Consider the following 233,059-nt stretch of genomic DNA (forward strand, 5'->3'; position numbering starts at 1 on the left):
ACCAGTCCTCCCCCACCCACCCACCCACCGCCCCCGTGCCGTGTCTCGTTCTCTTGGTTTTGAAAACTTAAGAAGTGTGAATGGATTTAGTTACAATTGTCCCCTGACAAGTCCCCAGGAGAAGAGTTAACAAAGCACAGGAGGAACGTTGAAGACATTTTACTGAAGTGTGAGCTCCTCAAGGACAAGACCACATTTCATTTAGCTTTATATCTCAGTGCTTAACACTGTGCCCAACACTTATTAGGCTCCAATAAACATTTGCTGAAATTAAATTCCTGAACTGACCCAGGGAAGGGAGCCTGAGCCTTTCTACTTCCTGCCTCCCACTTGCCACCGGGTGCGCTGGACAACACCAGTTGTTTGGTTATTACTGGGATTCAGCGAGGCCCTGTTAATACCAAATTTCCTTTCTAACCAGAGAAGACTTCATCCGCCCGGGTCTCCATCCTATCCAAAGAGTCCACCCCTCTAACACCTGCTTCGTTTTTGCTGGGTAACGGACTTGAGTTAAGCCTACATATTTGCCTTTCCAAAGTGGACTCACTGCTGGTAATTTTGAAGCTGCTCTGTTGGCTTGATCTTACCTTAGCAGCGCCTTTCAACAGCTCCACTCCCCGTACCCAAAAAAAGTTGGCTTCGAATTTTTTTTCTTTTTAAGATTTTATGTATTTATTTGACAGAGAGAAATCACGAGTAGATGGAGAGGCAGGCAGACAGAGAGAGGGAAGAGGCTCCCTGCTGAGCAGAGAGCCCGATGCGGGACTCGATCACCTGAGCCGAAGGCAGCGGCTTAACCCACTGAGCCACCCAGGCGCCCCTTGGCTTCGAATTTTTAAAAATTCACTGGAGTTGGATATTTTAGGATTTCTCCTTTCAATGGTTCCTGACCATGCCACTGAAGTTAAACATGGGAAAGGAGAGAGCCTGGGTGGCTCTGTGGGTTGAGCCTCTGCCTTTGGCCAAGGTTATGATCTCAGGGTCCTGGAATCAAGTCCTGTGTGGGGCTCTCTGCTTGGCAGGGAGCCTGCTTCTTCCTCTCTATCTCTGCCTGCCTCTCTGCCTACTTGTGATTTTTTTTCTGTCAAATAAACAAATAAAATCTTTAAAAAAAAGCACGGAAAAGGAAGGCCAGAGAGATGGTAATATTTACTTTCTGGTAATCACTTTTAAGTATAAGGGAAGACTACTGTCCCATAATTTAATGTATTCCAAAGAAAACCCGAGCATAACTTAAACATTTACTGTAAAACTAGGTTTCAACTAGAAACTGATTTAATTCTCTAATCTCAAATAATAAATTTTAGTTTAACCTTCTTGAATCGTTGTATTGATTTTCCCCACTCCTATTTAATTAAATATTTGATTTTATTTTCAGAATGAATTGGGTAAATATATATATATTTACCCAATTCATTCATACATATATATATATTAGGAACCCCAAGGTGCATTTGTCAGGTCTTTATTCAAGATATTCTGGGGCGCCTGGGTGACTCAGTGGGTTAAAGCCTCTGCCTTCGGCTCAGGTCATGATTCCAGGGCCCTGGGATCCAGCCCCACATTGGGCTCTCTGCTCAGCAGGGAGCCTGCTTCCTCCTCTCTTTCTCTCTGCCTGCTTCTCTGCCTACTTGTGATCTCCGTCTGTCAAATAAATAAAATATTTTTTAAAAAAAAGATGTTTTTGTTCAAGATGCTTGTATGCACTATTTTGGTTGGTTGGTTTCTTTTTACTATTTTTCTGCCTCCAAAAGATAATTAAAAGGGTACTCCTGCAAGAGAGGTTGATGTACTTATTTTAGAGTTCTAAATTTTTTATAATATATAAATATATATTTGATATAAATTTTTTATATCAAGAATCTGTGATTATATCAAGAATCTGTGTCATAATAGGTGACAGTTCTAATAGGAGTTGTCCACCTGTTTATTCACCTTCTACCCTGGGATCCTGGCTGCCTTGCTCAGATCCTGCTGCCCTCCCTCCCCTGCATTGCTTCCTCCACCAATTGTTCTCACACTTGGTGGGGGTCCGCCAGCAAACCTAGTTCCCAATCTAGTATCTTGAAGAGAAGGAAATCACGAGAGAGAAGAGAGCAAATCCATACTTACATTTAAACAGATTATAAAGCTGACACAGACAAAGTGGAGTTACCCACAGAAAATTCCACATCTGGATTTAATCATGTAGGTTTTAAATCATCTTTCCTAGAAAATAAAATGGCATTTATGTAATTGGACTGTGAGTTTAGGGGCCTCAACTTGGGTTTTGTCCTCTATTTTACAGGCAAACTAACCTCAACAGACCCACCCTTTACATATCTCTTCCCTCCTCTGCTAATATTTTCCTTCCCTCTCTTCTTTAATGCTTCCTTGGGGCTACCAACATGCAGACGTTTAGGATATCCAACCTGGATTCATTCCTTGAGATGCATTTCTTTCTCCCATCACTAGCACATCACAATGTGTGTTTTGCGGGGAGGAGGGGTGTTTGCAAGGAGAAATGCTCTCCTGCTTGGATTAGGTACTCCATAGCCATTACCCACAGATCCCTCCTCAGATTCTCATCACCCTCTATCACAAATATCAAAGCCAAAGGAAAGGGGAAGTCAATTCCATCTTGTTACAACTGCAAAAACCTCACTGCTGATTTTTTTTTTTTCCTGCCCTGCATCCCTTCAGCAGCAACAAAGGAGCAAGGAAAACCTTGCAAGAATTTCCCCACCACAACACTTAGAAGGCCCCAGGAGGTCCCCATTATACCCCTTGTCAGCTCTGCAACCTCCTGCAACCTCACTGATTTCAGTCCCAAAAGTTCAACTACCCACAGCCTCATGGCCTAAAGCCTAGAAAAGTGAAGAGGAATGTCACTGGGCTCATATCAGAGCAGGGAGGGGAGCTGTCTTGGGGGTAGGGGTAGGTTACATACCTATCTGCATACCTGCATTTCCTAGGACAACTATGTTTTATGTATATAAATAGTTGGTTTATGGTTGTTTAGGAGATGATTTTACTTCACATCCATGATGGGTTGAAAAGCTCTTCTGTTGTCCTATTTGGAAATACAACCAATGTGCCTATCATTTTTACAGAGTTCCAAAAACCAGTATACAAAATAACTGTTGGCAAAGTTCCACTTGCAATTTGGGTATTGCCTGTATTTGGAGAAGCAAAGAGTTTTTGAACATATGGCATAAAATCAGCATTGACTTGTACAATTCCAAGTGTATACAATTCGTTAAAAGAACACTGAGCACTGCTCTTTCACATAAAAGGGGGAAAAAATAAAATCCAATGAAAGCCTGTGTGGGGACCATGGGAGATTTGAAATGATAAGACATTATCAGGCTGTTAGAATAGGGTAATACAATAAAAGAATAATATTTAGCTAAAAGTTTAAGAAAAGAAGAGGTCCAGAATACACGTGATGAATTGCTAAATGAATGGTACAATGATTCAGAAGTGATTCAGAAGTCTGCTGTCAGCAGAAGGTCTCTGGCGTTGGAGGTGAAGTTTAGACCTCTGCCTATGTTGACGTCTGAGGACCCATGACGGCAACATCAGCTCTGTAAGTAACCATACATATGAACTGTTGACCTTATATATAGTGTTAAAGAGCAAAAGAAAACTGCTACTTGAGTCATTTGATCTCTATTTTTTAATTGAATTTTATAAAACAAAACAAAATATATTTTTAAATGTTTGATTTTTTTTTTTAGATTTTATTTTTAAGTCATCTCTACACCCAACATTGGACGTGAACTCACCACCCTGAGATTCAGATCACGTGCTCCACCAACTGATCCAGTCAGGCACCCCCAAATTTTATTTATTTTAAAAATTCACCTAATGTTGGTGTAATGTCTGTATGGAAACTAATTCTACAGATTAACTTTCAGTATTACTCAAATAGTACATACTAATGGATGAGGTATATATATGTAACATATATATATATATATATATATATATATATATATATCTTTTAAAAAAATAGTTCAGTGCCTTGGGATCAAACCAATGCTCATTCTGGCTCTAGCTCTTCCTATGGGATCTTAGAGGAGTTCCCTTACTTCCCTAAGCCAACGGCTTGACAATAGATCATGGTATGCGTAAGTCTCTGTGTGGAGTAACTGAGGTAATTCATGTAAAGTGTTGAACACTCAATAAATGCCAACTATGGAACGGCAGCATATTCTCAGTAACTGCCTTTGAACTCCTTTTTTTTTTTTTAATTTTATTTATTTATTTGAGAGACAGAGATCACAAGTATTCACAGAGGCAGGCAGAGAGAAAGAGGAGGAAGCAGACTCCCTGAGGAGCAGAGAGCCCGATGCGGGGCTAGATCCCAGGACCCTGGGATCATGACCTGAGCCGAAGGCAGCGGCTTAACCCACTGAGCCACCCAGGCACCCCTGCCTTTGGACTCTTAACCACTCAAATTAAGTCACCCCACGAAAACCTGCCTGGAAAAGCTGGAAATGTGTTTAGAGCTCTCATCCCACCAAGCCTGTGCCTCCTACTGCCCCTAGGTAATTCTCTTGAATCAACGACCATCACAAGGCTGCTCTAGCTCTACTAACCTGAGAGTTTGCCCTCTCTAATGTGTTTGCTTTCTCTTCTCCTCAATAAGTGTGTTCCAAAGGCCAATGAAACACTGAGTATTTTGAGTTAAGTATTTACTCAAAATAAATACAAAGTATTTCCTGAGGAGTTTGCTGAAATATAATGAGTGGTTTTCAAATCCTTCAATTGCAAGAGGGCTGTGGCCACAGATGAAAAGAATAAACAGTTTGGAAGAAAAGCAATACTAGAACTGCTTGCCAGTGATCTGAGGATCACAGAACTAGGGCTGAAAAGGAGGTAGATTTCCAATTTTCTGTCAACCACAGGAATCCTTCCTAAAACTTCCTGACAAGTGGACTTCCGGCTTTTTCTTGAAAACTATTGATGGAGCAAATTTCTACATGGGAGCCAGCATACTCCATCTCTGGAAAGTCCAAATTGTTGGAAAAATCTCTCCTTCTCTTGAGCCAGAAACCTACTTGACCCAGCTGTGGTTCTGTTTTTTCCGTCCTCCTATTGATTTAGTATCACTTTAGAATCCAGCTGACCTGGGTTCAAATCCCTGTTGAGTTTTTGGTTTCTTGGCCTCTAGGGGCACTGAAGACTCCCCCCCCCCCCACTTCTCTCTATGGGCCTTCAAGACCAATTCGCTGGGTGGGCAGATCCAAGAACAGTAATTAGTCTTCATTAGGAGGGTCCTATTATCTTGTGAGATATAAATAAGTCTGTAACCACATAAATAATGCCCTATTTTCCTTTCTTATGTGTAGTGTTTTTCCTCGCTTCATCATGGGAATCTTATGAACCATAATGAAGAGATTTGATTACAGGTTCAAGTTGAATGGGAGAGAGAGAAGCTGGTTAGCTGTTTGGCCCAGCTACAAGGAAACTACTTTGGGGTTTGGGGTCCAACCCTAGCTAATTGTAAAAAGCCTGCATTTGTCTGGGCTTGTCCTCAATGCATAAATGTTCTCTGGGGAATTCATTGCCTGGGAATGGGGGTGGGAGGTGGCAAGTATGGCATCAGGTAGGGGTGAAGGTAGGATATACAGATCCTGGCTCCCTAGTCATCCATCAGTCACTGCTGCCCTCTCTAAATATAGTTTGCCTGCCTGTAATATAGAGAGAACAGGTCCACGTAACAAAGCTGTAAGAATTAGAAATACTATGTTAAGTACTGTGCTGAGAAAATGACTATCATTTGAGTATGTGAAGACAATTATCAGGACTTTTCTGCTTCTTCTAGCGGCCCAAATGGCAGCTGATAAACAGTCATTGAACAAATGAGATCTTCAAATAAAATGTAAATGAGTTTAAAAAAATTTTTTTAATAATATGGTGGTATGGTGACTACAAAAGAGATCACAAATTAGCAGCCAGCAGGATGGACATGCCATCCAGATATATTTTATTTGATACAGAACCATTTTAAAGTTGATTTTCATGCATTTTAAAAATCAGTTTATCCACAAAATTATGGATTACTGGGCTTCCTTGTGTATCTGTTAGAATGCTTTTGGCTACATGTAAAAGACACCTCAACTCCGACTGCCTTAAAATAAGGTATTTTAACAGACTTTATGACCTCATTCAATGGGAAATGCCAATTCCTCAGAGGTTGACTGCTTCGGTGCCTAGCCATGTTTATGTCTCTGCTTGGTCATCTTAGTGCTAGCTTCAGCAAATAGCAAGTCATTACAACTAGATAGTAAAAGAAAAGGCTATTCCCTCTGTGTCTAAGAATCTTTTCCAGAAACTTCCTCAGAGATTTCTCCTCACACTTCCTTTGTCATTACTGGGTCACATGCCCATTCCTGAACAATTTCACTGCAGAAAGGATAGACTTACTGTGGTTAGCTTGGGCTAATTATCTGGAGTGTAATGTGTGCTTGGGAAGACACTGACCTATATATACTTCACCTTGAAAAATGAAAAGATCTGGCAACATCGCAACCCAATACCCACATGGCAACATGTATCTCTAGCTGTTTCCATCCTCTGACCTAGGGAACAGATTTCAGTTCATCATGGCCACCCCCTGCCTGGACTTTCTAAGCATGAAAGTTTATCACATTTAATTTATACCTTTTTATCTGGCAGGAATCTCTTGCTAAACTATGATGTTTCGCTGGCATTTCAGCTTACAGATTCTGGTGGCTAATGAATAGGTGGCTTTTCAGTATCTCTAGCAAGGTAACAAATATGTTGACCCCCAATTTAGCTGCTTAAAAGCAACAAGCACTGGTTATCTCATAGGGTTCCTGAAAATCAGGAGTGTGTGGTTGGGTAAGCCGGGTATTTCTGGCACAAGGTTTTTTGTAAAGATGCAGTCAAGATTAGATGGGACCTTAGTAGTCTGAAGGCTTGAACACTACTGAAGGATCTGCTGCTGAGCTAACTTGGGGAGCCAGTGGCTGGAGGCCTCGGGGCCCCACCATGTGCACTTTACCCTAGGGCCACTCACAACATGGCATTGGCTTCCCAGTGCCAATGATGCAAGACAACAAGAAAATGACCCAGACAGAAGCTGCAAAGACTTTTATAACCTAATCTCAGAAGTGACACATATTCTATCACTGTATCATTCTATCACTCTATCACATAGTCAAACTACCCCTGGTAGAGGGGAGGAGGGACTACACCAGAGTGTGAATTCCGGGAGGTGGGGGTCATTGGGGACCCTCTCTAAGGCTGGCTACCATAGTTATATTCTGCAAAATCACTCTATAACAGAAGATTTAAACAGATACCGTATTTGTAGGGTGGCTCTATGTATTTTCCAAATACCAAATATCTTAAGGAGTATATTGTCAATTAAACAATTGTTTTATGTAAAACACAGAGTCAGCTCTAAACAAAAGTGTCTGAATTACCCAACAATTGCATCTTCCACTCTACTTTATGAGCAGACTCATTTTTTGTCTGGTTGCAAGAAAATAAAAGATTTTATCAATGAATTCAGGGATCCAGACTCCTACTAAAAGACTCCCAAGTGTACCAGCTACCCGATAAGACTTAATGTTTCAACCAGTCTGGCATTATTAACATTTTAACTGGACAAAAGAATGCATGGAATGGACAAAGGAATTATGGGATTTCAGACAGCCTGAACTGCATCCAGGGGAGCAGTGATTTGGATAAGGAAGATGCCTCTTGAAATTGTATCATTTATAAGGCTGTCCATATCAGAATACCACTAATTAGAATACATACAAAGAAGCATAAAGCAAAGCAAAAATAGCCAAGGCTTAGTGGCTCTTGGGTGGCTCAGTCTGTTAAGCATCTGCCTTTGGCTCAGGTCATGATTTCAGGGCCCTGGGATATAGCCCCGCATTTGGGCTCTCTGCTTGGAGGGAAGCCTGCTTCTTTCTCTCCCTCTGCCTGCCACTCCCCCTGTTTGTGCTCTCTCTCTCTCTCCATCAAATGAATAAATAAAATCTTTTTTTTAATAGCCACGGTTTAATCTGATGAGAAGACTACAACCTTTTGCAGTTAAACTGTATTCACTATCTACAAAACAAACAAATCCCAGCATTTTGTTATGCAACAAAATCTCTTACTCAAGAAATTAAGTTACGCACATTTCTGTTGCTTTCTACACACCCTCATCTGAATAAAGACCGCGAAGAAGCAAAAGGCTTATATGTATGCATAATACTGTTATATCAATAAGAAACAAAATTTGCTGGTAGAGCTGAAATCAGAAAGAATTTCTTTTTTTTCTTCCCTTTCATAAAACAGTTACATTGTGAAGGACATAGACTCTCATTTGGGTACTGAAAGATAGATACAGTTCTGAAACAGAGACTCAATGGCAGTATTTATAGCTAAGTTATGTAATAAAACAAACTCAGGGCATTAAAAATATGACGTTACTCTAGACTATCTTTATTTTTAGAAGGCTTAGAAACCTCTACCCAATATAAAAAGGCTCTAGATATGACTCAATGTTCTTTGCTATCAAATGGTCATTAGAAAGCTGGACTTGGCCCATCACTCAACAAGGAAAACAATAGTTGGCATGTGGCACACTTACGTTGTCGCTCACAGCTGAGTAGAAAGCAAAGACAACTTTATGGAAGATGTTGGGTTCCATCTATGAGCCTAAAATAAGAAAAATTAACTGGAAAGGTTTTGTTCTGAGAAAGAATAGCTGTTAATGCAATGCATATGTCTTGTGGAATGCTTGTCTTCAGAAATATTTAAAGTAAATTATTTCAAAGAATCAAAAATAACTTTGGATGGCATTAACCTTTGGAATGTAACCAGCTCAACAGGGCATATAATGATTAAAGGGGAAGGACGAAACCTGTAAGAAAGAGACCTTTTGAAGTGGAGAGTTTAAAATATTTAAACACTGAAAACCAACAAAAAAACCTGAAGAGTAACATTGTTCAAATTCATCTCAGCAGCCTGCTATCAATTTGACCATTTGGGCAAAGTATGTAACCTCCCTAAGCATCCTAAAATTGTTATGAGAATTAAGTGGGATAATTTTTGTAAAATGCTTACTTGGTACCTGGCTTATATATTTGTTTGTTTGAGGGGGGATAAAAAGAGTATTAACTAAAAAGAAATTGAACAGGGTTTAGTTCATAAATTGCTATTATTGAAAATAACAAATGCCTTTGAAAACTTCTGGCCAATAACAGAAACATTCCCAAAGAAATTCTCTATTTATTATGTCATATTATGCAATGTAATTATTAAGGATTAAGTTGTACAAACCCCGACTCTGTTTCTTGTTACTCAAGTGACATCAGACAAATTGCTTACTTGTAACTCTTAGCTCGGCTTACTCATTTATAAAACGAGGATAATTCTAATACCTATCTCAGAGGTGATCCTTGTTTGATGATTAAATAAAATAACACAATAACAGCATAGTGCCTGGCATACAGTCAGTTCTGGATAAATGATGGCTATTAATATTATTATTATTACTAAAAAAACAAGTACAGCATAAGAAATCTAAAGTTCTGAAAATAATATTGGCTTTTTTTTTTTTTTTACCGCTTTTAATTGAATATGGCGCACACTGGGTCACTAGGCTGTCTTGAGAAAGGGGTAGGTGACGTAAGTTCTGGATGTGGTTTATGAAACTGTAAGTTCGGTATCAAGCTTGGCCTGCCTAGGAGCTGGATAAATACTAGGCTCGCTAGTCTTAACTCACTGATGCTTAATAGTGAGCCTAACAATCTTCTGCCACCAGCAAATACTGATCCATTAACATCCATGTCACCTGAAAGACCTCCTATATACCAGGGCTTTTTTAAGAAAGGAAAAACAAAGATTGCTTGTTTCTAAACATTCTAAGATGCTCACCCTATACTTTTGCATGAATTCCTGAGTGTTAACAGGCCAAAGGAATGAGAAGAAATTCCCTTTGCTCAACGCTGGATGGATAATGTTTCCAATGCTTCCTTGCAAGCTATAGTCAGCTGCAAACTATTTTATTCCCCCTCCTTTCCCCAGGCCTCCTCCATCACAAACATTATCTGAAAAGTAACCTAAATCCTTGGCAGGTTTCTAGCAGTTAACTTTTCCACCAGAAGCAGGGAGTGTTACCAATTAATGTGACCATTAACAAGCTGAATTTACTAACTTTTTCTTAACGTTAGTAATTAAACTTATTCTTTGTACTGTCACTGTCCCATCTAAATTAGGGGATACTATAATGTCTGGCAGACAGAGCACAGACTGATGGCCAATGGTCATTATGTCAAATTCTACTCAGCTGTGTGACAGCTCAGAACTTTGCTAGCTCTTCTCTGAGCTGCATCTGCGGGTGACAAAACCATCTCAGAGTGATACTGTGCAGAGATGTGAAAAGTGCTGTGTTGACTACTTCACAGTTAATTTTTTTGAAGATTTGTTATTTATTTGACAGAGAGAAAGAGTGAGTGAGAGCAGGAGCTGGGGGTGGAGAACAGAGGGAGAAACAGGCTCCCCGCTGAGCAGGGAGCCCAATGCGATGTGGGACTCGATTCCAGGACCCCAGAATCATAACCTGAGCCGAAGGCAGACGCTTAACTGACTGAGCCACCCAGGCAGCCTTGAGCTGACTACTTCATTGGCACTCTACAAATAAAAAAGGTTTTATGCACCATTTTCCCCCTGTGTATTAGCTCATTGTTTGTTCAATATTATTAGATGGATAATGGGATTTTTTTTCCTCACCAAAGTATGCATTAAGAAGCAGTTTCATAATCTAGACTGAAGTAGAATTGTTAAGGAAAAGTTGTTGCAGCCCCTTGAGAACATGCTAGCCTAAAAACAAAACAGAAAACCAACTTCACCCAATGTGTTTTTGAAGTCCCAAAGTCTAGTAAATAATGTGTACTTAATTAAAATCTTAGCTTCTTTGGGAAAGAAGTGAACTTTGTCTTTTACATTGGTAGACAAAGGAATTTAGACCAAATTAAAAATGTTGCAAAGCCTTTGAAACACAAAACAAATAAAATATTACCTCTAAGGACTAAATTATTCTTTCATATATTTTGGGTTCCCACACAAGAATTTTAGATTTTTTTTTAGCTTTATTAAAAATATATTGGGGATGCCTATGAAGCTCTGTTGGTTCAGTGTCTGCCTCTAGCTCAGGTCATGATCCCCGGCTCCCGGGATGAAGTGCATAGTGGGGCTCCCTGTTGAGCGGGGAATCTGCTTCTTCTCCCTCTCCCTCTGCTGCACCCCCACTCGTTCTTTCTCTCTCAAATAAATAAAATCTTTCTTAAAAATAAATAAAAATACAAAACACTTAGGCCATCAAATCTTATGTCATGTCGCATTTCTGCTCTTTTTTTTACTAAGAAATTAGTGGCCATCATCTCCATTTTCCTCTGGATTTCAAATGCCAACTGTGGCAACTAAAATGTTAGAGATGGCACTGACCCCTGGGGTTGCTTACCGACTGGCAACAGTAGCACTGAGGGTGCTACTTTTTTCTCGGGCAGGAATTTCTAAACCAAAGCTTGCTGACCTAGGGTGTCACCTGGGTTTTAGCTCTTGTTTTCTCTATTATAAGGACTCTATATCCAGCCCTCTTTTCTCCATATCCGCATAGAACAATTCTAGTGTAAGGGACTCGGGCTTCTTCTGAGTCTTCTCCAGGTCACAGTTGTCCTCTACTTTAATCTTCCCTTTGAATTTTCTTTGTAGGGACGCCTGGATCACTCAGTGGGTTAAGCCTCTGCCTTCGGCCCAGGTCATGATCTCAGGGTCCTGGGATTGAGCCCCACATGGGGGGGGGGGTCTCTGCTCAGCAGGGAGCCTGATTTCCCCTTTCTCTCTGCCTGCCTCTCTGCCTACTTGTGGATCTCTCGCTCTCTCTCTCTCTGTCAAATAAATAAATAAAATTTAAATTCTCTTCATAATTAAGAGGCACCTGAAAGACTCAGTCAGTCAGGCATCTGACTGTTGATTTCAGCTCAGGTCATGATCTCAGGATCCTGGAATTAAGCCCGGCTTTGGGTTCCTGAGCTCAGCGGGGATCTGCTTGAGGATTCTCTATCTCTCTCTCTCTGCCCCTCCCCCTGAGCACACATGAGCGTGCATGCCTGTTCTCTCTTTCTCTCTCTCTGTCTCTAATAAATAACTTTTTAAAAAATAAATAAATTCTCTTTGCAATTAAAAGAAACTGTTTCTTTTTTTTTTTTTAAGATTTTATTTATTTATTTAACAGACAGAGATCACAAGTAGGCAGAGACACAGGCAGAGAGGAGGCAGAGAGGAGGAAGGAGGCCCCCCGCCGAGCAGAGAGCCCAATGTGGGGCTCGATCCCAGGACCCTGAGATCATGACCTGAGCCGAAGGCAGAGGATTAACCCACTGAGCCACTGAGGTGCCCCAAAAGAAACTGTTTCTATATGAAGACTTTGTCTTAGACACTTGTCTTTTGTTTACTTTCATTGGCTATGCTGTGTTTTTATTCTTGTTGCTGTTTTTTTTTTTTAAAGATTTTATTTATTTATTTGACAGACAGAGATCACAAGTAGGCAGAGAGGCAGGCAGAGAGAGAGAGAGAGGAGGAAGCAGGCTCCCTGCTGAGCAGAGAGCCCGATGCGGGCCTCAATCCCAGGACCCTGAGATCATGACCTGAGCCGAAGGCAGCGGCTTAACCCACTGAGCCACCCAGGTGCCCTCTTGTTGCTGTTTTTGATGATTTTTGTCCCTCAAATGCATCCAGTTCATTGCCATTTCAAGCCTCTTATATTTGCCGCTCCCTCTTCTAAGAATGTCCCTTCACAGGGTCAGCGCTTCATCTCTTAGACCTTAATCAACTCTCACCTCTTCAGATAGGTCTCTCTGTTCTTTACCTAAATGACTCATCATCAAACCTCCCCACCAAGTCACTCTGTCCCACTGGACTTTTCCTTTTTCCTTCATAACACTTACCATAACACTTATCCCTTTATCTGAAATAATCTTTGTCTTTTACTATGTGTAATGTCTGACTCCACACTCCCATTAGGGCAGGGATCTTGTCACTTTTGTTCTTTACAGAATTCCTGGTGTTTGGCACAGGCCCATAGATATTTCACAAATATTTTTTTGAGGGAATAAATGAATGAATAACTGTCTTCACCCTCTTCTCCACCTATCTAAATCTTACCAGTTAATCAAATTCCTTTTCCCCCATAAATATCCTTCCAGAGGACTCTAACCCACAACACTGATTGAAATGGTGGCTCTCATTTTTTAAAAATTAAAAAAAAATTTTTTTATTAACATGTAATGTATTATTAGCCCCTGGGGTACAAGTCTGTGAATCGCCAGGTTTACACACTTCATAGCACTCACCATAGCACATACCCTCCCCAATGTGTGGCTCTCATTTTTAAAAGTATTAGACTACATATTAGAATTCCTCACTGCTCTACCATAAGTTTTAGTTGCTAGTCATCTCTGACTCAAATGATCTCCTTGATTTGGGGCTGGAACCAATAAATTATGATCCCAATCCCAATCTGTTCTCAGAGACTATTCAGCAAGTGTGAAATCCCTTAAGGCATTTGCGCCAAAACTTAGTTCAGGACTCTCAGGAATTTATCTCAGGATAAATTCCCCCAGCTTATCATGCACAATGATTCAATGACTCTTAGGAAGAAAAGCAGTATAATCTCTAGCTTTTTTTTTTTTTTCCCTTTAGTAATCTCTATATCCAAGGTGGGGCTTGAGCTCACCAACCTGAGATCAAGAGTTGCATGCTTTACTAACTGAGCAACTGAGCCAGCCAGGAAGCCCTAGTCTCTAATTTTTCTTATCATTTCTTTTTTAAAAAGATTTATTTGTGTATTTGAGAGAAAAAAAGAGCATGTGTACACATGCATTATTGAGGTGGGGGGACAAAGAGGGAGAATCTTAAGCAGACTCCCTACTGACTGGGAAGCCCAGTATGGGGCTGGATCTCATGACTGATGAGATCAGGACCTGAACCAAAATCAAGTGTTAGACACTCAACTGACGGAGTCAACCAGGCACTCCTAATCTCTGACTTTTCTTACCAGCCTTCTCAAGACCATGAAGAACCCCATCCAGGCCCATTCTAGTCTTGGCTATCAACAGGCATCAAACCAAGGTAAGCCCTATGTAAAACGGGTCAGTCTTTTAAAAACTCTGTACTTCTTGCTTTTCTAAACTTTTCACTTTGCGTGCCCTCTGAACCCCAGGCCTGCTTTGCTAGGTCTGGTGCTTTCCCTTTACTTAAAAGGTAGCCTCAGGAGTACAATCCTTGGGCTACAAGCTTTTCTCTTCCTGCAATTCCCTAATCTCAAACACTTTCTGATGGACAATATTGAGCTGTTAGTGCTCTCAAGTGGTTAATTTGATAAATTCCTTTGTGCTAGACTAAAAGAACCCTCAGGGCCTCTACTCCATCTCCAACAGTCTTAATTGTAGCTTTTTAAGATAACCATCCACTTTGGTGTGTCACCCAGAGGAATGAGAAAGGAGGTTAAAATTCTAGACCAGGTAAGAGGTGAAAGCGAATAACAGGTTGAGACAGATGCTTTTGTGAGTAGCTTGTTGAGTAGCTCAAATTCTTCTGGGTGTGTGGCCAACAACTTCCACAGATCTCCAGAACTTGATAAAGAATCGACTTGAACATGTCCTCTGGGGGAAAAATAGAATTATCCGCTTGAGGGTTTTAAGTTTTATGGTAATTTCTGAACATCTATATTGCCAATTGTTCTCCCCTCATTTCTTCAGCCATTTCCCCCCCTGAATGCTCTCTTTGTCTCTTCCCACGCCCATTTCAGTGATATTTTCTCTACAGAGCCTACTCAGCCAGAAACTGTTCTCGCTCTGCACCGTTTGTATTTGCTCCTTTCACATATATGCCCTTCATTTATAAAAATCCCTCTTTTGAAATCTGTTACTTGTATTCTGGGCATACCAGCTCTGAAATTTTCCCCTCAGGAATGAAATAAAGAGGAAAACAGGAGAAATAAAGATGAAAGAAGCAGTGGGTCTGTTTCTCATCTTTCTCGGTGGGGCTAAGGAAAAGATGGGAACAGGCCCTCCCTCACGATGAAAAACCTACTAGCTTTCTCTCATCCCTCTTGATGGAATGGAACCTTACTTATCTGTCTCGAGTCATTAGGCTGTTAGAGAAATAGCTTGCCTTTTATTTATGCTCTACTCTATTAATATTAACTACTAATATTGATCACAATAACAAAAAACAAGGAAATTACCTATATTCTTTGTCATTTACCTTCTTTCATCTGGTCCTCATTTTTTTTTTTTTTTGGCTATGATTAAAACGGGGTAGTATAAAATATCAACAACATATTAAAAGAATCAGGAAACCATTGCCTCTTTTAGTGAGGCCTGCTGTGAACATAGTAGGAAGTAGGAAGAAATAAAAGTAACAAGTAGGAACATAGAAGGAAGAAATAACATAGTAGGAAGAAACTAAAGAGTATCGAAGAAAATTATTTATTACAATGTAACTTTTCACACAAACTTAAAGTGAAATTTACAGTTTCAGCATTTTTAAATGAAGTAAAATCACTTGGAGACTTAATTTGTAAAATATGTGTGGAGTGACTGTGAGATTTTATCTCAACTTTTCTAGAAAGCATGGAAAATGCAACTGTATTTTTACCGTAGTGACATTACAATCATTGGTCTGCTGAAATTACAATCAAGAAGAGCCTTTTGTCTCTGTCTATAAATGAGCTCTGTATTTACAGAGCAGTGTAGTTCTTTAAGCTGTTGAGGATGGGCTCATTACCAAAGAGATTTAGGTTACTATCTAGTGTGGCTTAGTCAGTACGATAATGAGGGCACAAGGGAAATTTCAAAACACAGTTGGTCTTAAATAGACAATGTGAATTTAGCTGGGAAGAGGCATAGACTGCAAACATCAAAAGACAAGAGCTAGTACCATATTCTAACAGCACAGTGGTCAAAGGTAGTAGCCAATGAATAATGAACACTAATGTGAACAAATAAAACCCAGAGTGCCAAAACAGTCCTCAAGATTCTTCATCTGATTAAGAATGGTGTCAAACAAAAAGATAGGAAATCACTTGGTTTTCAGAAAAATACTGATGATAAAATACAGTAAAAAATAAATTCTAGTGGAGAAATCACACAAGCAGTATTCTGACTAATAGGACTATTTTTTTTTAAAGATTTTATTTATTTATTTGACAGAGAGAGATCCCAAGTAGGCAGAGAGGCAGGCGGAGAGAGAGGAGGAAGCAGGCTCCCCGCTGAGCAGAGAGCCTGATGTGGGGCTCAATCCCAGGACCCTGAGATCATGACCTGAACTGAAAGCAGAGGCTTTAACCCACTGAGCCACCCAGGCGCCCCAGGACTATTTTTTTTTAATATCTTATTTTCAAGTAATCTCTACACCCAACATGGGACTTGAATTTACAACCTCAAGATAGAAAGTCACATGCTCTATTGACTGAGCCAGCCAGGAGCCCCTAACAGCACTACTTTGACAAATAAGTCTGCTTTATGTTTTGTGTCATTTCAATAGTAACAGACCTCATCGCTTGATTAATTCCTGGCAATGATAAATACATTGACTATATATTATCTCATTTAATCAACTCAGGAACCCTTTCAAGACAGACACTTTGCATGAGGATACTGAGGTTTGGTGAGGTAAATAATGTGTTAGACCTTACAAAGTGAAACTGGGACTCAAAGTCAGGCCTTAACAGATGCCAAAGCAAGACCCTGTGCTGCCTTGCCCTGACTGCAAGCAGCTTACAGGCAGTAAGAAGGGCACAAACTTTCTTTTTTCAAGCAGATGTCTGCAGGACTCTGTGAGCTCACCAGTAAAAAACTAAACCAAAAGTATAAAGCACCAAGGTTTAAAAAAAAAACTAAACAAAGCCAATGGATTTCAGAGTCTGAGCTTTGTCTGGTTTCTTTGCTGATGAAATATAGTTGAACTTGGGAGCCTCTTGGAAAAATGGAGGCATTTGAGGGAGAAGATATGCAAAACATGATAATCCTTGGACTGTTCTCATAAAATATAGCTATCTCTTTCAGACAGCAACATTAGTCATGACTTATACATTCTTTTTAAAATATATCACTGAGTCCATTTACAGTTCCAAAATGTGTTACTCAGCACAGAAATAGAGTAACAGTTGTTATAACCAAATTCAGGGCTCCCCTCAGATGTCTTTTATTGACATTATGTTGGTACACAGGAACATTAAAGCCTTTGAATAAAGTGCTGCGTTCTCAACCTAGGATTCAGTGGGAAATAATTGAAGTTTTAGTTTCAATTATTCCATTCAAACTGATGTTTCAAACAAGTGGCTTTCTAGTTAATGAATATGTTTATAGATACTTTAGTTCTTGCTTAATGCCTTGTTTGTATTCTGTTCGAGAATTTATTATAGACCTGCAGTTGTTCGCTTCTATATCACTCCCTCATGAAACTGAGCCTTTATGGTTCAGGAGCTGTATGTGTGGGATTCCTCTTTGTAAAGCCATGGCCTTGACGATGCCTAGTAACTAGTAGACACTTAAATTTTTACTTTTTGGAATATATACAAAGAACAGAGTTTCACAACCTCAGCCCTCTTGACATTTTGGGCCAGACAATTGGGGGGTGGAGGACCAGGGGTGCTGTGATATATGTAGGTGGTAAGTATGTAACAGTATCCCTGACATTTACCTACTAGACACCAGTAGTTACCACCCACTCCATTCAAAATCTCTCTAGACATTGCCAAAATGTTTTCTGGGGGGCAAACCACCTCTAGTTGCAAACCATTGGCACAGAAGGATGTGTACACATACAGATAAAAAGACGATGCTTCTAATTTATTAATATATCTTTCCAAACTTCTTTGAGTAGGTAACAAGTACATGGAATAAAAAAACTGAAAGTACAAAAGAATATACAATAAGGGGCGCCTGAATGGCTCCGTTGGTTAAGGAACTGACTCTTTATTTTAGCTCAGGTCATGATCTCAGGGTTGTGGAATTGAACCTGGCATCAGGTTCCATGCTCAGCAGGAAGTCTGCTCAAGATTTTCTCCTTCTGTACCCCCACTCTCTCTCTAAAAATAAATAAGTAAAACTTTAAAAAACAAAAAAGAGTATATAGTAAAAGGTAAGTCTCTTTCCCTCCATTGTCTCCCCAATAGTTTCTTGTATTCGTGTTTTATTCTAGACCTGAGGTGTTCAACACAGATGCCACCAGATATACCTGTGGCTATTGTGCACTTGAGATGCAGTTTGTTCTGAGATGTGCTAAGTATAAAATACACAAAGAATTTTGAAGATTAAAATGATTTAAATGAAGAAAAGCATATAAAATATGTCATTAATAATTGTTTTACATTTACATGAAAGAACAATATTTTTGTTAATATTTTAGATATGCTAGATAAAATATGCAATCAAAATTAATTATCTATTTATTTATTATTTATTTTAAAAGATTTTATGTATTTGTCGGAGAGAGAGCACAAGCAAGGGGAGCAGCAGGCAGAGGGAGAAGCAGGCTCTCTGCAGAGCAAGGAGCCCGATGCAGGACTTCATCCCAGGACCCTGGGATCACGACCTGAGCCAAAGGCAGATAATTAACGAACTGAGCCACCCAACCATCCCTAATCTCACATTAAAAAAACAGTTTTACTGTGGCTACTGAAAAATTTAAAGTTACATATATGACTCTCATTATATTTCTATTGTAAAGTACACTTTTGGAGAAATTTTCTTTGGTTTATAAACATATAAATATGTGTATTTAATATCGTTAAACTTAATACTTTTATATACATTGTTCTATTTTATACTTAACATAAACATAACATATGATACTTAGTAGATACCTAATAGATGTTTATTGATTGAGTCAGTAAACAATTGAATGATTATATGTATACCTATATAAATATATACAACCAATCCATATACATATATAGTGTTTCTTCACACAGGACTTTCACATACTTTTATTTGGTTTTCATAACCTTGAATATAGCTATTTTATTATCACCCTGATTTACTTCATGTATAAACTGGGTATAACAATATTTTTGTGAAGATTAAATATATTCATATAACTAAAGAACTTAGAACAGTAGCTATCAGATTACAAGAACTATATATCATCATCCTTCTCTTTTTTGTTATCGTACTGTTTTTGTGTTAACTATTTTTTTAAAAATGAGGACACCAGATCTCAGAGAGAATAACGCCTCTACATTACACATTAGTAACATGGTCAAAATTGGAATCTTATGCTTTGACTTAGAAATTCATGCACTCATCTCTATCTTATGCTGCCTTATTATGTTCATTTAAAAACACAGGAAGCGCAGTTCCCAGATCTTGCTTTTAAATTCCATTCCCCTACAAAAGAAACAAGGCACTTTGGAAAACTAACTATTTCCAGGTCTGGATCAGTAAAGTGCAAACCTGAAATACTTTGATATGCCAGACAATAAGGAAATAGCTTAGAAATTGAGGGCATATGGGAGTTTTATGTAGATTTCTGAAACTTTAAATTTCCTATAATTCCAATTATTTCAAATTATTAAGTTAAAAAGTACACAAATATTTAGAATGTCAAATCATGCATCTATGTAATTTAAGGATTAAAGAAGTAAAACTAGAGGGTGTCTGTCTGGCTCAGTCAGTAGAGCACGCAACTCTTGATGTAAAGGTTGTGAGTTTGGGCCCCACGCTCTGGGTAGAGATTACCTAAAAATTAAAAAATAAGTAATTTTTAAAAAGATTTTATTTACTTATTTGACAGAGAGAGACACAGTGAGAGAGGAAACACAAGCAGGGGGAGTGGGAGAGGGAGAAGCTCCCATTGAGCAGGGAGCCCAACGTGGGGCTCGATCCCAGGACCCTGAGATCATGACCTGAGCCAAAGGCAAACACTTAACAACTGAGCCGCCCAGGTGCCCCCAAAATAAATAATTTAAAAATCTTTTAAAAAAAGTATAACCACAATGGAAGTTGATATTTAGAACTGTATAAAAATGAATTTACTTATCCATATTTGTGGGATACAACTGTGATGGCAGTTGGAAGGAATTATAAAACTTTGAATACATATATTAGAAAGTAACAAATATAATGGGACAAAGTGACATTATGTGCTTCCTAATGTAATGCATTTGAGGGAGACCTATCATCTTTTCAATATTTTTATCAAAAATATTTCAACTGACTCTAATCATGAGGAAACAATCAGACAGATTGAAATTGTGGGACATTCTACAAAACATCTGGCCTGGATGCTTTAAAAATGTCAGTCATGAAAATCAAAGAGAATACCAGAACACTCCTAGAGTAAAAGAGGCTAGAGAAACCCATCATCAAAAAGTAATGCCTGATCCTCGTTTGGGTACTGTATTAAAAAAAAAAAAAAAAAGCTATAAATGTTAGTACTTAGGGGCACCTGGGTGGCTCAGTGGGTTAAAACCTCTGCCTTTGGCTCAGGTCATGATCCCAGGACTCTGGGATCAAGCCCCAAATCGGGCTCTCTGCTCAGCGGGGAACCTGCTTCCTCCTCTCTCTGCCTGCTTCTCTGCCTACTTGTGATCTCTGTCTGTCAAATAAATAAATAAAATCTTTTAAAAAAAATGTTAGTATTTAGCACCTGGGGAAATTTACAAATAACAATATTGCTGTGTAGAATTAAATTTTTTTAAAAGATTTTATTTATTTATTTGACAGACAGAGATCACAAGTAGGCAGAGAGGCAGGCAGAGAGAGGAGGAAGCAGGATCCCCGCTGAGCAGAGAGACTGACATGGGGCTCCATCCCATGACCCTGGGATCATGACCTGAGCCAAAGGCAGAGGCCTTAACCCACTGAGCCACCCAGGCACCCCCTAGAATTAAATTTCTTGATTGTGATAATGGTATAATGTTTGCGTAGAAGAGTATTTTGCTCTGTGGGGGTGATGCATCATGATATCAACAATGATAGAGATATGACAGATATAACAAAAGTGGCCATTGGATTAAAGGATGAGTACTCTGAGAGTTGGGTGTTCATTGTTTTGTTTTTTTTTTTTCATTGTTTCTGGAGTTTGAAATTTAAGAAACATTTGTTAAGCACTATGTGCTGGGAATACAAAAATAAACAAAGCTCTCTTGCCCAGAAAAACCCTAGATTTGCGGAAAAGATGGCATGATTGAATTGCTGTAGTATATGCTGATAGGTGCATGAATATAAGTATAAAAAATTATGCAGTAAATAGGGAGGGAATTTAGCTAATACAAATTATTATCAGGACACCTGGGAGGCTCAGTTGGTTAAGTGTCTGCCTTCAGCTCAAGTTATGATCTCAGGGTCTTGGGATGGAGCCCTTCACCAAGCTCCATGCTCGGTCAGGAGACTGCTTCTCTCTCTCCCTCTCCCCGCTGCTGGTGCTCATTCTCTCTAATAAATAAATAAAATCTTTAAAAAACTACTATCATTATAGAAAATATAAAAATTAAAGAAAAACTGAGAAAATTAAAATTCTTATATTCTATGGTCCCAGAAAATTATTAACATTTTATTTGCAACAATATGAAATTATAGTTCTTTACATGATTTTTCAATCTCTGGAAAGATTTTTTTTTATTTAACAAAGTTTTAATTTCCAAAATGTACAGTATCTCCACCAGCAGCTAGACCATCTCTAAACATCTTGGTGTTTCTGCTGTATATTACTTGAGCTCTGTGCTTTAAAAACAGTTGAATAAGTCCTTTACTAAGGAGCTCCTGAAGGGCTGCCCTGGCTCTGAAAATAAATTTTAATGTAAAAGGCATTTCAGAGAAAACATTTTATTATGCTAAAAATAATTTACCTTATTGAATATCGTTCTTCCTCTAACCTTCCCCCAAATTTCTCTACTATAGATTCTATCCCTCTAAATGAAAATGTCTTTGGACATTTATATAAGTATATCCAAAAAATAAATCACCCAAGAGACTTAACAGTTAAAGACAATTTCACCGACCGTGTTGGGGCAAAAAATACAGTGTTGTTTGTTTCTTAATATCAAGTAAAATGGATTGTATAGAAGAAGTCTTTCACAAATGTTTCATAGTAGAGGATGTGCTGCAGTTTCTTTTTAAAAATGCTTTTAGGGGCGCCTGGGTGGCTCAGTGGGTTAAGCCTCTGCCTTCGGCTCAGGTCATGATCCCAGGGTCCTGGGGATCAAGCCCCGCATCGGGCTCTCTGCTCCTCGGGGAGTCTGCTTCCTCCTCTCTCCCTCTGCCTGCCTCTCTGCCTACTTGTGATCTCTGTCTGTCAAATAAATAAATAAAATCGTTTAAAAAAATGTTTTTAAACGGTTTTATTTATTTCTTTGAGAGAGACAACACAAATGCATGAGTAGGGGGGAAAGGGCAGAGGTAGAAGCAGACTCCCTGCTGAGCAAGGAACCTGATGTGGGGCTCCATCCCAGGACCCCAGAATCAGGAACAGAGCTGAAGGCAGACGCTTAACTGACTGAGCCACTCAGTCACCCTTGTGCTGCAGTTTCAATGGGAATTCTAAGTGAACTAAATGGTTTAAATACAGAGGAGAGAAAAAAGATGATTAGAAAGATATTAAACATAGATAATGAAAACATTAAAGAGAGGAAAGTCACTCTTATATACTATTTATGGGGAGTGTCAAAATAGAACTTTCTTGCAGGACAATAGAGCACATTAAAATTCTAAATGTGCGAGGGGTAGGGGAAGATGAAAAAAAGAAAAAAAAAATTTCAAATGTGGAACATACAGATGGCAAGGAGACACATGAAAAGAAGCTCAAGATAACTAATCATTAAGGAAACAGAAATCAAAACCACAATGAGAAATCACTTCACACTGGTCAGAATGGCTAGCATCAAAATGTCAAGAAATAACAATTGTTGGCCAGGAAGTAGAGAGAAAGGAACCCTTGTGCACTCTTGGTTGGAATGTAAATCGTTGCAGCCATGGTGGAAATCAGTATGGAGGTTCCTCAAAAATTAAAAATAGAGATACCATATGCTCTAGTAATTCCACTACTGTGTATTTACTCAAAGAATATGAAAACACTAATTTGAAAAAATATGTGCATTCCTATGTTTACTGTAGCATTATTTACAATAGCCAAGATATGGAAGCAACCAAGTGTCTTTAGATAGAAGAATGGAGATACACACACACACACACACACACACACACACACACACACTCTCACACGAAGTATATAATTAATTAATTAATTAGTTTGTCAAAGAGGGAGAAAGAGAGCACAGGCAGAGGGAGAAACAGGCTCCCTGCAGAGGAAGGAGCCAGCTGTGGGACTTGATCCCAGGACACTGGGATCATGACCTGAGCTAAAGGCAGATGCTCAACCGACTAAGCCACCCAGGCATCCCTAAAACACATTTCCTTATTCCTATCTTACAATTTTCAGAACATACATAGGGAATTTGAGGAAGGAAGGAAGGAAGGAAGGAAGGAAGGAAGGAAGGAAGGAAGGAAGGAAGGAAACTTTTAACTGTCCTTGGGAGACAGAGAATAACATGGACAATGAAAATATTAAGGTCCACTGATTGACAAGATTCAATCCCCTTACTCATTAAGGATTTTATTAAGTCTTCTAAGAAATAGCAAAATGATGGACAATGAGGTCCTCTGCTTTACTATGCCCAAAACACTCTTGGCAGACATCCTGATGATTAGTGAAATGGCTGAAGAGCCAGCAGAAGTAAGACAGAGTAGAAACAAAATGCTTGTATAATTCCCAAATAGGACGATCAATGACTAAATAATTAAGGTTTGGCCATGTAACAGATGTAAATTATGTCTACTAAATCCCTTCTGCGCAGCCCTTTCACTATAATATGCAAAATGCATGGTATAGAGCAAGTCTTCCCACAAATGTTTCACAGTTGAGCACATGCTAGGGTTTCAATGGGGATTCTAAATGAATTAAATGGCCTAACTACAGATAAGAGAAAAAAGATAATTTGAAATGTGTGAAATGGTTCACCAGTACTGAGATCTCTAATACCTCTTCAGAGGTCCCCATTATGGTAACATCATTCCTGTAAGGAAATGATAACAAATCAAACGGATTAATTACATCCACAGAAGGTATTTTACAATTGCACAAGTGTCCCTAAAAGGCAACTTAAGTGAAATAAATCAAAGCTTTTTATCACAGAGAGTCACAACCCACAGTTTTCTTAATGAGCAGAACTGCTTATTAGGTCTTTATAGGTAGTCTTCCCAATTTGAATCTCTGAAGATATGAATGTGTATTGTTAACCCTGTAACAATTTCCTAATACATTTCCCAGAATTTTTACTTTTAATACATCCAGGAGTGCCTGGGCAGTTCAGTCACTTAAGCAACCGACTCTTGGTTTCAGCTCAGGTCATGATCAAGCTCAGGTCAGGTCAAGCTCCAAGCCAGGCTCCACGTTCAGTGGGGAGTTTGCTGGAGATTCTTTCTCTCCCTCTGCCCTCCCCCTCTCACTTGCCTGCATACTCTCTAAAATAAAAAAAATCAACAAATAAATAAATAAATTCAAAATATTTGGGGGCGCCTGGGTGACTCAGTGGGTCAAGCCTCTGTCTTTGCCTCGGGTCATGATCTCAGGGTCCTGGGATCGAACCCCGCATCGGGTTCTCTGCTCAGCAGGGAGCCTGCTTCCCCCTCTCTCTCTGCCTGCTTCTCTGCCTACTTGTGATCTCTCTGTTAAATAAATAAAATCTTAAAAAAAATTTTTTTACTTGTGTGTGTTTGTGTGTGTATGTGTGTATGTCTCAAAAGAGATGTGACAGTCCAGAGATGGGTCAGAAGCTGAGAAGATAAAATTATCTTCTAAGATCCATTTCCTCTAATGTGACAGTTTACATTCATAATCCCACAAGTTTATGAGAAGAAGTCAATATTGACTTTTTGATGTTGCTTTTTATATGTGGATCCTTGTCTTGTATGTTTAAATGGAATTACCAGTTTAAATAAAATTTATTTTATAAATATCATAGGGTCTGCAAATATTTTCTCCTTAAGCTATTATGGATTTTATTTTATTTTTTTTTAAAGAATTTATTTATGTATTTGGCAGAGAGAGATCACAAGTAGCCAGAGAGGCAGGCAGAAAGAGAGAGAAGAGGAAGCAGGCTCCCTGCTGAGCAGAGAACCTGATGCGGGACTCGATCCCAGGACCCTGGGATCATGACCTGAGCTGAAGGAAGAGGTTTTAACCCACTGAGGCACCCAGGCGCCCCACATTTCTCATTTCTTAATAATCTTCTAGGAGCAGGATAAACAAATTTTTCTTTTCTTCTTCTTCTTCTTCTTTTTTTTTTTTACTTGTTTATTAGACACAGAGAGAGAAAGAGAGAGAGCACAAGCAGGGGGAGCAGCAGGCAGAGGAAGAGGGAGCTGCAGGCTCCCTACAAATTCCACACAAAACGTGTTAGAACTAAATAATTAGGAATTCAACGAAATAGGATACAAAATCACATGCAAAAATTAGTTGCATCTCTATTAACAATTAACAATTGAAAAAGAAAGCAATTCCATATTTTATAATAGCATCAGGAAATACTTAAGGGGTGCCTGGTTGACTCAGTTGATAGAGTATGCAGTTATTGATCTCAGGTTTGTTGAGTTTGAGCCCCACATTGCGTGTAGAGATTACTTAAAAATAAAAAAATTTTTTAAAGAATATTTAAAAATTAACCACAGAGGTTAATTTAGTTAAAGAAAACTACAAAACACTGCTGAAAGAAATTAAAGAAGACATAAATGGAAAGATATCCCATTTCCATCTGTTGGAGGACTTAATATTGATGTTGCTATTACCCAAATTTATCTATAGATTCAAAGCAATCTTTATAAAAATCCCAAGGACATTCTTTGCAGAAACAGAAAAATCCATCCTAAAATTCATATGGAATCTCAAGGGAGTCCAAATTGTCAAAACAATTTTAACAGATACAAACTAAGTTGGAAGACTCACATTTCCTGATTTCAACTTACTACAATGCTACAGTGATCAAAACAGAATGAAAATCCTGGATATAAATCCTCATATGTATGTACAAATGATTTTCTTTTCTTTCTTTCTTTTCTTTTTTTTTTTTTTGGATTTTAAAAATTTATTTGACAGAGAGAGAGAGAGAGAGAGAGAGCACAAGCAGGGGGAGCAGCAGACAGAGGAAAAGGGAGAAGCAGGCTCTCCCCTGAGCACAGAGTCTGAAATGGGCCTCAATCCCAACCCTGAGATCATAACCTGAGCTGAAGGCAGATGCTTAACTGATTGAGCCACCCAGGTGCCCCTCAAATGATTTTCAACAAGGATGCCAAGACCATACAATAGGGATAGCATAGTCTCTTCAACAAGTGCTATTCAGAAAACTGGGTATCCACATGCAAAAGAATGAAATTGGAACCTTACTCAACACTATATACAAAAATTAATTCACAATAGAGCAAAGACCCAAACATGAGAGCTAAAACTATAAATTGTTTGAAGAAAATTTAGGAGGAAATCTTGATGACCTTAGATTTGGCAGTGATTTATTGGATATGACACCAAAAACACAGGTAACAATAGAAAAAATAGATGTTAGATTTCATCAAAATCAAAAACTTTCGTGCATCAAAGGACACTATCAACAGAGTAAAAAAGCAACCCACAGAATGGGGGAAAATATTTGGAAATCACATTACCTGGTGAAAGATTAATAGCCAGAATATATACAGAATTCCTAAAATTCAACAGAAAAAATTTTTAAATGGATAAAGAACTAGAATAGATATTTCTCAAAGAAGATATACAAATGGCCAATAATCACATGAAAAGATACACAATGTTACCAATCATGAAAGAAATGCAAATCAAAACCACAATGAGATACCATTTCAGGTCCATTAGGATGGTCACTATCAGAAAAACAAAAAATACAAGTGCTGATGTGGATGTGGAAAAACTGGAACCCTTGTGCATAGCTGGGGTTAAGTGGTGCAGCTGCCGTGGAAGAGTGTGGTAGTTTCCCCCAAAATTAAAATTAGAATTACTATATGATCCAGCCATTCCACTTCTGGATATATGCTGAAAATAATGGAAGACAGGGTCTTAAATAGGTATTTGTACACCCATGATCAAAGCAGTATTATTCATAACAACCAACAGATGGAAGTAACCCAAGTGTCCATCGATGAATGAAGGAATAAACAAAATGTGATATATAGATAAAATGGAATATTATTCAGCCCTGAAATGGAAAAAAAATGACACCTGCTACAGTACTGATGAACCTGAATGACATTATGCTAAGTGAAATAAGCTAGTGGCAAAAAAGACAACTAATATATGGTTCCAATTATCTGAGGTACCTAGAGTAGTCAAATTCATTGAGACAGAAAGTAAAATGATGGTTGCCAGAGGCTACATGGAGAGAGGTGAATAGGGAACTGTTGTTTGATTGGTATAGGGTTTTAATTCTACAAGATGAAAAGACTTTTAGAGATTGGGTGCACAACAATGTGAATGTACATAATGCCACAGAACTGTACACTTAAAAATGGCTAAGATATAACATTATATGGGGCACCTGGGTGGCTCAGTGGGTTGAGCCTCTGCCTTCGGCTCAGGTCGTGATCCCAGGGTCCTGGGATCGAGCCCCACATCGGGCTCTCTGCTCGGCAGGGAGCCTGTTTCCTCCTCCCCTCTCCCTCTGCCTGCCTCTCTGCCTACTTGTGATCTCTCTCTGTCAAATAAATAAATAAAATATTAAAAAATAAAGATATAACATTATGTGATATGTATTTACAAATTTTTTAAAAAGATTTTACTTATTTATTTGAGAGAGAGAGAGTGTGAGAGAGCACAAGAGCAGGGTGAGGGGCAGAGGGAGAAGCAGACTCCCCATTGAGCAAGAAGCCCAGTGTGGGACTCAATTCCAGGACTCCAGGATCATGACCTGAGCCGAAGGCGGATACTTAACAGACTGGGCCCCCCAGGAACCTTGTATTTACCAAATTTTTAAAAATTTTTAAGTTTTTCTTAATTAATCTCTGTGCCCAAGGCGGGGCTCAAACTCACGACCCTGAGATCAAGAATCACACCACATGCTCAACCAACTGAGCCAGCCAGACACCCCACCAATTTTTTTTAAAGGCTATAAATGCTTTTTTTAAAAAGAAAAAAGAGACACTAGATAAATTTTTAAAATTATTTGCTGTTATTAACAATCCTGGTAACTTTGTGCATATTATTTACTCACCTTTCCTCTCCATTTCCTCACGTGTAAAATGGGGAGTTTGATTGAATTATCTATAAGACCCTGAAATTTGTCTAATTCTGACCCTAGATGTATGATATGATTCTCTGGTTCATCTTCATTTTTGAATTCAAGAAATAATTATTGAGAAGGTATTGTGGAGAAAACACAGTAGTAGGTAAGCGAGAGATATAAAGGTGAGTACAAATGGGTTCCTACCTTCATGGAGCTTTCAATCTAGTTTGATTGGAGGAGGTAGGGGCATAAGATAGATATACTTCGCTTCTATTATTAAACATTTGTTTCGTATTCTCCTTAAGGTCAGTCTAAAGATAACCACTGGGAGCCTGGGTGGCTCAGTTGGTTAAGCGACCGCCTTCGGCTCAGGTCATGATCCTGGAGTTTTGGATTGAGTCCCGCATTGGGCTCCCAGCTTCATGGGGAGTCTGCTTCTCCCTCTGTTCTTTTCCCCTCTCATGCTCTTTCTCACTCTCTCTCTCTCTCAAATAAATAAATAAAATTTTTTAAAAAATAATAAAAAATAGAGATAACCTCTTTGTCCCCTTGCCTTACACAGTTTCTAAATAGGAATTATCATGCTTTTCTTATGCAGAGCAATTTAGAATCATCCAAGCATGCTCAAAACTAAATCTCAGGGGACTCAGGTCTGGGAGATGTCATCTCAGGTGAGGTTTACAAAACATTCAGCTATCAGTGGGTAACTTCTTATATGGGGACTCACATGGCATGTTAAAGCAAATAAGATTTTTCCAATATTGCTCTACATAAAACATATAACAATGGGATACAGAATGAGTTAAGTACAAAATAAAGACATAAAAATATGCTGTGAAAATGAAAAGAAGAAATATCTAAATCCTGGCTGGGAAATTAAGGAAAGTTAGGTAGAAATATAGCATTACTGGGGCTTGAAAAGCTGTAAATTTATTGAAAGAGGTTTATTTTTTATCTTTACATATCTGGAACTCTACTGAGTGACTGGTACATTGTACATATGCAAGAAACTGGATAAATAAAAAATGTGTAAGATAGTAAAAGTTAGAAAAGAGAAAAGACATTGTAGGGAGAGGGTTCAGCGTGAAAAGTATCACAATCTTTTATGCATGGCGTGTTTGGAGCAGTGAATAGTCTAGTGTACCCTTAGGATAGAGGGATTTGGTGGATCAGGCTAGAAAAGGAAGGAGAGGCCATTTGTATTGCAAGCTCTTAGAGGGCAGAGAGAATCTTATCTCCCACCTACGGCGGAGCCTCAAGTGTCATCGTGGAGTCAATGAGTAAAGATTATGGAGGGAAATTCCTGTATCTGGTAACGCATTGCACTATAAACATAAAGCCTTCATATTACAAGACATTGAGACATCCTGGATAAAATAGAACAAATGTCCATTTTAATATATGGGTGAGCTCAGAAGGAAAAAAATCTCCAAGGATCAAAAATTAAAGAAGAAACTGCAAACCAGAGAAATAAACACCTGAATGTTTTTTTAATTTTTTTTTAAAGATTTTTATTTATTTATCAGAGAGAGAGAGGGGGAGAGAGCGAGCACAGGCAGACAGAATGGCATGCAGAGGCAGAGGGAGAAGCAGGCTCCCCCGCTGAGCAAGGAGCCCGATGTGGGACTCGATCCCAGGATGCTGGCATCATGACCTGAGCCGAAGGCAGTTGCTCAACCAACTGAGCCACCCAGGCGTCCCAACACCTGAATTTTTGAAACTGCTATTCTGAAAGTTTTGCTGGATTTAGTAATGAAAGGGCTTGAGTTTTAATACACAACTGGGATTGTAAGACAAGATTTTAGGTAGGTATGGCAATTCCTGTCCTTCATCTCAATAAAAGGATAAATTAGGAAAAGCCACCCCACCATCTCAGAACAATATCTACCCTGAGAATTCATCAAAACACAGGAAAAGGGCATCTGAGGTTGTGTGAAAAAAGCAGAGAAATGGAAGCAACTACTCCTCTTTGCCTTGATAATGGTCAGCATGATTATAGGCTAACTTCATGAGAACAGCTTCAGGGTCATAAATCTTCTTCCTAGGAAATGTGGGGTAACTCACTTAAACAACTTATCACTGCTCAGATTGTTTCTGCTTTCTTGTTAGGATAAATGATATAGCAAATATCGACTAGCTATTGCTGTCTAATAAACCACACCAAAGTAAATTGGTTAAAAAACCACTTAACAGGGGCACCTGGGTGGTTCAGTGGGTTAAAGCCTCTGCCTTCAGCTCAGGTCATGATCCCAGGGTTCTGGGATCGAGCCCCACATCAGGCTCTCTGCTCTTCGGGGAGCCTGCTTCCTCCTCTCTCTCTGCCTGCCTCTCTGCCTACTTGTGATCTCTGTCTGTCAAATAAATAAATAAAATCTTAAAAAAAAAAAACAACCACTTAACACAAATCTGTTTATCAGCTGGGTCACTCTTCTGGCCTGGGCCAGATTCAACTGATCTTGGCCGGGCATATTCATGAATCCATATTTAGCAGCAGGTTGGGCAGACAGCTTGGCTGATCTCTCTCATATCACATGAGCAATCTTGCCTCTGGTCCATGTGGTCATTCACTTTGTCACAGGCCAGACCAGTTGATTATATGGTATCTAGGCAGGGTTTCAACAGTCAGCAAAGAAGCCTGCAAACCCTCTTCAAACCTAGGCTCAGAACTGGCTAGCCCAACCTTACTTTCCTTGCATTCTTTTGTTTAAAGCTTATCATAAAGGCACCTGTGTGGCATAGTTGGTTGAGCGGCAACTTTCGGCTCAGGTTGTCATCTCTGGATCTAGACCTGTGTCAGGCTCCCTGCTCGGCGGGGAGTCTGCTTCTCCTTCTCCCTCTGCTTCTCCCCTCCGCTTGTGCGCTCTCTCTCTCAAATGAATAAGTAAAAAAAAAAAAATCTTTAAAAAAAGAAAAAGCTTGTCATAAATGCAACCCTGATTCAAACAGAGGTTAAAACAGACTCCACTTCTTACCAGAGGGAGCTGCAAATTCACATGACAAAGTGTGAGCATACAGGGGCATGAAAAGCTGTGGCAATTTGTCAGTATACTATAGACCTTTTTTTCAGTCAGCCACCATATGTATATTCAGTCTACTTTCACCAATAATATTCTACTTTCTCTTAAGGTAGATACTTCTTACCCAATGTGTATACTTCTGTAGGACTGTAAATGAAGGTGTCCTGTGCTCCCATGTGATCTAACTAGGTATGACGGAGACTACTCTAGTCCCCAGCAGGACCAGAACCAGGCAATGAGGCACTTAGGCTACAAGATGTAAGGAACACCCGCATCTGCACTATCCCAAGAGTGAGTGTCTCTTTCATTTTGCACCTAGGGCAACTTACTTGCCTCATCCTAGTCTATACTCTGGTCACCAGCATCCGTTCTCTTCTCCTTCTTTTAGTTATAGAGTATTTCCAAGTTTCAGTGTGGCATGGGAGACCACATTTCCTGACCTCACTTCTGGCTCGTGTTTGTGGCTAACTTCCAGTAAACGGGAAGTGAACAGAAATATTATATATAATTTCTGGGTCATCTCTTTTAAAAAAGGAAGTTGCTTGTTCCCTAGCCTCTCTCTCCACCATCCTGCAGGCTTGGATGAGAGGGCGTGACCCAGCTATAATCCTGTGGGTAATGTGTCAATACTTCCTAGGGGGTGGCGGGACAGTAAAACAAAAGGAACTGGAGTTCTTGACTGACATGGAACAGACAGCTAATCTGCCTTGAAGTGTTACATGAAAAATAGATTTAATTCTCAACCCACTATATTTTGGCATGTTGGTTGCTCTAGTAGAAAAATTCCCATGAGGTACCCCCTCCAACTCCCCCCACCATGGATTTTGAATCTTAAGTCCGCTGAAACCAAGACAGGAAAAGCAGGTGGAACTGGCTAATTCTAGCAGTAGCCCACTAACAAGAGATTCTAGAAATTCTTACAGCTTAGATCACCTGCTCTAGAGCTGTATTTTAGTCTGTGTCCATTCCTGAGCCAATTTTACAAATGTCTCATTAATTTTGTGACTTAACTGTTACTTTTAAAACAAATTCTCCTAAAACAGAAAAACTAAAGATGGGGTGCCTGGGTGGCTCAGTCAGATAAGCATTTGTCTCTCAGTTCCAGCATAAGTCATGATCTCGGGGTCCTGGCAGAGAGCCCCATGTCGGGCTCTGCATTCAGCACAGAATCTGCTTGTTCCTTTCCCTCTGCTCCTCACCCCCACTCACCCTCTCTCTCTCTCTTAAATAAATTTTAAAAATAAAAAATAATAAAATAAATTCTATTTGCTTAATTTTGCTAATATTTATTTTTGTTATTTGCAGCAATACTTGCATCCATACTTTTCCATATTTGGAAGTATTTTTTAGGATAGATTTGTTAGCACTAGGATCATTGAGCAAAACGTCTTGGTGGTTTTCTGGCCTTTGATATAAATAACTTTCCATGTGATTCCAGAGGCCAGACTGAACAGAAAAATTCTTCTACTCCTTCAGTAATATGAATGGTATGATACCTGCAGAAAATGGCAAAAGCAGTTGCTCTCTATACAAGGTAGGCACTTATAACAAGAAAAAAGAATTACTTTTTTATTCATATGCCTTTCTATGGTAATGATCCGTTATTACAATTGTTCTACTGAAATAATTGTGGCTAGATCCTTTAGTAAGAATAACCTGCCAAGGAGAAACTGAAGACAATAGCTTTATACCAAAGACATACCTGTGTGTGTGCATGAGTATGTGATGTGGCTGTGTTGGAGAGGTAAGAAGGGATCTAGAAAGGGAAGGCTAGAGTGCAAAAGAGAGAGAGAGAGAAGAGATGTAATAGAAATGTGCAGGGCACTGGTGTATTAACTGGTTTACCTCTGAAGGATGCATAAAATCAAAGGCTTTGGTTATAAGACTGACTGATGTTGATGATTCTTTTTCTATTATTTCCAACCTAATTTATAGTTCCTTTTGTAAGTTAAAATGAAAAGTTATTCCTGTTGCTGTGTATTTAAACTCATTACTTTGCTTACGAGGTCCAGTTATCAACAATGAATACAGCTGTGGATTTTAATAAACATTTGTTTAAAATCTATTCTAATTCCACTCCCTCACTTAACTTCAGGAACTCCTGTTAAACACTGTGACCAATGCATTCCTATGCCTAACAGTTGCTGGGAAACGAAGCCAGGCTAGGTTTGACCCTGGCTATCTTATTTCTTTGTAGCTTTGCCTCTCCAAAAAAACACTAAAGAGTTTATCTTTGAATTGTTGAGAATTCTCACTTTTAGAAGATTTAAGTTACATATTACTCATTCACAAGGGTAATTTTTTATGGTGTTGGAGGCTTAACTTATTTATTAAGAATATAGCAAATGAAGTCTGTATTAAATGAAAACCATATTTGTGACTTTCCATGAAAGGGAAACCACTTCTAAAACCATTATCATCTTGCTTGGTTTAAAGAGTTATGTCCCTGTCATTTTTTTTTTTTTTTTAAGTAAGCTCTATGCCCAACATGGGGCCTTAAACTTATGACCCCAACATCAAGAGTCGCATGCTCTACAGATGAACTAGCCAGGCGCCCCCTCTGCCATATTTTTAAGACAAAACTCTTTAATTTACTTAGAAGGAAAAAAGATATCTCATATGAGGCTTTGAGATTCACATTTATTTTTTGAACAGATTTAGCCAAAGATTTGGCACATTCAATTTTAAAGGGCTATCAAAAATATGATACCTGCAAGTTTTTTAAAAGTTGGGATATTTACAGAATTTTCAATATTTTATTATATGTTATTTCTATTATATCAAATCTAAAAACAAAGAATCCACTGTTTATTCACTCAATTTTTATTTATTCAAGTAAAACATTCACTGAGCATCTGCTATGTACTAAGTAGTAAATCAAGCAGAGAATGAATGAAATGTCCCATTCTCATGGTATTTAAGGTCTAGTAAAGGATGGCATACAATAAATACAGAAACAAAATTTTTATAAGCCAGATGGTGATATGTAATGAAAAATTAAGAGACAGTAACAACAGAGATGACTCTATTTTATATACTTTGCTCACAATCTTCATCGTTAGGACTTATGATCTCCTTTTGGAGATCAACATAATTTTAGTGTTGTGCTAATGAGTCCAGGTTAAAAGCTCAGGTCCATCAAAGAATCTGCCCTAATATTTAAGGTACACACACACGCACACACACACACCTCTTAGAAAGATACTATTTATGTTTGACCTGACTATGAACTATGTATCTAAGCACAATGTTTTCTGGTCATACATGAATTATGACATATGAGGTTAAATAAATATCATTTACTTTTTTAGATATTGGAAGTCCTTTACTTATAAGCAAATTATGTTGCTAAATATTTATGGATACAATTTGATACAAGTGGATACAAATATACATTTGTAAATATGCATTTAGATCTTTGAACAGTGTCCCACAGAAATAATATTAAGTATAAGGATATATATCCAAGTTTATTATTTAGCTGAAATGCAATTTATTAAAATTGAAGAAATAATAAAGCATAATATTGTCTATGACACAGTATTAAATAAAGTGGAAAATCTATACAAAAGAATCATATCTTTTTTCCTTGATGGATCATAGTCAAGAAAACTTGATATAAAAACAGAAAATGAAGAGAATACTGAGGGACCTAAGGAACATTCAAGGTTTTTAGAGGTTGTTAGAATTGATTGTATTTTAATATATTTTTTATAACTTTTTTTTTTAAGATTTTATTTATTTATTTGAGAGAGAGACAGTGAGAGAGAACATGAGCGAGGAGAAGGTCAGAGAGAGAAGCAGACTCCCCGTGGAGCTGGGAGCCCGATGCGGGATTCGATCTCAGGACTCTGGGATCATGACCTGAGCCGAAGGCAGTCGTCCAACCAACTGAGCCACCCAGGCGTCCCTGATTGTATTTTAATATTATAAAATAATTATATTTGGGGGGTTATAAAAGGGTTTCTTAATGGAATACAAAAGAAAACATCATGTAGTTTAGGTCAAAACAGGTCTGTGAGTTTTTTTCAATTATATATGTGTGTGTATATTTTATCTATTAATTTAAATTTGAGTATAATTGACAGTGTTATATTAGTTTCAGGTGTACATACAGTTATTTAACAATTCTATTTATTTCTCAGTGCTAACCAAGATAAATGTACTCTTAATTCTCTTTATCTATTTCAACCATCCTCCCACATACCTCCCTTCTAGTTTGTTCTCTGTATTTGTCTTTCCTTCTTTGTTTATTTATTTGTTTCTTAAATTCCACATATGAGTAAAATCATATGGTATTTGTCCTTCTATGACTTACTACACTTAGCATAATGCTCCATCTTTGTCACTGCAAATGGCAAGATTTCACGCATTTCAAACAATTACTTAAAAATTCTAATTTTCCTTTATTTTTAAGATGTCAGGTCATTTAGCACTACTCGTACCTATTAAGTCATGATTAGAACTGATTTTTCCCCCCTCTCACCACTCTAATTAAGAAGAAGAAAACAGGGGCACCTGGGCGGCTCAGTTGGTTAAGCCGCTGCTTTTGTCTCAGGTCATGATCCTGGAGTCCTGAGAGCAAGTCCCGCATCGGACTTCCTGCTCTATAGGGAGTCTGCTTCTCCCTCTGACCTCTCCCCTCTCATGCGCTCTCTCTCTAAAATAAATAAATAAAATCTTTAAAAAAAAAAAAAAGAAGAAGAAGGAGAGGCAAACAGGGGTTAATTCTTTGCTTAAGTTTGGAAATAATTAAGGAAGCAGAAAAAAAGCTTATTTGTAAGACATTTACATTATAGCTTTATTTGAAGTTGCAGAATTGAATAACATTGAAAACTCAGTGTCCAGTAGTAGGTAAATGGAAAAGAAATGTAGACTTGGAATACACTGAAGTCACCAAAGGACAGTTTCTGAGGAATATTTAATGAACTAGGAAGAAAACAAAATATGTTTAAAGACAAGAAAAGAAAAAAGAACAAAAAAGCCAGTGACAAGACTGTATGATCCTATACAGGTTTTTCTATAAGCTTCTCAACTAAAAATTTGGAAGTATTATCTCTGGGTGGGAAAGTAAGTGGTATTTTAAAGTTTTTTCTTTATATTTTTAAATTTTCTATTTTTTTTAATTTCTAGAAGGTGCATTGTTTATTTTACCACTTTAAAGGTTTTTCTTTAAAAATACACCTTGCATAATAAGAAAAATAAGTAAGAAAAGGGTTTTAGAATGGCTCTGTCGGACACATATCCTAAAGAATGTAGGTGGCAAATAATATTCTCAAGAAAGAAGCAACTGCAAAATACCTCTTTATTTTATTATTCCTTAAATGAAAGAAACAGCAACAGCTTGACGATAATACACTAGGAACAGGAACTGGTGGTGGCCCCAGATTTCAGGACCTTTGAAACATTTTTAAAAATTTTATTTATTTGAGAGAGAGCCGGGAGAGAGAGCAGAGTGGGGGAAGGGCAGAGGAAGAAGCAGGTTCCCTGCTGAACAGAGCGCCCCACAGGTTCAGGACTCAATCCCAGGACCACGGGATCATGACCTGAGCTGAAGTCCCAACATTTTCCTATATTAAATTCCCTTTTAAAAAAGAAAAAAAATTCCCTCTAGTGAGGTATTGGCCCTATTTCCCTGACTAGATCTTAATAGCATTACTTTTTTTCTAAAAAGCAGTGCTCCTCAAATAACAAAACTCAGACACATAAATTTCACAACTGTATATTGAGCATTTGTATGTCTCTCTCTACCTATGTACCCAAACACACCCCATCTTCTGCTTTGTGCAATGTGTCTCCCACACCTGCCACCAGCTATCTGTAGCCAGCAACCAGCAGCCTCGGGCCACTCCAGTGAAATCTGGAGTGGGATTAAAAGGGGTTTGACTCTATCGCAGAAAGAAGATTACATAGGAAAACCCTCACTTAAAAATTGTTCAAAAATTCAAAATAGGAGCAGTTTCCAGAACACAGGGCTTGTGCCTATGTTCTGCTGCCAATGTAATAGGTCATCAGGACCATCTCACCTAGGCTCGTGTTTATGTTTGGCAGCGAATTTTTTTCTGTCACTCTCACCTTAAGGGAGTTCCCCCAAATTTAACCATCATCAGATGATTTCCATATATTTATTTGTATTCTGAACTTTTAAAAAATGAGCCTTAAGGGGCGCCTGGGTGGCTTGGTGGGTTAAGCCGCTGCCTTCGGCTCAACTCATGATCTCAGGGTCCTGGGATTGAGTCCCACATCAGGCTTTCTGCTCAGCAGGGAGCCTGCTTCCCTCTCTCTCTCTGCCTGCCTCTCTGTCTACTTGTGATTTCAAATAAATAAATAAAATCTTAAAAAAAAAAAAAAGAATGCTTCTGTGAGGGAGAACAAGAAAGCATTCTTTAAAAAAAAAAATGAGCCTTAAGAAGCAACAAACTTTAAAAAAAAAAATTCATGTGGGTGGTTTCTAGAACATGTCAAAGACTCAATAGATTGCTTTGTTCAGAACAATGAAATAAAAATAGTTTCCTCTGTAATTCTTTTTCCCACTATCTTTCTACACTGAAAAGAAAGTCAATACAATAGTAAAAATTAGTTACATTAAAGATAAAAGTTTTACAGCATTCTCCTTCATTTTGTTCCACCAGTACACAGAGGACTCAATGTTTCATTTGGTGGACTAGTATAAGAGAGGGGGGTTCAAAAGCCACTCTTGCATTTAAAATATTGCTGCCTCAAGGCTATAGACTTCCTTTCATGCCACTGGTGGTGGAATTTGAACAATGACATCAACATTAAAATGGTGTAGAACCTGAAAGAATGATTTCTAGAACCAAACCGAAAAAGAAGCATGCTTGGTGGGCTTGCGTCATTGAACTGAAGTGGGACAACTGTAGGCCTTGTCTTTGTGGACACAAACAGTAGAACCTCCACCATCATAGACTGTTGATCTACGTCAAATACAGGCAGACTTCAGAGAGAGACTGGACATCCATCATTTCACCAGAGCTGCTACAGATTATTAGGATTTTCATTCTTTAAACTTCTCTTGAAGTTTCCCAAACTTTCATTCACTGAAGATTGATCGATCAGTTGTGTCATTGCTTTTATTTGTATAATTACATTATCATAGTTTTGGAAGTTTTCAAAGAACTTCAGTTTTTGTGTAGAAAGTCACATTTTGAAATAGGCACCCAGAAAGCAGCCTTTCCCTGTTTTATTTTTTTATTTATTTTTTAAAAGATTTTATTTATTTATTTGAGAGAGAGAGACAGTGAGAGAGAGCATGAGCGAGGAGAAGGTCAGAGGGAGAAGCAGACTCCCCATGGAGCTGGGAGCCCAATGCGGGACTCGATCCCAGGACTCCGGGATCATGACCTGAGCCGAAGGCAGTCGTCCAATCAACTGAGCCACCCAGGCGTCCCCTTTCCCTGTTTTAAATTCTTGTGATGTAGGCACATTCCTATTCTAATTTTACAGAAGGTTGGAGTGGGCCAGTATTCATACCCCATGGTGAGGTGATAAAGACAGGATCTGGCCTAGAAATGACTCCAGGATCCTTGGAATCTATAATTCGCTGCCTCACTCTAGATGAGGCAGATTGTAATAAAAATCTTTTTAGGGGCACCTGGGTGGCTCAGTCGGGTCTGCCTTCGGCACAGGTCATGATCTTGGGGTCCTGGGGTTAAGCACCACGTCAGGCTCTCTGCTCAGCAAAGAGTTTGCTTTTCCCTCTCCCTCCATGCCTTCTCTTTCCCTCTGTTCTCTCTCACACGCTCTCACACTCTCTCTCAAGTAAATAAGTACACTCTTCAAAAAAAAAAAAATCTTAAAAACACAAATATGATTCAGAGGACTCTCTGTGTACAGCCATACTACCCTGAATAAGCCCAGTTTCATCAGAGAGCTCTTAATACACACAGAGACAGATCAGTGTAGGGGTTGAAAGCTTGACTTCCAAAGCTTAGCTACCTGCATTTAAAGACTGCCCTGCTATTCACTGGCTGTATGTGCTTAGATGAGCTACTTCATCTCAATAGTCCCCATCTATATGATAAGCTAAAATTAGTACCTAATTCAGGACCATGAGAGAAGCAAAGGAATTAGTTCATTTAAATCTTGGCACATTGTTTGTTATTAGCACATTACCAAATTACTCTTGAAACCGTGTATAGAAATTAACACTCCTTAGCAGCAAGTATTTTTATCATATTAAAGCCCCTAAACCTTTGGGTTTGAATTTAGTTCCCTGACTCATATATAACTTCATGGGTGTATAACTAATTCCTGACCCATTTCTGGTTCTCAAATTTCTAATTGTCCCAAAGAGCCCCCTCCTTTTAATGTTTTCAGAGCAAATCACCACCTACCTTTCCAAAACTGCCACCTTCACCACAGCATTTTTTAAGACCTTTTTTTCATTAAATTACTCAATTATGTTATTATTTATCTAAATAACTTTATAATAAATCCCCCAACAGACTTTTTTTTTTTTTTTAAAGATCTTATTTATTTGACAGAAAGAGAGAGAGAGAGAGCACATGTAGGCAGAGAGGCAGGCGGGGGGGTGGGGTGGGGAAGCAGGCTCCCTGCTGAGCAGATAGCTGGATTGGGGGCTTGATACCAGGACCCTGAGACCATGACCTGAGCTGAAGGCAGAGGCTTAACCCACTGAGCCACCCAGGCGCCCTAGCTTTTTTTTTTTTTTTTTAAGATTTTATTCATCTATCTTAAAGAGAGAGAGAGAGGGAGAAAGAGAGAGAAAACCTGAGAGAGAGAGAAAGAGCTTAAGCAGTGGAAGGGAAAGGGACAAGCAGACTCTGAGCTGAGCTCAGAGCCTTATGTGGGTTCTACCCCATGACCCAAGACAAGGACCAGAGCCAAAATCATCAGTTAGATGCCCAATCAACTGAGCCATCCAAGTTCCCCCAACCAAAGCATTCTACTATAATTGTACAGATTGTTTGTATGAAGGAAAAATGATTTGCAAGCTTTGGATCAGTTCCCGCCCTCAGAAGACAGCTCAAAGCAGTCCAGGATCTCTTTAGTTTTAGCCTTGTCACAGATAATTCACTGATTTCCCCAAATCAGCAATGCCTTCTGAATGATCCACATGTGACAGCATGTTCCAGGCTTCATTTGGCATTTATCTAGCATGTGCTTACTAAGCACCTTTTGTATGCAGCATTATGCTAAATATTGGGGATAGAAAATGAGGCAGGTATTGCCCTAGCCTTCTAGAAGTTTGCAGTGCAGACTTCTAATCATGTCCCCAACACTGTCTTAAATTTATCAATTAATTCTAGGGGGGAAGTTGCTTTTGGAGCGCATAACAATGCACTAGGATATTCTGTTCCTTAATGAGCCTCCAAAATGGACCTGAATTCTTTCAAGCCATTCCAGTCTGGAGGTAAAATGGCAGGTTCACAGTACTTTTCTGTCCTTGAATGCGGGGACTGCCGTTCCCTTTTCAGAAGCCCCTAAACTCTTCTGCACATTCCCAGAGGTCATCTTGTGTATGCTCAAGAACTTAATCATCACATACCTGGAAACTAATAATATACTATATGTTAATTAATTGAATGTAAATTAAATTAAAAAGCAAAAATGCTCTATTTCATGAAAAAAAATTAATCATCACACTGACCATTTCATGCCTTCTACTGTTATTTCTTCCCTGTGTTACAGCCCTAGGAGGCTGTCCCCAAGCCAAATGTAGGGATCCCAATGCATTCACTGCTGAAGTTGTTGAGAATCATTCTGATACCTAGGTCTAAAACAGTAATGAAACTGGGTTTTTATGTGCTTTTTTTGTTGGTTGGTTGGTAAGAAAGGTTTTTGATATCTCTTTACTGCTCCCTAAAACTCATCTGTGGGTCAGTGGGGCTGGAGGGAACCCCACCTGAGAGTCCCACTTTATGATTCTCTTCCTGGTAGCTTCTGCAGGACCTAGAGATGTGCCCTGACATAATTTATAAGTTTTGTTGTAAGCACAGTTTACTCTGAAATTGGAAATTTTGCTCTACATGCTTATAAAAACAACTACACATACAAAACTTTACAGGAATAATTATACCACTCTCCTTAAGAAGATTAAATTGGGGCAGTGGTATTGTGTATAAAATGTCATTATTTCCAAAATTTTCTAATGGTCCACCATGTAATTATAGAGCTTTTATAATAGGGGGGAAAATATATAGCTATACTGAGAAAAGGCATGGTGGCTCTAGAAAAATCATACTCTGGGGGTACCTGGGTGGCTCAATCCGTTAAGCGACTGTCTTTGGCTTGGGTCATGATTCCAGGGTGCTGGGATCAAGTCTCGCATTGGGCTCCCCGCTCAGTGGGGAACTTGCTTCTCCCTTTGCCTTCTGCTTCCCCTGTCTGTGCTCTCTCTTGCTCTCTGACAAATAAATAAATAAAATCTTAAGGAAAAAAAAAAAAGAAAGAAAATCATACCCTCGATTGCATAGCTTCGGCTGTCCGGGACATATCTGAATTAGTGTTCTAAGGTTGGTGCTGCCATAGTGTTGTTGATGCAGCCCATCTGTGACAGGTTGAGATTCTGGTTAGAACTGATTATAGTTGGACAAGGAGTGCTAAACAGGAAAAACTGAGGCAGAAGAGCAGTTGTCCAGGTGCCAGGCATGCCAAGTACTGGACCAGTCCTCAAAAGAACTAATCCAAGTCTCATCAGCCAGTGAGGTACATTTCTTGCTTGGTCAGGAATGACTCAGGACTTGTAAGTGGGGGCTTTCAGTGACCTTAGCCCATAGGCAGAATCAGAGTGGGGAATCTTGAGAAGCTTTGCTTGGCTCCCATCTCAACCTGGTACAGAGAGAGGACACAAGGAAGTTTGGTATTTGCGGAGTTTATCCCTGTCCTCTGAATGTATGCTAAGCCATTCTTTTCATAAATTTCTTTATCAGAAGAATAAGTCTTATTTACTTGGTCTATTTTTTTAAACCTATTTTGATGTCTCTTTATGACACATTAACCTGTACTAGAAATTCAGAAAAGAAGTAGGCTTGTACGAATAATTTGTGCCAAGTGTAATAGGATGACTAGTTAATTTTCCATATTTTAAAATGTGATCCAGAGTTAGGTGTTGTTAGTGTATTCATTAGTTCACTTATGTTGAGGTTGTGCATTATGTAGGTTTATAGCCTTTGTCGTTTATTTGAAAGTTGTATGTGTCATTTTACTTATTTCTTTTCTGTCTGCAACTTTCACAATCTATGGAGATTCTTTGGAAATTCTGAAAAATTAATTATTTTATTATAAAATCAAAATCTGTTTATCAAATAAGTGTAACTTAGGAAGTTAGTACAACGTGAAGAAGACAATTTAAATAATTCACAGTCCTACCACAGGGGATAATTATAGTAATATATTCATACATCTTTCAGTTTAGTGGTATTTCTTTATTATTTTTTTAAGATTTTATTTATTTATTTGACAGACAGAGATCACAAGCAGGCAGAGAGAGAGGAGGAAACAGGCTCCCCGCTGAGCAGAGAGCCCGATGTGGGGCTCAATCCCAGGATCATGACCTGACCTGAAGGCAGAGGCTTTAACCCACTGAGCCACCCAGGCGCCCCAATTTAGTGGTATTTTTTAATATCACAATGCAATTACTAAGTTTACTGGATAAGCAAGACTCAGCATGCCTGCTGTGTTTGTAATATCCTTCTAAGTGATTTCTTTCACCTAAATTATTCTGGTGCTACCACATGACTTTGCCCCCTAGCTATGTCTGACTGGTCAGAATGGGCACTGCACTGAAGGGTGGTATGCTATGCATAACAAGGCCCCCCTCAAATATGTCCACATCCTAATCTCTGGAACCTGCTGGTACATGTTGCATGGCAAGTGGGAATTAAGGCTGCAGACCGAATTAGGTTTGCAATCAGCTGACTGATTACATTATCCAGATGGGCCAGATTTCATGATTTCAAATATAAATCACACATGCTGCCGCTGCTGCTGCTGCTACTGTTACTGTTACTAGTAAGTTATGCAAAAGTCCCCAGAGCTCTTCCCTGAGTCATCCCTACTCTCTGAAGGGCCATTCTCCTTTAACAATTTTTAAAAAAAATTTTTTTTGAGAGGGAAAGGAGCATACACATAATACACATAAATGGGGAAGGGGACAGAGAGAGAGTGTGAGAGAGAATCTCAAGCTAGTTTCATACCCAGCACAGAGCCTGATTCAGAGCTTCATCCCACAACCCTAAGATCATGAACTAAGCTGAAATCAAGAGTTGGTTGCTTAACTGACTGAGCCACCCAGGTGCCCCCTACTTTACCATCTTTTATTCTTTCTGTATCTTTTATAAGAGAAGATTGCACTATGTTCTAGACCCAATCTTACTCTAGAGTCTAGAAAAGTTCTGTCTTTCAAAAAATTCCCAAGCATTAATTCAGAGCTTCCCAACTGGGTTGCTGGACATTTAGTTGTCAAAAGTGTGTAGGAGGTAGCACCCTTTTCAGCTGCAGAGTGCTGGGCCAACTGCCTTTGCTATAGCATTTTCACAGTGTTTTCCCTGGGTGCCTTACAATATTACCACATTTGGGGGCACCTGGGTGGCTCAGTTGTTGAGTGGTTACCTTTGGCTCAGGTCCTGGAGTCCTGGGACCGATCCCCACATTGGGCTCCGTGTTCAGCAGGAGGGCTGCTTCTCCCTCTCCGACTCACCCTGCTTGTGTTCCCTCTCTTGCTGTGTCTCTCTGTCAAATAAATACATAAAATCTTTAAACAACAATAACAACAGTATTACCATCTTTTATATTGCTAGGACATGAAAAATGTTGGAAAGAAGAACATTAATATTCTCAAAATATTTGTATACTGACCCACTTTTTCATGAGATAGAAATGAACATGTACCTTGAGTAATCACAAAATTCAGAAACAATAAGAAACATATCTACATAACATTTTTAGAAACATTTTTGACAAGCTTTAAGACACATTAGTAGAACTATTTAACTATGATTAAAAAATATTGTTTAAAATATTCAAACTGAAAAAGAATATTATTCCTAAAATATTAATGGGTCATAGAAAAAGGTGATTGAACATTTTCTTTTTAAACCAAGATAACCTTCCATGAAAATTTCTAAATGAGACTGGGCTATTGAAAAGTAATGCCCTTTGAATATTATAGTCCATCGAATTCAATCTCCAGTTGACTATGAAGTTCACATTGCTATAATTTATTAAGTACAGGATGGATGGGAATTACATAATACCTAGGAGACATTATTAAAGAGCCTAAGATTAATACCAAGAACACCAAAGCTATTGAATAATGCAGTATGTTAAGCATGACAGAGGAGCATCTACAAGCTATAATTTGTAGTATATTGTTCATACAAGAATTAATGATGGGGAAAATTTTATTGATGAATAAAAGGTTTAGTCAGAGGGCATGTGCAATGAGGTCATACTGTAAGAACAAAACAAACTGATTTTAAACTACTGCCTGACAGATTACATGAAAACTCAACAAGAGGCAACCTTTTGACAGAATATCTTTGTATTTTCCAGATTTACAGAGCAATTCTCTTTGAATATTAAATAACCACATTTTTAAAAAAAGATTTTATTTATTTATTTGACAGAGAGATAGAGAGAGAGAGAGATCACAAGTAGGCAGAGACAGGTAGTGTGTGGGGGGGAAGGGAAGCAGGTTCCCTGCTGAGCGGAGAGGCCGATGTGGGGCTTGATCCCAGGACCCTGAGATCATGACCTGAGCTGAAGGCAGAGTCTTAACCCACTGAGCCACCCAGGTACCCCTAAATAACCACATTTTCAAATTTCCACTCCTTTCTTAGACTGATTACTGGAGGTGAATTTCAAATTAATTTCTAACACTTCTGGTAGAGGAATGTATTTAAAGCAAGAATTCATATTAACCAAATATCCATCTGTCTTCTATAAGGCTATCCAAATCCTGCAGAATCTGTTTTAAAACATGTGCATCCTTTTGCTGGGAACATTAATTATTCTTCCTCCAAATTAGGACAAACATGCTAGTTATCCAGGAGTCATATGGCTCTCAGATACACAGATTTCATATTCTACTATTGTTATAAGCCCATACAATGTCCCTTTCATTTTCTTTTAGTATTTCCCCTCTGTCTCATTCTCATTTACATTGTCCTTCCCATCAAAGATGTTCACACTAGCATATTCAATATATGTCCTTAGGCATCTGAAAATACAGTCATGAGAAATAATAGATTGTTTTCTGTGTGTGTTTGAAGGTACATAAATTGTTTTTCCTGATAGAATTCATTCTGTATTTCTAAGATCTACCCACTTTGCTATATATAAAAATGGTTAATTACTTTTAATTGCCTTACTGTATCGCATTGCTTGTCCACACAACACATTCTGATTATCCACTTCTCTAGGGACAGAGAGCAAGGCTTCCAGTAACCTCTCGCTAATATAAATAATGTTCTGATATTATCCTCATAAATACCCCATCAACTACTTGTACATAGTATAAACCCAGATGTGGGAATAACACATATATAGAATATACAGGTAATTAATTTCATTAAAATTGAGTTTATTCTCTCACCAATGTACATGAGGTTTCTCATTTCTACTCATTCTACTGAGCACTTGGTATTAGCTTTTTAATTTTTACTAATTCTATGTTGATTTAATTTGAATTTCTCTGATTTCAAGTGAAGTTAAGCATCTCTTCACATACATATTGGCTATTTAGGATTCCTCTTCCATGAATTGTCTATTTCTTTCCCTTGTCCAATTTTTGTTTCCTTGCAGATTTTAATAGCTCCTAGTATATTCTACATGTTAATCACTTTTTAGTTTCACATTTTGAAGACATCTCCTAATTTGCCACCAGTCTTTTAAATCTATCTGTATATCACGTATTTTTTATATAGAGGAACTTAATTTGAATATATTTACATCCATTGATCTCCACCACCTACCTGCAATTTTGTATTTTTTTTTTTAATTTGACAGAGATCACAAGTAGGCAGAGAGGCAGGCAGAGAGAGAGGAGGAAGCAGACTCCCCACCAAGCAGAGAGCCCGATGTGGGGCTTGATCCCAGGACCCTGGGATCATGACCTGAGCTGAAGGCAGAGGCTTTAACCCATGAGCCACTCAGGCACCCCAATTTTGCACTTTTAAAATCTTGTTTAAACATCTTTTCCCACTTCAAGTTCACAAAGATAGACTCATATATTTTATTAACTTTATATGTTGCCTTTTATAGTTAGGTTTTTAATCCATTTGGGGTTTATTTTGTATTTGGAGTGATGTAAGAATATATTTACTTTCCCTATCTACTAAATACTAAATATCTACTAAATATCTACCATATACTAAATAATCACTCTTTCACCCTGTGATTTGTGATGCTAATTTCTACTACATTCTACCTGCACATATATAACATGGGCTTTATTTTTTTTTACTATTGTTGCATCAATTTTTTATCTGTTCCTACACCAGTAGCATACTCTTTTTATTGCTGTGGTTTTATACAATGTCTTAATATATCCAGTAAGACAAATTCTCTCTCTTTGGTACATTATTCTTCCATGCACATTTTTAAAACTATCTGTCTAGTTCCTCAAAAACAGAAAACTCTGAATTTATAGATTTTATGGAAAATTACATTTTTAGTGTCGATTTTTCCCATCCTTGAACTTGGTCCTTTTCTCTTTTTGCCTAGATCTTGTTTTATGATATTTAACACAATCTGAAAAGTTCTTTGCAAAGGTACATTGGGTTATCCTATGGGTTATACTGTAATTGGCAGTTCTTGTTGGTATTGTGAGTAAAATCACATTTTCCACTAATTTCTAGGTGGTTACTGCTGACATTGAAGAACGTCTGGACACTTATGTGAAACAAGTGAATATTTATAAAATATAGGATGGAGGAGTCAAGATGGCGGAGGAGTAGCAGGCTGAGATGACATCAGGTAGCAGGAGATCAGCTAGATAGTTTATCAAACCATTCCGAATACCTACAAATCCAACAGGAGATCGAAGAGAAGAGCAGCAATTCTAGAAACAGAAAATCAACCACTTTCTGAAAGTAGTATTTGCAGAGAAGTGAATCTGAAGTGAGGGAAGGTTAGACCTCGGGGGGAGGGGCCCGCTTCTGGCAAGGGCTGACCAACGGAGCACAAAATGAGAACTTTAAAAAAAATTTTTTTTATTAACATATAATGTAGTATTAGCCCCAGGAGTACAGGTCTGTGAATCGCCAGGTTTACACACTTCACAACACTCACCATAGCACATACCTTCTCCAATGTCCATAATCCTACCACAGTCTCCCTACACCCCTCCCCCAAGCAACCCTCAGTTTGTTTTGTGAGATTAAGAGTCTTTTATGGCTTGTCACCCTCCTGATCCATCTTGTTTCATTTATTCTTTTCCTGCCTCCCAAACCCCCCATGTTGCATCTCCACTTCCTTATATCAGGGAGATCATACGATAGTTGTCTTTCTCCGATTGACTTATTTCGCTAAGCATTAATACCCTCTAGTTCCATCCACATCGTTGCAAACTGCAAGATTTCATTTCTTTTGATGGCTGCATAGTATTCCATTATATATATATATATGGAATAATATATGTTATATATATAATATATATGTTATATATATATACACCACATATATATAACCACATATATGTAACATATATATGTTTTATATATATATATATACACACACACACACACCACATCTTCTTTATCCATTCATCTGTTGATGGACATCTAGGTTTTTTCCATAGTTTGGCTATTGTGGACATTGCTGCTATAAACATTTGGGTGCACGTGCCCCTTCGGAGCACCATGTTTGCACCAGTAGTGCAATTACTGGGTCATAGGGTAGCTCTATTTTCAACTTTTTTAGGAAGCTCCCTGCTGTTTTCCAGAGTGGTTGCACCAGCTTGCATTCCCACCAACAGTGTAGGAGGGTTCCCCTTTCTCCACATCCTTGCCAACATCTTTCATTTCCTGACTTGTTAATTTTAGCCATTCTGACTGGTGTGAGGTGGTATCTCATTGTGGTTTTGATTTGTATTCTTACCAAACAATCTAGCATTCATTTTCCTTGGTGTTTATCCAAAGGAGTTGAAAACTCATATCTAGGGGCGCCTGGGTGGCTCAGTGGGTTAAAGCCTCTGCCTTCAGCTCAGATCATGATCCCAGGGTCCCAAGATCGAGCCCCGTATCGGGCTCTCTGCTCAGCGGGGAGTCTGCTTCCCCCTCTCTCTCTGCCTGCCTCTCTGCCTACTTGAGATCGCTCTGTCAAGTAAATAAATAAAATCTTAAAAAAAAATTTCCATGGTATCAAAGTAGAATTTAAAGTTAAAAATAATTTGTAAATAGTAATATACCAATAAACTAGAATGATACGAATATATTAACAACAATAAAATCACTCAGTTACTGATCTGGTTCACGGTAAGCAGATGGTGATGGCAATGATTTCTAATCACAGTTTTGCTTAGGGTTGGTCCCTGTGAAATCAATTCCCACCACCTGGAAAACTATACCCTGGAAAACTTCTTTCAAATTTCCCAGTCACCTTCATCAAAAGAATGTTAAACAGACAACACCGCTATGCCACTGAGTCACCCTTAATGGAAAACTTAAGCAGGTCAGAAAGCTAGTCAGATGTGATGTATCAACTGGAGTTAATAGGAGACTTGAAATCCAGGTCATATGTCCAACATGGGAAGAATTAGGTAGAAGTACTTTCATCTATGTCAGTAATGCTACTCGTGTACACAGTCTTTCTAATGATATTCTTCAGCAGCTCCAAGGATTCATCATTCCCTAGGATGTTCAGGGGAAAATCCCTTATGCCCCATATTGGTAGCATCTTTCCTTATTCCTCTTGATAACATTCTTTCAATTTTGTTACACCTTGGCTCCAGTGCATGTAGCTTCATTGAAGTTTACAGCACTGATAGGGAAAAATTATGAAATGCTGCATAGTGAGCTTGTTGCTAGTGAGGTTGATCCTTGATCATACGGAAAACTGGAACTGGCTAGGTAACATCTGAATGGCCAGATTAGTCAGTTTCAGCAGTTTCAGCTTTGACAGTCATGGACATACCTTATCTGACAATTATTCTGTTTAAATTCCTGCCCAGTGCCAATTTGTCATCAGTTAATCTCCTATTCATAATACTGTCTCTTGTTTATCAGGCAGTCCCACAGTTCAACAGACCTTAAGGCACTTTTCCCCACGTAAACCATTTTTTCCCAGAGTTTGAGGGCCTTATATAAAAGGACTGAGATGCTACTAGGAGTAGGAGCTCTGAAGAGGGCTTTTCTGACAGAGCTCAACCTTAATACTGAGGTTTCTAGAAAGCCTTGACAATAGATACAGTGACAGGGTGTAGGTTCTGGATGCTCAGTAAAGGTACAAAGCAATGCTACAGAGATAGCAAGTGCTATCCCTTGGGGATACAGAGCTTACCCATGTATCTCTCTGAGGAAAAAAATATATATATATCTTTCAGGAAATATATTTCAGAAATTAATCCAATCTGAAAATTCCTGTTTTATAAGCTGTGAAATTAACCACTAATTGGATGAAACCACTAACTGAAATTATTGTAGTATTTGGAATCTTTTCTGACACACTTTGAGTTTTGCAACTGCCATATTCTTCCTTTTCTACTTCCCATAAGATAATGCAAATTATCTTCTGCTGATCTGAAAGTTACATATTATGTTATTTTTGTTTTTTTATCTCTTCCTAAAACCCATATGGTTAGACTCAATTTTCTCCATCAATTAATTAAGCTTATGGATAAATATGTCTTGTCCCAAACAAGATAAGGGCCTTAATTAGAATCTGCCTATTTCTTTCTGTTCTGCCTCAGTCCTTCACCTGGCCATGTTGGTGTCATGCGGCATTTTTCTTCAAAACTGATACAAATATATTTTTTATTTTTCTTTCCTGTTCTTTTCCTTGAGTCAATGCTTAATTAATTGCTCACCTTTTAAAAAAATATTTTGATGTTTTTTCTAGGGTTTCTCTCTTGGTTGAATACTTCTCTCAGGAGTACTTTCATAAAAGGTTTTAGAGTGATGAACTTTTTATATCCTATTACTGTCAAGTTCTCACATGTAAATGTACTTTATTTAGATGTAAAAATCTAGGTTACAGGTTATTTTGCTAAAATCTTTTGAAATTAGTACTCCTTGCACCAAGGCCCTGGGCACTACTCTTTCCTGTAACTGTTTCCTTCAGCTTTAATTATCTGGCCAAAAAGATGGGTGAAGGCAATGGAGGGAAAGAATGAATGCTCAGAGCATGGCCATCTTGCCTGCATTTGTTGTTCTATGCTACCATGTCATTACCCTGACTGGCACTGAGCTGATGCCATTGTTTTTCTGTGCTGCAGAGGCAATGGGATGGGAAATGATGGGCCAGAACAACATGGGAGAGAGAAGAGGGAAACTCTTGCTCCAACCAAACCTAAATTCCTGATGCTTAGTGCTCTTCATCTGTAGGCTGTCATTACCTGCCTTCCTTACCTCATTCCCTATCATTTCTTCCTTTCCCTCCCTTCTCCCTTCTCCTATACATACACATAGCTTTTGTATGTCAAAATAGGTATATACAGACTTAGAATAAAACTTCCGTAAATATTCTCAGATGATTCTGAGACACTGAGAGGTATTTAAATCCTTGGAACATAGATCTAATTTATTTGCTCATGATTGAGAGGCAATAATTGGATAAGAAAATGAAGGAAAGCAGGTATAGGGATATCTGAAGCTGAGGAAGAATAAAATCAAGAGAGAGAGCAAGGCAGACCAAAAATCTGAGTAGGAAGTTTCCCAGAATGAGGTCCAAAGCATGTAGCTGTTATGCATTCACCACTTACCTTTATTATGAAAGCAGGTGGACTTGCTGGGTCTATTTCCATGAAGAACTGTAAAGTTAATTGGAAGGTCTAGCTACTTTTGATAGCTGTTCCCAGTTCAAGTGTAAGGTCCCTAAATCATCAGAGTACAAGATCCAATCTTTAACCTTTAAAGTAGAGTGTCAGATTGGAAAGAAAATCTCAAAATAAAATGGAGAATGGAACAGAGGCCATTTTGAAGAGTATGTCTGCCCTAATGGCATAGAAAGAGGAGGAGCAAGGTATGTCTTTAATTCTGGAAAGAAAAGACAATGTGAGGTCTGGTGATACAAGATCCAGGAGGTCATTATTTTCAGCAGAGGAGGGTGACTACTAAAAAGGAGGCTAAGAAGACTTAGATGGTTAACAGATCTACAAGGCATCTTGGGTATTTCTTGATCTTGAAAGAAAGATATGGAAGCTGTCCCATAACTATGCTCATAGAATTGAATCAGAACATTATTCTATTTTACTATTACTGTGGCTGCATCTAACCACTGTCATTGCTCTACCCTCTCCCCTCCTCCACCAATCTACTTATGTATTTCAGTTTGGAGATACTTACAGAATTTCAGACTAAACTAATTATATTAGGTATTCATCATTTTACTGTGATATCTATCAATCCAAATATCTACATAGAAATCATCTTATTATTTTTCTAGTCTTGTGAAAACTCACCAAAAATAAATATTTTTAAAGATTTATTTATTTGAGAGAAAGTGAGAGGGAAAGAGACACCGAGTATGTGTGTATGCACATTGGGGAGGGACAGAGGGAAAGGGAGAGAGAGAATCTCAAGCAAACTCCCTTCTGAGTACGGAGCTTGACTAGGGGCTTAATGTCATGACCTTGAGATCATGACCTGAGCCAAAACCAAGAGTTGGACACTTAACCAAACTGAGCCACCCAACTGTCCCAAATATAATTTTTTTAAATAAAAGAATATTCATTGATAAAAAATAGCTAAATAAAGATAAAGGAAAAAAATCATCGCAAAACACTGCAGTTGAATATTGAAGGTGGCACAATCTAAGTTGTTTTAAGCCACTCCCCATTTTCTTTAATGTGAAAAATTCATTACTATGGTTTTGGATTTCGCATAGAAGCTAAGCTTTAAGAAATTACAACATGTCAAGTTTCCATGTAATATAAAGAAGAACATCTATAATTATCTCAAAAGAACATTAAGGTTTCAAAGACTTAAATCCCTTTCTAAATATCTGCATGAGGCCAGATTTTCTTCATATAATTCAACCAAAACAAACATTATTACAGCAAAATGAATACAGAAAAAATATATGAGAATCCAGCCAACCTTTATGCCAGACATCAAGCAGATTTTAAATGTAAACAATGTCACTCTATCCAAATTTTTTTTTTGTTGTGGAAAATATAGCTATTTTTAGTAAAATACATTATTTATGCTAAAAATAAAATGGGATAGCTATTTTGGATGAATTGATAACTTAAATTTTTCTAATCTTCTTAATAATGATTGACATAATCCTCACAAACACAAATTGAGCACTTTGAGGTCCCCAGTTTTAAGAATGTAAAGGGGTCCTTGACCAAAAGGTTGAGAACAACTTAATTATTTCATTGCTTTTGAATTGCAATTCAGGAACCTGTGATACAAAATAGGTAGATGACTTGATCCAAGTCACAGAGCTAGTCATTTTAAATATTTTGGGAATTTTAAATATTTTTTATTTTATATTTTTATTTTGGTATAACTATTTCATAAAATAAATTACATTTATTTAAGTATAAGGATTTTTTTGTATTTTAAAATCCTTTCAAAAGACCCATATGCTTCACCTTATGAAACTATATATTTCAAGTTCTAATTTCTTTGAGAAAGATTAATAGTATCATCCTTTCAGAATCAGAGTTACACCTTACATAAGTTGGCAATTCTTTTCCCAGTTCTATTCTGTTGAGTTCCACAGGATCTCAAGCAAATGAGTACTAATAATATCACAAAGGTTTTTTCATTTCAAAGGAATGTGTCTGCAAAGTTCTATTTATATATTACTATACACACATAAACTTTATAAGTTTATAAGTTTATAAGGTATAGTTCATTGATTTTCTACTAAAGTTTTGAGGCTATTCTGAGATATCTAAGAGTCTTATTCTAGAAACACAATTATAAATTATCTGAGACAACTTTTCAGTCTAGCTAAATTCCAAATTTATCTTTATTTTAACTCTGACACAATCCCCCAAATTAATTTGTCACAAGCAGTATAATCCCTCCAGTATCTCCAAGAATGTGGCATCCTTCATGGCATGAAGTCTTTTGAAACCATAATATAATAAATGTGTACTCCACACTAATATAGACACAAAAATCACACAGTACTTATAAAAAATAGAAACTGTTTAACATAGCATCTTGATGAGGTAAGCTTGTGTTATTTTATTTTAATAGAACAAGAAACTAAGCTGCAAAGGCCTGTTCAGACTTGCCTAGGGTTAATCATGAATTACTGGTAAAGCCCAAGGATAGGAATTTCTAGTTTTTGAAGCTTATAACAACACAATACCAGGTATTCTCTCTTATGCTTAGGATCAAGATATATTTGAGATTTGTTTTGTTCTACATTATGTCTGAGAATTTTATGCAACTTGAATAAAGGACATACTATGAGGTGGATCGATCAGAAATCATAACTCACTCTTCTTTGTTCTCCTAAATAATTAGCAATAGTATATACAGTCCCTTTTGAGGACATTTTGAATTCACTAGCAGTTGAAAACTCAAAAAGAAATGTACTTTTTGAAAAAGAAATGGAAGTATTCAATAGTTAATAAATATTAACTGAGTGACCCCATGTCCTAGGTATTTGAGATGTGACGGATAGGTAACTGCTCTGGTAGATTACCTTTGTGTGGGGGCAAGTTAAACATGTAACTCCAGCCTGTTGTTACACAGCCTGTAACAAACAGATAATACAACAGAGTGATGACATAAAATGGCACGAGAAAAGCAAGCTTCCGGGACGCCTGGGTGGCTCAGTTGGTTAAGCAGCTACCTTCGGCTCAGGTCATGATCCCAGAGTCCTGGGATCGAGTCCCACATCGGGCTCCTTGCTCCGCAGGGAGCCTGCTTCTCCCTCTGCCTCTGCCTGCCATTCTGTCTGCCTGTGCTCGCTCTCTCCCCCCCCCCTCTCTGATAAATAAATAAAATCTTTAAAAAAAGAAAAGAAAAGAAAAGCAAGCTTCCTTAAATAGGGCCATCAGTGAAGGCATCTTGTAGCAGTTAACCTCTGAACCGCGGAGTGACCTGAATGAGGAGAAGTTAGGCCTACAAAGAGTGGGGGGCAAACACAAGGGCCAAAAGTGTGAAGAAGCTTGCTGTGTTTGAAGGACAAACAGCAGGGGGCATGGCTATAGTTTAGTGCAGCAACATGAGATGAAGAGAGGTCAGGGGTTAGTGCATCTGGGTGAGGTCAGAGAAGCTAGGTAAGCCAGATGTGGCAGGTTCTCACAGGTTGTTGTAGAGTTTAGATTTTGTTCTAAGCCTAATGGAAAACTGCAGGATCTTAAGTTAGAGACAGGTAATATACCTTACAGTTTTAAATTAAGGGGAGGAAGGAGGAGGGAAACCAGTTAAGTGAATGATGATGGTAATCTGAACCCGGGAGATAGCTGTAAAAATGGAGAAAAGTAAACATTTTTAAAATCTGTTTTGAAAGTGTTTCTTATAGGAACTACTGATGGTTTGGATGTGGGAGGTAGAGGAAAGAGAGGATGCATTTATTTCTACACAGAAAATGTTAGCTACTACTTATATCAAAAGCATAATCCATAAAAATAAAACTTACACTTCATCAAAATTAAAACCTTCATTCTGTAAAAGATTCTGGTAAGAGGGGAAAAAAAGGCAAGTATAGATTGGGAAAAAGTATTTGAAAATCACATATCTAACAAAAGACTAATGCCTAGAATATATAAAGAATTCTCAAAACCCAATAATATAAAACAAACAATCCAGTTAATACATGAGTAAGAGACATGAAGAAACATTTCACCAAAAAAGATACAGAGATGGCAAATAAACTCATGAAATGATGTTCAACATCATTACTAAGGAAATGCAAATAAAAACTACAATGAGATGGTTTTAGTAATTTAGAAAGCTTCTTCATTTCAAAATAAAGAATGTGTCTGCAGTGTTCTATACCTCATCAGGATGCTATATAAACTGCACACACAATATATATCAGAATGGGTAAAATAATAAATAGTGACACTGTCAAATGCCAGCAAGTATGTGGGAGAAAGTGAATTACTCATACACTTCTGGTGGGAATATAAAATCATATAGATGCTCTGGCAAACATTTTGGCAGTTTCTGTAAAAACTAAATATGCAACTACCATACAACACAGTAATTGTACTCTAGGCATTTATCCCAAAGGAATGAGACTTACATTCACACAAAAACCTCATATGAATGTTTGCAGCAGCTTTAATGCATAGCAACAAAAATGGGAAACAAACTACATGTCCTTCAACAATCATATCGTCAGACATGTTACTGCACAGGAATGACTATATAAATTATGGTACATCCACATCGTGGAATACTGCTCAGCAATAAAAATGGAATAAGCTACTGATAAACAATCTGGATGAATCTCTAGAGAATTATGCTGAATATAAAAAGATAATCTCAAAAGGTCACATACTGTGTTATTCCATTTAAATATTCTTGACATGACAAAATTATAGAAATGGAGAACAGATTAGTGGTTTCCAGGGGTTGAGGAGGAGGTGGGAATGGGAGAGAAGTGGGTATTGCTATAAATATAATTTATTAATCCAATATAATTTAATAATCATAATAATTAACAAATTAATATAAATATATAAAAATACAAAGAGGGACCTCATGGAGATGGAAATGCTTTATCGATGTCAACACCCTGGTTGTGATGTTGTATTGTAGTTTTGCAAAATGTTACCACTGGGGGAAATCATTAAAGGATCACTGGATCTTTCTGTATTATTTCCTCCAACTGCACGAGAATCTATAATTATCTCAAAATAAAATGTTTACTATATATAGAAAATTTAATTTACATACATAAAATGACATTGAAATGTCATGTTAATGTAAAACAGGACTTGTGAAGTTTTGGCTAGGACCCCAAAAGAGTAAATTCAACATTCCAAAGTGAAGATCATAACCATCCTGTAAGGACTTATATGAAAAAGTTGAGGGTAATTGGCTGTCATGCTCTGAACAACTTTAATAACTTTAATAGACTCAAATCATTGAGAATTAGAGATTGGAGGAGAAAGTTTATGGGCATCGTTGTTATGTTGTAATAGCACCCTTCCCCTTGAGGAACAGAAGTAGAGAGTAGGCCCTCTTCACCCTAAGTCACAAGAGGAGACTTTAGGAAGACCATTGGGAGAACTTAAGGTCTAGGGAACATGGGAGTGTTTACTTTCCCTTTGGAAAATCCAAAAAGCTCAGAGGGCAGTTGCTCAGAGGGCAGACGTAAGAAGGGGTAACGTGGCTGTGTAAAGTGGTCACTCTGTAACAGGATTTCTGCTTTTCAGAATTCTGGCAGTAAAACACTGCTCCCCAAGTCTCTTGGGGGCAAACAAAATGGTTTTCCCATGAACCAAATGTGGACCACTCACTTAAGAAAGCCAGCATGGGGTATTTTTTTAGGTTATGCCCAAAAGCATGACCAAGACTGGTGAACAGTCCTCTGCAGAAAGAAGCTAACTAACTAAATAAAGCCAAGGACCAGCAGGACGAGATGCATTAGCTCTTGTAATGGAACCCATATGGAGAGTGGAGTGGTCTTAGAAAAACCCATGAAAATGCTTACGAGAAAGAGTCCATTTTAAACATCTACCAAGTCCAGAAAGTGCCAATGCTAGATCATGAAGATAGTACTAGTTTAGCTGTAAATTTTCTTGTAAGCCACTTCCATTAAACCCCTCTGTCCCCGCATTCTAACCTTGGGAGGGACCACAGGCCTAACCAAGACAGAGTTGGGAGTATCCTTGTGGAGAAAGAGAGAAGCAGCAGACTGCAGTTTCCTTTCTCTACCTCTTCTCCTGGACTCGTAGCTTTGTCTGCTATGGTCAAGAAGACAAGCCTTTAAACTTGAAAGCCAGATTTAAACTTTGACCTCATATTGTGATGGTTAAACTGAGACTGAAGTTTAAACACATAACTCTTTCTGATATCTATGAATGACCAGAAAAAACATGAAGACTGCTTGAATTTTCACCCGGAAATCAGGGAAGAAGCAGCCTCACAGAAAGGGTAATGAAAAAAATAATTTGATGAATTTTACACTACAAATCCTATTTATTCAGTATGCTAAATATAAGGTAATCTTCCTGTATATTTTAAGCAAACTTCTCCAAACTATACTATTGCATATATACATATATACATATATGTATATACACATGTATACAGAACTATGTACTTTTCCCTCCTACTATGAATATCTGCTTTCAGCAAAAACCAATCTAGTCTTAGCTATAGATGTGTGACAGTTGCTTCTTCATAATATGATTTCCAGTTTTTCTGAATTATTTTACTTACTGAGCACGAATATAGTACTACAAATGTGAAATTACACAGTTTGGCTTGAGAGAAATGTTTTGCCATATGCAACATTGAGCCTTTAGTAGAATAGCAAAACCATTACAGTTGGAAATTTCAGTTAGAATCTAGCTCCTATCCAGGATGAAAAAGTGTCCAGTTTTTTCCCCTGAGTAAAGATTTTCAAATTTGTGTGGCCAATGGCCACAGCTGTTTTCTCTGCTAAATTTCACTGGGATCAACGTGCTTTGATTTATTGTATAGAAGACCCATAAATGAATGGAAGAAAAAAAAGCAATAGAGCTAATTCAAATCAGAAAGAATTCTGAATAACCAATGACTGGTGAGGAACTACTAATTCTGCACATTCCTAAGTCATCTGACATAAATGCCCAGAGGAGAATGCTGGGAATGGAGAATAAAGGGGAACTCCAGTGATTTCTTTTGGATGCACCCAATTATAATATGAAGCAGATTTAGCATGTTAGCCATAATTTGATTTTAGTATCTTTATTAGGATTGCCTTTTCATATTCACTTGAAATTAATTTTTCGGAATTCAGAAATTTAGGGGCATCTGGGTAGCTCAGTCAGTTAAGTGTCTGCCTTCAGCTCAGGTCATGATCTCAGGGTCTTGGGGTGGAGCCCTTCATTGGGCTCCATGCTTGGTGGGGGACTCTCTCTCTCGGCTCCTTCCCCCTGCTGTATGTTCTCTCCCTCTTACTAAAAAGAAAAAAAATGGAATTAAGAAATTTAATTCCAAATATTGTAAAAATTACAATACTTGCATTGGTAGCAAAAATGTCACACGCTTTAAAGAATGTATACAGCTAAATCAATCTTCATGGTAGTTTGGTATAAAGTTAGAAAAATAATATTTAGTGTTTTTCTTTTTTTTTTTTTAAAGATTTTATTTATTTGACAGATAGAGATCACAAGTAGGCAGAGAGTCAGGCAGAGAGAGAGGAGCAAGCAGGCTCCCTGCCGAGCAGAGAGTGCAATGCCGGGCTCGATCCCAGGACCCCGGGATCATGACCTGAGCCAAAGGCAGAGGCTTTAACCCACTGAGCCACCCAGGTGCCCCTTTAGTGTTTTTCTTATCCAAATTCTACAATAGTGCCTTTCTTTATGATAATAATTTTTTTAAATAGTATAAAGTTCAGAGGTACTTTGTAAATTCTGAGAACAGATCTTCAACCTTTTATTTTTTTGGTTATAAAATGATATATTTAAAATCCCAAATTTAAAAAAACCATGACTTAATGATGATATTATACCAATAGTCTCTCTTTAAATGTAGGTTTTATTTTATATTCATCACAGAATGCACTTTCTTTCCCTAATTATTTTGACCATTTCAAATTCCGGAGAGAGAGAATATCCAATTACAAAGTAAGAATTAAGTTATAAAAACAAACACATAAAAAAACAGCATAAAGCATTGAGGCTATTAGTTTGAATAAGCTACATCCCAAAATTTCATATTCTTTTAAAAACCACAGAATACGCTCCATGAAATGTTTGCTTCAGAAACAATTTCATCTATGTAAGTAATTTTATGGTAATCTTAGAGAGAATTGTACATACTCATATATATTTCACTTAGGTAAGTTTTTAACTCAACATTTCTGTAATACATATAGACACAGTGACTTGTTAAAGAAAATAAATTATAAAAGAGATAAATTAGGGATAAATTACTTTCCTTTCAAAGGGATATTTTACTTAGTAAGTCTTTTATCTCAAAGATCTTTAAAATAGTTGTAATTTTAGTGTTTTTAAATGGGAGTTGATTTACTGGAAATATGTGAGAAGTTGTACAGAAATTATAAAACCTTTTCTAGAAAGTAGTATAGTATATGCATTTCCTCCTAATTGTATTTATAAAGCCTCTTTCTTTAATGCTTTAAAATGTTTAAAATTTAAGTGCTTTAAAATGTGACAAGCATTTAAAAAAAATTACTGCAATATCATGTAGAGTAAATTAAAAAGAATTTCTGGGGCACCTAAGTGGCTCAGTCAGTTAAGCATCAGACTCTTGATCTCAGCCCAGGTCTTGATCTCAGCGCCAGGAGTTCAAGTCCCACACTGGGTTTGAAGCCTACTTAAAAAACAAACAGAATTTCCGGGATTAGTCCACTTGTTGAAAGTTCATTTCCTGGGGCATCCGGGTGGCTCAGTCATTTAAACGTCTGCCTTCAGCTCAGGTCATGATCCCAGGGACCTGGGATTGAGTCCCACATTGGGCTCTCAGCTCAGTGAGGAGCCTGCTTTTCCCTCTACCTCTGCCTGCTGCTCTACCTACTTGTGCTCTCTCTCTCCGGCAAATAAATAAATAAAATCAAAAAGAAAGTTCATTTCCCTCCATTTGACCTTTGTTGTATTTACTTCGGCAGTTATTTTGGTCGCAGTGATAAAGTATAATTGGTTATCAATGGTCTATATACAATGCTGTCAAAACCTTAAGTTTTTCCTTTTCTTGTCATCTCTTTTCCATTAATCAATTCAGAAAAAAAGAATTCCCACAATTTATCTTTTGATTTGCCTTTTACTTGCCTATTTTTGTCTTTTCATATATAATGGATACAATTCGTGACTGCCTTCCTTTCCCCTTATTATACTACTTTAGCTTATGCTCTGTAACTCCACGTTGTTATTTTTCTAAGTTTCCTCTAGATGTCATGGGAAATTACCTTGATGTAATTGTAGCCTCCAAGTACACTACAAGCCAAGCTACCCCAGGGGTCATGGAATAGAAGGTTCACAGACCAGAGATTCTCAAATCACACATCCCATAAAATCAAGAAGTAAGAGCTAGGGTAAGTTACCACACTTAGGATAGGGTAGAAATGGGAAGGACCACACTCCATGAATCCCAAGTTATGCAATGTTCATATGTGTGCACTCTCTTTCTCACTCTGTGTGTGTCTGCTGCATTAGTCTTCCTCACTGATGACCTTGGGACAGACTGACATTCAGGCAGGGAGGTCAACAGAGAGAAGGTACCTGGGGCCAATGATAGACACACCGTTAAAGAGAAGCAGTGTCAAATATTCTTTTTTTTAATTTTATTTATTTGAGAGAGAGAGAGAGAGAGAGAGAGAGAGATTACAAGTAGGCAGAGAGGCAGGCAGAGAGAAAGGGAGGAAGCAGGCTCCCCACTGAGCAGAGAGCCCGATGTGGGCCTTGATCCCAGGACCTTGAGATCATGACCTGGGCTGAAGGCAGAGTCTTAACCCACTTAGCCACACAGGCGCCCCCAGTGTCAAATATTCTTGGCCATAGCTTTAGTTTGCCAATTAGACAATAGCCAATACCTGTAGTTATTATCATCAATTCTTAGAGTACATTTGGGTCCAGAATATGACCATGGTGGCCCATGCAAGGGTGACATTGATGAGGGACAGAAGCAGAAAAATCTTCACCTTTGGCCCAGGAGGCTGACCTACAGCCTGCAGTTTCAGTAAGGACCAAATACATGCTGGTTGCTATATTATTTAAGGGTCTCATGACTGTCTGTAAATCTTGCCAATAGTTAACACTGAATTGAATGATAAGTACTAGGAAAATCTTGAGGTGTAATTTTACGACTAGAAATTCGAAGAAGACATTTATGATCTAATATGCCCTGCACATCCCCTCCCTGTTGAACACTAAGCATATAACCACTAGCTTTATACAGCAGAAGCACAGCTCCTTCTGCCCACAGTTCCTGTCCCAGTGCTACTTAAATAAGAGACTGAAAATGTCTCAAGACTTCTTTCTGGATTGTTGTGTTCAACAATTCCACAACAACATGGTTGTCAGCCTAGATGTGGTATGATCATGGTTTGGTGTTCCCATCACTTTCTATCTATAAACAACATTCTTTATTGCTCCATCATAAATTTCACTTAGCCTATCTTGCTTTACATCTTTCAGGTTACTTAGTATCTATTTTTAGCACATCTTATAAGCTCTGCCTACTTCTCACAATCTACTTGCTTTCTCATTATTTGTACTTTACCATATCCTATAGGATTCATCCGTCCCATTCTCTTCTCTCTAGCAGAACTGATTTTCTGTAAGAACACAGCAAATTAGCCATTACTTTAACAAACATTTAAATAGTTTTCTTCGGGGCACCTGGGTGGCTCAGTGGGTTAAAGCCTCTGCCTTCGGCTTAGGTCATGATGCCAGAGTCTTGGGATTGGGCCACATCCTGCTCTCTCCTCTGTGGGGAGCCTGCTGCCTCCTCTCTCTCTCTCTGCCTGCCTCTCTGCCTACCTGTGATCTCTGTCTACCAAATAAATAAAATCTTAAAAAAAATAGTTTTCTTCATCTATTCATTGAAATGTATTGATATTAGGAAATCTGTATTATTTTACTCTGTTCACCTTGCCTTTTCTTACTTTCCTCTCAGTTTTGATCATTTTGAAAAGACAAAAGGGATGTTTAAGCAAATTCCCCAAATAAATCACACTTATTCAATTTTATATGCATTTCCATTTGATAATGACATATAGGCTATGAAATATATCTCTTCTTACTTTATATTCTAGGAAACCAATGCTTTAAGATATTTTAATGTAATCACAATACCCTTCAAAAAATCTATTGACAAGTGATAAGAAAAACAATCTTCATCTCTGTTTCTTATGTAGTCCATGTATTTGACACACAGGCTTATTAAATATTCTCTTGTGCCATAGCTATACCACATCTTATATCTGAGCGCGCACACACAAAAAATCCAGACTGGGAAACTTTCTGCACCTAATAACCATAAATGAATTTCTAACAACAATGTAGATTCAGAATTCTAACTGGCACTCTACTTCTCCCCAACACAGCTACCCACAACCAATCTTTCCAAGAAAGCTCAGATAAATTAGAGAGAGTTAGCCCTAATCAGTAGGTTCACCAAAAACATCTACTGAGTGTGTTCTTTACAAGGCACTGGCAGACAGCAGAAGTTATCAGCAGATTCTGACATTCATTTTACCTTTAGAGCTTTTCTAAAAAGTTGTACTAACCAAATGTTGTATTTTTAAAAAAGTCATATGGAGCCTTTTCATCTTAGGAGAATTTTTCTCTTACTTAATTATAAATTCATAAATTCATAAAATGTACAAGAAAGGAGGCATGTTTGGAGAAAAGAGACAAAAACATCAATCTGGGGGCGCCTGGGTGGCTCACTGGGTTAAAGCCTCTGCCTTCGGCTCAAGTCATGATCCCGGTGTCCTGGGATCGAGCCCCGCATCGGGCTCTCTGCTCAGCGGGGAGCCTGCTTCCTCCTCCCTGCCTACTTGTGATCTCTGTCTGTCAAATAAATAAATAAAATCTTTAAAAAACCAACCAACCAAACAAACAAAAAACCATCAATATGCCTGGACAACTGGGTTTATAAAGGAGAGCAGAATGAAGCTGAGCAGGGTGGCAGAGTATTGCTCAGCATATAATGCTAAGTGGTGTAGATTTTTATCCTCTTGAACCTAGTGCTATCCAGTATGGTAGACACTAGCCAAATATGATTAATTAAATTTAATTAACTATATCAAATAAAAATTCAGTTTCTTGGGCATATCAGCCAGGTTTCAAATCCTCAGTGGATACATAATGGCCAGTGGCAACTATATTGGTTAGTGGAGGAGCACATTTCCATTATTCTAGAAAGTTCTGTTGGATGGTGCTGCCCTATAGACATTGAGGAAATGTAAAAATTTTGAAAAGAGTTGGAAATGATAAAATTATAATTTTCCAAGGATCTCTAGGAAGAAATTAATAAACTGGAAAATGGTAGCATAATTTGGATATGAACCAGAATGCACATCATACTCAGACTGGGGTTGCAGAAATGAAGACTAGTATGTGTGTTTGTGTTACGGTTGGGCTCAGGGAAAGATTTATAGTACCGAAGTAGATATGCAGGGTGAAGGAAAGATAGAGTGCTTTTTATTTAGGAAAATGGGTGGGTATTAATCCTATTCTTGGAAATAGGAGACTGTAAAGGAGCGGAATACATATTTTTGAGAGGACAGGGGTGGATGATAAATCTAGATTATATCCCTGTTAAGTGTGAGATTGTAAAGGGCATTTTTGTAAGATATATAATAGGCAGTTAGATATATAAATTTTGAAGTCATTCTCAAGGAGCTTAGGAGATACATAAAACGTTACATGGATTTCTCATTACTTCCTTAAAATCAGTATCTAGAAGTGAAAAATTTTTTCAAACAGTATGAATTATATGTGGAGGCTTTCCAGATTTCTTCTTCCTCCTTTCCCCACAACACACACTCCCTGGTGACTCTTACATTGCCATGATGAACAGATGTTATGCACAGGCATGTACATACTCTACTGATGAACTGATGGGGTCTGGTGTTTTATAATGCATTGGTTGGGAGACAGATTTCAGAGTTATAACACTTTCTTTGTAAAAACAACAACCTTCCTCCAGATTCCAATGATTTTGTAAATACTATAAAGCAGAACACATTTGCATCTTTATTAGTTTGGTTGCCAGGCAAGAAAGCAGAAATGACTAAAAAAGTTCTAAACAGCATTTGCTATGGGGAAATGTTGACATAGGCGTTGAAGGCTAGAAGAACAAAACAGGAAGGTGAGATTAAATTAGAAATTCCTAATGCTAGAAGTGGCTACCACTTCCTAGAGCTGGTAGAACAGAGGGTGCGGGCGGTATTATCAAAATCTGAGAGCAAATTCACAACTGGGGATGCGACATAAGGATAGGAAAAGGGAAGGCAGGACCACTGGAGGGGCCGCTGCAATTGGCTCTGGGACTTCTAAAGGGCACAGATGTCTCCCTGGATACCAGATGCAGAGAGAGAGAAAAGAACAACAGCTTTCTTTCCCGTGTTCCACCTTACGATTTTCTGCTTGTGTTTCTTCCTGGGAGAATCATATAGAAAGCCATTTGACAAGGAAGGCTGAGAAATGTAGTCTATAGACTCTCACGCCAACTATGATCACAGAGCAGAGTTTAGGAGAGTGTGGGGCTCAAAGACCACAGGCAAATAACCTACACCATGCTTTGTAAACTACAAAAAAACAAAAACAAAAAAATCTTATTTGGTTTCTAGTCTTTGACAGACTTGATAAACTCTAAGGGTCTATCACAGCATTTATTAAAATGCTCAATAAATATCCATAAATATTTGAATGAACAAATGCCTATCCCTATCCTGATAAATAGTTCAGCTCAGTACACAACTTACATGATTGGCAGGAGATGCAACTGATTTTTAATGGAACACCTGAATTCATAAGTACAAGTTAGTATTATCTTTTAAAATATTGGCCCTTTGAAAGTTAGCATACTTCCAAACAGTACTTTCATTACTCAAGGGATATTTAGAACTGCTCTGAAATTGCCTTTCAGAGCTAGTTCTTGAGAAATACATGATAATTAGGAGAATGTATCCCTGCCCACTCCTGGCCTAGTCTGAGTCACCTGGTTTTGATCTGGAAGATTTATTTGGTTTCAAAAATGAAATCCACTCTCAAAGAATAAAGACTTGTTACTAATGTTGGTAAGTACTTGCCACAATTTCCAATTAAACTTGAAGCAACATGATATCTGAGCCTACTTCTGATACTTTGAATTTGGAATAAGACAACAAATGTGGTGGATAATAATAGTAGTAACTTAAAATTGGTCTTTATTGCCTTTCTATGAAGAGAGGAGAATCATCATTGTGCCCTGCTCACCCACACCCTCCCTAATTTCAGTAAGCTCTTTCCATATCCCAGGGCGATTTCCAGCCAAGACAAATGTATAAGCATAAATGTATAAAAACAAAAAGCGCCGCTAGGCTCTGACGTCTAGGACATGAACCAAGACCACGTTTTACTATCACCCCCTTCCCTAAAGGGAAAAATCCATATACTTTTCCGCTTGCCCTACCCATACCGCATTCTGGTAAAACAGGAAACTTCTCAAGGGTTAGTCAAGTGTGGAGCACAGGCAGATGCAATGTACCCTGCCTGAAGGGAAACGTTAAGTAATAATAAGAATCTCAATAAGCACCTCCATGACACTACGCGCCGGGCTCCGTTTATTCCTTGTCTTCACAGTTCTGTGAGGTAGGCACTTCTAGAACCCCCATTTTACAAATGAGAAACCCGGGGCTCACGGAGGTGATTAACTAGCCAAGACTACTCATTCTTGAAGGACAGTCCAGGGTTCAAACGTGACACTCTGGTTCGAGTTTGTGCTCTCCGTGAAGAACTGCTATCTGGCCAATTTTAAACCGTCAGTACCGGCAACTGGGGAACTAATGGAAAAGGGAATCAACAAAACGGTCCACACCTCGTAAACAGGGCTGATACACCCGAGAAGCCTATTGTCCCAAGGGAGGGCAAACGAGACACCCGGAGGTGGACCCACCCTGGAGCGGCTCTGACAGACGCAGTCGCAGGCGGCAGAAGCGCTTCCGAGACAGATCCGGCGCCACAACATCCCTCATTGGGTCCCTTCCTGATAGCGTCAAATCGCGGGCGTCCAGAAGGAGGTGGGACTTCCGGGCTCGGTGGAGCCAATACCGGCCGCGCCGGAAGTACCTATTGAGGAAAGGGAGAGAGATACCGGGTGGTAGAAGATTCCGGTGAATCTTGTGTTCCACAGACTCAGAAGAAAAATCGGGTGGTTTTTCATCCGCTAATTGTCAGGCTTTGGGGGCAGTGGGAAGCAGGAGCTGGGACATGGACAGCCGCTTGCAGGAGATCCGGGAGCGGCAGAAGTTACGGCGACAGCTCCTTGCACAGCAGGTCCGCGGCCCAGGGAGGAATCGAGAATGCGCGTGCGCGGTTCCCTTCTCTTCCTCCTCCCCCTCTTTCTTTTCTGTCTTTGCCTACGCGTTGCGGTGCTTACTTCCCTGGTTCCGCAACCCCGATCCCTAGACCTTCCTGCTTTTCTTGCTCTTAACTGCCGCAGTACCTTGAATATTCTTCATCTGTGCCGCGGCCATTATGTTGCTAAACCGAACGCCACGATTGGTCCTCAGCAACCATTATGGAATGCGCGCCGAGTGTCCGGCGCAGGGCTCAATGATGGGGAGACAAAGCTTTGGTCTTTGTAAATAAATTACCCTCGTTCGCGCCAGGAAAAGTGATTTGTTATCCCTTAAGTTTCTCTAAACTATTTAAATGGTCGTCTGTGTCAGGCCTTTCTTCTTAGTACCTAGTTCTTGAGATTGTGGCTTCCTTGTGAAATAGATTTATAGTGTTTTCTTTGGGATCATATCTAAAGACTGCATTAGAAGTAGCCCGAGTGTAAAATTTTAGTTTGTCCATCTTGTGTGTTGCTAAGTACTGTGTCTTCGTCATCACCCACTGCTAATACTTGAATTCTCACTCTGTTTAAGCCACAGTAAACATTTGGAATAGATATCATTGACGTCCCTTACCAAGTAATGAAACAGGCTAGAGAGGTTAGGTAGTTTTTACCCCGTGTCACTCACCGCTAGACCAGAAAATTGAATCCAGGTGAGTCTCTCCAAAGCTCCTGTGTGAATTAACACTTGATCAGGAGAGTACACATGCAGAAAATGCAGATGCACACCTTTACTTAGAGTCAGAGTTTGTGTTTCCCATTCTACCGTTCATATCACTGAAAGTGATGGAGGAAATACTACGAGGTTTTAATGAGGCATCTTACTGTTATTTTTCAGTAATGAATCTTGGTTTTAGTAAATGAAAATTTGAAACTTATACTCTTATGATCTGATGAAAAGGTTTATGGTGCATATATATATATGTATTAAATATATATGTTTATAGTATATATAACCATATATGGTTATGGTGTATATAACCATATATGGTTATGGTGTATATAACCATATATGGTTACGGTATTTATAGTCATATATGGTTATGGTATATATAGTGTTAAAAACGTGGGAATTGGAATCAGACCTGTTCTGTCCCTCTAGCATTATGATCTGGGACAAATCAGGTATCTTTTCCAAGCCTTCTTTCTTGTACCTTCTTTTATTGTGTTGGCTTTAGAATATTCAGTAGCTTTGTTACCACCAAGTAAGGTTCTTATTTTTTAGTTTTTTTAGATTTTAGTTTTAGTTTTGACTCAAAATGCATTCATAAATGGTTACTTTTGTGTCTTATTATACACCAGGGGATCTAGTAAGCCCCTGGCAATTCAACTATGAATAAAAAGTGGTCCTTACCCTAAAAGAGCTTGCATAGTGCAAAAAATTTAATGATGGGTGCCTTTATTAAGTACCTTTAATGAATCAAGACTCTGCTAAGTTTTTATATACATTATCTTCAGTCCTGCAAGTCAGATGCTATTTGCATCTTATAGATGAAGAAAATAGAGCTCAAAGAGTTTAAGTTACATGCTGAAGTCCACAAAGTTTATAAGGTTGCAAGCTTGTAGTTAGGCTTTTCCATGCTCTTTCCAGTACACTAGCTGCTCCCTAGTCTTCTAGTTGGTTAGGAACTATTTCCCCTTAAGAAAGAATGTCTGATATAATCAATGACAGACCTCCACTTTAGCAACTAATTTCAGCCTTTCTTTCAATTGTTTTCTCTATTTGAACAACACAGATTACTCTCCAGAATGTGGTTTGTGCAATTTATACTTTACAATTTTTTTTTAAATTGTACTTCTTTTTCTTTGCCTTTATCATTTATTTTTTTATTTTTTTAAGATTTTATTTATTTATTTGACAGACAGAGAGCACAAGTAGGCAGAGAGGCAGGCAGAGAGAGAGGGGAAAGCAGGTTCCCTGCGAAGCAGAGAGCCTGATGCGGGGCTCGGTCCCAGGACCCTGGGATCATGACCTGAGCCGAAGGCAGAGGCTTTAACCCACTGAGCCACCCAGGCGCCCCTTGTTTATTTTTTTAAAGAAAATTTATTTTTTTTTCAGTGTTCCAAAATTCATTGTTTATGCACCACACTCAGTGCTCCATGCAATACGTGCTCTTCATAATACCCACCACCAAGCTAACCCAACCCTCCACCTCTCCCCTCTAAAACCCTGTTTGTTTCTCAGAGTCCATAGTCTCTCGTGGTTTGTCTCCCCCTTCGATTTCTCCCAACTCACTTCTCTCCATCTCCCATGTCCTCCATGTTATTTCTTATGCTCTACAAGTAAGTGAAAACATAGGATAATTGACTCTTTCTGACTTATTTCACTCAGCATAATCTCTTCCAGTCTCTTCCATGTTGATACAAAAGTTGGGTATTCATCCTTTCTGATGGAGCCATAATACTCCATTGTATATGTGGACCATATCTTCTTTATCCATTGGTCTGTTGAAGGGCATCTTGGTTCTTTCCACAGTTTGGCTGCTGTGGCCATTGCTGCTATGAACATTGGGATACATATGGCTCTTCTTTTTACTACATCTGTATCTTTGGGGTAAATACCCAGTAGTGCAATTGCAGGGTCATAGGGCAGCTCTATTTTTAATTTCTTAAGGAATCTCCACACTGTTTTCCAAAGTGGCTACGCCAACTTGCATTCTGTCCTCCTTCCTTTCTGATTTCTATGCATCTACTGTAGCACAGCTCAGGTCAGAACATTGTAATGAAAACTGTCTTGATCTCTCTGACTAAGGGTCTTCTTCTAGCTGGTGTTCGTTGTCCTTACTGTTGAGTACACTACTTAACATTACTTGTTATACAGAATATAAATGTCAGCATTACTTAGCTATAGCTTTGTTCCCAAAAAAATCGTATATGCTTTTAAATGATACCAAATTGTCGAAATTGTTAAAAGAACATATTTAGTGCTTCCATAACAGAAAATCTGTGATTTACTTACTCCAGTCATTCCACAGATTTGTTTTTTGTTTTTGGAGCATGTGAGGACAATTATATAGGTCAGCAGAATTTTAACTTAAAGCATTTCTAATGTAATACATTGTATTCTAATGTAGTAGGAAATCTAATCGGTTCATTCAAATATTGAGCATCTACTCTAAGTCAGGCATTATACAAGCTGTGAACATACAGATACCAAGAGGACAGCGTTCATCTGCTTGGAGAACTTAGATGTAACTTGTGGAGCAGTAAACAAAAGTAAAGATAAAATAATTTAAGTGTAAAATAATCAGAAGTCATGATAAAGACCTTGAAACAATATGAACAGGAAGTAAACAAAAGTAAGACCTAAAATAATTGAAAGTTGTGTTAAGTACTAAGACCCAAATAAGGAAATAAAAAGGAGAAAAGTGGAAGGAGGCTACCTATTCTATGCACTCCTTAAGGAAATCACTTGTCCTCATCTGAGACCTCAAGAGAGAGGAGTCAGTCATGGGAAGATTAGAAATCATTTTAACTATGGAAAGTAGATGTGTCTTTTAACTAATGAGAATAGGGTTCAGGAAGATTTTATGGGAGAGTTAAAAAGTCAGGAACATTTGATACATAGTAAGAGATCTGTCATTGAGAAACCTTAGGGGAGTCATGAAGTAGGCAGACTAAAAAGGCAGTGGTGATTGCTTAAGATCAAGCAAGGGACTTGTAGCTCTGATATTTTAGTATATTCCCTTTCCTGAGCTAAAGAGACTATCTAATGCAGATTTCCTCATGCCTTGCTTAAGAATATAAAATTGTCCCTTTATATAAAATATAAAATTGTCCCTCATGGCCTCATGTCCCTCAGTTGTTCATTCGGCTTTTATTTAATCAATTATTTATTTATTTACTTACTTAAAAAAAATTTAAGGTTTTTTATTTATTTATTTGACAGAGATTGCAAGTAGGCAGAGAGGCAGACAGAGAGAAAAAGGGAAGCAGGCTCCCTGCCGAGCAGAGAGCCCAATGCGGGGCTCGATCCCAGGACCCTGAGATCATGACCTGAGCCGAAGGCAGAGGCTTTAACCCACTGAGCCACCCAGGCGCCCCCTGATTATTTATTTGACAGAGATCACAACTAGGCAGAAAGGCAGAGAAAGAGGCGGAAGCAGGCTCCTTGCTGAGCAGAGAGGCAGATGTGGGGCTGGATCCCAGGACCCTGAGACCATGACCCAAGTCAAAGGCAGTGGCTTAACCCACTGAGCCACCCAGGTGCCCCTTCATTTGGCTTTTAAAGATGTCCATGAACTGGGTGCCTGGGTTGCTCCGATGGTTAAGCATCTGCCTTTGGCTCAGGTCATGATCCTGGGGTCCTGGGATTGAGTACCACATCAGGCTCCCTGCTCAGTGGAGAGCCTGCTTCCCCCTCCCCATTTATCTCCCCTTCCTTGTGCTCTTTCTCTCACTCTCAAATAAATAAATAAAATCTTAAAAAAAAAAAAAGAAGATGTCTGTGAACTGATCCCATTTTTTGTAGCCAGCTTATCTCAACTAGTTATTTGTTGTATTTTGCAGAACTTCCCTGACTGCCAAACAGAATTTGCATTACCATTTTTTAGGTATTATTAAAATTCAGTGTTGTGCCTATAAATCATTGTATAAAGACTTGGCTTGAATAAAACTGGATAAATATTTATTACAGCACAAGATAAATAAGGTAATAATATAGGAGCTGATGGATACAAAGTGTTAATGCCTACCACTCTGTATACACTATATGAGCTGCTTTTTTTGTTTTTGCTACTACTACTAAATTGTGTTTTTTTATTTACTTGAAAAGTAGAGGATGGCTAAAATTGTCTTAATTTCAAATACAACTGAAGGTATAAAATGCTTGCTAGCTCTCAGATTTGTTCCTAATTAACATGGTTTTGTTCCAAGGTATTTACTGTTTTTCCTGCAAGGTAATTAATCCACTTGCCTGCTGAAGGAGTTAGAGTTTGTTTGTTTGTTTTCAAATACCTGATATATTCAGTGTTGCTACTCAGGCAGGAAAGGCTATCCGGTGCTTTATGATCTAATTTTTGGTTTTTGTCCTTTCTCAGTTGGGAGCAGAAAGTGCCGATAGCATTGGTGCTGTGTTAAATAGCAAAGATGAGCAGAGAGAAATTGCTGAAACAAGAGAAACTTGCAGGTCAGTTGAATCTTTTTTTTTTTAGTGAAATGTTAATATTGTGAAAGAGTTATTGTTTGCTTTTAAAAAAAATTTTATTAGAGGGCGAGCATTAGTGAGCTGGGGGGCAGAGGGAAAGGGACAAGCAGACTGCCCGCTGAGCAGGGGGACCCCCCCCCATTATGGGGCTTACTCCCAAAACCCCAGATCGTGACCTGAGCCAAAGGCAGACGTTTAACTGGTTGAGCCACCAAGGCGCCCCTGGTTATTGTTTTGACAAACAGATAATCCTAGGTATGAAGTGTGTTATGTCAAGCATCAAAGTAAAGATTTCAGAAATACTGATTTTTGGTTTTTAGTATTCATGAACTATGAAACACTTTCTGAATATAGTAAGTTCTCATTCATAAAGTAGTTAGAATGGAATTTTAGACTAAGAATTAGCTTATACACCATGGATTAAATTGTTATATTTACAAATTCTTATAAAGAAAAACATACTTTACCCTAAAAGTGGTATTCATTTGGTAGTTCATAAAGCACTTCAGAATTTTTCAGGTTATTAATTTGAATATCAATTTTGCTCGAGGCAATTCAGAATGATATATAATATAGACGTTTCTTTTTGCCATACATCCATTATAAAAGCTTATTTTCCTGTTTGGTTGCTTTCTCATAAAAGTAAAATACAGAATTGACAATCAGGTTGTGTGATTTTTTTTTTCTTAATTTATAAACTAGATGAATGAATAAATACTGTTTAATCAGAAAAAATGTGCCTTGTTCTGTTTTTGTAAACTGTTTCTATATATGTGTGTGACACTTCAGTTTTAATTTTCAGGGCTTCCTACGATACCTCTGCTCCAAATGCAAAACGTAAGTATCAGGATGAAGGAGAGACAGATGAAGACAAAATGGAAGAATATAAGGCAAGTAGAGAACAGGGCAATTTTCTGGTCAAGAAAAATATAAATCCTTACAATAATAGATTCTTTTTCTTTTAAATTTGCTTTTATTATTTTTTTAAGATTTTATTTATTTGAAAGAGAGAAAGTGCACAGAGGGAGAGAGCAGACTCCCCGCTGTGCAGGGAGCCCAACATAGGGCTCAGTCCCAGGGGGTCATGACCTAAGCCAAAGGCAGACACTGAGCCACCCAGGCGCCCCACAGTAGATTCTTATCCAGGAAAATAAATTTAATGAAAGCTCAATTTTAAGCTTTGTAAAGTAAATGTCAGTAGCCTATGTATACAGGCATACCTTGGAGATACTGTAGGTTTGGTTCCAGACCATCACAAAGAAGTGAATATCGCAGTAAAGCAAGTCAAGTGAAATTTTTGGTCTCCCATTGCATATAAAAGTTATGTCTACACTATCTTATAGTCTGTTAAATGTGCCTTAATGTAGCATTAATATCTAATAAAGCAAGATAGATACCTTAATTTAAAAATACTTTATTGCTGGGATGCCTGGGTGGCTTAGTCAGTTAAGGATCTGCTCTGTTCATGATCCCAGGGTCCTGGGGTTGAGTGCCACATCAGGTTTCTTGCTCAGCTAGGGGCCTGCTTCTCCTTCTGCGTGCTGCTCCCCCTGCTTGTGTTCTCTCTCTCTCTGACAAATAAATAAAATCTTTTTAAAAAATGCTTTATTGCTAAAAAATGCTAGCCATCTTTTGAGCTTTTCAGTGAGTTTTAATCTTTTTCTTTTTGCTGGTGGAGGGTCTTGCTTCAGGTTTGCTACAGTTTCCACATCAGTGTTTGCTGCTTCACCTTACACTTTTATGTTATGGAGATGGTTTCTTTCCTTAAACCTCATGAACTGACCTTTATTAGCTTCCAGCTTTCCTTCTGTGGCATCCTTACCTCTCTCAGGCCTCATAGAATTGAAAAGAGTGAGGGCCTTGCTCTAGATTAGGTTTTGGCCAAAGGGAATGCTGTGGCTGGTTTGATTTTCTCTCCAGACTAATAAGCTTTTTCCGTATCAGAAATAAGGCTGTTTACTTTCTTACCATCTGATAAAAATAGTTTCATATGGTTTTTAAGAGAAATAAAATTGTCCCATTGGTGGTCATGTCTTTCATGATTTGAGCTAAATCCCAGTATTTACAGTATAATGAGATAAATAATACTAGACAATTCAGTCAACAAAATCAGTAGTTATAGACAGGTATTTATTGATGAGAATGAAAAGGAAATTTTTATTATAAAAATAACTAGGTAATGAAAAGCATGCAATGACTTCAGTGTTTGACTTTAATGATAATTTGAAAAATTATATCTTAGGGAAATGAAATATTTATATTGAGTCTTGGGGTGCTTGGGTGACTCACTTGGTTAAGCATCTGCCTTTGGCTTAGGTCATGATCCCAGGGTCCTGGGATTGAGCCCCACATCAGGCTCCCTGCTCAGTGGGGAGCCTGTTCCTTCTCCCTCTGCCTGCTGCTCCTCCTGCTGATGTTCTCTATCAAATAAATAAAATCTTAAAAAAAAGTTATATTGAGTCTTACTACTCAAGATATCATAAATACATAAAATATTCCTTCTATACATAAAATGTCTTTAATCTTCCTTTTCCAAGGATGAATTAGAAATGCAACAAGAAGAAGAGAATTTGCCTTATGAAGAAGAGATTTATAAAGATTCTAGTACTTTTCTTAAGGTAAATAAATTTTCATATTATAAGTCTTCACATTTCAGCTCTATGCATGAAAAAATTTTAAATACTATTTTCAATATTTTTCAGTTTTTGAGGAATTATCATTATAAAATAAAAATTTTAAAATTATTCTTGAAATAATCTTCTGATACTTGGCTATTTAGGATGAGATAATGCTAAATCAATGTTTGTAGCCACTAAGGAGTATTACTGTCATTTTAGTTGTGTTTCCAAATATTACTATTTTTTTTAAATGTATCAACTTCTATTTTATATGGCCTCATAATAAAAAATAAAGTACAGAGTTAGTGTATCTGCCATTAGAGTAAAATGCTCTTAATTTAATTTTGACTTTTTCTTTAGGGAACGCAGAGTTTAAATCCCCATAATGATTACTGCCAACATTTTGTAGACACTGGACATAGACCTCAAAATTTCATCAGGGATGTAGGTATGTTAGATTTGTTGGGAATATGCTATTGCTAACTCTTGATTACATGCATGTACTTTATCCATTTTGTGGATTATTTCTAACAAAATCATTTTTCCTGGCTTGGCTTTTCTAATTCCAGAATTATTTTTCCTGGCTTCCTATTTTCATTCTCCATACTTCTAGTATACCCTCCTTTCCTTCCAGCAGTGTTACTCACTCCCTTCCTTCCTTCCTTCTTCAGTTTGGTTCTGTGACTATCCTTGCATTTTTATTTTACTTTCATTTATTCCCTCTTTGGTGCTTTGCTTTTGTTTGTAGGCCTGATTTTCTCACCTATAATATTTTTTCCCTTGTCTCTAAAGAATTTAACATTTCATGCAAGCCGACTCTGTTGGCAACAAATTTCCTCAAATTTTTTTTTCTAGGAAAGTATTTCTCTTTCACTTTTGAAGAATAATTTCACAGAGGTTAGGATTCTTGGCTGGTGTTTTATTCCTTTCAACACTTTAAATATTTCACTCCAATCTTTTCTTGCTTGCATGTTTCTAAGATACTGAATATAACTGTTGTCTTTTTGTTTATCTTTCTATTTGTTCTTCTGTAGGCATGGTGTTTTTTCCCTCTGGTTTCTTTAGGATTTTTTCTTTATCTTTAACATTCTGTAGTTTGAAAATGATATGCCATAAGTTTAGGGTTTTTGGCATTATACTGTTTGATAGTCTCTCTGCTTTCTGGATTTGGTTTGTTGTCTGATATTAATTTGGAGAAATTATCAGTCATTTTTATTTTAGATATTTCTTCTCTTCTCTCTCTCTTTCTTCTGGTATTTTTCCCTTACACACATTACATTTTTTGTAATTGTCCCATGGTTCTTGGATTTTCTAGCTTTTTTTGTTGTTGTTGTTGCTTTTTTGTTTTTTTCAGATTTTGTTCTCTTTGCTTTTCAATTTTTGAGATATCCTCAAGCTCAGAGGTTCTTTCCTCGGCTCCTGTCCAGTTTACTAAGTCTCTCAAATGTATTACCCCTGCATTTTTAAAAAGAGCTTTATTGAGATAATTCATATACCATATAGGTCACCCATTTTAAAGGGTATAGTTCTGGTTTGTTTTGTTTTGTTTTTAGTAAATCCAGTTTGTGCAGTCACTACCACAATCTAATTTTCATCTCCACTAAAGAAACTCAGTATCCATTACTAGTTAGTTCCCATGACCTCCTCCTCATCTGCCCCCAACCTTAAGTAAACATTAACTAACTTTCTATTTCTAGCTGTTTGCCTATTCTAAACATTTCACATAAGTGGAATTGTACAATATGTGGTATTTTGTGACTGACTTCTTTCACTTGGCACAATATTTTCAAGGGTTGTTGATGTTGTGGCATAAACCAGTACTTCATTTATTTTGACTGCCAAATAATATTCCATTGTATGAATATACCACATTTTGTTTATCCATTCATTTGGGTTGTTTCCACTTTTTGACTGTTATAAATTGCTGCATGAATATTCATGTAAAATTCTTGTGTAAACATATGCTTTCATTTCTCCTAGGCATATAGCTAAGAGTAGAATTGTTGGGTCATGTGTTAATTCTCTGTTTAGCTTTTGGGGGAACTGCACAATTACTTTTCAAAGCAACTGTACCATTTGACATTCTTCCCAATAGTTTATCAGGGTTCCAGTTTCTTCCCATTTACTGTTATCTATCTTTTTAATTATAGCCATCCTAGTGGGTATGAAGGGATTTTGACTTGCATTTTCCTAGTGATGACTAATGATGTTCGGCATCTTTTCATATTTGTTGGCTATTTAAATACTTGGGGAAAATATCCAAACTCTTTGCCTATTTTTTAAGTGGTTATTTGCCTTTTTATTATTACATTATAAGAGTTTATATTCTCAATCCAAGTCTCTTTTTAGACATATGATTTGCAAGTATTTTCTCCCATTCTGTGGGTTGCCTTTTTACTTTCTTGATGGCATCATTTGCCATACACAAAAAATTTAATTTTGGTACCATCTGATTTATTATTTCTGTGTTGCTCACAAGCAACTCTTGAAGTTACTCTTGAAGTAGAAACTGATTTTAGTGTTTTCATGAGCAAAATTTAGCTGTAGCGTAAAAAGTTATGATACTGTGAATTGAAATAAGCCAGTCACAGAACAAATATGCAAATACTTAAGTACCTAATAGGGTATATGTAATATAAATACAATAAAGTAGTCAAACTCATGGCATCAGCGAACAGTGATTATCAGGTGCTAGAAGAATGGGAAAATAGGGAATTGTTACTGAATTGATAAAAAGTTTCAGTTATGCAAGATGAATGAGTTCTAGAGATCTGCTGTGTAGCATTGTGTTTGTAGTCAGTATGCTGTTGACTGTAGTCAATAAAACTTTAAAAATTTGTTAAGGGTAGATCACATCTTAAGCGTTCTTATCAAACATGCACAGACACACATACACACACACACACCCAGAGGAACACAAGAAAACTTCTAGAGGTGATGGATGTGTCTGTTGCCTTGGTTGTGATGATTTCACGGATGGATGCATATGTCTAAATTCATCAAATTGTGTATATTAAATATTTTTCTATGTTGGTTATACTTCAGTAAAGCTGTTTTTTATGATAGCTGTATAACTGAATTTCAGAATCCACCTTTATGTTTTTAAGATACGTATTTCCCCACAGCAAAGATAAAAATACTTAGGAAACTATTACAGATTGAGAAGAACTTACATTTTCTGTTATAGAAGAGTGAGATCCGATTCTACTGTGATTAAAACCTGATTATAATAAAATCTTTAAACTTGTTTTATGCAGTTTGTTTTATAAGCACTGATTGAAGAGGCTTTAGGAAATCTTTCACTTTTACTCTTTGATATTAAGGTTATTAATGTCTGTACTTTTCGTTTTTAAATTGAGATGCTTATATGATTTGTATTGTTAGGAATATGTTTCTTGGGGTGAGGGGGGAGAAAAACCAAATAAAAGATTTTAGGAATCTTTAATATTCAAAGCTCTACTTATCCCTGTAGTTGCTAAAACAGGCATTATGCTGCTTTACCTAAAATCTCTTCTGAGCTCAAAGATCTAAAACATTTTTGAGGACATGGGAACAGTGAGTCTTGTGTTTTTAAGTACACTTTGTAGGACTTATATATGTTTTTTAAGATCTTAAGCCTCAAAATATATATGGGGATTTGGTTCATAATGACGAGGAGATGTGAAATCTTTAAAATTATAAATATTGATATAAGAAATACTCATAGTGAAAACAACTTGTCTGGGAGGTGAGAGGTAGTCTACTATTAGGGACTCATTATCTTCTTTACTAGATTCGTTCTAGGGTTGTGTCCATGAGCCATAGCCAGTTAATTTAAGGTCATCGGCTGTGTTTCTCTCATCTCTAACTGTTCTTTGTTTCTTCCTATATGTAATCATAAGAAAGAAAATAAATACTCATTTTCTCTGCCTTTGATAACTACTTAAGAAGCTAAATACAAACTCCAGTAATCACTAGCTTCTTAAGGAGAAAGAATTCTTTTAGCTAATAGAAAGGGGGAAGACATGATAGAAGGCAGTTGTTCTTTTCTTTCCCTTAGAACAGACAGAACGGCTTAACTTAATGCTATGAGCAGATTTAACTTAAATATGAGAGATTAAATGGCTTATTAATTTGGACTGAGCTTTAGAACATCTGTGTTTTTGCTTCCATGTGGGATTAGGGTCATTAGATATTAAATATATATGTGAAATATTTAAAAAATACTCAATTAACTTTTTTAAAAGGACACAAGAATAAAGTGGTGATTGTGTATTGTTGTGTTTTCCTGAGAGGGCTCATAACCTTTGAATTCACTGATACTAATTTCCATCGTATTGAAATTTAGTATTTACTATTTTTTGTCCTCAGGTTTGGCTGACAGATTTGAGGAATATCCCAAACTGAGGGAGCTCATCAGGCTGAAGGATGAGTTAATAGCTAAATCGAACACTCCTCCTATGTAAGTGTTTTTTTTCAGTTTTCATTCCCAACTTGGGCTTAAAATAGCAGTTCTTTTATCTTGTGGCCTTTCTGTTTGAAAAAAACTCAGCACCTATATAATGTTAACAAACTTTCCCTGTGTATGGTAAAATAGATTCATTTGACATTCCAGTGCTGAGTGCTCTCATTTTATTTTATTTTTTTATTTTCTAGATAATTTCTTTAAAGTGTCTCTAAATGTTTTCTTAGAAAAATAATTCATGTTTGTTGTATCTTGAGTTTCTTAAAATGATTTTGAATGACTTTTCCTTTCAAAAAGCAGTTTATTTGTTGAAGGAATTTTAGAAAACTTAGATGAAGGAAAAGAAAAAGTAAAGGTTAATTATAACAGCATTCAGGGATACTAGTCTTAACATACTGGATTATGAAAGTTCATTTTAATCTTTACTAAACAGAGTAATATTTTCCTCAAAAATGTGTAAAAAGTCTTTGAAATTGGAAAATCTACTTAATTCACATTTAGCTTACTTTGAACATTTATTTATACATTTAACAATTTGCTAAAATATATTTTTTTAGTGATTAGAAGAACCACAAAGAAGTCCGAGTGTGTGGAGAAAAATATTAGCAGATTCTAACATTCATCCAATTTAAAAATCTGTTAAAGTGTTTTGTATTTAAATTATTTTAACACTATGTATAGAAAAAAAAACTTTCAGTAAAGGCTAGTCGTAATTTATACTGTGTGGCCAGAAAAGGCTATTAATATAAACAATTCTACTAACATTGATAAAAGAAAATTATACCCATCTTTAGAAACAATTTTTTAGAAGGAGGCTTTTAAAGCTAACACATAGTTTTTCTAACTTAACAATTAAGAAAAAATAATGTGGTAGTCCTTAGGAGATTCAGATGATAACGAAATGGGGCTCAGAGACTTACACTCATATGGAAGTATAAAAATGAGAGAAGTACACTCTTGATGTACATAGGGGAATTTGATTTTATTTTGTAGTGTGATTGTAGACATCTTGTAGAGAAGAGTGTTGGTAGATGGTTTACTGTCTATACTGAGGAAAGATATTCCTGCATAAAAAAGGTATTCAGTAATTAGTTTATGATTATTTTGTACATAGTGTTTAGTAATATTTAAGAAATTCCTTTCATTCTTATCTGTAAGGTATTTGAAAATCTCTTAGTCACTTTTTATGCCTTAATCAAATAGGTACTTACAAGCAGATATAGAAGCCTTTGACATCAGAGAACTGACACCTAAATTTGATGTGATTCTTCTGGAACCCCCTTTAGAAGAATATTACAGAGAAACTGGCATCACTGCTAATGAAAAATGCTGGACTTGGGATGATGTATGATGAAACTTTCTACATTGTAATTATTTCTTTTTCAATGAATATTTGAGAAGATTATAAATATTCCCCTATTTTTAGGAATCATAAATATATAATATATAATGTGGCAGAAGATCCAGGGTACATTGACAGTTTTACACTATCTTTGGTCTGATTCTTCTTTTTGGGGCAGAAGTTGAAGAGGTAGTGAGTAAATAGTCTGTGGAAGACTTACAGTTCCAGTCTTAAGAGTCCTTGGATGTATAAGTAGGAGAGTGTAAAACCAGAATGACTGGTAATTCTTTCTGCATTTGCTTAGTTTTAGTAAACATTAGAGTATTTTTTATATATATACACACACACACATACATGTAAAACATGATTTCTTTTTAAGGAACTTACAGTATAATAGATAAAAAAGATACATAATTTCAGTATAATATAATTGTCATAAAATCACATTTTCCTAAATAAAATTAGGCAAGCTGGTAACTTCAGTCAGTTACATAAAGTTATCTGTTTTTACTGATCAATAACAAAAATAAATACTTACTGAGCACTGCTCTGTGCTAGGCAATGTGGTAGGTAACTGGAGATTCAAAGGTGAATAAACCCTGGTTCTTGGACTTAAGGAGAATGTAGTTTAATGGGATAAAAATTGACCTAAACAGATAATTGCATTATTATTTTGTTAGTTCTATAACAGAGGACTGTACAAGATGATCTGAAAAAAACTAACCAAGCCTTGGAGGATAGAGTACATGAACAAAGAGGAGGTGACACATTAACAGTATAAATACTAGTTGTAATTGGCCAGATAAAGAAAGGAATAGGATGGTGATTCCAGATGGAAAGAACAGTATGAGCAGAAGGGATGGAGACAAAGAATATCTGGTTTGTAGGTTGATGTTAGAACATAGATTGGTCCTTTCTTGAGATGATGTCTTCTTAGAAGCTTAAACTTTTATCCTGAAGACATTAAGGAGTCTTTGAAGGGCTTTAACCGGTTTAGTTCAGTGGTCAGATTAGTGTATGGAGTATGGACTAGAGGAAAAGTCTGGAAAGGGGAGAGCAGATAGAAGACCGTTGCAGTAGCCTAGTTAGGAGATGAAGGGACCATAAATAGGGGTAATGGTAGTAAGAATAGAAAGGTGATAAATTCAGTAATGTGTAATAGGTACTGTGGTGAGCTCTCGTGATTGGAATGAGGGGGGAGAGTTAAGGATGATATGAAGGTTTAAGTCTTGGGATAGGTGAGTTGATTCTTCACCAGTTGAGAAAGAGTGAATTTCAGAAGAGCTGGATTGGAGGGATTAGATCGTATTGAACGTGTTGATTTTGAGGTATATGTGAGACATCGATGTGGAGGTTGTAATAGGAATATATCATTCAAAGGAAAGATCTGTGTCTCAAAATACAGATTCAGAAGATGAGTGCATCAAGCCTATGAGAATAGACGAATTTGTCCTAAAATAGTGTCTTAACTAAGATAATATGTGGATTGAGAGTAAAGCCTCAGGAAACTTTTACATTTAAGAGGCACATGTAAAAGAGTATAAATGTCATAGGGGCCATGGGAATAGGGAATTTTAAGGAAAGAGTAGGCAGGAGTGTTGAGCACAGAAGGAAGGTTGGGAAAGGAAAGGACTGACATCTGTCAAGGCTGGTGTTTCATAGGAAATGGTGCTGCATCCTTGCATGTCCTCCTGTGTTAATGATAGTTAACATCTATTATTTAATCTTCAGGATATACCTATGGTTTTTCCTCCTTGAAGCTTTTCCTTTCATCTCAATCCCTCAGACATTTTTATTTACATATTTATAGATATTACCACTTTGAAAAGGTTTTTCCCACCCTCTGATAATAAATGTAATTTGTACTTACTGAAATTCAGAAAGGTAACAGTATATAGTATTCTAAAGGCGACGCAAAAGACATAATACTCTCGATACTTATTGCTGGGAATTTTCCAGATAGGTTGCACAAATTTATGTTCCTTCCAGTTATGTTTAAGAAACATCTATGTAGCCATATATTCATCAAAATTGACTAGTAATATAAAAACAATCTTTGTGACCTTAATCAAAGGAAAGAAAATTGAAAAAAAATCTCATTATGTCTTTGATTATTATAGTTGATCCTTGAACAATGTGGATTTGAACTGTATGATTTCAGTTATACATGGATTTTTTTACAGAAAAGTGTAAATATATTTTCTCTTCCTTAGGATTTTCTTAGTAACATTTTCTTTTCTCTAGCTTACTTTAAGTACAGAGTGTAAATACATATAACATAAAATGTGTTAATTGTTTATGTTATCGGTAGGGCTTCTAGTCAACAGTAGGTGTAATTAGTTAAGCTTTGGGGAGTCAGAAGTTATAGTCGCATTTTTATGGGGGGTATGAGTTGGTGCCACTAACCCCTGCATTGTTCATGCGTCACCTGAAACTAGGCTGAACTTTATTTTCTCTGGCCAGTCTCTAAGGTTTGGTGAGTAAAGGCACAAGAGCTTCAATTATATGTGACAGACTAATAGAGTTTTTGAAATAAAGGAACTCTTTTATATGTATATTCTTGATTTCAGTTTAATTTTACTGAACAGCTCTGGCTGGCATAGTTGAAATGTTTTGTCTGGCCCTTGAGCCCTAAGTTCTTAACCTTTATGTGATAATACCCTAAAGAAAGTGCCAATAGTTAAACCAATATATAAAATGTAAATAAGAAAGAGGATTTCACAGGTATTCTCTTTTACATTAGAGAGTCAGTAGTGGTCAGCACATTTTGGCAAAGAACATAAGGACTTATTTAAAATACCAACAATTAGCATTTAGAACTGCAGTGTCAAGAGAATAACTTGCTTAATGTTCTTCACTAATGTGTGACATCACTTATTTTTATCTATTTCATCTATAAACATGTAGGAATATGTGTGTGTTACATAATTACTTATTCGTATTCTTAATGAGAATATTAGATGAGAGATTTCAAGATTTTAAAAAGTCAGAATATAAAACTCATTAGGTTTATACATATTGTCACTTACGTCCGTTATTACTGTCAAATAATATTTTTCTTTTTAGATTAAGTTAGAGATGGTAAGCTTATAACTTAAATGGATCTGTTACTAAAGTTAATATTTTTTAGGGACACCTGGGTGGCTCAGTGGGGTAAAGCCTCTGCCATCAGCTCAGGTCATGATCTCAGGGTCCTGAGATTAAGCCCCACATCAGGCTCTCTGGTTGGTAGGGAGTCTGCTTCCCCTTCTCTCTCTGCCTACCTCTCTGCCTACTTGTGATCTCTGCCTGTCAAATAAATAAATAAATCTTAAAAAAAAAAAAGTTAAGATTTTTAAAATAAATGAAACATAAATATTTGCTTAAACTATGGTCTCTGAAACTTAACTGTGGCGGAAAACTGGAAGAAAAAGAATATCATATAAAATGGTTGGTTTTACAGTTTTTTATGTGACTGTGGAAACTTACAGATTTAATTATTTGAACTTTTTTTCAGTGTGACACAAAAGGGAAACACATATACAAGGGAACCACATATAAGGGAACAACACATACAAAGGAAACAAAATTATACATTAATTTTTGTTTCAAGTTTTTATTTACATTCCACTTAGTGTACATATAGTATAATATTAGTTTCAAGTGTAGAATTTAGTGATTCGTCATTTACATACAGTACTCAGTGCTCATCACAACCAGTGCCCTCCTTAATGCTCATCATCCATTTAGCTTATCCCCTGCCCACCTCCCTTCGTCAACCCTGTTTGTTCTCTATAGTTGAGTCTATTTTATTTTTGCCTTTGTTTGCCTTTCTCTGTTTTTCCCCTCTATGTTATTTGTTTTGTTTCCTAAATTCCACATATGAGTAAAATCATATATTTGTCTTTCTCTGACTCATTTTGCTTAGCATATTCTGTAGCTCCATCTGTGTCATTGCAAATGGTAAGATTTCATTCTTCTTTTTAATGGTTGAGTAATATTCCATTGTAAATATATCTCACATCCATATCTCTTCATCAGTTGATGGACATTTGGGCTGTTTACATAGTTTGGCTATTGCTGATAATGATGCTAGAAACTTTGGGTGCATGTGTCCCTTCAAATCAGTATTTTTATATCCTTTGGGTAAATACCCAGTAGTGCAATTGCTGGATCGTAAGGTAGGGTAGTTCTAGGTTTAACTTTTTAAGGAAACTCCGTACTGTTTTCCAGAGTGTCTGCACCAGTTTGCACTCTCACCAACAGTTAATAAGGGTTCCCCTTTACCTGCATCCTTGCCAACACCTGTTTCTTCTTCTGTTGTTAATATTAGCCATTCTGACAGGTGTGAGGTGGCATCTTATTGTAGTTTTGATTTGTATTTCCCTGATGAGGAGTGACTTTGAGCATCTTTTCATGTGGCTTTTGGCCATCTGTATGTCTTCCTTGGAAAAATTAGACTATTTTTTGGCATTTCAGACTTAAAGTATACATTATAATGAAATGTGCATATTGATTTATTTTATATAGAACTTATGTGAATACTGGAAACCAAATCTTCCCCAAACATTTGTTATATTTCATTTTAATTTTGCTCCTAATTTGGGAGTAATTTAACCTCTTCCTATTTCAGTTCCTTTTTCTATAAATCATGAAGGGCTGCTCTCAAGCTACATCTTATAGAATTCCTTTAGTCTATGAATATGGTCCCCCCCCGGTAACCTTTTTCTGTATGAAATCGTGTGTGTGTGTGTGTGTGTGTGTGTGTGTGTGTGTGTTTGTTTTCTTAATATAGAATAAGAAAATAGAATAATTTGTAAGGATAAAATTTATTTGCTAATGAAAATTAGTACATTTAAAGAACACATCTGCTTAAAGTCCTGATAAATCTCAGTGGTTGTTCTTTCGGATTTAGGATGATTGGGTAAATGTAGTATTGTTTTGGTTTTCCACAGATTATGAAGTTAGAGATTGATGAGATTGCAGCCCCTCGATCATTTATCTTTCTCTGGTGTGGTTCCGGGGAGGGATTGGACCTTGGAAGAGTGGTAAGATGTTTTTTTTTAAATTGGATTTTTAATTCATAAGAAAAAATATAAAAAGTTTGAAGATAGGTGTTATTCTGTCCTTTGTTTCTTGAACAGTTGCTAAAATACTCAGAAGGAAAAAATATGTTCAGAAAAGAATGCATGAAAGGCAGTACTCTTCAGTTAACTAGCACTAGGGTTCAATAAGTCCCAATATAATTTGTTACAACTTCAGAACGGTTTAGACATTTGAAACTGCAGCTCAAAAACAGGCTGCTTAGTATCATTTGCTACTCATTATGAGTAGCTAGAAGGTACTCTTCTGAATAATATTAACTTCTGAATTCCACATAAAAACCAAAACAAATTGGAAAAATAACATGGCATCTGGAACGCATGGTTTGAATGATCAAATGAGAGTGAGAAAGAAGTTACATAACACCTGTATTTATTTTAAGCATCTTGTATTTCCTGTATTTCAGGACTTTATTTTTCTTATTGCACTTATTTTGGATTTCTAAATGGAAATAAAGTAGCATATGCCTTTTTATCTAAGAATCACGGGAGCATGTGGCTACGTATTAGAAGGCTTCATTCAGTTTTAGTCTCAGTTCTGCTGTCTAGCAATGAAACTTTTGGCAAAGAGATTTTTACTGTGGTAGGTTTCAGTTTCTTCACTTGTTACTAGATGACACCTTCCATTTTTAGGATATATTTTGTTATACAGCAGATAATCTCACTTAAGGCTAGTAATTTTCGGAAGTGTCCATTTGACAGGTGAAGAATTTAAGTAGGATTATTTTGAGATAAATTTATGCTAAAATCCTGAAATTCTGCAGTTACTTTGTATTCTTTATATAAATAACAAGTTTGAGACTGTTAGATCCTTGCTTGTGTCGTTTATTAATTCCAATGTAAGACTATAACTGCATTCCAATTGGGTATCTATTTTTTGCTGGCACCTCTCCAAGAAGCTCTGGAAAAACTAAGAAAATAGAAATATACTGTATGTTTTTATAGGTATGTTGGTATTTACCTTTTATAGCTGCTAATGTCTGGCTTTGGGCTTGCCTTCCACCTCCCAAATAAGGTTGAAAATGATTGGGAGGTTTTATTGTATTTGTTTATGTCATATTGGTGAAAGCAGATTTTGGCCAAAAATTACTGCAAAAATAATTTAGCATTAGAAATACTTAACAGGCTTTTTGTTAAATTGATTAGGGCATGAGGATTTAGACCCTTGTGGTTTATAATGAATATCCAGTGCAAAACAAATAATTGGCGACAGGAACAGATACTGATCTTGATTTTTGAGATTTTAAAATAAAAATCCAAGTTTCATTTTGAGGTGTTTCTCACTTTACACAGTAAGGGCATTCCTGAAATGAACAGTACCAACAATATTCTACTGCACAGTTTAGTTATTTTCCCCCTACTTTCCTTTTAGATCATTTGGGGAGGGGGTATATCTTATGTTTTTATTCCCACCAGCTATGCAGCACATGTATTGGGTAGTGGGCCCTCATTATGCCACTCTAAGCAGTGTATTAGCAAGTATTTGTTACATGTTCTTATATAACAGATTCTAGGACACTAAGGGTCAGATCTCTATTTTCTAGATTGTATAAAGATGAAAGTACAGTTTTATCCAGTAATGAGCTATACACTGAAGCTGAAGTTGTTAGTTAATATTAAATATATAAAGATAACGCAAGACTCTCTTTTGAAAAGAGGCTATCAATTAAAATACTTTCTGTAGTTTTTAGCTTTGTCAGAGGATAGAAAATTGAGGTGCTGGGAATCAAATTATCTGTTGAATTTTATGATTAAAGAGGGGGCTGAGTGTTTTATGATTTAAAACCCCCTTTTGGGGCGCACCTGGGTGGTTCAGTGGGTTAAAGTCTCTGCCTTTGGCTCAGGTCATGATCCCGGGGTCCTGGGATCAAGCCCCGCATCGGGTTCTCTGCTCGGCAGGGAGCCTGCTTCCCCCTCTCTCTCTGCCTGCCTCTCTGCCTACTTGTGATCTCTGTCTGTGAAATAAAATCTTAAAAAAAAAAAAAAAAAAAACCCTTTCTATTGATTCCCGTGGAAGGTAGTATTAAAGAATTGGAATATTAGTAAAATTATGTGTTTTCATATTTAACTTTATATATTATATTATACTAATTTCCAGAATATGTCTATGCATTCTATATATTGGCTGCTTAAAGACTGGTTTTTCCTTTTTTTCTATTTCTGAATTAAAAATTACTGTCACATCTTGGAATTTAGTGTCTCAAACCTCTAGGAAGTTTTTTTAGTGCTGGTTGGTTATTTTAACTTTTGTTTATTTCTTTTAACTAAGGCTTTCTTTTTTTAAATTCTTTCTAGTGTTTACGCAAATGGGGTTACAGAAGATGTGAAGATATTTGTTGGATTAAAACCAATAAAAACAATCCTGGAAAGACTAAGACTTTAGATCCAAAGGCTGTCTTCCAGAGAACAAAGGTATTGCCTTTACTGTTTTGTTATTTTTATTTTCATTATTTTCCTTCAGGTTTTTCCAAATGACTGTATACTATTTAATTTTGGTAGAAAGGTTCTTTTCTTAGATTTGTACAAATGGCATTGAATGTTATAATAGTACATCCAGTTTAATTTTAAAATATTCACCTTGTTATCTCAACCTTCACTGTGTTAGAAAAGGTAATATGTATTCTTGTGTGTTCCAAACTGTTGTAATTCTAAGTCATTATGGACTTTTGGTACCTCTGACCCCCCCAGATTTTTTCCCTTTCCCTGGGCCCAGAAAAAAGAGATGGCAGCAAGACTGTCACAGCTGGTTGGCTTAGAGGGATATTTTTATCCTCCCAAAAGAATCCTAAGAACCTACACAAGAACCCCTGAGAACCTCTGCTCCATAAAACTGCCCTGTTACTCTCAGGCTTTAAAAGTTTGTCCTTCATTCTTTCACTCTTTAGGGAGCAACTGGTGGGAGAGTCTTTCTTATTAAATCTTTCCTAGACTGGAAAGTTCTTTTCAAGGAACCTAAGTTACCCTTGCCATAGTTTTTGGAGTCAAGTGAGAGATTAAATTTATTTAACCCATATGCCTGCCATTTAGATTAGAGGAGGTCAAAAAAACAAAAAATAAATTGATTTTCTCATTTTTTTATGTTGAGTCATTAGAAGTCTGTATACATAATTAAAGTCCCCTTTCCATATAAAAAGACCTATATCTTATATATCATTTTGATCTTGAATCATATATGAAGCCCATTATAACATCATTTTAAGATTCTAAGGTCAAGTGTCATGCTTCCGTAACTGGAGAAAACAAGTTAATTATTTAGTGTTGCAGAGGAAAAGACTCTGTGGTCATTGACACAGTTCTAAAACATCATGGCCCCCAATTTGATACTGTCATGTCTAGCTTCCCTGGCAGTCTTCTCACATCTGGAAGTCCAGTTTTCCTATTGTGTTTTTGCCGATAGAACTCTTTCCCACAGATTTGGAGAAATGAAGTTTGTTTTGGAATTTGGGACATCGGAAATGTATAATGTTAGGAAATAAGACTGCTGATGAAGAGAATAATTGGTCTGCTCTTGATTTTATTTAGGAACACTGCCTTATGGGGATCAAAGGAACTGTTAAGCGTAGCACAGATGGGGACTTCATTCATGCTAATGTTGACATTGACTTGATTATCACAGAAGAACCTGAAATTGGTAATATAGAAAAGCCTGTTGAAATTTTTCATATAATTGAACATTTTTGCCTTGGTAGAAGACGCCTTCATCTATTTGGAAGAGATAGTACAATTCGACCAGGTAGGACCTTAGAAAATCTTTAAAAAACTTTATCACCCCTGGTGATATAGGTGTCAAGAAATAGTATACAGTGCTGTGTTAAATAAAATTCTTGTGATGTGTTTGATTCCTCTTGCTGTACTTCAGATATATGCCAAACTCATTCTTAACTCTTCATGGTCCTCTACTTTCATTCATACACCTGACAACCTTTTCTCACAACTCTTGTCTAAACTGGCCACCTTCCCCTTATACGCCTCCCCCCGCCAACTTTTCCTCCTTCCAACACGCTCTTTCCCCTTACTCTGTTTTCTTTTTCTTCTTAACACTTACCATTAGATGAACTGCAAGTTCATTTGAGCGTATGTTTTAGTCAGTTTCTTCAGCGTACAGTCTCATGGAAGGCAGATAATGTCTTATTTACTTATTTCTACCCAACATTCAGATGATTCAGTAAATAACATGTTGAAGAAATGCGTAAGTGAATAGTTAAATAATCCCACAGAAAATAACCATACATTTGTGAAGTACAGATCTTGGCTTAATTAGAAACTAAAATACCTAAGCTTGTTTGCTTACACGTATAGTGGTGTTGTCTTTTCAAAGTTTTAACTTTTTATGAAACCAATATAATGTGAATTTACTACTTTGAAAAAAAATGAGTAGAAAATAATTAGACTATTATGGACAAATTTTTTCTTAAAAGGACAATTTTTATGTACAGAGTGTTATTGAAATATCAGTATATTCTGTTTTATTGATTTCTCAGAAAATATAAAAGTAGCATTGCTTTATTCATAATATATAAAATCAGTCTCTTTGCCTCAGCATGTTAGAAATCCAGTTTAAAGGTGAAAAGAGCCAGAATCTTGTTTTGAATAGCCTACATTTTTTAAAAAGTAAAAAGTTAAAGAACTTATAATAGAATAATTGGCCATAAAAGTACCTAAGAATTTAGAAGAAACTCTGATTTTCATTCTAAAAAAAGTAATCCTTGGGGCACCTGGGTGGCTCAGTTGTTAAGCATCTGCCTTCGGCTCAGGTCTTGATTCCAGGGTCCTGGGATCGAGCCCCATATCAAGCCCCACATTGGGCTCCCTGCTCAGCAGGAAGCCTGCTTCTTTCTTTCCCACTCCCCCTGCTTGTGCACCCTCTCTTGCTATCTCTCTCTCTATCAAATAAAATCTTTTTTAAAAAAAGCTATATCCTTTAAAAAAAAAAGTTAAAAAAAAATCCTTAAAGTTGCCTTAACTTATGTGTATGACATAATCCACCCCTCTTCTCTCTCCCTGCCCATCAGCTACCTCTGTGTGCTGTGATGAGCAGAGTAACTTGAAGATATTTCAGTTGTAGAAACTCATGGCCTCAACTTTCATGAAATTATGTAAAATAGTAAACAAAGTAAATAGTTGAAAGATCAGTCTTTATTGAACATTTATAGTTAATATGTGGTTTTTCCCATTCCAGATGCAATTTAATCAGAAATCATCCTTCTTATAAGCTAAGTTGTATAGCAATGTAGCTGACAAAATTACTTTTGAATACCTATAGAGGTACAACATGTAATGCAAATTCTGAGAAATTATTTTTATTTACTTCATTTAAGATGTATATTTGAGTTGGATGTTGAAGGATGTAATTTTTAGCAGGTTGAAAGGATAGAATGGGTACAGAGGTGGGGTTTTATGTTTTGTTTTCTTTTACATTATGATGTGTTTTGTTATTTTTTAAGATTTTATTTATTATTTGAGAGAGAGAGATTGAGAGAGAGGACGAGAGAGGGAGAGGGTCCGAGGGAGAAGCAGACTCCCTGCAGAGCAGGGAGCCAGATGGGAGAGAAAGTCCTGGGACTCCAGGGTCATGACCCAAGCTGAAGGCAGTCAGTCGCTCAACCAGCTGAGCTACCCAGGCACCTCACATTATGATGTGTTTTTATTTATATTTTCAGAGGTGGAGATTTGTATGGAAGCAGTTATATCTATAGTGATTTTTTTTTACTCAAATGAAGTAATGAAAAGCATTAATGAAAAATGTGACTGGAAATTTAGTTCAGGTTTCATCCTAAAAGACATTAGATACCATATATATGAATCTGTGTTTTGTGGAGAGTCCTAGAAGATTAGGCAGAGAAGTGACCTATTTTAGTTTGTTTTAGGCTTTGTGCTTTCAGAGGGAGGAGAGGCTGGGAGAGCATTACAATATATATGTGTGTTTGTGACGTGTAGGGGGCTGGCCTAATAGAAAAATAAAGACTGACATTTGAGGGTGACAGTAGGCATGGAAAATGGAAATGAACAGGAACAACATGGTAGTGGTTGCGTTTCAGGTACCTGTCAGCTGGATTAGTCTTGTGGTTGGGAAGAGTAGAGGCAAAAGTTGATTCCAGGATTTTAATCAGAAAACAGTGGTATCATTTCACAAGTAGGAAGGTTAATAAAATTTATTAAATTTTCACTGAACCCAAACTCAGTGTAGTGTGTAATTTTTTTTCTAAGTGCTGCTCTAACAGAATGTAAAATGTGGATGGAGATAGTAAGGAAGATATTTTCCAAAAGTTAACAGTCATGAAGATGAAATAAGATGAAATCTGTATAATGACTAAATGTTGTGTGTTCTGTTAAAAAAAATACTGGATGAGTGATAGGGGCATCTTTATTTTTAATTTTAATGCATTTTTAAAAATGCATTTGAAGATTTGAAGTAGCTCCTAAAGAATTAGTAAGAGAAATGGAAAAAAAAAAAACTTTCTTTCCCTCTATTTCAGGCTGGCTTACAGTTGGACCAACTCTTACAAACAGCAACTATAATGCAGAAACCTATGCATCCTACTTTAGTGCTCCTAATTCCTACTTGACTGGATGTACAGAGGAAATTGAGAGACTTCGACCAAAATCACCTCCTCCCAAATCAAAGTCTGATCGGGGAGGCGGAGCTCCCAGGGGTGGAGGAAGAGGTGGAACTTCTGCTGGCCGTGGCCGAGAAAGGAATCGATCTAACTTCCGAGGCGAAAGAGGTGGTTTTAGGGGGGGCCGTGGAGGAGCACACAGAGGTGGCTTTCCACCTCGGTGACTTTTTAAGACACTGATCTGTTAATGCCTCTATATCTTCTTCACTGTAGTTTGATTTCCAACTGGGGGACTTTGTTTAGCATTCAGTTCCGGCTTGCACTTTGCTTTAATTTCTCTAAGCTGCAGGAATATTTTAGCCAATCTCCCTTGCAGTTGTTACACATATTGTGTAGTTTTATCCAGGAAAAACACGTCATCCTGCCTTCAGTCATGTGCATGTAACTTAACAGTGCAAAAAACACCTTCCTTTCAGAGACTAATTTATTCTGATAGATTCCAACTAATTACCGAGGCTTTTGCCTTTTAGAAATAGTTTAAGTGAACAGTGAAAAAGACCCAATCTGTAGTGTCATACTAGTGCCAAGAGCAGTTGATAATAGGCATCCTACCACTGCTGTCGTGGCAAATGGAAAGCTGTCTGGGAGCCTTGATAGAACGGAGTTGGGACAGATGGTTAACTTCTGTCAAAGTTTTAACATTTTCTTGATGAAACAAAGAGTCTTTTTTTTTTTCTTTTAAAAAAATCTTATACTCAGATATAATTTGAATACTACTGAAAAATTGAGAGAATTTGAACAAAATCAGCTCCTCCTAAATCCAAATCTGATAGGGGAGGTTGGTGCTCCCAAGGCAGAGGAAGAGGTAGAATTTAGTAGGCCGACTTAAAAAGAGAGAATGTTCATCATAATTTCAGTTGCAGGTGACTGTTAATCACACTTCTTAAGAGGCAAAGGAGGACAAATATCCAAGTGCTAGAACTTTGGTGTAGACTTGGATTGACCTTCAGAGCAGCTTCATATATTCCTTAGCAAAGTAAAAGAAACGAGGCAACAACAGAGAGAACTGGTTAATCAGGTGTTTTGAGAATAAAGTATTTGGTGATGAGGAAATGACATCTTTAAACTTGTTATGGAGAAAACAGTATTAAAAACCAATTACAGAAGACCCTCAACTTAAAACAGCTTAGAAAATGGAATTGCAGTTGCCTTTTATTAAAACCATATGGTGTGTTGTTTTTAAGAGCCTGGTTTTGCAGATCGGTTGGTTGTATAAAGCTTTCTTCTGTCATTTCTCTTCCTATACTGTAACTCATGTTTTAAATGAATTTGATGAATGAAATAACCATTATTGTTCTTGAAAAATATATTTTTTATTTTGTGTATGATTTTTCTAATGAAACTTTAAACCCTTGAAATGTGGGAGTCTGTTTTCTCTAAGTGGCATTGCCTTTGTTACCAAATGAAAAAGGACTGACTTAAGATCAGACTTTTGTTTTGGTCTTTGATGCATTTTAGTAGCCATTCTCAGCTTTTCATTGGCTCATGTTATACCTAAAGTGAGGTTATATTACACACACTAAAGACTCAGTTTGAAGATAAGGGCTGAATTATAGAAATAGGGTTGAGATTCTTAAAAGCCTGGTAAATTGAATGTACTCAACCTGTTGGTACTTTGTATTTGACTAATGCCTTTTTTGATGTAGATACGTAGATGTGAATCACAGTTGGTTAGAATTTTTACTGAAATGATCCTTTATTTTCAACTTCAGTAATTATAAAGTATCTAGGTAGTACTGCATTTGTCAAAGTTGACATGAGAATAAAGAAGATAGATGTTCTAATTGCCCAATGTGGGTCTTTAGAAATTCCAGTTAGGAAGTGACCCCATCTTATAAACAAGACTCTCTAGTTTGGTTCATACCTGGGCCTAGCCAAGAGAAGGCAGCGTTCTTAGTGCTTACCTGGCCTAGTTACCTGTGAGATGTACATCATAATGTCATCTTACAGAGAATTGGGAATGGCGTTTTTGTAGGTTGAAAGTTAAATATGCCCACCATATTTAGAATACAGCAAATAAGAGAGGAGGAGGTCGTGGGGGAAATGCAAGGCCTAGAATTATCTCTTTGACAATGTAATGTGGAATTTTTATAGCACAGGATGGCATTGACTCACTAGTTTTGCTACCCTTCACTTTCAATAAAGGTTGGGGTTATCATTTTTATGACAGAATCTGTATTCATTGAGGAAACATTTCCAATGAAAACTCAATAATCTGACCTCTTCTGGCTTTTGATCATCTTTATATTCATTTACATGCTTTACATTTTTAAAAAATTATCTAGGAATTACCCAAAATAAGTAATAGTTGTTTCACTTACAGATTCCTTATTGGGTAGAAGCTAGTAATTGTGAAATAACCTTACATTTTTCAGTCTAAAAGTTCTATACATAATTACAGTCCTAAGTATTCCAGTCCAAATGTTGATGTTTATTTTCATTGGTAATAGTTCTTTCCCTGATACGTATTTCCCTTCAAAGGATGGAGATTAGGAGGCCTAAAGGACTACAGTTCTTTTGTGGAGGAGTTGATGATGTCATGTAGAACAAATTTTGTGGTGGGGAATATCATACCCAAATACAACTGAACCAGATTAGACCAAGGGATTATGGAGATATCAATCCAAGATTAAAATGGCACCATGACACAGCACAATGTGAGAGATGGCAAACTGGGAAGTGGGGATCAAGGGCGGAGAGTCTCGTTATGGCAGCCGGTCACATGTCCAAAGTTGGAATGGATCAGCATGCAGCAGCAGTATACTGTCCTGATGCTCAGGTAAGTCAAAGAGCCACCTGAGTCCTTAGCCCACAAATCTGGAGGCTTAAACTATGTGTCTGTCTCTGTTCTGAAGCTGTGTAAGAGTCATGCCATAGTTTGATTTTAAGTTGATGGAGTTTTAATGGCGAGATGCCTGCGTGGTAGGGTGTTATCCAAAGCTGAGATCCTGTGTCATGGCTGTTAACTAGGAATGATTCCTTTTTATGTCTTACAGAATACTTCCTGCTCATTTTAATTGTTCAATTACAACTTTCTGATTAGTTTCAGCAGCTTATTTTAAAACCTGTACTGCTTTCATCCTGAATTTAACTACAGAAGATTTGGTCTTTGAAGTATAGTTCCAATTTTTTTTCTGATTTGTTTAATCTTTATTACTTTGACAGAATTATGGCCTAGTGGGACTCATTCGAAATAGTAGTTTTTGATCTTAAAGTGTCTTATATTTTTGTGAGTTATTAAAAACAAATTTTTGCTTGTAAGAAGGGCCTTTCTTAGAACAATCCTTGTGGTCCACATAAGATTTTTAGCATTATTCTGTCTTTGATATTTGGTGATAGGGACTGAACTTTGACTTGGGGCTCATATGGAGTCTGTCAGTTCTAAAGCTGTAAATCTAGCACTTCGTAGCCATGGAAGACTCCAATTCTGGAAAAGCCACATTATTCCTGCTCACAAGGCCTCTACTCAAATAGAAATAGTGCTAGCTGTAGTGCACAGAGAAAAGTACCTCATTTAATCTAGAAAATTATTTTCCAGCAAACCCTCTTTCCAGTACTAGGCAAAATGTTAAAATGATCAGTTTGTGTGTGTATGTTACACTTCTTGTCTCCGTGACTGGAGGTGCTAATAAATAGTGAAATTGTTAAGGTAGGTTTTTTCCAAAAATAATTCTAACTGATGGAGAATCTAGAGGTCAACAGTATAAAATGCATACAGGAACCAAGTATATAATACAAATTGGTGAAACAAGCCATGAATTTGTTTTATAGTGGAGTAAGTATCTTTTTTGACATATTTTGTTTGCATATTAAACATGGGAATATTTACTTTCATTTATCTCGCCTGTTTTCCCAGTTCGGTGGGTTTTTTTCAAGTCCTAAGAAAAGCAGAGCAGCACAGAGCACTTAATCTCAGGCCTGGAGACTAGAGAGAAACGTAGGGGGACAGGAGAGCTCACACCCCGGGTAAGGTGGACATCACCACTCAGCTCCACCTCGTCGTCACCACACAGGGAAGACAGTAAGTTTGAGCTATTCATGTGAAATCTCCCTGATTTTTAGATGTTGGCAATTAGTGTCCTTTGCTACATTTCGTTTTGTTAAAATTAGTTTCGCTAGCTAAATCCTGCATGCATATTTTAAATTCTGGTCTCTCACCACCAGTGACCAAATTTATTTAAATAGAAGATCAAAAAAGGTTACTCAATTGGAGCAGGAAGCCATCAGCTTTGGAAGCGTGTGATGTAGTTGATGTACTTTGGAACATTCATAGAAGATCGCGGATGTAGACTAATACTTTCAAGTGGCAAAAAGCGGCACCTTGGTGGCTCAGTCGTTAAGCGGCTGCCTTCGGCTCAGGTCATGATCCCAGCATCCTGGGATTGAGCCCCACATCGGGTTCCCTGCTCCACAGGAAGCCTTCTTCTCCCTCTCCTGCTACCCCTGCTTGTGTTCCCAAACTCACTGTCTCTCTCTCTCTCTCTGTAAAATAAGTAAATAAAATCTTTAAAAAAAAAAAAAGTGGCATACAGTGACGGGACTGCAAGCCATTTGTCCAGTGGGAGAATATGTAGAGGTCTAGGCCTGTGTTGTCACAAGACATACCTCTTATAGAATCCCATACCTATATTTACAGTTAATATCATAAAAGAGTAACTACTTTTTTTTTTTTAATAAGTAAAGCTTTTCTTTTATTTTTTAAAGATTTTTTTATTTTTTTGACAGAGAGATCACAATAGGCAGAGAGGCAGGCAGAGAGAGCTGGGGAAGCAGGCTCCCTGCTGAGCAGACAGACATTCGGGGCTCTATCCCAGGACCTCGATCCCAGGATCATGACCTGAGCTGAAGGCAGAGGCTTTAACCCATTGAGCCACCAAGGTGCCCCAAAGAGTAGCTACATTATTCTGTTTTGTCTTCTTAAAGCAGAGGACAAAAAATCAGTTTTGTTCAGAGATAGTCTAGTAGTTTATGCTGGTTACTAAGGTTACTGCCTAAATGTCTTACAGAATTTGCTGTCATTTTAGTTTAATGCTTCTCAAGACAACTTCTGGATAGACACATACTTTAATATTTAGTAAAGGAGAGGCTTTTAATGTAAAAATATTGGTTATAATTCATATGAACTACACTGGTGGATGGATTATTTGGCCTTGTACAAAAAGCTAGGCTTATAAGCATGGTAAATAGGAGATCCATATTATAGCATACTTTTCTACTGTTATATCTTACTGAAAAAAAATTTTTTAAGCATATAAGTACTCCCTTATCCATGGGGGATATGTCCCAAGACCTCACTGGATGCTGGAAACTAGGGATAGTACCAAACCATATATATATATATATATATATATATATATATATATATATATATACACACACACACACACACATATACACACAAAGTTTTTTCCTGTACATACATAAATATGATAAAGTTCAGTTTATAAATTCGTTCTACTAAGAGATGAACGACAATAGAACAATTATACTTTAATAAAAGTTACGTGAATGTGATCTTCCTCAAAATGTCTTATTGAACCATACTGCTCCTTCTCGTGATGATGTGAATGTTAAAGTGCCTATGTGATGAGATGAAGTGGGGTGAGGGATACAGGCGTCGTGGTGTAAGTTAGGCTACTCCTGACTTGACAGTATGTCAGAGGAGGATCATCTGCTTCTGGACCATGACTGACCTCAAGTAACTGAAACCATGGAAGGCAAAACCACAGATAAAGGGGGACTGCAGGATCATCATAATTAAGAGTATCCTGTCTATAAAAATTCCAAAGCAAAACTTAAGCAAATATAATCACAAATGTAAGTTTATCAGCCAACTAAGTTCCTGAATCTTAAATCCCATCTCCTCCATGAGATGAGGCTAACAAGATACGGATCAAGATGGCATTAGAACCTCTTTGGGGAACATTCCTGTTTCTGATTGCTTTCACTTGTCCCAAGGCAAGTGTAAGACTGCCGGAGGTACTGTCTTTGTCTACTCATTTCGTCCTGACTTATAACCCTGCTGCTTGTGCTCTCAGAAATGAGTCTTTGTCATTTATAAAAAGGCAGCGATGTGCTTTCTCAGCTTTTCATGTACAGCACATAGTAAGGGGCTAATAAATAGTCCCTTACTCCTTTGCTTGCTTAGTAATTGGAAAAAATGCCAGAGGATTTTCAATATCCTTCTCTGTCCATTTCTTTTCCCTTCTACTTTCTTGGCTACATAAGAGGACTCTTTCTAATAAGGATTTTTTTTTTTCCTCTCAAGAGAACATTATTTTTGAGGCTGAGGCAACAAAGTAATTTCCACTGACATACCACCTATCAGCAGATTTATAGAATGAATTTTCTTTCATTTGAGTTCAAAGACAGACCTGATTCTTTCCTCAGGTTATAAATTTTCTTTCTACCAAATGTAACCTATAAAGTAAGGAAAACAGTTTAACTACATCTGTATCACCTTGTTAGTAACAGGTTAAGTATAAAGACTACATCCCTCCTATAAGGAATAGTGGACCTAGTAACAGGTTGCTTGAGAGGACAGGGGAGCTGAGGATTGGCTTAGGGGGGCACTCAGGAGTTCTGGGACACTGCTGCTGAGTAGTAACACTGTCAGGGAGAGGTGGCCTCATTCAGAAATAGCTGCATGGCTAGGAAAGTGTCCCCAGACATTCATCTATGCTAGGAATGTCCCTAGACATTCATCTCCCACAAGCGCACTGTGGAAGCAGAGAGGCACTGGAATTCAGGAGACTGCAGGTGGGCCTTGACGCTAGTCATCAGTGTGAGCCAAAGAGAGTAGAGTTTCCTTGCCAGTCCTGGGAAATAGACATTTACATTCAATTAGTCTGATTTTTAAAATGTGACCTTTTTTTTCCCTTTATCACTAGAGGTTGTACATTCATATCTGCTAAATGTGCTTTACCCTAATTCATAATGTAATAACCTTTTTCCCAAATAGGATATTGGGCCCTTAAAACATTGAGTAACATTAAACCCCATGGTATATCCAAAAACTATTTTTTTTTTAAGATTTTAATTATTTGTCAGAGAGAGAGAGGGAGAGAGAGTGAGCACAGGCAGACAGAATGGCAGACGGAGGCAGAGGGAGAAGCAGGCTCCCTGCCGAGCAAAGAGCCCGATGTGGGACTCGATCCCAGGACACTGGGATCATGACCTGAGCCGAAGGCAGCTGCTTAACCAACTGAGCCATCCAGGCGCCCCCAAAAACTATTTTTCAAACAAGAATAATATATATTTAAAGAGTTTTTCATGACTCAAGAAATAACCTGTTCGAAAAATAGGGACTTAGGAAACTAGTCTTCTATAAAATATCTTAAAATTGAAAATCCTTATTGCAAAAGAGTTTTAGATGTAGGACAGGTAACAATCTTTTAATGTTATTAAAAAAAAGTACACCCTGAAAGATTTTGCAAAACTCATGTACTCTTGAAACCTATAGTCACTATTGTAATGATTATTTCCTTAACTAGACACTAGTCATTTTGCTTCCCTAAATTTATTTTGTTCTTTATGTGAGTTAAAACTGGATTTTCAGGGGCACCTAGGTGGCTCCGTCTATTGAGTCTGCCTTCGGCTCAGGTCGTGATCTCAGGGTCCTGGGATTGATTCCCCTGTTGGGCTCCCTACTCAGAAGGGAGTCTGCTTCTCCCTCTTTGTCTGCCCCTTCCCCTGCTTGTGCTCTCTCTCTCAAATAAACAAAATCTTACAAAACCCCTTGGATATTGATGTATTAAGTCTGGATAACAGTAGCTCTGGAAATCATGTTTACAAGGACATGCTTTGGGAATTGGAAGGCTTTGGCCTGGAAGGGACACAATAGCAGTATGTGGTAGCTTTAAACTCTGAAAACTGCTATCCAGTTAACGAAGACTTCACCTATGGCCTCAAGAGAGAGAGTCAGCTGGCAGCAAAAGGGAAACATTTCAGGAAAACAATGTGCTAAATACAATTTTCTTTCAGACAGAACTGTTCTTAAGTGGCTGCTCAGGGAAGGAACAAGCTTCTTATCCGTGTCTCAAGAAAAGGCCAAGAAATAGCCATAAGAGATGATGACTAAGGGATTTTTACTGCCTTTTCCCACTGAGATTGTTTTTCTTTTTACCCAGTTTAGTCAGGATTACACCTGTGTTTTCAGCAGTTAAAATTTACAAAGTCAGTTCTCCCCAGAGAATTGCCTTTTCTGAAAGATTGACCAACCATTCTGAAAGGTTTCAGACACTTTAGAGTATAATGCCTCCTAGTGGAGCAGAAGTTCAATTTCATGTATCTTTCCATATTCCAAAACATGATCTGAAAATTTGGTTCTTACTCTTACTGTTTTATTAAGAAGCATGCTCCCATCTGACTGAACATTTAAAAAAAAATTAACATACCATTCCTAATTATTCTCAGTCTCCTGTCATTAGATTAGATTTGTAGAAGTGAAGGTAGAGCCATTTAGTAACTTCCTCAAAGATGTGTATTCTTTTGAGTAAATACTTCTTCATAATGGCTCCTCCAAATGCAAAATATAAATTCTTATCTTTGGCTTATATTTTACTGGAGTTTTTGTTTTTAACACTTTAAAGTAGTTTAGGCTATAGTTTCCTCATATTGATATATTTATTTTAATATCTGAAACCATCTTTTAATTGGACATTTCTATAGCATTGAAAGATAGCTTGGTTTTGAGGCTATTGGTTAAGATACGGCATAAAAGCAAATACAACTAGGAGCCAGATTAGTCCTAGTTTTCATGATCTTTAGCATGTTTAATAAAAAAAAAACAATAAAATAACAGCAATGAACACTTAAATAGCACTATGTGTCAGGGATTAGTCTAAGCCCTTTACACTTATTAACCTAATATTTCAAACAAATGAGTAGGAAACCAAGGCACAGAAAGGTTTCTAACTTGCCCCGAAGTTCCATTTCACATGGAGCTGGTATAGAAATCCATCTCAGTGGTTCCATAGCCCATGAGGATCTACTGTTCTCAAGGTTTAGGAAAGGGAATGTACTATTTCCAAACACCATGGAATAGCACTCACCATTTTTGGTGGAAAGTGGTCCTTCAGGATTCATTGGAGCATTTCCATTATGTATTGGATTTCTTTTCCCATTGAAAGCTAATCTCCATTTGTACTCCGCATTATATTACCTCTGTCTTCCAAGAATCTTACTCTTTCAAATATTTTTTCTCTGTCCAGTCTTCAACTTTTTTTTTTTTTTTTGGAGTTGATGTAACTACTGCTACTATTTATTCTTCCAATATAATACTGGCTTCTTTCCATCAGTGTTTAAATGTCAAATCCCTGACAGTCTTAAAATAAATCCTGTCCTTCCTCTGTGACTCTCTGATCCCCTTCTTGAGTTGCCTCCCCTCTGACTCCTGTTGCTCAACTTATTCCAATCTAGCATTCAAGTTCATTGAGCCTGTAAAAGGGTTGTCACCAAACTCACCCATGACCTTTTTACTAATTCCAACATATCTTTTAGTCTTTAACTTCCTTTTCCTAAAGGGAAAGACTGTAACTTGGTTGCCCACTCTTTCCATGCCCCCCTCTTACCTTGGTTTTATGATGTCCTATTGCCAGGTTTTCCTTCTTAACCTCTCTGGCCCTTCTCCCAGTCTTCTCAGGTTTCCACTTCATTATCTGTCTCAGGGATTTGCTGCCCTCTCACTACAAAATTGCCCTGGGTTTTTTCATCTATTTTGTACTATTTCTTTTTCTCTGTATGTAGATGACTTGCAAATTTCCAGCCCAGAGCTCTCTCCTGAGCCTCAGGCCCATATTTTTAGGTGCTGTAGTATATCTCACTTGCATAGTTTACAAGCTACCTTGCAAATTCTTTCAATTACCTGGCTCATGTCTACTAATTCTTTCAGGTCTCAGCTTCAGTATAATTAATGGGAAATCTTTATGGACTAGACCTTGCCCCCTAGCTAGACTAGGTCACATATCCCTGACATATAGATATATCAGGAATCTATATATCATATATATATATATAAAATATGTTATATAAATTATATATTATATATAAATATATAAATGTATATATAATACATAAATATATATAAATGTATACATATAAAATTTATATATATACAAAAAATAAAATGTAATGGCATGTTACACCATTTATGAAAACCGCTTTAATTGTCAAGATGGCAGGGGTTTTGTTTGTGCTGCTCACTGTTTGTCTCTCCAGTAAAGGGCAGAGTGCTTGGCATATAGAAGAAGTGTGATATTTAAGTTAGAACATACTACTTTATAGAATGGCACATTCTTTGAGCACCTAATTACTTAGTAGGTTCTTCATTCAACTGAGCTGTACCTTGTCACTTCTGTGTATTGGTTCTGTTTTTCTACTGTAGGCAAATACAGAACAATCCTTAGACTACCTTCAAGTGAATAAAGGAATGTGCTGCTCTGGCCTTCTAGTTTACATAGAGCATGGTACCTTGAACTGAACACTTATGTAGGTGTGGTCTGGTCTCATCTCAGAGGAGGGCCATTGCTATACTCATCTGACAGCCTATCCCTGTAAGAGAGTAACTTGATTACATCTGCTTTTCTCCCACTGTAGATTCATGCTGACAAACTCCCTCAGTTCTTTTTTAAGTACTGTTGTTTCCAAGGAGCATCTGCATGTGCATTTTTTTTGGACACATTTTTTTGGTTCAGGATTATACATTTCTTCTTAAACTCATCCAAGTCAATCTGAAACATCATGCCAGTTGTCTAACATGGGAATAGAGTTTAATCTTGTTAGTGTATTTGTTGTTCTACTCAAGTTCATGACATCTATTAATTTATGAATAAACCTTACTAGCTGCGTAATCGTAGACAGGTCCTGATTTAATCACTTCAAGTCTATTTCTTCACCTGTGAATGGGACTGGTAATAAAATTGGAGTTACCATGAGGAATAAATGTCTGCAAAACACCCAGTGCAGTTCTTAGGACACTGTAGGTACTCAATATACTTAACTCTTCTTATTTATTCATATCACTGATACCAAAGTTGAACAGGGCAGATACAGTTCAGACGCTCGTGTCAGACCACTCAAAACCACTCTCCTAGGTTTATATATATTCATTAATAATGGTGTCATATAGGCCATTTCTATTAATCTGCCCACAAGGACATATCAGAGAATTTAAAAAAATGCATTTCTCAAGTACACTGTCTCTGGTATTTCTTAGGTTGATTTATTCACCTAACACTTCCCAACCCTCAAAAAAAAACTTTAGTTTTCCAAATTTTTTCTTAGTAAGCCATTTAAACAACTCTTTTCCAAGACATGAATACCACCCTTATTTCTTTCTAAAATCTCAAAATACCTAAAAAAATTTCTACCTGTTGAGTAAGAGCATATGAAGTGATTTATTGGTACCAGTTAATATCCATTATATACAGGTAGAAACCCTCAAAATTGTACAGAGAACCATTAAGAATATAGATAAAGACAGTTTTATAGACAACAACTGCAAAACAGTTTTAACATACACAACATATAATTATGAAAAAAAAAAAGTAGAACACAAATTGTTCTACCAAATAGATTCCAAGGTTATTAAAAGTCTGCTATGCAAACCTTAAGTTGAAAAACATGTTCAATGGGTGTTACCATGGTTTAAAAAAATTAAGTATAATGTAAAAATTGTATTTTTTCCCTCACTGCAAATGGGAGAGCCAAGACAACTTTTTACCTCAAATCTATACATTTTGAAAAATAATTTATATGTCTAGCACAAAGAAAGAAAATTGAGAATGTTTACAGTTCTGTAAACTAAGCCTTTCATGAAATGCAAACTGTATCACTTTTAACAGTTAGAAATTGTGCAATCAGAAATAGACTGTTCCCTTTATAAAGGTACAATTGTACCTTCATTGACTTTATACCTGAGCACCAAAGCTTAAGTCCTAAATGTCGTCCTGGAAAGCTATTTTGAAAATGAGCAAGAAATTAAAACTAGCCTGTTATCATCTGGAGAATTAGGCACCAAGAAGGAGATTATCTCCTTAGAAATGCAACATCAACAATAGAGAAGATTCAATTAATTAAGCAGCTGGCAGATCTCTTTGTGAACACAACAAAGGAAATCCACATAAGATGATCCTCCATAAAGTCCTTTGTCTTCTACCAGGAACTGTCGGAAAACCATTTCTGGCTGCTCCCGCTGCTTTACTATTGTCAGCTAGGAAAAAAATAATAAGGCCGGTGGTTATAAACATTCTCTGAATGTGGCTCAATTTTATATGCCTATATTTCACCAAAATTATTTAACATACACTGTGTGTGAGGCCTTGGAGGATGATGGGAAAGTGCCCATTATCCAGAGTGGAGGGAGGCACTGACCCCAAAACCATAAAAACCCAAGACATACAACACTAAGTGGCAACGATGAAACATAAGCAAAGCACCATGGGAAAGGCTTCACAGTGGTAATAATGATCACTTGAGCCTTAAAGAATAATGTAGGATTTCCTTAAGGATAGGGGTGGGGTGGGCTTAGAGGGCATTCCATAATGGGGTGCGATGCACCATGTACCAAAGACAGACATGGCTAGCAAAATGAATTAATAGTCTTTTTTTTTTTTTAAAGATATTTTTTATTTATTTGACGGGGGTGGGGGGTGGGGTCACACGTAGTCAGAGAGGCAGGCAGAGAGAGGAGGAAGCAGGCTCCCTGCTGAGCGGAGAGCCTGATGCAGGGCTCGATCCCAGGAACCTGAGATCATGACCTGAGCCGAAGGCAGAGGCCTTAACCCACTGAGCCTCCCAGGTGCCCAATGAATTAATAGTCTTAAAGTCAGAGAAAAGTTAGGGACAAACCACTTCAAGGTTAGGGAAAACTATTTAAATGAGTCTGAGCTTTTGTAGGAATTGTGATCTAGTGAAAGTGCTTCAGGAAAAAATGAGTTAACTGGTAGCACTATGAGATGAGGGAAACTCATCAGGAAGCAGTTGGAGGCACTGAGGTGGGAGGCAATCGGGATTTGAACTACAGGGCAGTGAAGATGGAAAGGGAAGAGATTTGAGAGGTGCTGCATGGGTAGAGAATGTGACCCTTGATCTCAGTGTCCTGAGTTCAAGCTCCACATTAGGCATGGAACCTACTGAAAAAAAAAGGAAGAAAAAGAAACAACTGAGAGGCACTACAGAGGTGGACTGCACAGGGGACCCTTGTTCCCTGCACATAACAATAATCTAGGGCTGTGCAGTCCAGTACTGTAGCCACCAGCAACACGTGATTATCAATCACTTGAAACATGGCTAGTCTGAATTGGGTTGTGTTGTAAATGTAAAATTAACACAATGGATTTCTAAGATTTTGAGAAAAACAAAACGTAAAACTCACTAACTGCATATCCATATGGAAATGCTATTTTGGATATACTGGGTTAATAATAGATTACTAAAATGACTCTTCTACATTTCTAACATGACTACTAAGAAATGCAGAATTACATATGCAGCTTGCATTATTGGACAATGCTGCCCTGGGGGAAGAGGTGCATGGGAAAAAAGCCCAGAAGGGGGCAGCCTTGGCAGAACACTTGGAGCCCTGGTCCTTACTCACTCACTCACTCCTGTTTTCAGGTAGTCACAGATGACAATCTGAATGGTCAGAATTTGTTATCTACTGAGCTATGAGTGGAGTTAACGGAGCACACACACAAAACAAGTTCTCCCTGCCTGCTTCATGGCATTCCTCTCACTTCCTCTCACCTAGTGAAACCACCAGAAAGGTCTGCAGTTACCGGCTGCAGGGAGGAAGGTACATTGCATTTCGGCCAGGAGGGACTGGCCCTCCCTAGTTTTGCTTTAGTTACCAAGTAGAATGATACTGTCAACACAATTTGCTTTTTTTCCTTTATGCTATTTTGGCCTGGCCCTTAGGCTGATAAGCTTTAAACCACCCCTGGCCTGATAAAAATACAACAGCTGCTGCCACCACTACAGCTCAGCGAACTTATATGGGTACAGACAGGTGTGGTCTCTTGGCTTTCAGGTGTCATTGCCAGGCATGGGGACGCCGCACTGGAACAGCAGTGTGGATGGGCGCACCTCCACCCCAACACAGAGAAGCACAACTAACCTTCAACGGAAACTTCTCCAAAGGAGATTAAAACTTGCATCCTGGTGAGCCTGAAGCCAAGGCCATTTTCCTTTTACTGGTTATGACTGTCCCTGACAGGCAAGAGCAATGTGGGTCTGGCCTCAGTGAAACAGCCCAGGCTGACACTGGGCAGAATGAGACATTGTGAAGGGAAGGATTTGAGACTCTAATTTCTTTAGAATTTAATTTGTGTATGGGAATTAATGGGAGGAAGTCCATATTATACATATGCTGTTGCTGCCATTCACTTGGGTTATTTATTTTCCAATGGTGATCACTGTAAAACCTCCTTCGATGAAGAGTGTCTGGCTATGATCTGAGGTGGAAATAGAATAGGAAATGAATTTCACCTTAGGGAGAAACTTAGCTTTAAGGTAAAAAAACAAATACCCTGATTCAGGACACCTGGGTGGTTCTGTTGCTTAAACATCTGACTTCAACTCAAGTCATGATCTCGGGGTCCTGGGATGGAGCCCCACATTAGGCTCCCCTCCTTAGCAGGGAGTCTGCTTCTGCCTCCCCCTCTACCCTTCCCTCTGCTCATGCTGTTTCTGTCTCTCAAATAAATCAATAAATTCTTAAAAAAAAAATTCTGGCTCTACCATTTGAGTTTCTATAGACAAAGTTGAACCTCCCACTACTAGTTCCAGAATGACACAGAAAGTATGGCGGAAGGTCTCAGGAAGCAGATTCATGGAAGTGGTGGCAAGCCATCTTAGTTGTCTCGACATGCTGGTTATCTTCTTAAGGAGTAAACCATACAACTAAGAGGAAAAAATACTGGGATATACTGGGGAATCCGTATTTTATCAGCCCCCTTCCTTTACCATGCTATAGGGAGGGAACTAGCCTTGTAGAGTGGGAAGAGGATATGAAAATGATCATTGCTGGTGTCCCTCCCAGCCTTATGTGTACCCTCTTCATGGAAGAACCGACTATCTCGGGTAGTCCCCGTTTATCTTCTTTAGGTCACGGTACCAGGCACCTTAAAGAATCATAGCACTTCAAGAGCCATTCTCATTTCTCATGGGCCTGCCTCATATGAAACAGTATTAAATAATGAGAGTGATTAGGATCACCCCAAAGAACGAGCTGAATGAGAAGAGAGCAGCAGACACAACTCCGGGGAACGCCAACTCTTCTTAAGGGGCAGATAAACGAAAAGAATCTAAAGCAAAAGTTCAGTTGAGAAAGAAGCATCATAAGAATATGACATTTTGAAAACTGACAGAAGAGAAAATTGGAGGAAAACGGTAATATTCAATTTTGCAATTGTTGTCAAGGGACTGAGAATCAATTTCTTTAGCTGTTTGGCCATTTCAGATAGCTGGAGACATGGGAACAAGGGAATATAAGCAGTTAACAGATAGCTTTTTCAAGAAGCATGGTGATAAAACGCCCGGTACCTTGCTAGTACTTAATACAAGTTTGTAGAATGAAATCAAAGAAAAGGGAAGCAGAATCTTGGAGAATCAGGAGCTTCAATAAAGGGAGATTCGAACGGCTTATAAACTGAAAGGAGCCAATGGGAAGGGACTAATCTAGAAAACACACAGGGAAGAAGAGAATGGCAAACACTGGGAACACAGAGAACTTGGAGCAGGGCAGGACTAGAATTTATCAGTGAGACGTCTGATTTCGGTAGTCTTCCCAGATATTGTGTGATACCAATCTTTCTTTTTGTCCCCCACAAATGCAAGACCACGCAGGCATGATAAGAGGATTGTTTAAAAAGCTAATGAGCATACCCCAGAAGGCAGCAGGGCCTTCTGGATTTGATTTTGCTGTTCTTGACCCTTTCATTCCAGTTTTTTAATTCTCCTCTTCAATCTTGACTCTTTAAAAAAGATCTAAAGACTCTATAAATGTGTTTTTATTTCCTTGGTGTGGTCTATTTTCCAAAAGTGAGGACCAGAGGTATAATGCTACGTGCATTGGACTAAGCACCGGGGGCTAGACTTCATCTGTCCTGATCCAGCTGAGACAGAAACCCAGAAACTTCCATATCTGTTAGTTGGTGCTGGAGCGTGCTGAAAGGCAGCAGTTAGACCAGGTGTCTTCTAGAGTCCTTTCAACTCTAACCACTACAGATTTTAAATTTTCAAATTTGTAATACAGATAGTACCCTGAAAAGGCCAAAGAAGTCTTATTAACAACAGATACATTTGCAAGTGGCACATAAGAAAATTTGATTTAAGTAGTCAAGCCAAAATTATTTAACATGGAACTGCTTGTATCTGATTCACATGTGTCCAGGGCTTATCCCAGATATTTTTATAATTAAAGCCAACATGACTTATTAAAGCTAACATGCACTATTAGAGCAGGTGGGAGAAAGCAGAGAGACAGGTTTTATTTTCCCTGGAAGGAGAGGCTCCTGAGCACAAGGATGGTCTCCACGTTTAGCCTCTTCTCTGCAAACGGGGCAGGTGGTGGGGATCCCGCTCCCGCAGCTGGGATGAAGGTTGATGGATCGTCACTGCTCTGCACTCAATACCACTGGTTCTCTTTTTTTGTTTCATGAAACCATAGATTTAATTACATGCCTCCAAGGCCTTCAGAGAGTGCCCTATGAAAAATGTTTTTACTGTGAGCCTTCTCTGCCATCTCTAGGTCCTACCCTAAAATTGAAGCCAAGTAGATGCCATATGGTATGAGAACAGTTCAGAAATGTTCTGTGTTCACCCAGTCATCCTCGAGATTACAAAGCTCTGCATTAATATGGTTTACCTCAGTACTGCCTAAAGTTGATGTGTGCATGCATGAATATCTTTCACGGCTAAGGATGTTGATTTACATTAATAAGGTGTATATTTCAGGGAAAAATGACCCCTAAGTCCCTGGCTATTGCAGAGGCCTGCCTCCAGGTGAGTGTCCTATACCACTGCAGGGAGTAGTACAGTAATAAACCATCACCATTTGTACATCTCAAACTCCAGGAGACTCTCACCTTGAGCTTGAGAAGGAAGATAGGTGAGTAGCTGGGACTCAGTAACAAGGCATAATCTTCCCGAGTTATAGACAGTTTATATTCTTTTATTAAACTTAAAGGCTTGAAGGGCTTAGAAGGGCTAGGATAACAAACTTGTCAGAGATCACAAATCTAAAGTTGTAAAAATAAAATTTTAAAGGTGTTCTGAATGATAGTTCTATATAACTAAGTAATTTTAAGCCCCGAAGGCAGTCATTTCATAGTCTGTTAATGATATCAACTGTTACTAAGCCATAAAGAAGTTCTTTCTTTTTTTTTTTTTTTTTTTAAAGATTTTATTTATTTATTTGACAGAGAGAGATCACAAGTAGGCAGAGAGAGAGAGAGAGGAGGAAGCAGGCTCCCTGCCGAGCAGAGAGCCCGATGCGGGACTCGATCCCAGGACCCTGAGATCATGACCTGAGCCGAAGGCAGTGGCTTAACCCACTGAGCCACCCAGGCGCCCCCATAAAGAAGTTCTTGATTACTAAGTTAATAATTACTAAAATAACCCATGGGCAACCTGTGGTGATAGTAACCTGTGGTTACTATTTTTTTTTATGTTTCCATCTGTTGAATAGGTAGATATATTAGAGGTTAGTGTGAGTTTTCTACCAAAGATCATGTTATAAAAATATAGGACATGCATTTACAAAGTCTGTAATGAAATACAAATAAACACTTAAAGAAAGGGAAAAAAAAATCTCATTCTTACCTTCATTGAATATGGCCTCTTTTGTTGGATAATACTGATTATCATTCTGAGTGTTTGAGAGTATGGGTTTCCAACTTCAGGCAGTGTTGTCTAAATTTAAGAAAACCAAAGTTAAAGTTTCAATGTAATTGACAGCATTTAGACAGAAGCAGCAATGAAATTATTAGCATGTTGAAGTTAGAAAACACCCTTCTACACCATATATTTGATTATTGGCTTAGTTCATTTACCTAAAAACCAAAAATGTGAAAAAAATGCACCAAAAATTATTCATTCTTATTGGGATACATTTCCACCAACTAACTCTCTATTGAAAATAAACTTCCTTCTCTAGAATTTGACACATGTACACCACTGAAATGACACAACAGGTATATGCAAAGGATATCTTCGGATCTTTGGATCATTCACCATGATGTTTAATCCCTTTGTAAGATGGCTACTTCAGGGCTTTGTCATGAGAGAAAAGATGAACTTTATTCCTTCAGTGGATCCACTTCAGGACCATGAATTGTTACCATATTTAGAAAATGCCATCCAAATACCACTGTTTCAAAATTAAGACAAACCATCAAATGCTGATTTCTCAAGAGGAATATGGCCCCTGAGATACCCTTGAAATTCGGCTAACGGTTTATAAGAGATAACCATCCCACTGCCCCTGGCCTCTGGGGGACATGAAGGATCTGGACTTCACTTCTTCCAATAAGACAAGAGTAAAATGCTTATGATTACTTATCCAAAAAAAAAAAAGGTATCAAGAGCTAATATATCATCTGTGACTTAGCTACTGAAAAGGCGAGGTAGAACATTTTACCACAAAGTCACAAGTCTCAGGAAAAGATTAGGGCCAATATTTTTCACAGAAGTTTTGGGAAAAAAAAAAAAAAGGCAGAAAATTCATTATTTATATTCACATTTTTGGTGGGTATTTTTTGACACTAAGACAGATCTTTTTCTGTAACAAATAACATATACACTTCACATACATGTTTTGAAGTGCCAACTGTGTCTAAAATGAGAGTGACATTTGGTTTTTTCTTCATCTTTTTTGAAGAAGGCTGAGAGGAGGCACATGATACAAGCACAAACCTACCACTCTGCTGCTTTGTGGCGATTTCATATGTAACATTCAATTCAGCAAATATGCATTTAACATTTACTCCAACAATACACTGTGACAGATGAGGAGGCTTCCTTAAATTTTATATAAACATTCTTGAGATTCATAGCTCTTTCCCTACTGAATTTTCATTTTTTTTATTTTTAAAAATTAATTCTAATTTTTAAATTTTATTTCTATTTTTTTATTTTTAATTGTAATTTTCTAATCATGCCCTAATTTTAACCTGTGCAAACATCTTTCTATTTCTGAATCTTCATCTTAAAACTATTTTCTTAATGGGGTATGGACACCTTTAATTCTTTTAAAAATATTTTCTTAACATTCATAATGGATATGCATCTCTCTAAACTGATCACCTACCTAGGCTGGAATTTTGACCCTGTCCCTTCTTCCAAGATATTATGTCTCTACCTTCATAACAGAAATTGGGGAATTCATCTTACCATCATACAAGTGAGGTCTTGGGGAACAAACTATCTGCTGAGTTCTACATGTGCATTCGTACGAAATCCACCACCAAGCAGAGTAAGACAAAAACCATCATAGTAATGATGCTCGTGCAAAAATGGTCTATAATTAATTTGCAATTAATGTTGATTTTTAAACAAATGATAATTGCTGGTTTTTCCTAAAGTACTTTAAAAATAAAGTCATTTGTATTCATTTTATATCAAATCCACAATCTCTTTTGTAATGAGGAGAGTATATAACTTATTTATAACAGAGGCGTATATAACCTGTTTTCGTAAGATTATTACTTTGCAACCCATTAATCTGACACAGTCTTGGACTACAGCTGAACATGTAGGGAAGATTTCTGCATTCCTTTGAATATGCAGTTCCACACCAGGAAGAGCAGTACAGGGTATGAGAACTGGATTCACTTTCCATCTCTGCTACTGACTACCCGAAAGAACTTGTCTCCAAACCTCAACTGATTCATCTATACAATGTTGACAATAATATCCGTCTCATTGATTTGTTGTGACAGTTAAATGGGATGATGTGTTTAAAGTATTTAGAGCACAGTGATTAACACACAGTAAATGCTTTGGGAGTGCTGGGCAATCTCTTTTTAAAGTCTATGTTTTGGTTGTTTCATAATACTTTATACAAATAACTTTATACCAGCTAATTGTTATTCATTAACACATAAAATTCTCTTTCTTATGAAGAACTATATCCTTATTGTTTTTTCTACTTTGTAATATGTGGTTGCACATGAACACAAAACATTTATGAATTTGTACATTACCACAAAAACAATGAAAAAAAAATACTCACCATATCTGTGTTGATATGCGCAAAAGATGGTACATTAAATATTCCTTGGATCAGTTCTGGTGGGCTACTAACTCCTAACCATAAGAACATGTTGAGACCATTAGCCAATAAGAATATTCCTTCTTCTGAAAGACGGGACTCCGAGCAACGAATAGCGGTGGGTGGGGCTGTACTTTTGACATCTAACGTGTGCTGTGCAGGCAAAGGCAGGAGAGTTGGTAAGTTTGCCATCCTTCCTGTCCCTTCTTCCTCTCTCCTCCTCTTCCTATGCCCTCCCTCCTCCCTTCTTTCCTTCTAATGAATATTTAATGAATGGCCACTATGTGCCAGGCATTCTTCTAGTCATTAGACAGTAACTATTCAAGCACATGAATCATTTTTTGGAAGGAATAAGAGGCAACAAATAAAATAAGTAAAATACATTGAATTTTAAATGGTGTCAGTGCTGTGAAGAAAAGCAGCAGGAAAGTGGGATAGGGCATGTCAGTGCTGGTAGTACAACTTCAAATAGCCTAGTCTAAGAAGGCTAGTTGGGAAGGTAATTTTGCCCAAAGAGATGAGAGACAGGGCCATGGGGATATCTGTGGAAGAGCATTCAGGATGGAGGGAATAGTTGGTGCAAAGATCCTAAGGCAAGAGTCTGTCTCAGATGTTTCAGGATCAGCAAGGAGGCCAGGGTGCCTGGGGTAGAGTGAGGAAGTTGACGAGGTCAGACAGAAAAGGAGAGAGGTTAGTATAGATGGCACTGGGCCAAGGCAGTAGAAAATTTGGTGTTTCCTGAAATGGTAAATCCTAGAGTGTTCTGAGTAGTGTAGGGACATGAGCTCATAATTTTAACAGGACTACTCTAACTTTTATGCCGAACACAGACCAGAAAGGCGAATGTGCAAGCTTCAAGGGTTGTTAAGAGGGCTCTGCCATAGTCCACGGGAGAAATGATTATGCTCAAATCTGAGCTGTGACAGATGAGGAGAGAAAGTGGTCAGAACCCAGATATTCTTGGAAAGGAGAGCTGGGATGTTTACTGGTGGATGAGATGTGATGGTTAAGAGAACAAGTTTGGCCTAAAGAACTGGCAAGGGAGAGCAGAGGTAAATGGGGACAGAGAAGATTGTAGGAGAGCAGGTGTGGAGACGAGCTCAGGGCTTGGTTTAAGGTGCCCAGTACACATCCACAGAGAGATGCTCAGGAGGCTACAGGATAGACACATCTAGAGCTCTGCACAGTGGTCCGGCTGGAGATACAAACATGGTAATCAGTATATAAATGGATCTGAAAAGAGAGATAAGCCCTCAGCAGGGTTGAGCGCAGATAGACAAGAGAAGCTTCTCGAGGACTGAGCCCCAGGGGTACTCTGACAGGAAGAAGAGGATAAGCTAGCAAAGGCAGTAGGAGAAGTGGTCAGGGAAGCAGAGAAACTAGAAGTCAAGTGAAGAAGGTGCTCCAGAGGGAGAAATAAACTGTGTCAGATGCTGGTGATGGTAAGAGGAGGACCAAGAACTGCCCTTTGGATTCAGCAGCATGCTGGCCACTGGTGACCTTGGCAAGAGGATTTTAGTGGAGTGGTGATGCTCTTATCCGTTAGAGTTCTAGTTTGTCTGGCATATAGCTTCTTGCTAATTCATTTTTATCTGAAAACCAATCATTTCATAAGAATTCTAGTGTTCATAGTGATCGAAAGAATTGATAGCTTTTAATTTCCAACCTAATTTAACTCTAATACTGACTGAACTGTTCCTGAGAGCCGGAGTATGACTTTCAATATAGGGACTAGAAATAAGTCACCAGCCTTCCCCTCTTTTATCCCTCAATTGTAACTTGAACTTGTTAGGTCTCAGGGGAAAAGAGCTTAGTTGCAGAGCACAGGGGCATACAAGACATTAAGGACTGACTTCAAATAAATGAAATACATGCAAAGTAAATTCTCCAAGGCAAGGGCAAGTGAAGTTGGCCTCTTGTACAGTGTAGACGGCCTCAAATATATCTGATTTGTAAATCCTTGATTGCATTTAGTCAAGGCAAATCATAGTTAAATGCGGTGAAATGCGGTGACTTTTAGACATTCATACATTGTACAGAAACAAATACATGTATGCACATAAGATCCCATACACATATGTATCAGTTGCCTTTGATGCTATAAAGTAGATTTCTTGAGCAACTGAAGGTTGGCTGGCTCCAACTTGATTACTAACTCTTCAATCTGCCAATTGGGGCATGAGGAAAGAAAAGCAATTATCTGAGCAATTCCCTGGAATAGGAACATCCCAAACTCCCACCATCAACATCACCACACTGAACACTTGTTGATGCAAAATACTTGCTTAAAGAGCTTCTGCTGTTGGTCCCACATGACATATTCAAAAGTCATTGGTGCCTTTAAATTTCTTAAGAACAAATTGTTCCAGATAGAACATATGGAAAAGGACAAAATAGATTCCCTTCCAGACTCGTCTAGAAAATGCACCACTGCCTTGTACTCACTATTGGCAGAAGCTGTGGGTAGAAGAAAAGCTGAGAGTCGGCCACACCCATGGTCATGACCAGCTGTCTCTGGTACGCCCGCTCATCTGTTGAGATCTCTGGTCTGCTAAGCAGCACACAGTTTTTTAACAAACAATTCATGTACACTGGTAATACTTTCATGGAATCTGGTAAAATAAGCTGAAAGGAGAAAGACATTTGTTTCATATGCTTGACCTTTATGAGAAAGAACCCCTGAGCTTTACCTCTAAGACAAAAACATCATTTGTTTTTGAGGTAACTGTGAAGATTAAATGATAACACACACAAGCACACAGAGCACAGAAATTGACACCCATGAGGTATTCAAACAACGGCAGTTAGGTTTCTCTAGGTGCTTCAGCAGAACCCGATTCCGTCTCTGCCTCTTAACAGGTGTGTGACCCTGGGCAAACCATTCTCTCTTGTCCTACATTTTCTCATTTAAAACTGGAACAGCCCATCTCCTGCATGATCATGAAATTGTTAGGAGGATTAAATGATTATTAATCTGTGAAGCACTTATAAGGGTACCTAGCACACAGTATTACAAATGTTTATTAATAAATGATTTCCTGGGGCACCTGGGATGCTCAGTTGTTAAACATCTGCCTTTGGTTCGGGTCATGATCCCAGGGTCCTGGGATCAAGCCCCACATCGGCCTCCCTGCTCAGCGGGAGGCTGGCTTCTCTCTCTCTCGCACTCCCCCTGTTTGTGTTCCCTCTCTCACTAACTTGTCAAATAAATAAAATCTTTCACAAGATTTTCAATCTTTAAAGAGATCCTAATCTGTGTCACCAATCTCTACCTCTTGAGTTCAAGAAAAGTGTCTTTTTCAACTGTCCATGAGGTATCTCTTCCTTTACGTGCTTCATGTACCTCAAACTCACATAGTTAGCCAAAAACTCATCAAACATGTATTAAATGCCACCGTGTCATGGGTTCTGTGCAAATTGTCAATGATAGGTCAGGGGAATAAGGGACAGTCGATGTCCCAAGATGCCAAAGTCCATCAGAGATGGCAGACACATGACTCAATAAAACATAATAAGGAGGTTGTGACACTATAAACTAAAAAAGGAAATGCTTCCTGGATTTAGGTGTGTCACTACCTAATGGTGGTCACTACTGAATGGTAACAGGCAAAATCAAACTCCTACAGTTCCAAAAACATATTGTATTATCATGCTGCAAATAACAACAGAATGCAGCACTTCTGGATATCTGGTCTACAAATTCACGATTGCTTTCTTAGTGTTCCCACTTAATGAGGAAAAAGAATATATGCTTATTAGAATCCACACTGAAAAGAAACTTTCCCTCAAGGATCTTTAGGATTAATTCCTCCATTTAAATCCTTACATATTGCAAGTTTCTTCTCATGGTCTACTAAGTAAAGAATGTGTAAGTTTTCTAACTGGTTCAGGAAAACACATTTCAGGACAATTCTATTTTGTGGTTTATTTCCTCTCTCCTTCTATAATCCCCTTTCAGAGAATCAAAGACCGTCAAATGCATGTATCCTCATCAGAGTAGAATACTCTTCTTCTTTTCCTCTAGCATAAAACCTTTTTATTTGACAACATATGCTACTGCATTACTTTTTCAACCAAGGAAAAATATGATCAAAAGATGTAAGAACCATATCATAATCCGATTCCAGAGCCATGTGGTCTTAATGCTGTTTCTGGACCAGTTACCAGTTAGGAGTCTTACAAATTATGAATGAAGAATATTCTTAGATTCTCATACTGAAGCATGTACACACACTTTTTCAAATATTATCTTGTAATTTCACTGGCTGCTTCTCATTAATCAGGTTACATTAGGACAGTTTAGAAATATGTTGTCCTAAAAGCCACCAAGGGGTGAGCCTCCTGACCTACAATGACCCTACAAGACTAAAAGTCCAATCAGAGGAGACTGGATGAGCGGCGGCAGACAGAAGAAAACAGAGGAGGTAAATAAGGAGGAAAACTGACGATGAAGAAGAAAAATGGAGTTAGGGTGAAAAAAACCAAGGAGACCTTCTTTGCCCATGTTTTTGTGGTGGGGGAAGAAAATGTGGCAACAGATGGACCCTATAAACCTTTCCCCACATCCTTGGATCTCCTCCATGAGTAACAATCATTCTTGGGGATAAAAGGTACAGGTGAGGAAGGTGTATAAATTCACATGAGTCCAGTTTGATTGAATTTAGAGAATTTTTCTCTGAGTTTTGAAATGACAGATTGACAATGACTTAAAAAAACAATTACTTTGCAGTTAAGGGCATTTGACTTGCCTTTTGAAGTCATTGTACTCCCGTACGATGTAATGCTTTTAAGTTCGGAAGAGTGAGTTACTAGATTCAATATAAAAAAAAAAAATCTACCTTGCTCATGTAAGCTTAACAAATTGATTTCATGTTGTTTGCAGTTTTAGGTCTTAACCCGGCATCAAAATATGACCTCCACAATAGATGCCTCCTTAAATTTTGCATCCTAAATGCCTCGCTTGCTTCAAGCTAGTCCTGGCCCTGGGAGTCAGAAAAAGCAGATCTTCTGAGGTCCAGTGTCATATAATCCAAGTATATAGCAACTTAAGTCCTACTTAGATCAAGGAAACTTTGGGCTCTACAGTAAAAGAGGGAATTCCGTTAGGAATTATAGGTATTGTTTCTTAAAAGCGAACGATGAGGGGCGCCTGGGTTGCTTAGTAGGTTAAAGCCTCTGCCTTCAGCTCAGGTCATGATCTCAGGGTCCTGGGATCAAGCCCTGCATGAGGCTCTCTGCTTGGTGGGGAGCCTGCTTCCCCCTGTCTCTGTCTGCCTCTCTGCCTACTTGTGATCTCTGTCAAATAAATAAATAAAATCTTAAAAAAAAAAAAAGTGAACGATGAGAGGGCAGCACATCTGAAGTTATATTCTCTGAAGACAACCCCAGGTTCAGCCATTTCATGTGTCTAAGTAATGGTGTATTTTAATATACTACTGTCACTAAGTCTTATGAGCCCTACATTTTCCCCACTCCATGCCGGATAATCACAAGGTATCTAAATTATGCCATTTCTTAAAGCGCATCAATGGTTGAAATGCACACTTGAAATGTGTTCATGGAGAAAGTAAAATCTCATCATAAGAACAGGAATAATCTCTATCAACTTTTTCAGAGAAAATGTGGCATCATCATGTTTTTCCTCCAGAAATAATTAAACTGCATAACCAGATGATCTAGTAGTAGAGACAAAGTTTTAACTTTTAAACCAGAAGGAACGAACAGATTTGATTTCTTTCCTTAAATAGGCAACAGATTTGTTTTTAACTTAATGTCTTTGAATCCAATTGCTTTAATGTTAGCAAATAAACTTTGAGAGGACACTAACCGTACCTGCTCTCCTTCAACCTCCTTCTGAAATATGAGATACTCCAGAGACAGAATAATGTTTCCAGAGCTTTAAAACAAACAGTAAAACTGGGGTATAAAATGCTCATGGTTGGACTTGATCCAGGTGCACCTGATAGGCCTTGTAGAAATTAAAGAAATACACTGTGAAATCATACTTATATTGGAATTCAGTTACTGAAGTGTCACATCTTCTGGCTAATAAAGAGGACAGACACTTACACAGAGATTCAAGAGCTGCTTATGTGATTGTCAACACAGGAGACAGAAGAACTGGTGGCTAATTTAATCAGAACAGCAGAGAAAGGAATTTTTGTGAAAAGTCCAAGCTAATAACTGTATTTCATTTTCCTTTACCCAGATTATGAAATTTGGTCCCCTGATTTTATCTGCATTATCTCTACTGCTAAAGGCTTTTTTAAAAAAGATTTTATTTATTTATTTGAGAGACAGAAAGTTCAAGCAATTGTATGTGCAGGGTGGGGAGGCAGAGGGAGAGGGAGAAGCCAACTCCCTGCTGAGCAGGGAGTCCAATGCAGGGCTTGATCCTAGGACCCTGAGGTCATGACTTGAGCTAAAGGTAGGCACAAAGGTTCAACCAAGTGAACCACCCAGGTACCCAAGGCTTATTTCTGAGTGAGGTTTCAGACATCCTCACAGCACCCACTAACTTTTGACAATGAATTAACTAGAAAAATTTCCCTTCTGTTGCTGTTTTCCCTTTCAATCCAAATTCTATATTCAGATATTCAACACAAAACTACAAAAAGTTGCATCTAGCTTTGACTGACATAGGGAAAAATGTGAATAAGAGAACAGATATAAAAATAAATGTGAACATGAGGTTCTACTTTTTCTTTTACCCGAGAGAGTCTAAATGAGATTTATTTAAAGGATCTAAAATTTTCATCTTAGTAGATGATACACAGAAACATTTCCTTCAAAATCCCTTATACCTATTAACTTCTAAATATAAAGAATTCCAATATTTAGAAATTATATTTATGTTTATAAAATATAAAGAAATCATTCTTGCCATTGGTGCTCTTATCAACTGTGATTATTGATGTGCCTGAAAAGATATTTAAGCACACACAATTTTCAACCACATACTCATCTTTATAAGCAAAAAAGAGAATCCCATTTATATTATGACATTTCTTACATATAACATTCTGTTATTTATACATAATGTAGTGACTGCCAACCCAATGTGCACACACATTTTTTTGGTTCAAGCATCTTGTAACGCCACTAAGTTTTTTAATGTCGGCTGTAAAAAGACCATTGCCTCCCCAAATGGCATTCTCAGTCTTGGTTGTATAGCTTATTATGCACAGCATCTAAGTGATTGGAACATCATGAGCCTTCCATAGCCAAATGATGAAAGAATGCACATTTAGTATCACTTGTAACGCTTTAGGATCTAACTAGAGTAGGTGGCTCACCTGGCTTGCTGCAGATGGACTTGCGCAATTCTTTCGGTAACATGCCAACATATGGGCAGTCTGATTAACCAGGATTTCCCGGATGACCTTCAAGGGCTGGTGAAGAACTGCTTTAAATGCTAGTTGCACAAAACAATGAAAATTGCATCAAAGCCTTAGCTCAGAAATCAATCCCTTCAAATGATAATAGTAATAAACAACAAACTGCTATTATCTTCAGACCACCCAGCAAGGAGTAACAGTGTTAAAATGTTACGGTCATTTTTTAATGTTCTCCATTTTACTAAGTATGCCAACATACCCAACGGAAACAATGGCCTTATCTAACAAAAGACAGGTAATTGGTCCAGATTTTTCCACAGAATATTATAAACAGACTCTACACACAGAGAAAGGAAAGACCAATTTGCCATCTTCTGGTGTTCTGAATTCCTATGGGCTGGATTACTCTTTCCTCTAAACCTCCGTATAGAATCTCAAACGAAGGTTGTGGAGGGGAGAAGGAACCAAAGAAAATTCCAACTCTGGCCCCTCCCATTTCATAATTATCATGGTATGGATAGGCAAGTTCAGCCCAACATTAGGGAGAGTCCCTTTCCATTATCCCCAGGTGCTAGAGGACATCCTCGCATACCATAATGACAATCTAAGTATTACCTTCCTAAATTTCAACTCAGAGCCCACCCCCACCCCACGAAAGAAACTTTGAATAAAACTGTATAGAGTGGGCCTGAATTGATTTATCTCATTCTTAATCTGGAATTAGAGATGCTGACTATTGTCCCTGGCACTCTGCTTTTATAAATTCTGAATCTGCCCACCAAAAGGATGTGGTAACAGTAGTTGTCAGTTACTAATTCAATTAACCAACAAGTCTTGACTGACTTACTAGGCAAGACACACAGCACTACAGGATTAGCAGAGTGTTACCTGACTTGGCGAAGAAGTTGATAAGAGCATCTGTCTCACAGCTCTTATAGAGATCAGCCAACTGGGAGCTGCAGTTCAAGCTCAGATTATGAATCCGAAGTCTTCTCTGACCTCCAATGGTCGTGTAAAGCACAGCACACTGCAGAGGCAATATCAAGGACGCATGTTTTCCTGATCAACATGTCCACCCAATCTAGCCTAATCTTATTTACACTTAGAGAACAGTGTGTACAGCTCAGGGACCTCTAAATTCTTCCACGGATCTTTTTTTATTATTGTTAATGGCTGAACAGTAACAAATAAGGGAGGTATAATAACAATTCATACATTGGGTTTCTATGTAACTCTCCATTGGGTTAAATTTAAATTTTATCCGGGCTTTCACACATAAGTACCTATTTGCATCTACTGCTATTCTACTTTCACATATCTCAGATTTCAGTACCAGGGATTCAGGTCCAGAAACAAGACTTTCATGTTGATGATTATAGCCCGATTCAAGCTTCACTGCCCTTAAAAACATGCAGCTAACTTTGATGATATACTTAAGTTTCACACTGATGATATATGCATTTCAAGAATGCAAATAAGTATACACTTTTTCAAATATCTGTGATCAAACAATAAACATTAGAGTTCTTCCTCAACTTAACTGCCAACCCCTCTCCATTCTTTTTTTTTTTTTTAAGATTTTATTTATTTATTTATTTATTTATTTGTCAGAGAGATAGAGTGAGCACAGGCAGGCAGAGTGGCAGGTAGAGGCAGAGGGAGAAGCAGGCTCCCTGCAGAGCAAGGAGCCTGATGTGGGACTCGATCCCAGGACCCTGAGATCAAGATCTGAACGGAAGGCAGCCGCTTAACGGACTGAGCCACCCAGGCATCCCCACCCCTCTCCATTCTTTAAGGGTGATGCTAGTATCTGAAAACTATGCCCATTAGATATAATTGTTCTTATTTTAATTCAAGACCTCCATGGTGTCTATGTAAATTTATTTACTACAAAACCAAATTCTATTTATATTTGCATGTAACATAATAATGCACTTAACATGGTATCTACCATATTGTAGAAATGCAACAAATGAATGAATGGGTGCTAAAGCCTAAAAGAATTGAATATGGCTGGCAGCCATGTTGCTAATGCCTACCACACTGGTCACAGTTTGCTGGGTTCTCACGTCATGACATATGATTGTGACTTCATACAAATAGCATGCGTAAATGAGGGTGTAGAGACTACACAACTGAGTGCTGTAATCTAATGATTTTTGCTTTGGGAAAAACAGAGCTGAATTTCTTTACAGAGAGATGACTCAGTTGATGGTATTTTAGTCTCCCCACTGACTGTCGTCAGTAACAAACTAAAACACCGAAAAGGGAATACATTTTGAATCACCTGGATTAAGGCTCCACTGTCTTCAGCAAGTTTGTCATCATGCTTGAACTCCACAGTCACTGCCTTGTCACAATCAATGGCCGCCATTTCTACATCAGTGGTGTTGTTCATAAAAATTCCGCCAAAGAAATCAGTGGCTCTGAAACCTAATGATGAGGAAAAAGGGAAATTTTGTTCCTGGTCCGTTATTACTTTGAAGAGAAAACAATCACACAGCAGAGACCTGAAAAACAGTATAACTGAAAATTACCTGTGCTGGTACGAATCCTCATAATAGCATCGAATCCTATTTTCTTTTCAATATCATTTCTGAGATCATTCAAAAATTGTTGGCTATCCATGTGCATCTAAAAAATAAAGTAGGATCAGTGTCCACCAGATGGCAGTAAAATACTTAAAATAATAATTCTTATTTTTTAAAATCTTGATTAAAACCCACTTTATCCAGACATCTTAGAAAGGATTCTTAAAGCTTTTTCAATTTTACTTCATTTGCTATCTTTTTAAATCCCTTAAGTAGTTTGCAATATAAACATGTAGCTAGGTGATTAAAAATAATTTTACTGATACTAAATAAAAATAGATGATTAACATTTGTCATTTATGTGGGGAAACACTCATTCGCACTCCATGTTGCCATGTATAGATACATAAGTCAGAGGCACTCCCCTAACGCCTTCCTCTCAGGTGAGAGCAGGTGACTTATCTGGTTAGTAAGTCTGAGTAAAGGAATTGTGCAGGCCTAGCTTACTCTATTTTGGACCTTCTTTCTGGGGAGGCAGCCTGCCTGTAGGAGGCACACATTTCTTGCCCCTCAATATGTTAAGTTTTAAAGGTATAGTTGTCCACAAGGAAGCTTGTAACTGTGCCTACCCTGGGCCTTGCTTTAATTAAGTTACACCGAAAGGTAAAGCATTAGCAAGCCCACTTGTCCACAGACCTGAGTCTGTGTGCTCCTCACATTTTTACTATCTCGTGACTCTGTCTCTTAATTGAGGCTTGGAAGAGAGGGGTATCATGAATTGATCCCCCAAATCCCAACAATTTAAAACAAATACATAGTCACTTTTAAAAACAGTATCTTAAATATATTTAAAATACTAAAATTTTATAAAGAATATACTTTTCCCCATCAAGGAAGGTTACTTTGAAACTCACCTCTGAGGATAAATGAGCTCAATCTGTTGTCAAACACTAAGGGAGTGGGAAAGCAATTGCTTTATCACATATACACCATAGAAAGTACAAAATACTTTCTTGTTTAGCCTACAGAACACTCTTTCAGGACCAAGTGAATCCCATGATGCAGAAGTAAATAGAAGTCTGAGAATCGTGGTGCAACAGAAGCTCCTCTTGGAAAACTTTAGTAAACATAGATTATACCAAACATGGTATTTCAAGGAAGAATGCACAAGAATGTAGCAGTGCTAGGGTGCCTGGGTGGCTCAGTGGGTTACATTTGTCAGTTGCCCACAAGGGGGCATAGGTTTCTTAACCAATGATTGAAGCACCTAAAGTCAAACAGCAGTAGAAAACCTGAGGTGAACAAGTTGCTGGTTTTTACCTGGAAATTGTTGTATTTGTAAAGGGTTCCTCCGGTGAGCTGAGGCACGAGACCCAAAGAGGCCACATCCACATATTGGCTGGGAAAGAGGAAGAGGGTCACACAGCACCCGTGAGCCACACAGTCTTTGGCCAGAGAGTCGTAGACATTGGTTTGGGGCTGGAAAAGTATCTGAAGGAAAAGATGCACAAAGGGAAAAAGAAAACCACAAAATGTTTTTGGTTTCAATTTTTAATTTCTGTTGAATTCTTTTAAAATGAAAGAGAAATTGTTTCCAGTTAAGTGAACTGGCCTGAAGGAATGAATTCTGGTCATCATTAGAGCAGCAGCCGTTCACTGAGCACTCACAGTGTGCTGGGCTCCTGCTGTATGAAACATGTGTGTGCAGGCAATGTTATCTGATCCTCCAACAATGCTAATGAGACGGACAGTCCTGTCTTACCTTTAGAGACCTACATGGGGCAACTTGTCTGGTGTCATGTGGTTAGTATGCCTACATCATGGTCTTAACCTTCCCACTGACCTGAACCCCCCAGCAATGGCTATACTTCAGAGGATTTGAGCAAAGCACACTCTGAGCACTGGGTACCTCTACTTCCTATCTCAGCGATGTTGTTATATGGTGCAGTCTACATTTTCCTTCTACCTTTATCATCTTCCTGCATCTCCTCCCATTTCTCCCATTTCTATAATGGTCTTATCAACTAGTGTCTTACACAGTTTACACATGAAAAAAGTTTGAGGCCTTATTTTATTTTAGTAATATTTCAGAAATCAGCCTTTCTAAGAATATAAATTTTCTTTAATTATGTGCAATTCAAAATATTCCTATAATATACAATGTCCTGGATTTATGCATTACATTTAGCTACTCTCCCTTTCTTACACAAAGGAAACCTTCACTCTTTCTTTACTCCCCTTTAAAAACTGACACAGAGATACTTCAAAGGGCCATTGTTTACAAATACCTTCTCTTTGTCTGTATTAATCAGCTTTTTGTCATCTCTGTTTTTGAGCTTCCCTGGTGCTTCTGCAGTCGGCAAGGAGGAATGGAAGATGAACAGCTTCCCCGGACAGTCTGCTGCCTGAAAGAAAAAAAAAATGATAGAAAATATCTTGGGTGGGGAAGTTTTACTTTAAGGGAATCAGAAAAGAAATCAAATTAATTTTATTAATATTAATAGTTAATAAATATTAATATTTAATAAATTAAAATATAGGTATTTTCTATGAGCCAAGCAGTATAATTTAATCCTCTTAATAACTTTTGTGTCCTTGGGCAAGTACTATTCTTTCCATTTTATAGACTGGGAAACTGAGGCTTAGATTTGCCCAAAGTCATACAAGTTGTAAATGAAATAGTCAATATTTGAACGTAGGTCCCTATACCACGATGCTTTGAAAAACTAGTAAGAGGATGTATTACAGGGAAAATACTTTCTTGTTTAGCCTACAGAACACTCTTTCAGGACCAAGTGAATCCCATGATGCAGAAGTAAATAGAAGTCTGAGAATCGTGGTGCAACAGAAGCTCCTCTTTGAAAACTTTAGTAAACATAGATTATACCAAACATGGTATTTCAAGGAAGAATGCACAAGAATGTAGCAGTGTTAGGGCGCCTGGGTGGCTCAGTGGGTTAAGCCTCTGCCTTCAGCTCGGGTCATGATCTCAGGGTCCTGGGATCAAGCCCTGCATTGGGCTCCTTGCTCAGCGGGAAGCCTGCTTCCCCCCTCTCTGCCCATCTCTTTGCCTACTTGTGATCTCTGTCTGTCAAATAAATAAACAGAATCTTAAAAAAAAAATAAAAGGAAAGAATGTAGCAGTGTTGTGGAGACAATAGACACACGACGCCAGTTATCAGGCAAGATGACAAAAGGAAAAATACATGATCGAGATTATATATCTGTAGACCCTGGGAAGCAATAAAAAGATGACTTAGGCTCCACAAAAGTCTATTCAGCATTAAAAATATTTAAAATCGTATTTAAGGATTTAAGAAGTAATCTACTAAGCAACATTTACTGAAATTAAATGATTCAGTATACAGAGCCCCGCAATCCCGTCTTTCTCCAAACGATCCCGGCTACTGCTGCCAGAGCACTCCCTTCACTAAAGGTAACTGCTTGGATCCTGCACGGGGCATTTCTCCTGAAGGATCCTGGAGACTTTCTACTACACGATAAAGTCCATATTCCTTTACCTTGTGGGAGCAGTGAGGGTAACAATGCGATGAGTTGCTGCCAACAGTCGCTGTGTGCAGCTCCCTGCCGGGTCCTTCACACACATGACTTATTTAATACAACCTCATGGAGAAGATAATGTCTGCATTTTAAGGTTCGGAAAACTGAGACTCATCCAGTTTGCCTCAAGTCGTAGAGTCAGTGACCCTCTGGTCCTTCAAGGCCCTCTGGAGTTCGAAGACTCTCTTTCCAGTCGAATCTCCACCATTTCCTAACCCCTGCCATCCTTTGCATTGGAAGTTTCCACCCTACAAGCTTTGCTTTCCTAGAATACACCATGTATTTTACACACCTCCATATCTTTACACATTTTGTTCCTTTACCCTGGAATCCGCTTCTCCCTCTTCTTGATCTGGAGCTGTCGTTCGTGAAGACTGGGTTAGTGGCACACTTTGGTATGCCCAGGTCAGCTGGTAAGAGGCGTTTAAAATTATCTGCTACGACTATTAAGGTACGTGGGTTTGTGAATAACATTAAAGAGCAAATGGAGAGGCGTGCCTGGGTGGCTCAGTCCTTAAGCGTCTCCCTTTGGCTCAGGTCATGATCCCAGGGTCCTGGGATTGTGCCCTGTGTCAGGCTCCCTGCTCAGCGGAAACCCTGCTTCTACCTCTCCCACTCCCCCTGCTTGTGTTCCCTCTCTCACTATCTCTCTGTCAAATAGATAAATAAATAAATAAAATCTAAAAAAGAAAAAAACCAAACACAAATGGAGAGAATTCCGGTTAGCCTTGTCCTAATGTGTCTCCCTAAGTGACACTGGGGAGGGGCGCATAACCTGTGTCCTGTCTCATCTTTGTTGTGGTCAGCAGTGAGCAGTGATCTTACTGCTGCACTAGCCTCCCACCCAAAATTATTGATATAGCCTAAGTAAGAAAGAAGGCAAGGATGAGTGAAGAAGCACAGGTACACAAACACTGCACAGGAAAAAGACACTGTCAACACTTGGGCCAATTAAGACACACGAGTTCCTATGATTAAATCTGAGTAAAATTTATAGTAATACTGATAATGACATGTTAATAATTTTGAAATTCTATGACTGACTTTTTATTTCTATCACTTTCATCGTTATAAAAGTACTTTTTGTTTATTTTAATTCGAGTAGCAGAAAAGGTATGGAACCTTTTTTAGAGGTCCATCTTCTCCCCAACTTTTCTTGCCTGGCCTACCCAGTTCTCCTAAATAATTCACTGTCAGCCCATCTAGATATTCATTCACCTCCATCCACCTACATTCTCTGCTCATTCAAGTACAGTTATTGTATACCACAGTACGTAAGAGCATGGGTCCTAATTCCTATCTGCATGGATAAGAGTCCAAGCCATTTCTTAGCTGAGTGATACTGGGCAAATTATTTAACTTCTCTAAGCTTTAGTTACCTAATACGTGACACAGGAAAAACAGCAGCTACATGAAAATATTGTTGAGAGAATTCAATGAACCAGTATATGGTGTTAATCATAAACAAACATACACGATTGCCTTGTTACTATTACCCATAGAGCAAAGCTCTAAAGGAAAAAATCAGGACCTATTGGAAAAATAAAGTTCACTATTGAGAAAAACAAAATAGTCATATTTCTTTCTAATTCATTAGCAATTAAAATGGCACAATTTTAGATTTATAATTTCATTAGGCATATACTTATAAAATCTTTTGTAAGAAGCAATAAAAGAAAAAGCTCCTAGGGCATTCTATGCTCTAAATTCTGATAAATCTCTGATGTTTTTACCAAAACCTGACTGTGTCCACATTAATGTACCATATAGAATTGATAAATGACAATGACATATGTCATTTTTATTATGATGGAAAACAGGTTAAGAAAGGCTGGCCTAGAGAATCCATTACCCAAAATTTAATTCCAATGTCTATTCCTCTGAGATACATGTTAATTTCACCCTTGACAGCACTGGTTGCCGTCCACCTCCCTCTATCTCCATTCTACTTTGCAGATCAAATTTAATGATAATGAATCACAACTTTATATATCCTATGGTCTTCTACAGGTTGCAGGCTTATGAAGAAAGAAGGTCCCTGATTTCTCTACAGTGTGTTTCTCTAAGCCCTACTGGGTCTAGATAGTGCTTTCACTCTATAGGTGCTCCATAAATTTTAGAAGGAATGTTGTGATGTATCACACCTTGAAATCAAATGTAGAAATACATTAAGATAACTTAAAGATAAATTTCCCCAACTTGTGATATGTTTGAAGCATAACCATTAAAGACCACTTCTTTCTAATTTGTTGCCTAATTCTACTTATCTAGTTTTCTGGTAGAAGTTAATAGCTAACTCAGAAAACTATTGTTCAGCCAAGTTAATAGACAACACCAGAAATTCACATGCAGTTGAGTTATGAGTGTCAGATTTTGAGAAGAGATGCAGACTTTGAAAGACTACATGGAAAAAAAGGCACTAAGAGAACAAGAAAAGTGTATTGAAGCTTGCAGTTGAATAGTTCAGAGACTTTTGAGAAAATATGTATAAGAACTTTCCAAACTTTCCCTTCTTTATCTTTGTGACAAATTAGCACGTGTTGTTAGTTTTTGTTGTCTCTCTGTGCTTCAAGAGGTTTATTACAACTAATTATACACAAATTTTCCTTGGCGTCTAGCTATAAAGCTGTAATTCAAATGGAGGAGTCCAGTTTTCAAATGTCTTCACGTGGATACACAAAAAACACTGCACTTCGATGTTCTTTCAGTTTTTATGCCCTGTCCACAGAAGATGAGACTCTCATCTCTGGCCTCTTGTCATAATCCCCTGAGCACTCCAGCTGGCCAGCCACAGTCCTGGTCTTTCCAAAGTTACTCTTTGCTCTCCCCCACTCCCCCTCTTTTGGGCAATACAAGCAATAAATATGCCTTGTATTACAGAGTTAACGTTTTTTCTACCACATTGTAAGCAACTTAGAACTAGAAACAGTAGTCTTCACATTGCCTAACAAAACATTGAATAGATCTTTCTTGATTGAAAGAACAAGAGAATGAATGATGTGGTCTCGGTATTTAGATACTATCCTGCAAATTCTCAAAAATGTTAGCTCTTTGCCTAATAATGACTTCAGGCAAGCAGCGTAGGGCCCGTGTATGCAAGTTACCCACACGTAAGCCTGACTGCTTTTTAGCCACAGGGGGCCTGAAGAGATGATGAGATACTCTCAGTGTGAGAGGCAGAGAACACACACACACACACACACACACACACACACACTTTTATCCTATTTGGAAAAATTGTTTTCTTCATTGAAACCTAATCAGGTTTCTCTAAGGCAGAAAGCATAAACTGCACATGAGTTCCAACTGTACTACAGTGGTCTCTGCTCTCATACAGTGAATTATAACCACCCAGAATCTTTCTGGCAAATGAAGGAGAAGCTTCTCATTAAGTTGGGTTTTTTTGGTATCTACTACCTACTTATAAATAAGTTTGGAAGAAATTGACAGCTAAAGATATACATACAAAAGAATCACCAAGGTAAATGTAAAGAACTAGAAAATAGCAAGAAGGTCATGGAAAGGAAGTAATTAAAATGGAAAATCTACCCCAAGTATTATTGGTATCTTTCTTGGTAGTTAAGGCTAGAAGGAATATTAGGAGTTATAATGCTTATAAAAACTGACTCTAGGGAACTAGCTAGTAAATCTTTCTACACGTAAGAAATTGATTAATATGCAATAAAATCTTCATTTAATGTTGCACACAAGAAAGAAACTTTCCTCACAGTGTTTTCTCTTAATCTAACCGCTAATGAAAAGCTTAGGGCAAGATTTTAATCATGGTTAAGTGAAAGCATTCCTAGTGCAAAAGTAACATGCGAAGTCGTACTGGTCAGGTACTGAATTTCCTGGTGAGATACCATAATGTAAGGCTGTTCTCAGGGATTGCACAATGAATAATAATTCCTTTTGCTGGTGGTTCCCAAATATGCGTGATCAAATGGGGAGCTGATGAATCAGCATCTCTGGGAGAGGAGCCAGAAATCTGCATTTTTAAAAAGTAGGCACCTTTTCACACGTGACCCCATGACTCCTTAATCAAGGAGTGACTGTCTGGCTTCTTCTTCCACAGCGTGGTGGAGCACCATTCCACCTCTGCATGAAGACAGGGGCCAGCAGGCACAGGACAGTAACTGCCACCAACTTATGTCCAGCACTGTCACTTGATAAAAGGCAGTTTCCTATCTTTGTTAAAAGACAATTCTTCCCCTTCTATAAAGGTAGTTCTTTTACTTTTAAAATATTTTATTTTTAAGGAATCTCCACAGTCAACTTGGTGCTCAAACTCAAAATCCTGAGATCAAGGGTCACATGTTCCACCAACCAAGCCAGCCAGGCAACCTGACAGTTCTTAACATTTTGTAAGAATTCCACAATTTACTAACTTTGATATTTGTGAAGTTATTCTGAGTTGTTATATTTAGATATTGGTTCTCATTTTTAAACTTCAGTATGAAAGAGTACATTAATTACTCTAAAAATAAAATTGCAAATATAACAAAAAATAATATGCAAAAGATACAAAAATACACTGGATGAAATGAACTGGCCTCTGGTAAATGAGCACAGAGAATGCTGACTGCTCTAGCTATTAGTGCATGAGTAACTATGAAGAGCATTACAGTTATTACCAAACACAGTGGTTTCCCAGTAATGTATCCTAGGTAACACCACATTTCAGACACATGGAATGCATGTGGACAAATCTCATTTATCGATTTTGTCTTTCAAAGCTGCTAAAAAGCCTCTAGATGTCTCGTGAACTGGCAGTAGGAACACATCATTGCTCCCTTTCAGAAATGAAATTAGGGCTGGGCTGGGATGCTGTAGAAACCACACCTGCGCTCCTCTTACCACTCTACTGTCTTAACTGATGATGTGCTGGCCTACGAATATCCACTCACCTTTCTTCTCAGGCAAGAGCACATGAATACAGTTCTATACCCAATACTAATTTCTTAGAGTAGAAAGACTCATAGATTCATATATTGATGACCATATATCAGGAAATTTACCTAGCATTTCTAGACACCTTACTGGAAGAGAGAACAATAATATAACTCTTCCAAATAGAAATGGAAAATATTTGTTTTCTTCAATGTGGAATAAAATAGGAATTTCCATGTCGTTCTGTAGCCCAACCAATGATTAGTATTGGTTTCCACTAGATGGACCCTAACTTGTCCATATCACTTTATGATGTAGAATTTATTTTTAATTTTATGTTAAATTGACAGTATTCTGAAGATTTTTAAGGGACATCTGTAATTTTTTATTCAATGAGTACTCTGAAGATCAGAAAACCCAAGAAAGACTCACTGTACTAAAACCAAACTACAGGGGCACCTGGGTGGCTCAGTTGGTTAAGCATCTGCCTTTGGCTTAGGTCATGATCCCAGGTTCCTGGGATCAGGCCCCACATTGGGCTCCCTCCTCAGCAGGGGAGTCTGATTCTCCCTCTGCCCCTTCCCTCTGTCAAATAAATAAATGAAATCCTGAAACAAAACAAAACTACAATGTTTAGACAAAATTTCTATAGAATATTTCAGAAATTTGGTTCTTTAGCAATATTCTTGCTGTTTGTTATTATCACTACTGTTATTGTTATTATTACCAGTCATTTTATTTTAAAAGTTAATTTCAATTTAACTTTAATAATCAAACTTAAAAATCAATTTTTTAGGCACTAAGCTGTGCAGGTCAAAGTGGTTTGACTCTTGGTGCTAAGGTAACAATGATCAACAGTCAGAACTTTTCAATCATTTTGTCTTTTTCAGAGTTCTGTCTTTATTACTATGAAAATGACCGGAGTCATTAGGGCTCAGCTTCCCAACTGAAGCCATGGCCAACCTTGCATCTGCTCTGGGCATTCAGCAAGGCCCTATGTGGCATGCACATCTGTCACTGCCTGTCACAGGCCTTACCCTTGAATGTTTGAAAACCCCAAGGAAGAAGAGGGTGATATGGGTATTGTTCCCTCCCTATCTGGTTTGGATATTGTTGAAGTAATTTAAAAATAGATCATATAAAGTTCATATAAAAGCCAAAGGGAGGAGTTAAACTGGAAACCCTGACAAAATCAGTTGCTCAGATGCTAATAGTTCTGGAATGTAAACGCTGGGAGCAATCCATGATTTAGGCCATTTCCTTCTAAGATTTGTAGGGAAGTTTGGAACAGCCTCTAGCAAACTACATGTTTTAAAGAAGACTGTATTTTCTTTCATAGATGAAACTTCCTGTGCGTGCATATGTGTGTGTGTGTGTGTGTGTGTGTTTTAAAATTTATTTACTAGCAATTAAAAAAAGACTTCTCACCTTTAGTGCTTCCATGCCAGCCTGGATGACAGGAGCAAAGACAGTCTCATTTTCATTAGAGTCTGCAAACATCTCTGGAATCTGGTCCAATAAACTATAAGACATGAATGAGTAAAAGTTTTTAAATGTTTGGCATATTTGTAATAAACTTCAAGAAATAAATCACTAGCATTTCAAGCCTAAACACATCTGGTATTTATTTCACACTAAACACCTATGGGTGACTTTCATAGGCTATTCCATAGGGAATGATATCCTGGCATGTTTTGGAACCAAAATTTATGATTTGTTTGGAACATTTACAAAAGCGTACCTTTTGTAAATATTTTTTCACCATTTACATTTTTGATTTCTTCAACTATAAATTCTTGGAACAGTGCCTATATCTTCAGTTATTATCATCATCATTGAATACACTCATTTATATGCAGAAAATATCTCTCTCCAGCAAAGAGAAGGGGCCAGTCTGGTTGAGTATGAGTATTAAAAAAAAAAAGTCCTCCTTGGGGCACCTGGGGGGCTTAGTTGGTTAAGTACCTGACTCTTGATTTTGGCTCAAGTCATGATCTCAGGGTCATGAGATCAAGCCCCACACTGGGCTCCATGCTGGGCATGGAGCCTGCTTAAGACTCTCTCTCTCCCACTCTGCCCCTCCCCATTGCTGTCTCTCTCTCTCTCTCTCTAAAAAACAAAACAAAACAGAACAAAATGCCTACTATTAGATATTGGTATACATTTAAAATAGAACATAAACAATGGAGTTTTATAACCCATGTGTTAAAAGCCCCTTGTCAATGACAAAACAAAACAATGCTTGAGTCAAAACAATTAAAAACGATACCTCATTCGTATCTAAATTATAAAACACTTGATATTTACTTGTGAATCACAGATTGGGATTCTTGATAGTTGACAAGGAAACCATCCAACAGAGGAACAAAGACTTCTCCAACGTCAGTTACCACCATCATCTGAGGCTGGGCCAAGTTACTCTTTACATTAAAGAAATGCAGCACTTTGTTATATGTGATAAAACCAACTCGGATTGCAGAAGTTTCTTCTTGCTCTTCCCTATGAGGAAAACACCGTGTTTGAAGTTCTTTCACATATTTATGAGAGGTTTCTATCAGAAATTCAGTAAGTATACCTTCTATTAAATATATGAAAGACATGTTAAAAGTTTTGCTCTTAATTATTGTTTACTGGTATAAAAAAATACTGAGTCGCACTAAGTGATAGGGAATATTACAAAAATAAGTAAGTTGATAAAAAATTATCAAAATTCTAGGTTAAAGAAGTCAAACAGATGTAAAAATACATTTCTTTAATATATGTATTTTCAGTCCACAGCAATTACAAAGTATGGTTTTTCTTTTCCCAAAAAAGGTAAGCATATTATATTCTTTATAAACAAAGCTCTCTCAGAAGTCACCAGAAGGTCAGAAGAACAAATGGAACATCTGAACCAAGACAAAGGCACACTCAGATTACAGACAGCTATTTTTATCAAGAAAGGACTTGCTCCTTCTGTGTGATCCTTTTCTTACAGAGTCTAGAGAATCTCAATGGAAATTGAGAGATTTTTGAAAGCCATACACTATATGAATACATAAAATAAACCATATATACGAATTGATGATGTAATTCTTATTAGATAGTCATTGGTGAGGTCATGGCAAGACAATAAAAGTAATAAAAGCTCTAAAACCATGACAAAAAATAAATTTTTTTTGAGAAATCCAAGATAAGGCCTTAATCTTCCTGAAAGGAGTAAAGGCATAAATGTTCTTATTCAAGTATATGTATATGAAGTATACTCAGAGATGAATGGTCTAAATCTCAGTTAATATTGACCTAAGTTTCTCTCTCTTGGTCTCCCTTTCCCTCCCCTCTCCCTCCTAAAATACTATTGAAGTTCTTACTAATTTTCATTAGTGGATAGAACAGTGCTCAATGGTTACATGACAGCCACAAAAGATTTTTGCCATTTTCTTTGATCCTTAGATGGCAGTAAAACTTATTTCCTTTTTAAAAAAGGAACCTAGTATGCTCAGTTTCTAAACTTTGCACATAGCAATAACAAGTTACTTGAGTACAAAAGAAAGGAAAATAAAATATATAGATGAACGTATCTTAAGTTCAAATTGTTGATCCCACTGCAGACTTCCCAATTTCTTTGATGTTTCAGCAGAGTACAGGCTGACAAACTACTGACTTTAAACTCTATTTCTTCTTTATTTCCTTTGCTAATTGAGGATATTTATTCTTCACTGTGGCCTTCACAAATGGGTAGGCAAGTTTAAATAGATCCTCACAATCCCTTCCAAAAGCACTTGGTAAATGTTTATATTCTGGACTCTTGCAAAAATTTTTAGAAATGGTATCCTTATTCTTTCTACTGCACATACACTTAACCCCCCACACACATCCCCCCTCAATATCCTAAACTGTATGATTTTATGCAACTAACCATTATACTATACTGTACCCATGTTCTCCTTCCCCTCACCCCCAACCCACTATTTATTAGAATTTTACTCTTTAAGACCAAGCACTCTTCCTCTCTCAAAGCCCCTGGATGCTACCAACGAGACATCATTTCTTCTTCTAAATTCCTATAAATCATTCTCATAAGGCTCTTAGTATATAGTGCCTTATAGTTAATGTATCATGAATCATTGACTATAAACCAATAAAGACCCAAAGTTTATGCCCTCTGCTCTTGACAGGGTCCAGTCTAACATAGGGAGGTAGAGGTATGTTGAGGAGGATTATCATGATGGTGAAAGGCTGTATTTAGGATGAATGGCAAGCTAGAGCCCAAATTGAGAAACTGACTGTATCCATCTCTTCTAAAGTCCTGTTTAGTGATGTCGCCTTCCTAGTTTAAAATCGGACTGGCTTTAAGTATTTTACACCACAGGAATGAGAAAACATTACAATTAAGGCTTTATTTATTTGAGATGCAGTTACCAACACACCACTGGCTAAGCTCCCATTTCCGAGTAAACCTTTTATTACATAAGGTGATAAATGTCTGGCAAACCTTGAGAGCATTTATTCTCTTTTTAAGAGTTAATTTAGAGTCAATTAAGGAAAAAGACACAAAAGAAAAATTGCAGAGAAGAATCTATATTGCTATTCCCCATTGGATTTGGACATTTTCAAGTGATAGGAAAGGCATATCCTGGGATTCACAGGGTTCACTTAAAATCTAAATTAGCATTTTAAAAAACATCTAATCAGAACATCTCACATTATTGCAAAATATTAGTATATGTTTTCATAGGAACATATGTTTTTTGAAAATTTGTTTGAGAAACAAAGAAATATCTTAACATTTTCTTGTTCAACAGTATAACTGCTTTGTTAAATCATAGCCAGAAGGAAATGCAATCTCAACCTTTCCTTCATATTAATTCCATATAAATTTAATAAAGTTACATAAGGGATATCACACAGAACAATATGTCTTTCTTCTTCTGCTTTTCCATTACCACTTCCCTCAACACATGTCCCTATTATTTTAATGGAATGAATCTGACAGAGCAAAACTGAAGATATTAGTAACTAGATGAATCAGAGTATTCCACAATAAAGCATTTTGAACATTTTAGCTACAGCAGCATTAAAAACAACCAGAAAAAACTCAACTGCTTGATCTGAACAACAGATGAAATATTTCAAATCTTTTCTTTCCTGTTCCAGAGAAACCAGACAGAAATGTCATCTAGCAAAATCAAAGATGTAAATTCAAAGTTAAATGGTAAAGAACGGGGCCTTTACTTTTCAAAAGATTAGCGAAGAGATGAACATACCTTAGACATTAATCAAGACAACATATTCTGTGCTTAAAAAGGGCTATTTGGCATATTACCTGGTTCAAAGAAGTAAATCAGACTGTTGGCAATCTTAATAAAAATATAAAGTTACACACATACAGAGCCCAAAACAAACTTCAGGGAAGAAGAAAAAGAGCAACTGGATTTGCTTTAAAAGATAAGAGAAGAAAAGGCATTTTGGCTTCAATTAAAACTTTTGAGAGAGATACTTAAATAGTAGCAGGGAATAACTAGCAGCATCCTTTTTTTTCTCCTATCTTTTGCTAAAGTCACAATCTGCTCCAATGGGCTATAAAAGTCATGATGACATCTAAGGAAGGAGTGTGGTTTCATGACTTATATCAACAGGCTATACACTTCATATCACCACTGTGCTGGAAAGGAACAAGGGGTTGGTGAAGTAACTATGAGAAGAGGAGAGCCTAATCTAACCAGTTTGAGAGAAGGTAAAAGAGAGAGACATTACTTCCAGAAATTAGAGTAGTCTTCTTTCATATTATTCAAGCTCCAAGTTCAGATTTAGAATTAAAACAGCCCTGTGAGAGAAGTCTACAAGATATATGATACCCAGGGACACATGGGTGGCTCATCGGTTAAGCGCCTGCCTTTGGCCATGATCCCAGGATCCTGGGATGGAGCCCCACATCAGGCTCTTTGCTCAGTGTGGAGCCTGCTTCTCCCTCTGCCCCATCCCCCACCCATGCTCACACACTCTCTCTCTCTGACTAATAAATAAAGAACATCTTAAAAAAAAAAAAAGATGACTCCTTTAAAAAAGAAAAAAAAAGATACACGATATTCATCAGAAAGTCCACACTTCTCAAGTATTGCTAAGAATGAGGTAACAGAAGCTACAGTCACAGTTAGCAGGCATCACATGCCTTTCTTATGCCCCATCCTTGAATTGCTCCCATTTCATTCTTCATTTTAGAATTCAGTTTGAAATCACCTCAATGTTTTTTAAACATCCCCATGGCTTTTCCAAACCATCCTTGAGAATATTATGACTTGGGCTTCGTAGATACAAACAAAGCGACTCCTGGGAGGTCCAGAGTTCATTCTTTGAGGCTCACATGCACCAATGCAGCAGCCACATGCAGAATGAATATACAGGAATGGGCGCCCAAGGGCTCAGGAAGCCCTAAGGGCTACAGACAACCCATCCCTCAAAGCATCGCTTTCCAGAACAGAGATTGCTTGTGTTTGGGAGACAGGGAGGGGTGGGAGATGTTGAGCCTGGTGCAGACACTAGGTTTCAGACACTATTCCTTAGCCTTTTTCTTAACCACATTTCCTCTCATAAAGGACCTTCTTACTAGATGTTACTTCCCACCCTAAACAACTAGTTTGCACCCTATACAAAGTAGCCATGTTTGCTAAAATACCTTTCCACCTTACCTTTTGTGCATCGCCCCCTGCAGTGGCAAGGAAAGTGATTTGCCTTGTGCTAGTAACTGGAGGCAGTAAAGTGGCAAAGGGGGTCTGACAGTGTAGAAGGGCAAAGGGACTGTGGCTAAAAAGCACCATCTCTGCCCTAAGACAATAGTTCCATCTCCTGGCATCCCTTAGAACTCTACCACAACCCACAACGATCAGTTTCCGCTGGAAAATCAACCTCTTTGAAAGTGAATACCAGATTTCCAAAGGTCTTTCCCATAGCAGTGTTGGGATTCTCCTTATAACTTATAATGTATTTTGAATATTGTTCACCATAGCGTTAATTTTTATCAGTTTGTTTCTTTTGCTTTGTACAAAAGATAACTGTGGACTTTTTAAGGACGCAAGAAAAAAATAGTGCTGTTTGATTTATAAATAATTGTTCGATGTCCTCATTAGCAAAAGATACCCATGGGTCAGCACTTGTTTTCTGGCCAGTAAACTAAGTCACTAATACTGTACAAATTCTGGAAATAATGGGAGTTCCCTTACTTTGGAAGTTTATCCAGCACAGTCTTCAGTTCTTCACATATGAGCTTCACGAGTCCGTTCTTGATGTTACTATATGAAACATCAATCATGAAGATAAAAGCTGGTGGGTTGGGAGGCTTATTCTTCTACAGGGAAGCAAACAGATAACACAAATGTAATTATAAAGTATATGCACTACATAATCAAGTCAAAACATTCAGAAACTCCTGAAGATCATCAAACTTTTCATTTAATATTTTAGGATATAACATCTGTGGAATTAAATCATTTTCTAGAACACAGTCTCTAACGCTATAAAAAAGATAAAAGCTGTTTGCTTTCCAGGGTATGACCTATGGCACACTCGTGAGTTAGACAGGATTATGATAGCTATCGGAGAAGCTGCACTTTTGTAGCACTCCAAAGACCTTATCACTACAATTATCCAAGTGTGAGTATGGTCTGGTGGCCAGCCTTGCTTATAACCTTCTGTCTTCCTGGAAGAAATGTGTCTGGTACCCTTGACAAATTGTGCCCCCGAGGAGTACATACAATAATTAGCATTTGTCTTGAAACTAGTAAAGCTGCATTAACTTGATAACACTATTTTCAGATCTTTTCCTTTATAAGTTCTTTCAGTTTTAAAGATATGAAATTATATGCTAAAATATAATTGTAGTGTTGCCTGGGTGGCTCAGTCAGTTAAACACCCGACTTTGGCTCAGGTCATTTTTCTCAGGGACCTAGGATCAAGCCCCAGTCAGGCTCCCCGCTCAGGAGGGAATCTGCTTGTCCCTCTGCAGCCTCCCCCTGTTCATGTGCTCTCTCACTCTCTCTCAAATAAATAAAATATTTTTAAAAATAATAAAATATAATTGTATACCTTAAAATTATACTATATTGTCAAATACTTACCTATACCTTACATATTTATGGTTAAAAATGGAATATTGTGTCTTTTCTCTATCTGTTTAAAAAAATCACCATAACATAAGGCAGCTGTTATATAAATGTTTTGTATCTGTTGGTCCCTTCACTGGCTGGGGTTCAAAGAGCTCTTAGGAAGTGAATCTTCAGTTGGGTCTTACAAAATATTTAGAAAAAAGAACCTCAGGCAAACTCAGTGACTCAAACTAAAACAAGAGTTCAGGTTAATTCAATTTTTAACTTCATGATTAATCACAAAAATATTCTAGAATAAAATTGTATTTTACTTACAAAATTAGATGACAATGTCTCCAAATTATCTTACTAATTCATTCTATATCCACTATAAGGCTAGATATAACACTGTTCTAAAAAAGTCTATCATTTGAAATAAAAAAACTGCAGGACTTAAAAATCTTCAACGTAAATGCTTCATTGCTTTGCTACATTCAAAATCAGACCAACAGAGAAAAGAAGGAACTCTACTGCCGTCCATCTAGCTGCTTCTTCTTCTTCTTCTTCTTTTTTTTTTTTTTTGCAAATCATTCCTGATTCCCACCTAATTTATAACATAGACTTGCACTGATTTATAGCAAATAAAAATAACTATCATTTTCATTAGTTAAGCCAAAGCCTCTTTTTGACCAACCCAAATGTGCCTTATTATTCTTGTGTTCTCTCTCAAGTTCAGCATTACCAGTTCCCCCAGTGAATAGTTTCCATAAATCCAACACGCACATCTCCATGGAATGCTTCCTTCACTGTAACTAGTTTCCTATGCATAGAGACCAATTCCTCATTCCTCTAAATTACATTCTCTTCCAACATCCCTATCAATAACATCACTACACACCAACTCAAAGGCTTAAAAACATGAAATTAGATCTGACTATTCCTTTTCTTTCCATCACTGAGTCCCATTGATTATCCTTTTGAAATGATTCTTTCACGTTTTATCTCGTTCCTATTCTTAACCATCCAGAAGTTTGTCATCTCATGCCTAATGACTTCATTATTGGCTGCTTGAATTAATTACTCCACTCTTTCAACTCAACTTGCTTTGTTCAGCCAAGCCTAACAGGTATGAATTTTACGAAAACCTGGTTTTCCATGACACCTTACCAAAACCACTCTGTTAAGGGTCACAGACCTCCTGACTGCAAATGAGGGACTTTAAGTAAAATCCAGCCCTCATCCTAAATCTTTTTTATCTCTCCAATTTTAGGCATGGCAGACCACCTTCACTTTTTTAGTTGTCAAGGCACTGTGGTGTCATTTCCTCTCCCACTTTTCTGACTGCTGCTTCTGTTTTTCATTTTCTTATCTTTCTCCAAATGACATCCTCTTCTCTTACCACATGGTCCATCACAGAAATCTCATTTACACATGTTTAACCAGTGCCTCTTTATAGGTGACTCCTCACATTCTTTCTCATCGTGGTGTCTTTTCTGAGCTCCCGACCAGCATTCTATTTAACTATAGCACACCTCCACATAAAGGGCCTGCCAGGATCTTCACTCCAAATTTTAGCAGATAAGACAAGATTTATCCCACTGTACTGGCCTTCTCTATAAGGAACTTAGAGAAAGCATGATCCTCAAAAATAATCTGAGTTTCAAATCTCATTTTCTCCATGGAATTGTCCACCTTTCTTAACCATCCACCAGCAATTAACTGTGAAGCCCTTATGGTTCCAGCACCCAAATTTAGAAACTCATTTCAAAATCATTTCTAATTGTGGTAAAATAGACATAAAACTTAACACCTTAACCATTTTTAAGTGCATAGTTCAGTGGTATTAAGTACATTCACACTGTTGGGCAACCATCACCGGTGTCCATCTCCAGAACACTTTCTCTTTTAAGACTGAAACTTTGGGGCGCCTGGGTGGCTCAGTGGGTTAAGCCTCTGCCTTTGGCTCAGGTCATGGTCTCAGGGTCCTGGGATCAAGCCCCGCATCAGGCTCTCTGCTCAGCAGGGAGCCTGCTTCCCCCTCTCTCTCTGCCTGCCTCTCTGCCTACTTGTGATCTCTCTGTGACAAATAAATAAATAAAATCTTAAAAAAGAGAAAGAAAGAAAGAAAGAAAGAAAGAAAGAAAGAAAGAAAGAAAGAAAAAGACTGAAACTTTGTGACCATTAAACAATGACTTACCATTCCCCTCTCTCTCCTGAGTCTGGCAACCACCATTCCCCATTTCTACATTCTCATCTCCATGAATTCGACAACTCTATGTACTTCAGAAAAGTAAAATCATTGTATTTGTGTTTTATGCGACTGGCTTATTTCACTTAGCATAAGTTCATCCATGTTTAACACTGTCTAAATTTCTTTCCTCTTAAGGCTGAATAATATTCCACGTATGTATATACCACATTTTGTTTATCCATTTATCCATGTGTGGACTCTTGTGTTACTTCCACCTTTTGGCTATTTTGAATAACGCTGCTATGAACATGAGTGTGCAAATACCTCTCTGAGACTCTGCTTTGAATTATTTTGGGTATATTTATTTTGGGTCATTCTATTTCTAAATTTTTGAGGAACTGCTATACTCCCTTCAGTTTCTCTTGTTGGACTCGTGCATTAACTTCTAATATCCCCCTGCCTCCAACCTCTTTCTTCTCATTACACAGACTGCTGTCAGAATAAACGGTCCAAAGACACAATACAGATCACAATGCTAATGCCGCTGAAGACAGAATGTTTACTGAGAGTCCTCAGAGTCAAGCACAGAGTGCTCAGTTCTGCTGACACAAAAGAGTGCTCAGTTCTGCTGACTGAGTGAATAAATGTGTGGTTGGATGGATGACTGGATTAAGGAAACAACTCCCTCTTTACCTTTAATGGTCCTCATCACCTACTGAATTAACAAATTCCTCAATGGCCTGGCATTTACAACTCCCCATAATACTCATTTAACAAACATGTATAAAAACCAGGGGATCAAAGGTATGATGCCAAATCCAGTGGTTAGTCTATATCTCAAGACAATTTCCCAGCTTTACTTCCCATTATTCCCCAATACACATTCCTTCAACTAATTTAAATGTTTGCCATTTTCAAAACATTTCCTACCCAGAAGTCACAGTTTAGTGGGCCTGGGCCAAGAATTTGGCCAGAAAAGTATTCTGTTTGGCACAGTGTTTTTTAAAAAATATTTGAATATGAATGTATTTTGGGGGAAAGGGAACATCCTCTCCAATTATCCTAGTTCCTATACTTACTCCATATATGTCACTCATCTACTATACCCGCCTAGTCCCTAAAGAAAGCAAAGTTGCAAATCCTCTGCTTCTACTCACTGTTTTGTTTTCCCTTCCCTTTCCACATGTCCAAACTCTATTCATAGAATGACCAGCTCAAAAGTCACTTACTCTTTGAAGCCTTTCCTGATCCTCCAAACCATACATCATCATTTGTCGATTTCCTTATGGCACTAGGATTATTGGACTTATATGGCATTTACCATATTTGGGTTTATATCATAATTATATACTTATTGGGTCTGGACATAGGAATTACCTTGAAATCAAGATCATTATCTTGTTAGTTTTGATATCCCTCACAGCATATAACCAAGTGTCTTGGGCATTTTAGGTATCCATTAAATGTCACAGTGAATTAAAATTAAGTGGAGAGATGATATTTTTATTTAGAAAAAAAAAAGGCTGGCTTGGAATGGGGTTTTACATTTCAGGTACACTTTGTGTGTAGGTATAGTCTGTAAACTTCTAAGTGAAAAACTCCCAGTTATATGACAGAGTTGGGGTATTTTTTTCCAGGGGAACCCCATGGTGATTTTCTAAATAATTGCCTACATATCCACAGTATATTGATAAAGAATAGGGGTTCTATGGTCACGCCAACTCAGTCTGGCTCCAGCACTTCCTAGGTGTGTGATTTGAGGGTGGCACTTAAGCTCTCTGGGCCTCAGTTTCCCCTTGTAATGGTGGTATTGACCACATGGGTTCACTTGAGAACTAAATGATACAACACATAAAAAGCTCTTAGCATAGAGCATCACACATAGTAAATATCAATGTTAATTTTATTATATAAAATTGGTATTGAGACAAACTAAAATGAGTAGGAGAAAATGTAATTTTGTATTTCTAAATTTGCATGGTGTTAAAAACACATGTACAAATTAAATAAGCTCTTTTTCATTGTCCAAATCCCTAAGGCAACTCATTATTATACTTTATTTACATTTTGAATTATAATTAAAAATGAAGATACTTAAACCATCTTTTATTTTAAATCTTACTTGGAATAATAAAAGGCAGATTAAGCTTACAAAAAAATCTTTAAAATGTACTTTTTTTTCTTTGTCTATTTGGTTCATTGCCTGTTGTGTGAAATTTCCCATCAATTAGACATCTGGAACATTTCCAGATAACAGAGTTTGAAGATACTGAAACTTTTGTTCCCAGAAATAGACTTGACTCTCTGCCTGAGTTTCTACTAAAAAAACATAAGATCAAGATAATATGGCCTTTTTGGCAGAAAACTAGAAACTGAGAGCATAGTTATATTTATACTATGGTTGTAAAGATCAATCAATAAATTTTCCATCACTAGTTATAATGGCTTTATTATATTTAATTAGAACTTGAATATTTATGGTCTACTTAGACCCTCATTTCCAAATTCACCTTCAGCCAAGAGCAATAAAGAACAAATTAACTGCCTAAAAGTAGTTGGTACTTCAGGAATTTTTCATTTGATATAAAGCATTTACACTAAAAATGTTCTTATGTTTCTCAAAATATGTTTAAATGTAACATTTTGAATTAATAAAGTTTTAAATTTTCTTTAATAACTAACTCTATGTAATGTGGTAGAAAAATCATACAAAACACTAAAATAAATGTAAAAGTTACATTAACTAAAAAAAATTAAATCCAATCAATTGAAAAAAACCTTCTATTTAGGAAACATGTTCTTTGTAATTTATACTCAATAATGTAGACTGGTCCCCTTGCAAACATCTGTTATAGAATTCTGTGGGTCGGAGGCTGCTTTCTGAGAACTGGGCATCAGTAAGCATTCGTATTTGGAAGAGGAAGTAAGAAAAGCAGTCAGAATGACTCTGTTCCTTCAGGTCTACCTGTGGTACTTCAGATATAAGCTGAAATCTGAACTGATACCCAAGAAAACATTTCCAAATCACTAAAGAATTTTAAAGCCCTGTGAGTTGCCCATAATGATGTCGCTCTCACTGTGACATTGGAAAAGGGACATAGCCAGCCCTGGGAATAGTAACAGACCTGCCAATTCATTCATTCATTCATTCATTTACTGATTAACTGTCTTCCCTGTACTAGACACTGTGGTGGATGCCATAAAGAAAGCCAGGACAAGATTCTTATCACCAAGGATATCAAAATCTATGAAGAGAGAAAACACTTAACAAGATGTAAGTTTCATGGGGATAATTGCTAAAACAAATATACATACCAAATTCTATGTGAAAAAAACAAATAGGAGATTTAGTAAATATTCACTATGATGAAGCCAAAGAAAGTTGTTCATGTGCACACTTGCACATACACTCACATAAAATAAAATTTCAGCCAGGTGTTACAGAACATACATTACATAGAGATGTAGCGGGAGAATGCAAAGATAGTCTGGTCAAACCAACTTACCTAAAAGCATGGAGTTCTAAGAAGGAGTGATGAGTTCAGAGTATGTGGTGAGTGTTTTGTACAATGGAAAAGATGGCTGAGGTGATAGGATAGAGGCCAACAGTTAATGGTCTTATAAGGAAAGCTACACTTCTTAATTTAATTTTTTAGATTAAGGATATGGGGAGGAGTCTCATGCTAATATTTTAAAGCAAGGAAACCAGAGGCCAGAACCCCAGGCTCCCACATAGTCCAAGGAGAATTCTAAGAGCTTTAAATCATTATGGTGACAACTGATGTGCAGAAAGGAGGTAGAGAAACCTGTCCTAGTCCTATTGACCATACTGGCTGAGCATCTGCCTTGGAAGAGAAAATTTCCTGAGATTGCTGACAAAACAAATAAGGTTGAGGCACTATATGGAACTGTTGCTTTAATAACTCTGAATATTTTATCTGATAGGGAAATAAAAATTAATTATATTATTATAAAATAAAAATTAAATTATTGTTTTCTATTTCTGGCACCACTTTTTAGTTTTTAAAAATAATCACTGCTCTGAATAGCTTGGCAATTTAATCATGTTAACAGCCTAGAAGCCCTGATCTGTGTCTGAGGCATTTCTATATCCCTATGACACCACCAAAATGCTTTGTTTGTGAATCAAGATTCAGTTCTTTACATATGAAAGTTATTCACTTGAATTTGACATCAACGTATAAACACTTGGAAGTCCTGGGAACACTTACTCTGCAGTAATCCAAAGTAGCAACATATTCATAAGATCCTAGAGATAGCTCTGGCTTCTCATAGTGGTCCAGCCTTCTCCCGATGTGGTCCAGATGTTGGAAATAGAATGGTGGAACTAATAAAAACAAAATAAAAAAGGAAACCTTTTGTTTTCATAACACAGACAACTTAATAAGTTCTTAAAATTTATTATGGGAGGAAAAGAAGTAGTTGAGGGGGAAAAGGTATTTTAAAGCTAGGAGGCAGTATATTCTAAATATCCACTATTTAAAAAGCATGTGTGGAAAGTACAAAGGTTTTCTAAAAATCCTCTTGACTCTCCTGCAAGTTACCGATGACATATAACATTTATGGTTTAGACCATTGTGAAGAAACGAGATAAAAGTGCTCGTGTTTTTAAATTATCACAAAGAAAATGCAATTCTATTTAATTACCTCCTTTAAAAGGAATTCTGACTTTACTAACTACCTTAATTTTCAATATACCTAACAGAAATAATCATTGGTTATTTGGACTCTACTATTAACTACAATATTTATTATCCTTTAGATGTCTTCAGCCACGGAAAGTTTGCATGGTAATCTTTTAATGTTTGGACTTCAGAGTGGAGAGGATTACTGTATTAGGGAAAGACTATACCACTAAGATCTCAGCTGAGAACTCTTAATTTGATTCAAATGTCTAAGGAGGTTAGTTCTGGCAACGACCTGGAAGTCATCCAACAGCACAGGAACACTTATGAGTCACACACTGAACACTTGGACAAATATGGCCTGGTATCTCTGTGAAAACAAACTTCTGTTGCCTTGAGATTAATAGGGCTGGCTATTAAACCACTGACAATAGAAGCACTTAGAATAACCAGCAATGCTCTGGTTTTCAGCATTTTATAAAGAGCAACATCTTCATTTGTAAAACCACAGAAGTAATGCGTTCTCTTTTAAAACCAACAACTCAGTATTCTTTCTTTTCATTGGGAACCAACATGAATTACAAGACCTTTTTTTTGTAGACGGGACTTAAAAACAATCACCAAGAATTGATTTTTCTGTTTTCTTACTATAACATGGCCATGTCTTTTACAACATATTTTATAACATTCATATGTACGTATGGATCTCAGAATTCAGAAAATTCAATGTCTTTAAAGATTATAGTAGTGGGAAATTGACAGTCTCAGCAAAGATAAGTGAACTATGAGGGCCTAAACCTGCAATTTTGTTACTTTTAGTCGAGGCAGGTGATGTTATGTTGGCTATTTAGGATAATGGTGTGGTAATTTCTACATAGTATCAACTATAATTCATTTTCATTCACATATCTACATGTAACATGTGAAATTTTTCCCTTTAAAATTAATTTCACATCCATTAGCATTTAATATCTTTCATTTTTATAAAACAAAATTCAAGGCACATGGTAAATAATGCACTGCCAAATGACACTTGTCTTCTTTCATGCCTTTTGATCTCACATGCTTCCCACTGTGCAATCTCTGGACACTGTGAAGGGAAATAGAGTGAAACCATGTGACCAAGCTTGCTGGGTTCCGACTTCAATAAACCTCTGTCTTCTTTAAAATTAAATGAAGAATGCAGGTATCCTAAATCTATAGGAGTCTGGCTCCTTTTAGGAACAAATATTTGAGCCTAGTATGAATAACCTTATTGGAAAGTGAACATGGAAGCCTCCTAGGAATGAATACCCAAGGGAAGGGAATTTATTGTGTAGAGATATAAGAATTCTGAATGGTTTTTTTCTACCAGGAAATAACTGGGCTCTGAGCTGACACTTCAAGTGTGACACCAGGATGTCACACCAACCTGAGGGTCCTGGATCTAAAAGCTACATAAATTTCTGATCATCTTCCTAAGAAAGGTGAGAGCTTGGCTAAAGACACTGAGGAGCTGGTGACCTTGGTGGTCTCTGCCTCACAAAACTAAAGTATAAGGAAATGAGTTGTAAAAGGGCTGCTAAAATCCAGGTGCCAAGACTGAGTGCTGGCTAATGATCTGGTTGCAGATTTCATCCAGGGTGCAGGAAGGAATAAGATCTTCCTTAGAGAAGATCTGTATGGGTGGAGAACCAACAGAATCTGGTCTCACAGGGATACCCAGTTTGCACTGAATTGATGCCACAGCTGTAACAAGGAGAGAGACATTCCAAGATAACCACAGTTTTTGAGATGAGGCTACAAACCAATGATTCCACTCTACAGCAAGGCATTTTTAAGAACTGACCAAAGTTTTGGTGAGAAAGACTCACAATACTAGTGTCCGGCACTCTACGTTGGACAACACCATGGACTACATAATAAGGAGGTAGGGAAACAAGGAGCTCTCCCACCAGAGAACACTCACAGAGTTGCCATGAATGCAATGACAATGACAGAGGCAGAAAGCTGTGCCTTAGCTCCCTTATCAGTAGGGAGTAGCCAGCAGCCATAGGAAACATGGCTCCTGGGCAGACAAAGTGCTATACATTCTTCAGATTTAACGACCTGCAGAGAAGCATGTCTATGAAGATAAGGAACAGAGGAAAACATGTAGAAAGTTCATGCTCTCATAATTATCACATGGTTCTAGAAAAACTCTAGAAATGTAAATGAATGTGGGAATGTTTTAGGCTGAGTATATGCTTTATTGAGCACCAAAAAGTAAAAACACAGACGTGTTACGAATATAATGACTGTAAGTTGTTTTGAGCGAGTTTGCAGTATTTTTCAACATCAGTCAATTCACATTGGAATCAAAGTGAAAATATAAAGAATCTGGAAAAGGCCTTCAGAATATTTTTTTCCTTCTTTTTTTTTTTTTTTTTTTTTTAAAGATTTTATTTATTTATTTATTTGACAGAGAGAAATCACAAGTAGATGGAGAGGCAGGCAGAGAGAGACAGAGGGAAGCAGGCTCCCCGCTGAGCAGAGAGCCCGATGCGGGACTCGATCCCAGCACCCTGAGATCATGACCTGAGCCGAAGGCAGCGGCTTAACCCACTGAGCCACCCAGGTGCCCCTATTTTTTTCCTTCTTAAACATTCCAACATTCATACCTGAGGGGCAAAATGATATATACATATGTTAAAGCCCTTAGTTACACTAGAGCTTTTCCTAAATACTGTTGAGCTCACATTCAGTAATAACTCAGAGAAATAAAGACAGAGAGAAAAAAAAAAAAACTCATCATCTGTAAACACAGATAAAATAAAAGTTCTTCTTTATAAAATCTGTGGAAAGAAACCAACCAGAACATTCTCCCTTTGGGACCTCCACGCCCCTCTCAGCCTCATATAAATGCATAAAGTCGTGCATACCACTTCCTACACAGAAGATGCTGTGTTTCTTATAAAATTCCAAAGTAGGTAAGTAGTTTTATTTCTCAATCCCTTTCCACAAAGGCTCATTTGGAGGCAAAATAAAGTTTTATCTCCCATGTTTACAGATGATAAAACTGAGTTTTTGTTTTGTTTCTTTGTGCTATTCCTCTGAGTTATTCTTGAATGTGAGCTCATCAGTATTTAGGAAAAGCTAAGGTATAACTAAGAGCTTTAACATATATATTTTTCCCCTAAGCTAAGAAATACAATATATTTCAACTAATAAAGAGCTTTACTAAGAGCATTTATTGGCACCACTTACCGTCGTTCACACAGTTGCAAAATCCACACTGATACCTCCTTCCTCCTTCAATGAACTGCATAAATGGGCACATGTAGGCTTTGCACCTGTTGCATCTGACTGGTCCATTCTCTCCATGATTTACCAAATAAAGGGGAGTCTATGCAAAGCAAGTAAAATGATGAGATAGGTGGGTATAAGATTTCAAGGTACTTCAGAAATACTGTGCAATAATTGTAATTTGGCAAGTCTTCTAATGGCATTCATTAAGGAACTCAACTCTTGGTGTTCGTCAGGAGTGTAAAGATGACTCTCTTGCTACCTTCTGAATTCAAAGAAATACCCAAACGAAGAATTTTTATCTCATTAATAAGGACATAAGTATATATGTATATTTTTGTATATGTCCATATATAGATTTATTTGTATGTGAAGACAGAGAGGAAAATATAACAATGCCAATAGTATTTAATAAAGCACATGTTAAAAATGTCCTGGACACCTTATATCACATATTTTGCTAAGTTTGTAATATTATTGGTAAAAAATAAAGAAAGTGTGGGGCGCCTGGGTGGCTCAGTTGGTTAAGTGACTGCCTTCGGCTCAGGTCATGATCATGGAGTCCTGGGATCGAGTTTTGCATGGGGCTCCATGCTCAGCAGGAAGTCTGTTTCTCCCTCTGACCCTCTCCTTCTCGTGCTCTCTCTCTCTCTCCCCCTCATTCTCTCTCAAATAAATAAATAAAATCTTAAAAAAAAAAAAAAGAGTGAATTGAGTCTCATTTTAAAAGCTCTAGTCTGGATAGAGCTCTAGTTTGTTTAGATAGTCCCATCAAAAAATACAAAATGTTTCTTCAAAAATGCAACTCTATGAAGAAATATACAATAATGTTCACTTTTCTGCCTTTTCTCGTTCTTTATCCTATGACAAGATGTACTCTCAAAGTCACTGGTCATGCTTTGCCAGAACTGAAAAAATAAATGTTTCAATTGCTTCTTCCTCATAAACATATACAGAAACCATTTTATAGCTTGAAAGTGAAAAAGCTCAGCATTAGTCTGCCTTGTTTCTCAACTCTTTTGGCTTTCAGAATAAAACCACAAAGATTCTTCTTGCTTATATAAATCTCCCTTAAAGATAACATTTCTAGAAAAGCTTGAGAATTACAGGGTTTGGCACATTAACAAAGTTTTTCTTTAAAAAAAAAAAAAGAAAAAAAGGATGTAAATGAACCAGACTGCTTTTTAATGGAGACCTGCAGAGGAGGAAGGCGGCGGATGAGCCAGGGTCAGAAGGCCATTTTCTACTCAACTTAGAAAACTGAGATTTACTGTTTGTCCCTGTCCAGATATTCAGTGTGAAAACTAATGCACACTGAGGTTTCAGAAATGAGTTGTGAGGTCTCACAGCAGAAAAAATAAGAACAACAACAGGTTTGGTATAGGAACACCTGGGTGGCTCAGTTGGTGAAGGGTCTGCCTTTGGATCAGGTCATGATCCTTGGACCCTGGGATCTAGCCCCGTCAGGCTCCCTGCTCCTCCGGGAGCCTGCTTCTCCCTCTCCCTCAGCCTGGTACTCCTCCTGCTTGTGTTCTCTCTCCCTCTCTGTCAAATAAATAAGATCTTAAAAACAGAAACCAGGTCTAGTATAATGTATAAAAGAATCGGGAAACGTTAAAAAAAAAAAAAAATTCAGGACTACTCCCTACCATTTCTGCACTGCCCTCTCCCCTACACTGTCCTCTCCCCGTCCTCCTGCCTCAAGGATGCCAGAAAATGAATTGGATTTCTCATATAGGGTCTCTTCTGATTCCTAACATAGGCATAGCTCTGGTGCCCCACTGGTAGGATTGTGACAGGGATTAAATGAGAGATTCATGTGTGGTACCGAGCACTGTGCCTGGCACAAAATTATTGAATAAAAAGTAATTGTTGCTGTCATACCTATACAGAACCACCTTTCCTCTCTCAAAATCACTGAGCTCAGGAGAGAGTGTATTTAATGACAGAGTTATCGTTTGAGGTTATAGTTATAGACTTGAGTTTCTAAAGGCATTTGTTTATATAAACATTTTGATTAGCTGACTCGTTTCCATAAACTACCACTGTTAAAATGATATAGAAGGAAGGAAATCTACCTTCCAGGAAATTCTGATATAATCCAATGGATATAATCTAATGGTTAAAGCTGAGAGCTACAGAAGATTTTAAAAACCCTCCCCACACGTTTGACTTAAATGTACACATACTGAAATATGGACACATACAATACTTCTTAATACGAACTGTGTGTTTGAGAGGCAAAAAATGACAAGTGACTGATTGTCCTCTTTAGCTGGTAATAATAATAATTAATCTGAAGGGACAAAAAGAAAGCAAACAAAAAGATGCATGTCCCAATCAGAAATTCTCAGGACGGAGAATGGAGAATTAGAGTAAGAAGTGAAAGATAACAAAAATGTAATAATGAGATGGCTTTTTCTAGATCAAAACTCCAATTATCTATCATGCTTTTGTTGTTCTGTTCTACAGCTTTACCTCTGAGATCAGAAGATGCTTTCAAGAATTAAACCAGGAATAAAGTCTTCAATTTGTCTGCACTCCAGCCAACTTTACTATTCTCATCGTTTTGAGAGTTCAAAGACTAGAATCAATTCCCTGGGAGACTTTAGAAATATGATGCCATTATTTTCCAGACAAAGCAGAGGTAATAGGAGGAAAATTAACCTTATTTTTACTGATATGACTTACCCAAAGGCAGACCCAGCCTAAAATTACCATGAAACTGTCGGCAACTAACACCTGAGCATTCCAGTCCTGGCAGATTCAAACTTGCAGAACCAAAAATGGATGTGTAGTAATAAACTGGACTCCAATAGTGACTGTATCTAGGCTGTTAAATACATTTTTTTCTATTTTCAGTCTTTTCGAAACTGGATGATGGATAGGTAAGTAAGGTCTTCAGACAATTGAGGTGACAGTAAAGAATGTTAAAAGCTTTTTAACTGTTTACATTTCTTTTGGGGCAACAGGACAAGGGTTTCTAAATTACACTGCCTTATTTCATCTCTCTCAGGCCATGCTGAAAACTATCCGAGAATTTCTTTGCTCTCTCCAGATGTCTGCTTATCTGCTCTACAGTAGTCTGCATGAGCTCATAAATAGCTAATCTCACTTTCCTTCTGAGTTCAACTTTAGTGTATACAGCTTTTTAAAAAAAATAAAATTACTTCTCCCAAAACTCCAAGTTTTTTTTTTCCTCACCAAGTATATTATATCATATTTACTTCACTAACATTTTTAGATTTTATAATTTTGTTTATAAATGTGCTTTAATCTTTTTGCCTCTAGTATATTCCTGCCTGCTCTTTCTTTTCTGTTCTTCTCTTAAACGAAAAAGTGAAGGGTGGAGAGACTGGCTCTAAAAGCCTCATCTGGCTATTCTTGGTTCTGGTCCTGTGTGGCATGAGTTTATACAAGATGGAAGCTAAGCAAGGAAAAGGAAGGATAATATTTGAATCTTTTACTTGTAGTTTTCAATTACCGGGGGTATACTTGTCCTTTATTGGTACTAATTTTAATTAAGATGCTTTAACTGAATGAAATCTCTCTCTTTTTTGTGCATGTATAATACCATGCTCCACACAGGACCACAGGAAAGAATATAACTCACTGAGAAATGAGGTGCAGTGTTAAAATGATATCAGTGATTTAAAAACAAAACAAAAAACTTCTGGGTTATTTTTCCAAGTAAAAGGAGTAGACAACAAGATGTATCAATCAATAACTCCTTCATACTACTACTACAATTTTTAAAATTTTCTTATATCAATATATTATCAGTTTTCCAAGTATTCCTGCCATTCTCTCGGGTAACTGTAACATCTGTACAGTAGGTGCTGAGTATATTATGCGCCTTGGTGGGGCATTCAGTCTGTCAGGATAGAAAAGACATTAAATAAACAGGCATGCAAATATGCAATTAAAAGAGTAAGGTAGGAATAGAAGGAAAAGATATATGATAATCATTAATAAAAGTTCTTTAGCATAAAAGGCAATTGGATTGTATCCCCAAAGCAAAAATAGATACTCAAAGAAAATGAAATACAACGTAGATAGATCCCTAGTGAAGAACTGTTATGATTTGTAGCGTGTGTGCTTTGTTTTGGCATCTGTATAACTAAGAAAAGTTTGAATACACAGGTCTTGCTAGATAGTCTCTCTTTTAAATTAAAGATGAGTATCAGAAAGCACCTCAATATTAAAAGTTGATTATAACCAAACCACCACAACTGAAGAAAATATAACGGTGTTTTTGTACACAGATCCAGTAGATGGCACTGTGCAACTAAAAATTAAAACTATATAATTTACTCAGCAGGTAATAATTATGTCACATTCATTTTCTGTAACTCTACTAACATTTAACTAAACTTATGCCAGCTATTACTGTCACGAAATTAAGAAACCTATACTTCGCTTGAAAAAAAATTAATGGTTAAAAATGTCCTGGATGTGCTTCCTCCTCTCTCTCTCTCTCTGCCTGCCTCTCTGCCTACTTGTGATCTCTGTCAAATAAATAAATAAAATCTTTAAAAAAAAAAAAAAAAAAGGGCGCCTGGGTGGCTCAGTGGGTTAAGCCACTGCCTTCGGCTCAGGTCATGATCTCAGGGTCCTGGGATCAAGTTCCGCATCGGGCTCTCTGCTCAGAAGGAAGCCAGCTTCCTCCTCTCTCTCTCTCTTTCTCTCTCTCGGCCTGCCTCTCTGCCTACTTGTGATCTCTCTCTGTCAAATAAATAAATGAAATCTTTAAAAAAATATATCCTGGATGAAACAAAAATTAAACAACATGAAATACAGGCTACTTTAAGCATAAATTTAGAAATTACAGAATTTGGGGTGTCTGCGTGGCTCAAAGCCTCTGCCTTCAGCTTGGGTCATGATCCCAGGGTCCTGGGACCAAGCCCCACATAGGGCTCTCTGCTCTGCAGGGAGCCTGCTTACCCCCGCCCCCGCCGCCTGCCTCTTTGCCTACTTGTGATCTCTATCTGTCAAATAAATAAATAAAATCTTTAAAAAAAATGAAATTACAGAATTTGTCAAAATTACTGAATATGATAGCCAAGAAAAACTTACTCTAAATTTCTAATCCCTACCAATTTTCCCTTGACGTGGGAAAATATGTAACCCCAAAGTGCAGCTGGCAACATAAAGATGACCTGGTAAGAGGGGCCAGAGTCCACTTCCTACTTGCCACATTCGCATCAAAGGCCAAAATAACAAAGCAAAGTCAGTGAAGCTTGCCTCATGGTGCTCAGCAGTACACTGTGATGGAGAAATTCTTTCTTTTTCTTTTTTTTTAAATTTAAACTTTTATTTATTTGAGAGAGAGAGAGAGGGAGAGTGCACACATCTGAGTGTGGCCGTGGAAGGGAGAAGGAAAGAGAGATTCCTAAGTAGATTCCTCACTAAGCATGGCCAACTTGGCCAACTTGGGGCTCAATCTCCTGACCATGAGATCACGACCTGAGCCGAAACCAAGTGTTGGACACTTAATCAACTGCACTACCCAAGCTGCCCAAGAAATTATTTTCCAAAGCAAACATCCACCTTCCTGTTAGAACATCAAATCACGAATTGTGGTGTGGATGAAGGGAGGAACAGGACAGAGAGGCCAAATCCAAGACTTCAGGAACACCTTGACTTAGGAAGGTTACACTGGCCCATATCCAGGATATTGCTGGGCGAAAACTGTCTCACATTGCCCCATACCTGCCTCCTTATATTTCAGCATCAGAATTCTATGTAAGATTTCTAGAAGTTCTAATACACGCACACAAATTCTGTAACTACCTACTTTCCCCTGTCTTTCAATATTTGTTTACTAATTTTGAAAAAAAGAAAACAAACGTATTTTCCTTTTAAAAATAGAATTCTCCTCCCTTTTTTCTCCCTTTATGTCCTTCAGTAGAAAGGTCAAATTAAGTAATCAGTCTCCTGGACTAGACAGTTGTCCCAACATGACCAACAGTCTACTTCACTTAGTGCCTGAAAGAAATACCTGAGCTAAATAGTTACAGGAAAGGGGAGAGGAAATTTTTGCTTATGTGGGTCCTAAATCAGATCAAAAGTTTCAATGTAAGGTGATCTGTGGAAATGTAACAAACACGGTCCTCCAGCTTGATAAAGGGTCATATTCTACATCAATTATATTCTCTTATAAATCACTAATAAATAGGTATCTCTAGCAGCAATAGTTTCATACTGTCAAATGCATTTTGTCATGCAGCTACTTCTTGGGTTGGAGTACTGCTCATTTTTTTTTTTTTTGGCTCTATATCAAAAAGAGGTCAGTTGATAACTTGGATTAATTGGGGGGATGTAAGTAGAAGCACAGAAATGGTGTGTGAAAAGATAATCCAGAACCTGTGATGAACAACTACCCTTTAAAAATGTTAAACATTCAGACTATTAGGCATGCTGGAAAGCAAGCAGGGCTAGATTCCAGAGGATTATGCCCAGAAGTTAGAATGAAAAAGGGAGTCTGTATCAAGTGCACTTATTAAAGACATTTCCATAGGAAAGAGAAATAAGAGGCAGCTTGTATGTGTTTTCTATCTTTAGCCTTGCCATATATGACATTCAGTCAGCCTCCATGGAAAGAAAGGGAACAGGGCAATAGGCTACTTACTGTACACAGATTTTCTAAACAGCAGTAGTGTTGTGTTTGACTTTTTAAAATAACAAAAATAGCATGAAAGAATATTTTTGAATGCCTTTAAAAAAATGTTTTATGCATCTTTTGAAAAGAAACAGAACCTGTTAATAAAAACATTCAATGCATTGTAATAATTCTAAGCATATACTTATACTTTCTAAGGATGTTTTTAGTTGATCTTTGTACATCTAAACCTTTGTGTTTTCATATTCCCAGAAAAGCATCCTCTTGTTAGAGTGCCCTTCAAAGATTATTTTCAGCTTTTTTCTCTTCAACATCATTGGTAGCCTATTTATTCTTATAGCTGGCTTAGAGCTTACATTGGATTTGAAGATCTTTTTGATTTGGGTGTGGGGTTTTTTTTTTTCCATGGGGGGGTGTTTTTGTATCATTTTATACATTCAGCCCAGAAAATTCTGAAAAATGTTACTGATTCAAACGTATAGGTAAGATCATAACTATTACCTAGTACTATTTGTAGTTTAAAATGCTTTTAAATTCATGAAAATACCATTTTGATGTTGAGATACTAACAACCTTGGGAGTGGGAATTATCATCCGTGGGTTCAGAAAAAATGGAAGGTCAGTGATGAAAAGTGACTTTTCCAGTAAACTGCAGGTTGCATCTTGAATTCTCCTTCATTTACTCCACCTATTGGCCTCCTCTGCACTATAGGTACCAAAACTCCTTTGCAGATTGCTCCTATAGAAAAGCCTATGATTTCAATGAAAGGCGTCATTATTCATGGCCTATGATTTGAACCAAGCCCTCACTGCTCCCTGGTAACTATTAAATGTCTCCTGCCATCTCTCTTCCTCTCTCTATAGGAGCTATAGAGAGCTCCTCCAAATAAGCTCTCTTTCCATTTCCTTAGCAGATCATTTTGTCTTCCTGTTCAAAACTAGACGACCTCAGAGAGGAACTCTTTGACTTTCTTCCACTAATTTGCCAGCATCTACTTAATATTTTCCTTTCTCTCCCTCTCCTATCACAAGGGAAGGCGTGTCTCTTTAACCACTGATTTGGCAGAGACCTTGTCTAAACTGGAAGCAAGTCTCAAACTGGCCCCTGAGGACTGGCTTTGACATGTCAGCTGTATGTTCCCTTATTATCTTGTGACTGACAACACTCACCATTCTGCTTTACTTTTCAGTATCACTAGTAGATTCTCATATTCATGACTCACAAGTCTAACATGTTTATTGTTGTATTTCCTAGAGCACAATGTCTGAGAGAGTGGGCAGTCAACAGTTTTTGAATGAATGAACGAAATATCTATCAGGTACTCACAAATACACTACCGTAATCTCATGGCTGCTCATGATAGGTGCTGAAGCAAAAGGCACTAATAAAAGAGGAAATCACTTATGGTCAACAGGGTGGGGTGGTCAATAAAAGCTATTTTCAAGGAAGAGATGAGCAATTATGAGGAGTTATATTTTCACGGACTGACAGAAAAAAACAATTCTAATCAGTGAGAATAGTGTAACACAGGAGAAAAAGCTTAGGTATGTTGGTAGCTAGTAGGCAAGCAGCCTAAATCAGCTGATATGAAGGGAGATAAAGAAGAAAACTGGACTGGTGGTGAGCCTTCAAAGCCAGGTACGTCCCAAATGGCCACGTTTAACACACAAACACACAACCACACACACCTCAAATCAGTTGTTATACTACATGGTAACAATTCTGACAGAAGATAGTTAAGAGATTTAGAGTAAATAAATGATGTCTTTAGAAAAACAGTACATTTGGCATAGGTTTTGAAACCTACTTCTAAATTAGTGACTTCGAACATGTTTTACAATTAATATGAGAGATTTCTAGAATTTGTTTCATCTCCTATATTTTATCCAGTTCATAAAACTCTAAAAAATAAACTCAAAAGATGTTTGAATATTTTAAAGTAAATTTTTTAGGGTGGGGGAAAGAGTGAGAGGGCGAGACAGAGAATACCAAGCAGGCTCCACGCCCAGCACACAGCCCAATGTGGAGCTCAGTCTTAAGACCCTGAGATCACGACTTGAACCAAAATCAAGAGTTGGACACTTAAATGAGCCACCCAGGCGTCCCAAAGTAAATTTCTAACTTTAAAAAAAAAACAAACAAACAAACAAACAAAAAAAAAACCTCACGGGATGCCTGGGTGGCTCAGTCAGTTAAGCATCTGTCTTTGGCTCAGGTCGTGATCACTGGGATCCTGAGACTGAGTCCCATGTCAGGCTCCTCACTCAGCAGGGAGCCTGCTTCTCCCTCTGCCCCTCCCCCTGCATGTTCTCTCTCTCTCAAGCACACACACTCGTGCTCTCTCTCAAATAAATAAATCTTTAAAAAGAATTCACTCCTTATTACCATATGTAAGCTTTAGGTTCACCACTGATCCCCAAGGCCTTCATTACAGAGTAAATTCTCAAAAAATAGTTGTTTCATGACTGACAAGGAGGGAGAGACAGAAGAAAAAAACTGGTTCGAAAGAAGTCTGAACAACAACAAAATAAAAAATGAAGGGAGTCATGTTTAAACTTGAGGATATGTGCCAGTATTTCTATCACAAAAGATGACGTCTGGTTGTGATAAACCCTAATATGCTAAGTTCATCCCAAAATATGCACAAATAGGAGACTCTTTTCCTGCAATGGCCAAATGTGTCTTAAAGCAAACACAGCTGTAACCCTTCTACCCATGGCCTCTAATGCCAGAAGGGCTTTTTAGTGGAAAGGTCAAGTTAGACCATATGCTAAAGTCTAAAGAAGGGCTCCCTCTGGTTAGAGGGCATCCACAGTTTCAAAAGAGAAAATAAGTATCAGAGAAGAGCCCGTCATACCAGTTTTCCTGAATGGCAGTCCTAGTTCATGACTAGATTATAAATGGTAGGTAATGGTTCTAGACCAAAAAAGGTCAGTTTAGACTGGGCATGCTGACGCAGTATTTCAAGGTACAGGTACACGTGCAAAGGTGAGCATCACTTTACTTGCTGGAACTGATACTGGAAACTTTTGAGTAAGACACTTCTTCTGAGGGGAGAAATTCTAGAGTTGAGAGATATTTTCCCACATTTCTTTTAAACCTTGACCTATTATAGTTTATCTTTTATCCCTAAGGGAGAATTATATTTTGTTGTCTAATTATAGGCCACTTGCAGAAGACATATTTGCTCTAAGAATGCACAGAGAATGAAAATATATTTTAGACTTAAAAGCCCTATGAATTGTTTTTTTCTTCCATAACAAAATAATTGGCAGTTTTCTGTTCCTCAAAGGAAAGTTGTAAAATACTACACTTTAAAGAAGGAAGTGTTAAAAATAAGAAGCCTAGAGGCACACTCCCTTTGTCTCTCTGGCAGAATTGTAAGTTAACCAGAGTCTTCCCTCCATTTATCTCACTTCTTTATATGGCCATGAAAACACCCTCAAAACATTTTCCTCTTTGCATGAGTCAATTCTTCCTTTCTTTATTTTTCTTTAATTCAAGTTATTTAACATACAGTGTGGTATTGGTTTCAGGAGTAGAATTTAGTGATTGATCATGTACATTCAACATCCAGTGCTCATCCCAATGAGTGCTCTCCTTAATACCCACCACCCATTTAACCCATTCACCCACCAATCTCCCTCCAGTAACCCTCAGTTTGTTCTCCATAGTTAAGAGTCTCTTACAGTATGCCTCCCTCTCTGTTTTTATCTCATTTTATTTTTCCTTCCCTTCCCCATGTTCATCTGTTTTGTTTCTTAAATTCCACATATGAGTGAAGTCATGTATTTATCTTTCTCTGACTGACATATTTCACTTAGCATAATACATTCTCATGTTGTTGCAAATGGCAAGATTTCATTCTTTTTGATCGCCTGAGTTTCATTATATGAAATTTCATTTCATATCTCATTGTACATATATATATACCTCATCTTCTTTATCCATTCATCAATCAACATTTGGGCTCTTTCCATAATCTGGATATTATTGATATCAAACATATGCCCCTTCAAATCAAATACCTAGTAGTGCAATTGCTGAGTCCTAGGATAGTTGTATTTTTAACTTTTCTTTGACAAAGCAGCAAAGAATATCCAATGGGAAAAATGTCTCAAGAAATGGTGTTGGGAAAACTGGATGGTGACATGCAGAAGAATGAAACTGGGTCACTTTTTTACACCATACACAAAAGTACATTCAAAAATGGATAAAAGACCTAAATATAAGACAGGACACCATCAAAATCCTAGTGAAGAGCACAGGCAGCAACCTCTTTGACCTTGGCCACAGCAACTTCTTGTTAGATATGTCTTCTGACATATCTAACAAGGGAAACAAAAGCAAAAATGAACTATTGGGACCGCATCAAGGTAAAAAGCTTCTGCAAAGAGAAGGAAACAACCAACAAAACCAAAAGGCAGCTGATGGAGTGGAAGAAGATATTTGCAAATGATGTATCAGATAAAGGGTTGGCATCCAAAATCTATAAAGAACTGATCAAACTCAACACCCAAAAAAACCCCCAAATAATCCAATGAAGAAATGGGTAGAAGATATGAACAGACACTTTTCCAAAGACATCCAGATGAATAACAGACACATGAAAAGAGGTTCAACATCACTCAGCATCAGGGAAATACAAATCAAAACTACAGTGAGATACCATCTCATACCTATCATAATGGCTAAAATTAACATCACAGGAAAAAGGTGGTAGTGAGGCATGGAGAAAGGTGAACTCCCTTACACCACTGATGGGAATGCAAACTGGAGTAGTCATTCTGGAAAACAGTATGGAGGTTCCTCAAAAAGTTTTCCATTTCCAAAGAAGACAGACAGATGGCCAACAGACATGTGAAAAGATGCTCAACATCACTCATCATTAGGGAAACATAAGTCAAAACCACAATAAGATAACCACCTCACACCTGTCCGAATGGCTAAAATCAGCAACATGAGAAACAACAGATGCTGGTGAGAATGTGGAGAAAAGGGAACCCTTTTGCAGTGTCAGTGGGAATGCAAACTGGTATAGCCACTCTGGAAAACAGAATGGAGGTTTCTCAAAAAGTTAAAAAAAAAGAAAAAAAAAAAAGAGTCAAGCCTTCATTTAAATGACACCTTCCATCAGGCTTATTGGACTATCCTACTTAATCTGAAACCTGCCATCTACCCCTCTTCCCAGGCAGCCTTCATCTCCCTAACACTGCTCTGTTTTCTCCTTCTTCCACATATTACATCATTTACTCAGTCTGAGGTCTATTGTCTTGTCTCTTACCATTAAAATGTAAGCTCCAAGAGGGCAGGCAGAGATCTTTATCTGTTTTGTTCACTGACATATCTGAGGTACCAAGAACAGTAAGTGGCACATTTTGGGTGAACAATAAATATCTGATGAATTAAATCCTTATTGGAATAAGTTAGAATGAATGAATGAATAAATAAATATTCATTCATGCAGTCCAATCTGCTGTCAATGTAAATATTGCTTAGGTACTCCACATATAAGTGTTCCTGGAGACTGTCCTGCTCCTTGTAGGACCTTTCTCCTTGGAGAATTTATCATTTTTAAGACAGTGGCATTGAAGTCTCCAAGGAACACAGAAGACCTAATCAGTGACTGGAAAATGAAGCAATGAAACAATGCTATAAGTGGAATGTTTCTCCCATGTGACAATAACCAGCCCCCTCTTCAACTCAGAAAGAGTGTCTAGACAGCTCGCCCACCAGTACCCACTGCCGCTCCTCTAGGAAACTGGTCTCCTTGAACATCTTCTAACACCCTCCAGGAAGCCAAGGCTCTGTGTGTGTATGTGGCTTTTAAAATATATATTTATCTTTTAATTGTGATAAAATATATATGACAAAATTCACATTTTAAAATGTACAGTTCAGTGACATTAAGCACCTTCATTAAGCACAACATTAAGCATCTTCACACTGTTGTGCAAACATCACCACCATCCATCTAAAGAACTCCTTTCATTTTGCAAAACTGAAATCCTGTACCACTTCCTAAACAACTTCCATGGGATATGGCAAATCACCAATTGTGAGTTAACTTGATTTGGGCAAATAACCAAAAGCCATTTGGAGGAAAGAATTGAAAATAGGGTTAAAAAAAAAAGTTGAAAAAGATTTTCACTTAAAAATGCACGTGACCAATTCAAAAGCATCTGGAGGAAAAAATACATCTATATACTTATTATATCATCATTAATAAACTGGAGGGAGAGGAAACATGGCTTGATTTATCATATAAACAAAAAAATTGATGAATATGAGCTAATATGCATTTTCTATCACTTTAAGAAAGGAGAAATGTAAAAAAAAAAAAAAAGGAGAAATGTAGAAAAAAGTTATGTTTGGAGTATTTAGATAAGACTTTTTCAAAATTTTTAAAACTATACCAGAAAGGGAGTATGGAACATAGTAAACCAAAGAAACTTAGATCTCATTCCCATGTTCAAATACTTCAATTTACCTCAGTAGTTCAGTTTCAGATTAAGAAAAGTGACTTCTGGTGGATGAGCTCCATGATATAGCTATACACCAGATTTTACAATTTTGGCTCTTCTGTTTTACCTGAATTTTGCAGAAATATTTTTCCTGAAAATCAATGATGCTCTTATTTTCCCAAACCATGAATAACATTTTAAAGATTTTAATCTTCTCCTTACATGTCTCATATATCCCCCCTCTTTCCACTCTCTCATAAATATATACACACACCAACACAGTATATATCTTCATATTTACAGTGAGATAATTTTGAAAGAAATAAACATTTGGGGTGGGGGGTATGGATAAAACTGAAACCTAAGCTAAACTTAGGAAGAATTTAATTGTCCTGGAAATCCTTTAGGCAACTGTTATCCTAGTCAGCACAGGTGTTTTTGTTTGCCAGCAATACTAAAAGCAAGGATAATTTCCAGTAAGTATCCAAATGGTGATTTTTCATAAGAACATATGTGTAAGAAAGAAAATATTTTTTTTGATATAGAACACGGAGATGCAAGTAAATATCAGATGCCTGGATAGAGAAGACACCAAAATGCCCGTCCAGCTTTAGCTTGGTTTCTAGATGGTCATTTCCTCTTTTATTTACTTTGTAATTCATTCAGCTACAAAAACAACATTTACACACAAAGCAGATGCTCAATAAATGTTAAAGCATATAGATCTCTATTCTGAAACTTTCATCAAACTATTTGTTTCCAAAATTCTAAATTACTTCCACATATAAATGATTCTGAGTAATGAAAATATTGTATTAAATATTTATTCAGTACAAAAATGTCCCAGGGACTGTTTTAGGTCTTGAGAGTGCAATAGTAAGGAAAAATCAGATGGGATCCCTACTCTCATGGAACTTAACTGGAAGAAAGACATCCAACAAGTACACAAATAAAAAACTGCAAATTGTGACACATGATACGAGAGGAGCTACAAGGAGTTTAAACGTGGGATATCCTGGGAGGCTCCCCTGAGGAGGTGACTTCGAAATGAAATCTAAAAGTTGAATAGAAATTAATTAGGCTAAAAAGACAGGATAGTGTGTGAGAGATTAAGGGGAAATTATTCCAGCAAAGGTCCATGAAGAAGCTTATGAAAAACCAAAAGCTATAACTGTTTATGCAACTACTTGAACAATACAGATAGAAAATTATGATATACTACCAAAAAACAGGTACCATGTAACATTTCTTTTTAAAAATGTAAATGAGCAGCTAACTCCACTTACATATGAATATAAATGTGAAGGTTATGTCAATTTCCTCCTTCTTAGGTAAGATGTACAGCTAGAATCACTGAAGGTATATGATAACATTCCTCTTAAATGTATACATTTCAAGTAAACTTAAGTTACTATAGTTCATATTTCTCCTCGTTGTATACAGCACATTCTCCAAATCAATGATTGCTGAGTTAAAGTTTTCCATGGAGGAATTTAACACTGTATTTGTGTTTATCTGTATTTTGTATTTTTTAATTTGTATTTTGCAAATAATCATACTAATAATGACAAAGATGATAACAAGAGTAACTATCATTCCTTATATCAGCTTACTATTTTTAAGCAGATATCAGGTAACTAGAGTTATCATAATTTTATTTAAGAAATGAGGCCCTAAAAGTTAAGTACTTTCAAGGTCCCACTACCAGAAGTGGTGCAGTTAATCTGTACACCCAACTACATCTGACTCCAAAACATTTGCTTGCTTTACTCATAATTATGCCCAACTCCTGACAAAGAATCACTTCAAAAATCACTTGTGCTTCAGAGAAACTTGGGTGTCATATTCGGACATGAAAGGTTTGCACGTTTTCTTTTCCCTCTCCTTCCCTCCTGCTCTCCTTCCTTTCTTCTCAAAATAGGATTTTGTTTAAAAATTTTTTTTTGGCTTTTTATCAGTGGGATGCCTAGTAAACTTTTAAATATAAAATTTTAAATTTTTTGTTCTCTCATACTTGATCACTAAGAGGATATCAACTGCATAAATTATAAGCCCTTGTATTATCTAAATATCCATAAATCTGGAGTAAAGTTAGAACCATAAACCAAAGCATAGTGTATTTTCACTGATTCTAAAATCTCATCAATTTTAAGAGATATAAGAACTTCCAACTGAACAGGACACAATGCTAAGAAGTCACGGTTAGTAAGAGATATTCCTAGGGGCGCCTGGGTGGCTCAGGGGGTTAAGCCTCTGCCTTCGGCTCGGGTCATGATCTCAGAGTCCTGGGATCGAGCCCCATATCAGGTTCTCTGCTCAGTGGGAAGCCTGCTTCCCCCTCTCTCTCTGCCTGCCTCTCTGCTTACTTGTGATCTCTCTCTGTCAAATAAAGAAACAAAATCTTTAAAAAAAAAAAAAAAGATATTCCTATTTCAGAAACGTCCAAAATGTGAGAAAATGTGGGCCTTAGAATTGATGAAAATGGTAGCAAGAGGCTCTAAAATATTTCCTCTCCAGGGTGGGTATTGTATGTCCAGTGAGACTGGTCCTGGGTCCCACGTTATGGATGCCACACACTCAGTCACCAGGCATGGAAAGTCATAAACACACAGTCCCTGAAAATTAAATCAAAGCAGAATGTTTTCTTCTTTATTCTTATTTCTCTGGAAGGTATTCTCCATTCAGTAAAAAATGAAGATTTCCGTGAATAATTCGGTGATTGAGAAAATAAGCTTGGTGCATTTATCGTCTACACTGTAAGTTAAAATAGAATTCTAATAACCTTTGCCCTGACAAATGTGACTCCCCCTGTATGTCTGCTGTAACCCCATTCTAAAAAGGGACAACATTCTGTTCTTCAGCTGCCAAACTTTTTCATAGCACTATATAAACAGTGACCAAAATTGTTAAGGGGTAAGATTCAATTTCTAAAGTAACTTTATAAATCAAAGTATTTTAAATGTTATATTCATAGTTCTATTTCTATTTGAGTACATGTATTTTATTTTTCCAAGTTTTTATGTTAATACCCTCTAAAATATTGCATTAAAGCAGACAACCTCAGATTATAATGCACATATTAAAAATAGATCAGGCTCTTGAAGCTTTCATTTCAGAATAACTTAAGTTATAAGTATTCTTAAAGTTTTTTAAAGGACACAATATTGTCATAATCGATTCCATTTCAGGACATGTTTTTCACTAAAGCTGGCTATAATTGGGCCAATTTTACCTATGTAAAATACAATTTATATATATATAAGTATATATATATCATATATATATAAAATACAATTTATAAATTTTTACAATTTATCTATGTAAAAAATGCATAGTCTTACAATCTTCATGTGCTTTTTAAATGAATAATATACTCCATATTTCTTTTATTAAAAATATGATGTAGACAAAACCACTTTGGGATGGGTTGTGCAATTTGTTCACAAGAATTTCTAATAACATATAGGATGTGTGATAAATTCATGGTAATCCACGCTGAACACACAATAGAGTGGACAAGAAGGGTAGACACTAGCGGCTTTCTAGACCTACAGGACATCAGAGCCAGACTGCTCCTTCTTGGGAATAAAGGCCCAAGGTCACAATACAAGCCACAGCAGAGACCTAAAGTCATTTCCTAGCTTCAAACCCAGTGTTCCACCATTTGGTTACTAACTATTGTACTTTGGAGAAAACAGCCAATTTTTATTGGTTCCTGAAATATTGTTATTATGATCAAAATTTCTTCCTACTTTTCACTGTTCTGCTCTTCATGATGAAATATAACCTCATTAATATATGATTGAATACACTGAAATGCGTATTCATTAGTATGTGCTAGAATACATCTACAATCTCTCAAACGATTTTTTTCATTACAGAGTTTGCTAGAGGGGTGAATGGGTTTAGAAGGGAAATCTGCAGTCACTCAAAAGTACAAAATAAAATAGGATAGCCAAAGTAAGATTAAAAACTTTACATTAAGTGACATATTTGCCAACAAGGAACTTAATAATTAAGACATACTGTGCGAGGGGCACCTGGATGGCTCAGGTGGTTAAGCGTCTGCCTTAGGCTCAGGTCACAATCCTAGGTTCCCTCTCCCTCTGACCAACACCACCCCCAACTGCTCACGCTTGCTTACTCTCTCAAATAAATAAACTCTTTAAAAAAAAAAAAGACTTAATGTGCTAGAAAAATATTAATTTAGAAGCCTAAATATCTAAAATTCAATCACTGCTCTGTAGTTTGGTTTATCTCTGTCTTCTAAACCTCTATTCAACCCCGAGAGTGCATTTCTTCAACTGGGACCTTTAGGGCATGCCCAGCCCAAGGCCGGATTTTGGATGGTCTTTGCCTTTAAGGAATAGTAAGCTGTAGCTTAAAGTCACAAGACTTCAAGAAAAGAGGTTAAGACAGACACTTCAAGATAACTCTCGAGCTTAAAGGAGCAAGAAACCCATTGCTTAAACCATTGCCAGAAAGAAAAAGCTATTCTATGTGTTTAATGAAATAAAACCTCAAACAAGATCATTAAAGGCAGATGTAGCCAAAGAAGCTAGAATTTGAAATTTCAAGTTCTAGCAGCATTTCTCCCAGCTCTACAACTTAATAGCCTCAGAACCTGTATAGCTTCTACATCTACAAAACTGGGATAAAACCTACTTCACAAGCTGCTATGTGAAAGATAACATACAGACATAATACTAGAGTAAGACCATTTTTCCCCCTGATGCATTAAGCCACAGTGTAAACTCCGCTGAGACTGTCAATTCACACCAGCAAAACTGGTTGAAAAGTCAGATGCATGACGACCAAGCAATCACTCCTACAGTTGATACATATAAAATCCACCCATGACACAATGTGTTCGTATTGGGTTTGACCTCTGACCGTCTTTTCCTTTTTTCTTAACCCCCTTTGTCAGTTTTTTGACATCCATTCCTTTTTCTCTCCAATGGCTTCTTCTTATCTACTCAATCTATCAGAATATGACTCCTCAATAAGAAAAAATAATTTAAACAGTTTTTAATAATAGGACAAGCTTCTTCAAGTCATAAGTAGGATAAAACTTACCTGAACCCTAAACTCCATAGAACGAAGATGTCCCCATCAGAGTTTTTTCCACACTGCCCCAAAAATTAACTGGGTACTTGCAAATTTTCTGTAAGTCATAGACACAAGTAACTGGTCTTGTTTTTTCCCCCATATCCCTAAAGTTCACCTTAGTTCCTAGCACAGAGTAATTAGGGGATTATAAATCAAGTGAATTGTAAAGGGTTGAATAAAATTTTATCTGCACTACATTAATTCAACAAGAAAGGAAATTACTTTGACTATTATATCCATTTATAATCTAAAAAAATATAAACAGATATTTCTGAATCTAGTCACAGATGCAGGAAAAGCTTCTGCCATCTGGCTTATAGGTGAAATAACTTAATGTCAAGTATAATCAGATGTATGCACTTGTCAAAAATATAAAGATTTCCTATTTTGAAGAAAATGCAAAATTAAATATAATCTTTAATCCTTTTGCATTGGAAGTCTATTTCATGTCTACCTTCGTTCTTAAAATACAGCATCAAAAAAAAAAATCACAAATTACTCAACAGAAGAGCTTACAAGATAACCAATTACTTCTCCTGAATAAATTCCTCATAGTTAACTTTACTGAATGTGGCAATGGGTTTCACTTGAAACACACACACACACAATTAAAATTTACAGTAAGGAACATCAAATCTTAAACAATGATGACATATATATGCCCTTGGAAATAGCATACAACTCCAAAGCAAATAAATGCTCGCAGGGCACATTCTCTAATCATAACTGCTTGGATTAGGTTTATTTTTTATAGGCCGTTGCTAACACAATGGCATGCTTTAAAAGGTTCTGTCAAAGAGAACCAACTAAAAAAAACCAACTGTATTAAATCCTTTTAAAAAATCCTGCCTCATCCAGCTCACCACCACAGGGTAGCAGTGACAGTCCCCAGGGCCAGCGGCTCACCTCACTGAGGCCCAGGAGACAAGAGGAGACAAGTCTTCTGAGAGCACAACCTTTAGGAACTTCTTCCTGATGCTTTAGCATCCCTTTCATATTTCTTATTTTTTTTACCTGTAAGCCTATTTCAACAAATAAAAATAAATGTATTTCTTTGTTTCTTTTTTTTTTAAGATTATTTATTTATTTATTTGACAGAGATCACAGAGATCTCTGCAGAGAGGCAGGCAGAGAGAAAGGGAAGCAGGCTCCTGGCTGAGCAGAGAGCTTGATGCGGGGCTTGATCCCAGGACCCTGGAATCATGACCTGAGCCGAAGGCAGAGGCTTTACCCCACTGAGCCACCCAGGTACCCCAAAAGTAAATGCATTTCTTTAACCAGAGAATATCTCCATCCAACTCAGAAGACACTGCTACATAAGAGACACTCATCCTTCTTAAATATAGTATATTCATTAAATATCATACAATTTCATTTGTCAATTATACCTCTCTCTCTCTCTCTCTCTCTATATATATATATATACACACACACACACACACATACACACATTATTCTCTCTCTATATATGAGAGAATAAAATATATGTGTATATTATATTCAGGGTAATCCTGTTCTTAAAGGTCTAAGGAAAAAGGAAGAGCTTCTTCTGTAGAGAGAGCTGTAATAGGAAAAAACAGTACTGTCAAAATACATTTACCAGCGTGCAGAGTCTCTTGCAATATGATAAGAATAAAGGACAAGGGGTGATGGAGAGGAGAAGGGAGTTGAGGAAAATTGGAAGGGGAGGTGAACCATGAAAGACTATGGACTCTGAAAAACAATCTGAGGGTTTTGAAGAGGGGGCGGGGGGGGGGTGGGAGGTTGGGGAAACCAGGTGGTGGGTATTAGAGAGGGCACAGATTGCATGGAGCACTGGGTGTGGTGCAAAAACAATGAATACTGTTACGCTGAAAAGAAATAAAAAATTAAAAAAAAAAAAAGAATAAAGAATGTTATTTTCTCAAGTAAAGCTTCTCCCTAAGTCAGATTCCAAAAATAAGCCACCACTCTGAACTCACACATTTATTACTTTGGGAAGCACAAAGACTAAAATGCAGCCTAAGTTTTCACCAAAGGGGGAAAAACTTCATGCTGGTTGGGAGATGGTGTTTGATTAGATTAAACAACTTTGTTAAATAGAAAACATACACATTTAGTCTGTGTTTGAAATGTATATATGCATAGAGGGGGGTGGGGGTGGGCTTGAACTAACATCTGAAAGCTTTTCTCAATCTTTTTATTTTCAGGAACATGTTACCGAAAAATTTCACTGTTAATAGTAAGTGGTGATAACAAGAAGGTGGTTTTCATAGCCTTTGAGATGTCCACTCATTCTCCTTATAGTGTGGCAGAATGCTGCCTTTATAGATTCTTGTTTGGGGTATGAATAACTGCTGAATTTTGTTCTGTTGATGGGTGGTTGGTCCCCCAGGCAGCTGTCTCATGGGGAGGAGCAGGGAGGAGAGGTTTCTGCTAGTGTGCAGTTGAAAACTGTGCAAATTCATTGAGGTGAACAAGGTCCACTCAAGCTAACACTGCCTAGGGGCAGAAATCCCATGTATCCCATATTGATACAGAGTAAAGTTGCTACCTGGCTTTCTTTCAAGGTAGAAGTGTTACCTTCTGCTTATAAAAGTAACAGATGACTGTAAAATGATTCAGATAGCATAGGAATGAGTAAGGTAGAGAGTGTACATCTGCAGCAATCCCATTCTCTCGGAGATGTGTCAAGGGTTTGCTATAACCTTCTCTCAGGCACACTCATGTTATTATATTTCCTTCAATTTTAGGATTCATATTTTAAATTTTCACATCTCTGGAATCTTACACATCTTAAAGGGGATACACACAGTTACAATAGTGTTTGTCTTACTAATAATCATGCCACACAGCTGTTGGAAAGAATAAGGCAGCCCTGTAGGTAGTGACATGGTAGGAGTGCCAGACAAGTTAATGGAAAGGAGAGAGCATATGCTATACTACCATTTATAGATTGATTTTTAAAAGATGTACACTTATATGCTAGTATATGCATTTTCCATTTCTAGAAAGAATCACAAAGAATAGGTAAAATTTGTTTATAAGGGAGAGGGTAGAAGGGTAGGAAGGGATCTTTCTTTTCATTGTATACCGCTTTCATCTAAGTTTGTATTTTACTTGTTTAAAATTAACTGAGTCATCAAAAAGCAAAATGATACTACATATTACTATGGGTTCATGAGCATGAAGTCAATATATAAAGTCACATACAGGGAGCATGCATACCAAATTCGTTACAGTGTCTGCCCCTAAGAGGGAGGGAGGGAGAGGAGTGGCCTGATAAAGGAGATCATATGTAGCTATGAAGTTTTAATCCTCATAAAATTTTTTAAGCAAATATGACAGTATGTTAACATTTGTTAGTGATGGGTGGTATGTATGTGAGTGTGATATTATTCACTGGTACTTCTTTAAATTTTGTTCAAAGTATAAAAATTGAAATAAAAACACATCTCATGGATACTACTCCAGAGCCATCAGAACTTCTAAAATTAGGGGTGCCTGGGTGGTTTACTTAGCTAGCATTATCCTTCAGCTCAGGTGATGATCCCAGAGTCCCAGGAGTCCTAGGCTCCCCACTAATGCGTGCACTCTATCTCAAATAAATAAATAAAATCTTAAAAAAAAACTTCTAACATTATAAAAAACAACAATACCAAACAGAGGAGATAACAAGCGACTGGCTCTCTAAATACAATGTTAGAAGGACTATGAAGCTGTATAACCATTTAAGAAAATGGTCTGGCAGTTTCTTATAAAACTAAAAAGAAACATGTATTTCATGAGTCAGAAAATTAATCACAGTTATTAACCTAAGAGAAGTGAATATGTGTCCACAGAAAGACTTGTACAAGAATATTTATGCTTAAGTGGGTAGGAGAAGAATAAATTAAACAAGATGGGATTGGGAGGGAGACAAACCATAAGTGACTCTTAATCTCACAAAACAAACTGAGGGTTGCTGGGGGGAGGGGGTTTGGGAGAAGGGGGCGGGATTATGGACATTGGGGAGGGTATGTGCTTTGGTGAGTGCTGTGAAGTGTGTAAACCTGGTGATTCACAGACCTGTACCCCTGGGGATAAAAATATATGTTTATAAAAAATAAAAAATTTAAAAAAAAAGAATATTTATGGAAGCTTTATTCATAAGAGCCCAAAATTGGAAAGAGCCCAGATGTCCATCAGTAAAAGAACAGATAAACAAACTAGTATGTCCATATAATCAAATACCATTCAGCAATAATAGGGAGAAATAGTAGGAGCAATAGTAGGGAGGAATCTACTAATACATGCAATTCCATGTTGATGGCACTCTAAAACATGATGCTGATGATAGAAACCTTACACAGAAAAGTGCATACTCTGGAAATCAATTTTATGAGGACCTACAACAAGCAAAACAAATATAGGGTGGAAAAAAAAAACCAGAACAATGATTGCCAGGGAAAGAAGGATGTTAGAAGAGGTGGGAGGCTGATAGAAAGGGATGAAATACTTCTAAGGCTGACAGTAATGTTTTTCATCTTGAGAGAGATTAGGGTTGCCCAGGTGTATCCATTTGTCAAAATTCAGTGAGTGGCTACTTAAGATATATGCACTTTATTGTAAATCAATTTTGCCTCAAAAGGAAAAATAATCTGTAAGAAAATCGTGAACTCTCATTAATGATATGCATGCTGGAATATTTAGTGGGCAGTATTACTAATTACTGCCCACAATTTACTTTGAAATGCATAAAGAAAAAGATGGATTGATGAACAGATGAAATAAAAGGTGATAAAAACAAGTATAGTTAAATGTTAATGATAGAATCTAGGTGTTCACTATAAAATTCTTTTAAATTTTCTGTATGCTTGAAAATTTTCATAATAAAATTGTTGAAAAATAGTTAAAAATTACTTCTAGCTATTATTGAAAACACACATACACATTATATTTAGCATGGATCTCTGTCATTACACATCAGTTTACCTTATCTTTATTAAGCCCAGAGATTTTAAAGAGGATTTTATGGACATTAATATTAAATTTCTGGGACCATCCTATAAGAGACCATACTTAAAATAAGTAAATACTGAGCACAATTCTTGACTTACAAATATGAGACTATACTGCATATAAGACTGGCTTCTAGGAACAGCCTCTTCTCTGCCCCACTCTACTCCCAAAGAGAAGCCAGCATTCTGCCACACTATAAGGAGAATGAGTGGACATCTCAAAGGGTCTGAAAACCACTCTCCATATGCACACTGTCTCTCTTCTGTTTCCTCCTTCCCTGAGGTGATGTAAAGCAGACCCCTTCGTCCCCTCCCCCAGGCCATCGTACCGCTCTTATCGGCTGATGGCCAGCCCATGAAAGGGGACAAATCTGCTCTCTGGTGCAGATGCTCTGCCTTCAGTTCAGGTGCTGTTAGGTATTCATTAGATCAGCCAACCTCAAAGGGTCATTATAGCCAAGCTGATGTTCTTGGGAAGTTGGGAAGTTGGGAGGAGAATCTGGGTGGAGCAAAAGGAATCCAGGATTCAGTACAGTTTACTGGAATACTGCAATAGGATTATGCTCAAAGTTCTAGCTAGAATTCAAGCTTTTCTTCACCTATTTGACTAGCTCTACTATAGTATCTTGTGTCTCTGCGTGTATGTGGTATCCACCATTCAGGACATGAAGTGAAGGAATGACAGCTGTGTTGGGGGGATGTCTCAATCACAACATCCATTAACACCATCCTAATATCACAAATTTTAAATAAACATCACTTCTTATCTTTTTTCCCAATGAATCATATATTGAGTACCTCCTTCCAAGTCAAAACAAATGCTTTCTAATCAAACAGACTTAAGGTTAGGGTTAACCCTAACCCTTTGCCCCTATTAAAGCAGCTTAGTAAGACCACAGACCTCAGGCTCTATTAGCTTCCTTCACCAGAACATCTGGATGCTGAATGTTGAAGCCTGAAACTAGGTATAAAGGTCACATGATAAGTCTTAGTATTTGTCACTATGTGACATTCCATATTTCCTGAATCTACAGATTGTTACAACAGACCCCAAAGTGACCCTTTTCTTCACTGTTTGTTATATGGGTTGTCAAAAAACACAGCTTGTCAGATTTGGGTTTCCCTAGTAAATTGAATGACTAGATGTTTCTGCATTATATAAATAGTCTCCAGTTTTCTGTTTATAATAATAATGTATAAGAAAACAATAATAAAAGAAGAATTGTAGAACCGCTAAATTACTGAGTTGCTATTTCCTTTAAGATTTTCAGTAATCTCTACACCCAACATGGGACTCAAACTCATAACGCCGAGATCAAGTCACATGTTCCACCAACTGAGCCAGCCAGGTGCCCCTTGAATTGCTGTTTTTATCATTCTTACCTCATTTGAAGGAATTGTGGCAAAGGGTTTGATGACAGCAGCTAATGGAATCTGAGCTTGCTTGGCCATATCTGACGTGCATGGGAAACAGTATGTTGTGCAACGAATGTATCGAGGACTAGCATTGCCTGAAATGTGTAAAGGAACACACTTAAAATTTGCTGAGAAGGAAAATCTGCCCTAAAGTATTTAAATATTTATAGTTCTAGATAACACATTGCCTTATTTGTATAACTTTCTTCATGATTTCTAAAAATAGTTTTATGCAATGCTACAACCTATGTTTATATTTATATTTATTGAATGTCTACTAAGTTTTAGACACTGTCCTAATTGCTTCCTTGTAGAGCTTATGTTCTTACAGAAGATACAGACAATAACTATTAAACCCAATGAATGAGTAAATTGCACAGGTCATTACAAGGTGAAAGTGCTATGAAAAAAGCATATCTGGTTAAGGGGTAGGAGGAGGCTGACTGCAACTTTAAACAGTTACAGAGTGGGCCTTATTTAAAAGGTAACATTTGAGTAGACTCCCAGGAAGCAAGACACTCAGGCAGGTGGCTGGGGGCAGGGCATGTCCGATCTGGTGGAGGAGTCACGAGAGGCCTGTGTGGCTAGAATGGAGCACATGCTGGGTACAGCAGCCAGTGAAGAGTTCAGAGAAGTAACAAACATTATGCAGTAACCAGAGGAGAAATGGTGGTGGCAGGGACCAGGGACCAATAACCAGAGTTACTGACAAGTGGCCATATCCTGGACATAATTCGGAAGTACACTGATTGTTGATGGGAGTGATGTATGGGGTGTGAAGATGGGAGGTGGGAAAGAAAGAGAATATCGAGAATGGCTCCAAGGTTTTTGGCCTGAGATACCAGAAGCATGACGTTGCCACTAATTGACAAGAGAAAAGCTGCAAGAAGGGAAGAGGTGTGTTAATGGGATTGTGGGCAGAGATCAGGAATCTAGCTTTGGACATGTCCACCTTGGGAACTCTGTAAACAACTAGATACGTGAGTCTAGGCACTGGGCTGAAGATACACATTTGGGAATTTTCTATAAAGAGCAAACTAAAGCCATGAAACTACCTTGAAACCACCAACGAAGTAACTGTGACCAGAGAGGATGGCCGAGAACTAAGCCCTGGGTCCTCTAACATAAAGAAGACAGAGGAAAAGAAGAAACCAGTTCAAGGACTGAGAAGGTTAAAACAAGGAGCATCTGGTGTCCGGGAGGTGAAGAAAGTACACAAAAGCATGTCCTCTGTGCTGTACTGCTAGATCAGCAAGACCACAGGATGTACATGCCATTTACAGGGACACAGATGGAGCTAGAGAGCATTACACTAAGCAAAATAAATCAACCAGACAAAGACAAACACTGATTTCAGTCAAATGTGGGAGTTAAGAAACAAAATAAATGAGTAAAGGGAAAAAAGAGAGAGGGGCAAACCAAGACAGACTTTTAACTATAGAGAACGACCTGATGGTTGCCAGAGGAGAGGTTGGGGGGACAGCGGGTGAAATAGGTGATGGGGATTAAGGAGGGCCCTTGTCATGATGAGCACCGGGTGTTGAATGGAAGTGTTGAATCACGATATTGTACACCTGAAACTAATATTACACTGTATGTTAACTAACCGGGCTTTAAATAAAAATGTAAAAAAAAAAAAAAGCCACCATTCGAGTTAACAATATGGAGGTTGCTAGAGATCCAGAAGACAGAGTTTTGGTGGAATAGGGCCTGGGGTGGGAAGCCTGCCTACAGTGAGTTTGAGAGAAAAAGAATTGGCAATAAGCCTTTCAAGTTGTGTTGCACTGGGGAGCAAAGAAAAGAAGGCTAGCTGTAAGGAAAACAGGTCAAAAAAATTTTTTATTATTTAAGATAGGAGAGTATAAAAAGAGAGATAATGATGACATAAGAGAAAAAGGGAAGGCTTATTGTAGCAACATATTAGAGCAGGGCACAGCAGGAGAGGCTGGCTTCTGACTGGAGCACAGATCATTCCTTTATGGCCAAAAGCAGAAAGGCAGAGCACAGGTGCACATTAGGGCAGGGGCTGATAGAATGGTGAGAATCTGTGGAAGCTCTCTTCTGACTGCACAATTTTCTTAGAAAGGAGGACATAAGAGCAGTTAAAAGAAAGGTTGGGAGAGGTTGCAGGTTTCAGGAGGAATGTGAAACAGTTCCTAAGGAGAGAGGAAAAGTGAAGGACTCGGGGAAGTACAGTGTGCTGGGAAGCACGTGGTCCTGCGTTTACGGGGTGGGCAGCAGGCCGGGCTAGGAGCCTTCCTCTGGCCAGGTTTTGCCGCATGGGTGGGCCGAGAATGAGAGGAAAGCTGGACCTCAGAAAGCTCAGTTTCTTCTGTTCAGCTTTAACCTATTACTGCCAGATTCTACTTTTTAAGACCAGCTAGAAATCTGCATTTTTACATAAGATATTCCAATTTTATATAATGGCAACTACTTCAAATAGAAACAAAACAAAATATTGTGCACGACAAATTGACATGAATACAGGCTGAATCCAGTTGTTGTTGGTACCATGTTTCTGCCCTTGTCTCTCAGAGCCTCTGCAGCAGAGCCCAAAACTGGATTCATAATTATGACAGTAATTGCCAGCATATTAGGCATCATTTTAAGAGGTTACATGTGAACTCACTTTAGTCTCACAATTGCCCTATGAGACTGATACCCTTAAGACCACATTTTACAGAGGAGAAAACTGAGACATCAGGAGGTTAAGTGACATGCCAAAGCTTAAGGGGTGTAGAGTAAATGACAAAAGTGGTATTAGAACCCATTATAATTCTTTGCTATATCCCAGATAAGTTGGGTCCAGGTTCTGAAGGATGAGGAGTTAAGATCAATCCTTTTGCCCATGGGTAATGAAGGGACATTTATTTTTTAGCAGGGGCAATATAATCACATAAACACTTGAAAAAATTAAACTACCAGACACTGACAGCATCTGGGGTCAGGAAAACATTAGAGACAGGTAGACTGGTCATCACAGTTAGAGTCCAGGTAAATACTAACATGGGGTAAAACAAGAGTCTTGGCAGCACAAATAAAAGAAAAACAAATATTAGGCAATAAATGTAAATACGCTTGAACCCCTGTTATTGTTAAACATTTCACATAACTTAGACAAAAAAAAAAACTTAGACAAGATCTTCCTCATTAAATCACACAAGACTATAAAATAAGAACTTTACACAGACTGTGAAATAAGAATTTTTGAATATTTTAAAGTGTATTTTAATTTTTCTTTGTACTCAATTTTTACTAGCCAAAATTACTGACAATATATTGAAACTGAGTGTTTGTTCTTTAAAGGGTTTTTAGCTCTTGACAGTGAAATATGCATATGGATGAGCTCATAAGGGACAAAACAAACTTCGTTTCAAGAAGATAATACACACAAAGATAAGATTTCTTAAAAGCCATTGAGAATTTGTTTGGGACACCCGACTAGCTCAACCAGTTAAGTGTCTGAATTTTGATTTCAGCTCAGATCATGATCTCAGGGTCCTGGGATCAAGCCCCAAGTTGGGTTCCACACTCAATGTGGAGTCTACTTGTCCCTCTTCCTCCCCCAACTCATGCTCTCTCTCTCCCTCTGTCTCAAATAAATAAATGCATACAAACATAAAATCTTTTTTTAAAAAGGCACTGAGAATTTGTTTTTATAAACAGGAATGCAAAAGTGGGGCATGAAAGATATGGCTACAGTAGATAACTTAGCAATCTCAGTAATTAAGAATCAAAACTCATTGCAATAAAGAGTTTTAATAAAGAGCTTTATGGGAAATCTGACTGGAAAACATTCAATGAATTAATCATCCAGCAAATATCTAGGAAGCTAAGCCCCTGCTAGAGGCTTAGGGACAGAGGCAAGTGAAGCCTCAGGCTTCAAAATCTGGTAGGAGAAAGTGATAATAAAAGCAGATAACTGGAAAATGGCATGGTAAGTATCACAGAGAGCAAATTCACTAAGTAGCCCAGGGAGGCAATGAGTCAGCCACGTGAATCAGAGGTGACTATGCAAAATATATGGTACTTGAACAGGGTCTTGCAGGATAGGTAGAAGTACAGAATCAAGGGACGAACTGAGTCTCAAATTAGATCCTGTAGCCAAAGAAATAATATATATATATATATATATATATATATATATATATATATATATATATATAATTTTTGTAGGCAACAAAAACATTATTTTTTAAGTAGGTGTTTTCTTATTGGAGTCACTCCTAACTAGCTGTGTAGTTTTGGGCAAGTCACTTAAGTTCCTTGGGCCTTAGGGCCCTCACATCTTTAAAGTGGGAGAGATAAACCAATGAAGGCCAAGGTACCTTCTGCCTCTGTGTTCTACTTATGTCTGTGAATTTCTGCACATGTATGAGATTTGGGCTGCATCTGGAAATTTCACTAGTAAGTATCAGCTGATTAGCCAGGCCAGACAAAGGGGCTTCACAGCACAGGGCCAATTTCAGGGCTCCATGGCAGGCAGCTCTCTCTCCTTGCCAAGGGTTGAACTGAGGGAGAAATGATGATGATCTGGACCTTGCCACTCCACTGATCCTTCCTTTCTCTTCCTGAGCCTTCCATGCTCTTTCTTTACATCGGCCCAATGATCCAGTAATTCCACTTCTAGGGATACACCCAAAAGAACTGAAAGCAGGGACTCAAACAGATGCATGTACACCAGTGTTCACAGCAGCCACTTGGCTGCTATGGCTACTCAAAGTAGCAAAATATCCTTCAACAGATGAATGGATAAACACAATGTCTATATATGTAAAAGCGAATATTATTCAGCCTAAAAGAAGAATGAAATTCTGATACATTCTATACCATAGATGAACCTTGAAAATATTATGGCAGGTGAAATAAGCCAGACACAAAAAGATGAATATTGTATGATTTCACTTACATGACCTAGAATAGGCAACTTCAGAGACAGAAAATAGAATAGAGGATACAGGGGCTGTGGGGAGTGAAGGAAGAGGGAGTTATTGTTTAGTGGGCACAGAGTTTCAGTATAGGATGATATAAAGTTCAGGAAATAAGTAATAATGATTTCATCATGTATGATTTAGCTTGCCATAAAGAATGGAATAATTATATATTCCTGGAAAGAACAAACCTGCACAAGAACAGATATATTAAACCGGCAGCACACAGAGGATAGCTAGTAGAAATAAAGCTCAGCCTTTCCTCATCCCAGTTCAAAATTGGAAAAACAGAACCCACATGTTAAAGAATCTGCTGAAAAACAAAAATAACTGGGGTTAGAACCAGGTATGCCAATTTTCTCAAGTGTTCAATCCACTACTGCTCTACTCATGCTATCTTGGCTAGGTTTCTAATGTAGTAAATAAAGTAAACCAAAGTAGAGTATGTACTAATTTAACCCCATAAACTAAAATAATTTTCTTAAACTGGTATATTGAGCTCTACCTCAGGAGAAGCTCTCTAGACTGCTGCAAGTAGAAAATAGAATGCAATTGATAATACATTCTCAGTTCTTGAGTGATAGATGGCAAATTGATTCCCATTATCACTTTTGGAGAGGTTCCCCATCAAGGATAGCATTACTGAAGGGTGTCAGTGTATTTACTTTTAAAAAATGGTGAAGACTTTCAAAACCTCAATGAAAAATACTATTGACAATAAATACCTTGGTCTTGTATCACACAATCTGTAGTGACCAGGGGAGGGACCTGGCCTCTGGAATTGGTGGCATAGACTTGTCCTCCTCTGGTGGCTCTGTCATTCTCGATCACCTGTATCTGATATAAGATATCAAGAACAAGTTAAAATAAGTTAAGACTCTTCCAAACATCCCCTCCCTCCCCCTCTTTCATTATTCACATACACACAAATAGGCATTTTCTAAATCCTTTTAGTTCATTTCAGACCAAATTCTCACTGAGAACCTACTTTTGAAACATACAATTTTAGAGCAGCAGCTGCTAAATTCTCTTCTGTAATACTCTGAGTTCTGACCCTTCAGAGAACTTCATTTTTATTCACTTTTTTTTATTGGAACCATAGATAAGCATTAAAAAAAAAGATTCTGGTAGAAAAAGAAATTAAAAATAGCTTTTAAAGAAAATACCTTTTATAGTTAAAGGAAAATATACAAAGCTAAAAATCATTAAATTCAGAAGAAATGATTTACTATACAGCCTAAAACACCTTAACTTTTTTCTTTAAATCCCTCTTGACCCTCAATTTGCCTTTCAAGTTCTTCCACCTCACCCCTGCTCCATGAGACAGTAAAAAAACAAACAATACAGTGTTCCCACAGGGAAGTTGCCTATTGTATAGATATAAGAAAAAAGTCCCTAAGGGTTTTGTCATCTAATTTGGAAACACTTCATATGTCTCTACTAAAATATTTATTGGTAAATAATGTAAAGATAACAATTTGTCTTAAAAAAAAGATAAAAATTTGTCTTTTGTTGTAGTTGCCTAGGGATGAAAATAATAAAATCTAGTAGCATGGAGTTAAGAAGAAAATAAGAAGGCATCCTAATAATTATCTTCCTCTTTCCCTTTATCTCCCCCTTGCTCTCACTTCTCTGTCACCAAAAAGAAAAGATCAGAGGCAAGGGGTTAAAAAAAAACAAAAAAAGAAGAAAGTAAAAAGAGAAAAAAGAAAGAGAGATAAATGAGCAAGTGCCCAGAATACACTACCCAGCTTTGGAGGATATGTCATTTTCTATATTCCTAAAGAAACTAGTAATATGAAAATTGTCTTCCCCCAAACTCTGAAATGTTACCTTCTCCATTTTGCCCTCCCATCTCATCCAATCCAGGCCTAACTGGCACTGATATCATTGGTTTTTTGGCATATCAGAGGTAGATTTAACATGCCTTTATATCCACACATTTCTGTTATTTCTAATTTCATAGGATTTGAATTTATTAAATTAAAATATACAGAATATGCTCCAACCATAACTATAAGATGCAGATGAGACCAAAAGCTACCATGGACACAGACAAGACACAAATAGAAAAATCAAAACACTACTATTATATCGTATATTTTTATCCTAAGCTTTATCTGGTTCCTTCAAAATTGGAGAACTTTTTATAAAATCAACATTTAGGGTAATCATCTCAACCAATGAAGTGTCAAACATGAAACCAAATTAAAAGCCATAATAATCTGCATATTGAACATAGTTTCCAGACTTCAAATAGACTATATTTCCTAAAAATTTATTTTTAAATTAGTTGTTTCCAACTTAAAAGCACAGCCTCCAAAGAAACAATGTTGTATGTGGTAATTATATTTCTAAACTAGTTCACATCTTGGCTGTAATACTATAAAGAGAGTAAGAAATATTAAAACACTTCCAGTAATTTTTTAAAAATATAGGTTATTAAGTTTTTTAAATTTACCTCAAATGGATGTTCTCAAAAACAGGCTTGGAGATTTAACAATACACAGAAATTTCAATAGAGATTTTTACAATGACTCAGTACATACAGGATTTCGATTTGATGGCAGTGACTCTTGATAATGCCAAAGCTACCTGAGAACATATAGATTATTTTTCCTTCAGAAGACGTGCAACTAGAGTTACTTTTGTACTTGTCTGCTAGGAAGAGTATTATGGAATCATAAAATAAAATCAGGAAAGAAAAAAAGATTCTCTTGAGATAAAGGAACAAGAAAAGTGAGGGAGGAGCAAGGTCAGGAGAAGTGTGCACACATCTGCTTTAAGACAGGTTGCTTAAAGCAGAATTAGCTGAGCTTCAGGTGAGACTGGGGGGACAGGAAGAGCTCCATTTCTGAATGGTCCTCCTGCAGATACAGAAAGACAATGACGGAGGCGCCTGGTGGCTCCGTGGGTTAAAGCCTCTGCCTTCGTTCGGCTCAGGTCATGATCCCAGGGTCCTGGGATGGAGCCCCGCATTGGGCTCTCTGCTCAGCGGGAAGCCTGCTTCCTCCTCTCTCTCTCTGCCTATTTGTGATTTCTGTCTGTCACATAAATAAAATCTTAAAAAAAAAAAAAAAAGAAAAGAAAAAAGAAAGTGAGGAAGAGTTTCAATGGTGATACCAGTTTTATCATTCTTAAAATATGGATAATACCACCACCTGAAAGGGTTGGAGTGAGCACTTAACTCAGGACTGGCATGTAACAGGAATTCAATAAACATGATTTTACAGCTTTCTTTCCAGAAGGAAGAAATTATTTAGTCAGTTAAAGCATGTCACTTTGATAGAACATAAACAGGCTCCATCTGGCATGGCTATTTAATTACTTTTATTATAAAAATAACACTGGACTGAATCTGTATATATGCATTTTAAGGGTCTTGGATGAATCACATCAATACTGCTTGTTGGTTTTGTTGTTAACCCTCACTCATTCATTCATTCAACAAATATATGAATGTATACTATGTACCAGGCTGTGTTGTAGCTCTTGGAGACACAGTAGTGAACAAAACCAAATTCTTGACCTCAAGAAGCTGACATTATAGTATGAAAGACAGGCAATCATTAAATGTATAAATAAGATACATCTATGTCAAGTAATACTAAGTACTGTGGATACAGAGTGATATGTATAAGGGTACCAGGGAGACTGGGATGAATGAGGACAGGAAGGAAATGAGGACATGAGCCATGCACTGCATATATCAGGCAGAGGAAATATCAAGTGGAAAGGTCTTGAGGCAAGAGTACACTTAGCATGTTTAAGGAATAATGAGGAGGCTGGTGTGGCTGAAGCAAAGTGATGAAGAACAAGTCAGACAGCTTGTATGTGTGTGTGTGTGTGAATGATGAGAGGCATGGCAGAGCCGGGGTGACAAATAATGTAGGCTCTAACAGGCCACTGTAAGAACTGGTGTTTAACTAGAGGAATACTGGAGGGTTTTGTTCTGAGTTGTAGCATGAGCTGACTTCTAATTTGAATGGATCATCCTGGCTGCTGGGTGCAGGCTGGAAGATGAGGGAGACAGGAGACTCTTACAATAATCAAGGTGGACAGATGGCTGTGGCTTGGACCAGGATGAGCACAGAAGGCAGGACCGGAACCAAAAGAATTAGCTAAAGGACACTGTGCAAGAAAGAAACAAGGATGACTCCAGGATTTGGGGTCTGAGGAACTGGAAGGATGGGGTTGGAATCTAGATTTCAGGGAAACATCTTGAATAAGAATATCTGCATCTTCATTTAAAGCCATGAGAATGGATGGGATCACCTATAGTAGCGTCTCTTAGTGTGCCTATGAATCATCTGGAGAGCTTGTTAAAACACAGATTCCACGGCCCCTCCCCTAAAGATTCTGAGTCTGTACGTCTGGGTGGAGCCTGCAAACACGAATTGCTAGGGAGCTCCCAGCTGATGCTGATGGTACCATCCTGGGAGCAGCGCGCTTTGTGGAGTGTTGATCTACAGAGTAAATGTCATCAGAGAAAGGGACAGAACCAACGACTTACACTTTGGGATGCTTCTAACACCTGGAGGTCAGAGAGAAGAGGTGAAACCACCAAAGTTAGTAAGAAAGAGATAAGCAAAGATGTAAATAAGTGGTTGCATCCCAGAAGCCAAATGAAAAAGTGTTTCAAGGAGGATGGAAGGAGCAGATGTATCAAATTGCTGCTGATCTGTTGAGCTACATGAGATCTGAGAACTGACCATTAGATTTGGTAAAGAGAGGTCACTGGTCACCTCGACAAACATAGTGTTGGTGGGATTGTGCTGATGAGATCTAAACTGGGATACGTACAGCAGGGGAGTGGAGGGGATAAACTGAAGACATCGAGTACAAGAAACTCTGCTGGAGATTTTCTTTTTTACTATAAAAGAGCAAATAAATGAGAGGAAACTGGATAGAGAATTGGGGAAGGGCCAGAGGAGACCTCTTTTAAATTCATGAGGAAAGTTATTACAGGATGTTTCTAGTCTGCTGAAAATGATCTAGACAGTGAAAAAGTGAAGGTTATCTTCAAGCAAGTATAGATGATGCAGGAGAGAGGTGATATGATGGCCAATTAAAATATGTCAACGTGGCTAGGCTGTGGTACTCGGTTTTTGGTCAAACACCAGTCTCGATGTTGCTGGGAAAGTATTCTCTTAAGTGTCTGACATTTAATCAGTAGACTCTGAGTAAAGTAGACTCGCCATAATGTGAATGGAACTTATCCAATTGTTTGAAGTCCTTCAGAGAAAAAGACTGAGGGATCCCGAGGAAGAGGGAATTTTGTGTCCGGATGCCTTCAGACTTGGGCTGAAAAATCAACTCTTCTCTATGTCTCCAGCTTGCTGGCCTGCCCTGCAGATTTCAGATTTGCCAACCATCACAACAGAGTGAATGAATTCTTTTTTAAAATTTTTTTTTTAAGATTTTATTTTTTTGACAGAGAGCGTGAGAGAGCACTAGCAGGGGAAGCAGCAGAGGGAAAGGGGAAGCAGGCACCCTGCTGAGCAGGGAGCCCCATGTAGGGCTTGATCCCAGGACCCTGAGATCATGACCTGAGCCGAAGGCAGAGGCTTAACTCACTGAGCCATCTGGGCACCGTAAGATAACTCTTTTGATAGAAAGACAGATTGAGGGTAGAGAAGGAAAAAAATGAAACAAGATGGGATTGGGAGGGAGACAAACCATAAGAGACTCTTAATCTCACAAAACAAACAGGGTTTCTTGGGGGAAGGGGGGCTAGGGATAGGGTTGTTGGGTAATGGACATTGGGGAGGGTATGTGCTATGGTGAGTGCTGTGAAATGTGGAAGCCTGATGATTCACAGACCTGTACCCCTGGGGCAAATGATACATTATATGTTAATAAAAATATTTTTTTAAAAAAGAAAGATAGATGATAGAGATATATACACATATATCCTGTTGGTTCTGTTTTTGTTTTTGTTTTGTTTTTTGCAGAACTTGATTACTTTAATACAGGGGATATTTGCTGAAGGGTTGCCCTTGAGAGGCCATAGGGATCTACGAGGTGATGGCCTTGGTTGGGAGTATGAAGCAGTTCATCCACAGTTAACAGAAGGGAAGGGGGATGAATGGGCATAAATGCAGGGAGATGTGATGGTACAGCATGCAGAGGTTCTCTTTGGATTGCTCTTATTCTCTCCATGAAATAAGAAGCATAATTATCATTAGAGAGTCAGAAAGGGGAAGGCAGTGTGAGGAGTTTGAAGAGAGAAGAAATAATAGTCACCAGGAAAATGGGAGAGACAGTGGAGCTGGGTGATGGCTTTCCCAAACTTGCTACACATTAGACTTAGCAGGGAAGTTTTGAAAACTCCCAGTGTCCAGTCCATATCCCAGCCTAATTAAATGAGACTGGCTGGTGGGAGCAGGCACCAATATCTGTATAGTTTCAGCAGTGATTCTTTTGTGCAGATGGGTTTTAGAATCACACAACTATAGGTTCACCTTAGTTTAGTGTCATGAATTAAAAGTGAGACCAGTATGCATGGTGTGATTGTTCTCAAGTCACAGGTGGCATCTGGGGTATAGGCATGGAGCAGCTAGAGTACTGGTTTAACAACAAATGGGATTTTTCTTTTCTTTTCTTTTTTTTTTTTTTTTAAGATTTTTTATTTATTTGACTGAGAGAGAGAGATCACAAGTAGGCAGAGGGGCAGGCGGGGGGGGGGGGGGGACAGGCTCCCGGCTGAGCAGAGACCCTGATGTGGGGTTCAATCCCAGGCTCCTGAAATCATGATCTGAGTCGAAGGCAGAGGTTTAACCCACTGAGCCACCCAGGCACTCCCCAAATGGGATTTTTCTAAGTGAATTCAGTGGAGGGAGTGGGGCAAAGGAATTGGGAATAGAGGTTGTAAGGGATAAATTTATTATCATGGATCAAATAATCAAAGCTGCATAACAGAAGTGAGAAGATGAAGGCAATATAAGAGATAAAGTAGTTAAGTTATAAGTCCTGGTGGGTGAATCATATTCATCTTTGAGTCCTAAAAGGAATGAGCTAAAAAGATAGGAGGCAGTGGTTGGAAAATGAGATGCTTTCAACTGAGAGTCTGAAGTGTTCAATAATTGGTAATCTCAGGATCTATGGTAAGACTACGGATAACTGAGGTGGGTTGGATAAAAAGAAAGAACTGAAAAAGCAGGGAAATGAAAGCTTCTAAAATAGTACAAAAATAGTACTGGAGAAATTAATGGTGAACCTGGAGTTAAAAACTTCAGAGAATGAAGTGGAATGACCCAGAGGGTCTGTAGATGTTACAGAGAGGAAAGAAACAAATGAAAATGATGGATTCAATGTAAAAATATTATATTCCTTTAACTAGAATCATGACATAATATTAAACTATAAAAGTAAAGGCTGGTAATATAATTATCAATAAAGGCACTAAGAGTTAATCAAACTTAATTTCTAACATGTTATAAGAAGCTCTATGAGAAACCTTCAAGTTTATATTCAAATAAATATAGAATAAGTGGGTAGATCACAAAAATAACTAAAATCATCTATGCTCTCTGTGCTTTTTTCAAGGACTTTACAGCTCCTCCCATCCAGAGCGAGAGTCTTATCTTTCTACTCCTGGACTCTGGGGAGATCTTGTAACTTGCCTTGGCTCAGAGAATGTCACGGCAACGTTTTAGTTCCAAGCCATGGCTCAAGAGGCCTTGCAGATTCCTACTTTCTGTCTTAGATCTCTGCCACAGCCGAGTGAACGAACCCAGGCTAGCCTGCTCAGTGACATGGCCCAATCAGTCCCAGCTAACAGATGGGTAACCAAATAGCAGTCATGAATTATACCATCTGTACTTGGCTTGGTACCCCGCCCCCTACCCAACCAAAGGTATATCCACATTCTAATCCTTGCAATCTGTGACTATTACCTTACTTAGTAAGAAAACTAATTAAATTAAATGTCTTGAAAGAAGGCCCTCAGTCTGGATTATCTGGGTGGGCCCTGAATGGAATCATGTATAACTTCATAATAGAAAGACAGGAGGAGTTTTGAGATGGATGCCCAGAGGAGAAGATACAGAGAAGCGGAAGAGGCAATGTGATGACACAGGCAGAGATTAGTCATACAGCCACAAGCCAGAGAGTGCCTGTAGCCACCAGAAGCTGGAAGAGACAAGAATGGATTCCACTAGAGAGCCTTTCAAGGGAGCACAGCTTCAGATTTTTGGCCCCCAGAACCATAAGAGAATAAACTCCTATTGTTATAAGTCACCCAGTTTGTGGTAGATTTGGCACAGTAGCCACAGAGAATTAATATAACATCCTAGACCATTCAGGCTCCAGGCAAACGTCCATCTGACCCCAGATGTACAAGCAAACCCAAACCAAATCCATCGAGCCTGGCACAGATTAGCAGAACTGTGCAGAGAACCCGCTGACTAATGAGGATTAATAAATAGCAGCTATAAATTACTAAGTTTGGTGGTGGTTTGTTACATAGCAAAAGTTAGCAAAAACAGTAGCTCTTTGGGCTATCTCTAACTCTTTGTACTCACGTTCATAGAACCACTTCAAGACCTAGGTTATCGATTTCATTATTATTCCAAAAGGACTATAGATCTCTGCTCATTGCTAAAGACTTGCAGCTTTTCCTGAAGCAGGGCTATATATTCCTACCCGAACGACCCAGGGCTTTATCATGACTTGCTTTGGCAGACGGCATGTGAGTCGTTGTGACCACAACCACTCAGATGTATCACATCTGAGTGAAAACCTTAAGAGCTATCGCACCTTTTGGTCAGCTCTCTTTTCTCCCTTTCTCATGATAACAACATGTCCCAAGTACAGGCTGCCCCTTCATGCTGGCTTCTGGAATGATAAGGGCACACAGCAGCACCTAAAGACAAGTGGCAGCTGCTACAGCCTTCCTGTAATCTAAGGGATCGATAAATCTTCATGGTTGTAAGCAAACTGGGGATTGTGCATTATGCAGAATAACATAATAAAAAGCTGACTGATAGAGTTACTAAAGAGTAATCTTCCAAAGAAAATAACTTGAATGGAGAATTAAGTTATAGCTCTAATTTATATGAAACAGTTTCTTTTATTGGCAAAATACTTGTTTTCACTTTCAGTGGGTATCTTATTCTTTTTTTTTTTTAATTTAATTTTTTATTTTTTATAAACATATATTTTTATCCCCAGGGGTACAGGTCTGTGAATCACCAGGTTTACACACTTCACAGCACTCACCAAAGCACATACCCTCCCTAATGTCCATAATCCCACCCCCTTCTCCCAAACCCCCTCCCCCCAGCAACCCTCAGTTTGTTTTGTGAGATTAAGAGTCACTTATGGTTTGTCTCCCTCCCAATCCCATCTTGTTTCATTGATTCTTCTCCTACCCACTTAAGCCCCCATGTTGCATCACCACTTCCTCATATCAGGGAGATCATATGATAGTTGTCTTTCTCTGCCTGACTTATTTCACTAAGCATGATACGCTCTAGTTCCATCCATGTTGTCGCAAATGGCAAGATTTCATTTCTTTTGATGGCTGCATAGTATTCCATTGTGTATATATACCACATCTTCTTGATCCATTCATCTGTTGATGGACATCTAGGTTCTTTCCATAGTTTGGCTATTGTGGACATTGCTGCTATAAACATTAGGGTGCATGTGCCCCTTTGGATCACTACGTTTGTATCTTTAGGGTAAATACCCAATAGTGCAATTGCTGGGTCATAGGGCAGTTCTATTTTCAACATTTTGAGGAACCTCCATGCTGTTTTCCAGAGTGGCTGCACCAGCTTGCATTCCCACCAACAGTGTAGGAGGGTTCCCCTTTCTCCGCATCCTCGCCAGCATCTGTCATTTCCTGACTTGTTTATTTTAGCCATTCTGACTGGTGTGAGGTGATATCTCATTGTGGTTTTGATTTGTATTTCCCTGATGCCGAGTGATATGGAGCACTTTTTCATGTGTCTGTTGGCCATCTGGATGTCTTCTTTGCAGAAATGTCTGTTCATGTCCTCTGCCCATTTCTTGATTGGATTATTTGTTCTTTGGGGTATCTTATTCTTATTGAAAAGCATCCTTTATTTATCTAAACTAGTATGTTTGTATGCTCTGACTACTACTTACTCATTGAACAATCAATAAATACTGCTAATATAGGCTAATATAAATGTCAATAGTATTGCTAAGTTTACGTACTAAAAAAAAATCTCCATAGGCTTTCTGTCATGGAGACCCCCACTATGCCATAACGTAGCCTCCCTTCCCCAGACACAGAAAGAAGGAAGCCTCTATGTGATGGGTATAGTGCTCCAACAATAAAGGACAGGAAAATGCTAACAAACTGAAGTTTCTGAGACAGTGAATGAAGAATGGTCCTTTGTGAGGGGGACGATGGGAGTGAGAGAGAGCACTTACTGGGCTGGGGATTGAGTCAGGATCCAGCTTCTTCTGGAGTTGTGGTGGACCAGCCAACTGTGCAGGACCTCCAGGGAAGCCTCCCGGGTAGGAGAGCTGCCCACCTGCCATCTGGGGACCATAGCTGCCTGCTTGGGAAAAAAGTTTAAAAAGAAAACTATGAGAGACTGTGGACTCTGAGAAACAAACAGGGTTTTGGAGGGGAGGGGGATGGGGGGTTGGGTGAGCCTGGTGGTGGGTATTAAGGAGGGCACGTATTGCGTGGAGCACTGGGTGTGGTACATAAACAATGAATCCTGGAACACTGAAAAAAAATTTTAATTTAATTAAAAAAAAAAAAAAAAAGAAATGACTAGGACCCAAGGTCTTAGATTTAGGGCTCACTGACAATATTTCTTCTTATTTATGTAAGGCAGAGAGTTAAGTGTGAATATCTATGATTCCCCTTTTCTTTGCACTTGCCATGCTATTCTAAAACTAGCTTTCCTTAAGAGTAAGTTATAGATGCCTTGTAACATAGAACAAAGCTGATTTCCTAGGTAACCCAAGACCTTCCCCGAGCCCAACCTGCCTTACCCTGCTGTGGCGAATATCCCGTGCCCAGCGTCTGTCCTGGAAGAGGCGGGGGCTGGTACTGGGCATTCAGAGGAGCAGGCCCAGGGAGCCCGTCCTGCCTGTGTGTTGATGGAGGCAAGGGCGAGGCACCAGGGCCATTTAGTGCAGTGGGTGGTGGTGGGAGAACCTGAGATCCAGGCTGCATAATGGATGGCTGCGGAGGTCGGGGAAGACCCTGGAACAAAGGCGCTGATGGAGGGCCAGGGGGCCCCTGGCCAGGGGGAGCCATGCCTGAACCTGTGCAAGAAAGAAGACCAGACCAATAAATGTTGCACTTCTCAACTCTCTCAATTCTATGAAGTACACACAGGGACACTTTTTCTCCTGACATAAAACAAGAAGGCATACCTACAAATCAATTTTTTTTTCCCACAAGATGAATCTTCATTCAGAAAGTTACCCAAATGCTATTTGGGGCATTTTATAAAACTAGAGAATTTTTAAAGGGTAAAAGCAATATTTATAATTTTGGTGAAAAAATTAATAGGATAAATTTTAACTCAGTTGCATTAACTTTACATGATACATGTCACTAGTTAAGAAATTATATGTGATACAAAATCTAGAAAATCATATAGAGGAAAATGTTCTGTAACAAGCATTATTCACATAACTTATACATTCAATAAATAAATATTTTGTGTCCTGTGCTTGACTTGATCAACTAGATCTCAGAGCTAGGTAGAAATAACAAGGGTCACTAACGTGCTTTCTAATCATATGGAAAATAGTTATAAAACCAGATTATTCTAACTCTGATTATGTGAAATTTATTTGCTTCCTGGAGACTTACCCATCTTGAAATCAGTAAAAGACAGAAAATAGAGGGTTGGTTTTTTTTAGAGATGTATCTAAAAAAACCACTTAAAGTAATGGAAACATTCTTCATCAAGATAAATGACCGACTATGCTGTTATTACAGTGAAGGTTCCTTTGACCCTTAGAATATACAGCATTGATACAAATCTCAGTACTGTAACTGTTTTCTCTCCTATTATTCTCTTTTCTGCCTCAAACATCTAAGCTTCCATTCTTTTCATGATGTAAGTACAGAATCAAAGCACACTGTGAAACAATGAGTACTATATTTTTTATTTTAGGGCTCCATTTTAAACAACACAAAGTTAAAACTACCCTCCACGTTTCTCAAAATAATTTCACTGTCTAATGCTTATTTGTGAAGTCAGCATTTTTTTGTTTTAGTTTTTGTTTTTTTTATCATTCTAATGTTAAATGTTAGCTACACTGAGGGTCTTTCAATTATTCTGAAATAAATGGCAGTATAACCAGGAAAAAAAATTAATTATAGCCATACATAATACAGATGATTTATATAAAAATGTCTAAAAAACCACTTCAATATGGTGTGCCAGAATTATGCCTATTTTTTTGAGTTATGTCTATTTTATTTTATTTATTTCACAGACAGAGATAGGCAGAGAGGCAGGCAGAGAAAGAGGGAGGCAGGCTCCCTGCCGAGCAGAGAGCCTGATGCGGGGCTTGATCCCAAGAACCTGGGATCATGACCTGAGCCGAAGGCAGAGGCTTTAACCCACTAAGCCACCCAAGCACCCCATGTCTATTTTAAAAATGGAAAAAAACCACCTTTATTAAAAATACTCCTGAAACACGTGGTCAGTGAACACTAATAATGAAACTGTTACCATAACTGTTAATGTGCATAGCATTGAGCTGACTGGCCATTTGGGTGACGGATGCAGTAGATGCAGGATTCGGATAAGATGATTGTGTAGATGGTGAATATGGTGTGTAGGAGGGTGCCGCACTGTTGACAGGTGGAGGACCTGGAAATCTAAGAGGGAAAAAGGGATGTTAAACAGTGTCATAGTTTCATGTACAAATGAAAAACAACAAATGTTAATAACCTGCTAAATTAATCACATCTAGTGGGCACCAGGAAAATGATATTTTATCTTGTCTTTATTATTAATGTGAGCTCAAAATGAACCATGTAGCATCATCACATAACTATGCTCACAAGCTCAACATGTCAAGATACTTAGTAAAAAATTCCTAATGTAAGCACAGAACCAGCTTTGGAAATCAAGTTTGAAAAGCAGAGTCCACCACAGCCTTATCTATACCAGGGTGAATGATTAATAGAACAGAACCAAGAAAAATAAAATGCTTTGTGGCTCTATCTTTATGATCATTCTCTCTTTTCTTACCCAGCTTTTAAAATAAAACATCACCTGCACTATAATTTCAGTGCCCTGCAAATGGTATTTGCAACAAAAAGTTTTGAAATCGTTCATTCATTTTAATCTAAAAATTTCATCATGCTTTACCTTTAATTTATCTTGAACTTATTGTATATTTCTTTTTCCTTATTTTGAATGAAACAGTGGCCACCATAGAACAGAATAGAAACAGTGTTCCTATTGTAATTAATCTGCAGAATGAAGTTAAAGCTTTGCCTTCTAGTTACATTATGACTTCTTACTAATAAAAAATGAAATTTTCCAAGATGGTATACTCTGCATTCAATTTCTCCATGAACTGGAAACTATGTCCCTAGTGGCGCACACTCTTGCCTTCCATCTTTCGCTGCCACTTGAGAGATTAGGAGCAGAGCCTGAGAAAGGCCAGTGGCTGGCTTGAAGTCCCACAACTTATGTGTGACAAAACCAGGACTATCCTCTTCCCAAGTCTTAACTGAGCACACTTTCTAAAACATTTTCTCTTGTCATTTTTCTCCATGTATCTTAAATTGAATGATTACTGCAAAAAAAAAAAAAAACCCTTAAAATTAACCTTCATACTGTTATGCTGTAGTATGGTATTTAAGCATATTTCAGAATGATGATATCCCACACTTTAAGTTAAATGGATGAATGATCAAATGTTTTTTCTTTGTAAAATAACAAGCTATCCTATAGTAGATACTTGGCTATAAAGGGTTATAAAGTTAGAATGAATAACATTTTAACCCAAAGAATACTGCTTAGCAAAGCTGTTGATTTCCTCTCCTGTCAAAAACTGAAACAAGACCAACACAGTTACACTAAACATCTTTTGATTTAAATAATGTTTGGAATAATTTTTGGAACAAAACTGAATAAAAAGAGAAAATATAAAAGTTAACTTTCACAGAAGTTTTGTTTATATCTCTAATTTATTAATGATACTAGGAAAAAGAAGGACAAGGCAAAATATAACTCTAGCCTTAATTGACAAGTTTAAAATATTGTTGCTCACTTAGAAATGAGTTCAAGAATTATGTCCATATGTTTTGTCAATTCATTGTTTCATAAAAACATCATTTCTTTTTTCAAGAAATGATGCTTTTGCCTTTTCAAAAAAAAAAAAAAAGATTTTATTTATTTATTTGAGAGAGAGAGAGAGAGAATGAACATGAGAGGGGAGAGGTCAGTGGTTTCCAGGAAGCAGACTCCCTACTGAGCAGGAAACCCGATGCGGGACTCAATCCCAGGACTCCAGGACCATGACCTGAGCTGAAAGCAGTCGCACAACCAACTGAGCCACCCAGGTGCCCTGCTTTTGCCTTTTTAAAAAGTCACGAGAGATAGATACATGCAATAATCGCACACAGGCAGAAGGTACATACTCTGTAAGAATACATTAATGGGTGTAGCATATGGTATTGTTATAGGTTTTGGATCTAATAAGCAGGAACAGGGAACCAGCAGTTAAATTGGGGGAAGGAGAGATTATTCAATTGTTTAAGAAAAAAATTCTCTAAAACATACAGATATTTCACAAATGTTAATAATATTTTTAAAATATAAAATTGTATGAATAATTTATTATATACCACAAATAGGATGAAATACATTTCAAATGGAAGTTATGACGTAAGATGCCTCCAGTATTTTTTTAAACTTAACAAAAGGTTAATTATTTAAAATACAGAATATGAAAATATACAACCATTAGGCCATTACTTTTTGACCCATAAATGCTTACTTATCCTTCATTGCTTAATATATGTCCTAGAAATTAGGCTTTAGAAAGTCACAATTTTTTTCCCTAACCAATGTAAATGTTGCAGATCTTAAACAGCTTTGAATTTTAAAAGCAATTTTATTAAGAATAAAGTAGTAGTAAAGAGTTAACAAAAACTTTCATTTAGATAAAAGAGATTAGCAGAACATTTTAAACTTGGAAAGTGACTTAAAATTTTTCAGCTTCATTACGCTACGAAATTAGTTAATCCGAGGTTACACAGCATGTAGGTATCAGAGTTTAGATATGAATCCAGGTCTAAAGGCTCCCGGCCTGGAGACCCTGGTGTGTAACTATGGGCAAACCACTTAATCTCCATAGTTCTAAGCTTTCAAATGAAAAAATGAGCAGACAGAATGGAACAATCCCTTTCTGTGCTATTTATACAATGGTTAAAATAAAGAATCAAATGATTTTAAATATTTCCCTGTTGATTCCTTCACTTAACAGGTTTCTGGGCAGAGAAAAGATTCAATTTTATATTTTAATTTATTGTTTCACTGAATGTCAGAAAAGGGCAGATCTGCCATAAAACACAATAGTCAATAAAGAATTAATACCACAGGATTAATAAAACATGAAAATTTAGCTTCAGTTTAGTCCTAAACCTCTGGAGAGTTGACTCAATCGTCTGTGGCCTGCTCAACCTCAAATATTTCTTATTTCTATGTTTATAACAAATTGGTCAAGTAGTGAGCTGTATGCTGAAGTTTGCTGGAATGTGGAGATATGGTACAAATTAGTCAAGATCGGACTGAAGTAAAATCTGGATTTTAAATACTCAGTCCATGGAGTAGAGAAAACAAAACCTCTACCTAATATCATTGCTCTCCACAAAAATAAATAAATAAATAAATGATCAAAACAAAACAAAAAAAAAAAAAAGAGAGAAAACAACTATTCCAACTATTCTCTTATTTTTCTTTTCTTTCTTTCTTTTTAAAAATACCTCTTATTTTTCTTATTCCCTCTTTTTCTTTGCTACTAAGTTCTTAGCAGATTTCACCCTATCAACTTCAATTTGGGAAGATGAATCTCCTCTTTCCACTCTCTTTCCCCCCAATTCATCATTTCCTGATTAAAACAGATCATTTATATAACTTTAAGTTACAGCTTTTATTTACTAAATTAATCCCATCCAGCAATAACACTTTGTAGATAACTTCAGAACCATCTACAAGTTTAAGACATTCCACTTCAGCCAAGATCAAAGAGACTAATGGCTAGGTATGATTTTTAAATTTTATGAAACGGTGCCTGGGAAGGAGCAATATTTTAAAAATAAAAATGATAAATTTTACAATTTCAATCAACATAATGACTCTGAATTATATCTTGTTTTCATTCAACAGTTTAGATATATTGTAAAAGTTAAGATATTTTTTGATGGGTTCTCTAAGTATAAACAGCACCAATGAAGTGCTATAATCATCAAAGAAATTTCATGAGCCACCTATGCTCTCTGAGAACCCGTCATCAGACTGTGTGATTCACCTGCACAATCACTGTGCCCTTTGCCCTGGCACTGAACTATATACACAGAAATATGTCCCATGACAGCAAAGTAGTGGGGTAACCATGGACGCTTAGCATGAATACTAGATTTCTCCTTGATGTTTTAATTTTTAAATCCATTTCCAACCTTTAATTCACAGGAAAGTCAATAGTAGGGGAGATGGGGCAGAATCTGTCAGGGTTTCCCCAGGAATTAGAATGAAAGCAGATTTCTAGGTTGAGCTGTTGTGAGTAGCTAGACTGAACCAGTAGGGAAGACAAGCTACAGACAATAGACTCTCTACACGCCCTCAAAATGGTACCGACATCTGCTAACACGTATTTCATGGGCATTCTTTCTATCATGGGCATTATGCAGTATGCAAAATTCTCGGCATGCAGTAGCCAACAAAATCCTCACAACTACATTACTATGGTTAAAATTGTGATGAGAGAACTAAGGAACAGAGAAGTGAAGTAACAGCTGCCTGAGCCAAGAGTAGTAAACATGACTCTACGGTCTACAATCTTCAGACTTTGTGCTGAGCTCACTCACAACCACACAGCCAGAGTCTATCTGATGATAAAGTCCATGGTTTACTTATTTCTAAGGAAACTAAGTGAAGGGAAAGAAATGGAAAGAAGCAAAAATCAATACAATCTAGGCTAACACCAGTGACCAAAAGCTTCCTTAACTTCAAACCAGCTGTTTAATTTTAGCATTTCTTCTTAAAAAAAAAAAAATCTAAAATGCTTGGCAGTTCACAACAATGAACTTTTCCAGATTTTCTCCCCGGTGCTCTGGACAGAAAGTTCTATTTCCTCATTTTACAAGTGAGCAAAATGAGGAGGCCTAGAAGCCCAGGACTTCCACCAGCACCACATAGTTAATTTTTGAGCCAGAAGAGGCATCTTGGTTTTCAGTCTTTCTACTCTAATCCTTGTACCCCACCGCCAGGCTAATGACACTAGGGAGGGGTCATCAGGTCAGGTCCCCTGTCAGGCCCTTTCTTTGACTTTGTGCCCCTTGTTTGAACCACAACCACATGCAAACCAGATTACTTAGACTCACTCATCCTCTGTTTCCTTCACTCTGTCTCTCACAGCAACCATGTCAATGGTAAATGTTACCCTGACAAACAAGAGCCAGGAAGTGTCAACTTCACAAATGTCCTATAGGAGCATTAACTCGATGACATTTAAAAGTCCAGAGAGTTTTCCCACTAACAGGGACTACTCACAGGTCCCTTGAAAGGATAGCTGAATGGCTTCAGCAACAGCAGGTCCAGATTTCACACTGAGGGGTAAATCCTCCCTTCACCAACCCTACAGCCTAACAGCCTGGAAAAGGAACCTAGGAAATGAAGCCTCCAGGTATTCCTTGGAGAAATTCCAAAGTAAACACTATAAACAGCTTTGGCACTGGGATTCTCAATGGCAGTAGCTCACCGGAAAAACAATAATGGGACTTCCAGCAGGGCAGGTGTGATGTTGACTCCCTTCCCAGGGGATAGTCCCCAGCGGGACACAGAGCTCTACACATCTCATACAGCTCATACATTGGCTTCTGCAGGCCTGCCTCCAACTTCTCCCTTTCTTAATTTATTATAAACACAAACAGAGGATTTATTTCCTGTGTTGTTTTTACTATCGACCAACCTTTCAAAAATCCCTCAGTGGCATCTATGTACCTTTCACATCAAATCCAGTTTTTACCATTAGCCACAACCTGATTTAATTTTTAAAATACTTATTGAGCACCTACTGGCACTGAGCTCAGTCCTGCGAAGGATTCAACATGATAGATGATTTAAAATGTACTAGGGCATACAGAGCATAGACATCTGAAGAAATCAGAGATTCATAACGGAACTCTAAAATGAGATGGATATAATCTAAAATTAAAATGTATGGTATTGACACAAGTAGTTTTTTATATATTTTTAAATATGTACTGGTCTTGTTTTTTTCCCTCCTAACTTTTCTAAATGTTTGTTTCCTAGGACAACCTAGCAAGTCCTTTTACAAGGGTGTGGGCAGTATCAAGAGGTCAAATCAATAAACATGCTAGTTTAGAAGGCACTTGTGAGACAATTTTAGTAGAATATACAAATGCGGTTTAGAATCTACCTAGCTCACCTTTGGGGAGGATGCCCTTGGGCATGAGCTCCATTCTGGCCAAACTGTTGGGGTCCAGGAGGTGAAGGACCCTGAGGCAACATGCCCCCAGGGGCAGCAACCCCCAAAGGCCCTGCTGGCTTCATCATACCTGCAACAGAAGGGCATGAATTTAGAAAAGTATGAATGTGCAAAGAGAGAGGATGCGATGCCATTACGTTGAAAATGAAAACTAGCAGGAGTGGGAGGGTAAAAAAAAGGGTTAAGACAAATTCTCCTTTAAATTTGCATTAACCGGGGCGCCTGGGTGGCTCAGTTGGTTGGACAACTGCATTCAGCTCAGGTCATGATCCTGGAGTCCCAGGATCAAGTCCCACATCAGGCTCCCAGCTCCATGGGGAGTCTGCTTCTCCCTCTGACCTTCTCCTCGCTCATGCTCTCTCTCACTGTCTCTCTCTAAAATAAATAAAATCTTTAAAAAAAAAAAAAAATTTGCATTAACCACCACAGACCTATCAATGCCAGGCTCCAGCACAGTTATTTGACCATCATATTGATAGAAGAACAGAAAAGGAAAGAACCATTTCAATATCAAACAGAATAAAAACAAAAGAAACGACCTTGCGTTTGGTAAAAGCACCTGATAGAACATACTATCACACAAAGAAAGCTAGAATACACAGTGGAAAATGCCATTCTGGATATCAGAAAATAACTGGGAAAAAACAGTAGGAACCATCATCAAGATCCTAACTGTAACTATGGAGAGGAAAAAAGAAACCCTCTGAAAATGTCTTTGATTACAGCATGAGGAAACAAGTGGAAAGTAGCATCTGTTTTTCCAACAAATGCAAAGCAAGTTTCAGAGTTAATAATTCTTCCAGGATTCCAAATAATTGAGTGATAAACAATTGAGGGACTCCTACACTCATCATATTCACTCATATAAAATGTGGAATCATGGGGTGCCTGGGTGGCTCAGTGGGTTAAGCCTCTGCTTTTGGCTCAGGCCATGATCTCAGGGTCCTGGGATGGAGTCCCACATCGGGCTCTCTGCTCAGCGGGGAGCCTGCTTCCCCTCTCTCTCTCTGCCTGGCTCTTTGCCTACTTGTGATCTCTGTCTGTCAAATAAATAAAATCTTTTTTAAAAAATGTGGAATTATGTGATTAGGAGATGCTCCTGGCAATAACTGTTTTCCTTTACAAGAGTTCCTTCTCAAAAGATATTTCAAGGTCTCTCTTTAGAACTGTTTGCAGACATCTTTCTCTTCTGGAGAAACTGCGATATAGAAGAAAAATCACTGAACATGGGTCAAAGGAGTTCAAGGCCCCACCTGGCCATTTACTAGCAGAGAGAGGTATGGCGTTAGGCTAGAAGTTTATATTCAAATACCTCAGTTTCCTTCACCTTGTTGCATAAGGAAAGGCTTGGACTAGATCACTTGTAACACCACTTCTAGTCTTTTAAAAGAAAAAAAAAGTCTTCTATTTGCTCTCTCTCCACTTCCAATCTGCTTATTTTGTTCCAGCTCATTCAACTTACTTTTGACCCCACCCTCCTCTCTGGCACCATCATCAATGACCTCCTAGTGCCTTGTGTGCACTCCTCCACTTGACCTCATAGTGATATTTCACACCCAACATCTGTTTTCTTCTTATGTCTTCCTCTAGAGAGTTTATTCTCTCAGGTAACAAGAGATTGACTGGATGACCTTGCAGTTGCCAAACAAAAGTTTCTTATATTATCATCATCCTCATACAACCGAGAGCATGCTTTCAGATGCTTGGGTAATATAGAATGTAATACAACCAGGGAAATGGCTGTATTCATGAATAATACTAAAACTAATCACAAAGGTGTTTTTTTTTTCTTAAAATGGGATGCCTCAAACTTAAGAAAAAATTTATATTAACTTTACAGTCACAGTCTTATTTAGTAATTTCTCATATAATAAGAAAAAAAAACAAATATTTTTCTTACAACACTACATTTTTATATGATGTTCTAAACTCCAAAGCCAGCACGTTAGAAAAACATGAGACTTGTAGTCACACAGACTTGGGTTTGAATTCTTTCTCCACCATTTAACAACTATGACTCTGACAAGGATACTTGTATCTTCTGAAAACTTGACTTTTAACACTGTGTCATAGAAGTAATGTTCCCTATCTCTGAGAACAGTTCTGAGAATTAAGGTAATAGATATGAGAGCATACCGAAATGTCTGATATATAAAGCAATCAATCAACAAATCTTGGCTTCCTCTCGACCATATCTCCTGCCCTCCTTTTTTCAAGGATTTATATTCTAACAGGACATATACACAATAATTATATGCAAACTTGTATTTTCATTTTTGAAACATTATTTTGGACAAGAATAGAAAATCCACAATACGAGTGCTAAAATAATAATTACACATACTATAAGAAACCAAAGATGTTTTAATTTCTTAGATAAGTAAATGCCAATTTCATCAACAACCCTCAAATCAAAAAACAGTTTCCAGAATTACTCTTGTCTGGGTATTCCCATGTGTATCCATGGGATGCAAGTTTATAAATGTCCCTATTTTCAAAAACAAAATATACTCAAGCAGAACTGTTACACACCAATTTCACTAAAATGTTCTTTACCTTTTATTTTTGAAAATCAACTCTATGGCAACATTTCAAACTCATTCTTGTTCAAGGTACATTCAATGTGCCTTTGAGACACTGAGAGCTCTTACAGAAGTCACAACCATGTAAACAAACAATGACAGTGCCTTGTGATCAGTACTGCAATATGCAGATGGACAAGCTCTCTCTCCCTTGAGGAATCAAGAAAAAGTTCAAAGAGGAAGGACTGCTTGAGTTGAATCTTGCCAGACAAGCAGGATTCTTAGTGTAGAAACAGGATAGAGGATTTCAGGCAGAAGGGAAAACTTGTACCAAGATATAAGAAGAGGGCATAACATGATGAGAGACTGGTAGAAGGTGCAGGGCAGAGAGGTTATGGGGAAAAGGGGCTGGAACAGAAGTTATCGTGGTTGGTCGGGTCAGGCTGCAAAGTCCTGTGTGCCATTTGGACTCTATCCTCAGGGCAAAGAGAAATCGATATCACTGTTATCTGCAAAGTCATAGTCTTCTCCTCATTACACGTATTTTCAAAAGTGATCAGAGATAAACAGAAATTGGGTTCTTTATAGTATAAGATTTTAATAGGAAAGGAAAATCATAGCATGAGAAAGAACTAACTATATTTATGCCAAAAAAAAAAAATCTCTAAAATCACAAACTGGTCTTCAACACCGTGGCAGATATTATAGACCAGCTTACTCAATACAAATTCCATTTCCCTTCTGACTTACCTTTCTGTGGTTCTGAGCTGGAAAGATGGAATCTCCACTGCATAAATTCTCTTACAAATTAGGGTTGCCACGTTCTCTAAATTCATAGTGGGCAGAGATGGTAGTTCTGGGGTAGAAAGGCACTGGCTACTGAAGGAATAGTCCTGTGTGGGGTCTGCATTTCCATGGACCATGGAGTCCCAAGCTTGGTTCTAGCTTTCTCTAGCACTCTCTTGGCTACTTGATACCCTCTAACAAATCGCTTTCTGCTACAGTGGTTTCTGTGATCTACAAAAACACCCTGCTGAAAACAACATCACAGAAAAGCATTATCTTGGATTTGGCCCTGGATCTGACAAACTAAAACTAGAATTAAAAATCATTTGTGGAAAAAAGAAGTTTATCTAAAATAAATAAAGATGCCTTTTACTGCTTTAACTTGTCTAATTATTGTGGCTAGGACTTCCCGTATTACATTGAGTAAAAGCAGTGAGAATGGACATCTTTGTCTTATTCCTCACCTTAGGGGAAAAGCTCTGTTCTTCACCATTGAGTATGATATTAGCTGTGGGTTTTTCATATAAGGCCTTCATTAGGTTGAGGTATATTCTCTCTAGACCTCCTTTGCAGAGAGTTTTTTTTTTTTTATCATGAGTGGATGTTATACTTTGTCAAATGCTTTCTCTGCATCTATTGAAATGATCATACGGTTTTTATCCTTTCCTCTGTTGATGAGATGTATTATACTGATTATTCTGCAAACACTGCACCACATTTTTGTCCCAAGAATAAATCCTACTTGATTGTGGATGTATGATTTTTTAATGTATTGTTGAATTCAGTTTCCTAATATGTTGCTAAGGATTTTTGCATCTATATTCATGAGAAATATTGGCCTACAGTTCTTTTCGTGCTATCTTTTTTGGCTTTGGTATCAGGGTAATGCTGGCCTCACAGAATGAATTTGGAAGTTTTCCTTCCTCTTCTATTTTTTAGGTATAGTTTAAGAAGGCATTAAGTCTAGCAAAACAACTCAGTCAGGGAAAGCCAAATGCCATATGATCTTTTCATATCGAATTTAAGAAAGAAAACAAATGAGCAAAGGGAGGTGGGGAGAGAGAGGCAAACCAAGAAACACACTCTTAACTATAGAAAACAAACCGATGATTACCAGAGGGGAGGTGGGTGGGAGGATGGGTGAAATAGGTGATGGAGATAATAAATGCACTTATCATGACTCCATAAATAAAATAAAATAAAGACAAGTTCCCTATCATATGGACACAATCATAATGACCACTGTTCCTAAGGCACTGTGCCTGGTGGTGTACCTATATAAGCTGCTATTTATTATGAGCCTCACCTCTTCCACAGCCCTACACTAGTTCAAGAACATCAACAGTTCTTGCCTCTTAGCTTCCATACCAGTGGTCCTCAATCAGGGCTTATCTTGCCCCTGAAGGGACATTTGGCAATGTCTAAGGTTTCTGGTTGCCACAGCCTGGGAATGGCGGCCATGGGCCAGGTAGGTATATTATGGTTTGTACTCCACTGTGTAGGGGCGAAGAATGCTATTAAACACCCTATACCACACAGCACAGCCTCCCACAAAAAGAATTAACTGGCCCCAAATGTCACCAGTGCTGAGGATGAGAAACCCTGTTCCAGAAACCAGTGTGTCCAGGTCTGATGCCTTCTCTATACTTTCTAATGTGGAGTGTAACTCTTTCTAAAATATACATGGGATCATGACCCTTCCCAGTTTAAAATGCTTCAGTGGTACCCTACTGCCCTTAAAGCCTAAATAAAGTCTTAAGATGATTCCACTTTCCATTCCAGGCATACCTCTCAGTGCTGGCACTCTGTGTTAGCCAGGTGAACCTCTTGCAGGTGGCTCCAAAGTGCCACCCCATCCCCCACCCCAGCAAGCTGCCTCTCTATGTGGCCAACTTTTACTCATCTTCCAGGTCATTTCTTCCAGTAAGATTCCCTTGATCCATAAGTCTTCGTTATGTGCCCTGCCATGTGCTACCATGGCACCCTCTACCTCCTTTATCTTGGTACTACCCCCGTATTATCACTGTCAATTAACTTGACAGTGACAATACAGAAGGGCTGAGATTAGATTTATATCATTCATTGTTAATTGGCACAAGTACTTTGCTCACTCAATAAATCTATAAAATTTGTTACTACATAGCACTAGCACCACATGATAGGCACAACGGAGGTATGGTATGTGAGAAACGCAAAACAAGAGTTAGCACTGCCCAGATCTATGTAAGAATAGATACTTCAAGGAATCACAGCCAGACTGCCTGTGCCCATCACAAAAACAACAAAAGGATCATCAAAAGACTAGAAAAGAAGGCAGAGAAGATTAGGAAACCTAGGGTCACTCAGCACAGAAAAATAAAGGCTAGGGTAATGTAGTGACAGCCTTAAATAATTAAACAAAACACCATATTTTATAGAAAGGTATATTTACAGAGTCTAATAGCCTGGTATCCATCTAAGAATTAAATAAGGAGAAAGAGGTTTAAATTAAAGTGTGAAGGATTTAGTACAACAGACAGTTTCCTTGTTGTTGTTTTAATATCAGTAAATACCAGAGTGTTGCTGATGAATGAAGCAGCTTGTCACTGACACACTCATTTATGGAGTAATTTCTCTGCTTTAGGCCCACCCACTAAAATACAGTGTAGTAAATAGTAGAGAGGCCTTCACAGGTGTTAGGAGAACACAAAAAGAAGAAAGTATTTATAGATAGGCTTGAGAGAGAACAGTGGTCAGAAAGGCCTGCAGGCACAACACTTGAACTAAATCTGAAGAAGTGTGGACATAAACCCTACCAGGATGACAATGTGAAGGCATGGATAGGTCTTCTAGTAGTGCGGGGCGCAAATCAGAGCACAAACCAGCCTCCCAGTGACTAATGGCTTAGTGCCACTGTTGGAACAGGCATGTTAACATGGCAGACAAGCTGAAAAAAGAAAATGAGTGAATCAGTGAAGGTCTAATGAGCTTAAAATATAATCGGTGGCTGTGGGAAGCCATAAAGGATTTTAAGCAAAAGAAGTAAAAAATTAGATTTGCATGCCACAAAAATCCCTCCAGCACAGAACTGGATGTTTGGAGAATGGCAGTACTGGAGAGAGAGAGAATGGGTAAGAAATCACTTTAGTAATCCAAGTGAAAGATGAACGGCTTGAACAAGAAGAGTGACAAGAGGATAGAGGGGAGGAAGCAGGTAGGAAAGAGGTTTACAATCACCCCGAAAGAATTTGGGAGGACAACTGCATTGAAGAAGGTAAAAGGAAGAGATTGTTTTTAATAGTGTAAGTTTCTAATTTGAATAACTGAGTGAATGATGATAACATTGGGTGAGATATGGAATGCCAAAAAAATAGGTTTCATGAAAAAAATTCTGAATTATTTTGGACATGATGAGTTTAATGTGCCCATGTAAACAGGTGGACAATTGAAAATACAGGTCTGGAGCTTAGGAGAGACATATGGGCTAGAGAAATAGATCTGAGAGACTAGATGTCATACGGAATGTTACAGCCTAGGGGAAAAAATCTATAGAGAGGAAAAGAGGGGTGATGATAGAACAATGAAGAAGAAAGAGCAATGCCTAGGGTCACTGAGAATGGGTAGGGAGCTCCTTAGAAAAAAAGCCCTCAAGAAAAATAACACAAGATAGTGTGGAACCAAAGGAGAAGAGCATTTTGTACAAACAAGAGCCGTAAACAGTGTCAAATTCAAAAGAGAACAGGATGACGTCTACTGCATCTGGTAATAAGGCCACTGGTGACCTTGGTGTGGGAAGGGTGGAAGGGGACCAAGCTATGGAGCAGAGACTATACTGAGCCATGAAGGGACTGAGAGGCAAGGATCACTGAAGGAAGTGAGTACTTGCTTAAGAAGACAGCTGTGAAGAGAGGAAGGAAGAGCAAAGAATACTGAATATTCTACTTAGGTGTGTATTAGAGTTTGTTGTTTATTTTCCTGAGGGACTTTGGTATGAACCCTGGGACCATGAATAAGTCACAGTACACTAGTCAGTTTTCTTAGCTGCAAAATAGAGCTAATAATCTATTGCACAACATTGTGTGAAGATTAAAGAAGATAATGCATGTACAGTTTTTGATACAAGGGAAGCACTCAAAAAGAACAATTTATAATTTTCACCATATACAAATGCAGAGGAGGAATGTGCCACCAGATAGAAACTGGAAAAACATTGTTCTTACAGGATCCAGATCTTTAAGTATTATGGGGAAGACTGGTTTTGGACAAAAGGAGGATGCTTCATCTGAAGGTTTTTTAAATTAGCAACCTACTAAAGCACAAGGCTGATTTAGTCTTAGGGCTAAAGGAAATTAGTCCCAGTCTCAGAGCATCTTCTGCAATAAACTGTGTGTGTGGTTGCTACAACCAGCCTCACCACAGGGCTTTCCTTGCCCCTCAGTGGCTCCGCACTCCATACATGCTATCCGGCAGAGCCCAGATCCTACATATCTGAGTCAGTCCTCATAAGCCCCCCAAAATACTAATTCATATACAGCCAATTTCCACCAATGATTTGAGTTGAATTCCTCAGCATTCTCTCAGAATTCCCAAGAACTATCTTACACAAATATTTTTAGTAAATTTGGGACCATTAGACCTGAAACAAGCTCTTATTTGCTTCCCTCCAACCTTGAAATGCGGTCCCTCCGAGCAGCCCCTTGATAAATGTGGTCTTATGGCGCCAACAGCAATGGAGTGGTAGTCCTACAATATCGTTTAATAATGAGTTCAAGGTAAGGCCATGTTTTTCTTGTTATCATCATGGAGGAATCTTTGGTACATGAATCGAATCGTATTTTTCCAATTTCAAACCTGATTTTTTAATCTTATTGCCAAAACATATAAAATACACACACATGTATATGTATATACATACAATGTATAGTATATATATTTATATACATTTAATTTGGTTTCTTTGGTTTCTTACTACATTTTCAAATAACCTTGCACCACTGACTAGTAGCAAGAACAAGTCTAATGGTAAAAACAAAACACTCAGGAAGCTTCTTTTTTTTTTTTTTATTTGACAGAGAGAAATCACAAGTAGATGGAGAGGCAGGCAGAGAGAGAGAGAGAAGCAGGCTCCCTGTCGAGCAGAGAGCCCGATGCGGGACTCGATCCCAGGACCCTGAGATCATGACCTGAGCCGAAGGCAGCGGCTTAACCCACTGAGCCACCCAGGCACCCAGGAAGCTTCTTTTTTTTAATCTATATTTAAAAACCAAACTAGTCATATTCCAAGCAATAGCCAAACTGATGATGTAGGCTTCTTCCATAAGAGACTTCTCCAATAAGCCTATACACTCAAACCACAGCATCACATAATGACCATTCAACACTTCTAAAGCTGCTCTTTCAGAATATGTCTCTGAGCCTGAGAATCAATAATCACATGCAAGTCAAAATAATGCACTTTACCTGGTGGAGAACCTGCATGAGATGGGTCCCCATAGTGTCCGTAATGGGGTGGAGAAAGGCCTATTCCAGGCTGGGCCTGAGAATAGGGGGGTGTAGCCACATATCCTTGTTGACTCATTATGAAAATATCATTCCAAGGGATAGCTTTACAAAAGAACTCTGCAACAGAAGGAAAAAAAAATGTCAACAAGAGAGTTTGAGTTACTTAACGCTATTCAAAATATGAACACTGCTAATAAATATTTATAATGGTTTGAGAAAAATATCAGGTGTGAGAGACATCTTCATATCATACAACACACCATATTATCTTCTAAAAAGGCTCTAATCATAGCTCTATGGAACTCAGTAACTCAATTCTATAGGCAAGTTCTCAGGCACAAAATCTAAATAACAACTGCCAATCACTTTTCCACTGAAAGAATGAACTATTTCCAAGATAGTCTCTCATAATGTATCCACTATTTTTGTGCCTTTGGTTTCCATGGCCCCGTTTCAGAACAAGCATGCCAATAGCAATAATCACAAGTCATTCAATTGACTGACCAGCAAAGCTGCCAGTAGTCTGCGATCAGATGTTTCAGGACTTGGGTCATTTCAGTGCTATCCTAATTAGTAATTTTAGTCAGGCAGCTAGGATAAAGAGAAAATCAAAAGTCCAACAAATACAGCAGAAGATAAAGAAGTTGGTAATGGACTTATTTTATGAGTCACAAAATGTCTAAGCCAGGTTGCAGCCTGCAAACATTTGAGAATTATCAGTGGTTTCTCATTCAAAGATGACAGACTCTCTTTCTAATTTAAATATCACACCTCTAAGAACATATACACATATATTTAAGGAAAGAAGGGGAAAAAAGCAATTTCATATATGTTCAGCCATACGCACACACCTCACCGTACAACATACCCATCTTGATTCTACTCAGAAGCAAGACATTGATTTGTTTTAAATTTACCATTTCTCCAGGTTTCACAAAATAAGACACATTTCATAAAACTATGCTCAAAGAATTTTTATAATGAAAAAAAAAAAAAAAAAGCTCTGAATCCTGGTAAAGGAAGTAGTTTTTCACTACAAATCTACCAACACCTAGCTGTCTGACATGGAATAAGGTGAAGAACCTCTTTGGGCCTCAGTTCCCTCTTAGAAAATGAAGCTTCTAAAGGCTTTGCAGACATAAAACACTGATCCTACAGTTTCTCTCCAGTTTCTTCATCCGGCATAGGAATATCTTCCTTTTGTTGTTTTAGGATGCTACCTTTTAAGGTAAAAGTTGGGGGATACCTGCTAAGACTTGAAACAGATCTATATTCAGGAAATCTCATTCTTCATTTGGTTTCATTTTCCTATTAAACGCTGAAGTTTCCAAAATTAAAAGGAAATGTTATAAGGTTATCTTCTTCTTGGAAGGAGAGAACTAAAGAGAGGATAGGCAAAAGCCTGCCGGTCCACTTTGTTCCTGACAACAATTTTACCCTCCTCCCACTTCAGCAGAGAGAGACGTGGCAGCCCGAGCTTTGGTCAAGCTCATCCAACCAGGCAGACACATTTAGGAAGTCAGCAGGAGCACACACCTACGTAGCAGCCTGTTGCTGAGTGACGGAGAGGAAAGGCAGGGATGTTCACTCCAAGCAGCAGGAAGCAAGCAGTCGGGTCCCTCTTAACTGGTCCTGACAGGAATTTGCTTCCTCATGCAACCCAGTTTGCCACGTCAAACTTCCTCACACAGCACCAAGTTACAGAAACCTGACTCAGCTTCAAGCGGCGACATGGCACAAAGCCACTTGGCAAGAGCAGGCCTAGGATCAAAATCTGGGGAGCTTCCATCACAGAACAAGCCCCAGGCCACTGTCACTGGACAAGGAGAGCCAAGGTGTGCTTCTCACCCTGGACCAAGTTCGGATCCGGACAAATTGGTTTCGCTATCAGATAGGATGTCCCGAAGCTTGAAGATACAGTTGCCATTTCTACTCTATTTCCAATATTGCCTACCTCCGAAGAGGAAATTAAGTTGATACAGAGACAAGAAAACCGCTGGCCGTGCCGCTGGAATATTGTGGCTGCTGAGGACCCTAACCACGCAGTTCCAGCATCCCAAGACAAAAAGATGGGGGCGGGGGCGGGTAAAAGAATGCCCACGCCCACCCACCCCACCCCCATTATTAAACTGCACGAAAAGGCTAAAGGAGCAAAGTATGAGGTCTCCTCCGCCGACCTGCCACAGGTGAGCATCCAGCCTCTCGCCAACGCCCATCCTAGGCCGGGCACTGCACCCCACTCTAGCTGTGGCTGGGGAGGGGCTGTCCCGCCAGAGCCCGGCAGGGTGAGGCATTACCTGGTCGGCTCCCGCACGCCGCTGGACTTCCGAGAGCCTGCGCTCAGCTCCTAGCGCCGGGTGCCCCCGCTGACCCAGCTCCCGCTGCGGCCGCTCGTCCCACCGCGCCTTTGCCCAGGCCCGGTGTCCCCACAGTCTGGTCTCGCTCACAGAGTTGCAGCCGGGCTGGGAACTGCCACGTCAAACACTCTCCCGGCTGCGCGCCCCCAGCGCCGGGGCTCAGACCAGCTGCCGCGCTCCCGCCGGCGCACGCGCACAGACCCGACCGGGTGGGGCGGGGCGGGGCGGGGCCGGACCGGGGGCGGGGCCGGGCCCGGAGCGCGGCGAGCGTATTGGCCGCCCATCCTTCCCTTCCCCCCGCCCCATTCGCTTCTTCCCGTCCGTTCTGTTTGTTTTCCTACAACAGGTCAAAAATTTTTAACGCTGTTGTTAAATCAGAGCAGTTTTCACAGTGGATCCCCGCAGGAAGGCGGGAGTGCTTAATGAGGGTTCATTCATTCTTTCATTCAACAGGTTGCGGCTTCAGCTATTCATCCATTACATATTACATAACTGTGATATTCCAGGTGTTGCTTGCGGATACGGGAAGGTACATGATTCAAGACCCCGAGGGGATTAGCATTTAAAGGCGAATCTGGAACTTAAAGGCGAATCTGGCACGTGTACACGAACAATTTGATGACGTATGTGTACAATGCTCTACAGAGGAAGGAACGCCCAAGGCAGCCTAGCAACGTGTAAAATAGGAAGGAAAAGATGTCCCAACTGAAAAGTATGGGAAGGAATGTCTTCACTGAATCTGAAATTGCTAGACGTCTGTGTATTCCTTATAGGAATGCCTACAGATTGATTGTGAAGGAGGATGACTGAACCCATCCCAAACAGGGGTCAACACGTGTATAGAGACTCAGTGTTTAGCTCACTGTATTGTGAGGAACCACTGAGAAAGGCAGCATGTGTGACAGCTGGAACTTTACTACTTTTCTCTATCTAGCCTTAAAAACTAGGACCATCTGGCTGGTTTCTCACAATGCCCCACTCCTGGATAGATAGACCTTCAACCAACTCTAGGTTTGGCATAGCTACCACTTTGCTCCAACTTACAAAAGCAAAACCAGGTCAGTGTTTTGTTTCCAAAATACACTTTCTTCTGGAACTCCTGGGTGGCTCAGTCAGTTAAGTGTCTGCCATCGGCTCAGGTCATGATCCTAGGGTGCTGGGATCAAGTTTCACATCAGTCAGTCTCCTTACTCAGCGCAGAGTCTGCTTTCCCCTCTCCGTCAGCCTGCTTCTCCCCCTGTTTGTGCTCGCTCCCTCTCTCTGTGTGTGTCAAATAAAATATTTTAAAATACATACATATATATGTATATATATACATATACATACATACATATATATATATATATATATACACTTTCTTCTGGGACACAAGAAGATTAAAAAAATACTTGACAAATCCCTTTACTGACAAAATCCCTGGGCAAAAATTGCATGGGGATGATACTATGGCTGAAATGCTACAGTAGTTTTGCAGGTATTTTAAGTTATTCCAGCATGGTGAAGACCTAATGGTCACCTTTCCCCCTTCTCCTTTTTTACAGTTTTAAGGTGTGGTGCCTGGCCTACATCCAGCTTCAACACTGGTCAGATTTGAGAATCCACAGTGAAAAAATTGTTTTAAATTTGTTTCTTCTTTCTCAGTATAATGAAAATGTTTGATGGAGTTTAAGAAGCTCTGGTCTGTGTTAAAGCAGCACAGCTTGTAAGAGCAAAAAAAAAAAAGTTGTTATAGCACAGTTATGTCACAATGTAGGAGAGAGTAGTCACTTGGAGATAGGAACACTATGCAATTAGCTAGTTAGCTTGTTGTCTCTATAAAACCACAGAGTCTGAGTTTGTAAATTCTTTCTTACCTCTTGTTCAGGGGCACCAGGACAAATATTTGTAATCTCAGTTCTAAGACAGTGTTGAATTCCTAAATATTTAAAGTTGGAAGGGATTAGAACTATAGATAACTCAATATTCAGTGAGGATGGAATTCAACTTTATAGATTAAAAAGACGAATTTCAAAATAATGAAAATAACTTACTAGTCTTTTAGTTGGAAGTCATGCCTTCTGATTTTAATTTCAAAGCATTTTTACCTCATTTTTCTTCCTCTTAATATGACTCTGATTAACTCTAGTAAATTATTTTGCCTTTCTCTCCTATATCTGCCTTATATTTAAGCTTTCAAATAAATACAATATTAATAGACCATACAGCTCCACCAGTAATTAGAGTTAGTAATCACAAATTTCATTGTCTTATAAAATAGACTTCTAGTTTCAGTCCTGCTTCCCTTCTTGTGACCTTAAGTAACAAACCCTTTAGTGACTAATTTCTGACCTTATTCTTGCGGTAGGGTTGCTGAGTCTTAGCAGACAGGTAGGTTAGCCTGGATTCCCGACCTTCCTTGGTCCGACCTATCCCACTGCCACCTTATGCCAGCCTCTGATGTTCCATGTATAATTAACACTATGTGGTCACCTTGGTAACCATATACTAATTGAAAGGTGAAGTCACAGGGAATGTCCATGTGCTGGGGTTCTGTGCTCTTTATGGTCTTTCTGTTCCGACTTTATATTTATTTTATGTTTTAAGTAATCTCTGTGGCCAATGTGGAGCTTGAACTCACAGCCCTGAGATTAAGAGTCACATACTCCACTAACTGAGCCAGCCAGGCCCCGCTCTGTTCTAACTTTGAAAGGAAATGAAAGAAGAGAACAACTGCACAAGACTATATAGAAAGAAAATGAATTTCCAGACAATACTCAGGGTTCTTTCTGATATGTATGTTTTGGAAGAAAAGAACTATGATGCTCTAAGCATTTATTTTTCAATTTTTAAAATAATTTATATATTTGAGAGAGAGAGAGCAGAGTGGTGGGGGTGACAGAGGAAGGGGGAGAGAAAGAATCTCATAGACTCCCACTGAGTGTGGATCCCAATGCTGGGCTAGTTCCATCAACCCTGAGATCAAGACCTGAGCCAAAACCAGGAGTTGGACACCCAACGAACTGAGTCACCTGGCACCTTTCTCTCTGATTATTTATGTAACTTATGTTTGGTTCAAAAGCTACATTTTGAAGAGGGTTTATTTTTTTTAAAAGATTTTATTTTTTTTCATTTTTCATTTTTTATTTTTTATAAACATATATTTTTATCACCAGGGGTACAGGTCTGTTAATCACCAGGTTTACACACTTCACAGCACTCACCAAAGCACATACCCTCCCCAATGTCCATAATCCCACCCCCTTCTCCCAAACCCCCTCCCCCCAGCAACCCTCAGTTTGTTTTGTGAGATTAAGAGTCACTTATGGTTTGTCTCCCTCCCAATCCCATCTTGTTTCATTGATTCTTCTCCTACCCACTTAAGCCCCAAAGAACAAATAATCCAATCAAGAAATGGGCAGAGGACATGAACAGACATTTCTGCAAAAAAGACATCCAGATGGCCAACAGACACATGAAAAAGTGCTCCATATCACTCGGCATCAGGGAAATACAAATCAAAACCACAATGAGATATCACCTCACACCAGTCAGAATGGCTAAAATCAACAAGTCAGGAAATGACAGATGCTGGCGAGGATGCGGAGAAAGGGGAACCCTCCTACACTGTTGGTGGGAATGCAAGCTGGTGCAGCCACTCTGGAAAACAGCATGGAGGTTCCTCAAAATGTTGAAAATAGAACTGCCCTATGACCCAGCAATTGCACTATTGGGTATTTACCCTAAAGATACAAACATAGTGATCCAAAGGGGCACGTGCACCCGAATGTTTATAGCAGCAATGTCCACAATAGCCAAACTATGGAGAGAACCTAGATGTCCATCAACAGATGAATGGACCAAGAAGATGTGGTATATATACACAATGGAATACTATGCAGCCAACAAACGAAATGAAATCTTGCCATTTGCAACAACATGGATGGAACTAGAGCGTATCATGCTTAGCGAAATAAGTCAAGCAGAGAAAGACAACTATCATATGGTCTCCCTGATATGAGATTTTATTTATTTATTTGACAGACAGAGATCACAAGTAGGCAGAGAGGCAGGCAGAGAGAGAGAGGGAAGCAGGCCTCTCACTGAGCAGAGAGCCCAATGCGGGGCTTGATCCCAGGACCATGAGATCGTGATCTGAACTGAAAGCAGAGGCTTTAACCCACTGAGCCGCCCAGGTGCCCCAAGAGGGTTTATATTTTAAATAATTGAAATACCCGGGGCACCTGGGTGGCTCAGTGGGTTAAAGCTTCTGCCTTCGGCTCAGGTCATGATCCCAGGGTCCTGGGATCAAGCCCCACGTTGGGAATCTCTGCTCAGCGGGGAGCCTGCTTCCCTTCCTTTCTCTCTGCCTGCCTCTCTGCCTACCTGTGATCTCTGTCTGTCAAATAAATGAATAAAATCTTTTTAAAAAATTGAAATAACCAAGACTTGGACTATGTTAAATATCTGAAAGCACAGTAAATAAGGCCAAGTTAAATGGTAGTGGGGAAAAGGGTATATGGTAGACTAAGTTGAGAAAAAAACAGTAACAGTAATAATACAGTTCAAGTGTTCAACAAGCCTCTACACCAAGGTGTACAAGGCCCTACACAAGGTGTTTCTGGAATTACTTTTTTCTCTCTCTTTTTTTGAAATCACAGCTTTATTGAGACATGATTAATAAATTCATCCATTTAAAGTATATGATCCACTGATTTTTAGTATGTTTGCAGAGCTATATAGCCATCACCACAATCAATTTTAGAATATTTTCATCCCTCCCGGGATAGATCCTGCCCATTAGGAATCACTCCCCTTTCTCCCCTACTCTCCCATCCTACAGCCCTAGGCAACCTAGTAGACCTAGGTCTACTCTTTATCTGTACAGGTTTCCTATTCTGGATACTTCATTTAAATGGAATCCTACAATATGTAATCCTTTGTGATTATCCTTTCACTTAACATAATATTTTCAAGGTTCACCCATGATGCAGTATGTATCAGTACTTCTTATTGCCAAACAATACTCATTGTAGGGATATAGCACATTTCATTATCCATTCATCATTTGATGGGCAGTTAGGTTGCTTCCCCTTTTGAGCTGTTATGAACAATGTTGCCATGAACATTCATGTTCAAATTCTTGTTTAGATATATGTTTTTATTTTTCTTGGGAATTTCAAATAAGCAATGTGATGTCAAAAAAAAAAAAAACAGTGTGGTTACAAAGACTGTGCTCTTAGCAATTAGGTAATGTTGCCACTCTGTGTGAGATTTTATTTTTAAAATAAAATAGGCAATGTTACCTACCCCCAAAAGACAACAACAAACTAACTAAAACTGAAATCTCTGGTGACAGCGTAACTTACCAAAACCAATTCTAGGAGAAATTTTTTAAAGTTAAATATAAAGTTACAACACCACGCTTTAATATTTAAATTAAAAATATTTAAGTATAGAAAATATTTAAATTTTTAAATATAAAAATATTAATAAAGTAATAAATTACTCTTTTAAGTATTTTGAATATTTTGCTCTGACTGTAGTATATCACTTATGGTTTTAGCCACAGATTGAGCAGTGTGATATCACACGCCAGGTGAAGTTGACTCAGGTTGGAATCCTGACACTCTCACTCACTACTAGGTATGTGAGTTTTACTATTAACAGGTGTTTATTAAAGACTCACTATAAGCTGGGTGATGTACTAGGCACTGTGGACATATAGTTGGAGGAGACACTTCTGTGGCTGTAGAGAGTTCATGGAAGAGTACAGGGATTGGCAAACTGCAAAATCTGACTCACCTGCCTGTTTTTGTAGATCCTACAAGCTGAGAATGGTTTTTATATTTTTGGATGGTGGGAAAATCAAAAGAAGAATAATGTTTCGTGACGCATAAAAATTCTATAGGATTCAAATTTCAGTGTCCATAAATAAAGTTTTATTGCAACACAGCCATGCTCTTCATTATCATACTCTCTGTGGTAGCTTCTGCACTACACCAGCACAGCTGAGTAGTCGTGACATTGGCCATGAGGCTCAAAAAACCTCAAACATATACTACCTGGCCCTTTACAGAAAAAGTTTGCCAACACTTGGTCTGGTAGGAGCTTCAAGTACAGTCCAGTGGATTAACATTTGGTGAGAAGACCAGGTTGCCATGGGAAAATCTAAGAAGAGATATTGGACCCATACTTGGAAAGTGGGAGAGATATCCCTGGTGGAGGGGGCATCTGAACTGAGTCCCCGAAGATAATAAGTTGGGCAAAAAAAGGAGCGAGGGATAGCAGGAATAGCAGGAGTGGAAGAGGGAAGACAAGGAATCTGAGGCATTCAGATGTGAGGTGGTCCCGTACAGCTCAAAGGTGGAGTTCCAGAGGAGTGAGGAGAGGAATGAGACCAGGCAAGTGGCTAAGCTAGCTCTTGGTGTCTCTCAAAGGCACTGGAGAGGCAATGAAAACTTTAAAGCAAAGGATTGAATTGATGATTTTTTTTTCCCCCAGAACTCAGTCTGGCAGACAGAGATAGGGCTCTGCAGTCAGACCAAGTCATGATTTCTGTTTCTGCCACTTAACAAGCTGTTTGTTCCCTCTCTACCCTTCAATTATCCTCACCAATAAAAATGGCAGTAATTAAAATCGTAATCACAAAAATTTGTGGGGATTAAATAAAATAATGCAGGTAAGGTACTTTGTACAGTTTGGCACATAATAAATGCTCAACAATGTTGTTATGGTGCCATCATCATAATTATTATTAACAGCATTATCTTGACAATGGAATTAAGGAGATAAAGGACGAAACCCCAGGGAATTCTGCAATGAGGACACATTCTAAGCTTACTAACCTTGGCTTAGTATTTTACTAAAATACTGTAAATTTTACTTATCAGAGTAAATCTACCATAGCCAACAAGAAGAACAGCATATAGACTAGAATAACAAAAGGACTAGAAATAAGAATGATTTAACCACTGAGGAGCAAGCAGGTAGATAGTTTAGCAATTCTTTTGTTTTAATGGAACTTCACATTAAAAACTTACCCTCATGGGTAGGGTGGAATTTTCTTTTGAAAGGAACCAAAAAAAAAAAAAAAAAGAAGTGTGTGGAATAATTTAATGAAATATACCAGTCATACAGAATTATATCACTTATAGCAAAGTATGTCTTATTTCAATTCTTTTACTTTAAAAAATCAGGAATATTTATAATAAATTCCTCTTCATTTGATCTGAAAATGCATGTCTACTCTTAAAGCACAGAACTAGGATCTCCTGTTGACTTTATTAAGTCATTAAAAATAATTTGACTCATTAGTTTGTATCTTTTTGCTAAATAAAGATATATGATAATTCAGAAAATTTGGATGAAGTATAAATGTATAAAGAAGAAAAATACTCTGTTGTCTTAGAGAAGAAAATTTGATTAATATGTATAATATTCTAGGAATTACTTTTTTCTGGAAAGGTAAATATTGATATGGATGCAGTAACATAATTGGAGTTTTACATACTTTTTAGAACGCATTTAATATTCCTAAAGCTTAACTTAATGGCCTCATTAAAAACTATACATGCTTTATTTATCCATCCCTATTCATTTTGGTTTCACTAGCCAAGAACTAAGGTGACTTTTTGGACTTTCTCCTTCTTCCTAGATCTAAGAGCCGTTTCTAAACTTAGAGACAGAGAGAACTCTACAAATATGCTAATTGATCTGGGAATAGGTCTAGTGGGCTCATCCTGACCTCACAAAGGTTCTGGGCTGATGGCAACAGTGAGAGTGAGTCTGTTTCCTCTGGAGCACTCTTCACCCTCCCACGAGGCCTTCTGAGTCCTGTCTCCACAAACATGAGCCAAGAACCATTATTTAGAAGTGAGGAGGCAGGGTTCTTTTTCACTTTAGATCTAAGAGTGGAGGAGACTGAGCATGGTGACAAGACCCAGTCAGAGTGGAAGACTCTGAGGACTGAGTTCAGAAGCACATGGAATATCATCACCGTGAGGAGACTTCAGGAACATCTGCAACACCCTAAATGGGGACTGAATTTAGTGAACTGGTGTCTCGCCCCATAATAAATTGGGTTATTTTTTTAAAGTATAACTTTATATTGTAATCACAGGCTTCTAAGATTTTTATATACACATATATAATTACGTTGGAAAAGGTCGTCCAAAGGATGTGACGGCCAGTTGACCCTGGGGCTGGAATATGGACAATGGGAAGCTCCCCATTCCCACCCCCATCCTTACATGTACGTTCTGCCCACCATTACCACCATGGGATCAATTTTCAAGAACACAGCCTTGCAAGAGGCTGTTGTTGAACTATCTGGATGGTATATGTGACTAAACCCCATGAAGGTCTCTATATAACCTTTAAAGATTCTGTCAGTCAATGTGGAGATCTATTCTTCTAGCTGCCGCTGAAGATAAGCTTTGAAAGTAAGTTCCCTTGCTTATTAAACCCACCACTTCCCAATTTGGACTGGCCACTCTTTCTTCAGTCTCTCCTTGCCCTCTGTGTACTCTACCAGGAATGAACCAACAACTTATGTGTTTATTTCACTAACAAGTAATATTGCCTCCTAGGCAAACACCTTCTTTTAAGACTAAGGTTTTCAAGACTTATTTATAACTTGAGAGTTTTTTCACCTGGTATAACTGTAGAATGATATGGGGGTTGTGAATTGCCTCAGAAATTGGGAAAAGTGGCATTGATTTTAAATGGCTAAAAATGCTGAAGTAATGTCTTTGCTGAAGAACTAATATGAGGGCATTATTTTATGTTCATTATTTTAACAGACATCATAAAGGAACATAATAATTACCTATAATCTTTCTTTGGAACTACTATCTATCTGCTGCGGATTTATAGGTAACTCATTTGAGCAATAGTACACTTTACTGAAATGAGGAAAGCTATGTGGGGGGGCAATGAGGGTAGGGAATTGGGTTTAGGTTGGGACAAGTTATATTTGAGTACATATGAGATATCAAATAATAGGTATATCAAAATAATAGGTATCAAAAAATAGGTATAAGTTGGAACATTTCAATATTTCAGAGGTGAAGTCTGGTCTATTCCCAAACTGTGGGAATAATCATCTTGAATAGGAAGTTCTGCCTGTAATATTTAACAAATCTAGTTTAGGATCATGGAATATCTAGTTTATTTCACATTGAAGTGACTAGATACACAGATCTGGAGTTTAGGAAAGAATCGAGCAGTTGATAAAGAATGCATCCCTGGGTATGCCAACATTTAAGAGTGATGTCAAAGCAGAGTCAGCTGAGTAGATGCATAAAAGTTGTTCTAAGACAGAATCATTTCGGTAAAGCAAAAGCAAAAGTTGTTTTCTGAAGGCAGAAAATTAGATTTGATTTGCATTTTTTTTTTTACTTCTTGGCTTTTAAAGTGCACTTGTATTGAATTTTTATTAAAAATTGATATTAATTAATTAAATGGCTAATTTAAAATGTTACTATTTGAAGAGTATTTTGAGGTGAAATAAAATGCATGCATCTTAGCTTAGACTGAATAAAGGTTTAGGCTTTAATTCAGAGTACAATAGTGAATTGTTCATAGTTGAAATAATTCATTCAATGGTTCATTTTTTAACTGGTTATAATTTTAGATATACTATATGAATATTAGGGATGAAAACAAATTTATAACTTTGTAATATTTTGGGTCTTTTATTTCATGTCAGAAAGCCAATTTTAATGAATGCTTTCATATAAAAATGCCATTGTTCAGAGAATAAAGTTTTGACTAAATTAATGTTTTCTGGAATTGAAACAACACCTAAAGGATAACTTATAAGATAATGAATATTAAATTCACGTTGCCAGTATTGAACTTTAGATGTAGCACCTGTATTAATTTTTAACATTTTTGTTGACATATAATTGGCATACAACGAGCTACACATACTTCAAGTGTTTGGTTTGATGTTTTTTTTTTCTTTTTTTTTGAAGATTTTGTTTATTTATTTGACAGACAAAGATTACAAGTAGGCAGAGAGGCAGTCAGAGAGAGGAGGAAGCAGGCTCCCTGCTGAGCAGAGAGCCCGATGCAGGGCTCGATCCCAGGACCTTGGGATCATGACCTGAGCCAAAGGCAGAGGCTTTAACCCGCTGAGCCACCCAGGCACCCCACAAAGAAACTTTTAGATGTGGTGGATTTTTTTTAATCATGATGATTTCTTGGGTGAATATATGTCAAAAACATCAAACCTTGGGCGCCTGGGTGGCTCAGTGGGTTAAAGCCTCTGCCTTTGGCTCAGGTCATGATCCCAGGGTCCTGGGATCGAGCCCCGCATCAGTCTCTCTGCTCAGCAGGGAGCCTGCTTCTTCACCTCTCTCTGCCTGCCTCTCTGCCTACTTCTGATCTCTGTCTGCCAAATAAATAAATAAAATCTTTTAAAAAATAAATAAATAAAAAATAAAAGTTTTCTTCTGCTCCTTTGTAGTCACTTCGTCTTTCCTCTTCCTACCCTTCCACTCCCAAGTAATCACTGATCTGCTTTCTGTCAACGATTCGCTTGCATTGTCTAGAATTTTATAGAAGTGGAATCATATTGGGGCGCCTGGGTGGCTCAGTGGGTTAAGCCGCTGCCTTCGGCTCAGGTCATGATCCCAGTGTCCTGGGATCGAGTCCCACATCGGGCTCCTTGCTTGGCAGGGAGCCTGCTTCTCCCTCTGCCTCTGTCTGCCATTCTGTCCGCCTGTGCTCGCTCTCTCTCCCTCTCTCTCTGACAAATAAATAAATAAAATATTTTAAAAAAATAAAAAGATTAAAAAAAAATAAAAGAAGTGAAATCATATTGCGTGTACTGTTTTGGGGGAAGGAGTCTGGCTTTCTTAATTATTCAGAGATTCATCTATTTTGTGTGTGTGCACTGGTATTTCACTCCTCTTTATTGAGTAGTTTTCCATTGAATGGATATATCAAAATTTGGTTATCAATCATCAACTGATGGACTTTGGATTATCCGATTTGAGACTTTTACAAATAAAGCTAATATAACCATTTATGTACACATCTTTCTATGGACATATCCTTTCATTTGTTTCAGACAAATACCTAGGAGTGGAATGGTTGGGTCACATGGTTGATGTATATTTAATTTTTTAAGATATTACCAGATTCTTTTCCAAAATAGAGTACCATTTCACTTTACCACCAACAGTGAATGAGAATTATAGTAGCTCCATATCCTCTCCAGCACTTGATATGGTGAGTGTTTTTGATTATAGAGTCTCATAATTGTGTAGTAGTATTTCAAGGTAGTGTTAATTTGCATTTGTCCAATGGCTAAGGTCGTCAAACATCTTTTCATATGTTTATTTGTCATCTACCTGTATATCCTACTTGATAAAGTATCTGTTCATATATTTTGCCCATCTTTATTGAGTTGTTTGATTTCTTATTTCTGAGTTTTGAGGATTTCTTCACATATTTCTTCACAAATCCTTTATCATATATGCAGTTTGCAAATATTTTTCCTCAGACAGTGACTTGGATTTTTTATGCTTTGTGTCTTTTGAAGAGAAGTTCTTAATGCAGATAAAATTTAGTTTACTTATTTTTCTTTTATAAATCAAGGTTTTGGATTGTATCTAAGAAATCTTTATCTAATTCAAGATTGTCAAGACATTTCCTATGTTTTTCTTCTATAAGTCTTATAATTTTAGGTTTTTCATTTGTCTGTGATCCATTTAAAGTTAATTTATGAAGATAGATTATTCTGGGCCATGAAACAAATCCCAATAAATTTAAAATGATTTATGTAATACAAAATTTATTCTCTGATCTTAATTGAATTTAATTAGAAAAAATTACAATCTGGGACAATCCCAGATATTTAAAAACTAAATATTATATTTCTACATACCCATGAGTCAGTAAGAACTCAAGAGGGAAATTAAAAATTATTTCCAATAATTAAAAACTAAATGAAAATGTGACATGTCAAACTTTGTGGGATGAGGCAAAAGCATTATTTAGAGGGGAAAAAATCTATAGCACTAAAATGCTGTATTAAAAAAGAAGAAAGATCACTGCATTAATGACATCAGCTTTACATCACAAGGTACTAAAAAAAAGAACAAATGAGACCCAAAATAAACTGAAAAAGGAAATAATAAATATCAGAGTAGCAAATCTGGTCAGATGGAAAGCATAAAATAATTGATAAAATCATTGAAAATCCAAAGACAGTTTTATGAGACAATAAAGTTGAAAATCCTCAGACCAGGAAGGAAAGAAAGATAGAGGGGGAGAGGAAATGGGGGAAAGAGAGAAAACACAAATTACCATATCAGGAATGAGAGGTAAGTCACTACAAATTCTACCAATATTTAAAAAGAGAGAACATATTATGAATGACTTTATGCCAATGAATTTTATAGCTTAAATAGCAAAGTTTACTGAAGAAGAAATGGATAACCTGAATAGTCCTACATCTAGTAAGTTGAAATTGAAATTTAAAACTTCCTGGCAGATATATTCTAGGCTCAGATGTCCTCATTAGTAAATTCTACCAAACATTTAAGGAAGAAAAAAACTGAATTCTATAAAAATTATTCAAAAAAATTGAAGAGGATGGAATAATTCCCAAGTAATTCTACAATTAGCATTATCTGGTACCAAAACCAGATAAAGTCATTAAAAGGGAAAAATATATAAATCAGTATTGCTCATAAGTATAGATACAAAGATTAACAAAATATTAGCAAATGAAATGAAAAAAAATGTGTAAAAAGGATAATATATTTTGACCAAGTGGGGTTTATTCCAAGAATGCCAGAAATTTGAATTTAGCATTCAAAAATCAATGTATTTCACCATATAAAGAGATTAAAAAGAAAAACCATATGATTATCTGAGCAAACACAGTAAAAGACCTGTGACAAAAATCCAACATCCATACTGACTTAAATTCTCAGTGAACTAGGAATGAAAATGAACTTCTTTGCCCTGATAATAGACATTTTCAAAAAGCTTACAGCTAACATCATATTTAATGATGAAAAATTGAATTACTTTCTCCAGAAATGAGAAACGATAAAAGAATATTGGCTCATATTATCTCTAATCAACATTGTACTAGAGGTTCTAGCTTGGACAATAAGGCAAGGGGAAAAAAAGTCATTCTTGTTTGGAAGGAAGAAATAAAAACTCTTATTTGAATGCCACATAATACTTTATGTAAAAAAATTCAATGGAGTCTATTAAAAAAAAAAAGCTACTAGAACTAATACACAGATTTAGCCAGGTTGAAGATTACATAATCAATATTTGAAAATCAATGGTATTTCTATATAGCAGCAACAAACAATTAGAAATTGAAATTATAATAAATTTTAATACAGCAATGCCATTTATGTTAGAATCAAAATATGAATTTCGGAGAAAAGTCTGACAGAATATGTGCAAGTCTTATATCCAGAAAACCTCAAAACAGTGCTGAGAGAAACTATAGGAGATTCAAAATTAGTTAATAATTTAAGTAAGTGAGATATACTGTATTGATACATAGGCGGGCTTAGTATTTTCACTGCTTTCCAAATTGATTTATAAATTCCATGCAACTCCAGTCAATATACCAGCAAGGTTTTTTTTTTTGAGACAATGACTAGCTATTCAAAAATAAATATGGAGGGACGCCTGGGTGGCTCAGTTGGTTAAGCCGCTGTCTTCGGCTCAGGTCATGATCCCAGGGTCCTGGGATTGAGTCCCGCATTGGGCTCCTTGCTTGTCAGGGAGCCTGCTTCTCTCTTTGCCTCTGCCTGCCACTCTGCCTGCTTGTGCGCGCGCCCTCTCTCTCTCTCTCTCTCTCTGATAAATAAATAAATAAAATCTTTAAAAAGAAATAAACATGGACATACAAAAAACCTATATGAATCAAAACAACTTTGAAAAAGAACAAAGTTGAGTCTTATACTACCGGACTTTAAGATTGATTGCAAAGTGACAATAATCAGATCAGTATGATATCAGCATCAAAATAGACAAAACCACTAAGGAAACAAATTGGAGATTTCAAAAATAAATTTAAAGATATATAGTCAATTGATTTTCAACACATGTGCAAAAAAAGGACTGACTTTTCTTGTCTTTTCAACAAATGGTGCTGAAACAATTAGATACCCATATGCAAAAAATGAACTTCGGTGCCGCCTGGCTGGCTCAGTCAGTTAAGCATCTACCTTCGGCTCAGGTCATGATCTCAGGGTCCTGGGATCAAGTCCTGCATTGGCCTTCTTGCTTAGTGGGGAGCCTGCCTCTCCCTCAGCCTGCTGTCCCCCGCTGCTTGTGCTCTCTCTCTCTCTCTGACAAATAAATAAATAATTTTTAAAAATGAACTTCAATTCCTACCATTTATCTCATATAAGAGAATTCAAGATAGCATATACCCCTAAATGAAAAATCCAAAACTTTAAAATCAAGTTCACATAGATTTTTCTCCTGTTTTCTTCTGATGACTTTCAATTTCCAAAAGCAGAACACGTCCATACAAAGTTTCATACACAAATGTTCCTGACAGCTTTGTTTGTAAAAGCTCAAAACTGAAATTAACCCAGATTTCTATTAACAGGTGAAAAGATAAATAAATTATAGTATATCTATGCAATAGATGAATTTCAAAATAATTATGTTGAGTGAGGGAAGCCAAACAAAAAGGAGAACGCATTATAAGTTTCCATTTATATAAATATTGAGAAAATGCAAACTAATCCCTAGTAACAGAAAGGAGATCAGTAAGTGCCTGGAAAAGGGAGGGCAGGACAACAAAGAGGCAAGAGGATATTACTGATAGTGATGGATATGTTGATTATCAAGATAATTGTACTAATAGGGTTATAGGTGTATGGCCATGTGTATGCATTTCAAGTTGCATATTTAAATATGCACAGTTTATTGTATTTCAATTACACCTCAATAAAGCCTGTTAAATTTTTTTCATTGAATTTACTACTTTTTCTAGAGACTTGATTTTTTGTGGTATTAAAATTTTCTAACCCAGAACATGCTTTGTTATTTGCTTTGCCTTTGGACCATTAATAAGTTAGTATAGATTTGGGGGGGATTGGGTTTTTTTTAACATTTTAGTTCTGTATTTTCCTGTTTAACTTAATTCTCTTCTTTTATCTTTTTTATGTGTGTATACTTTTTTCCATTTGCATGTCTGTTTATGACCAATAAAGAAAAAACTATAGATCTTTAAATATATATCTATCTGAGTAACTGATCTAATTATCAAACTATTTGTTTTTATTTTATTACTTTAAAACTGCAATTTGGGAGGGAGTTAAATGTACAACTGTACCATCAGCCTTACATTTTTTCTATTCCAGTTGTGTTATAAGTAATCATTTAACTTTTTAATTGCCTTCAGTGGAACTTCCAAAATAATATTGATTAATAAATCTGGTGTGAATGTTTCTGTCTGTTTGTGCTCTTAGAGGAAATGTCTTTAGCATATGTGTTTAGGTTGGTGTTTTAGGTAAAGGCAATAAACATGGCAAATATAGATGCACCTGTTCTGGTTTATTTTCCTTTACCATAAAGGTTGGAAAGCTAAAACCACATTTTCCAGAATTTTGTACATTAAAACTTTTTTCATTCTTTAACATTTTCCAAGTTTTTCACAATAAACACATAATTAACTTCCCCAAGTACACATTGCCAGTAAGTGATCAAGCCAAGTAAATACACACCACCAGATCTGACATAATACTGTTCTATTGTTTGCTTCTCATTAGGTTTATTACTATGTTATAATTGCATTATTTGATATCTAAGGTTTATTTGCATTATCTATTTCATCTGAAAGATTTAATAAGAGCAGAGTTGCATATATGTTGGTATTTGTCTTTTGGTGACCTTAGGTGTGTGTGCTTTGGCTTTGCTTCTTTCATCCCTGCTCACTTGTAAAAAACACTACATGGGGATATTAATGTGAACCTTCTTGTTCCTACTTTGTTACAAAACAAGCTACTCATTTGTTGAGGAGGCAATTTCAATATTTCAGAAGTTGGTTTTGTCCCTTCCTGCTCTCACCCTTTGGGTAAGCCTCTACCAGATGTTAGCACCCTATACAAAAGATGCCTCTCTGCTTAACCCAGACTTCACAGAATAATCAAATATAAGAGTTGGAAGAAGACTTAGAGGCCATTCAAGTCCAATTCTTTCATTCCCCAGAGGTGAAACCTGAGGTTCAGATAGTCAAGCTAACGGTCACGTGGATTTTGGAAAGCTGGGACTAGAACCCAGATCTTTTGACCTGCACTCCAGTGCCTTTTCCACGATTGCAAACTCTCTCCACATTTGCTGTACGTTCATTATAAAGCCTATTTTAAGAGTTAAGCAAAATGAATTATAACTACATTTCAAGAGGATACTTAGAAGCAAACTTTAAAAAAAAGGAATCAGCTCCTAAAATATGTAAGTGCATTAAGATATCTGTGTGCATGCAGACACATGCTCCCCATTCCCACCTCCACACATAAATCGGAGAGAGGAGGGAGGAGAGGGAGATGGGGGGTGGTGGGGAGAGGAGAGTCTTCCATTTATGGCTCCCTTTAACCCAACACCGTACACAGTCCTTGATTTCCTGGAATTTGGCTCTTAGCCTCCGTCTTTCTAGGCGCTATGCCTCTTTTCCATGGCTTGCATCGACAGTTTCCAAGCCATCCAAAAGAAGGTGTAAATCTGCTTTTGTAGCGTGATGTTTTAACTATAAAGCCAGTTCTTCTGCCTCCAAATTTCAGCTTTAAGATGTCATCTTTACATAAAGCAGGCACGATGTGTCTCTAACGGGGGAGCAGAAGGTTGAAACTAAAAATCTCTTCAGAACAGTCTTGCATCTATTCTCTCAGAGAAATGGGACAGCCTCCTCCCTTTTGTTTCTGAAGCGAAGAGCTTTCTGTCCTGTTTAAAAGTACACTTGTACCCCCCATCTACATTGAGCTTTCCACAATTGCAGTTACCCACAGCTACCCACAGTCAACCACAGTCCCAAAGCGAAAGATGCTCCTGCTGACAAATGGTCAGACAGTAGCAGCCTGACTCTACCTCACGATGTCTGTGTCATTCACTTCATCTCATCACATAGGCATTTTATTATCTCACATCACAGGAAGAAGGCTGAGTACAGTTTAGTAAGATATTGTGAGATAGAGAAACCACATTCATACAACTTTTACTACAGTATGTTGCTATCATTGTTCTATTTTATTATGATTTATTGTTGTTAATCTCTTGCTGTGCTTAATTTATAAATTAGAATTTATCACAGATAGGTATGTATAGGGAAATAACATAGTTTTTAAAAAAAATTTTAAATTTATTTTCAGCGTAACAGTATTCATTGTTTTTGCACCACACCCAGTGCTCCATGCAATCCGTGCCCTCTCCAATACCCGCCACCTGGTTTTCCCAACCTCCCACGCCCCGCTCCTTCAAAACCCTCAGATTATTTTTCAGAGTTCATAGTCTTTCATGGTTCACTTCCCCTTCCAATTTCCCTCAACTCCCTTCTCTCTAACTCCCCTTGTCCTCCATGATATTTGTTATGCTCCACAAATAAGTGAAACCGTATGATAACTGACTCTCTCTGCTTGACTTATTTCACTCAGCATAATCTCTTCCAGTCCCCTCCATGTTGCTACAAAAGTTGGGTATTCATCCTTTCTGATGGAGGCATAATACTTCATAGTGTATATGGACCACATCTTCCTATCCATTCGTCCGAAAAACATAGTTTTTATAGGGGTCAGCACTCAGGCATCTACCGGGAGTCTTGGAACATGTCCTTTGTGGATAAGGGGGGAACTACTGTATTACCATTGCCATTTGCTCTCCCATCCCTAGCATAGTCTCCAAATATGTTACCCAACTAAACTGACCACACAGCTTCAATGAAAGGAAATCTTTTAAACAGAAAAATCAATGGGGAAAGATCTGATTTGTCAAAGATCTCATTACTCTGTCATAAACTTTTGCTTCATTAATTCTTGATTATTCTCATTCTCAGCATTAGGGACCCTAACTTCTATATTCCTATATTCCTTCCACAAATGCTGGTTAATTTCTTAGGTGGTTTTCACATCTGCTTTATTCTTTTTTTAATTCTAGCTTTCTTGAATCCATCACTTATTTCTTGTCCCCCTCTTTAAGTCCTTAAAAAAAAAAAAAAAACTACCACCTTGCTTTCATGCATAATGTACCAAGAAGGCACTGAAAAGCATCGCCAGCATTGTAAACCTATGAAAAATCTCATGTCAGTGAATCACTGAATAGCAAATAAGTGATGTGTCCCCTGCCCTTAGGGTGATTATTTCTGCTCTTAAAATGAATGTGGTAGACCCAGAAGTCTATACTGGTAAGTAAATGTGAGATGTGAGACATGTCATTTCTGTAACTGGGGTAATTTCTTCTTGACATAATTAAGTATAAACGCTGTGTACATTCTGCATCTCCTGAGATAATTATATATATATACATATATATATGTATATATGTGTGTGTGTGTGTATATATATATATATATATATATTTCCATCCAAATTTATTTTGTTAAAAACAAGACAACACACTCAAAATGGAGTTGCTCATGCTAAACCCCATGTCACCAGATATAATTTAGTTTTAAGTTTCTCAAAAACAAAATCTTCAACCAGTCAGCCAGAAGTTACCTGATCAGCATTAGTCAGGTAATATGCCTGATAGATCCCTACCATCCCCTAAAGGAAAATAATCTTGCAATAATCAAACCAGTTTTGGCCTAGTATAACTTCCTTGTTTCTCTTCTTTTCTGTCTATGAAAGTCTTTCATTTTGTTCAGCTCTTCAGGGCTCCTTTCTATCTGCTAGATTGGAGGCTGCCTGACTCATGAATCACTGAAGAAAGCCAATAAGATCTTTAACATTTACTCAGTTGAATTTTGTTTTTTAAAATCCTTAACAAGTTATTTCTAGCTCTGTGTTTAGGCAATTTTTAAATTACGCTAGTCCCTAGGCATCTTATTAAGAGTATTGTGCCAACATTCTGCCTTCAAGACCAAAAAAGCAAAGCACAACAAGGATGTAAGAACAAGATCCTTGCTGGTATCACTTATTATCAGTTGCCTTTGATAAAATTCTTACTATTAGATAATTTTTTAGTGGTAGAATTGGAAATGTCTTAATGAAGTTCAAAATTTTGGATAATTAGGAGTTCATACGCTGTGTTAGATGTAGCTGAACCATTCAACTGAAGACACTGTGTAAAACTAAGCATGTTTCATTTTTTTCAAATTGACTTCATGAAACACCCTTTCAAGTTTTTGATTTTTCACAGAAAGCTACAAGGGCGCACTGATTTGGGGAACTTGAGCCCAATGACGAACCAAGTCTCTGGCAGGTTTATCTGTACCTCTAATATCACTTGAATTCAGGGGATGGCAAATACAGCTATCATGTTGCTGCTTAAGAATTTTAATCCTTTTTAAAGTGGACTGTGAATGAATAGCTGTGTTAATATGAAAGACTAGAAATTTAGCTCTGCTTAAGGAAAAAACTTCTCAAAACAAAATATCTTCTGGATATAGAAGAACGTCAAATCTATCAAAAGTTAAATTTGCATATTCAAGGAATTCACAAAATGATTTTCACAAAATCATTTGTGAAACACGCTTTTAAGGGACACAATATATATTTGGATATTGGACGTGTGTTTTATAAATTTTAGCTCTTTGTTTGTCAGTTTATATGTTGGAATGTTAGAAAAAAAGGCCTACTTGGCTTCTTTCCACTAAATATTGAAATTTTCTTTGCTTCTTATGTAAAACAACATGAGCTTATGCAAAGTGCTTCATACAGTGGTAATTTTTTGCTGTAGAGAGGGAAAGTCAAGTAAGAGTAATTTCAAAAACATTTTAAATTCTAACAATCATTTAAAGAATGTTATTATTAAAAGAGAGACTAAATAAAATTATTTAACCCAATGTAAAGAGAACAATTCTTAAAAGAAATCATGAGAACAATAATAAAAGGTGAATTGCTAGTCTTTGTTGGTGGAGCAGGGAAGGTCATTCTTGGAAGAGAAAGTACCTGATCAAGTACATGGCAAAGCAAAACAACCTGGATAGATTTGCAGAACTGCAAGCTCTTCGATATGGCAGGAGCAAAGAATAAGTTAGGAAGGAATATGTTGGTAAGGAGAATACTTGCCAAGCATCAAGGATGGAAAAGTAATCAAGGGTGAGATAATGGTTGGCATTTTATGTTCCACCAAGATGCTAAGAGTTCCTGGAGGGGCTACAAAAAGATTCAAAAAAAAAAAAAAAAGGAAACAACAAGAGTGTATTATATGTGTTCCTATATGTGTATTACAAGAGTGTATTATATTTTGGCAAAAATATGGAGGGTGGAATGAAAGACCGAAAGACTAGTGACAGAACTAAGAAAATAGCCAAAAGGTACAAACGTCTAGTTATAAAATAAATAAGTCATGGGTGTAATGCACGGTGTGGTAACTGTATTTAACAATTCTGTATTTGAGGCTTGCTAAGAGAGTAGATCTTAAAAGTTCTCATCACTAAGAAAAAGATTTGTCATTGTGTGTAGTGATGGATGTTAACTAGAGTTATTGTGGTGGTCATTTTACAATATATGCAAATATCAAATCACTATGTTATACACCTGAATTAATATAATGCATGTCATTAATATCTTAACATAAAAAGGAGAAGGAAAATAGTGCAATCAGATAAAAAGAAAAAGGTGAAATGGTGGGATGGAATTGAATGAATATGGGGGAGGAAGGTGAGAGTGGAGACTAGGGGCGTTCTACTCTTTTGACCTGAGCTACTCCTGAATGAAATATGCCAAGAAAGGGGATGTGGAAGAGTCAGTGGATTTTCAAGGAAGACATTTATTCTGTATGAGTTCTGTTGCCTTGAAGATGTCCAGAACGTATAGCTCTGGAGCTCGGGAGGAAAGGTGAGATGAGTATCTGGTATTTGAAGCCAAGAAGTGAAGTTCCAGTCTTGAGGATCGGTATGATTGGTGAGAGACACAGAGTGAGAAGAGAGATCCAAGGACAAGACCATTGGAAGTTCAATATTTATGGAATGAGAAGGAAGAAAAGATGAAAAAGAGACAAAAGCAAAGGTTAGAGAGATAAAAAGAGAGGCAAGAAGGAATGGTGTATTCCTTATATTTTAGCAAATAGAGCTCACAACTCATTATTACCTGAGGCTGTCAAGTGCTTTTCTGTTTCTACACCCTTACTTATGACCTTTCATTCTTTTAAAAATACTTCCTATTAAAATCCAAGCCACTTCTCAGAGTCTACCTGGAATACCAAGTCTTTTGTGAAAAACTTTCCCCATCTTTACTGCTATAATTTTCCCCATTTTCTCAAAAAGCCTCAGTGTTAGGAAATTGAATCCAATTGTATTATTTAAGGCAATCTTTATTTATTAATTTCTTTAAAAACAGAAATAATACATGTCAATGTAAATAACTTTTTAATGAGAAAAAATTCTAAAATAGAGCAATTGGTGAGAAAAGTGACATTGGCTCACATTTTTGCAAATCTTCTTAATGCCTGATTTAAGAGAAGACAGCTGGATTATCATAACCTCTTTTGTGCTCATTCTGTTGTGTTTAGTTATTTTGGGTAAAGTACAGCAAGAAAATCCAGCCTTACGCAGATATATAGTTGGAAAAAGAAGGGCACGTTGTGGTAATCTTTTCAGAAGACTCTGGATAGTCTTTATTTTTTGTATACTAAACCATAAATTAGCATGGTGTTGTTATTAAAGATTAGTTGTAATATGGAATTAGAAACCTTATCAATAAAATGTTCAAACTGTTATATTAAAATCCATTGGTGTGATTTGCAATGTGAAAGGCCATGCATGATTTTGTAGCATTACTTACACATTTGTCATTTGGAAAATAATGATTCACTGAGTTATGCAGTTATTTGGAATGCTGACATATTTTATGATCACCATCAATCTCATCAGAAAAGCCCTTAAATATTGGGAAACTGTCAAACGTACAGTAGTGAATATCAACTTTCCCAATTCTCATTTTGACTTAAAATCTCAAGTTTTATCATTGGAAATAAATACCATCAGTTATTTTCTTCAATGTAGGAGTCTCACTTCCATAATTTTCCGGAAAATGTCATACCATTCTACTCTGATATAAATCCTTTGCATATATGTCCTTTCTAAAGGTAAGAGGAAGGAATTGGCTTAATTCCTATTTGTATTTCCTTTCAGCTGATAGCAAAGTTTCTTGGGGTTAGTAGGTCATCAACAAGTACCTTTTGAACTGAATTTATTTTCACCATGAATTTGAACTGCTGTATGATTTCCATATATCCCACTTTGCTTTGAGGCAATCCCCATTTGGATTTTTTTTATTTAAACAAGTAGTATTAAGTATTGTATTAGAGTAAGTTATAATCAATATGATGGGCCTTTATTTTGTGCTTGCAGTTTCTACTATAGTTTCATGTAGAAGTGTGAGACTAGTATGCAGAAAAAAGAATTCTCACCTTAACACATATAAAAACAATGAGAGAGAACCTTATCTTTCTCCTCCAAAATCTTTTAAAATGCAAAATAAGAATAGCTGTTCAGGACAGTAAAGTTTTATTTTAAAGGGTCAAAAATAAACATTGCACATACACCAAGAGAAAATCCATTGATATTTATGTTCTCCAAGGCACACCTTCAATACATGGAACCTTCATCTTCTTTATTTAGAAAATAAACTGTTACTGGTCCATAACTGGTCTGTACAGTCTCTGTGATTCTAGCAAATAACCAGGAGCCAAGTCCATATAATAAGGATGGAATATCCAGGTTGACGACCTTGAGCGCCGTGAAGAACCGATCCTGCCCCGCCAGGTCCTGCCAGGGGGCCTTGGATAACTGATAAAATGACATGCACTTGGACTCAAGTGGCTACAACAGTTAAATCCTTCTAGTTTTGGGAGTGAGGAATAAGTATCCAACACAGCTGCACCTGCAGTCTCTTTGGTATTCTCGCCAATTACACCATGGCCCATGCTGCAGTTTCCAAGATGTAATAAATTTCCAGGTTGCTAATCAGAGGATCTTTAATTACAGTTTAGATGTCTATGAGATACATGCAAGAAATAGAAGCTCGTTACCATTATGTAAGAGTATTGTGATGATTGAATACTCTTGCTCCCAGAGTTTTGTCAGTATCCTATGGCATAAATCTTCAAAATTCTGTTAATTTTGTTATCAATGCTTTTAAAGAAAATCACAATAAATTTTTTTGGCCATAATGAGCTAAAAGCCCAGACCATTTTATGAAAAACTATTGAGTTTCTGTTTCTCAAGTTCAACATTGAGATAAAATCAGTTGTTTTATAGAGGAACAAAACGAATTCAAATTGTGATGAGAGCCTTGTAAAAACATGATAAAAATAATGTTCCACCAAATTAGGAAATATACATTGAATAAATATGCCTTTTGTATTGGTTGTGGTACCTATGAAATTCATAAATGCATCTTAAAAGGGCTACGATGGAGATAAACCATAAGTGACTCTTAATCTCATAAAACAAACTGAGGGGGAGAGGGGTTGGGAGAAGAGGGGTGGGATTACAGACATTGGGGAGGGTATGTGCTATGGTGAGTGATGTGAAGTGTGTAAACCTGGCGATTCACAGACCTGTACCCCTGGGGATAAAAATGCATTATATGTTTATAAAAAATTGAAAATTAAAAAAAATTTTTAAAAAGGGTTACGATGATCTAATAAATGAAATGGAAGCCACAGTTGTTAAATTTTATAAATATTTTATACATACATGCAGTTAGAGTAACTGAACCATATGTACATATATATTTTATATTTTACAGCTTATTGTTGAAATGAAAAATAATTCAGATTCAATGTAGAAGTAGGTGCTTTTTCTCTTTGCCACTCATCAAAGTTTAGAAATGTTTGAACTGTTAAAGAAGTTCTTTGTAAACTGAAGTGCAATACGATAATATTGAACTCACTTGTAAGTGTTCAAAATTACTCGGAATATGAAAACAAAGTAATCAATAAATAGAGTCCCCAGAACCTTTTGAAGTGTTTAGCAAATTGCAGTTATTAAAAACAAAGTTGAGACTTGAGCAACAGGGGTTTGAACAGCATGGGTCTACTTACATGCAGATTTTTTTCAATAAATAGAGAGCACTGTGAATGTATTTTCTCTTCCTCATTTTCTTTTTCTTTTTTTTTTTTTGTTTTTTTAATTTGACAGACAGATCACAAGTAGGCAGAAAGGTAGGCAGAGAGAGGAGGAATCAGGCTCTCCACTGAGCAGAGAGCCTGATGCGGGGTTTGATCCCAGGACCCTGGGATCATAACCTGAGCCGAAGGCAGAGGCTTTAACCCACTGAGCCACCCAGGTGCCCCCCTCATTTTCTTAATAACATTTTCTTTTCTCCAGCTTACTTTTATTGTGTGAATATGGTATGTAATATAAACAACCTATAAAATATGTGTTAATTGACTATTTAGGTTATCAGTAAGGCTTCTGGTCAACAGCAGACTAATAGCAGTTAATTTTGGGGGTAGTTGAAGTGCCTGGGTGGCTATGTCAGTTAAGTGTCGGCCGTTGGCTCAGGTCATGATCCCATGGTCCTGGGATTGAGTCCCTTATTGGGCTCCTTGTTCAGCGGGAAGCCCGCTTCTCCCTCTGCCTGCAGCTTCCCCTGCTATCTCTCTTTCTCTCTGACAAATAAATAAAGTCTTTTAAAAAAAAAAAAGAGAGATTTTTGACTGTGCAGGGGTGTTGGCACACTTAACCCCTGCATTGTCCAATGATCTGCTATACTTGTAGGTAGATGACTTTGCAATTTATTTTTACTAAAACAAAAGAATTAAACATATTAAATAAAAGCTCAAATGATATAAAAGAGTTGATTTTTAAAAAATTTTTTAAAGATTTTTTTTATTTACTTGACAGAGAGAGAGATTACAAGTAGGCAGAGAGGCAGGCCGAGGG

At 37.6% G+C, this 233,059-nt stretch overlaps 3 protein-coding genes across 9 annotated transcripts; 2 read left to right on the forward strand and 1 right to left on the reverse strand.

Annotated features, from left to right (window-relative positions):
- Nucleotides 1–66,386: 66,386 nt before the first annotated feature.
- Nucleotides 66,387–93,697, forward strand: METTL14 (methyltransferase like 14). 4 transcript variants are annotated; one of them, XM_032333279.1, is made up of 11 exons: nucleotides 66,387–66,601; nucleotides 71,705–71,793; nucleotides 72,614–72,701; nucleotides 74,349–74,429; nucleotides 74,790–74,877; nucleotides 78,780–78,870; nucleotides 80,077–80,218; nucleotides 85,150–85,242; nucleotides 87,592–87,708; nucleotides 88,819–88,927; nucleotides 91,773–93,697. In XM_032333279.1, the coding sequence occupies exons 1-11, from the start codon at nucleotides 66,536–66,538 to the stop codon at nucleotides 92,075–92,077; spliced, it is 1,269 nt and encodes a 422-aa protein (XP_032189170.1). In that variant the 5' UTR covers nucleotides 66,387–66,535; the 3' UTR covers nucleotides 92,078–93,697. The 4 variants fall into 4 exon arrangements, with proteins under 4 accessions (XP_032189170.1, XP_032189169.1, XP_032189171.1 ...); XM_032333278.1 differs by having other exon boundaries at nucleotides 66,388–66,601; nucleotides 88,819–89,029; XM_032333280.1 differs by lacking the exon at nucleotides 66,387–66,601 and adding an exon at nucleotides 67,115–67,318 and having other exon boundaries at nucleotides 88,819–89,029.
- Nucleotides 93,698–103,003: 9,306 nt separating this feature from the next.
- On the reverse strand, nucleotides 103,004–210,467 carry SEC24D (SEC24 homolog D, COPII coat complex component). Of its 4 annotated transcripts, none has more exons than XM_032333283.1 (23): nucleotides 210,364–210,467; nucleotides 205,637–205,795; nucleotides 196,830–196,959; nucleotides 190,874–191,022; nucleotides 189,171–189,446; nucleotides 188,595–188,725; nucleotides 178,913–179,024; nucleotides 173,224–173,351; nucleotides 148,627–148,765; nucleotides 144,988–145,103; nucleotides 137,704–137,828; nucleotides 132,812–133,003; nucleotides 131,933–132,026; nucleotides 124,342–124,458; nucleotides 123,374–123,544; nucleotides 122,060–122,156; nucleotides 121,810–121,955; nucleotides 120,411–120,549; nucleotides 119,481–119,599; nucleotides 114,631–114,810; nucleotides 112,147–112,338; nucleotides 109,737–109,826; nucleotides 103,004–104,124 (listed from the first exon to the last, which is right to left on the reverse strand). In XM_032333283.1, the coding sequence occupies exons 2-23, from the start codon at nucleotides 205,752–205,754 to the stop codon at nucleotides 103,984–103,986; spliced, it is 3,102 nt and encodes a 1,033-aa protein (XP_032189174.1). In that variant the 5' UTR covers nucleotides 205,755–205,795; nucleotides 210,364–210,467; the 3' UTR covers nucleotides 103,004–103,983. The 4 variants fall into 4 exon arrangements, with proteins under 4 accessions (XP_032189174.1, XP_032189176.1, XP_032189175.1 ...); XM_032333285.1 differs by lacking the exon at nucleotides 210,364–210,467 and adding an exon at nucleotides 207,976–208,090 and having other exon boundaries at nucleotides 190,880–191,022; XM_032333284.1 differs by lacking the exon at nucleotides 210,364–210,467 and adding an exon at nucleotides 207,976–208,090 and having other exon boundaries at nucleotides 188,595–188,722.
- On the forward strand, nucleotides 207,410–209,952 carry LOC116582266 (translation initiation factor IF-2-like). Its single transcript, XM_032329698.1, has 4 exons — nucleotides 207,410–207,536; nucleotides 207,641–207,864; nucleotides 207,924–209,093; nucleotides 209,577–209,952. Exons 1-3 carry the CDS (start codon nucleotides 207,410–207,412, stop codon nucleotides 208,599–208,601), a joined length of 1,029 nt encoding a protein of 342 aa, XP_032185589.1. The 3' UTR covers nucleotides 208,602–209,093; nucleotides 209,577–209,952.
- Nucleotides 210,468–233,059: the final 22,592 nt, after the last annotated feature.

The sequence above is a fragment of the Mustela erminea genome, chromosome 2 (genome assembly GCF_009829155.1).
Source record: "Mustela erminea isolate mMusErm1 chromosome 2, mMusErm1.Pri, whole genome shotgun sequence".
Lineage (NCBI taxonomy): Eukaryota > Metazoa > Chordata > Mammalia > Carnivora > Mustelidae > Mustela > Mustela erminea.

Bases quoted from the DNA above. Each gene is read 5' to 3' on its own strand.
- METTL14 (XM_032333278.1), top strand. From the start codon at position 66,536: ATGGACAGCCGCTTGCAGGAGATCCGGGAGCGGCAGAAGTTACGGCGA. The intron at 71,794-72,613 runs GTCAGTTGAATC...TTTAATTTTCAG, and splicing joins GAAACAAGAGAAACTTGCAG to GGCTTCCTACGATACCTCTG. The intron at 74,878-78,779 runs GTATGTTAGATT...TTTTGTCCTCAG, and splicing joins AAATTTCATCAGGGATGTAG to GTTTGGCTGACAGATTTGAG.
- SEC24D (XM_032333283.1), bottom strand. From the start codon at position 205,754: ATGAGTCAACAAGGATATGTGGCTACACCCCCCTATTCTCAGGCCCAG. The intron at 132,027-132,811 runs GTAAATATCAAG...CATGTCTTATAG, and splicing joins TCCCAATCTGTGATTCACAA to TTTATTGGACCAGATTCCAG. The intron at 123,545-124,341 runs GTATTTGTAAAC...CTTTTCCTTCAG, and splicing joins TTAATACAGACAAAGAGAAG to ATACTTTTCCAGCCCCAAAC.
- LOC116582266 (XM_032329698.1), top strand. From the start codon at position 207,410: ATGGCACAAAGCCACTTGGCAAGAGCAGGCCTAGGATCAAAATCTGGG. The intron at 207,537-207,640 runs GTTCGGATCCGG...CTACCTCCGAAG, and splicing joins TGCTTCTCACCCTGGACCAA to AGGAAATTAAGTTGATACAG. The intron at 207,865-207,923 runs GTGAGCATCCAG...ACCCCACTCTAG, and splicing joins CCTCCGCCGACCTGCCACAG to CTGTGGCTGGGGAGGGGCTG.